The sequence below is a fragment of the Euleptes europaea genome, chromosome 12, assembly GCF_029931775.1.
Source record: "Euleptes europaea isolate rEulEur1 chromosome 12, rEulEur1.hap1, whole genome shotgun sequence".
Lineage (NCBI taxonomy): Eukaryota > Metazoa > Chordata > Lepidosauria > Squamata > Sphaerodactylidae > Euleptes > Euleptes europaea.
In genome coordinates this window covers 58225690-58514047 of record NC_079323.1, presented here as the reverse complement: position 1 = coordinate 58514047, position 288358 = coordinate 58225690, and the positions used below count along the sequence as shown (strand labels likewise).

The window sequence follows — 288358 nt, the reverse complement described above, 5'->3', positions numbered from 1 at the left end:
TCAAGTCGCTTCTGACTCATGGTGACCTTATGAATCAACGTCCTCCAAAATGTCCCATTATTAACTACCTTGCTCAGATCTGGCAAACAGAGGGCTGGGGCTTCCTTTATCGAGTCAATCCATCTCCTGTTGGGTCTTTCTCTTTTCCTGCTGGCTTCAAATTTTCCTAGCATGATTGTCTTTTCCAGTGACTCTTGTCTTCTCATAATGTTACCAAACTACGATAGCCTCAGTTTAGTCATTTTACCTTCTAGACAAAGTTCAGGCTTAATTTAATCCAGAACCCACTTATTTGTCTTTTTGGCAGTCCACAATATATGTAGATCTCGCATTCTTCCAACACCACATGTCAAAGGAATCTACTTTCTTCTTGTCAGCTTTCTTCATTGTCCAACTTTCATACCCAAATATACATAATGCTATAGCATGAATTAACTTGATCTTGGTTGCCAGTGACACATCCTTACACTAAAGAATCTTTTCTAATTCCTTGATGGCTGCCCTTCCCAGTCTCAATCTCCTTCTGATTTCTTGGTTGCAGTCTCCCTTTTGGTTGATGATGGAGCCACAGAATAGAAAGTCTTGAATAATTTCAATTTCCTCATTGTCAACCTCAAAGTTGAGTAATTTCCCAGTAGTCAATCCTTTTGTCTTCTTGATGTTCAGTGTAATCTTGCTTTGGCACTTTTTGCTTTAACTTTCACCAGCAGTCATTTCAAGTCTTTGATATTTTCTGTCAGTAATGTGGTATTATCAGCACATCACAAATTGTTAATGTTCCTGATCCCAATTTTCACTCCACCTTTATCTAAATCTAATCCATCTCTCCTTATGATATGTTCTGCATATAGATTGAAGAGTTAGGGAGATAAAATACATCCTTGACTGACACCTTTGCCAATTGGAAACCATTTGGTTTCTCTATAATCTGTCCTAACGGTAACCTTTTGTCCAGAGTACAGGTTGTGCATCAAAATAATCACATGCTGTGGCACACCCATTTCCTTTAAAACCAGTTGTAGCTTCTTATGATCCACACACTCAAAAGCTTTGCTGTGATCTATGAAACGCAAGGTGATTTTCTTATGAAATTCTCTATGCTCCATTAACCAACGTAAATTTGCGATATGATCTCTAGTGCCTCTTCTGTTTCTGAATCCAGCTTGAACATCAGGCATTTCTTGTTCCATATATGGTAACGGTCTTTGTTGTAAGATTTTGAGCATCACTTTACTTGTGTGAGAAATTAATGTGATGATCCGATAGTTGCTACAGTCTTTTGACATCTCCTTTTTTTGGAATTGGAATGTAAATTGAGTGTTTTCAGTCTATGGACCATTGTTTTGTTTTCCATATTTGTGGCATATTCTTGTCAGGATTTTATGGCAGCCCGCTACTGTGGCAAAGTGGTGATATCTTATACCCAAGGAAGGGAGGAGGAGCAGGTATGGTCTCCCTGCAGTTGGCAACGCCTGGTGAGGGCTGAGAATGACTGGCCATTGCCATTCAAACAAAGGTTTGGTTGCTTCTTAAGTATTGGAATATTATAGAAAGAAAAGACAGGATCTTGGGCAATAGAGATTTGATGGCCAGTTGATATCAGCCATTTATTAGCTGCGTGTAGGCATGGGGTGGAGAGGATCTACAAGATGGTATTAGCCAGCTGTGAGGCTATCCCAGGAAAGGAATGCATGGTGTGAAAGGGGAAATGCCATTGTTCTGAGTCTGAAGTCATTAGGCAGATCTTGATATGCTGGCCACCGTCTTGGTTATGCAAAATTGTCCAGGAAGGCAGTGTTTCCAAAGGTGAGATACAGGCAGGAGGATGCAGGAGGAGAATCCAAAGGTTGTCGTTTTGCTGTGCAACCACATCCAAGATGGAGTTCAGGCCACTTCCTTTCTCTGGGTCCATTGGTTTTCAGGTTCAGAAGTTCAGTGTTGCCGAGGAATGCCAGAAAGAGCCAATTGCCAGGCTGGTGGTGCCTCAAAGTCTGGGGGCTGCCTTCATTTCTGGGGTGCATAGCATGATGTCCATGCAAATTGGCTTGCAAACTGAGGGAAAAGGCTTAAATGCAAGAAAAATAAGGCACAGAAAACATTCCTTTTGGTGGCAAATGACATCCTGTGAACTGTCCTTTATTATGGTAATCAAAAATCTGATTTCAAGAGACGGTCATGGTGCAGGGAAACAAAGCCTCTACTCAGGGCAACCTTCAGTTTAATGGCTGACTTTCAGGGGGGTGATATCTGAGCCAGCCAAAGTCTCGACCATGGGGGCTGTCTGAAGGAGATTGCTCATCTGTACAGGTGAGAGAGTCTCCTTCAGAAGACTGGTGGTCAGCAGCTGTTGAAGCCGGTTCTTTTTAGTTGGAGGGTATATCCCTCCAGATGGGACTTGGTAAGCCCCGTCTTTTAAAAAACCATTATGCTTGATCCAGAACAACCCACTGAAAGGTTGGTCAGACCAAGTTGGCTCCGATTACATGATCCTCACCTCATAACAAAACCAGTTTTTAAAAAAAGATAGAAAAATGAGAGAAAGCACAGAGCTGTGCCTCTGAGCAAAGGCGAATAGCCAAAGCCGAATAAGTATTTTTATATTTTATAATTATTTGGCTTTTTCGGGAAGCGCCTATTCGGCTTCAGGTTTATCCCCATGTTTTAGCATTCGGTAAACCCAAACGAAGTCAAAACGGGCAATTTCAGGTTTATTTTTGGTTCAGGTTTATCGATATGCACAACCCAAGTGCAATCCTATGCAGTTACTCCAGTATAAGCCCATGAAAATCAATGTGTTTAGACTAGAATAACTACATAGAATCACACTGTTAGTATTTGGTGTGTACATTCAATGGAGGTGAACAGCTAATAATAATTTGATATATTCTCTGGGGTTAAGCTGTAGCTTAGCAAAAAGCCTAAGATTCTTTTTTTTTCATTTTAAATTCCTTGTAGGTATTTTGTTATCAATTAAAATGCTCTATAAACAAAACAATCACATTATATTAGTGAAGTGCAGTACTTGACAGGCCTTGGGTTTCTGAGTCTCTGTAGAAAAAGGTGCTGGGGTCCAGTTCAGGTTTAAACAGGAAATTTAGAAACTGAACACCAACTTGCATTCTGATATTTCTAGGGACTCTTGTATTTTGCATTTTTCATCTTTCATCTTTCAATGGGTGCAGGGAGAAAAGGGGGTTGATTGGCATCCAAAGTCCAAATGGAGAATTATGTCATAAATACCCACAACAAACTTCGTTGTAACCTTCCGGTCAGATATTTGATTACATTATATTTCAGATCTTTCTTGTCTTGAAAACTGGCATGAGGTAAGTCTTGGGGGTTATACATGAAATGCAGAACATTGTCCTGAACATGCACATCAAACTTCAATTTGAAGTCTCAAATTTCAAGGGAATTTCATGTAACATTTTCCACTCACCTTTAAAAACACGTGTAGGGGTTGAGTTGAAAAAATGAATTGTTTGAATGTGTGCACCACATTTCATTTTCAAGTGCAAGAGAATTATCACATGACAAAGAAACGTACACAAAAATGTCTTAGAGGGCCAGTAATGAAATCAAAGGCCTTTGTTTGCTCTGCCAATAATTACATTAATAAATTAATCTTTTGAACTTTATTCATTACTCAGTACAGCAAATGCTGCACTCTTATTAATCCAATTGCCTCTAATAATCAACAGTTTGGAGTATTTGCTAAATGTAAATCTATGTGCTTAAATTTGTTAAGTGAAGATTGCTTAATCCTGATGGTGCCACAAAACTTTTAATTCCTTGTGAACATCCTGTTCTGAATAACTAACAATCATGTTCTGTAAGGATGCTTTGTAATACACTGATCTTCTTTGTATTTTTGAAGGTTCTTGAATATTTTCTACATAAAGCTAAGTTATGTCACTGCAAATCAAATAGAAATTCTTATGGAGAAATATCTTCCGCTCCTCATCATCTGAAATGTTGTGTGCTTGAGGGGCTAAGCCCTGTGCAGTTTGTGGCTGGGACTTCCTTTTTCATTGCCAGAGAGCACTCTGGTTTTCAGTATATAGGGAAACGCAGCTCTTTTGCATAATATTCCGTTTGAAAAGTTCTATAATTTGTGCTTGTTTCCACATCAATTATGCACTGAGATCCCTGCATGCTCTGTCTAGCCTGTTCATCCCACAAATCCCTCTCATCTTCTGCTTTTCAGAGGGTGTTGGATTCTCTAGCTTGCTCACACAGTGGGAGAAAGGGAAGGAAACACCTGCCTTTCTGTGCTGAAGACCACTTACAGTTCGAACTCTTCCTGACAGCTCTCTTGTTTGGCTTTAATGCAGCCCAGAGCAGGTGAGATGATTACAGATGCATCATGCTCAGTTGCTGCAGCCCAGTTTCTTCTTTGCTGGCAGAATGCAGTTTCCTTCTTAGGGGAGAAGAAAAGGGCAATGGGAAAACAACAAAGGTTTGTGGAAATTCTGTTCCAGGACTGAAACAGAGTGTAATGAGTGAGCCAAAGAACCTGAATGGTCTGGGCATTAAAAAAAGTTAAATGAAGAAAAGAATACCCAGAAGCATTTTAAATTACATAGGTGGTTTTAAAAACCATGATAACAGAGAGATATTGTTTGTGGAGAGTTAGATCATTTCAAGTTTATGGGAACAAAAAAGAAGAGGTATACTGATAAACAGCAGGATTAAACAGAACTTTTTATGACCTGAGTAGACATTTTCTTGGCCACCACACAGTTTGCTTTTATGAAGAGTGCACCTAAGGCATTTTAAGCACGTGCCTAAAAATAACAAAGTATGTATGCAACAAACACATCTCTATCACCCCTGACCATTATCAGAAAGCCAGGCTTGGCTGCTGCTCTGTGCTGAAATGGCTCTTTTTGAGCAGGAACTTCAGAGTACTTTTGGAAAGGCTCCAGGGTGAGGTTCCTGGGATTATCAGGATGTGATGGCTATGGGAAGAAGAGAGCAGTCCTTGTGATTTTGCTGCCCACAGAGAATGTCCAAAGCTCTGCTTTTGGGGGCCTCATTCTGGTTGCCAGAAACATGACAACAAATTAAAATAAACAGCTTAAACCAGCACAAGAGTATTTGCATGTGTGCAATTTATTTGAACAAATATTACACTCCTAACAGGGACATGCCTGTAGACTGTTAACTGTTTAAGCAAACAATTACAATCAAACAAATGCTTAAGAAATATCTGATCTGCATATTCACTTGTACATATTAATTAGACATATGCAAATAAATGCACACACTGAAATTCGGCAGCCTGTTACAAAACAAAATGCCCTGGTGGCTTCAAGAGAACAGCTTTCTTTCTTTTTCTTTCTTTCTTTCTTTCTTTCTTTCTTTCTTTCTTTCTTTCTTTCTTTCTTTCTTTCTTTCTTTCTTTCTTTCTTTCTCTCTCTCTCTCTCTCTCTCTCTCTCTCTCTCTCTCTCTCTTTCTCTCTCTCTCTCTCTCTCTCCCTCCCTCCCTCCCTCCCCCCCTCTCCCCCTCCCCCTGCTTCTCACTTTCTCCCTGCACTCACTTGCGCTGCCTGGGTGGTGGTGCAGTTGTGATGTCTTGAATACCAATAGTGAAGTTGAACATATGTGAACCTTTCCTAATCCTGCTAATCTTCCTTCAAAAACCTTTCTGAAAGTGTAGGCAACAACCAGATTTGAAGGGGGGGGGGAAGACAACGGAACATTTTAATGACAAATAATCTTTGTCAATGGGGAGGGGGCCATTGCCTCAGCTGGAGATGGAGCTTATGAACTACAGCAGGTAGAAATAACTGCCGTATTACCTCATGTAATCTCTGCCATTCAGGGTCAGATTAGGCCTGAAAGCAAGATGAAATAGAGGTCTCTTTTAAACAGGGGACTTTGTCCCTTCAACGGCTATTAGGCAGTAATTAGTTGTGACACAGAATTACCAGCTGCACAATGGTAACGGGAGCCTTACAAGTCCTTTGAAACTGATTGTAGAAATTGAATTTATGCAACTTGCAATTTTTAAATGATGCTTCAATGTATGAATTATTCCAGTTTCCACCTTTAATTGCATAAATATGGTACCTATTAAACCAGTGAGGAGTAAAGGACCCAAAAGTGAAGACTGCCCAGCTAGCAGCCCTGGAGGTTGGCCACAGCTTGGCTCAACGCTAGTTAGATAAAATACTTTCTTTTGATCTCATTAGCAGCAATTTTGTTAAGATGACTTTGAGGCTGCGCTGAGATGCTAGATATTCTGTTACTTAATTGTGCCTGGTAAGGGGAAATGAGAACTGATGGAATCTTTCGACTCCCAGGCGTTTTTTTCAACATGATGTGCTTTCTTTATTGATTACAAAACAGAAACCAAACAGAACCCATATGATTTAGATGACGGGATAGTTTGGCACTGAAGGCCATGCTGGAAATCTATCAGAAACCAGCTGTACCTCATTTGCAAAATGTAGCTGCATACAATTAACATAAGTTATCCAGTGGGTGCCAAGCTGCTGTTGATGAACATGTGCTATTCCCTTAAAGTGCACAATCCCTGCAACAGAAAAGCAATCTAAGGGAAGATATTCTGGCACTTGCAACAAACAACAAAATTCAGAATCTGTGTGTGTGTGTGTGTGTGCACTTGCACCTCTTTTGCCTGACAAAGTGAGCTCTGACTCAAGAAAGTTTATAACACAATGCATTCATTTGTTATTAGGGTGTTAACAAGGCTTTTTTTAAAAAAATTGTGGAAGAAATGACTAACCAATGTTCATTATGCACAGTAACTGTGCAGTCCTAAAATGAGTTACTTGCTTTCAAGTCCACAGAAGTCAGTGGGTTTAGAATGGTGTAAATTTGCTTAGGATAGCACTGTAAAATCAGAATCTGGTTTCTGTTTGACCTATTTTATCTGGCATACCTGCCGCAAATGTATTTATTTAGTGAGAGAGAGGTTTACAAAATTAGCATGACATGAGAATACAGAGTAAAAGGGTAGTGACACAGATTTTTTCAAATTAAAAAAAACACCCATTGTTAAATTAGCTCAGAAAGACCAGCTTTTTTTTCAGTCCACAGGATTTTTTTTTTACTTTTCTGCTTATTTAAACCTGAGTCATCTGAACAACTGAGGTTCATTTGATGAAGGGTCATCTGTAGCCCAAAACACATCAGACGTTTTAGCTGATTTGTCTATTTCTGTTTAACTTCAAACATGTTTCAGTACCCTTTTATGAGCATTAAAATGGACGATGTAGAACAGTCTTACTAATAGTTCTGTCTATTTTTATCCATAGCATTCAAATATAGAAGTAATGGCAAATGTTAGGATACATTAAATACTATGGTACAATTAACATTTAAATGGCAGTATCCCTGTCATAGATGCTAAGTTTCTAATAGTGCCATCATAAGAACACTTTCCTGGGAGTAAGCTCCACTGAATATACCTGAGTAAGATTCTGAGTTGTCGTATTCTGACAATTGCACCAATAAATAGAATGCATCTTAGTTCCATGAAAATATAACTAGGATTGAGCTGCAAAAGAAAAACATGTTAATAACAGATTGGTAAAAATCTCACCATGTTAGTGGATTGAGTTTACTGCAATAGTTGTGAGATAAATTGCTGCTATTGAAATCAGCGAGAGCACCGCCTTTCAGGCATGCCATTGGAACAGCACTGGACCCATTCTCTCCTGAGGAGAAAAGTCTTTTCTTCCAATGAAAGTGTTTATTCTAATTAATGATCAATTTATTGGAGCACTTCCTAGCTCTCAGCTTTCTCCACATTGTAGGCAGACCCTTGGAACTATGCTTGACCTCCTGTCAACCTCTAGCCTTGACTTACCCACATAAATCTTACAATTTCTTTACTTTGAAAAGGTGCTTTATGTATGGTAGCTTCTTCAGTACAGCAACGTGATCACTAAACTATGCCTTGGTTTTTTAAAAAAACTTTTTGCTTGCTAGACTTTTCCCTTTGGTTTGAAAGTTTATAATGGCAAGTGTTTGGATGGGAGATCTCCAAGGAATACCAGGGTGGTGACGCAGAGGCAGGCAATGGCAAACAACCCCTGAATGTCTCTTGCCTTGAAAACCCCACCACAGGTTGCTATAAGTCAGATGTGATTTGATGGCAAAAAACAACAGGAGCTCATATGACTAAATCTTTAGTTCTAAGTACACCTGGAAGTAAATCACAGTGAAGGAAGTGAACTTTAATTCCACATATATTGTATAATTGGTTTATAGAATATGACCAACATCTCAAAACATTTTTCTGTTTAGATAGACATCATTATCCCCATTTTATATGTGACTATCTGAATTCTAGAGAAGGAAACTATTTCTTTACCTGTAAAGGGATATGTATATGCTGATATCATCAAACCCTCGATAACTGAATTTTTTCACTCCGTCCAATCTCATTTCTCTAATGCCTGTTGAAGGACCAAACCTGACCTGTGGAAAATCACAGATCTCCACCAGCTAATAAAAGGTAATGTGTGTGCACGCACTGCTGCAGCCTCATTCTCTCCAGTATTCTGTTGGTATGCTTCAGCCCCCTCACCTCTGTCCAGCACTTTGCCCCTGTCATTCTGAGCAGGTGATGCCTGCCCCTCCTTAAATCTTCACATTAGCTTTCTGCCGGCTCTTGGATCCATCGTAACCTTCTCAACCTTTCTTTCTAAGGCCTCTATGACTTTGACCTTCCCCCTTCCCTCTCCACTCTGTATCTCAATAACACCCCTGTTCCATCACACTTAGCAGTACAAAGGTCTCTTTACAGTACAATCCTAAGCAGAGGGACTCCTTTCTATTGATGTAAATAGGCTTGTGTGTGTAAAGTGCCGTCAAGTCACAGCCGACGTATGGCGACCCCTTATGGGGTTTTCATGGCAAGAGACTAACAGAGGTGGTTTGCCAGTGCCTTCCTCTGCATAGCAACCCTGGTATTCCTTAGAAGAGTATAATTCTGTCACTTTTCCAAGTGACCCCTCTCTTGCTACCCCTTAAGCCTGGAATTACCTCTCAGAACACCTGATGCCACTTCTTTCATTTCCTTCCAATCCTTCCACAACACCCTCCTTTCCTTATAAAATTTGGGATAGCCCCTATTCCCTCTTCCCTATTGAAAGTAAGCCTAAGCATGCGTAACTGGAATGAATGCACATTCTTCCCCCTTTTATCCCCTCCTTCTGTTTTCTCCCTTGTACCAAATTTAGACTGTAAGCTCCTCAGAGCAGGGACTTCTCTTTGGCCATTAACACATGGCAAGATTTCCATTTGTTTGACCCTGTTCTGTCTCACGCTTTCTAATCCCGTGTTCAAAAATTGAATGCATGGGGAGACAGGAGGGACAAACAAATGATAAAGAAGGGGCAGCTTCCCTGCCTGGAGAAGCCACAAAAATCAGAAAACTCAGGAAAAACCGTCTCCCATAGGAAAGGTATTCTTGCCATTTATTAAAGGAGTCACTGATAGGACGGAAAAACTTTTGAAAAAACATAACATACAAACAGTGTTTAAACCCACCAAGAAAATACAACAGATGCTATGATCAGCAAAAGACAAAAGAGACCCCCTCACCTCTGCAGGAGTATATCGTATACCTTGCAGTTGTGGACAAGTTTACATCGGGGCCACACAACGCAGCATACAAACAAGGTTAAAAGAACATGAAAGATACTGCAGACTTGGCCAACCTGAGAAATCAGCAGTGGCTGAACATGCACTGACCCAAACAGGACACAGGGTCTTATTCCAAGACACTGAAAGACTGGACAATTCTACCAACTATTTTGACAGATTGCACAGAGAAGCCATTGAAATTCATAAACATCAGCACAACTTTAACAGAAAAGAAGAGAGTTTAAGAATGAATAAGGCTTGGCTTCCTGTCCTGAAAACCTCCAGATTAACAAAGACTACAGTCCACAATAGCCATGCAGATTAGCCTTGGATTCCACATGTTAACAGATCACTTCAGGATACAGTGGTTCCACATTAACATACCACACCCTCATTAGCACATTATCTTGATACCTACAGGACAATGATTTGCACATTACCTTTAATACTTTGCAGGACAATGACTCATCTCAAACCCAATCCCCTTCTGACTATATATTACTCTTCCTACACACTTGACACTGAGAGACACTGTCCTTCAGTGTTGCTCCTCTGAAGGTGCCGGCCACAGTTGCGGGCGAAACGTCAGGAAAGAAAATACCAAGACCACGGTCACACAGCCCGGATAACCTACAAGAACCAACTTTAGTCCAGTTTTCAATCTGTCTTCCTTAAACAAGGTGCTTGAAATGGTGGTGACCAACTCCAGGCAGTCTTGAATGAAGTCAATTATCTGAATCCATTCAATCTGGTCTCATTCTGGCTTTGGAATGGAAACAGCTTTAGTCACCCTCTGTTGGTAGAGACAGGGCAGTGTAATCTTGTTGATTCTTCTAAACCTCTGCAGCTTTTGATACCATTAACTGTAATACTTTTGGATGGACTCTCAGGATTGGGAAGGGGAAGCATCATTACATGGTAGTGCAAATCCATCCTTTGGGATCCTTCCTTGAAGAATTCCTGAAGTTGACTTGCAGGGACTATTGTTTGATAAGGAGTTTTCTCAAGTTTAAACATTTTCAGTATTCAGTATTTTCCCACATGTTTTTAAACATTTGCATAAAACCAATAGGTGAAATTGTCCACAGCTATAGACTGTGGTACTATCCATGTGTAGATGACATTCAGCTCCATTTGTATTTTTTTCCCCTTAAACCAGGTGAAATAGTGATATCCCTGAGCAAGTCCCTGCAGGCAATAATAGACTGGACAAGGGTGAATATGTTTAAACACAGTTCTGAGAACATAGAAGCATTTGTGGAGATTATGGAAGAATTTATTGACCTACAAGTTGGAGAAATGCTTCTTTTGTATGGGATCACATTGTCCCCAAAAGGCAAGGTTCACTGTACGCGAGTGTTCCTGGACTAGGTTTACTTCTAGAATCCCAGACAGCAGTTGTGGCCTTTTGCAACTCTGGCTGAGAGCCCAACTAGATCCACAGGTTCAACCATAATCCACGTGTCCTTCCTAAAATCTGAACACAAAATTTCTGAATTTTTTCTAGGGGCATATTAAAGCTTTTTTGTTTGTTGTTGGGACATATTTATTTGGATATCCTGATTATTTCTTTGTGATTATTTTTAATTATGGTTAAAAGGCTCATTCTACTTTTGCTGCTATCCACTTTGCTCTTCTACTGAATTTGAAAAACTGTATCTGTTTTTAATTTTGTTTTGTTGCATAGCATTAGCTGTTGCCTGTTTTTACTTTGAAATTCGGAGTTTAAATGTGATAAATATTGTATGTAAAAAAAGGAAATTTAATATCTATTAAGCATTCTCTGCACAAATTAGGCAAACATGGAGTCCCCAACCTCATTTTTGCAAATATTAGGGTGATAGAGGAAAATATTAGGATAATATTTTGCAAATATTAGGATGCTATAGGGATATTTGTACGGGAGAAAAAGCAGAAGGGGGGAGTTGCCCATAAATTCTCCCTCCAAATCATCTGTCAGGCAGTTTTTAGCTTGTCCCCCCAACCACATTCTTTTTTACCTGCCAATTTTCAATTAAAATGACCTTGGCCACACATTAACATTACCTCACCAAGAATGGGTCCTTGTGAGCATGAGTATGCTGAAGCAATGCATACTCATGTCCTCATCTGAAGTTGTACAAAGCAATATTTCTGCATGAACTTTAAAACCAGTTAATCATCTCTTTAAAATATCAATCTCATTGCAAGACACTTGGAAGCTAGGCTATTTAAAATGTTGTGTTATTTACTACATAATACCCAAAGCGAAGCACTAATAGAAAACCAGGTATGAACTGTGGAAGAAAAAAAAATCTTTCCTATCATACTTATACAAAACTGTGTCTAAGTTGACATTTCTAGAAAACTGACGTCCCTCTCAAGTGCTTGAGACTGAGGTGGTAGTAGCTTCTGTGTATTTTATCACCATCGACCAGATTTGTACTTCTGGCATTCCTTTGTTTCTCCAACTATATCTTGTCCCTAGACACTCAAAATAATTTAATTTTAAAGGTTAAATAGACTGCACAGAACAGAATTTTAATGTTTGGAAATCTTGCTACTGATGGATGCAAATACACTCTCTATTTCTGACTTGGTCATGCAACATATTATAAAATTCATTTGTGTGCAGCCAGTCCTTGAATACAAAATGCCTTTTGTAGCAGTCTTTTTGGGTATCAAGTACTGAATCGGCATTGGCTTGCATGTGGATTTCTTGCACTCACAGTTTTCCAGAGCCATGACCCAATGGAAGCCAAGGATCTTAATTTATTGGTGGGTTGCCTCTTCTGTTTTTGTATTAATAGTAATTTACAATGCTCAATGCCCTCATAGTCACCTTTCCTTCATCTCAAGGAGGCGAACACAATGTAATTGTCTTGGTTGCAGAAAAAGGGATGCTTTCTCCAAGGCCCCATTAATTGGAAAATAGCACACAACTGACAGGAGTGCAGTGGGTGCGATTATCAGCACCAGATGAGAGCCATTAACAAAATGGAGAGTGTCATCTTCAGAGCACAAATATTTTCCCTTCCTATAATACCCTCTTAAGGGGACCTGAAGTGGAGGTGCATTGTCCCATTGCTCTCCCAGTCAGCACCACCAATCATTTTTTACTACTGCCCTGGTTCTCAGAGGGAGAAGGAAAGGCAAGCAAACCAAGTGATTTTACCACTTACGGCCTATTGTACTTTATCCTTTAGACAAAGAGTCCAGACGCCTGAGCTCTCGTAAGCTTTGTTAGTAACTTAAGAGAAGAAGAAGATGAAGGAGACGACGACGACGACGACGAAGATTTTATCTTTGTCTAAGAATCATGCAGAAATGTTCCTAGGAGATTTTTTAAAAAAAGATTAACTCGTTTTGTTTAAATTCGTTCCCCCCTTTTCTCTGCTTTCCCCCCTTTTTTCTTGTTCAAAAATCCTGTGCAACAGAAGATGGGTTTGTAGGCCTGAATTGGGAGAATTGTTTCACATCATCAGCCCATTCACGCTCTCCCCTCCCCTGTTGTAAAACACAAGCCATTGCCAATGGAACAGTGGTGGCATTGTGCTGCAGCACTATACCACCCAGATTTTACCTCAGCGCTCCCCGATCCCTTTTTTTGTTTTCGGTCAAAAGAGAGCATTTGCTCAGGGGAGGGGAGGGGTGTTCCTATTGCTTCCACTAACATGGAGGTTAAAAGAAAGATTGATGGGAGAAAGTTCACCTAGAAAACCAGGATAAATTTCTTGCTCTCCAAGGCCAGTTGTTCCATTGTCTGCGGGCCATGTTTTTTGTTAATTATCTCTCACTCTCTCCTTTTATCAAGGAAACTGGCAGCAAAGCACGGAGAAAGGAACAGGATATAAGGGTCAGGGGGTCCCTTTTGGCCACCTAGGTATCCTATTTTAAATGCTGGGTTCGGCACAGTGAGCTTGGAGGGCGAGGGCTATTGGGAACTGCCATACTAAAAAAAAATTATGTATTTTAACCCTCAAGCTAGACACAACAATGGCAACATCAGAAATACTGCGAAGGGATTTAAATAAACACAACCCCAAGAAAGTTGCTTCCACCAAGTATGTGTTGCCAAGGAAATAAACCTTAGCAAGGGCAGGCATTAAACACCCAGCTGCTAGATTTGGCTAGCCTGGAGACACTGGTGGTAATGACAATGATTCTTAGTGGCAGCAAACCAGATCTAAACATAAATAGGACCCCATGAAAGGAAAGGAAATGGAACAAAACCGTTCCTTGGGTGCCACTGGCAGAGAAGTAACATCAATTTTGATGAAAAAGCAAAAGGATCCTCCTGTTTCCACACATTGGTAAAGGCATGTAAATTCATAACTCATCAACAATGTACCTTTGAAATGCAGCTGCACTCCACAAATAGGCCCTTTTTACCCCTCAGAGAAACTGCCCTGTTTGGAGAAAGAAAACAGCTATTGAAAAGACCAGAAGAAACCGTAAAAGTAGGGAAGGGTATTTTAGTGGAGTGATGGAGAAGGAACTGCGTTCATTTTGGCAGATGCGACAGATTCACATTCCTAATATAATGAAGCCTTCTCACTGAGGTCTGGCAGAAATGAATGGTTATTGGACAGTTCTGGGGCTGTTCAGGCCAGTTGCACTTAGACAGCTGTTCAGAATGTTTAGAATGAACCTGAAGTGTTTTGTGGGGTTTCTACAAAATGTGGGATTTACCCCTCCATCCACAAAACTGGGAGTGTCTCCAGGATTACAATGGTCAGTTTACTGGGTGGCCTCGGACACGTCACAGTCCCAGCCGCAACTCCATATTGGCAAATGGTTGTATGGATGAATGTGGCAAACATTCATCCTAATCCAACAGAAATGGACTCTCTGCTATCCATTTCCCAAGTGAATGGACTTCCCTGTTTACTTTAATGGAGAGGCCTATCAATACTGCCCTTTGTGTTCACAGGTCTCCCTCTTCCATTGAAGTGACTTGGGAAACCTACTCATCTCATACATCTAAGCACCCATGTATTAATTATTATTATTTATATAATAATATAGTATATCAGTGTGGACAAAAGTCCCTGGACTGATTATGATCTGAAGGCTTTGATTTGCAAGTTTTGCAAACTTTTTATAAAATGCAGTATAGCAAGATTATCATTACCGTTGGTCTTCTGTTACCGGAAGCTTCCAGTGATCTCAATTCATTCTGTGTATCCAGTGTGGGCTGCTGATAATGCAGTTGTTTGAAGTATTCTGTTCCCTCAAAGACAAATTAACAAAGCATTTGTCCCACAGACTGGCTATATGGTATAGTACTGAATTTGCTACAACAGTTTCACACAGGAGACTATAAAAAGATTTACTGCTTTTATCCAGATGAGTTTTAATCATTCTGTCCTAGTTCTCTAATATTACCTCTATCTAATATAAATGACATGAAGAGTTTTTGGAAAATATTCTCATTAGACGCTACCACCTCCCTTCTGAAGTAAGGCACAATATTTACTTTCCCCATATGCTTTGTCCTTTAATCTTCCAAAATATCTTTTCTTATCATTGAATGGAGCACCCATTCTATTTTATTTGCCAATTACCATTCAAAATACCCTAAACTTATATATGTTGAGCCAACGTATTTATTTGTTTATAAAAATCATTTCTATCTCTCTCTTCCTCCTATAAAAATGATTCTCAGCACGGGTTGCTACAGATTAGAAATATAAACCATAAAAAATCACAATTATAATAAACCCATCACAAACCAATAGAAAAACCCAACACTATATTGGTTCAAACTAGAGTCAGTTCAACCCCATCAATTATAAAACCAACATCAGTAAAGGTCATAAAATTTGTTCCAGCCATTACAGATTATGGGTAAAACAAATAGTCCCATCTTGAGCACTCCATGGAACTCCGGCAACGATGAGGCGAGGCAAACATTCAATGGGAGAGGGTTCCGGAGCCACGGCACTGCTACAAAGAATTTTCTCACCCTAGTGCCTACCCAATGTACTTCCAATGGTGGGGGCACATAGACGGCAATCTCAATGCCCAGGTAGGCCTATATAAGAGAAGACAATTCTTGAAAAACAATATGATACTGCAATCTGTTCCATATTGACTCGTACATTTTTTAAATTATAAACATTTCAAAACTGTCCCCAAATCAGTATTATTATGATGTTCACCAGTTTACATGCTCTCGGGTACAGTCAACTGGAATCCTTGTACAGCACCCTTTATGATTTGTTAATACCCTGTTTGTTGATACACCGGCTCTTCTGAAAAACATGTCATTCTCTCATACAGAAGAAGAAGAGTTGGTTTTTATATGCCGACTTTCTCTACCACTTAAGGGAGACTCAAACTGGCTTACAATCACCTTCCCCTCCTCACAACAGACACCCTGTGAGGTAGGTGAGGCCGAGAGAACTGTGACTAGCCCAAGGTCACCCAGCTGGCTTTGTGGGTAGGAGTGGGGAAACAAACCCAGTTCACCAGATTAGCCTCCGCCGCTCATGTGGAGGAGTGGGGAATCGAACCCAGTACTCCAGATCAGACTCCACCGCTCCAAACCACCGCTCTTAACCACTACACCACTACAAAGTTTTAATTCTTTCAACGCATCAGCAAATTTCACATCATGCTGTATTTTGTTTCTTTTTATATATACATTAACCTTACATCTGTAAGAGCATAAAAGGAACCTGCAGGATCAGACCAATCATGCATCTAGACTGGCATGCTGTCACCCACAGCCTCTCCCTGTTGCTCCCTTCTCCCAGCAGCTTGTATTCAAAGGTATAGTACTACCACTGAATATGGAGGTTCCATTTGGCTAATAGCTATTGACAGACCAATGCTTCATGAATCCGTCAAATATCCTTTTAAAGTCTTCTACATTAGTATTAGCCATCACTGCATCTTGTAGCAATGAGTATTGTGTGAAGAAATACAAAGGAGCATGTAAAATTAAGATTTTTTTTTTTTTGGCTTCCATTTGCAGCCAGCCATATGTACTTTTGTGGCAAACATTTTAAGAGAGAAATGGAGACTAATCACATGCTACCAAACATTGCGGCTTGTGTGGGAGAAGTGAATACTCAGCTTGACTGTGGGTTTTTTCCCCCATAGAAGGCCTAGGGGCCAATTGGAGCTATTTAGACTGGCAGGGAGCTGAGGGACAGGTGCCCAGAGGCCATGTGACTGAAGTAGTGTGATATGTAAAAGTGACCTAAGGGAAGAATGGGTGAAACTGGCGACCCAAAGAGATGTCTATAATAGAATACAATTTGTATTTGTATCAAAGGCTTTTTTAAAACATAAAAATAACAACCAACAAACAATGGGGTTTTCACAGGGAAAGCCCTGCTACTGACAAGTCCATCAGGAAGAAGAGGAATGATATCAGCCCCAGTTACTTAGACTATTCTCTAAGTGGGATTGCCCGCTCCTGGTTGGGAAATACTTGGAGATTTGGGGGTGTGTGTGTGTGAAGCCTTGGGAGGGTGGCGTTTGGAGAGGGGAGGGACTTCAATGCCATAGAGTCCAATTGCCAAAGCAGCCATTTTCTCCAGGGGAACTGATCTCGGTCACCTGGAGATCAGTTGTAATAGCCGGAGCTCTCCAGCCACCACCGGGTGGTTAGCAACCTGAGCTTTGGACTACCTCACATCATACACCCCCACATTCAGGGGACTCTATCCTCAGGATTTAGGATCTAGGAAATGCAAATAAGGAACTGCGAACGAACTAGGAAGCAACTTCTGCCTTGTTAGGAATGGAGGGCGGAAAGACTGGATTTGGGGATGGATGAAGAGAGAAGGAGGGACTAGGCATGTTGATGAGTAGATACAAAATGAGACGTTGGCAAGCCTGTATCTAAGGGTAGTCCTGAAAGAAATGAAGTGGATGTTAACCCCAAGACCATTGCTATAAAGCCTTCGCCATACTGTCAGCCAGCATTAAGAATATCCTCAAACCTAGAAGAAATTATACCTTTTCCTGTTACAGCCTCCCTTAAATAGCAATCATCACTTGCTCCCACATGTGGCACTACCAAAGACACATTTTTTTTCTGTCTGGATCTGGACTGGCCTTTGGACATAGATCCTCCCAGAGCTCTGGCGCTGATCAAGAGTGCTGTAACCATGTGTGAGAAAGACTGGAGGAAGGAGCCTCTGTGAAAGCAAGATGGAGGCAGGAATAGGGCTGCCAACCTCTAGGTACTCACAATAAAGGACAGCACGTAGCTCAAATTATTCAATATATTTTTCAAAAACCAACATACAGCAAAGTCAAAACCTCACTCTAACTATCTAAGTAACTATCTAAGTACACGATACAAACAATAACAACACAACACAACACACAACAAAAACTTCAGTCACACCCCTTGAAAGGTCCGTGGCAGAGAGCTTATAAACCAGCTATAGCCATTTTAAAAGAGCAAAGTCCTCAGTAACAAGGTAAGAAAACTCATCAGTTGTCACCGTGTAGTATAATAGACTCCGGCTAGCAAGGCGTGTCTCTTGCTCTTATTAGCTGCACAGTCCAATGCAAACTCCGAACCAGCTGCACAGTCCTAAGCAGAATCCGGACCAGTCTCACCGGGGTTGTGAAACGATAGCCACAGGATGACAAAGGAACGTGTATCCTAGGGTAATTTATCACGTTTCACCGTGAGGCTTCTTCAGCCTAAAGCCTTCTGTATGACCACAGAGGGTTCTTTCAATTGATTTGAAGCTCAATTGAGCACATTTAGGAAGAGCTTCATTTTTGTTAGTTTATATTAACATTGAGCACAAAAATACCAATTGGCATGATTCTACTTGGCAAGAACATAAGTTAACTGGTCTGCCTAGCTTATGCCAGGCATATATCTGCTGAGTAACACTCTTCCTTCACTACTTTTCTGGCAGTTTGCTGTCCACGAAACTGTATCCAATAATTGGAACTTCAGAATAATGATCAAATTGGAATATTTCTGATGGTTCTCAAATGTTGAGAATAAATGTTGAGATTTGAAACATTTGCTGTATAAACAAGTGTGATTTTGCTATATAAACAAGCGTGATTTTGGTCAGAGCTTGATTAGGAATGCCCCAAATACACATCTCTATTCCCTATTGAACTACTGAAATGCATTCTAACGGGGGCTGACCATAAAAATGACTCAGAAGATTCAGTTACTGCAGAATTCTAACAAGAATTATTGAAAATGGTAAGCCATGGAGTATCCTGTTTGGGTGTAAAAACCCTATTTGGGTGGCATATAAATGTTTTAAATAAAAATAAATAAATAAATAAAGAAGAAGAAGAGTTGGTTTTTATATGCTGATTTTCTCTACCTTTTAAGGAGAATCAAACTGGTTTTCAATCTCCTTTCCTTCCTCTCCCCATAGCAGACACCTGGTGAGGTAGGGGAGGCTGAGAGAACTCGAAGAGAACTGTGACTAGGCCAAGGTCACCCAGCTCATCCAGCTGGCTTCATGCGAAGGAGTGGGGAAACCAACCCAGTTCACCGATTAGAGGTTGCCGCTCATGTGGAGGAGTGGTTCAAACCTGGTTCTCCAGATTAGAGTCCACTGCTCCTAACCCCTACACCATGCTGTCTCTCATAAAGAACATGCTGGCTCTCATAAAGAACATAATACAGCTATTCTGGCTCAATTGCACAGGCTTGTAGTTTGTTTTTGAGCCCAAGGCATTGCTGGCTATTACCTTCAATGTCTCTAATGATCTATGTAGCTTAGAAAACACTTCCTATGTTTACCTCCCTCTTCTTTTAGACTGATGTAGCTGTTTCTTCATTACAGCTCAGATGAGATGGTATGAGGAACAGGGCACCCCATGGCACCCAGAGCACAGAAATCTACGCTTATGGATATTTACAGGGAAACTTTCCATACAGCTTCCCAGGTGAGTTGTTCCTATTTCAAAGGGCTTTTCCTGCTTATGGATGCTGCTGCTACTGCTGGTGGGGTTTTGTCTGTCTTCTTGTTAGTATACCTATTGATGAACAAGGCAGCTCATTAATATTTCATTACATTATATAAATCAACACTTAGTATAATGTTTAATTTTTTTAAAAAATACATAAAATTAGTTCTCTGCCTAATTTAATATACAACTATTAATACTTAATTGGGGCGATTCAATTACAGCTTTTTAATGTTAAGGCTACATTAACGTTTTTCATGCTACTACAAGGTATGGTACAAGATTTTGTCATAAAAATTATAGGTTTCTTAAGCATTTTTTTCCATGCTGAAAATAATTTTGCTTTTAATTGCATATTATGAACTTTTGATTTAAGCCATATGGGATCAGGTAAATTGATTCGGCAGTTGGATTTCAAGGATTCCTCTCAGGATCAGACTTGGAGTTCTTAGAACAACGGCTTTCTTAGTTGTGATATTGTCTAGAGAGCTAATTCTCTTTATAGAGGCTCACATAATTTCTGTGAGCTTTAGTGAAACCTACATTGTATTATTTGATGAATCAGAAATTAAACTCACCATATGTTGAAATCAGTAGAGAAATTCCCACCAACTTCAGTGTGAAATGGACCAAGCTTCTGATTTGCTTAAAGTCCCCCGTAAGCTGTTAAAAAACAAAAATCATGCACAGACTCCCTGACGTCATAAGTTGCTGACTGGGGCACTCCATTATAAAAACCACTATTAGAAATTAATGATCAATAAATCCAGAGGTCTCAAGTCAGAATCACAAAAACTTTAATGTGAAAACCTACACCTTCTTCTCTTCCTACAAATAAAGAAAAAGTTCAAGATTTTAAGCATCTTTCAAATAGAACAAAATAATTGCTCATGATATTTTAGATATTTTATGCAGTTCACAGTTTTACTTGTTACTGTCAACAACATTTATAATATTTATACATAGGAAGCTGTATTCAGTGTCTGGAGAAAGCAAGATATAAATCACATAATTGTGGGTTGTTGCATTAAACCTGATATTCAAACTTTTATATCCATTCCTGCTTTGTGCAGAGTCTTAATGCCCATCATCAAAGCCTGTAAACAATACAAAAATCTGGCATACTGTCTGCATACAGTTTTCCCCAACCCAGGTTGCTTTGATCCTGGCTGAAACGGGGAATAAAGAAGGGTAAAGTGAGCATGCATAATTTGTCAAATGTTCACAGTGTACCCATCCCTAAAGGACCACCAGCTTCATTATTGGAAACTCTGGGGGCAAAAACTCTTTATTCCATGATAAACATACTTTTCAAAATAAAATATACCCTGAGTTCAAACTAATAGCTTCTGTCTGTTTCAAATTAGTTGGATTTCATGAATTTGTATAACATAAATTTGAATTTTAATACTAGTCTCAGTCAAGCTTGTTTCAGTTCTTTCTAAAGCTTATTCATATCTCTGCTGGTGCCGTAAAGTTTCTATCCAAACTACATGTGTTTAGTGGTAAGTACAGAAAAGTATAGGCTTTGCAGTCCTGTTTTCTGTCTCTTTCTAGTGTCCCTTGTTTGAATATATATCGCATCATATAAATAGGTTTAAATAAGAGCAGTAAGGGGAAGGAAAACTCCCCCAAAAGTATGTCATTCCCTGCTATTGAAAAGCAGTCAAATCCAGAGTGTTTGCAACCCACGTTTCCAGCCACTAACAATGGACAGCTCCCTGCAGCCCCAACAAACTAGCTGACAGAGCCTTCAAAAAAGTGGAGAGAGGAGAGAGAAGAAGGAAAAAAGGGGAAAGCTGAGACACAAAAGATCATGACATTAGATGGTGCTGGTAAATAATTCATGCTCGGGTATCAGGACTCAAAAACCCTGTTGCACATGTAGATGGCCCATTTCCTCCCTCTAAAGTTTCAATACATAAAAATATGTTTTATAATGGAAATGGAAATTGGATCGTCTTAGGCATGGATTTTTATTATTGAAAGGCTTTTTATTATTGCCCTTTTCCTTGGGCATTTTCCTCTCCTTTCTTTTTGAAAATTTGAACTTGTATTTAGATTGTTTTTTCTGTCTTCTGTTTTTATGTGGATCATCATGTAACTCCCCCCAAAAGCAAAATACTTGAGAAAATACAAGGAAGATAGTGGTACCATTTTAAAACAAATCAAAGGATTCTATGCAGTTTTTCCTAGCTAAAAAGTGGATACTGAGTTACCCTGGGATGTAAACTGCTGAAAATAAAAGTTGTTTTAGGCCAGTCTATCAGGCAGCAAAGAAAAGAAAACTTCGTTTTCTCTTAGAATTCCAGTAAAGATGACCACACCACAAATTACACTGTACAATGAAAGATAACATAACTTTAAAAGAAAGGTAATGTATGCTTAAATAACAATTGTCGGTATTGTGTCTTCTTTGGCTGCAATCCATAGTAAATTTACTGTGGAGTAATCTCGTTCAAATCATTTGCTCCCCTCTGGAGAAAAGGCCTTTTAAACGTTAGCTTTATACTAGTACATTTGAGGAGATGGTATTATAGCAGTTGCTAGCTACCGTGTATGCATATTTTCTATCCATGACATAATTTTCATGGCTTTTACAGCCACATTCAGAAGTAAGATGCATTGTGCTAAATGGAAAGATATTCCCAAATAGTTCTGAATAGAACTCCAGCCATACACATATGAAATTTGTAAACGTTTGTGGAAGGAAAAATGGGGGGGGGGATTGCCTAGAAATCAGGGATGGTAAAATAAATATTAGTTACGCCAAATGTACATGCATTGGGATTACTCTCTAAGAATTTTGAAGTGTTCTAGTCTTAAGAACTGGAGATGCATTAAAAGTAATGTTAGTTTCTTTAATATGCCACCTTATACCCTGCATTTGCAACTGCTATCAGGCAAACATGGCAATGCAATCTGTTCCTTCCATTTTGTTAATAGGCCATCCTGCCATTCTAGAGATGGCAGTTTGTAATATAAAGAGGCTGTATTGCTTATTTAACAGTCAAGTGACAAATTATTTAATTAGCACATATGCCATTTGTCTCCACAGCTGTGTTCATTGCTCTAATTGCAAAGTAGCCTTAATTTACTGCTGATATAGTCCTCCCTAATGCTACGAACACAGCAATTATTTGCTTCCGTTATACTCCTGCATCCTGTGTAAAAATTAGTCATTCCTCCACTCAGAACTTATCACCATAAGGAAAGTAATCATTTCATGTAAACATGAGGGGAACTCTGCAATTTTGTTTCCCTCATCTTTTCCTTTGTACCAATATTGGGCTTTTAAATAAAGTTTCTTATTCAGCACATGGGACAGGTTTTTAAATTATTAGCAATATTTTAATTAATATAATAACAATAAATGGCTTTCCTGCATATGTATGCAAAGTAAGTATAGGAAGATTACAGAACAAATAGTCAAATCCAACCATTTAAAAATACAATAACTCAAAATAATTAAAAACAAAAGCATAAGCATGGGCAGGATCCAAAAAGTGGGTACACTAGGGTATAGATGTGCTTGTGGGATTTCTTGTTTTGTTTTCCTTTGAACATCAGACATCCCTGCTCTAAAATGTGTTTGAAAATCTCTTCAGTTTTCAGAGCAGATTCCCCAGGGGTGCTGGTGCTTTTTGAGAAACATAAGCGTAAAACCTCCTAGGATGCAAAGAACTTAATGAGCAGCTCTTTATTTCATGTGGTGCCTTTCCCTGTGGCTCTAGGTAGTTTACAAGTCACAGTTCAGACATTGCAACTTAAAGCCAATAGAATAAAACTCCAGATATCTCCCTCACCCAAAAAGATGCTGCGGTTTTTACCCCGTTAAAAGCCCTGGCGAGTATAATATCCTTGTAGCACCTCCTGAACATTTCTAATGACAATACTCCCCTCACCTCCTGAGGGAGTTCCACAGAGTGGGGAAAAGAAATAGGCTCTGGCTGATGCCAGGTGGGCCACCTGGATTGCAAGAACAGCAAAGCCTGAAGGCTGTAGTTGGCACAAAGGGGGACATATGGGAGGAGATGGTCCTTTAAATATGTAGGTTCTAGGCTGTGGATTCAAAGGGGCACACCTGCACACTTTGAATCTTGATCAATGACAATAAATATGGCAGCAATACTCAAACATTAAAAACATTTATATATATATATATATATATATATATATATATATATATATATATATATATATATATATATATATATATATATAGTAAAACTGTAGAGCAGGGATCTGCAGAGCCTCTTTTGGGAGGTTATTCTAAAGTGCAGTAAGTTCTACCCCAGCCAACACAAGACACAACTGCAGAAAAAAATGGCTCTGGTTGCAGCATCCAGATCTTGATCTCAAAGTATGGGGATATCTCTACCTAAAGGTAAGTTTTAATCTGCATTTGAAAACCTTCTTATAATGTCTGAAAAGATTCAATTCGCTACATAGCAGGGTAAACTTTGTTTTATATTAGCTCCCCATCAGATCTACCACATTGTTCAGAAAAAGAAGGAACCCTTGGCCTTTGCTATTTGCCAGTCAAAGTTATAGATAGTATTAACAGTTTACAAGTATTGTATCATAATTTGCATAGATGATCAGTGCGATATGCCTGTAATGATAGTGATTCTGCTTACAGGAGTAAGTATAAATGAAAAATATCAATGATATCTATTTTATTAATGTTTGGTACATTGTATACAGGAACTCTGTCCTCCATTCTCCCTCATCTCTAGAATATTAAAAAAGGACATCTGGAATGCTTATTGAATCATTACCAATAATTTAGATAAGCTTATAGAAAACACAACCAAAATTATGATGGATCACAATTAGGGGAAGAACAGCATATGATTAAGCAAGGTTTTTTCTGAAGACCACTTGAATATGAGCTATGCTTATTAACAAAGTAGGGAAAAACCATTGTAGAGAGATACAGTTACTCTTCCCTACCCACTCCTGAAGACTCTACTATCTTTAATTCTGTGACTTGGTGGCAGTTTCCACCACCAGTAGCTTTTTTTCAGAATCTAGCAACAGCAAGCTCTTCTGTCAGCAGTAAAACTCACAGAAATGTCTCTGATATCCAGAGAGGGGGTATAATTGATCCCTAGGAGTGGGGAGATAAATGAGTGAAACTTTGTTTTTAGTCATCTACAACTTGATATATTACTCAATTTTATTAAAGCTAATTGTTCTGTGATAATGTAATTTTTTTGGTATATTGCAATGTAGACATTGATAGTGCTGGGGTCGTTTTTTAACCCCAATTTGTGAGCAATGGGAAAATAAAACGATATACAGTGATTTTGTTCATTCAACTCTCTATACTCTCTTCATTTCATGTCTTTTCTTCCTGGTGACTTTGCTGTTCCTTTCTTCTTGCACTGCCACAGGGAAATTCTTAATGAAGTGTTTATTTTTTTCTCTGCAGCTCATGTCATGGCTATTGGAACCCCTCTTTATTTCTATTACTGGATTTGGGATTCACTTGACACCATATTGCCCTCCCCATTAGTAAAGTACTATTTTTGTTAGGTTGAGAGTTTTAAAACTTGTCAGCCATGAATGCCTCTTGCCGTCAGAGGGTGGGGAAAGAGTGGAGACTATGACTCGATGTTTGAGCGTGTGGACAGTCATCTGAGCAGGACCTTCTGCAGGTGGCCCCCACCTTGTGGAATGGCCTGCCTGAGGAAAGGTCAGGAAGGATCCTGGTCTCCTGGCTTTTTGCAAGCTATGCAAAACTGAATTATTCAAGAGGGTAGCACTGAACACAATGATTCATCAAGTTACTTAGGTAAATTATTGGGGACTTTGGTCTGTGTATATACTGTATACTGTGTATAGTTTGCTGTGGGTTAAATCCTATTGTATAATTTTGCATAATTTAATGTGTCTTTTAGGTTTCTAGATAGATAGATAATTTATTTGCGGCACTGAGCCAGTCAAAACATGATAAAACGGAAAGCATGGATTAATAGATTCTTACAATCAAAGAATTACAGTCCGAGTCTTAAAACATTTTTAAAACATTTTAAAAAAGAATTACAGCTGGGACACATCTGTCAATTGCGCTGTTCTAAGGCGACGAATTTTCATTGCTGCTAAACAAAATTTCGCAACCTGAAGAGTGGTTGAAGGATTACCCCTTCTATTTTTTAGATTTCTGATTGGTTCTACAACCCAAATCCTATTCATTGTTTATTCATCTTGTTGATTGCATTGACTCACTCTGTGTATTGTGCCTTGAGTTCCAGTGAGAAAGGTGGACTACCAATAACCTAAATAAATAAATAGAATAGAGGAGAGGGAGGAGTCAAATTTTCTGTTTGTACTTTGCTGGCTGAAGGAGAGCACAGATAGGAATGCTGTGACTTGGGAATCAGTAAGTACAACTGACAGAGAGCACTTTAAAGGATGACAATTGTAATGTGGCATTAACTTTCCTAGGTGAGAACCTATTTCATTGGAAGCATGAAACAAACAGAAACTAACTAGGTGCAATGCAGACACTTGCTGTGAGTAAGAAGAGTGGGTGGAAACGCTTCCATCCTGCTTGAATGCCCTGTAGTTCACCTTAATTGTTTTAACGTTAATTGCTCAGGCTATGTGAAGTTGATAAATCTGGAACACAAACAAATGTAACTAAAGAACACAGACCTCAACCTTGGTTGTACTGAACCACCAAAATACTATGAATGGCCAAAAGATGATAACATCCAAGTGGAATTCAGCAAAGCACTTCAATGTCCTCTGAAATATGTGCTTTTTGAACATTCTGGACTGTCATGGAAACTGTAGTAGGATAGAAGAAGAAGAGTTGGTTTTTATATGCCGACTTTCTCTACCACTTAAGGCAGAATCAAACTGGCTTACAATCACCTTCCCTTCCCCTCCCCACAACAGACACCCTGTGGGGTAGGTGGGGTGAGAGAACTGTGACTTTCCCAAGGTCACCCAGCTGGCTTCGTGTGTAGGAGTGGGGAAACAAACCCAGTTCACCAGATTAGCCTCCGCCGCTCATGTGGAGGAGTGGGGAATCAAACCCGGTTCTCCAGATCAGACTCCACCGCTCCAAACCACTGCTCTTAACCACTACACCACGCTGGCTCTCATAGTGTAGTATAAATGAAGGGTGAAAACGACATGACAAAAGACATAAACTGTCATTGCTTGGAATCCCTTTCTCCCCACCTCCTGATCAAGTCCTGTATAATGTAGTGTGAGGTATGGTGTTACTATTTTACTTGTTTAAATATTTATTTTTCCACCTTTCCCTCCACGTAACTGGACTCAAAGTGGCTTACATACAGCTTGCACCACAAAAATAAGCACTGCACAGAAACAAGATGAAAAGAAAATGTCAGTATGGATATAATAACCCATAATTGCCAAGCACCTGAAAAAGTACTCTGTCAAAGACCTCTGTCTTAGCCTCTGTCAAAGACCCTCCTGAATGACACTGTTTGACAGTGCTTCCTAAAACTTGCCAGGGTAGGAGCCCTCTGAACATCTTCTGGGAGGTTGTTCCAAAAGGGTGGTATCATCACTGAAAATGCCTATGACTGGGCTGAGGCCTTGGTGTAAGTGTGTGTGTGTGTGTGTGTGTGTGTAACAGACAGGAGGAACTGCTGGGATATTGTGCCATATTATATAAACTTCTAATGTAGATCAGCCATTTAAATAAATTAGTTCAGGCCATGCACCATGTCCTTATTTGGAGGCTGCTGAGGCAATGTGAGATGAGGGTGAAGAACACACAGTACGATGCCAACTTGCAAGCTGTAAATGGTTGACGGAGTGGACTAAAAATATGTAAAATAACATGCATTGAACTTTATCGGGAAAAGGGGAGACAGAAACACAGAGGCCATTTATGCAGGGCTGTTTCCCTGCAGTCACCCCGCCGACTGCTTCGGGGCTTCCTTTTGATTACGCATGCCTTTCCCAACTGCCAGAGATTGCCTAGCTCTCCCTGTGCATTTTGGGGCGTTTTGCCCTTGTTTTCCAGATTCTGGCTAAAAGAGCATCTGGAAAACATGGGCCAAATGCACGGAAATGCAAAGGGAGAATGAGGCAACCTCTGATGGCCAGGAAAGGCACGCATGATCAAAAGGAAGCCCTGAAGCAGTCGGCTGGGTGACTGCAGGGAAACAGCCCTGCATAAATGGCCAGAACTTCATCAGTTCAGTGTTTCTTTTAGCATCTAATTCTGTCCTAATTTACTTCCATAATTTTGCTTTCAGCCCTGATGTTGTTTAAGATTAATAACATCACCAACTTCAGCACCAGAGTTGGTCTGTCATGAAGCAAAACAAGGCAGCCATCTCAGGCAGCCATTATGGGCAACAAAAGCAAGGGTGATTGTTTACACCGGTGGTTGACCAGAAAACTTTCAGTTTTACTATGTCTCGAAACAAAAAAAGAAAAAACAAGAAGCTGAAACCTGAAATCCATCAACCTTCACCGGCTCTGACTGCTTCGTAAGGCCCAGAAGCAAGAGAACAAAAGTATTTGACATAGTGAGTGGTGGGGCTGGCCATAACTGGTGATCCAGATTGTGAACTTGGTAGTTCAAAGGCACTTCTGTATACTATTTTTTTTAATGATTTTTATTTTTTAAAAAATATTGGGATACAGAAAATAAAAAGGGAGGGAAGGGAAAAAAGAAATTTCAACAGATATATCGACATGTCTGTGTCCAAGCTACAATACAATAATACACTTTTGCCCCCATCACTAATGTTAAACTTATCTAAGAGATCATTAGATGATATTTAATGTTCAAACCATTAAATGCTGATTAATGTAACTATCACTGCATTTATCTCTTGTACTCGCTATCATAACAATCAAATAGTCAATAATAGTATAATAGTACTAACTTTGATAATATAGTTTGTAAAGCCGTATATAAATATTCTCTGTTGGTTAATTAAACTAAAGCTACTGACTTCATATGTGGAGTACTGTTAAACTTATTAATTCTCTATTTGCTATAAAATAAAGATACTTTAAGCGCCTGTGTATTTACCATAAAGTGGTTGCCACTTCAACTTAAATTCATCTAAATCGATACTAGACCTATGAGGAGAAGCAGAGAGAATGAGACAGCCATTGCTAAGCAGCGCTGCCTTCAGTGGACTTAGAAAGATATAACTTTGCTTAGAACTGTACTATAAATCACCATGACCCAATGAGAACTATGTGGCAGAGTGGTTTCCACTAATTGGAGCAAAAAAATTGCTTTGTCTATCCTCAGTGTGTGGGCCCTGAATCCAGTTGCCAAAGAATACATGCATGGAGCAATAGGTATTTGCTCTTCTTTTAAAGCTGGCATTGCTGATATAATCTGTTCAGCAAGCAAGGAAGATGGTACTTGTATACATCAGCAGGTGCATGGTTTTCTTCTGAGCCTCAACATCTCTAAACCAGGGCCTAGTCCAGAATGTGCACCTTTTTGTAACAAACAAAGCTAAAAAGTTTCTTTACGACTGAAAAAGGGAAAAGCTTTTGGAATCACATGAATTTGACCAGTGTCTTCAGAAAAAAATGAAGTACAATAAATCCTGAGTTGCTGCTGCTACTTCTAATTTACGTATGCCTTTTACACATAAAATATGCAGATGAGGACTGAGGCTGAGCAAAAGCAACTTTCTAAGGCCAAACATTGAGACGGTGGAGGAGAAGGAATTTGAATGCAGGTCATTTGTTTCCAAGCTTGACACTACACTGAAATAAACTGAGAGTCCTATGTAGAATTACTCCAGTCTGTGGTCACTGAAATCAATGAGGCCGCTGTATAGACGTGCACTATAAATAATCTAGAATACTATAAAAAAATTAAAAACTGATTTCAGACTTATTGTGCAATAATAACAGATTCAGTAACATCCTCCATTTCTGAACTTCATTTTTAAATACACACACACACACACACACACACACACACACTGAATGAGTGCTATATAAAGATACTTTAATATTGGTGATATTATTTTCCCATTAGATTTTCCTTCCATGGTTTCAAGGGCAGATTTACTCTAATTGTAATTGTTTACTTGTTTTTATATGCATAGCCCCACCTTTTTCAAGTGCATAGGGTGGATAATAATGCTATATATGTCATATCACCATCTACTTCTGTTCTTCAGATTCCGTTTCTGGATTGCAAATATTTATGATTATTCCCATTGAGTGAGAATGGACAACTGTTAAGCAAGTGGGCTAAAAACACATGGCCTCCCTAGCTATATATTACTCTTCCGGGTTGGACAGATTAAATGCCACACACAGCTCCTCCTCCGAAATGGACGAAGCTCAAAGGGAAAGGAAGGAGCCAATAATAAGGTGGGCTATGGCTCAGCCTTCAGGTGGCCGTCAGCCGGGTCTCCTTCAGCTGGGCCTCTCTGCCAGACGCCGAATTCAAAGCAGCAAATGTAGCTGTATCTCCCTCCCAGCTCCCCCACACCTTTTTTCCCCATTGTGGGATGCAAGGCCAGTGCCAAAAACATACCCAGCACAATCAAACATCAGATGGTGACTCCTTTCCCACAGCTTGTGTGAGTGAAAACAGTGAAATTATACCCATGTTTTAGTAGCGAATCCCCTGGTGTTCAAGCGAGGCGGGCCCAGCACCGGACCCTTGTTCTGCTGCTTTTTGTTCCTGGGCTTGCACTGTTTTTAGCACTGGACACCATTCAGCCTCCATTCATTATTGTATGTCACTTCACATATGGTTCATCCGCTCCAAATGTGTGCATGTACCCAGAAAATGCAGCTTTTCATTATGTATTCTCTATGTAACAGAAAAGATTAAGATGTAAGCCCAGTGAATGCAGCAGGAATTAGTTGGACAGATGAATAAGGGAAAAATGAATCTGGAATGACGGCGGATTTAGTCTAATGATTGTGGGAGGGCGTTAAGAACTTGGTGGTAGGTTTCAGCCCTTTTAATCCCAGACTCTGTGTATTTTGGCAGGAGAAATGTTTCTTCAGAACTGCATGGAGAAAGATACAGTAAAATCACTTTTAGCCTGTTGTAGACGAAAGAGAGTAACTAAGAATGACTTTCAGAGCAGTACTTTTCTCATTTTTTATTTGCCGCTTCTCTAATAGAATACTTTAAACAGATTTTGGTTTTGTTTTTAACTCTAGTTGGTAGCATTTCAAGCCTACACCCTTTTCATTTTAATAACTCAACTGGAACTTTTTTCCTGTTTAAGAAATTATTTACAGAAATAACTGTTACGTAGAAGTTCTCAAGTAAAAATCTTGCTTTTCAGTAGGCACAACATCTCTACATGGCAGGCACAAAAACCAATCCAGAATATGTTCCTCAGGTACACACACAAAGTATGACAAAATGGCCATTTAAAGCCAAGGTAATGAAAATTAACTTTGAAGAACTGAAAAAAATAGTTAGCTGAGATGATATCAACTAATTTCATTTGTATTGTACTAAACAAGGAAGGGAAAAATATTCACCAATCGAGAAAAAAACGGAATTAAGCTTATTTCCTACAACACTTCTCACAGGGAGCTATTTGCCCCCTTCCAGTTCTGATTGAAAACCAACATTTGCATCACAATAGAGATATTTCAAACATATCAGCACAAAAGGCTGCAACTTCAGAGAGTTCTTGGTTAGCTGTGTTCAGTTTCTAGTTCTTCATCACATAAGGATCTCAGGGAAACAGGAATTTATACCATTCAGACACCAGTGGGTATCCTGCCAACAGAAAAAAAAATATAAGAAGCCTGCTTCTTTGGAATAATTTTTGGCTATGATTTAAGTTAAAGTTCGTATTTAAGGCTGGCCTTTTTAATATTTTTGGAAGTGTAACAGAATCAAGATTTTTGAACACAGAGACCTTATATTAAAGAAAAATGATAAATGAACAGCTAGGATTTGGAAATACTTAGGAGAGGAATATCTTAGATTCTATTCTTTCCTCTACAATCCGAATTCTCACTATTTTAAAAAGGAAAGAAAATAGGGGAATCGGTTGCATTAACGCACCAACAATATTGGCCCAGTCCAGCTAAACTTAATTGTGAAAGAAATGGAACTTACTGTAAGCCAGTTGCAACAGCAATAGGATGGTAGAGTCACAACTCCCTTTTAGGGTTTAAAGATGTTCTTTCAAATGCAACAACTCAGTTGCATACATGGCACATTCCTCAAGGAGAGTTGAGTGCACGGCTGCTTACAGATGGAGAGCACAAAAACACAACTTTGCCTTGGCAGCAGCAACAACGGGAGAAAGGAATGTGCTGAAATTTTTGCCACGTACAACAGTCAAACTTAACAGTGTTCAACTGTGATGATCCAATGGGGGTGATCGCCCAGGCTGTTCAGTTCAATTCAAATTTAAATAAGCAATTGAAATATTTAAATAATGTTAGCAAAAGAAGAATGCTTCATATCCCACATGTAGCCCGTCTAACAAAATGGATTTTCAGCACAACAACCCTGACAACTATAGATAAACAGACTATATTTACATATGTGGGGCGGAAAGGTTTTCATGGAAAAACATAGCATTGGAACATTTCCCCCCAAAATGTCAGAAAATTCTGTCCCATACCACTGAATGTCACTAAGGTAATAACATGCATTTATGATTGATTTATATGATTTGTAATTAGGGTTGCCTGGTCCTCCTTGGCTACCGGCGGGAGCTTTATGGGGGTGGGGCTGGGGGTGGTGATCCATGTGCAGGTTTACCCCGGAAGCACTGGCATCGCACCGGGATGCTCTAGCACTGTCCTCCAAAAACTCTATGGAAACCCTGTGCGGAAGCAGTATTCATCAAAAAATGAGGAATTTACAAGAACTGATTTGATTTGGAAACAAACAATGTACCCTCCCCTATTTTTCTCTCCATGTTTTCATTTTTCTGAGTTCACTATATTCTTTTTTTATAAGGTAACTGTATTTTGTAAACCCTTATGCTTTAGCTGCTGTTTGAATATTTATGTATAGTTTTCTAATCTCCCCAACCACTTAATGGTGTGAATTATTATTTAAAACAATGAATTTTTTTTAAGAGATCCCCAAGTGAGGGGATCTTTAAAAAATGAAAAGATATTGTCGAAGGCTTTCACGGTCAGAGTTCATTGGTTCTTGTAGGTTATCCGGGCTCTGTGATTGTGGTCTTGGTATTTTCTTTCCTGACGTTTCGCCAGCAGCTGTGGCAGGCATCTTCAGAGGAGTAATATGGAACCAACATATGGAATTAACATACCACACCCTCATTATCTTGATACTTACAGGACAATGATTAGCACATTACCTTTGATATTTTTTGCAGGACAATGATTCAGCTCAAACCCAACCCCTTCCTGACTATATATTACTCTTCCTACACACTTGACACTGAGAGACACTGTCCTTCAGTGTTACTCCTCTGAAGATGCCTGCCACAGCTGCTGGCGAAACATCAGGAAAGAAAATACCAAGACCACGGTCACACAGACCGGATAACCTACAAGAACCAAATGAAAAGATGTTTATTGATTAGTATTATTCAACACAATGTGCAGGAAGTCTTAATAGTTCACATGCAACCTGGCTGGAACGTTGGCATGTCAAAGACTGATACTTGATTCAGTAAAAAAAAATATTGCATCAGATAACAGATGTTCAAGCAAGAGCCCAAGTGCTGTAGTAATGTTGGATTAGGCTGAGAGAGACCCAATCATCTATGAAACTCACTGTTTGACCCTGGCCTTTTTCATTCTCTGCCAGCCTAACCTACCTCATAGAGTTGCTGTAAGGATAAAAAGAAGGAACATTAACTATATACACTGCCCTGAGCTTTATGGACGAAAGATGGGATAAAAATAAACAATTTATGTATCTGCCAGCCTCCATAAAATAGCTTAAGTTGTTCTGTGTGTAACATAATTATATTAACCAGCAAGATGCCCCCCACATAGCAGGAACTTTGAATAGATGTCAGTGTCGCGCACAGCTTGTCTGGACTTCAGGAGTTTACCTGGTAGCAACTTCACACCACGCAGTTCTGCTATGTACAGTTTATTTACAATATCTACACAGAGTCCTTTGGCTGTTAACACTCACAGCTCTGAGCAACAGCATGCTCCGCCAGCATATATATTTCAGGCAATAGGTAACTTACATTCACTATACAGACTTATATACACATTCATGACCAATCACAGTTCACCTGAGATGAGTCATTCTGGAAATCCCCATTCCTAGCTGTACAAACTGGATCAGACCAGCCTCATCACATGACTTAGCTGTCACTCTGATCAGTATGATCTGTTTAGCAAACTGCAGACTAGGCATAACTTTGACATATGTTGACAGTCAGTCCTGGCAAAATGAGCCCAGCATACCTTCCTCTTCTTCTTCCTCTTCTTCTTCTTCTTTTTACTATACACTACATTTATTGTTCACAGTAATGTAAATTACCAGGAATCTTGAATTAGGCTCTCTCTAGCAGCAGGATTCAGGGAATTTGCAGGCAGATGTAACTGTTGCCTTGATCTTTTCTGTTTGAATCTGTACTCCATTTAGAGATGTTTGAAAACCCGCCAGTACAGCTCACCATCTGTTTGTCAGCTGTGAACAGGAAGCCAATTGTCCATCAATCAGTTAGCTGTTCCAGAGCAGTTTGAGTCTGTTTGTCAAGTTACTTTTCAAGTATTCAACAGTACAGTACAGAACAGAACAGAGCCGTTTCACACATGCACTCTCACATAGTCCAATGAGAGTTCACCTTTCCCTACTCCCCCACAGACTTGTTCTCTGCCACTCAGCAACCAATGATATAAATAGTGAGCAAATTAACCAGTCAGCCAGTGATTAAAAGTATTTTTTAAAGTCTTATCCTTTGATGTTTGTATAAGTCCATTATTGTCGTTTTGTGCCTACACAATTTTGAAGACCTCCTGGGTAGAATCAATCTTATCCACTGCATAGATGCAAAAGCCCCTGAAAGCCAAGAGATGAAACTCCACAAATGCACAGAAATGAAACTTCTCCACCACAGTTACTGTGCAGCTACAAAATTGTTTGACAGCCATTTCAGGTGGCTGATAGATCAGTGAAGAGATTGGATCACAGATGACTGCAGCTATGGAACAAAGAATGCATGACTATTGAACATGTTAGGGACAATATTTGCAGCACCTCTAATTTCATTTAGCCCAGCAATTCCTTCTTACAATGCCCTCACAGCAAGAGGTACGTGGCCCGCCCAATAATGTTTTCAATTGCTCCTCCTCCCTCCCATCCTATGAAACAGACATCCAGGATTAGCCCCAAATTCTTCATCCCAGCCTTTTGGAAGGCTGTTTAATTTAAGATTTGTTTTTTGTTGAAGGTGTAAAAATTATGTGTACTGGCAGCCATATTTGTCTCAGATAAAAGTTACTGCTCTGTTATTTTATGCTGGCCAATGGCCATAACAATAAATGTATGTCAGATAAAAGTTTGAATGATCTGCCATAGTCAGGGCAGTAATTTGCTGTACAAACACAATTCATCAGTTTTATGAAGTCAGGTAGAGCCCATTTAGTTCTTTGTGTCACCTGATCCCTGATGGGCAGGTTACATTACCTCACCCTTCCATAGAGGTAATGAAATTTTGCAGTATTACTGATGACCTCTATGGAAGGGTGAGGTGTAATTTTTTTCAAAATAACAACCAGAGGAAACATGTCTGCGCTGCAGTGCTTACTACCGCAAATGACCCAAAGGAGGTACTGCAGCAACCTGCCCATCAGGGATCAGGTGACACAAAGAGCTAACTGGGATCCACCTGACTTCATAAAACACCCAACTCTGTGGGCCTGGCTCCTTAGTTTAAAACTGAGCTGATCATAAACTGCCTTTCTGTGCTGGTTAGTCTGGCACTTGCCAGCCCCAACAAGTTGCAACTAGGGATGCCAGCCTCCAGGTGGGATCTGGGAAGCCCCCAGAATTAGAGCTCATCTCCAGTCTACAGAGATCAGTTCCCCTAGAGAAAATGAATGGTTTGGAGAGTGGACTCTGTCCTTGTCTTCCCCAGGCTCCATCCCCAAATCTCCAGGAGTTTCTCAACCTGAATCTGGCAACCCTACCACCCCATTCCCCACCCATGGCCAGGGGGACCTGGCAACCCTAGCTGCAACTCATTCTGTCCTTCCTCCCTGCTAGGCATAGCTATTTCCTTCTTCTGCCTTTGTTCGCTTGTTTCCCCATTTCCATGATTTAATCTGGGTTTAATCTGTACACATGCCTACCTAAATTTATTCAGTCCAGTGCTTGAAAAAGGCAGCCCTCTCTCTTTGAAATACATAACCTTCACCCCTGGTTCTTGTCATTTTAGACCCCATTGGACATCAAATCTATACCACTAACTCTTTTCCTATATGGTACTGTCAAATTATTCACAGAATTCTAATGTCATTGTGAGCCAGGTTTATGAAGGCATAAACACAACAATCAGGAAAGAGCTTGGGACTATTATATATTTATTTAGGAAATATTTGCTGCCTCTAAATAATCTTGCTGGAGATGCCTTACAATTAAAATGATAAATAATCAGTATAAAAACAAACAAGCCATTAAAACAAACCAAGTATTATAAAACATAAACATAAAAATAGCATCAAACTATCCATAAAGCAAACCTCAGACCAGAAGTAGAAAATAAAGCAGCTGAAAAGACAAAACCTCTCATTGTTTGATTTTATTTACTTAATTCAAAGCCTGGGTAACAATAAATGTTTTGGACTGGCACCTAAAACCCAATAAAGTAGGCACCAGGTTAGCCTTAAGGCAGAGGGCATTCCACACATGAGGAGCCACCACAGAGAACGCCCCGTCTCTAGTCACCACCTACATCACTTCTGAAGGTGGGGATCATCTTCCGTCTACAATACCAACAAACTGCTGCTATCATACTGCTCTTGTACAAATCTATGGTGAGACCACACTTGGAATACTGTGTACAGTTCTGGTCACCACGCCTAAAAAAGGATATTACAGAGCTGGAGAAGGTGCAGAAAAGAGCAACCAAAATGATCAGGGGGACTCTAATATTATGCCGTGAGGTTAAACTGGTTATTTCTGTGGGCTGGTAATCAAGAACTGAGTTTAATAATGTTTGAATGGTCGTTCATTTCAATTCAAGGTGTTGGTTTCCCATGAGGAGAACTGAGAGACAAATATTAGTTATGATAATGCTTGTATTAATTGAATTGTGGAAACATGGAATAAATTTTAGTAGTAAACTTTTTCCTCAGTTATTCCCTTTGCATTCAGCTGTAGGACAGCCAGCCCTTAAGGCAAGTTGGAGGAGACTAGATTATTTAAGATGGGGAAAAGCACAAATTCATTGCTATTGTCTTCAAAGATAAAAAACTATAGTCTTGTATAATGTGGTTTTGAAAGCAGCAATAAGGAAATTCCAGTTAATAAACACTTGCAGGTAAAGAGTCTACTTACAGGCAAACTCAAAAAATGGGAAATATTCAGGGATCTAATTCGATTTGAGACTTTACTCTCTTTAAAAACTAGGGTATCATCTATTTTTAATGAAATTCTTTGTTTTTGTGTTTTTGGATCAGAATCTAGCTATATTAAAAAGTGGTACTGTTCCTTAGGTTGTGAGGTTGATAGCAGTGTTTGGATTTCTTCGCTATCCTTCGGTATGTCTTTCTCTATTGGTTTAAGAGAGAATGATATAAAAATACTCCATCAAACCTACCTCTCGCCTACTAGGGTTGCTAGAATGTACCAAGGAGTTAGTGATGTATCTTGGTATTGTGAGGAACCACGCTCTGATTTTATACCTTTATAGTAGAATGCATTCAAGCAGAAAAACACTGGAAGACAGGGGTAAATATAATTAAGTCAGAAATATATTTGTTATTCGGTATACTATTTCTGCTGCTAGAGTAACCCTTTCTTAAGGTATGGAAGCAAAGGAAAATTCCAATGTGAAGGGAATTTGTGGAAAAAGTAAACATATTTTATTTATATCTTAAACTTTCAGCTCGTTATATAAAATGATGATAATGAATCAGACTTGAATTGGTGTACTTTCCTTTCCTTTATCCCTTTATCCCTTAGAAGCTCCTTGATCCATTGATCTTGAGCAGCATAAATCTAATGTTTGAGGGATATAAGGACTGAAATAAATTTTGCCACTGACAATGTAGCCTTCGGATCCCTGTCACTTAATAAAAAAGGCATTATGTCAGAGATAGAGGCATTAGATTTATATGTTAAAAGGGGAGAGATATAATGTGATCGAAGTTCCTCATAAAAGTGGCATTCCAAGTGGGCATGGAGCTAATGAATCAATAAAGCCAGAAGAGCAAGGACAGGTCCTGTCTGGGTATGGACTTGGTGTACTGTGTTGATTCTTATTGTCAACTGTGATTGATTTATAATAAAAAAGTGGATTGAAAGTGCATTATTCAGTGTGTCAAAGTGCCACACACTTCAAGGCAGCTGAGACATTTGGCATGTGGCAGGAAATGCTGGAACAGAGGAAGGAGTATCTGATGATAGGGTTGCCAACCTCCAGGTGGCACCTGGAGATCTCCCAGTATTACAAATGATCTTCAGATGACCAAGACCAGTTCCCCTGGAGAAAATGGCTGCTTTAGACAGTAGACTCTATGGCATTATACCCGGCTGAGGTCCCGGTATTTCCCAACTCAGAAGTCCAGGTATTTCCCAAATCTCCAGGTATCTCCCAACCCCAAGCTGGCAACCCTATCTGACCACATGAAAGAAAGGGGGCAGTTAGCAGTCCACTAAGAGATCCACACGGGCAGATCTGGGTAAGGTAAACAAAACAATATAAAATGCAGACAAAACTACCCTCCTCAGCCAAACACAAAACCACAGAAAAACATGCTGAATAGATCCTGGCCGGGGGGGGGGGGGATGGGGGCCTTTGAGATGCATGTAATCTTATTCCTTTACTGCAAATGACATACTATTTCCAATCCAGATATTAATGCCTGTGCCTTTCCTCCAAACCCTTCCTCAGCATCCATGAAGTGTTTTAGCTTACCATTTTCATCTTTACTTCACAGGACACTTCTACAAACTCTAAGCCTGAATAACTGTAGGAACAACCCTAAACAGGTCTATTGAGAAGCACAGGTTCAGACTTACCTTACCTAGACTGGCTATTAGCCTTCCGTTTGAATTGTCGTGATGTACTTTTTGGCAATATGATAGGCATTCATCTATTGCCACTAAGGATAATTTCCCGATAGACAAAGCTCTGGCGAAATGGGAGTTGCTCCGTGTTCCCATCTCGGGAAGTAACAGTTTTTTCTTAATCTCATTGCCTTGCAAGCAAGCTTTTCAGCTCACAGGCGAAGAGATATCTGGTTTCCAACACTAAGGAGCACCTTTCCTGGGTAGACGTGTGAGCACCCGGATTGAATTGCATCGTTCTACAGGATCAGCGACTGATTATTGTGGCAACCCCAGGATTCCTGGGTAGATTTTCTTATTTTGGGACTTGTACCTCCTCAGACCCATTCTGTCATATGATCTATCGGTATACGTTGTATGCCTTATCTTTACACGGATTATGTTGTTATTTCATACCATTGGATTATAGAGATTGCACTCTTACATCATTTATTTGTGTTAATAGACTTTGTTGTTCAGCCATCAGTGCTTTCGTTTGTTTTTGGAACCTCCAGGTACTAGCAGGCTCCACCCCAAAAACCTCCCGCCAGTGGCAAATAGGCACATGGCAACCCGATTATTAGGGTTGCCAGGTCCCCACTCACCTTCGGCAGAAAGTTTCTGTTTTGTTGTGTGCGTGCGTGCCACCTGGTGTGTGGGGCTGCAGCGGGCAGCCCGCTGGCCCCGGGGAGGGCAAGGGAAGGTTCCCCAGCTAGGGTTGCCAGGTCCCTCTTCTCAACCGGTGGGAGATTTTGGGGGCAAAGCCTGAAGAGGGCGGGGTTTGGGGAGGGGAGGGACTTCAATGCCATAGAGTTCAATTGCCAAAGCGGCCATTTTTCTCCAGGTGATCAGATCTCTATCGGCTGGAGATCAGTTGAATTAGCAGGACATCTCCTGCTACTACCTGGCAGTTGGCAACCCTATTCCCAGCTGGTGCGTGGGCCTGCAAAGGGCGGCCCACTCGCCCCGGGGAGGGTGAGGGAAGGTTCCTGGCTGGTGTGTGGGCCTGCAGCGGGTGGCCCACTCGCCCCAGAGAGGGCAAGGGAAGGTTCCCAGCTGGTGCATGGGCCGGCAGCGGGTGGCCCACTCACCCCGGGTAGGGAGGAAGAGGCTTCCCGGCTGGCGTACGGGCCTGCGCGTGCGTAATTGCTTGCAGACCCTCAGCTGGTTGGCGGGCAGAGGGGCACTTTACCGGGGTTTGCCCGCCTCCAGCCCTACCTATTATCTGGTAACTAGCAGGTTCATGGATTGACACATAATTAGCACAGTCACAGTATTCATCAAACCCAAACCTTATAGGAGGTACACCCTTTGTAGTCCTGTCAGAACATCTGACAACCATTTCCCCCGCCTCCCCTCCTTCTGAATCTTCAGACTTTGCAGCTTGCCTGCTGGGAGTCCTCTGTGGGGAAAAGTTTACCCCTTGGGTTTCTGCCTGTTCATTTAAAGGCAACTGCACTGTTCCCTGCTCCTTTTCCTCCCCATGCAGCCTTGGCCAGTTTAAAGATTCCCCAAAGCTTGCTGATCTGCTGAACGTGATCTTATTTTGGGGATCTCCAAACCTGTAGGATTTTGCTGCATTCTGATAGCCTAGGAAAAGTAATTGTTTAGACCTTTTGCCACCCTTTCTTCTGTGACCCAAGCTTTAGACCCAAAAATTCTCAAATGCTTTAAAGATGGGTTCTTCCCATATAACACTTTATAGGGGATGCCATTTATGCTTGAGGTCCACAAGCGGTTGATCAGGTAATTTGCAGTCTTGATCGCCTCTCCCCAAAATCTAGGTTTGAGCTGAGAGTCTTCCAGCAGAGCTTGCATCATTGATTGTAAGTATTGATTTCTGCGCTCTGCGACCCCATTCTCCTGTGGCACCCCGGGATTAGCAAGTCTCTGCTCAATGCCTTTACTTTCCAGCCACTGAGTCAGGGCATGTGATAAGAATTCTCCACCCCTATCACACTGTAACTTTTTTACTTTGAGGTTTAATTGCCTCTCAACCCTGGCAAGCCAATATTTGATAGTTTGACAAGCCTCACTCTTATTTTTCAAGAGATAAATCCATCCAAAACGGGTCCTGTCATCAACCACACATAATGCATATTTATTCTTGGACACACTGTCCGGATAGGGGCCACTCAGGTCCATGTGCACGAGCTCTAGGGGTTGGCTACTAACCCTGCTGCTGGCTTTTGCCACTGGACCCCTCCTACTCTTCACTGATTTGCAAACTGTGCAGTCCAAGAAAGAGTTGCACTTATTTACTTTCAGTTCACCCCCTAATGCTTCTAGGGTTTTCCTAAGAGTAGAATATGATGTATGGCCAAGCCTCCTGTGGAGGAGATGCTGGCAACCATCATGTGGTTTAGGGTTTAATGCTTCCACCGCATTAGACTCTTTTGAGCCACTGTGCACCACATAAACATATTTGTTAATGTGCCCCTTTAACAACACAGCCTCATTTTACTTAATCAGGGAGGCTTTGTCCTGAAACACCACCGTATATCCAGCCTGGGTGAGGGCTGAAACACTTAATAGATTATTCTCAAGCCCTGGGACACACAGCACAGACTTGAACGTGTGATTTAACGCAGGAAAAAACACCTCCCCCTCACATGCCACCTCCAAACGCTTCCCATCTGCCAAACTTACATGACTCTTGGCAGAACATTTCTTTGCGTTTAACATTGCAGCAGAGTTAACAAAAACCTTGGAAGCTCCACTGTCAATTAGCCAGAGGCTTCTTGCTTCTCCGGCCTCTGCCAGTACTACAGAGGTATGTGAGGAATGTTCAGTCTGTTTACGCTGACGTCTCTTGGCCAGCTCATTAGGGTAGTCTCTTTTGAAGTGCTTCGTTGAGCTACAGCTGAAGCATTTCCTGACAAAAAGCACGCACTCCTTTGGTTCCTCCTTGAAGCCACCGCTCCTCTGACCAGCTCCACGTGCTTGCTTCTGCTGCAAACTCTGAGCAGGGTAGACGAACGCTTCCCATCCTGGTGTCTTCGGTGACGTCATCGGCGAAGTCATCGGCGTTGTCATCCGCGTTGCCATCGGCGTAGACTGTTTGGGATGTCCCTCTCTCGGGTGACCCTCCCACTGCTGGGCTGCTGTCTGCCGCGATGATTGATGAGCTGCTCTTATCACCGGATGCGGTCTCGCCTGGGCTGTGGCCATCTCATCCTGGCTCTCCCACCATCTTGCTTCCTCTTCAAGGATTCTCCCCGACACATACTCTGGCGTTAAACGTGCCGCGTCCATGCACTCCAGAGATGTTATCAGCACATGGTAGCTTTCATCTAGGGATCCTAGCATAATGTGCATTCGGTCTTCTGGTGTGTAATTCTTCCCCCTCAGCTCTAGCTGTCTAAAAATCTCCGCTAGATTCCTGAGGTGCTCGGCTGCCGGCTTGTGGGGTGATTTATGGCTTCGGTACAGTCTTCTCGTTAATGAGAGGATAGTCCCGGCTGAAGTCCAAAGATGCACCTGCTTCAAAGCCTCCCACGCTTCCCGGGCATTTGCCTTTCCTGACACGTAGACTAATTGACTGTTGTCTACTGACAGAATTATATTAGCTAGAGCCTTACTGTCCCGTTCCCGCTCCACTGCAGTTACAGGCACATGCTCTACGGCTCCCCACTGAGCCTCCCTCTTGAGATAATGTTCCAATCTCACTGACCACGTAGCATAGTTGTCCTGGGTCAGCTTCTCCAAGGGAATTTGAGATTGAGCCATCTGACCACTCAATCTCCCACTGCTTCTACAGCTTCTATGGCTTCTGGAATCCTGGATGCTGCTGTGCTACTCTCACTAGTCCCGTGAGGTGTAGCAAACTGGGCCCATAACCCTGTTGCAGGAGCTGGCGGATTGTGCCAATGCCCAGGAATAACCACCAGTACCAGTAGAGCTTGTAGAAAATGCAGTTGTTTATTCACAGTGCTATATACACACTCTTCCACCACTATTTCCCGACCCAGACTCACAGAGTCTTACACTTATATACAGATTCCATCTCCAGGCAGCAATTAGTGTTACTTGGCTGAGTCACTCTCCAGGTGCAACTCATTACCTCAGTCTCAGGCCTTCTAGGGGCTTTCCAGGTTATTGCATCAGCTTAGCTTGACACTTAGATCCCCTGAATCTAAAACCACCTGTCATTGCTAATATGAACAGACTTGCATATTCTGTCAGGACCTAGCAACCTCCCCAGCTGTGAATGGGATGCATCGTTTGCCAGGAGTCGAGCATGGTTTTTCCTCCCCCCCCTTCGTTCCTCTAAGGGGATCAGAGGCATAATTTGCTATGGAATTCTTATCCTGTGGAGACCATTAACAGATCCCATGGGAAGCAGTGTTTTAAAAAATAGGCTGGCCATGGATTGAATTAACTGCACTGGTTAAAGATGGAGTTATGGAACACACTGCTTTAATATAGGTTTGTATGAGGGGGTGGAGTCAGGACCCGGGTTCCTGTCTAATGGGACTAAGAAGAGTAATTGGTTCTCACTTGGGACTGGGATATTGGGAAGGTCTATTGAATGGTCCTGAACTGCTGGTTTTTTTAACAAAAACACCTGCTCTGGTAGGATCCAGGTCGATGGGTGCCAGCAATCCTCCTGGCACCGTGTTCCAAAGGGTGGGTCTGGCAAAGTGTGGCTTCTTACCGAGGGTTGGGGCCCCATTCTTTCAGGATGATTGCTGCCACCACGGTTGCCATCCTTGGTGCTTCCGCCTCTTACTTTAGACCAGGGGTGGGGAACCTTTTTTCTGCCAAGGGCCATTTGGATATTTATAACATCATTCACGGGCCATACAAAATTATCACCTTAAAAATTAGCCTGCTATATTTGGTCATTTAGCCAAGAGGCACAACCGGAGATGGCTCCAAGTGTCTGCCACGTAGAGCAACTGCCGTCCCCAGCTGAGCCCGAGAGATTCAGGCAGGGCAGCAAACACCAACTCACATCCACCTTGAATAGAGGCTATTCCTATCCGTGGGAGGGGGTGGATCGCCAGTCTTAGATCCTTTTGAGCTAGAGATCTGCCAGGACCCATGAAGGGCCACACCAAATGATTTCATGGGCCTTATACGGCCCCCGGGCCTGATGTTCCCCACCCCTGCTTTAGACCATGGCCAGGTGTGCCCACAGCTTATAGGGCACATGTCTAACAGTAAGAAAGTACCTGTTAACTTATCCTTTTGTTTCAGATTGAAAGGGCTCTGTACCGTTGTTGGTGACTAAATCTATAGGATGTATACCTGATTTACAGGTATGGTACCTTGTTAGAAATAGTAACCCAAAGTAGAGAGGCAACTTTGATGAACTTTAAAGATTATTTTTATTGCTTACTTCAATATATTAAAAAGTAAGTCTCAAAGCATAAGATAGAGTATAACATAATATAGACAAAGTCACAACAGACTATTACAAAAATTTGCACAGAGTATACAGATCAGAACATGCACAAAATACAATTTTATACGTACCAACCACACTGTACGGAAGGTCTATGAGACACCTCTGAAGTTTAAACAATTTCAGCCCCTTTTTATACTTTTTGACATGGGAAACTTAATCTGTGGTTATACTTTTATGACATCTTCTCAAGGGTCTCCAAACTTTCCCCAAACAACTTTAATCCTTTAAAACTTTCTCATAACATCATTTTAATCTTTCACACCTCACATGGTTTCTTTACATGGCCAGAGGCAAGGTTTGCTGGTATAGATATAATCTTCAGTGTCAAGCCCATTAATTATAATATGGTGAGAAGTCCCAGGAAAGATGCTTGAAGCAACTTGTAAAGGCATTACAATGAATGTCAAACACCTCCCATCCAGAATTCAAAGAGGAGAAGATTTTTCTGTTCTTATCTTTGTTGATATTATAGCGGAGGCTTTTTGGCTGAGAGCATGGACTTTCTTACAGCTAGCTAGAGATGACGTTATGGCATGGTTTTTTTCCCCTTACTTGCCAGTTACTGACAGGAAATTCAGCTTTGATTAACATACGTTGCATGAATATATATTTATTAAGGCTAAATATGACTAGTTCCACTACAAGCTCATGGGCGGAGAGGGGTCTGGACCCATGTGCGTAGCCTCAGGCGCTAGGCTGTAAGGTGTGCAACTTTCACGGGTCAGGGCAGGTGCCCGATGATGGATAGATCATGTAGTGCTACTTGATCATATGCCCTGGGTAAAGCCGATCGCCATTTTGGAGTCAAGAAGGAATTTTCCTCCAGGCCAGATTGACCATGGGTCCTGGAGGATTTTTGCCTTCCTCTGTGCATGGAGCAGGGGTTATTGGGTAGTTCAACCCAATCTGGGGTTTCCAGGTGGTTGGAAATTCCGCACATGGTGCAGAGAGTTGGAGTGGGAGACCTCTGAGGAAACTTCCCCTCCAGTTTCATGTCTTATGCCTTGTCACAGCTTACTCGGAGGGTACACCTCCCTTGGCAAGGTGGTAGTAGCCATTGGTGGCTCAGTGATTCATCATATGGACATTTCCTGCCACTTAGAGGCATTGTCCACCCAGGCAGGGTCCTCCTTTCCTCTTGGGGGGTGGATGTTCAGCTATATGACATCCAGCATGGCCTAAAAGATTGGTTGCAGCTGTTGCCGGTAGTCAGCTGGATACCGACTGGTCCCTGGCCGTCTCTTGTGGTTGTTTTGGCATGGGACCGGTTCCAGTTTGGGGGGAAAGCCGGCCTGCGCACCCCCTTTTCCTCATTCTGGGGACCCCAAAAAGGGGTTTGGGGGGAGGTCTGGAATAGGGACATGCCCAGTTAGGGGCTGTCAGGATGGGGCATGCCCAGTCGGGGGCTGTCAGGGTGGTGGCCTCCTGCCAAGTGGCAGGGGACCACACAGCAGGCTTCTGCCCAAGTGGGTCCTACATACTGCCATCTCAGGCTACTCCCAGCAGGTGGACTGGGAGTAAGATGCATCAGTCGTCAGGCAAGTTGGGCTGATGCCCTGGATCCAGCTCCTTTGCAATGCCTGATGCTGTAACCAATAAAATGCCTGATGCTGTAACCAATAAAAGCCATTTCCATTCTGGCTACTGTCTCTGCATGTTTAATTGTATGCTGTCATCATAGTAAAAGGGTCCAGGGGTGGTAATTGCATGCCAACGGTGGTCAGGGTTGAAGGCTGAAGTAAGTAGCAGTAAGTAGCCAGCTCCAAGACATTCCCCAATTTGGTGCTAGGCCAGCAAGTACTTTTTTCTATGAGTCTTACTTGTAGGAAAGCGCTCTTAGGATTGCTCAGTGCATTTGCAAATGTTCTTCCCAATATCATTTGCTTTTTATTTTTTCCTTCTTTTTAAAAATTTTTAGATTATAAACTTCTTGAGGCAGGCACCTATCCCTAACAATAAAAGAAACTAGTGCTGTAGTCCTCAATTTCATATAATTAAACTGTTTGGGGTGAAGGGAATTCCAGCACATTTTTTTTTTAACTTAAGCAAGAAAATATACAGAGTGGTTCTTAATTCTTTACCTGTCCTGAAGTTCTAATGATCTAAGTGAAGGATTTACAGATGTGTTTAATATAAAAAAGATGGGTTCAGTCCAGGCAGTTTCCAAAAGTGGTCATGTGCTTCACCTAGTGTAATAAACTCTTCTTACTGCATCAGGTGCCTGCTTCCAAGAGAGCAATACAAATCTTTCCATTAAATGACTAATCTGCGGTAATTTCCCTTAATTCTTTTACTGCTTTCCCAATAGGAGTCCCAATTCATTTTGAAATTATAACCTAAATCTAGCTAATAAGCTCCTTTTCCCTGAGTGAATTTAATTGCATGTTTGAATATAAACAAATATTACAACAAGCAAAGACAAAACAAAAATGGGGGCACAAAGGTGTGTATCATAATTTGCCAGAAACTACCCGAGAAGTCTGTCCTGTCCTTTGTCAGTGTGCATATTTAGAGATTGATCACTGCTCTAGTTTCTAAAGCATATGCGTGTTCTAAACATAGGGCCAGACTGTGGAAAATAAAATAAAACCAAGCAAACTGTCATGTAGAAGGACAATATCTTTCCCTGAGAGGAGTGTGTTTTAGGCCTATTATCTCAGACCTACCTCTGGGTCTGTACATCTTCCAAGGTAACGGGCAGAAAGGAATCACCTACATTTCACAGCTACCAAATCATACAGGAGCAAAGAACAAGTAAGATACCTTCTCAAGACAAAAATAATAATCTTTAGTTTAAGGTTGCCAGGCTGGCAGCTGCAAATAAAATCTTTCAAGAGATGCAAATAAAATCTTTCAAGAGATTAAGGAACACTTAAATAAATAGCACCACGTGTGTTACAATGTCACTTCCAGTGAAAACCCAAAAGTGATGTCACAGCCACCCCATGATGCTCTAGGAACTCCTAAATCTTTATGGTAAAGGCCATAGATATTTAGGGAATTCCTAGGGCAGTGATGGCGAACCTTTTAGAGACCGAGTGCCCAAACTGCAACCCAAAACCCACTTATTCATCGTAAAGTGCCAGCACGGCAATTTAACCTGAATACTGAGGTTTTAGTTTAGAAAAAAAAACTCATACGTTAACATCTTATGCTCACAAGCATAAAATGATTCAAACAAAGTAAGGAAAGCAATCCCAAGTGCTTTAATTGATTTAAAATTATTTGGCAGAGAATTCCACACTTTAAGGATTTCATTTTCAGAACTAACTGTACTATCCTTTGTCATCCATAAAATTAAATCATGGCAATGACTGACAAACACCATTTTCCCCATCTGCATTCTCAAAACTCTGCAGGGGGGCTTATTGTTGAGTTGTGCATCTGAGTGGCAAGTCCAAGGCAAAACCTCTCTTTCACAAATAGACACCCCCCCATGCAGTTTTGAGACTGGATGGGGTAAATGTGCATCTCAGTGGCAAGTCCAAGGCAAAACCTCTCTTTCACAAATAGACACCCCCCCATGCAGTTTTGAGACTCTGGATGGGGTAAATGTGCATCTCAGTGGCAAGTCCAAGGCAAAACCTCTCTTTCACAAATAGACACCCCCCCATGCAGTTTTGAGACTGGATGGGGTAAATGTGCATCTCAGTGGCAAGTCCAAGGCAAAACCTCTCTTTCACAAATAGACACCCCCCCATGCAGTTTTGAGACTCTGGATGGGGTAAATGTGCATCTGAGTGGCAAGTCCAAGGCAAAACCTCTCTTTCACAAATAGACACCCCCACATGCAGTTTTGAGACTCTGGATGGGGTAAATGTGCATCTCAGTGGCAAGTCCAAGGCAAAACCTCTCTTTCACAAATAGACACCCCCCCCCATGCAGTTTTGAGACTCTGGATGGGGTAAATGTGCATCTGAGTGGCAAGTCCAAGGCAAAACCTCTCTTTCACAAATAGACACCCCCCTCCATGCAGTTTTGAGACTCTGGATGGGGTAAATGTGCATCTCAGTGGCAAGTCCAAGGCAAAACCTCTCTTTCACAAATAGACACCCCCCCATGCAGTTTTGAGACTCTGGATGGGGTAAATGTGCATCTCAGTGGCAAGTCCAAGGCAAAACCTCCCATTCACAAATGGCCAATAACCCCTGTCCTGAGCCCAGGCCTCCCCGGGCCACCTCGGGACTTCCCAGACACCGGCGGGGGCTAGCCACCACCCGCGGGGGGAGAAAAGGGGTCAGGACGGCAGGATAAAAGCCCCTCCCACCCGTCCTTTCCTCCGCCCGCCGACAAACCTCCACAGTTGGGCGCCTGGCCGGGGGGGAGGGGGGCGAAGCGCCGACGACACCATCCCCAGACAGGAGCCGACCCCCACCACCTACCTTTCCCCCGCAGGTTCCCCAAAGGCAAAAAGGGCAGACGCCCCTGAACCGGCCCAACTGAAGAGGGGTGGGGGGCCTTCTGGCAGGCGGGGAGTCCAGCCCCCCTGACACATGTGTGTGTGTGCACGCGCGCACCCTACTCCTCCACGTGGGCCCCTCCAGAGGGCCGCGGGGGACAGCCGGCCAGCCGGCTGCTGGGAGTGAGAAGGGCGGCTGGGCGGAACACCCTCCGGGGGGGCGGAGGGGCACCAGACGCCGAAGGAGGCGCGACAGCGTCAGCGAGAGGAAGCGGCGACGGGCTCCCCTCTTCCGGGCAGCGAGAGGCGAGGAGGCCCGGCTCAACGGCCGGGGAAGGAGAAGCGGGAGGCCCTGATGCACGCACCCCCTGCAGGGATTTCTCCCCCCACGGCCAGGCCCGGGAGTGGCGCGGGAGGCAGCAGGGAGGGGGGGTTCTCCGCCCCCCCTCGGCTCTGGGCAGGGGGGGATCGGGACTGAGGCTGGGGTGGAAAAATTCGGCAAGGAGTCCAGGAAAGGGGGGCTTTGAACCGAGCGGTTCAAAGCCCCCGCGGCCCAGCTGGGCAGCCGCCTGCCTACAGCCTCCCCCATCCGGGGCGGGGCGGAGCCGGAAAGGCCAGCAGCTGGGAGGAACCACGCGTGCCGGCAGAGAGGGCAACGCGTGCCGGAAGTGGCACGCGTGCCATAGGTTCGCCAACACGGTCCTAGGGTGTCATGAGAGTGGCTGTGATACCACTTCTGGGTTTTTGCCAGAAGTGACATTGTAAAGTGTGCAATGCTGTTCCCCCTCCCCTTGATTTTCCTCATGTTGCCCAGAGAGAGAATGCCTGCCACCACTGGATAAATGGCAAGCCTACTTTGGTTTCTCCAGTCAAGTAAGAGAGAATTTAAGAGAAAAGCAAATTTTCAGACTTTGTACCTGCAAGATAAAATCCTTACCCTAGAATCATTACATTAATAATGATTTTGCTAATTTGCCAATAGGATTATACTTTCCTTATGAGAGCAAGTAGCACCATCATGGGGTCAATTTACATTAGGAAAAAAGTGCAGGAGGGAATGGTTAATTCCCCTTACATGGTACTGCTGTCCTGATCCAAGTCATTTTCACACCATCATGGCTGCTGCTGCTGTGTGTAAAGTCGTGTCAAGTTGCAGAAGACTTATGGTGACTCCATAGGGTTTTCAAGGCAAGAGACTAACAGAGGTGGTTTGACATTGCCTTTCTTTGCAGAATCTTCCTTGGTGGTGTCTCTCCCAAGTAACGACCCTGCTTAGCTTCCAAGATCTGATGAGATAGAGCTATACCATGTCGCCACCCCTCCACCAGAGAAATTTAAAGAATGATCATCCAACCATGGATTTCCAACATGTCATCTGGTTTGGCCTTCAGGGAAATAAAATCTAAATTAGAGTTTTGTCTTCAGCGTGATAGGTGCTTCACAGATTATGGCCCAAAGCAATAATGTAGCTGTCATTATATGATCAGACATATGGATATCTAATCAGATATGGATCAGAGTCATATTGTGTGAAAGTGTAATCAGCACCACCAGGAATCTCTTGATTTAAGCAATGCATTAGAACTTTCATCTATACTTCAGACAGAGGACACCATATTATTGATTATATTTTAGTATCCTTACTTAACTTACAAAAAACAATATTGTCAATATGTTTGTAAAAGGAAAAACTTTCTCCATTTTAAATTGGCGAAAACTATTGCATGCTTCACGATATCCTGACAGTAAATGCTTTTGGAAAGTGATAAACACAAGCAGTAAATCACTTACCAATGATAAAACTCCACATATTTCAATGGAACTTTGGGAAAACTACTTCACCACCCCTTTAAATGAAAAAGATCCCTCCACACTTCCATCCATTATTTTACCTCTGGATATTTTTTTCCAAATGGTCACCAGTTGAACTAAAGGAATTTTTTTTCTTAATAAAAGGACTAAAGTCTGGTAAGACTCCGGACCCAGACTGGATGCCTCCAGAACTTTTAAAAACATACTGTGAGTGGTGGGCTCCAATTTTAAAATGCCTGTTTACTGTGAAATACTCAATAGGTAAAATCCATGGAAAATGGTGAGAAGCATTTGTTGTTTCGATATATAAGAAAGGTTCACCTCACTCTCCAGCCAACTATAGACCAATCAGCTCGTTATTAGTACCAGAAGAGCTGTACGCAGCCCATCTACAATTGAAACTTTGTAGTTGCAGCTACAACCTGTCAATACCAGGTCAGGAACAAATTGGCTTTGAAAAAGGTTCATCTACATTACAACTTCCATGAGCGTAAGATGTCCCATAACTGGTCATTTCTCAGATCTGGTCCCAGTTACAAAAGGAGTTAGATAGGGATGTATCCAGGCCCCTGATCTATTCCATTTTTATCTACATGATTTACCTAACAAATTGCAAGCCAACTATTTCCACACTCCCAGTTTGGCTGCTCATTCAGTGCTAATGTTACTTTATGCAGATGACGCAGCCCTTCTTTCCTGCTCGAGGGTGAGATTAAAATGTCTTCTCCAAGCTTTTGCCTCATACTGTCACGACAATCTGCTTACTATTAATTATGCTAAATCGAAAATCATGTGTTTTCAGAAATACTCATTATGATGGAAAGTAAATCACTGGGTTCTGGATGGGCACAGGATTGAGCAAGTGTCAAACTTCAACTATTTAGGCTTCTACTTTGCCTCTTCCAATATGTGAAAATCTCATTATACTCGTCTTCTTGAGTCTACTAAATGCATTCAGCTGCTATTATGAGATTCTTTTACCATTCAGAAGGTCTATCTTTTCCAGATCTCCCAGATTATCTTGAGTTCTTAACCATTCCAACCTTTCGAAGACTTTTCTTCTTGGCCAGACATAATGCCTTACCCCTCAATGAACTAATTGGCAGATTTTTAAATACCCCAATCAAACAGAGAGTCTACCCACGTGGAAAGGCAAAGACAGAAACACTTCCCATTATTTATTCAGTTGTGATTTATATTCTTCTATAAAATCTTCTTTTATTACTCCATTGATTTTACACTATCCTGTATGTTCTCACGACTATCACTCAATCTTTCTGCTGTCTGGTAAAGATAAGTCTGTTACTCTATCCGTAGTTTATTATTTAATGGCTGCTTTGAAGATACACCAAAGTTATAATCAAGTTACACCTAAATGCTTATTTGCATACAGGTGCTCTTTTTGCATTGGAACTGGAACTTACAATGAATGAATGTACTGATACATCTATACCAGCATATAAACATATATAAATGTATATACTGATGTGTTGCTCTGAATAATAGGTTTCATCTGCCACTAACTTATTTGGATAGCTTTGAAAACTCAGTTACTGGTATAAGTGCAAAGTAAATCTATTAACTTGTTGTGCGGTAGCTGAGATGGCTTCACCAACTGGCAGCTGCTCTGAGTCAGCTCCAGGAGACTCCCAGAGGCCATACTGGGAAATGGGCTCTTTAATAATCCAACGGTGGCTCCACCTGAGGCAGTGCTTGGCAAGGTAGGCAGGGTTCCAATCACCAGTGAGCAGGTGATTAGCCAAGCCCGATATATGGCTCATGACCACAACCTGACTTCTGGGCCCTTTGAATGTGTTGGACAGCTGGCTGGTGAGCCAGAAATAGATGAGGCACACAATCTCAGTAAGGAGGAGGAAGAGACCAATCAAGGAGGTGGATCCAGCAGGACCAAGAGGGATAGGTTCTCTCCCCACAGGAGAGGGGCCTATCCCATGGGAGGAACCAAGACATTTTGCCAAGCTTGAGCAGACTGGGGAGAAGCCTTCATAAAAGAGAAAAGGCAGACCTATGGGTGTGTGCCAGACCTTAGCTACTGACCCAGAAAGGAGGAAGGGTAGAGTGTTGTGCTAAACCTCTCAGTTCTGAGGCCTTAGCAGCTCCAAGGAGTGGAGCAAAAAGACCCACTATTGAGGGAGAGACCCACATTGTGGAAGACATGGTGACTAAACAAATCTTGCAGGTAGTGCTCCCTGTGAGCTGAACATGGTTTCTGCACAGCCTGGCTGAGCCCATCACAACCCTGGAAAACTACTTGTCAGTTGAGGGTGTAGAAGCTAGAAGAGAAACCCCAGGCCCCCTGGGGTATTTCCTCCTTCAGCCCAATTATGAAGACATGAAGGAGAGATGAGCCCATTCAGGGACATGTGTTACTCCCTCAGAATGACTCCCATCATGAAGGGCTCCCATGTGGGGCAGGCCATTGAAGGGTTTCCCCCATGACCCAGTAGGAGAGACACTGGGGAGTTTGCGGGCAGCCACATACACCCACTTCAGCCAGGGTCCTTGCTTCATTTGTGGCCAGCTAGGCCATTCCTAGAAGACTGTGGCAGTTCTTGATAGCATGTGGCAGTTGCCTAAACACCCCAGCGCTCATCTCTACCACCCATTGCCATCTCCATGACCTTGTGGGGCAAAGGGTTAACAGCCATAATGGATTCAGGAAGCTCAATGTACTTCCAGACAATCTTCCTCTCACAAGGACAGCCATTTCTTGTATACACCACAATGCTCAACTACAGCCAGCAGTCTGGGTCTCACTGGAATACCATGGGACCCTGCAACATGTAGAATTGGTAAGGATAGAGAAGCTGCTGTTTCCCATCCTGTTGGGCTGTGGTGGCCCTCATTTCCAAACAGTACTATGGAAGCAGATAGCCGCAAACTTGTCATGGTAGAAATACATCGAATGGAGATTGGGAAATGGGGGAGAGGTGATCAAACTCTACCCTCCTCTTTGCCAGTTTACTGTGGGTTTGTTTCATGCCTAAGGTACCAAAGAGGAGAGAGGACTCCAGATGCTTCGAAAACAAATCTGCAGCTTTATTGGTTATATAATATGCCCTAGCAACAAGCATGTCGTACACTCACACTCACACTGGGCATTCTGGATTAGTAGATACTGATTGATTAAGAGAGAGCTTCAAGGAAGGTCTTTAGCTAAAATGGCTAGCCAGGCCTTCAGTGTTTATCAGTCAGAAAATAGCTTCAAGAGAGGATCACTGTTCCACAAGTCTCTGGCCCACCTCAGACACCTCTAGATTTTATAGTCCATTCTTCTTACTCTCTGCCTTTGCCTTCCCATCAGGGAGTACTAATTACATATATCACGGCACCCATTGATCCAGGCCTTGTGATTTAGTGGGGTGATCTTGACTCCAGTACCAGGAGTGGGGTGATCTTCACTCACATAGGTTCTGGAACTTTGCTGACATGTGTCCTTATTCATGGCCTCCAGGACTTCCCTTTTTCCCTGGTAGGAGACTAATGATGGGCAGTCATCAGGGTAAAGGTCAGCTGGGGACCTTCCAGCTGGTGGTCTCTTTATTCCTGTTGCCTCTGGCCTTCTCTTGGTGTTGGTCTTCAGCTCACACTCATGTTTTAATTCATTCCCTCACTATCTCACTTCTTGTTCACACCTGGACAGATCAATATTAATATATCTTTTATTTATTGCAAACTTTTTGTACTTTCAACAGGAAGCTAGAGCAAACAACCAACTTGTGCCATCTGTTGCATGTAAAAACACACTCCCAACTTCTGCTTTTACACATTCCATAACTTTTGGACAGGAAAAAACAATTTCCAGCATAACAATTGTTAGATAAGGATAATAAACCCCATAGGCCCAAAATGTTATACCTCACAGTAGAAGTCAACAAAGAAGGACCCCCAGTGTTGTGCAGCATCCCACTGCCCAACTAGGCCCTCTAGGGAGGTGATCTGGTAGCGTAGGAGGCCAACCATACCTTAGAGAAGTTATGACAAGAGACAGCCCTGGATGCTGGGGATGTTAGAGATGAATGGTTGAAAAGACTACAGGTGATAGAATCCCACAGCCAGTGGAACAGACCACCCTCCTCTTCTCTGTTCCCTTTTTCTTAATCATTTCCTCCTTTCCATAGTCACATCCTGCTGGAGAGCCATTGCTCCTTTGCCCAGGCTCGCCTGCTATCGCCATGCTCTGCGGAAGACTGCCAAAGCTGCCCTCCTGCCCCGGTCAGAACCTGTTCTCCTCAGGTGAGTATTGCTGCAAGGCACAGGGGCAGGCCCTGCCCAGCCACAAAGATCATTGCCAGATAACCTGCTACAGACACACACACACTCAACACCAAAAGGGAGCTTTTCCTCCCTCTTCTGCTAGGGGCCTGACTTTCTGTCAGGAAAAGAAGTCATCATTAGTGAGGCAGGACCCTCTGCAGTGCACACCTTGAAAGGAATAAGATAATAAGGCCAAATACCACCACACCAAGTGGGGGCTTGCATCTTTTATTTATCGCACCCTTGTAAGGGGGCATGATCAGTTTTCAAGGTGTACCTCAGGGGTATTCTTCATGGAGATTTGCTGCTGCTTCGACGCTGTTTTGCGTCGGAGGCAAATTTTGGTTATTCACTGCAGAGCCGTGTTTTCCCCCACTGAGCAAAATAAGCCGGTTTAAAAGAGAGGCAATCCAAACCACTTCTGAGCCGTACTTTCCAGTAAAAGAGCGTTTTTTTGCTCGGATGCCCATGAAGAAATGTTTGCTTCGCTCCCCGGGACGTCTCCTTTCTCCTCCCCCAAGAACGGTGATTGGCTGGGGGAGTTGCCACTCTAACAGCATCGCACCGGCAGGAGGGAGACCCAGAGCAGACTGGCTGCCCCTCTTCAGAAGGGTGATGGGGGTTTTGCCGCTCTCAGGATTCCCCTCCCCAACACACACACACATAGGATCGGACCAGCAGGAGGGAGACCCAAAGCAGACTGGCTGCCCCTCTTCAGAAGGGTGACGGGAGTTTTGGCTTGGGTTTGCCGCTCTCATGGTCCCCCCCCCCCCCAACACACACACACACATAGGATCACACCGGCAGGAGGGAGACCCAAAGCAGACTGGCTGCCTCTCTTCAGAAGGGTGACGTGAGTTTTGGCTTGGATTTGCTGCTCTCATGGTCCCCCCCCCCCACACACACATAGGATCACACCGGCTGGAGGGAGACCCAGAGCAGACTGGCTGCCTCTCTTCAGAAGGGTGACGGGAGTTTTGGCTTGGATTTGCTGCTCTTGGGATGCCCCCCCGCCCAACACACACACACAGGATCATGGGAAGAGTGGGCGGGATTAGGCGGATTTGGAGCGGTGAGTCATGAGCGGCAGCAGACGTAAGCAGCGCAGAGAAGTGCGCTGTTTCTCCCGTGAAAAATTGGGATGGGGGGAGAATCTGCACTGCCATGAAGAAGCTATTTAAATCAGTTTATTATTTGCTCCGGTTCGAAACCGAAGCAAAATCCACCGTGAAGAATACCCCTCAGAGTAGTGAATAGCCCATTTCACCACAAGTACTTCCCTCTCGACCACCACATAGGCATGCTCTTGGGGGGAAATTTGCAGCTCAAGTACAGGATAGTGTTTTCCCCATCCTACCAGGAATGAGTCAGGACTGCCCCCCAGTCCTGTGCTAGATGTATCAGTTTGGATCACAAATGGTTTGGTGAAGTCCAGGACTCTTAGCAAGGGGTCCAAAGAGGCTGCCCTCTAATTTCTGGAAGGCAGCATCAGTGTGTTCCATCCACACTACCTGCTGTAGGCTTGACTTCTGGATCCTTTAAGTTAGGGGATGGGCTAGGGTGGCAGATTAGGTGTTAATCTTCAATCGTACCCCACCAGACTTTGGAACTGCTGTGCTGTACTCCCTTTTTTGTTTTCTGGATGGTGGCAGGCTGACAAGGTTAGAATTTACAGGCCTGACCTCCTCTCCTTTGACTATGCAGCCCAAATATTGGACTTGGATGCCAGTCAGCACTTTGCAGGATTGACTGTTAGGCCAGCCTTGCACAGTGCTTGTATTACTGCCACTAGGTATTGCAGATGCAAGTCACAGGAGGGGCTAAACACTATGTCATCAATATTGATGGCTGCAAAGTTCTCTAAGCCCATCAATCCATCAGCCATTGGATGGTCATGGATGCCCAATGCAGCCCAAAGGGCATGTGGACAAAGTGTTACATGCATTGGTATGCTGGGTAAGTTGTTTTCTCTCTGTCCTTAGGGGCTAGAGGGAACTGCCATCACCCCTTGGTAAGATTGAGAGTGGGCAGGACCCGGGCCTGCCCCAGCTTTCCAACAGAGCATCCACCCAGAACATTGGATATGCATCTGTGAGCTCCAGGCTGAGAGTGCAGCTGGAGTCAAGGTCGAGTAGCTCAAAGGTTTGTTATGATGGCCTGCACTCCGGCGCGATAACTGTAATCTATCATGGGAACCAGGCTCAGCCTGGTATCCAACAGTGCCTTTCTGATGTATATGTTTCAACCTGCCCACTTCCCCCCACTTGAGTCCTCGTACCTTTTCCTGTAAGTTGCTTCTATTCACCTTATGCTTCCCAAATAAACTGCTTCTTAGACAACTCTGTCTGGATGTTCTGTTGTTTGGGATTCGACAGGTGGACTCAGATCTTACAGCATCAAACACTGACACAACATTAACTCACCAGAAATCTATACACACTTGGATGGACCCATCAGGCTCGGGGACGTGGAAATAGGAGAGATCTGGCTAGATGGAGAGGGTACAGGAATAGAGAAAGAAAGGGAAAAGCAAGCAAGCCAGCCAGAGGAGGAGCAGGAAGAAGGCAAAGAATGGGAGGAGTGGTTTCAGAGAGGTTCCCAGGTGAGGAGGCAGGTTACAGTGTCATGGCCCTTGGAATTAATTGCAATCCTGAGGTGGGTGAAGTGAACCATGCTCTCAAGTGCTTGTACTAGTCGATTTCTAATAAACTGCCTGTGCAAGACAGTAGTTACTGAGATGGTGCTTTTAAGATCCCATGTACCCAAGGTATGTTTCCCTGCCCCACTGGGCACAAGAATACCATTCATAGATGGATGGTCTGGTTGATAGATTCAATCAGATGCTGAGGATCATGCTTCGCAAAATAGCACAAGACCCCCTAAACAATGTAACCTCGATCCCTTATTATTTGCCAATCAGGAACCACCTGGAGCCTCTACCAGCTTTTCACCATTTGAGCTATTGTATGGTGATATTGTACGAATCCCCAAGAGATCCTAAATTTAGTAGTTTTCCACTGGGTCACCACTGAAGGGCCAGCAAAAGTAACTCCTTGGAGTGTGTAAGAAATCTTCAAGACTTACCTGGTCCTGGGAGGAAGCTGCCAACACTTATGCAAACCTATTATGACCACACCACCAAGGCCAGGATATTAAAACCAGGGCGTCAGATCTTAGTAAACTGAAACATCTCCTTGGGGCACCAGAAAAAGGGACAGCCCTTTTGCAGTGATGCAAGCACTTGATGTATGAGATACAGTGTGGTATTGGTTGGAAAACAAGATAACTCCACATGAGTCATTTAAAACTGTGGCAAGCCTGAGAGCTATCTGCATGCTATTTGGCCCCCAGATGAGGTTGAACACCCTTTCAATGCCTGATTGACAACCCTCCAGCTGGCTGAGGTCCTGAAAATGATAACCATTCCAGGGTGCTCTCCAAGCAAACAAGCCAAACTATTGGTGGTGTGGCATTCTATCCCTAAACCCCTTGACAAGTAGCCATCTGGAGGCCAATGCCCCAAAGAGGTGGGAGGATGTTGACCATGAGGTTACTAAGATGCTCCAGCTCAGCATTATACAACCATCACAAAGCGCCTGTCAGAGCCTGCTTGTTTTAATAACCAAACTGTATGACTGTATTTGTTTCTGTAGGGAGGCAAACTGGGTGGCCCAATTAGATGTTTACTCGATACTTTGGGCGGATCTCCACATAGATCAAAGGGCTTCTGGCAGGTGTCAATCCAACTCGAGGTCTGAGAAGACCATGAGGAGCTCTTCCAGTTTCACATGAGTCGAAAACACATGGCTGTTTTGTCTTGCGATTCTCCCACAAATGTAGCAAATCTCCGTTGTTGTGACGCATGGTTGTCTCCTGCCTGCGGATACAACCCACTTCCGTTGCAAGACTTCCCCTAGTTTTCCAATCCCAGTTTTGTCCTGAAAGTAAATAATCACGGCAATTGCAAGTGCTTGCTGGTGCGTGTAGAACACGGGTTGACTCCCTTTCCTTCCGACACTCCCCCATTCCACTTTCCCCTCCCACTCCTCCCATTTCCTTCCCAGGGAAACTCTGGAACATGTCTGCCATTGCCTGGAATGCCCATATATCTCCTGAGTTCTCCTTCGTTCTTAATTTTTTAATTGACGGTATGTCAGTATATCAATGAACTGAATTGGTGGGTGGGTGGTGCTTCAGTTTTTGAAAAAACACAGCAGTAACAAGAAACACAAGTGGAGAGGTGTGGCTGAGAGCTTTGCCATTGCTCCCCTATACACACACACTTCTGCTGCAGCAGCTGCTGCTGTGAAGGAACACACAATGCAAGTAGAAATGAGAGTAGGGTCCCCCCCTCCAAGAACGAAGAGGCAGCCCTCCTCCAAGGTCTGCAGGAAGCCTCCTCCCCCTGCCATTGGAGCTCTTTCACTGCCCAGGGGAACCAGCGCCCACCTGTCCGCCTTGCTGTTTTTATTTTGCAAAGGCAGACAGTAAAGACAGATCTGGGAGGAGAGAGGATGTTACCACCTAGGAAGTTTAATGCTGATACAATGGTATACCGGCATGCCAGTATAAAATAATTAAAAAATAAAAAAACCCTCGACATTAGGCCAACCTTTACCTGGCATCAGCCAATCACAAAGAAGTGACAAAAATGATGACTCCCTTACTATCCTGTGGAGCTGCACATGGGAACATTCCTGCCTGATCTTTTGCGGGATAGATGCAGGGCGGAGTTCACCATGTGTTCAGTTTTTTGATCTCAGGATAGAAAAGTGTGAGACATACGAGGGACAAACCAATGACACCCTAGCTGTGCATTAATGGCCATGATGCCTTTTGGGATGCACAGAGCAGCATTCCAACTGTTGGTTGAACATGTATTACCTGGCTGCCATGTGACTGCCTTGGCCTATATTGATATATTTTTTTGCCCTGAATGAGAGTCTCATATCTGCCACCTGCAAACTGTCCTGTGGGCTCTGGATTAGGCAGGCCTCAAAGCCAACCTGAGCAAGAGCCACATCAGATTCCAGGAGATGAAGTTAGGGCTGTCGATTCGGTTCTATCCGAACTGAAAAACAGCCGAATTTGCCCCAATCCAGCAGTTTCCAGTTCGGATAGAACCAAAGTAAAAAAAGGCGAGAAAATGACGAGCCAAATTCAGTGAGTTCGGGAGGATGCCGCATAAATTCGGACAAATTCGGCATCCCCGAATCAGCATTCTCCCACGGTGCCTTCCTGAATAGAAACAAAGAGTGAGCTCTCTTCTGGAAGGCAAGCAAAGTTGCCTTTCAGGAGAGACAACCAAACACCTGTGGCCAATAGGTGGCCAAGCTGGGTCTTCTTCTGGCCAATCAGAGAAGGGATTCTCCTTTTTGAACAGTCATGTCCAAAGTCCGGCCCGGGGGCCAATTGCGGCCCCTGGGCCAGTTTAATACGGCCCCCCAGCCCGTTTTGCAGAGAGAGAAAAGGGGGCACGTGGGGGCTGCGCCTGTGCTTTGCATCCCCGACCGAGGGGGCGACAATTGGGCGGAGGGTCGCCTCGATTGGCTGTCTCAGCCCCACCTCCCGGAATGAAGGCCAGCGAGTCTGAAACCCTAGAGAGGCCACTTCCTTCTTACCCAGAGCCCGTGTGTTGTTCTGACGCGTGGAAAAGCAGCAGCAGCTCCTCCCGAGTGAGTCAAGGGGGATCCTGAGGATGGGTTGGGGGGGACTCGAGGGTGGGAAAGGTGGTGGTGGGGAAGAGAAATGCAAGGGAGGTCAGAGGCTGGCCCCAATCTGGGAGAGGAAAGACACCCCCCCACACACAAACACCAAAAAGCCTGGGGGTGGGGGGGCTGCTCTGTCTGGCTCTCCTCTTTCCTCCTTCCTCTCTGCAGAAGGCTGGGGTGGGGTGGGGGAGATGCAGCCCCTTCCCTGCATTGCAGAGGTCTCGCGAGGGATCCAGATTTGCAAGGTGGGTGGGAGGGAGGAGGGGAGAGACTGGATGGGTCTTGGGTGGGGGGATTGTGAGTCAAGGAAAGGCAGGAGGGAGAGGGGGCTGGATTTGGGGGCAGGGAGTGTTTGGAGTCAGACCCCCCAGCAGGTTCTCTCCAAGGCAAGTGGCTGCTTCGAAAGAAGGGATGGGGTGGGGGAAATAAATGACTCCTGGCATGTATCGTGTTTGGAAACGAGGTGTGTTCAGACGGGGCCGAGTCTGCAGAGGACACCCGTGTTCATTCCGGAGGTCAAAGCCCCGAGCAGAGAGCAAAGAGGTCAGAAGGAAAGAAGAAGGGAAGAGTTGGTTTTTATATGCCCACTTTCTCTACCACTTAAGGGTGGCTTACAATCACCCTCCCCTTCCCCTCCCCACAACAGATACCCTGTGAGGTAGGTAAGGCTGAAAGAGCTGTGACTAGCTCAAGGTCACCCAGCTGGCTTCGTGTGTAGGAGCGGGAGAAACAAATCCAGCTCACCAGATTAACCTCCACCGCTTGTGTGGAGGAGTGGGGGAATCAGACCCAGCTCTCCAGATCAGACTCCACCGCTCTTAACCACTACACCACGCTGGCTCTCATGGGGAGAAAAACTCCACATTCCTCCCTGCACGGGAGATGTCAGAGTGTTTGAATCTTGGACTCCATGAGAATGAAAACCAGTTTATTTCCTGGCTCAGATGAGGGGAGGACAGAATACCCCCGGCATGGTTGAAGGGAGATAGTCCAGAGAGGCACATGAGTGGGGGGGATGGGGGAGGAAGAGTTCCTGCTCCCTCCCTACAGAAGGAAGGTTGGAGATTTAGAAGCTGGGGGGTGTCCGGTGAACTGAAAGGGGCTTTGGGGAAAGGAAGGAATGTAGCCATGGTTTTTGTGGTGCAGTCTGTGGTTATGGGCACAATAAGTATGCCATTTGCAATAAACTTTGCATAAAATAGTTAATTTGCATTTAATTAATTTAATTAAGAATGTCAGGCAAAATGGTCGGCCCTCAGGCATGTTCACTTCATCAAATCTGGCTCTCTTTGAAAAAAGTTTGGACACCCCTGTTTTTGAACCTCTCTGAACTGGCCAGGAGAAGAGAATAAATACTCCCGTCCCGTCCCTGGCTGTCACGACTCGAGTCTGTATTTCTTCCATTTTGGTGGTGCTGCTTGCTGCTGCTCCTGTGCTGATCGTGAGAGATCCTGGGCTGAGCTGACCTGCTGTTGCTTGCTGGAATCAGATTGGATTACTCCTCCTGACTCCTTGCTTCTGCTGGAAGAGAAGAAATCCACAGTTTGACCCATTTTGGGGCTTTTCTCTATAACTTTTTTCCTGTGTGTGTGGGGCGGGGAGGAGATTCTGTGGGGGGAGAAGCCAAAGAGGGGGTGACCTGTCCTGGTGGGGGGCCTGATTGCCTCTGTGCTGGTGTGATTTTTGCTGTGGAAGATTTGAATCCAGCAGCATGAAATCGATCAATACTGAAGATACGCAATTTGCGCAGGTCGCACTTACGCTAGTAGCGTTATAAGATGTACTTTGGCTGTGTTGAAATGAAAAGATACGTTACCCATGCTAGTTACGCTGTTTACTTACGCTTTGAGCATTGTTGGATGCACTTTTGGTGTAGTATGAAAGCTTTTCTTGCTTGTTAGTGTTACATCTGCTCTTAGAAGCCACAGACTGGATTCTTTCAGGGCGAAAACGCATGGTCGCTTTATCCTCCTTTAATCCCTGTTTCAGCCAGGATTCAGCCAGGATCGAACACATGCGTTTCACTTAATGTGTGTTCGATCCTGGCTAAAACAGGGATTAAAGGAGGATAAAGCAACCATGCGTTTTCACCCTCACTTATTTTTTTGTATATACAGATACACAGTAGGAGTTCATGTTTGTTTCTGTTGGGATCTGTTGTACAGCACCTTGTGAGTTTTTTGCATGTTATAATCATATCGGTCATATCCTTAGTTCACTATAGTAAAATTATTACATTGTTTCATAATAAGAGTTGTGAGCCACATGCTGTTTTTTTTTGTTAAAGCTTGACTTAGTGCAGCACAGAGGGTCTTTTGTTTATTTGTATATTTTCTTTGGGGCAAGCCAAAGGGGGGGTTACCTGTTCTGGTTGGGATGGGCTGGATTGCCTCTGTGGGAGAGTTATTCCTGCTGTTTTTTGTGGTTGCCACCTTCGCCTGGAGGTCAGTGTGGGTCTGTGAGTCTCTCTCTGGCTGCCCCAGAAACAATGGGAAGATTTGCCTTGGATTTGCTGCTCTCTAGATGCACATTTCCCCCATCCAAATTTCCAAATCTCAACAATAAGCACCCCTGCAGAGTTTTGAGAATTCAGATGGGGGAAATGTGCATCTAGAGAGCGACAAATCCAAGGCAAATCCTCCCATGCATAAATAGCCAATGAGAAACAATGGAAGGTTTTGCCTTGGATTTGCCGCTCTCTAGATGCAAATTTCCCCCATCCAAATTTCCAAATCTCGACCATAAGCCCCCCTGCAGGGTTTTGAGAATTCAGATGGGAGAAATTTGCATCTAGAGAGCGGCAAATCCAAAGCAAAACCTCCCATGCATAAATAGCCAACGAGAAACAATGGGACGTTTTGCCTTGGATTTGCCGCTCTCTAGATGCACATTAAGGATTGCTGGCTCCTATTCGTTCCAATGGGCGGATGGGGGGACCCCTTCCAGACCCCATAACTCGGTACCCCCTGACCCAATCTGCACCAAACTTGGGGGTTCTTGCAAGTAGGGTCCCCCAAGCTACCCTGAAAGTTTGAGAACTCTACCTCCAAAAATGCCTTCCCCAGAGCCGCAGAAAGCCGTGAATGTGTTTTTAATGGCTTTAAATGGCCAAATTTATTCAGGAACGCCAAATTTCAAGCTGAATTCCCCGAATCCAAATAGGGGGAGTTTGGACTTTGGCATTTCCCGAATAAAAACGGGCCGAATTCAGCCGAATCCAAATTGAACCGAATTTTTTTTTCAACAGCCCTAGATGAAGTACTTGGTCTTTCTGATAGGTGAAGAATGGACAAAACCCCTGCCATATAAGGCGACCTGCCTGGAGAACACTGCATTCTCCTCCAACAGTGCCAGCTATGACAATCCTTGGGGTTAGCGGGATACTACAGCAGATCTATACTTCATGTTGCTTCCCAGGCCAGTTCCTTGACAGATAGTCTACACAAGTTTCAATCCACATACCTTCATTGTAACCCAGACCACTTGCCGCCTTCAAATTCCTGCAGGCCCCTTGCTTAGGAACCTAGACTTTGAGAAACCATTCCTTGTCCACAAGGATGCATCAGGCATAGGATGCATCAGGATGCATAGGAGCTTCTTCTTGAGCCAGAAACTCCAGCCAGCAAGGATCCATTATTCAACAGTGGAAAAATAAGTGATGGCTATCAAGTGGGTTAACAGGGTCTTGCAATATTACTTCATGAATAATCATTTTTACCTCATTACAGATCACACACCTATCCTCTGGATGTACTGGCTGAAATATCATAGTCCTAGAGTTTTACGTTGGGATCTCTCTCCCCCTTTTAGGTTTATAGTATTACCCCAGCATGGAATCTGACTCACCAATGCAGAATATTTCTCCTGAGCAACCACACAAACTTCACCCCCCAAAAGTGGGGTGTATTTTGGGAGGTGGCAGAAATGGCTATACCCGTGTTGGCGAACCTATGGCACGCGTGCCACTTCCGGCACGCGTTGCCCTCTCTGCCGGCACGCGTGGTTCCTCCCAGCTGCTGGCCTTTCCGGCTCCGCCCCGCCCCGGATGGGGGAGGCTGTAGGCAGGCGGCTGCCCAGCTGGGCCGCGGGGGCTTTGAACCGCTCGGTTCAAAGCCCCCCTTTCCTGGACTCCTTGCCGAATTTTTCCACCCCAGCCTCAGTCCCGATCCCCCCCTGCCCAGAGCCGAGGGGGGGCGGAGAACCCCCCCTCCCTGCTGCCTCCCGCGCCACTCCCGGGCCTGGCCGTGAGGGGAGAAATCCCTGCAGGGGGTGCGTGCATCAGGGCCTCCCGCTTCTCCTTCCCCGGCCGTTGAGCCGGGCCTCCTCGCCTCTCGCTGCCCGGAAGAGGGGAGCCCGTCGCCGCTTCCTCTCGCTGACGCTGTCGCGCCTCCTTCGGCGTCTGGTGCCCCTCCGCCCCCCCGGAGGGTGTTCCGCCCAGCCGCCCTTCTCACTCCCAGCAGCCGGCTGGCCGGCTGTCCCCCGCGGCCCTCTGGAGGGGCCCACGTGGAGGAGTAGGGTGCGCGCGTGCACACACACACATGTGTCAGGGGGGCTGGACTCCCCGCCTGCCAGAAGGCCCCCCACCCCTCTTCAGTTGGGCCGGTTCAGGGGCGTCTGCCCTTTTTGCCTTTGGGGAACCTGCGGGGGAAAGGTAGGTGGTGGGGGTCGGCTCCTGTCTGGGGATGGTGTCGTCGGCGCTTCGCCCCCCTCCCCCCCGGCCAGGCGCCCAACTGTGGAGGTTTGTCGGCGGGCGGAGGAAAGGACGGGTGGGAGGGGCTTTTATCCTGCCGTCCTGACCCCTTTTCTCCCCCCGCGGGTGGTGGCTAGCCCCCGCCGGTGTCTGGGAAGTCCCGAGGTGGCCCGGGGAGGCCTGGGCTCAGGACAGGGGTTATTGGCCATTTGTGAATGGGAGGTTTTGCCTTGGACTTGCCACTGAGATGCACATTTACCCCATCCAGAGTCTCAAAACTGCATGGGGGGGTGTCTATTTGTGAAAGAGAGGTTTTGCCTTGGACTTGCCACTGAGATGCACATTTACCCCATCCAGAGTCTCAAAACTGCATGGGGGGGGGTGTCTATTTGTGAAAGAGAGGTTTTGCCTTGGACTTGCCACTGAGATGCACATTTACCCCATCCAGAGTCTCAAAACTGCATGTGGGGGTGTCTATTTGTGAAAGAGAGGTTTTGCCTTGGACTTGCCACTGAGATGCACATTTACCCCATCCAGAGTCTCAAAACTGCATGGGGGGGTGTCTATTTGTGAAAGAGAGGTTTTGCCTTGGACTTGCCACTGAGATGCACATTTACCCCATCCAGAGTCTCAAAACTGCATGGGGGGGTGTCTATTTGTGAAAGAGAGGTTTTGCCTTGGACTTGCCACTGAGATGCACATTTACCCCATCCAGTCTCAAAACTGCATGGGGGGTGTCTATTTGTGAAAGAGAGGTTTTGCCTTGGACTTGCCACTCAGATGCACAACTCAACAATAAGCCCCCCTGCAGAGTTTTGAGAATGCAGATGGGGAAAATGGTGTTTGTCAGTCATTGCCATGATTTAATTTTATGGATGACAAAGGATAGTACAGTTAGTTCTGAAAATGAAATCCTTAAAGTGTGGAATTCTCTGCCAAATAATTTTAAATCAATTAAAGCACTTGGGATTGCTTTCCTTACTTTGTTTGAATCATTTTATGCTTGTGAGCATAAGATGTTAACGTATGAGTTTTTTTTTCTAAACTAAAACCTCAGTATTCAGGTTAAATTGCCGTGCTGGCACTTTACGATGAATAAGTGGGTTTTGGGTTGCAGTTTGGGCACTCGGTCTCTAAAAGGTTCGCCATCACTGGGCTATACTGACAAGCAACTGCTCTGGGTCAGCCCCGAGAAACCAGATCAGGGAACAGGTTCTTTAACAGCCCAACAATGGCCCTGCCTAAGGCAGAGCTGGGCAGGATAAGCTGGAGCCCAGTTGCTGATGTCCAGGTGATTGCCTGTGCCCAAAATATGGCTTAGGCCATAACCTGACTTGTGGGCCCTTTAAATGTGTTGTAGAGCTGGCTGGTGAACCAGAAACGGACATTGCAGGTACAGACACTCATACACCATCTCGAGGAGGAGGAGGAGAAGGAGGAGGAAACCAACCAAGAAATCCGGTAGGACCAACAGGACTAGGTTCCTGGGGGCTGACCCACTTCCTCAGAAGGGAGGCCCACCCAATTAGAGGAGCGAAGGCAGCTTATCAAGCCTATGCAGACTGGGGAAAGTCCTTTATAAAAGGGAGGAGTCAAGTATATGGAAATGTGCCAGACCTTAGCTCCTGACGTAGCACGTAGGAAATATAGAGGTCAGGAGTGTTGTGCTAAACCCCCTTCTCTCTCAATTCCAAGGCCATAGGGGCTCTGTGGTATGAAGCAGGGAGATCTGGGAGAGTGGGGTGATGACCTCTCAACAGCTGTAATTCAAGTACCTTTTGATATGCACTTTGCATTAGTACCAATATTATTAGCACAGGAAGGCAATGGCAAACCACCTCTGCCAGTGTGGTGTAGTGGTTAAAAGCGGTGGACTCTAGAACTTCCGGTGCTGAGCTGGGCTGAGTGCTGCGTCTTCCCAGGGGCTCCTGGGGAGTATCCAAGTTTGCGTGTGATTTGGGGTGTTTTATTGCACCCCAACCCAGCCCTTGCAAGTGGGCTGAGAGGCAGGAATTCCCTGCAGCCATATATGCGGTTTGACCTCCTGAATACTCTGAGGTAGCTTTAATAAGCCCCCCGGAGTTTCAGACGTTTGGTCCCGTGGGCACGAAGGGATTGAAATCGCCAGCGCGCAACTTCGATTTTAGACTCTACCCTCCAGCACCCTATAAACATCATGAGGACTACATTAAGATTAAAGCCTCACCTCCGGGCGCCCAAGTGAGTAGATAAGAATCCTTCGTCTTTCACTGGCGTCATCGAATAACAGGGGGTTGAAGAAAATATTCCTGGTAACCGTTTTTCTCCCTTAATTGAACTGGATGATTTTGTTGTATGAGATCCATCAGATAAAGCAGCAGGAGCCTTATCAAACTGATTAACTTAAATTAAAACAACGAGCTTGAATGATTGATGTAAGATCTGCCAATCAGACGCGTTCTTAAAGGAAGGGGAGGGAGGAACTTTTGAGAAGTTACATGAGGAAAAAAAGGTCCTCCAGCCACGTGTACAACAAAGAGGATCCTTTGACCGGAAGACTCTGTGCTTTACCTCTCCACTGCTCTACAAATCAACAGGAAGAAGGTCGTAAGACCGGAAATTCGTCTTACTCGTGTTACACCAAAACCACTCCTGAAGGTAATAACCATAGAGAAGAGACGATAGAAGGTCTACGATTAGGTAATCCCTGGAATACTTCCTGGCTCAGCCGATCTAGAGCGTCTGGTAAAACTCGTTGGTATTTTTAACTTTAAAAAGTTTTTTTAAGTTTAAATACTTATTTTTTCAACCCGAAAAAGATATTAAGTTGGACAATAAAGTATTCTCTATTAACTACATGCTGGACTCCTGCTAGATGACCATCAAATTTTTAATAAAGTTACATACTCTGGAGCCTCTCCCTGATCTGGCTAAATACATAGCCCTGCTCTTATGAAATCAAAGGGAATTCTACTGAATTCAATCATGGAAAAAAAAGTACAGGACATGTTTGCTAAATATTCTGAGGCGACAATTAAACAATTAAAACAGATTTCTACACAGATGGCTCAATTGATTTCAGTGATGATGACTCTTGACCAATCATCACTGGTATGTAATCAGAAGTTGAATCTGGTTACAGAAGACATAAAAGTCTTGAAAATTCAAATGATGACTACAAATATGGACATACAAGCAATGGATTCTTCTGCCCAAAAAGTCACGGAAGAATATCAGGATATAAAGAAGAAGACGGAAGTTCAAGAAAGTAACCAGCCGGCGACAAAGAGACCAGACATACAAGAAATGGACTTTTCATTTAAAAAAGACATGGAAGGACGTGTGGATACAAGGAAGAAGAGAGCAGAGCAAGGAACACAGATTGAAGCCACGATGGGGATTAAGCCCAGAAAGAATTATTTTTGGATATGCACCTTGCCTGAGGAAATGAGAGAAAACAAAGAAATCTTGTTCCCATACCTGACTGACTTATTTCAGTTACAGAAGGAAGTATTAGACCATGGTTAAAGGATTGACTTAAATATGATTGCTGGATTGGAAGGCTTTGACAGTGTGGACGGGTGGCATGGCTATTTTAAATTTATGTTAAATGGAAAGGGACAAAGGTTTCAGAATAAAGGGATTAAATCATTTTAATGCTAGAACTGGTGGAGTTGGAGAAACTGGGGAAAAGGGGAGTATTGAAGGAATCATTGTGATAATGTACAAGATCTGGGAATAATGGAAGGCTACTTTTTATTTTGATCCAGAATCTAAAACTTTATAAAACATGAGAATGAAATTAATGCTAGGATCAGTATATGTTAACGAAGGCTAATAATACTTTATTAAGAGGTAGATGGAGGTGATGGGGAAGTTGTCATATTTTTTATGTTTAATGGTAATTAAGACAACAATCAATATAATTGCGATTGTGATATTATTTTTACGCTGTTGTCAAAATTATGGAGAATTTATAGCTTTAAAAAATCAATAAAAATTTATAAAAAAAAAAAAAAAAGCGGTGGACTCTATTCTGGAGAACTAGGTTGGATTCCCCACTCCTCCACATGAGTGGTGGACTTTGTTGAACCGGGTTGGTTTCCCCACTCCTACACATGAAGCCAGCTGGGTGACTTTGGGCTAGTCACAGTTCTCTCAGCCCCACCTACCTCACAAGGTTCTGTTGTGGGGAGAGGAGGGGAAGGAGATTGCAAGCCAATTGTAAGCATATAAAACCCAGCACTTCTTCTTTTCACTTGCCTTGAAAGCTCCTTGCTGGGGTCACCATTAGTCGGTTGTTACTTGACAGCACTTTACACACACACACTGTGGTAACTCGGGAGGTGGTAAGCACTCCTTCCCTGGAGGTTTCTAAGCAAAGGCTATATGGCCATCAGTCAGCAATGCTGATTCTATTACCTTAGGCAGATCATGAGAGGGAGGGCATCTTGGGCATCTTCTGGGCATGGAGTAGGGGTCACTGGAGGTGTAGGGGAGGTAGTTATGAAGTTCCTGCATTGTGCAGGGGGTTGGACTAGATGACCCTGGTGTCCTCTTCCAACTCTGATTCTAACTACAGAGCCAGATTGGTATAATCTCAGAATGTCAGATGATGCATCAGAAGATCCAGGGTCAAATCCCTGGATACCATGAAACATACTGGGTGACCTTGTTTCAGTTGTTCTCTCACAGCCTATTCTATTTCACAGGATTGTTGTGAGGATAAATTGATAAGGCAAGAACCATGTATGCTTCCCTTAAATAAAAATAATATGTTTTGGAAGCTGCTGCTGTTCTTGTCAGATAAAATACTCAATTGCTCTAAAATTCAGCTGATAACATTCATGCAAGTTATTGCTACAAACATACTGTGAAGATGAAACCTATGTACTATAGTTATTAGTGTAAATCTTAAGGTATGATTTCATAACAACATATTAGGATATCAACTGCTAACTTAACACAGCTCTGTATCGAATATAAAAACTAAGGTCATGGCCTTATAATGGTCAACCAGCCTATTAATTTAGAAATGAGGGAACCAGTTTCTGCTAAATGTTGAATTTATTGCCTAGGAAGCCACTTGCTTGAAAACAAATTCTTTACCAGCTGCTAGAAGTCCCCCACCCTTAACAAAAATAATAGGTAGCAATCTGCACTTGAGAAGTTGGCTCCTTGCTCTTTAAATGCTGGGGTGACCTCTGCCAAGTGAGTAGGTTGAGGAAGTACTGTAAATGATTTACACCTGTAGGTACAAGTAGCAGTGCAAATCCCATCCCAGCGATGGTCTCATTAAATGTTTTTTTTTTCCAGTCCTACATGGGCACCTTTTACACATTTAGTCAGTGTCTTAAGGCGGCATATACTCTTATTCTTATTTCTCCTTACAACAGTTAGTTTGAGATATTCTGTAATAATTTCTAGTTCTCTATTTTTTTTTTAAAAAAAAGTGACCCCAAATCTTGCTGCATTTAGTCCCCTGAGAATATTGGGTCGAGGTTTTTGATCCCTGTTGCTCATTGATTTGAAGGCTGATGTAGTGCAGGGGGCCCTTATTAGTGGCGTCTGTCACTGCTGTAATGTTTTTGTTATTTTTCCTCATTTGTTCGCTCTGACATCATGTCATTACAGAATGGTGCTGTTCAGGCCCTGCCTTGGCTGTTCGTTAGCGTGTGTTTAATGAGCAGCTTAATTGAGCTGTCTAGTAGGCCACCTGTCACCCTCCGGACTTATTAACATACTAATGGCCTGACATTGTATTCTCTGACAGGCAACAGGGTTTACTGATTTGATGTCTGGACATGGGGTTTTTATGCAGGAATGAGAGAGGATATTGGGAAGGAGGTTTAAAAACACAAATTAACTCTTTGGTATCTCTGTATTTACAGCTGCCCAAGGAAAAAGTCCGACGCAGGGCTGCGAAGGGAAGCTGTCGCGGTTACCAGGTCCAGCTTTAGCACTGCAGCTCAAATGTGTTTCTTCAGGAGAAAATATGTTCGGGGTATGAAGAGCAGGCTTTGCTTCTATTACAGTATTATTGTTGTTGCTACTTCAAAGGGGAAACCTTGTAAAGCAAAGAGGAAAGTTTTGTGACTAGTCTTTTCTTTACTGTGGCTAAACAAATGAAAGGCAAGAAATTTCCAGTTAAGGGATTTAAGTGCATTACATTGTTCCACTTGTTGAATCCAGATGAGGACATTCATAGTCAGTGAGCATTGAAGAGAATTGTAAAGGTTCAAAGGAATGGCTTAAGTGTATGCAAGTTTAATCAAAATACTTGTTTTGTTGTTTTGTTTTTGTTTTTTTTCCTAACAGCAAGAGGTAGACCTTCTGGCATAGGCAGAGAACACCACCAGATGGGGTGGCTTAAAGCTCAAGGCTACAATAACTGCATGCTATACACATTTACTTGACAAAAAGACAACGGCATGTGGGGAGGGGGAGGGAGTTTTTAGTGCGAGACTTGATGGGAGATCTTATTTTGCACTGAAGGGCTGAGACAACTTTAGCTAACACTGGAAAGAAACTCTCTGCATGAAGGGAGCCAATCAGGAGGAAGAGAGGCGGGACCTTTTTGTAATCCCTAAGGCACTTGCTGTGTCTGGCTGCATAGTCAGCAAAAGGATCAGCCTAGAGACTGTACATAAATAAGGAAGATGTCAGTAATCACCGCAGATGCCACTGCTAGGGGGGGAGATGCATTCCAGAGCTTGGCATTTTGAGCTGCACCTGCCAGGGCACCTCATGTGTGTCTCTTCAGCAGGAACAAACAGTGCTGCAATTACAGGAATGAGGTTCTGACCCATTGCCCAAAAAGAAATATATGTATCTAGAAAATGTGTAAGTTGCCTTTTCTAAAAGCTCGAGGTGGCATGCAGTGGGAATTACATGAAAACCAAATAAGCGGATGCAAGAAAAAAAACAATCCTACTAAAAATAAACACAATAATTAAACACGTTACAGAAGCTTGATTTCAAACTGGTTGCCCAGAACTTCTCGCCCCTGGAAGTGACATGGTCTTCCAGATGGTTAGCAGTGAAGGCACCTTCTCTACAGGTTCTGGAAGCCCATTGCACAAAATGGACATGAACGTGTAAATCTGTTTTTAAAAAGTACAGTAGGAAGTGGCTCTGAGATTTAAAAATGAACATTTTTAGAACATGCTGACTAAGTTGGCAATTCATAAATTGTGAATGGAGGGTTAAAGAGACGTGAGTCAGGCCAACTGATAGCTCTGCACAGCCAATCCTAACTGGCAACAGGTCAACTGTGCCGCATCTATAGAATCATAGCGTTGGAAGGGACCACCAGGGTCATCTAGTCCAACCCCCTGCACAATGCAGGAAACTACCTCCCCCCTCCACACCCCTAGTGACCAGAAGATGGCCAAGATGCCCTCCCTCTCATCATCTGCCTAAGGTCACAGAATCAGCATTGCTGACAGATGGCCATCTAACCTCTTCTTAAAAACCTCCAGGGAAGAAGCCCTTACCACCTCCAGAGGAAGCCTGTTCCACTGAGGAATCACTCTGTTAGAAAACTCTTCCTAATGTCTAGACAGAAACTCTTTTGATTTAATTTCAACCCGTTGGTTCTGGTCCGACTTTCTGGGGCCACAGAAAACAACTTGGCACCATCCTCTATATGACAGCCCTTCAAGTACTTGAAGATGGTTATCATATCCCCTCTCAGTCTTTTCCTCTTCAGGCTAAACATACCCAGCTCCTTCAACCTTTCCTCATAGGACTTGGTCTCCAGACCCCCTCACTATCTTTGTTGCCCTCCTCTGGACACGTTCCAGCTTGTCTACATCCTTCTTAAATTGCCCAAAACTGAACACAGTACTCTAGGGGAGGTCTAACCAAACCAGAATAAAGTGATGCTATCACTTCGCATGACCTGGACATTATATTTCTGTTGATACAGCCCAAGATCCCATTTGCCTCTTTAGCTACGGCATCACACTGCTGACTCATGTTCAGTGTTTGGTCTACTAAGACCCCAAGATCCTTTTCGCACACATTACTGCTAAGACAAATCTCCCCCATCCTATAATTATGCATTTGATTTTTCCTACCTAAACGCAGAACTTTACATTTATCTCTGTTGAAATGCATTTTATTAGTTTTAGCCCAATTCTCCAGCCTGTCAAGATCATCCTATATCTTGGCTCTGTCTTCTACTGTATTTGCTACCCTTCCCAATTTAGTATCATCTGCAAATTTAATAAGCATCCCCTCTATTCCTTCAAGGAGCCCCATGGCGCAGAGTGGTAAGCTGCAATACTGCAGTCCAAGCTCTGCTCACGACCTGAGTTCGATCCTGACGGGAGTCGGTTTCAGGTAGCCTGCTCGAGGTCGACTCAGCCTTCCATCCTTCCGAGGTCGGTAAAATGAGTACCCAGCTTGCTGGGGGTAAAGGGAAGATGACTGGGGAAGGCACTGGCAAACTACCCCGTAAACAAAGTCTGCCTAGAAAATGTCGGGATGTGACATCACCCCATGGGTTAAGAATGACCCGGTGCTTGCACAGGGGACCTTTACCTTTACCTTTTACTGTTCTTTCATCCAAATCATTTATAAAGATATTGAACAACACAGGGCCCAGGACAGATCCCTGAGGCACTCCACTAGTCACTCCTCTCCAAGTGGATGAGGTCTTTGTCAGTTCTGGTACTTGCAGTGCAAATGCCAGGTAACAAACATCAGTGCCTCATGCAACCTTATGAATATATTTATAAGCATATATGCAAATGTAAGTTCTACTACTGAGGTGTGTGCCTTCAACAGGGTGTGGGATTCTTGTGGAAGGGTTGCAAGGCTACTGCCTGTCAGTGTTAGGATGTCCCACTGGATTTTATGAACAACTTTCAGAAATTAAAAGTTCACTGTGCAGGATCCTCAGATAGCCTCTTCTGTCATTAAAAGTACACACAAGCTGCATCCAGACATTATAGGTCATGACTATAAGTTGTGGTTTGGATAACCCCTGTTAGCTGTGACATGACATCAAACCAAGATTTATTGGTTCATGCCAAAACCAGGGTGTGTTGTTGCTTTATTGATCACTCGTTGTCCTACTGATGCTTTGTTATGCAATCTGAATTCACCAACCACAGTCTGTTGAGTGGCACTGCTCATTGAGGCTGCTTGGCCACAGCGCAGGCAGCACCGGAAAGAGGTGTCCCTCCTGCTGGGAGGCGCAGACAAGAAGCGGACAAGTAGAATGTATGACCCAGGCCTGCTAGACTAACCAGAGTTGTTGAATGAATGAATGAATGAATGAATGAATGAATGAATGAATGAATGAATGAATGAATGATTTCATTTGCATTTAGCCATAGGCCATTACAAACATGTTGAGGATACCACAGATACATAAAAAAAGGAAATATTAGGTTAATAAAATTCTGGATTAATAATAAATATACATAATAAAACTATGCTAAAGCGATGCATAATAACAATAATAACAACAAGAAGAACAATTTGTGGTGGTGTCCCAATCGGCCAATGGGACCTAGCGACCATTAAAATCACCTTGAAGGATCAGCTCCCTTAGCAGCCATATTGGCCCTTATTTTCTTTGCTGCCAGAGCATACAGGGCAGTCCTATGAGAAACAAACCTATTGGTATATTTTAATAAAAATACTAGTTTCTCGGCACTAGGACAAGTGTTTAGGCCAGAAACCAACCCAGCAAGAAATTTAGCCCTGGGTTCCACATATAGAGGGCATTCAAGTAAGTAGTGGTATAAATCCTCCAGAGCAGATGTTCCACAGATGCAAAAATGTTGGTCTTTTGGAATTCGGCAATAACGCCAACCAGAGTTGTTGTGCAAATGATATATGAATGCAGCCATTACTATAAAAGCTGGTTCCCAATGAGAAAAGAGTAATACGGCTAAAATGAGACAGCTGGAGTTCAGGAATGTAAGGCTGATTTAGGAGTTCAGGGCTAATAAACTTTGGTGTTTAATTTGCAGCACTGGACGTTAATTTGCAGCACTATTCTGCTTTGTTAGAGCTAGTATCTTACCAGCGCTGATGGCTGTATGGTATTTTTACTGACCACTGCGCATGCTGAGAACTTCACAGTGAACATGTTTAGCATTTATTTCTGACAGCCTCCATCATATAAAAGGTGTCTATATATGAAAATCCCATATAAAGAAAAACTGACATCTGCTTCCTTCATTTTTTTATGTCAGTATCTGAAAGTGCTCTAGAAACAGTTTTCAGAAATGTGAACTTAGGTCCCTGATGTTGAAATCACAGATATCAGTACTCTCAATGTACTATCCCATTAGTTATTTTATCCATTTTAAATTTAAGATGCCTACTTATGCTAATCACAGATGAAAGTGTTAGAAATATTTGGAAAGTCCTAAGTCTACCATTTCGTGCTGAGACAAGATGTTTCCTGCCCAAGTATTCTTAAGTGATTATTCTGAAAACAATTACTTCTATACAAATTTTGATAAGACTTGTAGTGGTCTGTTTTGCCGCTACAGTTGATACACAGTATTGCCAGCTGCAAATAATTACTCAGTATATTCTGTATCCTTTCACTTAGGTAAAGAACTGATGGATTTTTCACTTTTCCCTATCTGTTATTATCAATTTTATTTAGCCACCTTTCCATTTTTGTTTTACAAGGATCTCTTAAGGGTCTCTTCTGTGAGATTATTTATGGGTTGCAAGTAGATGTGGCACCATACCAAGTAGGAGGTGTTGGCTTGTATGCAGGGTTTCAAAGCAGTTTTTGTAGTAAGTTACAGTGCTTATCAGAGAATAGTCCATGGGAACATATGGCCCCTTCTGATTAAAATGCATAACTTGCAGGATGGAAATGAATGCATAATGATTGCACTTACACATAGCCTCCAATGTAAGTAACTGGACGGAGAGCCATAGTTCAGTAATTTCATTTAAAACTGCCAGGGATTTCATACTGTGAAAGTATGACAATGTAATCACTGCATAGTAATAGCCTATGGTGGTTCTTCACTCATAACAAGAACACTTACCGTGCATTCCTGAGATGCCGGCATGCAGGGATGGCGGGGAAGAGGCGCAGCTGCGCCTCCTCCTAAGCTGTTTCCCACACGCCGGCAGGACGAAAAAAGCCTTTAAAAGGCTTTTTTCATTTTCAACAGGGCTAAAATCCCCATTTAAAACCGTGAGGCTGTGCCTGCTAAAAGGCAGGCGCAGCAACGCCGTCCTGGCTGTCGGCGTCAGGGGGCTGAAAGGGCATAGGGAGCTGCCTAATGGCAGCTCCGCCCCCACCCCGGGAACGCCCCGGGAAGGCAATCCTGCGCCACAGAAAGACAGCACTGGTGGAGGGGCGAGGCACAGCTCTGTGGCACTCGGGCACCGACGGAACTGCCCTCGCCACCAGCGTAAGTGCGTCTTGTTGCATGATTAGACGCACTTGCGCTGGCCATGCCGCCTCCTAAAAGGACTCTCCCCCTCAGGAATGCACGGTTATTCTCCAGAAACATCTTAAAACAACATGTTGTTGAAGGTACATGTATTATGGAAGAATATAGATGTTTAAATTGTTACAAAAATAAGGAATAATAATTAATGTATTTATTTCAAATATTTGTATCCCATACTGTCAACTTGGTTTTTGAGGTACAGGATAACAAGAGAAAAAAGAAGCACAACATTATTTAAAAAATTACCTTTGGAGTAATTTGAACCCAATGCTGTTATGCAAAGATGGAATGTTAGTTAGAATAATAACATAAATGAAGAAATTCAGCCAGGGAACCACATGTGCAATACCAACAGAAGATGTTGGAACAATATCCCATGCTTGCATTCAGATGTACCTTGCTGGATCAGGGCGCCATTTAGCAACATAAGAACATAAGAAAGGCCCTGCTGGATCAGACCAAGGCCCATCAAGTCCAGCAGTCTGTTCACACAGTGGCCAACCAGGTGCCTCTAGGAAGCCACAAACAAGACGACTGCAGCAGCACCATCCTTCCTGTGTTCCACCGCACCCAAAATAATAGGCATGCTCCTCTGATACTAGAGAGAATAGGTATGCATCATGACTAGTATCCATTCTAACTAACAGCCATGAATACCCCTCTCCTCCATGAATATGTCCACTCCCTTCTTAAAGCCATCCAAGCTGGCAGCCATCACCACATCCTGGGGCAGGGAGTTCCACAATTTAACTATGCGTTGTGTGAAAAAATACTTCCTTTTATCTGTTTTGAATCTCTCACCCTCCAGCTTTAGCAGATGACCCCATGTTCTAGTATTATGGGAGAGGGAGAAAACCATCTCCCACATCCAGCTATAGTAATCTGGCAACTTTTTCCTATGTTTAAGAAAAAGAGTTGGTTTTTATATGCCAACTTTCTCGACCACTTAAGGGAGACTCAAACTAGCTTACAATCACCTTCCCTTCCTCTCCCCACAACAGACACCCTGTGAGGTAGGTGGGGCTGAGAGAGCTCTAACAGAGCTGTAACTTGCCCAAGGTCACCCAGCTGGCTTCATGTGTAGGAGTGGGGAAACAAATTCAGTTCACCAGATTAGCCTCCGCCACTCATACAATCCCGGAGGAGTTGGGAATCAAACCTGGTTCTCCAGATCAGACTCCACTGCTCCAAACCACCACTCTTAACCACTACACCATACTGGCTCTCAAGGGAGGACAATACTACTATGCAGATACTGAGCCCAACATGGACCTAATAATTATATTGAAAGTTCTTGGCATCAGCATGTGTCAAACAGTATGTAGACATAACTTTTCAGAAGGATCCTGAATGGGGCATGTTCATTTCCAAGAGGCCAACAGAACTACACTATTACATAATTGCAATATAGCAACAATCTTTTCCAGTGTTACGGTGCGATGGTGCAGGAAGGCTGTAGGTGATTTCAGCAGGCAACACTACCACCTGTGAGGGGAGGCCTCCTTCCTACGGACGCAGCACTGTGAACCAGAAATAAAAGCCTGGTCTTTTTAATCAGGAGCGGGGCTGTCTCCTCAGAGAACAATTATCCAGCAGCTCCCAGGAGCAGAGGTTATAGAAAGAACCAGCAGCGTAGTCTTAGGAACCAGCAATGGATATACCAGCTACAGACCTACTCTGATGACAGGAAAGGCTCTGAAAGTGACTTACTTTTCACCCTTTCATTTACCAGTACTCATAGCAGTAAGTGAGCAAAGTCCTTTGCTAGAAGTGTTCCCTGAACTGTATAAATGAAGACTGATATGGGCATCTATCGGGGGTATTGCCAATCTTACCACCTTGCTCTCATCTGGTAAGGCTGGGGAGGGCACTCTGATTTTCCATCAATAATTCTAATGAACATTTTCCACTCTTGTATTTTGACATGAATTATTTTGTTAGGGATGTCATATTTTGCTTGGATTCTTGTTCAAGAGGTTTCCTAGGTTTTTGTTCCACAATTCCATAACGTCTAGCTACTTCATTGTCTAACTGAGACTTACCCTAACATTCACTACCATTCATCTCTGTATTAATAGCTAGATACCCATGACTGAACATCAATCAAAGCTGATATTGAAAACATACTTCCATGTAACTCAGGAACTTGTTAAGTGGATGTGCATAGTTTAAACATTCTAAAATGCCCTGAAGAAAATTAATCTCTGGGTTGTATTGAATAACACCCCAATGACGGTGAAAGCTATTTAGCCACACTTAGCTGAAAGTAGAGTAGTGCACCCTCCCCTGCTGCTCCCAGAGAAGTGTATTTGGAAGTCCCTTTTGCAGATCTGAAGCTTTTAAGTTTCCGTATGAGTATTTTAGCAGTACTACCCAAACTAAGTAGGAATGATAAGGAAAGAGGTTTCTGCAGGCAGGCTGAACTATTGTTGAGTGTTATGTCTCTATATTGAATTTTGACCAAGGTCGTGGATTTAGCCTTTAGCTTGTAATTATTGCTGCGACCCACAGAAGTGAGAGTGAACACTAGTGCTGAAGATCAGAAACACATATTAGCTTGTTCTGATCTCAAAAAAGACCATCCAGCACAACAGATGCCAAGGACAACAAAGGCAGATGATCTTGACCCAAGCACCATTAACTGAATAGATTATTAAAAGTATGGAAACTGTTCATTATCAGGATATGCCCATAAGACTCATTATTACATCAGTAAATTCTGAAATGTGATAACGAGAGATACATGATAATTTCTTTGTTTCTTAAATCAAATTGTAAAAGTAAGATTTATTGACAAAGCACGTACAGTAGGGAGCTATCTGGCATGTCTATGTCATTCCAACTATCTGCAATGGCCCCGGACTCACCTGGGGCTGTGTTTGCAGTCGTGGGGTAGGAGTGGTCAGATAGAGACTAATCCTGTTGGTCACCACAGAGAGATACAGCTATCTCCTTCTATTGCTATATATGTACGTATGTATTTTAAACACTGTTTAAGTGTTTGAAATGTTTTAATGCTTGAAATGTTTTAATGTTTACACTTTAGGGACCTTGATTTTGGGTTGAAAGGTGGCATAGAAATATTTAAAATAAATAAATAAAATACCCCTCTGAAATCATAGAGAATCATAGAATCATAGAGTTGGAAGGTACCACCAGGGTCATCTAGTCCAACCCCCTGCACAATGCAGGAAACTCACAACTACCTCCCCGCCACACCCCCAGTGTCCAGAAGATGGCCAAGATGCCCTCCCTCTCATCATCTGCCTAAGGTCACAGAATCAGCATTGCTGACAGATGGCCATCTAACCTTCTCTTAAAAACCTCCAGGGAAGGAGATCTCACCACCTCCCGAGGAAGCCTGTTCCACTGAGGAACTGCTCTGTTAGAAAATTCTTCCTAATGTCTAGATGGAAACTCTTTTGATTTAATTTTAACCCATTGGTTCTGGTCCGACCCTCTGGGGCAACAGAAAACAACTCGGCACCATTGTCAGGCCTAGCCTGTGCAGTGTGCAGAGAATGCCAGGCATGGTCTGACAGAGGATGCTGTGCTTTCTCCAGGTGCTGCCCAAGGTCAGCTCTACCAACTCTACCAACTGCCAACTATGTGTTTTGACTCTGGACTCTGTGGGAATCTGCCTCAATGGGAGGGGGGTTCCCGTGGCGACCTGAGTTGTTCTATGCTCTTTCATATATACCCTGCACCATGCTTATAGTTCTCATTAGTGCCAACTTGACTCTTAGCTGCTGTGAACCTGTGGATCTTCCAATAAATCAACTCTCTTTTGGACTATTTGTCTGTGGATGTTGTTTATGGCATTGTCATGGGACAAGTGCTCACAACCATCCTCTATATGACAGCAAGATAGTAACTTTGTCAAAAAAGGAGATAAGATTAGATTAGTCTGACATGACTTATTCTTGAGAAACCCGTGCTGGCTCTTAGTGATCAGATCCATCCTTTCTAAATGCTCAAGGACTGACTGTTTGATGATTTGTTCAAAAACTTTTCCCGGTATGGAAGTCAAGCTGATGGGTCGGTAGTTACCCGGATCTTCATTTTTCCCCTTCTTGAAGATGGGGACAACATTTGCCAGTCTCCAATCTTTTAGCACCTCACCAGTTTGCCAAGTCTTTTCAAAAATAATGGACAGAGGCTCAGAAATTACATCTGCAAGTTTTTGAGTAGCCTTGGATGCAATTCATCTGGCCCACAGGATTTTGTTTCATTTATAGAAACTAGGTGTTTGTGCATTACCCCAATGCCAATTCTAGGCTGCAAATCCCTTCCCTCTTTACTTGTTCTGTTTTCGCCATGTTGAGCACCACTTCCTTCACAAGAAAAGACTGAGGAAAAGTAGGGATTGAGGAGTTCTGCCCTCTCTTCATCTCCTGTTACAATTTCACTTTCCTGTCCCCGTGATGGGCTTATCTTGTCCGTGTTCTTATTCTTACTCTATACATAGGAAAAGAACCCTTTTTTGTTGAGTTTAGCATCTCTCGCTAGCCTAAGCGCATACTGAGCTTTAGCTTTCCTAGCACTCTCCCGACAAGCACTAGTTATTTGTTTATATTCCTCTTTGGTTAGAAGGCCCTCCTTCCACTTCCTAAATGAGTCTATTTTATTTCTCAACTCTTTAAAAAGCTGTTTATGGAGCCACCCTGGCCTCTTTAGGCTCCTCCCATTTGTCCTTCTCATAGGAATGGTTTGTGATTGCCCCTTCAGTATTTCATTTTTAAGAAACTCCCACCCTTCTTGAACTCCCTTCTCCTTAAGCATTTCTGACCATGAGATTCTACCCAGCATAAGTTTAAGTTTGTTAAAATTTGCTCTCCGAAAGTCCAACCTATATGTCTGACTTTGTACCGTTTTTCTTTTCCCCAACATTGTAAATTCCAAGATTACATGGTCACTACTACCCAGAGTGCCTACTACTTTAGCCTCATCAACCAATTCTTCCCTGTTGGTGAGAATCAAGTCTAGGATAGCAGATCCTCTTGTTTCCCTGTCCACTTTCTGGAATAGGAAGTTGTCAGCAAGACAAGTAGGAATTTATTGGATCTTGCACTTTTAGCAGAGCTGGACTTCTAACAGATATCTGGGTAATTAAAATCTCCCATGACCACCATGTCCCGTCTCAAAGTATATAATTGGGCCCTAAAAAAATAACGGCCATGGGGGACCTGATCTGAACTGGAACAGGAGATTGTTTCCCTAACTGTACTGCACTGTTTCCATATTGCAACTATTTTAAGCTCAGGTAGGAAAAAAGACAGGTATCTTGTTGTGTCTGTCTTTTTTTCATACCAAGGCTTAAAACAACTTTGGGGGCATTTCTGATTGAAAAAAAACAGTGTGGGGGGATAGATCCAAGCTCTCTTCTACAGATTCCTCCTTCCCCTAGTTGCTTTCAGGGTCAAATTATATGCCTTGATTTTCAGTACTTTTAAGAGTGGAGACAGACTCAGGAATCGCTATGTATCTGTAAAAGGCAAATCACTGTACTGAGGGAAGGAGAGTTGAGTTAACCCATCTCCTGCTTAGTTTTGCTAGAAACAGATCTACACATGCATTTTAAAGGGTAAAAAGGGTTTTAAAGGATGCATCTTTCCCCCCTTTACAATGCTATTAACAGGGCAAGGAGTCTGGTTTCAGTTAGCAGAACCAAGCATTCAACCCTGAACCAAGCATTCAACCCTGAAGGATTCAACCCTGAATCTGGACAGAGGATGTGTGTGCACATGCTATTTGACTTTTACAGATTGAGTTAGATCCATAATCATTATCACATCTGTTTGTGCTTTATTGTACAATATGGTGGCACGCTTTTGACCTTAGAAGCTCATCCGTTGACTCCAGGAAGGTACCATAACAATATTCATTTCAGAAATCCTTTCTCAGGTAGCTGGCACCTGAGAGCCAGTGGTGTAGTGGTTAAGAGTGGTGGACTCTAATCTGGAGAACTGGGTTTGATTCCCTACTCCTTCACATAAGTGGCAGACTCTAATCTGGTGAACCCGGTTGGTTTTCCCATTCCTACACATGAAGCCAGCTGGGTGACCTTGGGCTAGTTACAGTTCTCTTAGAGCTCTCTCAGCTTCACCTATCTCACAAGGTGTCTGTTGTGGGGAGAGGAAGGGAAGGAGATTGTAAATTGGTTTGATTCTCCTTAAAAAGTAGAGTAAATCGGCATATAAAACCAACTCTTCTTCTCCTCCTCCATGAAAGAGAGTATCTGAATAGTTATAAATTGATTTTATCCTTGCTGCTCTAAAATGTAGCATCTATTATATATAGAATCACACAAAATATTCCTATGCTGGGTATTATTTCCCCATTTCAAACTGTATTTTCCCTATTGTGAATTCAGGAGTCTGGACCTGCCTGCACTGCAGTAAATATATGATTTCATTGTCCCCCAAAAGCAGTTACATTTTTAAGGTAGTCACAGTTATTTGCATATTCATGTAATAAACAAAAACAGAAGAAAACATGCAAATGAAGATTAAGGAGTTTAACAAAAATGGTTTGGGGGGAACTCACAGAAATGAGCATCATTACATGCATCTGGCTTGCAAGAAAATTAAGATAAGGCCATAAGCCCTTAATAAGGCTAGAAATTATAAACAGTTAGGAGATTAAAATATCGTTTTTAAAAAATTGCACATTGACACTCTAGTTTATCCTGAGCTAGTTGGAAAGTCCTGTGAAATTGGCCTTTAGCTTGAGTTGACTAAATCTGGAGAAGTGTAATGAGTCCACAGTGATCCATTCTCTGATAATATCCAGATCAAACTATTGAAATGTGGTTTAAGTGGGGCTGCCTGTGAAGGCTGTTTGGAAACCCCAGCAGTTTTGCAATACAACTTTAAGGCTCATAACCAGAAAGGAATACATCTCACAAATATTTAGGCTTCACTGGCCACCAGGTAATTTCCATGTACAATTCAAAGCTTTGGTTTTGAGTTACAAATCTTAAAATGGACTCATACTGGTATAACTGAAGGATTGCTGATGGCTGTGATTTTTGTTGGAATCCCAACTCTTATGTCATTGTACAACATTTAGGTAAATTTACCTCTTTGGAGGAAAGGTAAATAGCTACTGGTGATAAGGTTTTCTTGGTGGTGCCTTGTTTAGGTCACATCCATTTGGCACGCACCTAAATGATTTTCAGGCACCAAATAACATCATGACTATCCATCCATGAATTTAAAACTGCTGTCCAACTGATTCTGTAGCCAGCAACTGGCTCAAGAATTTTAGGTTGGAAGGCAGTAGTACAATATTATAAACAAGTGAATAAATAATGTCTGAGAAATATAAATTTCCTGATCACCCACGAGTGATTTCTTCAGTCATTCTCTGTAGAGTGCAGTTTCTTCTTTGAAGTAGGCCTGAAGAAATGGAGGCTCTTCATTTCAAAGGAAGACTGTGCTAAGGTATGATAGCCTTGCCATTCCTCTTAGTTTTGCTGTGTACCTGGGTCTGGTTTTCAGGAAGAAGATTCAGGTTTGTGGGCCTCAAATTGTGCTGGTATATACCAGCATGGTATAGTGGTTAAGAGCAGTGGTTTGGAACGGCGGACTCTAATCTGGAGAACCAGGTTGATTTCCCCACTCCTCCACATGAGCGGTGGACCCTAGTCTGGTGAACTGGGTTGGTTTCCCCACTCCTACACATGAAGCCTGCTGGGTGACCTTGAGCTAGTCGCAGCTCTCTTAGAGCTCTCTCAGCCCCACCTACCTCACGGGATGTCTGTTGTGGGGAGGGGAAGGGAAGGTGATTGTAAGCCAATTTGATTCTCTCTTAAGTGGTAAAGAAAGTCGGCATATAAAAACCAACTCTTCTTCTTCTAAAGAAATAATCTGACAAATTCTTGGGATGGAAGTATCAAATAAAGGGCTAAGAAGGATGAAACAAAAATGCACATGGGATAAATGCAGGAGAATACGCAGGCAGTTATCCCTTACAGATAGTCTCTTTTTAAGATGGGGGGGGAATTAGCTTAGAGACTATGCTTAGCGAGAGGGAGGGGTATGGAATTTTTTCTCCAATTTTTATGGGGATGAGCACACCAGCGAAAATACCCTTTAAATAAGAAGCATTTTATAATTCTAACTTGTTTTATTGGAAGAGTAATTTTAAGCTTACACACATATAACCCCCAAATCACACACCTGAAACACACAAGAGCCTAAGAAATAAGAGGAGTGTGTGGACACAAGAATATGAGGTTGTGGAAGGGCGATATTCACCTGTCCAGTAGAATGGCAATGTCCCAAAGACAGCAGCGCTGAAGCAGAGAAATGACCAGCATCTCTCAGGAGAGAGCCTTACAGAAGGGGCAAATGTGTGTGTGTTAAGTGACATCAAGTCGCTTCCGACTCACGGCGACCCTATGAATCAGTGTCCTCCAAAATGTCCTGTCTTTGACAGCCTTGCTCAGGTCTTGCAAATGGAGGGCTGTGGCTTCCTTTATAGAGTCAATTCATCTCTTGTTGGACCTCCCTCTTTTCCTGCTGCCTTCAACTTTTCCTAGCATGACTGCAAATACTGGTGAGTTTCAGCTATTTAGATATCTGATAAGGAACATGAAAGATTTGTAGGATCAAAAGTGCCATGGAGCAAGTAGGAAAATATTATTATTATTTTTTTTGTCAGACTGCAAAACCACACTGAAATTAAATAGAAATGTTTTATGCAAATCCATGGAATTCGTTGCCCCCAGATTTTGTCATACCTTCATATAGGGAGGATTGGTTCAGAGGGAGCTGATTAAAAAGCTTGAACTTCAATTTCCATTTTCAGAGATTCTTCTGACTACTAATCACTGGGTCACAACAGATGCATCTTGTCCTGTCAAAATACTGAGCTAAACAATCTGTTGGTCCCTACTCAGCCTGACACTTTGATGTCCCCCAACTGCCTCTGACTGAGATCTTTGTGCAAGGCCCCACTCTGGAGGACTCCGCCACCATCAGAGCGCCAGCTGATGGCAAAAGCCACAAGGTCTTTTTCATAGTGGCTCATTTGTGAAGCTCCCTTCTTAGACACATCTGCCATAGGAGTTTTAGTATTTCCATTAAAATGATTGCTTTCTGCTAACCCTGTGAGATAAGGGTGGCATCTTGTTGAGCTCTACGATTGCTCTGTCACCACTGGTCTTAGTGATATTTACTGTTGTATTCCTTCATACCTGTTTCAGTAATACTAGTCCTAATTGCATGGTTTTGTGCGTTTCCTTATGGCAGAAAGGCAAGATACAGGCATAAATATTAGTACTTTTTATACTTTGTGTTTTCAAACTTAATAAACCTTCATAAATCTAGAAATAACTGCTCAGATCTCCAGGGTAAGTAACAACCAAACCAATACAGACTGTTCTTCTGATGGTATTTTTAAAATCTAGTTAAAGGGCAATTCTTAAGAGGATGGGACCTCATAAGCATTATGCATTAAAATTGTTCTAAGATTAGAGTTGCCAGCTCCAGGCTTGGGAAATACCTGGAGATTTTGAGGAAGAAGCTTCAAGAGGGTGGGGTTTGGGGAGGGGAAGAACTTCAGCGGGGTATAATGCCATAGAGTCCATCTTCCAAAATGGCCATTTTCTTCAGATGAATTGATCTCTGTCACTTGGAGAGCAACTGGAGAGATCTCCAGCCACCTCCTGGAGGTTGGCAACCCTATCCAAGATGGACACTGAGGAACCCAAATTCTGTGAATACTGAATTTAGCCCATGAATAAAATATTTCTCTGTTTAGTTATTTATACCCCAAGTGGGCACCCATAGCAGCTTACAACATTGTTCTCCCTTCACCCAATTGTATCCTCACCACTACACCATGGTTGGTTTCCACCCACAGTATAATATTGAGCTGGATGACGACAAGATGTGTGTTATGATTGGTGGAAGTGGCAAGATGGGCTGGACCTCTAAAATCAGTCAAGCACTTCTCTGGTTGATCATAGTGTACCTGGTAAAGCTGACACATTTCTGTGCTTTTCTTCTCGGTGAAGGATAGGACTTGTCTCTTTTTAATTGAAAAATACATAGAAGCCACATGTTAACGTTTGCCCGCATTGAAGGGGCAAGCGCTCATAATTGAGGCTGGCATTATCAATTCTCTTTATAAGCTGTGTTCCATTTGTTTTGATCGCAGTTGACCACATGCTAATTAACGGTATGATTGCTTTCTGAACTGTAATTAATACTCATCCCTGTGTTTGATGTTAATAATCAGACCTATGGACTGACGAACTAGCTTGAAGCCAAACAGTTCGTGACACATTTCATGTGAGATGAAGAGACGGTCAACACTTCATCCCTTTCCTCCTGTCCAAAGGCACAAGAAATGTAGGAGGCGGGCATTCAGCTCAAAGAACGGCAAGCGATGCCCCCACGCAGCTGAGTGCACTGACTTGCCATCAGTGAATCCCACCTACATGTCTTTAGGGGCTAATGATGGCTGAAACCTCTGTAGGAAAATTAGGGGTTTTGTTTTTGTGTTTTGCTTCTAGCAGCCTGGCACATATTGGCCCCAGCCTTTGTCCCTTGTTGTGTGTGCCTTTTGGGTCTAAATGTTATTAGGCTGGGACAAAAAACTTCAGGTAGCCTCTCCCTCATTCACAATAACAGCAGTTAGAAAAGCTATGCTCCCGCTGAGAGGAACAAGGCACCCTGTGAAGGGAAATAACCAAGGTCAATGGTGGGGGATGTAGGCATCTGCAGACAAGCAATCTCTCTACCCCACCCCCCATCCGACACTCATGGTCACTGTTGCTTTCCACTGACCAGCTGCCTACAATCTCTGGACCAAAAACAAAATGGGTAACACAGCTCCCATTCAATGGAGATTAAATGCCTGAAATGAGCCACACCTCTGAACAATTGCTTTCTAGAAGAGGGACAGCATTCAATAGCCACCGAGCCTCATTGATCAGGGTTATAAAAGGAGGGGAAGGCCTGCATGAAAAAAGGTTTCACACCACCCCTTAAACTAGCTCAGATTCTTCAGAATCTCCCTCTATTCCCATTTTGACTGCCCATTTTGCCCACATTATAATCAAGTATCTATCATTGCTGCCTGAGATTCAACCCGTGATCTTTAAAAAACACACACACACAATACCATAAAGCAACTTATTCGTCACTGATCACATTAGCACCATTATTTGTACAACTTTACTACTTAAAAAATTAGTAACTATCATTCACACTGTGCAATCAGCTGTTAAATCCTCATTTATGTTAATTTGAATTTGAATGTACTACTTGGTAAAATGTTGGATTGCCATGTTTACAAATATACTACAGGTATTCAGAAATGTAGATGATACAAAACATACTGTTTAATCTATTTGTGATGGAGTTTTAAATAAATTAAGCCCATTTATCTGTTACTTATCAATTCTGTGCACATACTACTTCTTTTCTGCATATTACCACCCATGTCAGCCAGGATGTACATTTGATATCTTTTATTTTTAAAGTTTTTTTTAATAACTGGTAATCCTAAAAATGGGATTTAAACTGATGGATTCTCTACTCTACACAGGTATAATTAAAATGCAACATATTTTTCTAATCCATAGTGATACTGTTTCTAAACCAAACAGTAGTACAAATAAGAGAAAAGCAGCTTCTTTAGTTTGGCTACATTTATTTTAGATATCCAGAATCTTTGTATTAAGTGAATGAGTTCAAGAGGGGGGGGGGGTTTGACCATATCTGTAACATAAATAATCTGGGATACCCTAACATTTAGACTGAATAAATCGCAGGCCAATTTTATTGCTACAAGATCACATAAGGGCATACTACAGCTGTACCAGTCACACAAGGTAAAATGATGGCATCACAAGCAAATACACTAACCTAGATGTTTTTGATCAAGATATACAAAAAATTGTTTTAAACCATTTGAACTGACATGGTACTATACGTGAGACCGCCCTGACCTGGATAGCCCAGGCTAGCCTGATCTCGTCAGAATTCAGAAGCTAAGCAGGGTCAGCCCTGGTCAGTATTTGGGTGGGAGACCACCAAGGAATACCAGGGTTGCTGTGCAGAGGAAGGCGCTGGCAAACCACCTCTGTTCGTCTCTTGCCATGAAAACCCCAAAAAAGGGGTTGCCATAAATCGGCTGTGACTTGACAACACTTTACACACACACATATGTGAGACCAAAAGAGTTTTTCATATAATAGGCAGTTTTAAAGAACTAGTTTTGTTCAACAAACAAGAAAAATAGCATAAATATACTCTAAAAACATTTGAGGTAAAGGATCTCAAATAGCAAGGCTGAAAAAGATCTCTACTGGAATCCTTAGAGGAGTGATCCCCAACATGGTGCCGGTGGCTGCCATGGAGCTGACCAGTCTGTTCTCTGGCACTCCTTTGCTTCCTCCCCAAAGACAATAGCCAGTCCTGCTATTCCCCTATCTCACTGGAGCAGGAGGTGCTTCTGCAGAATCCTGGAGGCATCACTAGGGAGCATCCACTAGGAAACAGCTGCCTTCACCATAGGACCCTTGGCTTGGAACCAATCAATATTTTCAAATTGGCCCTAGCCCCTGTGGCAGCCATATCGTGGTTAGCCACGCCTCACTATGTGGAGACTCTTGCCCTTGAAGACCGCTGTCGGTCAGAAAAGACAATGCTAGGCTAGTAGCCTTGGGAACTCTCTGAGCTGAGAATATGTAGCAGTCTTCATATATTCACATTCTTAATTCCTGCTTTAGCTGGGGAGGAGCCAAGATGGCGACGAAGTAACATCTTCAGTCTGAGCGTCTTTTGCAATTATAGTTTTTTTCTCCTCTTTTCCTCCTTTCTCTCTAAGCTGGATACTTAGAATTAAGTGAAACTACTTCAAAGTTGTTCAGAAACCAATACCTGAGGGAGTAATTCTACTTTGAGATAAGTCACACAAGCTAAATTTTATGACTTGGCTCTGTCTTCCACCAGTAGGTGAAGACTTGTTTGTTTAGTTTGGCATTTCCTCAATGATCCCTCCTTCCTAACCAATGTTTTATGTTTTGTAAGTATTTTAACTGTTTTAAATGTATTTTAATCCTGCTTCTAACTCTTTAAAGTTGTTTTAATGAGGTATATTTGGGAGAGAGGTTTATTTTAATGGTTTTATAATGTATTTTATCATGTATGTTTTAAATTGTTAGCCACCTTGGTGGCCCTTGTGTGGGTAGAAATGTGGGATATACATTTTGTAAATAAAAACAAATACAATTAATAAATATGTGAGATCAGCATGTGGTTGCTGTGAGATTTGCTAGGATCAAGTGCACTAGAATCCATGGGAAAATAATTGGGCCTTGCAGGTATGATGGGGGATCGTCCTTTGCTAAGCTGATAGGCAAGAATGATTGGTTGATAACTGGAAACTAATTATTGGAAATTTCTTTCATCAGCTTTTTGAAGACAGACAACCTTCAGCAAGTTGGATGGACTGAGAAATGGTGTTACTGTTGTGCAGACTAATGAAGACACTAACTAAGAAGTCAGACACAGAGCTGGGGGGTGATCTTTGAGCAACTTGCAGCATGCTTTTGTATTTGCAAATAAAATAAACATTACAAAGAGCCAATAAATCATCAATACCCTCTCATACAAAGGAAACTAATGTCTGGATTTCTCAAGAAGATTCCCCACAGTGGGGCAAATAATGCACCTGGACTGTTTTGGGTCATGAAAATGGCATTGGGTGGGGAGGCTCAAGCCATTCCTTTCCACACACTTCAGTCCTCGTCCAAATCAGGACCCTGTGGTACTTTAGAATTCAGTTCACACTGGGAACTAGGGTTACCAACTCCAAGTTGGAAAATTCCTGGAGATTTGAGGATGGAAGGACCTCAGCAGGTATAATGCCATAGAGTCCTCACTCCAACAAAGTATGTATCCAAGGGAACTGATCTTTTTAGTCTGTGGTGGTGATTCTGAGAGATCTGCAGGACCGACCTGTAGTTTGGCAACCCTACGGGGAACTGGAAACCACAATTTGATTGCAAGTCCCTTTGGTGGTCACATGTTAAAGGTAATGTGTAGTTCAGATCTCAGGTAAGCAGAAAACTAGATATTCGCATCAGGCATCTTTGTAAGCAGATCTAAAAATCTGTATCAAGGGGGAAATCACTTAATTTGAAAGGCAATTATGTGGAAACAGAATAACAGTGCTAAATGAGACAAAAACATCTGAAAAGGAGGTAAATAGCAGAAAATGTTCTAACCAAAAAACAGTTTTCCAGCAGAAATTATAGAAGCCTGGTATCTAATTTAAAATCCCTAATGTTTGAATAGAGATGTTTGCAAAGAAGATGAACCTAAGGATATTAAAACTGCTTGCTGTGAAAAACATTCTTGGTCATTTATAGACAGTGTATTAATAAGATACCCTGTTAGAACCTTTACTGTTATCAGAGAGCTGAAATTTCAGATGACACTAAGCACGTTTTAATAACATGAAAATGATTTTGATGTCACTGAAAGCTCTTTTGGTGCTCAGCCATTACTTTTTTCTTCAGGGCTCTGTAGTTCAAAAAGAAATAGTAAGTTCCAATCACATCAGTTGTTGCCGGTCATTAAATACATGTTTTCCGCCACATTCATCCACAGAGAAGATATGTGTTTAAACACTTTCCTACATAACATGGGCCTTCTTGTTAGACTAGCAGAAATATATTTACCTAAAGATACTTTTTGGAAACTGCAACAAAATTTTCATCATGAACAAAAGACTTTTTCAGTTTTCAAAGTGTCCCGTTTCAATGAAGCTGTAATCCATAGGGATTCAATCTTTGCAGCTCTCAGCTCAGAGATTCTTTTTCTAGTTCACACACCTTGAGACAAAGAGTATATTTAAGATGAGGGAAGGAGTGAAATGGGTTGCAAGGTTTTTTTGTGCAAGATGCAGAGCAAATTTATTCCGGAGAGCATCTGAAATAGGCTTCAGAAACTGGAGAGAGTGTCTTCTGGAAGAAAAGGCCTCTAAGTAAACTCCAGCACCATTCAAAAGATTTGCTCTGACACTTAACAAGTGGTGCAGGAAGAAAGAAAAATCTGTTGTCAGGTTTGGGGTGTTTATCAGCTACCCTCGAGACACTTGACCTGATGCCGTGGACCCCCTAATCCGCTGATCTGCATGCTGCAAGTCCTGCTAGATTCAGGCCCGCAACCGCCGATGAAATTGACTGGAGCACTTGTCCTAATACACTGATCCCTCAGTATATTGTGTGCCACTCACCTACTCCCGCCTCTTCCCCCCCCCTTCCTCCCCTTCCCCTCAGACGACTCCCCCTAAATTTAATTCTGCTCACAAATTGTGAAATAAGTTGTTTGGGCTGGATTTGTCGAGTGAATTGTCCTCCTAATGAAATGGTCTGTTCATTATACAGTGGTAGAAGGAAGATTTAGCTCTCCCATACCCCAAGACTCACGCAGGTTAACGTTTTTAGACTGACAGTTGACAAAAGAATGAATGGCTCCGCGCTGTCAAGTCAGGCTTACAAACAGCTTGGCATACAAACAGTTACTGCTTGTATGCATGTGGATTTAGGGTCCCCAGTCTCTTAATGCCAAAGATTTGTAAGTACAAATGGGTTAGCCATCAAATTGTTTACAGAAGGAATAAAATGACAGAAAAATTAGCCTTATGTAGGCCAGTTCCCTCCTCTTGCTACCAAATAACGCTATTAAAAAAGTGGAAATTTGTGTGGTGCCAGTCATACATCTAGTCACCTGAATAACACATTTGTTTTTTCCCTTTATAGGAAGAAAATACTCCCTATCCTTTAAAAGCTGGAGAAACAGGATTCATTTTAAAATCTAAGACCTTGCCCAGTTATGAAAACTGAGGCAATTCTTCAAATTTATCCATTTTATAAAGATGTTTTCTATTCAGGAATTTCAAAAGCATTTCTATAAAATTAAAAGTTGTGGAATTTTTAAATATACAGCAAGCTGGATTTGTCACATTGTCAATTAATCAAAAGTCCACCAACAAGAAGTCATTATGAAGTGACCAGGGGCTAGTGTGGCCCACTGAAGGGGGCCCACTGGACTTACTTTCACATCTGATGCTAAAAGTGCATTTGATTAGGGCTTTGCTGAACGTTTTACCTTTTCAATTTTAGATTTAAAAAATTAACACAAAGAGCAAAAGTTTTCCCCACCACATTCCTTAATTGTAATAGTTTTTGCTTTTCAGCCATAGTTTCTGCCTTAGAGTTCCTCATCTCTTATTGCTTCTAAGGTATTTTCCCTCTTCCAGTTACCTGTTCTTTGCTGGCCTAGTGCCGAATTGGGGAGTGTCTTGGAGCCGGATACTTACTGCAGCCCCCAACCCTGGCCACCCTTGGCATGCAATTACCACCCCTGGACCCTTTTACTATGATGACTTTAGCCTACAATTAAACACACAGAGGGCCACGTTGTGCTGCGCCTCTGCAGCTGGGCCCTGGAGCTCCCGAGGGCCACTGAAAATGTCCCTGGGGGCCGCATACGGCCCCCGGGTCAGACGTTCCCCATCCCTGCTCTAGGTACTAGCTGGAGATCTCCTGCTATTACAACTGATCTCCAGCTGACAGAGATCAGTTCCCCTGGAGAAAATGGCCGCTTTGGCAATTGAAGTCCCTCCCCTCCCCAAACCCCGCCCCAAAAACCTCCCGCCAGTGGCAAAGAGGGACCTGGCAACCCTAATTCCAGGCCTCCCCCAAAATCCCTTATTGGGGTCCCCAGAATGGGGAAAAGGGGGCATGCAGGCCGGCTTTCCCCCCAAACTGGATCCGGCATTATGCCAAGAATGCCACAAGAGATGGCTGGGGACCAGCCAACTCCCACCAATGCCTACAGCTGCAACCAATCTTTTAAGCCATGCTAGATGTCATGTAGCCAAATGTCCATCCCCCAAGAGGAAAGGAGGACCCTGCCTGGGCAGAAAATGCCTCCAAGCGACAGGAAATGCCTGTGTGATGAATGGCTACTGCCACCTTGCCAAGGACCACCATGGCTTTTTGTCTGGCCCTGTCCACCTTTTCCAGGCGGGCCATCCTGCCATGACCACCTCTCCAGGAGTTCAGACCCAAAACTGCTGGTGTCGGCAACCTGCTGGAGATAGCCTGCCAAGCCAGTCCACTTCCCCTGGCCCACCTGCTGGGAAGGGACCCATGGGCAGTGAGACCCAGGGTCCAGGAGCTATGTGAAGTGAGCATCAGCCAGCAGGCCAGAGCTTCTGCACAGACCCCTTGAGAGAGCCCCACAACAGGGGAGGAATACCTGCTGGCACCGCCTCCTCCCTGAAAGGATCCATCCAATGTCCAGACCTCCGAGTAAGCTGTGACAAGGAGTAATACATGAACCTGGAGGTGGGAGTTGTCCAGGAGTCTTCCACTCCAACCCCCTACACAATGTGGGGAATTTCCAACTGCCTAGAAACCCCGGCTTGGGTTGAACTACCCAGTGACCCACTACTCCATGCCCAGAGGAAGGCAAAAAAAAACCTCCAGGACCCATGGCCAGTCTGGCATGGAGGAAAATTCCTTCCTGACCCCAAAATGGTGATCGGCTCTACCCAGGGCATATGAGCAAGTAGCACTATATGATCCATCCATCACCAGGACCCATCCTGGCCCGTAAAAGTTGCACACCTTACAGCCCAGTGCCTGAGGCTGTGCACATGGGTCCAGACCCCTCTCCGCCCAGGGGCTGAAACAAAAGGACAGGTTAACAGGTGCTTTCTTATGGTTAGACACATGCTGCATAAGCTGAGAGCACACCTGGCCATGGTCCAAAGTGAGAGGTGGAAGCACCAAGGCTGGCAACTGTGGCAGCAACAATCGTCCTGAAAGAATGGGGGCCACACTTTACATCCAGTGCCAGGAGAATTGCTGGTGCCCATCGACCTGAATCCTCCTACTTGTGGAGGGGCATCTAGGGTCACCGGCTCCTGACTCAGCAATACTTGAAATGAAGATGAAGCCTGGGAGAGAGTTAACCAGGGAAGGGGAGGAGAACCTAGATAAGTTAAGTCGCCACACTATCCACCTTTGAAGCTGCCCCTTGTGCAGTGAGACAGCATACATGAGCTGTAAGCCTAGCGACAGGGTCCAAATCAGCAGCCGCCCAACTCCAAAAGGCCCTTCAAGCCCATGTGCCATTCCACCCCCTGCTGCAAGAGACACTGGTTAATCTCTGAGAAAGACATGAAGGGAAGAAAGCCCCTGGGCCTCCTCATGCCTGCCACTCCAACTGTAATCCCCTGTGTAAAGCTGGGACCCTCCCGCCATAATAGATAAACATCTACAAAGCAAGAGAACAAAAAAGGCTCCCAGTTCAATAGCCCTAAGGTCCACCAAATTTGTTGTCTCGGTTTCCTCCCCTGAAAGTACCTGGTTAGTATTTCAGAATGTCCAGCCTGTTCGTAGCTCCTGCTCGCACCAGCCATTCCCACTCGGCTAGCTTGAGGTGCAGACTTAGAAGCCATACCGAAAATGTGGCTCCAGCTGCCAGGGCCTCTTAGCTGGCAACGATAGCATGCCCCTTACCTGAAGGGGAGGAGGTGTTGCAAATGTTATTATTCTGGATAACCCCCACATGAAGTGACCTGGACACAGCCCAAGGTTACTCCCACATGGTTATCTTGGCCAAGCTTGCATCCTCCTGATTGGTTCATATACAGAAATCTTAAGAAAGCTTTTTATTCGTAAGAACAGAAGCTACTAAGGTGCTAGGTGACACAATTTTACCGTTTCAGAGGATCAGTAAGTACACCTCCCTATTCAGTCACATTCCTACATCACTTTCAGTGGCTATTCTGCTATTCATTTAAATCAGTGGTTCCCAACCTTTTTTTGACCAGGGACCACTAGGACTTTTTTGTTTGGTGCAGAGACCCCAAGGTTCAAAATAAAAATTCAGAGAATTTGAAAATAAACTTTAATCATAACTGTTAGTTAAACATTAAACTTAGAATAATATTTGAATATATATTTTTATAATAGAGAACTTTTAATTGAAAATATTAATTTATTATGGGTTTATAACTTTGTTTCGCGGACCTTAATTTAGTTCTCGTGGACCCCTGGGGGTCCACGGACCCCCGGTTGGGAACCAGTGATTTAAATGGATACTTTAACATTGCTCTCAGGTTAACTGCTTCCCATGAACCCAAATGCCCTGACCTGCATAGCCCAGGCCAGCCCTGAACTCAACAGCTGAGCAGGGCCAGCCCCAGTCGGCGTTCTAAAAAGGCGTTCTCTTTGCCAGTATTTTTGTGTTGCTCTGCTGCTGTTCCTGTCAGCCTGCATGCAACCACAGCCAGGGGGCAGTGAAAAAATGTTGGTCTACGGGGACTGGCAAACCAATCATTCTGACCTACAGGTTGTGGACTTGCCCAGCTTCCCCCCCCCCCCCTGTAGACTCAAAGCAGATTACAATATGAGAGTGCCATGCTTAGGTGAACATTTTAAAATAGTTTTAAAGCTGTTACAATAGGAAGAGGAAAAGGGTGCTTTTCCTTGCTGGAAAACTATCTTAGACTAAAGGGTTCCTGGAAAGTACTCTGGTAACCAGCTGCCACCACTCAGGACCTCCTGAGAACATTAAGATTGACCCAGAGAAGTTAGTCTTCCAGTGCAATACTGAGAGCAATAACACAATTACTTATAACCAATCTGGCAGCACCTCTGCAGTCTAGCACATGGGGAAGAGGTTAAAAGAAATATCCCAGAGAAATGTATTGCACTTTTTTTTTTGCTGTCAAGTAGCTGAATTATGGCAACCCCATAGGGTTTTCAAGGCAAGAGACATTTGAGGTGGTTTGCCATTGCCTGCCTCCGTGTCATGACCCTGATATTCCTTGGGGTCTCCCATCCAAATATTAACCAGGATCAGAGCTGAGAGTGTGTGACTGGCCCAAGGTCACCCAGCAAGCTTTCATGGCATGAGTGGGGATTTGAACCTGGGTTTCCCAGGTCCTAGTCTGACACCTTAACCACTACACCACTCTTAGATTGCACTAAGCAAAGCCCAAAAAAAGCCTTTATTAAAAGTTTTATTATAAAAGAAAGAGACGAAAAGGGAAAGGGTGGTTGGATTCAGAAAGGAGTGGGAATAGGCAAAACAATATAGGGGAAAGCACCCAGCAACAATACCATATATTCAAATGAAAAGCAATATAGTTGAACACATTACCTATGCTGCAGCTGGTTCCTCAGAGCATGTGCAGAGTTCCTTGTGGTAACAAGAAGTCAAAGGAGTCCTTAACCCTTCTCATTATTAGTATTAATAATAATATTTCTAGCACACCTAGGCTCAGGGCGAGTGACAACAATAAAATCACAGAGTATCTATATAAATACCAGTTAAATCATCTAAAACAATAAAATACAAACTCCTAAATTATTAAAACAGATGGCACACAAATTACCCAACTTCCTGTGGACCCAGTTTCCACCGAAGACTGAAAACTGAACACAAGAGAAAATCCCAAATGTCCAGATATTTGTGTTAAATGGAGTTGGACCTAAGCCAGCCTCCTAAGGATAAGTGTATTTCTCCCATCCCACACAAACCCCTGTCAGAGCCTACTTTTACCAATCAAAGCCATATATAAAATAGTCCCTCCTCCATCAAGGACCTGGTAATGGCCCTGAATTCCATGACAAATAGATTATCTGGTTCAAACTGGATCATCCTTTTCCCAAAAGGGATTAAGTCTGCCAGGATGGTCCAATGTGGAATGGAAGTGAAGAGCTCATTCTAATGGAATCTAGGGTAGGGCTGTTGATTCAGTTCGGCCCGAACTGAAAATCAGCCGAATTTCCCCTGATTCGGTGGTTTTTAGTTCGGGAGGAACCGAACTCAAAACTGGCGGGCAACCGGGGGGGCCGAATTCAGCGAATTCGGGAGTTCGCGAATAAATCCGGCAAATTCGGGGCCGTCAGTAAGCAGCATAACCGTCAGTAAGCAGCATTCTCCTCCCCCGGCCAATCGGTGGCCAAGCTGGGTCTTCTTCTGGCCAATCAGTCAGGATTGATTACTGGAGGAATCAGCTGATGTGCGGCCCGGCCAGGGAGAGAGAGAGAAAGAGCGAAATCCTCGTGTGTGTGGGGGGGGTGCTTGTGCACATTTGCTCCTTTCTGTGGCTGCAGGGGGCGTATTTTTTGGGGTACAGACACAAAACTTTCAGTGGAGCTTCAGATGAAGCTTCTTAAGATACCCCCCAAGTTTTGTAAACATTGGGTCAGGGAGTCCCGAGATATGGGCTCCCCCCTTTTTCTTTCCATGGCTGCAGGGGGCGCATTTTTTGGGGTACAGACCCCAAACTTTCAGTGGAACTTCAGATGAAGCTTCTTAAGATACCCCCAAGTTTTGTAAACATTGGGTCAGGGGGTCTCGAGATATGGGCTCTCCCCCTTTTCCCTCCCCCCTTTTTCCATTTATGTGGCTGCAGGGGGCGCTTTTTTGGGGCTATAGCCCCCAAACTTTCAGCATAGCTTCAGACAATTATTCTTAAGATACCACCCAAGTTTTGTAAAGATGGGTTCAGTGGGGGCAGAAATATCGCCTCCCCCCTTTTCTCTTTCCGTGGCTGCAGGGGGCGCATTTTTGGGGGTGCAGATCCCAAACTTTGAGCAGAGTTTCAGACCAGTGTTCTTAAGAGACCACCCAAGTTTTGTGAACATTGGGTCAGGGGGTCCCGAGATATGGGCTTTCCTCTTTCCCCTTTTCCCTTTCCCCTTTCCCCTTTCCCCTTTTCCCTATTGGGATGAATGGATCAGCCGATCCTGTGTGCATCTTCTCCAGAGCAAAACATCCCGTGCCTAATTGGAATCATCTTGGATTACAAGTCCTCCCCAGCCCCTCCTGATGGAACAGAAGACAGCCACAGTAAGACCCCTTTGGGGGCTTTAATCTATAATTTTTCTCCTGTGTATGTGTGTGTGTGTGGGGGAAAGCAGAGTCTGTGTGTGTGTGGGGAGGGAGCAGTTTCTGTGGGTGGGGGGGAAGCCAAAGGGGGCTTTCATCGGTTCTGCCTGGGGTGTGTGTTCCCCCTCGAGTCTCTCGCTCCCTGGTTTGAGGTGGGCGGTTTCAGTTGTGTGTCTTCTGGTTTTCCCTGTTGCAAAGGTGTTGTTTTACAAGGTTGTGTTGCCTTGCAGTTGCTTTGCAAACGTCTCAGCTGTTGTCGGGGCTGGGAGCTTTGTGCGTGGGCGGCAAGCTCTGCTGAGAGATGCACATTAAGGGTGGGGGGACCCCTTTCAGGGCCCATATCTCAGCCCCCCCGACCCAATCTTTACAAAACTTGGGGAGTCTTTCAATAAACGTCCTTTGAAGCTCTGCTGAAAGTTTGGGACCTCTAACCCCAAAAATGCCCCCCCAGAGCCACGGAAAGGCGCGATTGTGTTTTTAATGGCTTTATTCGGCAGAATTTTTTTTCCGAACTTTGAATTCCTGCCGAATTGAACGGATCCGAAGTGGGGGAGTTCGGACTTCGGCATATCCCGAATCTAAACGGGCTGAATTTGGCCGAATCCGAACTATACCGAATTTTTTTAAATTCAACAGGCCTAATCTAGGGAGCCAAAATCCCAGGTGATCTAGTGGCACTCTGGAGCCTTAGCAAGTTTTAGGATTTCTGTCACAAAAACAGATACCAAAAATTGGTAATGCTTGTTAACCAGATTCAGGTACAGTTCATTAATAAGTTTGTTCACATTCTTTAATATTGTAATGGAAAGAATCAATTCAGTAGTCACCCCCATTGGTTTCAATGGGAAATACATTTAAAATGGTAACTTTCCTTTCCCTCCCCCTGTGTAAAGTGCCACCAAGTCACAGCAAACTTATGGCAACCCCAGCAAGGGGCTTTCAAGGCAAATGAGAAGCAGAGGTGGTTTGCCATTGCCTTCCTCTTCACAGTCTTCCTTGGGGGTCTCCTTTCAAGTACTGAGCCTGCTTAGCTTCTGAGATGTGAGAAGATAGGGCTATACCTGCCTCGTTTCCCCTACATATCCCAAATGTTAGCCAGATAGAAGAAAGCATCCTTGTTTTAGAGGCAATAAAAGGCACAATACTCCCCAGATGTAACCTTTCTTTTCCCTCATTCAATTGGGATGCAGTTGTCAAGGACGGTAGTAGACCTTATCCAAGAGATCATGCCTGTCAAATTGCTGACAGAGCAGAGAATGAGTTTCAGGCTATTAAAATTTTCTCATGCTCAAAAGACATATGAAAAAGTGGGGGTTAGTTTTTGCTCCATTGTTCCTGACACTGGCATTTTCATAAGCCACATATTCTTGGTGGATGGCACACCCATCAGGCACATATCTGCTGTCACTCTTTCCCATAACTGTCCCTCCACTACCCACTGCTGCCCTTGAGAAAGGCACAAGCAACAAATGGATGCAGACATTATGGAGAAACCAGAAAAACAGACCAAATCTGGCCCAGATGGTTTGAATCCAAAAACTGGAAGTAATTTCAATCAGATTAGTTTATCCTTTGATATTATTGAAAAGGGCGTACCAGTATTTGTGTTGGATTAGGATTAGTTGCATTCCTAAATATACAATGACTCAAAAGACCAGGCTGTTAAGAGTCTTATGCCATACAACTTCTTCTAATACATTATTTTGCTCACTAGGTTTTGTGGAATCTGTGTGTAATGTGTGACTGGGGACAAGCAACTATCTGCTGCTGGCACCGCACGTATAGCAGCTGGCTCACACTGTATAATTCACTCAAGAGGGGCAATCTCTCAGTAACAGCTGAAGCCACCACCAAAACTGAACAGTGAAACAAGAACTGGAGCAGAAAATAATAAGCTGAAAGACACCAATAAATAAAGGAGAAGAAGACCTGAAAGAAATAATGAAAGGAACTGTGGTGTGAACCTGAAGAGGGAGGGGAAACTGACCAGTAGGATGCTACATGGCTGAGAATGCCCAGTCAATCTGAACAAATTTCTCCTATGAAGAGAAGGCGGAAGACTCCAAACCTGTGTGGAAGACTCCAAACATGTGCTGGGTTTGAAGAAGAGGGGGCAATGACACAACTACAACCTGCCTGCCCTTAGTAGCTACAGCTGACATTTAGGATATAAGGCTGAAGGCTAGCAAAGAAGGTATGTTGTACTTCCATTCAGGCTTCCTCCTCTGTTACTCCACAGTAGGGTTGCCAGGACCCCACTGGCCACAGGTAGGGAATGGGAGTGTAGAGTTGCCCTATCCAGGCTGTGGATATAGGGAGTAAACTCCTGGGGATTAGGGAACGAAGCCTGGGAAGGTCCAGAACCTCAGGGGGATACAATACAATAGAGTCCACCCTCCAAAGAATCCATTTTCTCCAGATTTCTGTAGTCTGGAGGTGAGCTGTAATTCCAGGGGATCCCCAGGTCCCAACTGAAGGCTGACATCCCTACTCCACAGGCACAGTAATTGCTACTGAGAAAGCACAAGCTCGGTATATCGACCCTGACCTTTGAAAATGAGAAAGCCATTCCTCATAGGAGGACTCCTCAGACCCTCTGAGGGAGTGTTCAAGAAGCTGTAAAAAAAATCACATACATATGAAATAGGAGACAGGCTAGTCAAATGTGACAATTTAAAGTTTATTAGTATGAGGGAAAATGGAAAATATGAGCTTTTTATCCATCCACAGCAAAAGGTTTGTGAACTGAAGTTCAATGGTAGGTTTCAAAATTCAAACATAAGAACAAGCAGCACTTCATCCCGAAGTTGAAAGATAATTGCACAATTAACTGCTTGAGGTCAATAATGCCAATGCTGGATGGTTCTGAAAGAGAATAATTTCAGCCACGTATAAAGAGATACAAAGGTAGAAAAAGAAAATAACATTCTGAAAGCATTTCAATATTATAATGAACCCAACAAAACTGTTATTTCTTTTATTCCAAATGTTATTGCAAAAGCATACACTTTCATTAAAGCTAACTTTAGAATACTGCATCTTCCCTGACTGAGGTTATAAATCTGTACACCTGACAATGAATTCTCATCGCTGTTGTGTAGAACTGCATGTGTACATGTCGGTTAGAGATCATTAATTTTCTGACGTGATATTGAAGTGAGGAAGTTAGCATCCAAGGATGGCAGAAGATAACATCCAGAAGAGGACGTTCTTGGCCCCCAGACAAAAAGTGCTTTTGTTCCCACTCCTGAATTTGTTGGAGGAAGGGTGGGGTAAAAATGTGATAGAGTTTTGTCTTGTCTTTTTGAGGAAACAAATTTGAACATGCACACTGTTTTGTTTCCTCACACATATTTGTGTGAGTGAAGCCCAGCGTACACCACAGCCCTACACATTCACTGGACTTGTAGGAAGGGAGAGAGAGAGCATGCTCACCTCACTCCCTGCCTCCACACAATCACCTGGTTGTCTGCAGAGGTGACTGTGTGGAGTAACCGGCCATGCAAAGTCTCCTTCCCCATGATCAGAGACATTCCAAAACCAACTTCCTCCATGCAGAGGAAGACAACCAGACAATTGTGCAGGGAGCAGCAACAGTGCGCTCACTCCTGCTTTTCCTCCCCACACATTCAGTGAACATGTGAGGCGGTCATGTGCATTGGACTAGAATCTTCTACCTTTGCAGCAAGGCAAGGACTAATGTGCATTATTGCTACTCCATAACCAAGTAGAAGGAGTAAATTTAACCTACATTAAGTGAGCAATTAATATCTATTTCTACTGCTAAAGTCCCTAAACACAAACGCCATACAGTAAGTAGGACTCCCAACACTGCCTCAGAAAATGCCAGAGATGGGGGGGGGGGTGCCTGGGGAGAATACAGTGTTCACCTCAATATCATCATGTCAAACTGACTCCATTCTTCAGACATTCTTCCTCAAAACAGTGGATCCAGCATGAGTATATGTCCTGCATTTTACTCAGTGAAAACAGACATGAAGAATTTATTCAGTTTCTCTGCCATCTCCCTGTCTTCCTTAAGTAATCCTTTCATTCCTTTGTCATCCAAAGGCCCAACCACTTCCCTAGCCAGTTTTTTGCTCCTAAAGAAATGCTTATTGTTGTCTTAGGCCATTTCTGCTTGGTTATTTGCCATATGATCTCCACGGAACTGCCCCAGGTCTTTTTTTGAGTTCTTCATGATTTTTCCATCCTTCAAGGGTCCCTGCGGGGCAACCCCGCACTAATTCCAGTGTTCCGGGAACCTCTTTTATCACAAACTTAAAGTTTGCCTCGATCCCAAAGCAAAGGTAATCGAGGCAATTTCTATGAATAGTGTTATTTGGATTTACTCCCCCCCCCCGCCTATTCTCACTTATCCCTTCCTCATCTTAGACCTCACAGAGAAGCCATTGTTTCAAATAGTGTAAAGATCTTGGGAAAGGAGGTCCCCCTCCATACGGGTCCTCTCTGGTCAGTTTTATCACTGTGTTAACATTTCCAGGAACGGAGATGATCAAAGGAAAGAATCCCACTGCTGGGCTGGTGAGGCAGCAGTGGCGGCCATGGGGCTGGAAGTCTCTGGTGAGGAGCAGCAGCATTTTGGTGGATTTTTTGTTTTGTTTTACTTGGCTGTTTTAACGATATGTCATGTAAATTATTAGTATTTTAGTGTTTTATCAATATATTGTTAAAACAGCCAAGTAAAACAAAAAAAACAAACCCAAAACGCTGTGGCTCCTTGCCGGGGACTTCCAGCCCCATGGCCCCTGCCACAGCCTGTCCCCCCCCCTTCTGGTGTCCATGGGGCTGACAAGGGGCACTGGGCAACCACTGCTGTGGCTTGCAACCTGCCGGCAGTTGGCGCCCCTTGACAGCCAATTAAAAAGAGTATAATAAACAGGAGGGAGGGTCTCTCATGTTCTGCATTTTTGCTGGGCTTCTTCATTGATCTAATCACACCTGGGATTTCTTTGGGGAAATAAGCTTCCGTTCATAGGGCTTTGAAGGTTCAGGGAAGAAAACCATGCGTCTGCAGAGGGGCAAATCCTTCAAAGCATTAATGGCTTTAATGTTTTTAGCAATTCACTCCTCAGATTCTCTTTTTCTAGCCTTGTTGTCAACTTACATATGTTTTGTCTGAAGTTGTACTCCTTTCTGTTCACCTTATTCAGAAAAGCATTCCACTTTTTAAAGGAAGCCATTTTGCTTTTATAACTTCCTTGACTTGGGTTGTTAACCATGCAGGCATCCTTGGTAATACACTTCCTGACTTGAGATGTACATCCAGCCTGGGCCTCAGGTAATGTCGTTTTAAATAGTTTCCAGGCATCCTGGAGGGATTTGTCTCTCTTGATTCTCCCTTTTAACTTCTATCTGCCTATCAACTCATTCTGCAAAGTTCCCTCTTTTGAAATCAAAAAGGACTTGTTTTGACTTTGACGACAGCTTTCCATTGACCTGAATGCTGAACTTATGGTCACTATTCCCCAGTCAGTGCAACATCTACATCTCGCTCCAGGTCTCAAGCCACAGCCAGAACCAAGTCTGGAGTCACTACACCCTAGTTAGCTCAGTGAATAACTGCCCCACTGCACAGTCCTTTGGGATGTCTAGAAACCTTGGTCTTTTATGCATGGCTGTTTCTCTTGCCATCACCCCTCTGACGACTTTGGGTCTTTGTGTTGATTATGCATGCCATTTCCAATCATCAGAGGTCGCCTTGCTCTCTCCCTGCATTTCCCCGTGTTTTGTTCACCTTTTCAGAGGCCTGTGAGGAAAGCGAGGCGACCTCTGATGGTTGGAAACAACATGCATAATCAACACAAAGATCCAAAGTCATTGGAGGGGTGACGGTGAGTGAAACAGCCATGCATAAAAGGCCCTTGTTTTTATGGCATGAATCAGAGCACACATTTGCCCAGTCAGTGTTAGCATAGTTGAAGTCACCCTGTATTACAACATTTTCTACGTTAGTCACCTCCCTTATTTCCCTCTCCATCTTAATATCTGCCTCATAGTTTTGGTTGGGCGGGGGGGATAGTATACCCTCACTTTTAACTCTTAGGGACCAGTATTTCCAACCATAATGATTCCTTGGGGATTTTATTCCACTATTTTTTTCTAAGAGGTAGTCACTGCATATTGCAAGGTGAATTAGCTATTTTTTTTGTCGTCAAGTCACAGCTGACTTATGGCAACCCCTGGTGGTGGTTTTCAAGGCAAGAGACTAACAGAGGTGGTCTGCCATTGCCTGCCTCTGTGTCACATCCCTGATATTCAATGGAGGTCTCCCATCCAAATACTTTCCAGGATCGACCCTCCTTAGCTTCTGAGATCTAACGAGATCGGGCTAGCCTGGGCTATCCAGGTCAGGGTTAGCTAACAATCAACTTCCAAAAAACAAAAATTCTTCTCTTCTACCAAAGATTTGTTAAGCACAGATGGCAGATTGAGGGCCATGATATTGACCAGGTGAAGGTTTTTAAATATTCTAGTGTAGTTTTTCAGTTTTCCAGCTCATGGAGAGTTAAGGTGGTGCATGTCACTGAGAATGCTTACAGAGTGGTATCAGCTACTTTGAGGTTCTTTCCCCCCAGAAAGGTGGCTCCCATATACTATATGTGATTAAAGTCTTCCAGGGCAAGGTAATGTTTCAGCTTATGTATGGCTCACAGATATGTCTCTAAAAAAATTTTTGTTCCATGGAAGCAATATAATCTAAATTTCTCTGATTCAAATTTGGTGTCCCATGTTGCATTCCCAGGGCCCTTCTCTGAGTAGAGTCAGGGAAGTTGCCACTTGTAGTGCACGGCTAGTTCCAAGTGATATGCTTTTGCCCTAAGCTAAATTTCAACTTTGGATTAACGTCACCAATTCTTACAGGCAGTTTCCATTCAGGATGGATGACAACTGGTGAGAAATTACAATTTTATGAGTTTACACCCATAGACCTATAGCATTTTGGGGTTTGGGAAAAATAATAATTAAACAACAAATTTGGGGCACAGCCATCTAAGCTGATAGAGCATGAGCTCAAATTTATCCAGCTTCAGGGAACCATGGTAAAAACGTTGTCCCAGCAGAATGCCTTTATGCCTTAGAATTCCCTAAATAGCAAAGGACTTTCACCTTGGTCCACTTTTATGTCTTACCTTCATATCTTTTGATAGGAAGATATTCAGGTACCCCCTGTTTCCAACATGTTGGTCCTTGCAGTTGAAACAGTTAATCCTGTGCTACTGTTTTGTTCATTTTATATGGACCCTCGTTTCTTATACGTTACCCCAATTTCATCCAATTTTCCAGGTAGATATGACAAATTCTCCTTTCAGTTCACTCAAAGGAAACAGCTGTTAAGGCGGCCAAATTTTGTGCTTCAGCATCAGATCTATTCAGCAGTGCATATTCATATTTTCTGCTATGATACCAGCATCCCACCCGCACCTTGACCGTAGAGTTCACGTCCACTTCAAGTCCAGTCATGTTTACCTGAGAGTTAGCTGAAAGGGAAGGGCGTTACCAGTTATTTTACAATTCTGAAGTGTCTGGTGCGAAAAATGAAAACCAACAACACAACTGTCAGTTTGGACAGGTGGTTGTATAGAACTGCGTGCCAAGAGGTAAATGTTGCTATGTATGTGCATTTGTGCCTACAAAATAGACTATTACACTATAATTAGAAAAGTCACCATCTAGATGGTTTTTATGATTCGAATGCAGCTTTTATTCTCCTTTAGTAAAAACAGCCTCCCCAGATTCTGTTAAAATGATATTTTGGTGACACAACCAGCTCACATGCTGTTCTAGCCAAAGAGTACTAGAAGGATTGCATTCTGCCCCATACATTGTGTGAGTTTAAAAAAGACATTCCCAGCTGTAGCCAATGGAATGGAAAATATAAAAGCTGTTTTTCAAAAGTCATCAGAATAAAATAAATGCTCAGAAGCAAAACATTCATGTATAGTGCTTTTTGCATTTGCCAGGTTAGCTCAATCACCTATAACACAGAATCTGACCTTAGTTAGCAACTATTCCTATACTTGGTTCCTTTTGCCATGCAAGTAGCAGGGACATGTAATTAAATTTCATAGATGCCGTCCTTGATTTGAAGCCCTCTTTCATTTAAAGCTTCAGGACGAAATAATTAATTGTTGTAGTACAATGTAGTAACTACAATGTACTAAAAAAAGATCTCTTAGAGAAATATGATGGCTTCACATTCTGAAACCAGAAATTAATACATGCTTAGAAAAGTGCTGAGCAGCCACAAAATCACTAAACAAAATACTGAATATATCCCAAGATGAAGGTTAATCGTGGTTTCTGTTATAGTAGATTCAAAATGAAAAAAATTATGTTGCATATAATTTGGCAGATGTATTATATGTCTTGATTTCCTGCCATTTCTTACCAGTTTATATTCATAAGAACTAAAGGTTTCCTATTTTAAAATCAATGGGGACATTGATATATTTGGTAACAATTACCCCAGCTATATATTTGACCTGTTATCATTAGGGCTGCAGTCCTAAGAATACTTTCCTAGGATTATGTTCCACTGAACAAAGTGGGACTAACTTCTGAGTAGATCTTCTTGGGATTGCTCTCTAAATTAATTGATGTTTAATCCTGTGTACATACAGTGCATTATTATTATTCATTGTGTTGGCAGCACCATTCCTTGAAAATTGTTCTATGGTAGTACTACAGTGGAGGATGGAATGAGAAGAAAGAGTATGAACACTTTTCTTTTCATATTAAATACATGGTCAGGTGAGTAAAAAGCCTATTTGGTTTAAATCTGGCAAAGCAGCACTATTTTATGCATTGGCACAAATGTACCCTTTTCAGAACTGCAGTTGCTCGTCCTAATAGGCTTTCTAATAAACACTTCTCTTCCTGTTGCAGGCTTTTGAGCATTTTCTTCTCCCGAGATAAAAGCTTTCACCTTTCAGCAGGGGTTTAACAACTGTTTACAAAGCTCTGCTTCTGTTTGGTCACAGTGATATAATTAACTCCCTGTTTGCTTTGCTGAGTTCAGGAAAAAAGAAGTCTAAGTGTGTCAGATCCAGTCCACGTGAGGAACCATCCATTCTGGTATTTTCTTCCATGCCATCAGCCCAACCACAGACAGAGAGATGGAAGGGAGGGCAGTTTCTGAGGGTTTTCCCTTTCTGACAGCAATTAAAGCTGACTCTATCTATTAGACTTAATTTGTGGGAAACAAGTTCATTTGATGTACTTATTCAAGTGTTGCATAGATAACAAGGACTAGTCAATGTGCTCAATTTGCCTGATTACTACTTTTGAAGTAGAGCCATATGGTTTCTTTAAATGTTCCTTTAGTGTTTAATTTGAGGGAATGATGTACAATCATGCTGGCAAGTCCCATAATTGATGAACAATGAATCAGATGCTTGCCCCTGATTCTAACATCACTAAATTAATCTTTTTAATTGCTGCAGCTGAATTATATCACAGGATACAAAGCAAAGGTTGGAATCCTATGCATACTTACCAGGAAGTACACTAGGGTTGCCAACCTCCAGGTAGTAGCTGGAGATCTCCTACTATTACAACTGATCTCCAGCCGCTAGAGATCAGTTCACCTGGAGAAAATGGCTGCTTTGGCAATTGGATTCTATGGCATTAAAGTCCCTCCCCAAATCCCCCCCTCCTCAGGCTCTGCCCCAAAAACCTCCCTCTGGTGGTGAACAGAGACCTGGCAACCCTAAAGTACACTGAGTTCATTGGAACTTACATCTGAGTAAAAGTAAACTGAGAGTCCATGCTAAAAACCAAATTGGCGTACTGTCTGGTGCCTAGAAACCTATGTCAAAGTGCGTTTTATGATGATTGGTTCATACAGATGAGCTATCAAGATAATAATGAAACATCTTCCATAAGAGAGGATGGTCTTAATACTGAATGGGGTGATTAAAGTGATGGCAACCAATGAAAGAAATGCCCCTTTTACAATGGAGAAAGGGTTCTTAACCACTGGCTGGCTGTTAACAGATGCATGAAACCATGAACTCAGTTTCACTTGTTTAGTCTTTACCACATTTCCCTGAAACTGTGACTAATCCTCTTTAAATTAACAACATCATAGTCTTTGATTTGACACATGTGGCACACACATACAAGAGATACCTTTTTGCTTCTTAATTACTTGCTGGCAGAAGCAACAAAAAGGTGAATCTATAACACATTGTTCACTGCTGTAGTTAGTGTTGTGAAACCCAAAACAAAAAGCCTCTACCGTGCTTACAGAACACTGCTCAGAGCTGAAGGGAGCTAGTTAAAGAGTTATATAGCTGGACTTCTTGCCTTCTCAGTGTTTTAACAAGAACCTGGACAACCAATCCCATCATTAAAAGAAAGTGGCAAGCTCTGAAATATTATGCAAAAAGTTTAGAATTGTGAGAGCAATAAGTCCTGTAGATTATTTTTATTTGCTTTCTCCAGTCCAAACTTTTAAAATACTGTTCATCAGTATTTTCCATATTTGGGCTGTAGTCACCCAGCATACAAATCTAAACTGCAGAGGCTGAAAGTTATTATTGGTGTGAAAATGATGCCAGACGGCAGCCTCAACATCTGTTTTTAGTGCCAGGACTGAACATAAGGATAGATTAAAGTGCCACTAAGCAGTACATCTCTTTGTCTAGAAATTAAGCACAGTCTGTGCTCCTCATATTCTGCAACACATAAAAAGTATCCAACTTATTTACTATTTCTTATAAAGCTAGAAATACCAAATGATGGCTGGAATATTAAAAATTTAAAGCTGAATGGATGGTCTCGGCAAGTGCAGCTGATGAAGGGAAACCTAGACAGTGTTATCATATAGAATTGGATGACACAGCAGAATTGTGCTGTTTTGCTGATTGTTCCATGCCAGGGATTCACCTGCAGAAAGATAATCTGCTACAACTGCACACCATTTCAGCACATTTTTTAAAAGATGGAAGCAAGACTATGCCCTTTCAGAATTTGTTCAGGGTCACATTTACTGTAAAATGTATCCTCCTTCTTGCTGCTATGGAATGCAATGTACTCTGCCTGCAACACTCATTAAGGCCTTATTTTGAAGCTCAGAAATCTTCCACTGGAGGGAAGCTCACTAAAACAGGGCTATTTTTTATTTCCACTACAAAGCGTTGAAGTAGACCTGGTCTTTCCCTAGTCAGTGTTAACCTATTCAGTCTTGTGCCCCTCTCCACTAAAGAGGACCAGCTACATAAGAAGAGCCCGGCTGAATCAAATCAGCGGTCCATCTAGTTCAGCAACCTGCAGTTCAGTGTGTCTGTGTGTGTGCATCCTAGGGATTTGGGGAGGGTCCTAAAGAGCCACAGGCTTACCTTCTGCCCCCACAAGAGAGCTTCTTCCGGTGCCTTAGGGCTTCCAAAACCTTCTGCCATGCAGCCCCCTGGAAGGAGCTTCAGAAAGGCGCTTTTGGAACAGCTGTCAGGCCCAGCCTGTGCAGGAAATACCAGGCATGGGCTGACAGAGGATGTTGTGCTTATTCCAGGTACCGACCAAGGTCGGCTCTACCAACTGCTAACTATGTGTTATGACTCTGGACTAGAATCTGCCTCAAGGGGAGGGGGGTTATCTTGGCATCCAGTATTGTCTATGCTTTCCATATATGCCCTGCACCATGCTTTTAGTTCTCATTAGTGCAAACTTGAATATCAACTGCTGTTAACCTGTAGATCTTCCAATAAATCAACTCTCTTTTGGACTATTTGTCTATGGATGTTGTTTATGGGATTGTCACGGGGCAAGTGCTCACAACAGCCTCCATTGCAGTACAAAGCTGCAGCAAATTCTGAGAAAGTTCTAAGAAAATCCCAACAGCTTTGGCATACACAAAAGTACTTAGATATGTATAAAGGGCTCTGGATTGGGCCACCCAGTGCTGGCAACCACCAGAAGACACAGGGGGCTGGGGACATATACATTGCCATGACTCTGACAGCATGACATCCTTTTCAGTGGTGCAATGTCACTTCTGGTGTAAATCCAGAAATGACATCATCATGTTGGGGTGACACTCTAGGATCCCATGGAAACTCTATGGTGAAACCACTTTGTGGACCCTGATTGGGTAGAAAGGTAGCATGAAAATGTTTTTAAATAAATAACTAAATAAAATTTCCAGGTTTTCTCCAGAGGTGACATTGCACCATTGGAGCAACAGTGATTCCTCCCACCCCCATTTCCCCTGCCGCCACCCTACCAAGCAGCAGCAGGGGACTGGAGCTGCCAGGCTAGAGGTCTGTGGTTGGAGTGGGAGATCTGGCAGCCCTAGTTGAAGGGGATGAATAGTGCTATGTCTCTTAGTACTAACACAAGCACCAAGACTTCAGAGGAAGCAATAAAGTTAGGAAGACAGATAGGTCAAAACTCTGTGTGTCCTTCCTGTTGTCTGCTCTCCTGCTGTCCCTTTCTTTACCTAGATTGCTAATCTCAGGGAAACTTCTTTCCTTCGACCCACTTCTTTATCTAACCTTTATGAGAGCAAAATGTCCTCTCTACAATCTCTCTCTATCCTAGCATAGATAGAATGCTAACTTTGTTCTTTCCTGTCCAGTATGGAATTCCTTTATAATAAAGGACTTCTATTCTTCTCTAACCCCCTTTTGGACACACACCTTAGCACAGTGAAGGGGTTTGTGTGTGTCAGCAAAGCTGGGAGCAATGCCGTAGGGGTCTAGAGCTATCAAGAGACTAAATTCCCAGCAGAGTCAATCAAGACGGAATGGTCACAGCTGAGACACCAGACGAAGATGCGTCAACCCACTTCAGGGATCAATGGCCCCATCAGCAGAAGAAAACAGGCAGTTCCAATGGTGATGGGGGCAGAGGAATCCTTGAAGGTTAGCTACTGGGCAGCAGCAGGTGACACCGGCAGAGGATTTTTCATAGACAACGGCAGTGCCACTACAGCTAACCCTGGTTAGTACTGTGCAGAAGAAGGCAAATGATAAACCACTTCTGATCAACCCTTACCTTGAAAACCCTATGATGAGACAATCCAAAATGAAAAAAGATACAGTGCTGGAAGATGGGACCCCGAGGTTGGATGGCCCTCAATCAGCTACTGGGGAAGAGCAGAGGACAAGTACTAGTAGTGCTGTTCTTAATGACATGATTGGATTAAAGCCGAAAGGACTTTCGGTGGTTGACATGAATGGATGCAAAAGGAAAGTCCAAAGCAGTTCGATGCATATAATAGGAACATGGAATGTGAGAAGCATGAATCAAAGTAAGCTTGAAATTGTAAAACAAAAAATTGAACATTTAAACATTTCAATCCTGGAGTAAGTGAACTAAAGTGGACTGGATTAGGACATTTTCAAACAGAAAATTACAAAGTGTTTTACTCGGGGAATGACAAAAACAGAAGAAACTGAGCTGCTTTAATAGTGAGGAAAGATGTAGCAAAGACAGTCAGCTATAATGCAAAGTCTGACCGAATATTATCAATTAGACTTCAGGGAAAGCCTATCAACATAACCATCATTCAGGTTTATGCCCCAACTACAGATGCTGATGAGGAAGAAACTGAAAGTTTTTAGGCAATTGTTCAGGAAGAAATTGATCAGACACCTAAACAAAATATGCTGATAATCATTGGTGACTGGAGTGCAAAAGTAGGAAACAAAGCAGAATCAAATGTTGTTGGCAAATTTGGGCTAGGCGCACGGAATGAAGCAGGAGAACGGCTCATAGAATTCTGTGAAAACGACAATTTATTAATTGCAAACACATGTTTCAGGCAACCAAATAGACAAATTGTATATATGGACATCACCAGACGGCCAGTATAGAAATCAAATAGATTACATAATTGGAAGCAGAAGATGCAGAAGCTCTATTCTCTCTGCTAAAACAAGACCAGGAGCTGACTGTGGTACAGATCATGAATTATTAGTATCAAAAATCAAGATAAAGCTGAAGAAAAACACCAGAACATTCATAGCGCCAAAATACAATATAAGCAACATTCCTGAAGAATTTAAAGACCATGTAAAGAACAGATTTGCATTACTAAGTTCAAGCAAATGTAAACCAAAAAAACTAGGGTGGAAACTAGAGATATTATCAAGGAAGAATGTGCAAAGACTATTCCTGTAGCCAAAAGAAATGAAAAGCCTTGATGAATGACTGAGGAAACTCTTAAAATTGCCAAAGATATACAAGAAGCAAAAGTAAAAGGTGACAAAAACACAATCAAAAGTCTAAGTGCAACATTCCAGCGACTCGCACGTAGAGACAAAGAGAACAATTATAATAACCAGTATAAAGAAATAGAAGAGAACTACAAAAAAGGAAGAACAAGAGATCTGTTCCACAAGATCCAAGAAATCAAAGGGAAATTTAAAGCATGGTTAGGCATGCTGAATGATCAACGTAAAAATACTTTAACTGACCAGGATAAAATAAAGAAAAGGTGGGAACAATACACTGAAGAACTATACAGAAGAGATGAAAGGATGGCAGATTCCTTCCAAGAAGAATCTTTTGAAGAAGAACCTACAGTTTTAGAAAGTAAAGTGAAAGCTGCAATGACAGCAATTGGGAGAAACAAATCTCCAGGAGCAGATGGGATATCAATAGAGCTATTCCAAGACACGTGGTGCAGAGTGGTAAGCGGCAGTACTGCAGTCCAAGCTCTGCTCACAACCTGAGTTTGATCCCAACGGAAGTTGGTTTCAGGTAGCCGGCTCAAGGTTGACTCAGCCTTCCATCCTTCCAAGGTCGGTAAAATGAGTACCCAGCTTGCTGGAGGTAAAGAGAAGATGACTGGGGAAGGCACTGGCAAACCACCACACAAACCCACACCTAGTAAACATGGGGATGTGACATCACCCCATGGGGGTCAGGAATGACCTGGTGCTTGCACAGGGGACCTTTACCTTTTTTATTCCAAGCCACAGAAATGAACTCCATCAAAATCTTGACAAGAATATGCCAACAAATATGGAAAACAAAAAAATGACCCACAGACTGGAAACAATCCATTTACATTCCAATTCCCAAGAAAGGAGACGTCAAAGATTGCAGCAGCTATCAGACCATTGCATTAATTTCTCACACAAGTAAAGTGATAATCAAAATCAACAAAGACTGTTACCATACATGGAACAAGAAATGTCTGATGTTCAAGCTGAATTCAGAAAAGGAAGAGGCACTAAAGATCATATTGCAAATTTACATTAGTTATTGGAGTATACGAGATAATTTTAGAAGGAAATCAGCTTGTGCTTCATAGATTACAGCAAAGCTTTGGACTGTGTGGATCATGAAAACCTATGGCTGGTTTTAAAGGAAATGGGTGTGCCACAACATCTGATTATTTTGATGCGCAACCTCTGGACTCTGGACAAGAGGCCACAGTTAGGACAGAATATGGAGAAACAGAATGGTTTCCAATTGGCAAAGGTGTTAGGCAAGGATGTATTTTATCTCCCTATCTCTTCAATCTGTATGCAGAACATATAATTAGGAAAGATGGATTAGATTTAGATGAAGGTGGGGTGAAAATTGGGGGGAGGAACATTAACAATTTGAGATATGCTGATGATAGTACATTACTGGCAGAAAATAGAGAAGACTTGAAACGGCTACTGCTGAAAGTTAAAAGAGAAAGTGCCAAAGCAGGACTATAGCTGAACATCAAGAAAACAAAAGCAATGACTACAGGAGAATTACTCAACTTTAAGGTTGACAATGAGGAAATTGACATAGTTCAAGACTTTCTATTCCTTGGCTCTATCATCAACAAAAAGGGAGATTGCAGCCAAGAAATCAGAAGGAGCTTGAGACTGGGAAGGGCAGCCATAATGGAGCTGGAAAAGATTCTTAAGTGTAAGGATATGCCACTGGCCACCAAGATTCAGATAATTCATGCCATCGTAGACCCTATTACTATGTATGGGTGTGAAAGCTGGACATTGAAGAAAGCTGATGGGAAGAAAGTAGATTATTTTTCTGCCTTTTATCACCCCCCCCCTTTAACTATATTTATTATTTATTTACTTCAATTGTACCCTGACTTTCTCCACAAAAGGAACCCAAAATAGCTTATATCATTCTCCTTTCTCCCACTTTATGTCATTCTCCATTTACCGCATGGCACTTGTGAGGCCAGTTAGACGGAAAGTGTATGATGGCTCAAAGTCCTCCAGTGAGCTTCCATGGCAGAGTGGGGATTCAAACCTGGGTCTCACTAATCCTAATCTGAAAATGTAAATGCTACACAACACTAGCTTTTGTGACATGGCTGCTTTTGAACAGTAGCAAGCAGCTGGGCCTGGCTGAGTCATGCAAGTTTTCTGGGGGGGTGCTGCAAGCCCCAGCTCCAATAAGTCCTCCCTCAAAGGCCAAAATAGTTCTGGAAAATCCCTGCCCCCCCCCCTTTTACTGACAGAAACCAAGCCTTGAAAGCTGGAGATTTTCGGCTTTTCCCCATTCTCAGTTTTCTTGCTTGTAAATTCCTGTTTCTTCTGAGGGGTTGTTCAGTTCCATACATGTTTTTCTCGCTCTAGTGGTCAATTTGACATCAAACAAGTTTATATCCCCCATAGGGTTGCCAGGTCCCTCTTCGCCACCAGTGGGAGGTTTGGGGGGCAGAGCCTGAGGAGGACGGGGTTTGGGGAAGGGGGACTTCAGTGCCATAGAGTCCAATTGCCAAACCGGCCATTTTCTCCAGGGGAACTGATCTCTATCGGCTGAAGATCAGTTGTAATAGCAGGAGATCGCCAGCTAGTACCTGGATGTTGGCAACCCAAATCCCGCACATCTCCCTGCAGATTTAAACTGCAGGTTTTTACACTGGATATAAACTTATTTGATGTCAAATCGACCACTAGAGGGAGCAAAACATGTGTGGAATTGACCCCCACCCCAAAGAAACAGAAACTTAGAAGCAAGGAAAAAGAAAATGTGGAAAAGCCCATTGCCAAGCAATGGGCATTCGTTTGTTAAAGCTACAGGTGCTGCTTGTATCATTTTTGGAAGGTTTTAACCTTCCAGTGTGTCGTTTTCTTTTAGATTTCAGATTTTTTCCCCCCTGCAAGCCTGGGGCTTATCTCAAGTTATAGAAAGATCTATCTTGTCTGCCCATAGCACCAATCTCCAGATTTAAGTATTCATAAATAGGGTTGCCTTAAGAATCAGATAAATTGATTAATGCAATAAGCACAGGGTAATATAAATGATAAAGACTGTCTTAAATTCCATTAATATTAACAGCAGCCTGTCGGCCAGTAGGACGCACGCCGACCGCTCCCCACCGCACTGGCAAGGACGGGCTTCCCAATCAGCTAGAAGCCGCGGCAGGATGCAACCAAGGTCCCGAAGGCTGGAATCTGGGAGGCCGGGTCCCAGCAGCGAAGCGAGCTCGGAGAGACCAGCATTGCATTGGCCCTCCTGGCCGGCCACACTTCACCCACCATTTCCTCCCCCCGCTCACCCTCCTTCGTTCCGGGAGAACCGGAGACGTCTCTCCTGCGACCCACGTCCAACAGCTCTGGATCAATGAGTGAAAAAAACAACAATGGTAAACCCTTGGGGCAATTCAAACCAGAATCCCTCAAGGGGCATGGGGACGAGGCATAGAAAGACAGCAAAAATGGCGGCCACGCAAAAGTGAAACTAAGATCTCAGTGGCAACACTAGAGAAAGGGACCCAGAAGGGGAACACGCCTGGCCAGTTGCCACACAGCGAGAGCGAGAGGAGGATTAGGGCGCGAGCCCCCCGACCGGGGACAGAGGAGAGGCCGGGATAAACTCGCTGGGATTACAAAAATGATGGCGTACGCAACAATGGCAAGACTGACAAACTTAATCCACGGCACACAAATGAAAGAGCATTAACAAAAATGGCGATCATTCTACGAAAAATATGGATGGGAACTGATCTAGGCTATAATTAGACCGCAACGACAGTGCACCTAGGATAGCACCCGGGGCACAGCAGAAAGAACCAGCGATCCTTACTATGAGACAGACTACACATCTACTACAGAGAGACAGCATCTCAGAACAAAACAAAAAAACTTAATAATGAGGTCAACATGAAGCACTACTAAGTGCAAAACCAGACGAGGTTTGAAGGTTCACAACACAAGTACCACTCACCTACTCCCAATGCTTTACCCCTCCCCCTCCCCCCATGTCTCCAAAAAGACCGATTACAATAGTAACAATGACAACCAAAGCAGAAATGTAGAGGGGTTTTGACGGGCACAGATACACAACGAATTGTACAACCTTCCCCCATCTGTCCCCTCACTTTTTTCCTTTTCTGTACCCCTTTTAAAAATGAATAAAACTTTTAAAAAAATTAACAGCAGCCGTATTCACTTTATAAGAATGCCTTTATGAATAATTCAGTTTTACACATTCTGCATGTGAGCCTCCCTGACATTAACAGGCATGCTTTTTCACCAGGTGGGATCAACAACAGCAAAAGCTCAGGTACAGGTGAATGTCATTCTTATTAATTTACAGGGTGGCACCTTCAGAAGGCTTTGTTCAGATGAGCAGAACTGCCACAATAGAGCATATCAGGTGAGGCAGTCTTGCAGATATGCAGGTCCTAGCCCATCAAGGACTTTGCAGGTGATAAGCAATACCTTGAATTGAACTTGGCAACTAATCAGTGAAAAATAGAGTGACTGCAGAATACGTGTCAAATATATATTCTGCTAGCTACAGATACGGTAATAATTGACCTGCAGTGTTCTGCACCAGCCAGAGTTTCTGAGTTGTTTTCAAGGGCAGACCCATGTAGAGTGTGTTACAGTAGTCTAGCCACTAGGTTTCCATTGCATGGATCCACATGGGCAGATAGGCCAGGTCTGAAGATGGAAGAAAGCATTCTTTGCTGTGAAATTTACTTGCTTTTCCAGCAATAATGTTGTGGAAACCCTGGACTTAACTGAGTCCAAAAGGGTGAATAGCCTATCTGCAAACCACAACCCCCTTTTAATATATACATATGCCAAGTTTTAAAGTGATTGGAAGGAAGGGGGAATGAAAAAAAAAATCAGGTGAGTTCACAGAAAGTGATGACAGTGGAATTTGCTTTCACGTCTTAGGTTTAGTTCAGAGTGCTGAGGATCCGTTTGCCCACGTTTGACAGCAGGAGACAGGCAGCCAACTCCTAATGTTCAGCATAACCAAATGTCAGCCGTTGGTTGAAGATAACACAGTAGCGGGCAGCAAGGAGATTGGCCTTCCCGCCATATGTCTCTCCCCCACCCCCTTGTGTTAGATCCTTGGTGGCATTTGTGCAGTGTCAGTGCTGGTTGATTCCTTCCATTACCTGGTTTTAATTAAAACCCTCTAAAGTCCCTTTGTGCGGCTGGTGATGTCAGCTGGGGCTCTGAATGGAAGCCACCCCTGTCAATAATTTTTGGAACAGGCTCACTCTGAATGGGCCCAATGAGCCAGGGCGGAGGCGGTTTCCTCTTTAATCCCACATTTAATAGCACGAGCTGGAGACAATAGGCAGCTTCCCCAGCCTCTTTAAGCAGGATTCCATCTGACATACCAAGCCTCCTTTTGTCAACCTCACAAGCATATTCCACCGCAGTGTACTCCACATAAGATTCACTTCACAAGTGTCATTGAGATGAAACAGTCAGAAGGCTGGGATCTGCAACTGGAGGCCTTTCTCCTCCGCGGCCAGTGCTGACACTCCTCTCCCATGTCTTTGTGACGCTATACCTTCAGTGAATCAACTCATTTTATCTTCTAGAGCACTTGTACAGCTACAGCCGTCAAAGCAGAGCAAATAAACATCGCTGTATACGTTTTTCCCCTATAAGGATACATTTGCATCAAAGTAAAGGATTATAGATTTTGCCATGGCAACAAACCATTATAAATTCAAATGTAGTCCTGGAATTGAAAAGGAAAAAGACATTTATTTATCATGCTTAAAATTTGAAAAGAATATAAATGTAGACGTTTTTCCATATATTTTCAAAACTATAATGTTGCAATTGTGTGCTGAACTTTTTTATGGTTCATGGAACTTCTCACAATGTCTGAGAAATGGTATATATGGTTTTGAACGATTTAGGATGGCAATTACTGTGAAATTCCTGAGGAGATTAGAGAAATCAATTGTAGTATATTTGTAAGAAGGCCCTTGGACCTAGATAGTCCATACCTCTCATCCTCCTGCCACATGGTGGGGAAGGCACTGCCGAGGATTCGTGCCTTTGGCATCAATCCTTCAGATAGGGTTGCCAACCTCCAGGAACCAGCTGAAGATCTCCTGCTATTACAACTGATCTCCAGCCGATAGAGATCACCTGGAGAAAATGGCCACTTTGGCAATTGGACTCTATGGCATTGAAGTCCGTCCCTAACCCCGCCCTTCTCAGGCTCCACCCAAAAAAACTCCTGCCGGTGGCGAAGAGGGACCTGGCAACCCTACCGTCAGACCATGAGGGGAGGAAGAGCCAAATATCCTCCTGTCCCTCCTTCTCCTCTTGTCAGTCCTGTTTCCAGGACTCCATGGGCTGCCATTAGGGGGTCCTTCTCAGTTCTGCCTAACTGGGCTTTTATCCTCATGGTTGGCCACATCCTCATGGTACCCTGCCCTGGCCCAACCCTTCTCTAGGGTAGAGCTCATTGTTGCTGTGCAAAAGCAGTGCAAGAATGCACAAATATGCAATATTATTTAGAACAACGTTGAGATTTTGACAAAAAGTGAATTTCCCCCCTCAAGTGTTTGAGCGTGCTGCTCACAATTTGCAATTTGAGCAGAGGAGTGGTAGCACGTGGATTTTCTGTACCCCACCTTTCTATTATAAATTATATTTACAATTTATTTGCTAGTGTAAATAATCTCAAGACATGTCTTTAAAATGCCAACACATTTAAAATGTTTTACAGTGCAGTCCTAGGTAAGATTACATGTTGTCCAGTCCACCGGTTGAGATTTTCCTCTCTCTGTCCCCCCGCCTGCAGAGGTAAGACAGGCGGCAACTAGAGACCAGCCTTTTTCCAATGGTTGCATCTCACCTTTGGAATGCCCTCCGTTTTGAGACTTCCCTGGTACCTGCTTTATTTTTCCATTAGACACAAGTCCAAAACATTTCTCTATGCCCAGAGTTTTATCTAAGGGTTCCATATTGTTAAATATTTTACAGTCTGCTCTTAGCCAGAGAACTGTTTTATCAATAGCATTTTAAACTGCTTTATTTTATATGGTATTATGCCCTGCATTGCTTTTATTAGCTGTTTTTATTAGAATGTTTTTATTGATTTGGATTGGCTTATTGGTATGATTTATTTTTAGTGTTTTTACTGCCAGCTTGGTTTTGTTTTATTGTTGTGAGCCACCTCAGGCCAGGAGAGGTGATACACAAATTTTCTAAATAAAGAGTTACACCCTTCTAAATTCATTTAAACCAAAGTGTGTAGAAAAGCATAACTCTGCTTAGAAGGGCACACTCAATTTACTATTTAATACATTGATAATTAACCAGTTACATGTTGTGCCACATCAATATAATTTGTGGTTTTATGATATTTAATGAAGATAATATGTGTTGAATAAATAACACAAATTAAGCATGTATAGTTTAGAAAGAAAGTCCTCTTTGACACATTGTCTGAATAAAGCAAAGTCCCTAATGGCACATAGGCGATTGCCAGAGCACAGAGCACCCATTTTCAAGGGTGCAATTCAGTTCCAAGAATCTGTCCTAGTCTGTGATTAACATGACTAAACTCCCCAATCATGGGATCACATAAAGCTGATTTACTCTGTGTTGGATCATTGGTTTCTACAGCCCCCAAATGACTACTGTAGGAGTAGCTCTCCAGGGTCTCAGAGGAAGGTGCTTCCCTCTCCTGCTGCCTGATATATTTTTAGATGGAAATGTTGGGAACTGAATAAGCGACTATGTATATATTTATTTTAGATTATATGTATTTATTATAGTACCATCTGGAACCATCGTATCTGCGGGACCGCCTCTCCTGGTATGCTCCCCAGAGAACATTACGCTCAGCAAATACAAACTTGCTGGTTGTCCCCAGCCCAAGAAGTGGCTGGCCATGTCTCTGGTCTGGTAGATGTACCTTAAAATAGGTAGCCACTATCTTAGATTTTTTTAAAGCTTCAATCCCAAGTACTATTAAGGGCATCTGGAAATCTTCAATAGAAGTGGTTCAAACCAAATTTGCTCATTTGCTGTTAGGAGTTCCACCTTCAACAGCTTTGGTTGTGGTTAGATTTGAATTATTTCAGTTTCAGATAATGGATTTGATTTATAAAGCAGCTGTTAATTATTGACTGAAATTTCTGTGATCCCTCAGATTTTTTAATATTGAGAGAGATGAAAGTCTTTTCTTGGCAAGGTTGAGCCTAGTTGCTAAACTGGGATTCTTGGAAGAATATTTGAGGGAGGATGCTAAATTTTTACACAGCTAAATCATTAATAAAACAAAGATGATCAGATCCGAGTGCTTCAAATAGTAATGGATTATTAGCTATTTTGAGAACAACATCTTATGAGCAGTTTTCTCCTTTTCCTTTGACTCTTCTGGCTTATTTTACTGATTTAACACATTTTGAACTTTTTTTTAACTGAGGTGCATTTGGATATTTTTCCGTTAACAATATTGGAAGGCTGATACAATGGGTCTCTATGTAGAAGTAGAAGTAGAAGTAGAAGAAGACTTCGATTATGTACTTTTAAAACTGGAATAATTAAGATGTCATGCTTTTTTATTAGTTGTATGTGTGGTGATTATTATAATTGTATTAATTGCTATGGCCCCTGGGCTAATACACTAAACAAATCATACCATTAAGAAGAAGAGTTGGTTTTTTATACCCCGATTTTCTCTACCGAAAGGAGTCTCAAACCGGCTTACAATCACCTTCCCTTCCTCTCCCCACAACAGACACCTTGAGAGGTAGGTGGGGCTGAGAGAGTTCTGAGAGAACTGTGACTAGCCCAAGTTCACCCGGCAGGCTTCATGTGTAGGATTGGGGAAACCAACCCAGTTCATCAGAGTAAAGTCTGCCGCTCATGTGGAGGAGTAGGGAATCAAACCCGGTTCTCCAGATTAGAGTCCACTGCTCCTAACCACTACACCTCGTTGGCATACCTGTGTAGTATGAGCCTGAAGTGTGCCCTTGGAAATACAGTGAAAAACTTGTAAACAGTGGGATTGATAGCAGTGAAATGCAAAAGCTCTCTTGTATATAAGCTCGATCATATATAAGAACAGTGAACATTCACAACAGCACTAAAAGGGGATAGCACAATCTTTCTAGACATTTTAACCTAATTTAAGACGAGTACATAGACAGGAATCCATGGTAGAGCTTTTCTCTAGCTGGAAGAAACGACTCCCACACCCCACTCACTGGGAGCCACTTTTGTGGCGCCTCACCGGGAGACGGAGATCACCGGGAGACGGAGGTCCGGTGTCTTCCCAACTGTGCCTGCATGCATGGGCGGGGGAGTCGGGGTCGAGGCCGCTGCTGGCGCACCTCGCTTCTCCAAGCTGCACTGCTGCCATGTGGGTGGGCCAGGAGGTCGGGATGAGGCCGCTGCCGGCGCCTCGCTCCTCCCAGCCGTGCTGCTGCCGCATGTGTGCTGGGAGGCTGGGATGGGGCCGCCGCCTGTGCGCCTCTCTCCTCCTTGCCTCCACCGCTGCATCGGGCCCTGTGCTGCCGGCTTCTCCCCGCTCGCCTTGGTGGGTGGGGGGAAATGGTGGAGGTTGGCCGTGCAGCTGGCCTGTGCGGGGCGCTGGCTCTCCCAACCTCATTCAAACGGGCCAATCAGGGCCCAGGCTCCCTAGCTCTGCCCAGCCAGGTGAAAAACAGACCTGAGGTTTTCACTCAGGTCCCTCTGGCTGCGGCATTAGCCCAGGCTATTGGCGGGGCTTACTGTGCCTTTTTTTCATTTTGTGGCTGTAATCAAAGGAGCTAGCACAAGCATGCCACCCAAGAGAAGCAGCAAGGATCCCCAAGGGAGGCGGCGGGAGATCTCGCCTCCTAGAGCCACGGGACAGGCTGGAGGGAGCAGAAGATCTTGGGTGGCATTGGCCCCAGGGGCCAGAAGAACACATCAAGTGGCAGGCGAGCCCCCACAAAAGAGAAGGGGCCTGCACCTGTGTCTGGATCCAAGGCAGGTGGCACCACAGAGGACTCGTCCATCAAAGGCCTCACAAGGTTGGTGAAACAACTTGCTGAGGACATGGCATGTCTGAAGGCGGCAACGAGCAGCTCGATGGGAGACGGTGAGGCAGCAAGGACAGAGCAGCAAGCAACCAGGGGCCACACGGCAGGTGTGGCAGCCCGGCAGAATTGGGGCAACTCATCACCATTCAGTCCTGGTAGCTCGGATTCCAGCAGCTCCTGTTCCTGCAAGAAGGGAAGGGTCGCAAGGGCAAGTCAACCTGCAAGAGTGGGCGTCAAGGTGGGGAGGACTCAGACAGCGGGGGAACCACAGGTGAGACTTCTTCAGGGAAGAGTCAGATGGGGCTTCTGCAAGGTATTGAAGGGTGGCAGCCGACGTCCCTGGTCTGCCTGGGTGGGTCCTCCGTAGAAAGGCAGAGGATGAGAGGCTGGACAGGGAGGAGCGGGCCAAAAATGTGTGGGATAGTAATAAGAGGCCAGGGGGTCCCCCATACAAGTCAACCTGTGTATCCAGGGATAACCCGCCTGGGATACATCTGCCTAAGGATCTGCAGGATCAGATCCTCGATGGCTACTACGTGGATGTCTTATCCCTTATAAAGCCAGAGGTCTCTGAGGGCAGGAATGTCAGGGAAGCAGGAGCCCAAGAAAATAAGGGTGGATCCCAGGGACAGGACATTCGAGAAGTGGCTTGCTGGTTTGGGGGTTTACATGGCAGTGGTGGCAGCCACCTACCCAAAACAGGCATGGCACCTCCTCTCCCACCATAACTGCATTATAAAAGCTCACGCCCTGGTGGGGGAGGCTGCAGCATTGGAATATGACGAAGAATTTCGTAAGAGGGCCTCACATAATGAGCAATGGCGCTGGGGTCACATAGACAGCCACCTCTGGTCTATGTTGGTAACCCCTCACGTAAAAGGGAGTCCGGACTCTGGAAAAGGGGGTAGATGGGCTCAGCGCCGGGAATCCCACAGGAGGGTGTGTTGGGAGTTTGGTCAGGGTTGCTGTAATCGCACTAAGTGCAAGTTCGAGTATATCTGCGAATCCTGCTTCGGTGGCCACCCTAAATCCAATTGCCCAAGGGCTCCACAGCCCTTTTGGGGGGCGGCCCCCTGTCCAGAGAGATGGGGGAGCCGGCGCAGCTGCATCAGGAGGGAAGTAATCTCATTTCATGGATGGTACTCACCACTACCCCCGTAAAATTGAAGGCTCTATGGCCATGGCTGGAGAGATACCCCAACTGCAGGGCAGCAAAATTCATAGGGGAGGGGTTCTCATCTGGTTTTTGCATCCCTTTCATGGGCCCCGGAGTTCCCATGGACGCTAATGACTTGAAATCAGCCAAGGAACTCCTGGACATTGTGGCAACCAAAATTGAGAAAGAGTGGCTGGCGGGGCTGGTGGCAGGCCCATTTAACTCCCCTCCACTACATAACTTAAGGGTGTCCCCTTTGGGGGTGGTTCCTAAGAAGGCACCAGACGAGTTCCACCTCATCCCCCATTGCCTCCAACTGGGCACCGCTGCAGCATGAGGGGGCATTCCTGGGGCAAAAGGGGTGAGGAAGCTGCCTAACGGCAGCAACTTCCCCAGAAACGCCCCTCCGTGCTGGCTTCCGGGAAAGCCCTGCCAAGCATGGCTGCGCTGGCGGCAGGGGCTGGTGGCTCCCGGATGCCAGCATGTTTGCCCCCACACCAGCGTAGGTGCCACCTTATTCCATGATAAGGTGGCACCTATGCCAGCATGGGGTCATGCCAGCTCCTAAGGAGCTTTGCTCCCCCCTTCAGGAATGGGTTCTTAGAAAAAATAACCTGAATATTTCATGCCCCCACCTGTGTTCTCCATTGATATCACATACCTTCAAGAGCCTTCTCATTATCAGAAACAAGGTGCTTGCTACTTTCAATCAATGGCCCAGGTTAAATGTGTTTCATTATTTCATACTCCATTTCCCCCCCCCCCAAAAAAAAAACCATGGAGCACTCTTGGTATTGTGCCTCTCCCTGAAATGAAGCATAAATTTCATTTTTATTCAGCATTAAAAAATAATTTATTTTTAAAATTTGGTGCTCGGTAATGTTTTGATGCTGTAGATGGTAAAAAGTCCACCATATTTCTCAACGGCTATCTTTCTGCTTACCCCATGTAAAATATTTAACTAACATTTTGCAAACAGAGAATTTACAGAAGTCCTTGTAGAAACTATTTCCTTGAGTTTTCCTGTGATACTGAGTTCACAGTATGATTAAAAAACCCACTAGCAGCTGACAAACATGTACTTCAAACTAGTGCTAGTGTACTTCCATAAGATCCTATTCAATCTATGATTTGCCATATATCTTGACATGAACAAACATTTTGAAATTTTTATCACCCAAGTGTAAATGCTGATATAAATTTGATTTTTTTTAAAAAAAAATACATTTGCTTTAGCTTTCAATTTTTTCTTGAAAAATTAACAAAATGAAGTTACAGAGGCTTCTCTTGCTCTCTTACCAACTGTCAAAGGCAGCAAAGCAGGCTACATAGTGCCCTCTGCTGATATTATTTACTTATTGTTTCAATTTAATACCCCGCTCTCCCCGGCCGAGACTGAGCTCAGAGCGGCTATGTTGTCATTACATTCTTTTTTCTTGTTACCACCCAATGGTGCAACTATGCTGCCCGTTAAGTGCTACAGAAAGTAAGAGGAGCCCTGCTGGATCAGAACAGTTGTCCATCTAGGTCAGCATCCTTTCTCACACAGTGACCAACCAGTCACTCTGCAGGGCCAAGAACAGGGCACAGAGACCAAGGCCTTCCCCTAATGTTGCCTCCTGGTGCTGGTATTCAGAACTTTACTGCCTCTGAATGTGGAGGTTTCCTTTAGTCACCATGGTTAGTAGCCACTGGTAGGACCTATCCTACATAAATCTACCTAATCTCCTTTTAAAACTGCCTATGCCTGTGGCCATCACTACATCCTTTGGCAGCAAATTCCAGATTCTAATCATTTGCTGTGTAAAAAAAATTCCTTTTGTCCATCCTGAATCTAGTGCCCATCAACTTCATGGATGCCATCAAGTTCTAGTAATTTGGGGCAGGGCAAAAAAGTTCTCTCTGTCCACTCTCTCTATTCCATACATAATGTTATTAACTTCTATTATGCCTCCCCTTAGATGTCTCTTTATTAAACTGAAAATCCCACAGCCTTTCCTCACAAGAAAAGTGCTCCAACCCGTTATCATCTGGTTGCCCTCTTGTGTACTATTTCTAGTTCTGCAATGTCCTTTTTGAAATATGGTAACCAAAAATACACACAGATCTGTCTAGTGGGGATCCACAAGACATTTGGTCTGGCATTTTGCTTGCTTCTGAGATCCTAAATCCTTCCCTATTACCCAACCAACAACAAACAATAGATACATCCAGTCACAAATAAATGATTCAGCCTTCCTTCATTAAATTCTTCTGTAACTGGCTGTACAGATCACAATGGGTAGCCGTGTTAGTCTGTCAACAGCAGTAGAAAAGAGCAAAAGTCCCGTAGCACCTTAAAGACTAACAAAATTTCTGGCAAGGTATGAGCTTTCATGAGCCACAGCTCACTTCTTCAGATATGTATCTGAAGAAGTGAGCTGTGACTCACGAAAGCTCATACCCTGGCTGTACAGACTCAGCAATGTCAGACAAATCATAAGGATTTGAAGAGTTGAAAAAAGAATTTCACTAGGAATTTCTTTCTGTGGGTCCCAATAATAAAAATACTACTGATGACATATAAGTGAAATGACACATTCAGCAAAGGTATAGAACCTGAATCTGAAAACACAAGGAAACTCCTGATTATTCATTGGGAAGTGATTAAAAACAGCCACCAGAATCTGCATGTGTCTACCTGTAATGCCTAGTGTGGCCCAGAATGGAATAACCAGTTTCCTTGAGCTTTCTGTCAAAGATATAATCTTTCCTATTTTCCTATTATTGCAGTCTACAAGCATATGATAGTGGCCTTATAGGCTAATATCATAATTTGAGAGGGAACTTGATTAATAATATTCTAAATTTTGGTCTAGCCACATTGTTACATCATTGTGATTGCCATCCATTGCACCTTGGCTATTGTATCTTTGAATGTCCTAATAGTCGTTCAATTTGCACCCAAGAGGTATCTAAATAAAGAAGAAACCAACCAACCAACCAAAATAGGATCAACTGTCTTGCCTCTATCATGCATATAGTGGCATCTGCAATCTGGTGTGGCAAATGGGTACTTCAGTAAAAGATTCTCAGTATTGTCATAAAACTACAACAGAGAAAATGTGTAGCTTTCCTGTGACCTAACATTTTTTTTTGTTAACTCCGCCCAATTTACTCTTACTGAATACACATGAAGCTGCCTTATACTGAAACAGACCCTTGGTCCATCAAGGTCAGTATTGTCTACTCAGACAGGCAGTGCCTCTCCTGGGTCTCAGGTAGAGGTCTTTGTCATCATCTTCAGCCTTGTATCTGGAGATACCAAAGATATATCGCCTCTGAGCCACAGCCCCTTCCTACCAAAACGTATAGCGTGTTCAGCACTTTTTGTGATGTAATAATTGATTAATAGTTGTGTAAATATTTATTTCTGATCATTATTCAGTCTGGATCATACAAGCAAAAGGATTAGGAAGAATCTTTCTCTGTGCTGTGCTAGTTTTGTATTTGAAGAGAATATGTTTTTTCAAAGAAACATTCAAAGCTGGAATCCACCACTTTCTGCCTCGAGCGGTGCGGTCTGTTGTTTTGCCTCAACTTTCTACCATCTTACTCCCCTGCATGAATAAACCGAGATGCTGACTCTGATCTACTGGTGACACCACAACTCTATGGAGAAACCAAGACGTGAACCAGATTTTGAGAGAAATCCTGCCACCTAGTGACACACGGTTACAAAATTAATTTGAAATCCAGTTAATTTCCATGGTACTTATGCTCAACTGATTTGCTCAGAATGACATCCGTTGTCTCTGGTACAAGGAAATGGCCATCATTCAATACCGTGTGTGCTCAGCTTCACTCTGCAAAGCTTTTGTGGGTGGCAAATGGTTTGTTACATTCTTGAATCACCAGCCTGGAGGCAGAAACCTTGGCAGCCCGTTTAATTGTGACCTATTTGAAAAGCTCTGCTCTGTTAACATCAAGCTCATTTGGTCCCAGGTAGATGCCACAGCTGAAGCATAGTCTAGGCCAGAGGTGTAACAGACACCAATTTGTCATAATTGTTTGGTTCTGTTCCAGTATATTCTGCCTGAGCTACTTGGAAAAGTGAGAGAGCACACATGTGTTCTTGGCATCAGTTTATCCTAGCTAGTAAAATTTTGAAGGAAGAAACTGACTCCAGTTGTTGCAGGTATTATCAGAGATAATTATTGCAGGTAATTATAATTGTTGCAGGTATTATCAGAGATATTATCAGATCCTTGAGTGGATCTTGATGATCTAAAGAATGGCCAGCCATTTTCAAGTCTCTCATTCATGGACAAGGTAATTCAAAGTATCTCCTCAGCCACCTCTGGCATTCCACAATAAGCGTGAGGTGGTTTTAAGAAACTGTTTCATGTGAATAATTTTATAGATTTGTTGTTTTATTAACTGCTTTGGGTTTTCAATGTGTGGTATTATTCCCATGAATAGTAATCGATCAATATAATCTTTACATATTTTTTTTAAGCAACTTCTTTTTTACATGAAATGGCTCGGGCTAAGTGTACCACCCTATCTCCCTGCCTGTCCTGAATCACTTTCCTAGTCTGAGGCAGGCAGGAGAGATACCACTAGAAAGTGGTATTATACACAATTCCATTGGATTTTATCAAAAGTCTTTTCAATTGAAATAAACAAGTGACCAAATTATTCCTGGATTTGGGGTGGATTAAGCATTTGTCTGGATTAAGGAGAGATTATATAAATGAAAAGCCCTGTACCTGGAAAGGATTAGCAAGGAATAGAAATTTCCTTCTCTTTTTCCTGTTAGCTTGGTTTGCATATTTGGCAGCTTATTATTAACCAGTATTAACTTGCTCCTCTGCAGTGTCCATCATTGGACCATTTCCCTATTGCATATGGATTATTTTGCTTATATTTTTTTCAGAGCATGGGAAGACATGATAGTGAAATTACACAAAAGAGACCTCTCCGTACAATGTAAAGGAATGCTATGCATTTAAAGCATGTTATAGTGAAACATTCCGTTCTTAGCTAGGGAGCGCTTACAATTTAAAAATTAACCAACTCATCTTTCATCCTGCAGCAAAACTGACTCAGGATCAAAACACATTAAATGTTGGGAGAATTGTGATCTAATCCTCCTACTATGTTAAAAATGAAGATAAAACTGGCACAGAGGTTAATTCTTTCCTTCCTGAGAAGTTCACCACTGAGAACTGACCCCCCCATACACATATTGTTAATCACCCTCAAAGAAAAGAAGGTGGCCAAAAAATAGAAGCCTGTTGTTTTTTCAGCGCTAATGTCAGCCTGGGGAGGCTAATTTTGATAAGCAAAACCATATGGGGGTGGACAGATTAAACCTGTTTCCCTTCCAATGAAGGAGCCCCATGGGGCAGAGTGGTAAGCTGCAGTACTGCAGTCCAAGTTCTGCTCACGACCTGAGTTCGATCCCGACGGAAGTTGGTTTCAGGTAGCCAGCTCAAAGTTGACTCAGCCTTCCATCCTTCCGAGGTCGGTAAAATGAGTACTTGCTGGGGGTAAAGGGAAGATGACTGGGGAAGGCACTGGCAAGCCACCCCATAAACAAAGTCTGCCTAGTAAAAGTCGGGATGTGACGTCATCCCATGGGTCAGGAAAGACCCGGTGCTTGCACAGGGGACCTTTACCTTTTACCCTTCCAATGCGAACCCAATCCTCACTGGAGCTGTGAGCACCTGAAATGTATACTTAAAATATGTTGGAAGATCTGTGAGAACAGGGTTTTCCACAAAGGGACAGGCTTTTATTATTTATTGGTTGCTGCTGCAGCTGCTAATACAGCACAGCTGTAACAGGGCTTCCACACAACAACAGCCATTGCCTCTCCCCACTAGGGTTGTACAATTTTTTTGTGTGTGTAAATTTCGGGTTCAGGTTTATTGGGCCTGATTTTTTTGGTAAACCCAGAATAAGCCAAATACCCATACCGGTAAATTTCAGTATTCAGTTTATTTCCGGGTTTGCTGAAAAATTCGGGCCCATTGTAGTCTATGGGGATTTCCCCCAAAGCTCCTGTGGGGTCGTTTTTGGAGGTAGAATTCCCAAATTTTCAGGGTAGCTTCAAGGGACATTCCTTGCATGAACCCCCACAAAACGTTTGGTGATGATTGGGTCAGGGGGTCCAGAAGGGCTCTCCCCCCCTCCATGCATAGTAAAGTTCACTATGTTTACTTTACTCTGCTCTTTATTCTGCTCTGGTTAGACCTCTCCTAGAGTACTGTGTTCAGTTTTGGGCACCGCAATTTAAGAAAGATGTAGACAAGCTGGAACATGTCCAGAGGAGGGCAACAAAGATGGTGATGGGTCTGGAGACCAAGTCCTATGAGGAAAGGTTGAAGGAACTGGGTATGTTTAGCCTGAAGATGAGAAGACAGAGAGGTGATATGATAACCATCTTCAAGTAGTTGAAGGGCTGTCATACAGAGGAGGGTGCCGAGTTGTTTTCTGTTGCCCCAGAAGGTCGGACCAGAATCAATGGGTTGAAATTAAATAAAAAGAGTTTCCGTCTAGACATTAGAAAGAATTTTCTGACAGAGTGGTTCTTCAGTGGAACAGGCTTCCTTGGGAGGTGGTAAGCGCTCCTTCCCTGGAGGTTTTAAAGAAGAGGTTAGATGTCCATCTGTCAGCAATGCTGAATCTATGACCTTAGACAGATGATGAGAGGGAGGGCATCTTGGCCATCTTCTAGGCATGGAGTAGGGGTCACTGGGTGTGTGTATGGGAGATAGTTGTGAATTTCCTGCATTGTGCAGGTGGTTGGACTAGATGACCCTCGTGGTCCCTTCCAACTCTATGATTCTAACAAAATTTCTGAGTTTTCATGTCACAGCTCACTTCTTCACTTCTGTAACTGAAGAAGTGAACTGTGACTCACAAAAGCTCATACCCTACCAGAAATTTTGTTAGTCTTTAGGGCGTTAACTGGGCTCTTGCTCTTTTCTACTGCTACAGACAGACTAACATAGCTACCCATCATGATCTTCAATCCATCATTTTTCATGCTAATGGAAGTCAAAAATCTCCTGTTCCTTCCTTATGCCTTATAGTGAAATAACTATAAAGGACAAACTTTACTTTTTTAATTGTTCCTCTTCTCCATTCTGTCTATTGCATTTTGGACTGCCATAGGAAGGGTAGGTGGGAAATCTATGTAAAATGCAGATATGTGGAAATATAAGTTGCACCATGATTTCAAAGGTTGCTTGTAACCATGTTGGTCTGCTATCGAATTCCAAAAACAAAAGACATGTAATAATGTTATTAGATCCAACCAAGATATCACAAAAATAGTGTGAAACATAAAACTGTGCAGCTTTACACAGTATAGTGCATAATTTTGATTGCTCATAATAAAAGGAATTACACAACTTTTGTCTTTGGATTTCACTTAAGTGTAACAAAACTGAGCCACAAGGTGGCAAGATAGCTCCACAAACATCTATAATACTAACAAATGCCAGGGCACCCTCTCTTCTACAGGCTTCCTTTTGTTTTCACTGTCCTTAATAGTTAACATCCAGCTCCTTCAGAATTCGTGGGCTATTGGTTCCCCTATGTGCATTTTTTGCTGGCACCCTTTATAAGCTGACAGATGGATGCAGTATTTTAAAATAACTGTTTAAAGAAATACCATGACTGATTTTTTTTTTACTGTAGCCAGGATTCAAAGCATATCACAATATCTATGCACCCAGCAGGGCTGAAATGAAATGGGTCTGAATTGAGGGCTGAGTGAACAAAGTCACACAAAACTTTCAACGTTGTAAACTTTCTATGAAACATTGGTGACCTCTGTTGGCATGACACCTGAAAGAACAAGCAGGGGGTGCACAAGGACTTGTGCAGAACATCTTATTTTTCTTTCCCCCACTACTTCCTCCTTCCATTCCCTGAAAGCACCCATACCCTCTCCCCTTTCCTTGCTTCCTTCACTCCTTACCAATCAACCTACCTTTTATCTGCCCCCGCCTTCAGCTATATTTATTTCATTTATACCTTGTCTTTGTCCGCAAGGACTCCAATCAGCTTACGTCACTCTCCTTCATTTTATCTTAACAACAACCCTGCAAGGTAGGCTAGACTGGCCCAGGGTCACCTAGAGAGTTCCATAGCAGAGGGGAGATTTGAATCTGGGCATCCCAGATCCTAGTTTGAAACTCTAGCTTTTGGGGGTAGCTGCTGTCCAACAGTATTGAGCAGCTGGACCTGGCCGAGTCTTGTAAGTCTTATGGTAGCAAGTTGTCCGGTGGTTGCTGTCAAGCCTGGCTCAAATGAGACTTCCCTCAAAGTCCAAACCAGCCCTGGAAATGGCCCTGCCCCTTCCCCTGCCTTTGACGGACAGAAACCAAGGTTTGAAGTTGACAATACAATTGACACTGAGCTCTCCTTTCTTAAAGGTAGAGGAGCCGCTTCTATTATTTTGGGGAGGTTTAATCTCCCCCTTTTTTAAGATTTCAGACTTTTCTGCAAACCTGGGGCTTTTGTCAGGTTTGTGGAAAGCTCTGGCTGCCATGTTCATGGCCCCAGCTTCTGGGTTTAAATGCCAACAGAGAAGGCCATATTAAGAACTGGATTGATAGTAATAGTGCTTAAAGACTTGCAAATGGAACAAATGCTATTTTGTTCTAACCTGTTGGTCAGAACAAAAACTCCCCCAGTATGCCATCCTAAGGCAATTTCCGGATTTCTCAAACACACTCTCAATAAGGCACACTTTTGAGATATTATGCCACATGCATATACCTTATCAAATTATTCCCTGGGAATTGTAGTTCATAGTAGTTACTGGAATTCCAATGTCAGTATCATTGAAAGGTGTGAAACACAAGTGTGGTTCTGTTCAGTATGGAGGTTTGGATTCCTTTCCTTTATCCCTTAGAAGCTCCTTGATCCATTGATCTTGAGCAGCGTAAATCTAATGTTTTAGGGATATAAGGACTGAAATAAATTTTGTCACTGACAACGTCGCCTTGGGATCCCTGTCACTTAATTAAAAAAGGCATTCTGTCAGACACAGAGGCATTAGATTTATATGTTAAAGGGGGAGATATATAATGTGATCGAAGTTCCTCATAAAAGTGGCATTGCAAAAGGGCATGAGCTAATGAATCAATAGAGCCAGAAGAGCAAGGGCAGGTCCTGTCTGGGTATGGTATGTTCAAAATCCTGCCCTGCATAACCCTAGAGGGGTTAGCATTCAGTCGAGGTTTGGATTCATACCTGCTCAGCTGCTGCGCCCTGCCCAATGCTGGTGGTTTCCACATGGGGATGAGCTTTTTGTGTTTTCCTCATTGCTGGTGCAGCTGCTGGTACAGCAAAGCAGCAACAGAGTTTCTACATAGCAGATTTATCCCCAATCTCCCAGCCCCAGCCCCCAAACAGTGGCTATTCCACCATCCCCTCCAGCCACTGGAGATTTTTCAATTTTTTAAAAAACAATGGCAATTAAATATCATTATATTTATATAACGTTATAATAAGATGTCTACCAGTTTCTCTGAATTCCCAGCTTTCATTTTAAAAAACAAAGTCTCTAGTCCCTTACAGATATTTGCCTTTCCCCTTACATCTCTACAACAGAATGGGATAGAGACTTACTTTTTAAAAAAATGAAAGCTGATACCCTGGTACACATCTTTTTAGGGTTATAGCAATATAGCAATATTCCATTTTTTGTTTTAAACCCCCCCTCCCATGGCAGCCATCCAGGGTGCTTCACTGCTGTCTTTCTCAAATCTTCACAGCAAAGCAGGTTTGAGAAATACCCGAGAAAAGCTGGGGGAACCCTAGGAGGTGCACAAACATACCACAATGCTGAGGGGAAGGAGAAAAAAATGCTTTTCCCAACAGCGTTGAACCCAGGGCAGATAACCTGTTTGTAAATGGCCATTCTGTTTCTTGCATGCTGCTCTTCTATATATGTGAAAGTGCAAACATATAGAAGTGAGGGACTCTCTACAGCCCATTCTTCTGACATAAATACCTAACAGGTTATTTCACAACAACATATGTGCCTGTGTTCCCATATACTGTAACTTAATTCTAAAATAAAACCTTAAAGGACTAAGTTACTAATCTGGGTTGCAAAGAATGCTAATAAAATAAAGTACTTCTTTTATTTCGTTAGCTAGTTGTTATTAGGAGCCCCGTGGCGCAGAGTGTTAAGCTGCAGTAGTGCAGTCAAAAAGCTCTGCTCACGACCTGAGTTCGATCCCGACGGAAGTCGGTTTCGGGTAGCCGGTCAAGGTTGACTCAGCCTTCCATCCTTCCGAGGTCGGTAAAATGAGGACCCAGCTTGCTGGGGGTAAAGGGAAGATGACTGGGGAAGGCACTGGCAAACCACCCCGCAAACGCAGTCTGCCTTGGAAACGTCGGGATGTGACGTCAAACCCATGGGTCAGGAATGACCCGGTGCTTGCACAGGGGACCTTTACCCTTTACCTAGTTATTATTAGCATAGACTAGTCCAGTCTCATCAGAGCTTGGACGTTAAGCTGGATGGGAAACCACCAAGGGAAACTGGGGCTAGTATGCAGAGGAAGGCAATGGCAAACCACCCCTGTTCATCTTTTCCCTTGAAAACGATGAGATGGGATTCCATGGGGCCGCCATGAGTTGGTTTCAACTCAACGGCACGCTTTACTTTTCAGCGAAGCGGGTAGGCCTCAAGCGTCTTTCCTGGTTGCCGTGGTGATCTGGGCCGCTGGCCTCTAGAAAACATAAAAGAGCAACAAGTGCAAGACCACACATTCCATCCTGTCGGGCAGATTAACCAAGCTGCCAAATGTCTCCGTAGGTTTGTAGACAAAACCTACAACGTGAAGAACACCACGCTAAAGCAGCTCAGAGGCAACAAGTGTGAGTACTTTCCTCTCTTTTCTAAACATAACTGTGTGTGGTTAATATAGAAAGAGCAGCATTAATTCCTTGTGCCTGGGGAAGAAGCAGTTTGTACTGATAGCGGCACCATTTCGCCACCCCACAGCTTTAATTCCCAACGAAAAGACATTTATGAAATTTTGGTGTGATGTTTCAGGACACAGATCTTCTTTCTTTATATTATCAGTTATCGCAAAACAATTTAACGAAATTTAATTTGCAAACAGGAATGACAATATATGCTAGAAATGAATTTATTAGAGCAGCACTCATCTGTTCTTACAAACACCTATACTTTGGTTAACGTTAATAGGACTTTCTCAGAGTTATGCTGACTATATAGGAGCCGTGACTGAGTGAAACAAGTAATATTCAAAGTTAAATCTGCCTTAAGAAAACATGTATGCTTTTACTTGGGGAGGGGCCGTGGCTCAGTGGTAGAGCATCTGTTTGGCATGCAGAAGGTCCCAGGTTCAATCCCCGGCATCTCCAGTTAAAGGGACCAGGCAAATAGGGGATGTGAAAGACCTCAGCCTGAGACCCTGGAGAGCCATGGAGAGGGGATGTGGCTCAGTGGTAGAGCATTTGCTTGGCATGCAGAAGGTCCCAGGTTCAATCCCCGGCATCTCCAGTTAAAGGGCCTGGGCAAGAAGGTGATGGGAAAGACCTCAGCCTGAGACCCTGGAGAGCCACTGCCGGTCTGAGTAGACAATACTGACTTCGATGGACCATGTGTTCACTTCCTTTTTTAATGTGTAAGATTAGTGGTTGAATTCTACCTCTCCCCCCAGCGAATAGTGGTGAATTCCTCAGGTGCCAGGAGCCTTCTTCCACCAAAAAAAGACTGGTTCCACCAGCAGAAGGGTTTCTTGCATAAGCGGAAAAAAATTTGAAGTGAAGGAAAATGCCAGTTACCCAAAGTGGTAGGATACAATCAATTAGTAGGATGACTGCAACTATTTACTTCCCCTGAGGAATCTTTTGCTAAAGGAGGATTTCTCCCATTGGCGTTCTTCTAGTAGAGTTATAAAGTCGGGTCCTTTTGTGGAAGACTCCTCACTTAGTAGAAGGTAACAACTATAAGTCAACACTATGTTATCCCACATACATGACTGGACACAAAGGGGATTAACGCATGGGCAGAATGTTCTTGGTTCGCTCCTCCCTTATCTCACAATATTTTAATCTGAGACTGGATAGTCAAACGCACGACGCTAGCCCATCCCACTATAAGTCCGAAGCAAGTAGCTGCTGGAGGCTCCCCGTGCGTTTGAGCCACCCATATAATGTGGGATAGTAGGGGAGTGACCGCCGTGTCATCGCCCAAGGATTGGCTGAGGGGTTAACCGTTATCCAACCAAAGGCCGATTCTCCCCCTTTTTTTTCCGGGGACACCAGAATGAGTTGCCAGTTTTGTAAAGTCAGGTTATTGTGTTTTGATAATACTATCCCTGTTTCACTAGGACTGGGCAGACATTATATAAGTACACTGAATTTGCCACTGTTCTTGTACCCTCCCTTCATGCATTCATTGTGGAGGCTTGGATGCACTGTAGTTTCCCCACAGGTGCAAGGATTTCTGCCTGCATAGTGCAACCCTCTGGACTCCTACACCAGCCCAAATTGTGACCTAAGAAAAGGTCTGGGGGGGGGGCATTACAGGCTGCTGGGGGAAAGATGAGGCAAGAAAGTAATGCTCTGTGGGCGGAAAACCTTGTGCTCATGGAAGAACTCAGGTGAATCCAAGTCATTTACTGTGCACGGTATGTAGCATCTGAGCATATTGTTTATATGCACAGTTGACCTTTTGCCAATTATTATGAACAAGCATGGGAAGAACGTGGGCCAGTAAATAGGAGCAGGCACAATCCTATAACCCCTCACACGTGACGCATGCATCCAAATACATATCAAGTCCACACAGATAATAGTGTTTGCCGTTTTTCTGGCTTTTATGTTCATTTGCAGGGATGTGGAATGGTATAGCCTGATCTCATCAGATCTCAGAAGCCAAGTTGGGTCAGTACTTGGATGGGAGACCACCAAAGAAGACTTTGCAGAGGAAGGCAATTTTTCAGTTTAATTTTAGTTTAATTTTTAATCAGCGATTACATATAATTATATTTATATAATGTTATAATAAGATGTCTACCAGTTTCTCTGCATTCTCAGCTTTCATTAAAAAAAGTCTCTAGCCCCTTTCATTGCAGATATTTGACTTTCCCCCTACATCTCCACAAAAGAAGGGGATAGAGACTTTAAAAAAAATGAAAGCTGAGAACTCAAAGAACCTGGTACACATCTTGTTATATGGTTATATCACTACAGCAATAGTCAGTTCTCAATTCGGTTCTCACCAAGGAATACTTTGCAGAGGAAGGCAATGGCAAAGCACCTCTGCTTAATCACGTGACTTGGAAACCCCATGTGGTCGCCATAAGCTGGCTGCAACTTGACGGCACTTTACACACACATGTTCAATTGCATCTCGATTGCCAACCTCCAGGTGTTCCTGAGCTCCCTCCCCTCACCAAGCCCCACTTTCCTGAGGCACTGACCCACATCTCCAGGGACTTCCCAAGCCAGAGTTGGCAACCCTATTCACACCCTGTGAAACTTGAATTCCTATCTCTTTCAGTCTCATTGGAAAATGCTTTCTTTCAGTAGGAGTAGAAACATGTAGTGGGAGTGACAGGCTGCTATGATACCACATGCTTGGCTAAAACAAACATTGGCAATGCTATCATTTCACTGGCATTTGAAAGTTTATCTAAAATGAAAATAATTCCAGGAGTTGATGCCCGTGTGGGTTTTTTTAAAAAATCTCTTATCTACAGCTTTTCTCATCCTTATATGTAAAACAGGAATACTTGTATAGAGTTACAGAGTGTTTATTGCAGGATTACATGGTCATGATTTACATAGGTTTCAGGACTCTTCTGTGAGATCCAGGGCTGGTGCCAGTCATTTTTGTGCCCTAGGCAAGGCTAACGACTTGTGCCCCCATTGCTAACCAATATTACAGATGTCTTGTAGAAAATATAAAAGCACAACACTTTTTTATAAAACGTTATAATTGTATTTCATAGCACTGTTGCGGTACTTATCTTAAAATAAAAATATATAAATTGCCAGTTGCATTTTTTTTCAAGAAACTAATCTGCTTAAAACTGTGCCCCTCAGGCCAGTTCTGTGCCCCTCTGAGGTCTGCGCCCTAGGCAACCGCCTAGTTCACCTAATGGTAGTACTGGCCCTGGTTAGATCTGTTCAGGTTATTGGGCTGTATTACCGGTGAGAGGCCAATGCACACAGAAAGATTTTGGCATGAGGGCATTTTTCAAACCAAGTTTCCCATGTGCATTTGTATTGGTACAGTCTAGTGAGTGTTGTAAATGCATGTCTTCCTGGATGTTTGACTTGGTTTCATTCGGCTGGAGAAATAAACATAGGGTTGCCAACCTCCAGGCACTAGCTGGAGATCTCCTGCTATTAAAACTGATCTCCAGCCAATAGAGATCGGTTCACCTGGAGATAATGGCTGCTTCAGCAATTGGACTCTATGGCACTGAAGTCTCTCACCTCCCCAAACCCCGCTCTCCTTAGGCTTCGCCTCAAAAACCTCCTACCGGTGGCGAAGAGGGACCTGGCAAATAAACATGTTATTACAATATTTCACAATAAGAATGCAGCCTTTACACCCATGCAAAAGTAGGTTTTTGTCCTAATATGCCATCAAGAAAGAGGGTGGGGGGTTGTCTTACATTTGCATATAAGTTACACAAGCTATAGTTATGTCCAGTAAAAAAAATTATGTATTAACAACTGGGGGGGGGGGGCTTACGTACAAAGTCACCTAACTTTTGAGTAAATATGGTGTTCTCTCTCTCTCTCTCCCTCTCTCTCTCACTCACTCACACACACACTTTCTCTCTGCTCTTATCACGAACTGCCATGCCTGCAAGATCCTCCCTTGATGTACACGGTGTGTTGTAAAGGTAGGCCTAGAATAGTTTCTGTAACATCCAGTGTACTCCAGAAATACATTCTCAGAAATCAAGCCTTTACAGATGTTTGTTTTAGGATAGGAAGTTTATCAGTCTGAAAGAATTAACAGTGAGATGAAATATTTGTATTAGGCTTTTGTAGTCAAGACAGTAAAACAGACCATACAATTTACTAACAAAAAGCTAGCAGTCTTTTAAGGATCCCCTTTTTCTAAGGATCAGGGAGCTACTATCTACAGTTATTGGAATAATATTTATTAGGTGAATAAAATAAAACAACTTACAGGGCTAATTCTGTCGTATCAAGGAGATATATTCATGTTTACTACCTTGGCAACTCTCAAAGACAAAATATCATGTATAAGAGCCAAAAACAAAGGAGATGCAAGAGGTCTGTGTAGGGATTCCACTTTTATTTTAAAATAGATGCAGTATTTGATCTTGATTAATAAATATGATGTGTAGAGGTTCAGGAATGATTGGAATAAGGAGCTAGATCACCCTGTTTTGCCAAAGCATGGTATGTGGCCTTAAAGTTTATACCTGCTTTCCACATGGATTTTAAGTTGTGACATTCAGAGAAAAAGTAGGGTTAGGTGTATACTGGACCAAGGGTTGCCAGCTCAGGGTTGGAAAATACTGGAGATTTTGGGGGTGGAGCCTGAGGATGGTGGGGTTTGGAAAGAGGAGGGACTTCAGTGGGGTATACTGCCATAGAATCCACATTCCAAAGCTGCCATTTTCTACAGAGGAACTGATCTCTGACACTTGGAGATCAGTTGTAATAGTGGGAGATCTCCAGCTACCACCTGGAGGCTGGCAAAGTATCTAACTGTTGGTGCAGTAACTCTCAGAATTCATCCCTTTGCTTTGTGCATGTCCAGTCATTCGGTTTCTCTGGGAAGAAGTTATTACTAATATCTATTTTGCATTAGAATGTTCATTGATTTTTGAGGATGCTTATGTACTTTTAAAATATCTGTCTGTCTCTTGGAGGCTAACCAATGGTCAATGAAAATGGACTCTCCATGCCCTTTTTACAACTAAAAGACTTGTATTACAAGAATGGAAAGATAAATACCCACTTTTGGCAAATCAATGGATTAAGGACCTCAGACCTCTATCAATATTTGAATGCATGGCCTATAGTCAACAATTGCATATGGACTTATTTTGAGATATCCCACAATTACAACTGAACTCCAGATGACAGAATCTGTCCCTCTGGAGAAAACAGCTGCTTTGGAGGGTGGACTCTATGGCATTATATCCAGCTGATGCCTTTCCCCTCCCCAAACCCTGCCCTCCTAAGACTCTACCAGAAAATCTACAGGAATTTCCCAACCCTGGAGCTGGCAACCCTAGCCAGGCCTGGCCCTAATGAGTCCTCCCTCAAAGGCCAAAATAGGCCTGGAAAGAGCCCTGCCCCCCCCTGCCTTTTACTGACAGAACCAAGCCTTGGAATGCTGTTCCTGGCATACTTCACCATTCCGGCCAGGCCTGGAGTGGATCCCTGCAGCAACTGCTGCGGCCAGTTCATAGTTGCTGCAATCTTTGATGTCTCTTTTTCTGGAATTAGAATGTAAATTGAGGGTTTCCAATCTATGGGTAGGGTTGCCAAGTCCCTCTTTGCTACCGGCGGGAGGTTTTTGGGGCAGAGCCTGAGGAGGGCAGGGTTTGGGGGAGGGACTTCAATGCCATAGAGTCCAATTGCCAAAGCGGACATTTTCTCCAGGGGAACTGATCCCTATCGGCTGGAGATCAGTTGTAATAGCAGAAGATCTCCAGCTATTTTGTAGCTATGGCTGGAATGCTCTGGTTATAAGCATTGGATGCTTGTTTACTTGTGTGACAACTTTTGTTACTAAGATTGAAATATACTCACTTGGCATATCAATTGTGCTTTTTTCTGCCAGTAGTGCTTTTTTGATTGTTTAACTACTTGTTTAGCACTCAAGTTTTGTTTGATTGCATTCCCTGGAGGTTGGCAAACCTATCTATGGGCCATTGTTTTGTTTTCCATATTTGAACACAGGAAGCTGCCTAATTCAGAGTCTGGCCCTTGGTCTTCAAGGTTAGTATTATCAGTACTTTGGCTGAAAGCATAGATCAGCCTCTAGGAAGACTGCAAGTCTGGAGAAGGAGGGGATGGGCTTCTACTCCTGATCACTTATCTCCCCTCATGCAACAACCCAGTTTCCTGGAATCTAAAACCAGAACAAAATTCCTTCTCTGCTTTGCAAAAGAAGCTCACAAATAAACAAAAATATTGTTGTCGAAGGCTTTCATGGTCAGAGTTCCTTGGTTCTTGTAGGTTATCCGGGCTGTGTGACCGTGGTCTTGGTATTTTCTTTCCTGACATTTCGCCCGCAGCTGTGGCAGGCATCTTCAGAGGAGTAACACTGAAGGACAGTGTCTCTCAGTGTCAAGTGTGTAGGAAGAGTAATATATAGTCAGAAAGGGGTTGGGTTTGAGCAGAATCATTGTCCTGCAAAAAGTAACAAAGGTAATGTGCTAACCATTGTCCTGTATCAAGATAATGTGCTAATGAGGGTGTGGTATGTTAATATGGAACCATTGTATCCTGAAGCGATCTGTTAATGTGTGAAATCCAAAGCTAATCTGCATGGCTATTGTGGACTGTAGTCTTTGTTAGTCTGGAGGTTTTCAGGACAGGAAGCCAAGCCGTCTGTGGCAGCGGGAAGATCTGGGCCAGGGGGCGGCAGGAATAGGCCCACCCTTTCCCGATGGGCAGCTGCGTGCTCTGTCTTTACACCATAGAAAAGGTTGTCCCCCTGAAGAGGGGGGAGGTGAAAGGGGAGTGGGGGGAAACACGGCGATCGGCCGTCCTACGGGGCTAACCGCAAGGACAGCCGAAACTCTGCCGGACTACGTGAATCCTTCCAGCCACTGGGGCAAGTCACGGGAACGTGACTTCACAGATGGCCATTCCTGTGGCCGTGAAGGCCCCGGGGATCCCAGCAGTGAATGTGTGGGACCACCTGGCTCGGAAGGCAGCCAGATCACATGAGGCTGGGATGAGCAGTGGTGGTGCCACCTGTGTGGGAACGGCACACCCACATGTCATGGTGGACCAAGTCCTGGGGGACTTGGGGGTCCTCAGCACAGGGGGCAGCGAGGGGCCATATCAGCGCTGGCGGCGGTAGCACCACGAGGCAAAGGACGGCCATGAGTGAGCAGAAAAGGATGGCGGGGACTCTATACAAATGACCCGGCCCCCTTCCTCTGCCACCAAGGCATGAGTCTGGAGGCACCACCTTCTGCCAGGTCATCTTTTGTGGGATGCACCTTGCCCTGGGAAGTTTGAGAACGCACAGGAGGGGGATGGTGAAGACAGAGGAGAACCGAGATCACCTGGCCATGGTGCTGGGTGGAGTGGTAAAGTGCTGATGGCCACAGCCCCTTCATGCTGTCCTCTCAGATGATGGTAGGCAGGGCTGTCAGAAGGCTGGGGGTGGCAGATGCCAGGGGGTGGCCGGGGTGTGTGAGCCGCGGGATCGAGAGGGGGGAAGTGGGAACGTTCAGGGAGAGGGTGGCTGCAAGCTCTATCTTTGCACCAAGGAAGAGGTGGGCCCCCTGAAGAGGGGGGTGGGTCTGCCACCATCCGAGCTTGGAGGTGCCACGCAAGAGCGAGCACACCTCTGCTGGGTGGGGCAAGGGCCGACGGGCAGTTTCACCTGCCCTATTTTTTATATGGGTCGGCATATAAAAGTCTCCCACAAATGGGGTGAGACACGGGAACGACGCATCTGTACAGATGGCTGTTCCGGTGGCCATGAAGGCCCCGCGCAACCCAAGCTGCTTTGGCTTGGGACGTCCAAGCTCGGAAGACAGCCAGAAACTAGGAGGCAGATTGATCAGCGAGGCGACCGCCAGTGTGGACACGGCAGCCCGACATGTCATGGTCATGGTGGCCCCACTGCTGGGGAATGTGGGAGTGCAGGGCGAGGGGGCCCCCGCACGCCACCTGCCCACAAACGCCGCTTGCACTGGGAGGTGATGCCTTCCAGCCGCACACCGCCAAAGTACAGCAGCGGCTCCATGCAAATTGCCACAGGGATGACTGAGAGCTGCCAGCGCCATGACACTAGGCCATGCCCTCTCCACCTTTCCTCACACAATGCGGCCACCGTGGGAGCTGGCCAGCCACTGAAGTGCACTCTCCCAGGAGAAACGTCCCCAGGCGCTATCCAGTGTTGGCACAGCGACAAAATAAGGCATTGGGCGGCTAGGGGCAATGTGAGGGCCTGGGGGCAAGTGGACAGAGTAGCGGCCCGGCCCCCACCCCGTACCAGCGCCACTGCCACAAAGGCATGACTCCGGACACGCTGTATATCAAGGCAGCCCCTGTCTGGGGAGGCAACGTCCCCTTGGGGGATTGGAGCCCATACAGGGAGGGGACAAGGAAGGTGGAGGAGCTTCCAGCCTCCATGTCCTCAGGGGCAGCGGCCTGCTCTGGAAGCCGAGGACTGACACCTGCCCAGAGAGCCACTGGCAGTCTGTGCCTCATTGGGAGGGCACCAGCCGTGCTTCTTGTCACCGGCCTGGGTTTCAGATGGGGGAAATAGCGGCCAGTGCCTGTCACTGGAAGGATGGGGAAAGCTGCGGGCAAAGCAGATGACAACGAAGAGATGTCGATCGTGGCCTCCCGTCTCGGCTCCCAGGCGGCCGGGTGCCTGTGCAGGGGGCGGCCACCCTGCCGATAGTGATGGCTCCGCCCCCTGGCTCTCCTTCCATCTCCCGCCATGCTGCTGGCCCCATGACGTTCGGCGCTCTCAGTCTCCAAAGGCCAGGTGTGGAGCATGAGGGAGGGGGCATGAATGACAGGTCACCCACACATAAGACAGTAATGCCTTGGGCTGAGAGAGCCTTCCCTGAGCATGCACAGGTATGCACAGGGTGCGGGTGGAGAGCCTCCGTGGAAGCTGCCCTGATGGAAACAGGCGAAATGATGAGAAGGGTGAGGCCGCATGGACCCCCCTCCTTGACAGAGGACAGCTACTTCTCTGTTGTTAACCATGCAGGGGATGCCCTCCCCGTTAGGAGGGTTGATTGGAGCGTTGGTGGTGGGGGTGCGAGTGATGGTGGAACGTTGGGTGGTCGACGTATGGGGATTAATGATGGGTTTCAGAACATGGCTGCGGAGCTTGGGCATGCCACGTCAGTTGACAGAAAATGTTCGGGTTCCAGGACTAGCTCCCCGCCACCACCTGGAAATTAGAGGGCCGGGGGCTGGGACCCCCCGCCAAGTCAAACCATGCATAGTCCCCGCAGAGAGGGGAGTTGGAGCAAGAGAAACGCAAAGTCCTGACCCCCCGGCACAGATGGGCAGCATGCCCGCCTATGCAAGGCTTACCTGTCAAGTGAGCACTGGCTGCAAAGTGCCGCTTATGAGGGAGATTTCCGCCTCTGAGGCCCTCCTCCAGGGGGGCGCTGCCCCTTCCTGGCCTGGCCTGATTGGCCGGCTTCCTAGTCGGGTTCCTGAGGCGCCAGGCTGAGATGGGTGGTACTTGGGCACGGTGGTGAGATGAGGGTCCGGAGCGTTAACATGGTGGTCAATGGGCTGCGCCAGGTCGAGACCTGGCATAACTTTTCGGTGGCAAAAGTGGGCTTTCCAGGGCTGAAAGGGCCGTAGGAGGCCTCCTAGCTGGCGGAATGCCCCTGGGAAGGCCCCCGCGGCCGCCGCCAGCCACTTGTGCACCGCTCAGGCGCTTGTGCTGCCCTTGTGCTGCCGCGGCCACGCTGTCCCCCTCTGCCGCCTAGCGTCACCAGAGTAACTCACCTGATGCCGGCGCCCAGGCCATTTGTGCTGGCATAAGTGCCTTTTACACTGGCGCAAGCACCGGCTCCTAAGCACTTTCACCACCCAAGCTCAGGAATGGGCTGTTAATCTTTTAAACATTTTAAAGAAGAAAATCCTAGTCATTGGTCTAGTTGTGCTGATGCTGTGGAATTGCTGAAAGATAGCCACTGCATTTTTTTCCTACAAAGGCACACTCTACTTTTAAAAAAAGTTTTAAAAAACATGTTCTACTGAAAAGGTAATTGCTTCCTATATGCCCAGGCTGCAGCTACCTCTTGTTGGTTCTAATAATGATTCAAAAAGATGTAACAATGAATAAGAGCTTCTGGCTGATTGTAACAGATTTGGTCATTGTTTCATCTCATGCCAATAACATCAGGGAAACTAGTTTCAAAAATGCCAAATGATGCAAGCAGCAAAGTAGTTTGAACAGGAGTCACAAGTGGGAGTAGGTGTGTTACCATATCTATGCAGATAACCAGTGGATCAAGTATCAGTGCAATGTAGGTGGTAATAGTTATTATATCAAGCAAGAGTGTGTCGCTTAGAATAGGCACCTCATTTGACAACACTTGCTGAAAACAGAGGAGAACAATATTCAGGGCTCATTGCTACTAGTCTGAGTTGTAGATAATCAGAAACGGTCTTGTACCATCAAGAGACAGAGCATCACTTTTGTGGACTATCTCAGCTCAAGCACCCTTGGCCACATGAAATGTGAAGCAGGGGTGGTATTGGATATGTGATAGGAACAAAGCAAGCCAAGGTAAGTAAATGCAAGGAAGAAAGAATACTGTTTTACAAACATTCTATTTGGCTATGATTTTACTAATATTTTAAAATCAGTTTTTAGGGGAGGGGAGGAAATAATCTATATTAATGCAGAAGGTTCTCAAGCTCGTTTTCTGTATTTTGCTGAGCCCCAACACAGTGCTGGATGCACATTACTCCTTTTCTTGTTAGCGACATCATCTCCCCTGCTTTCTATTGTGTGCACGGCACACAATACACTGTGGCAGGTCCTTCTCTGCTCTATCCATACCCACAGATGGGCGGGGAGGTAAAAACAGGATTTACCCTTACAGGTTTCGACTGCTATTCTACAAGATGTTATAGAAGCAACTAAAGGTGCATAGTTCCTAAATAGCTGTCCGCTTTTTTTATCCAACCTTTCCTCTAAGGAACTTAAGGGGTGTGTGTTTACATGGTATTGCTTCCTCTGTCTTATCCTCCCAACAACCCTGTGAGGTTGGTAAGGCTAGAAGAGGCCCAAGGTCACCAAATGACCTTCAGGCGGAGGGAGAATTTGAACCCAGATATCCCCAGTTCTCATCTGACACTCTAATAATTACTCCCTTATCTTCTTTTGCCTGCCCTACAGGTATGGTCCTACCACTAGGCAGGATTCAGCAACAACCTCAGTTGCTGGACAGCATTAAAGATCCCCCAGTGGAAGAGAGGCTGCTATTTGGATTCTTCTGACCTGGGGACAAATCATACATGATCCATGGGCCTAACGCGTAAATGCTGTTGCCGTTTCAAAGCAATTTGAAAATGTTTTGAGGGTTTGCTTTGCTCCTGATTGGATCTGCAGTGAGGCGGGCTGTGGCGTTCTTGTTTCCCCATATACACCTTTTCAAGTGCTGGAATGAAATGGCTACACCCTCCCCTGCAGCGGTTTTGACACTTGAAAAGGCTGGGGAGGGGGGGGCACAAGGGCACCTCGGCCCACAATTCTAAATTGCTTTAAAATGGTGGTGGCATCCACTGGTTGGACCTGTGGATGCCCTCACATCTAGTTTGGCTCTTGAACAGCAAAACGTCTTGCTGCTTGGGTTGTAAGGGCCTTTATTCATGTGGGGAGAAAGAATGAATAAGTGAAGGGGGAGCTAAAATAAAGTGCAGTGCTATTTGCTACCTCACCGACTAACTTGGGGAACATTATTCGACATATTCCCCACCAATGTTGTCCATTGCTCCTCTTAATGAAAGCCTCTGTTATGCTGTTCGTGCTGCCATTATGAAAACCTTATCTGGGAACGTTGCATGCAGCACATTAGTTGGCAAAAAGATAAACCAATCCAAAAAGAGCTCAGCAATGTGTGAGTGAAATATTAGTCTATTTATAGTGTAGTCAGAATACCATAGAGTAGATGTTTTGTTTTAGTTGATTCGGAGCCTGGAAACCAAGCTCAAAGCGAGGAAACACTGAGAGAGATCGTGTTGTGGGTTAGTAACTGGATCTACTCATTAATTCATATTGAGTTCTTAGATGTTTATGGCCAGGTGTATTACTGAAGTACTCCACTGACCTCCAAAAAGTTGCAGCTGAGAAGAATTTGACCTTTGAAGTTTAACATTAGCTTTTTCCTATTGATATCTTTGGTATGTGATTGAAGAGATATTCAAGATGATGGGGTTTAAACTCTGGGTTTCAAAATAAGCAAGCATATTTTTAATTCATTAAAAAAGTGCATAAAGCTAAAGCTAGGAGCTTTAAGAACCTTTTAATTGCCCCAAAGTCTTTTGGTTCTGACAACTAAAAACCCAAGTCAAAGCAACTGGCACTAGATTACTTTGTGATGGAAAGCCATCTACCCACAGAGGATCCCAGCCAAAGAAGGATCCCTGCATTGAGGACAAGGCAATTACTGCTTTGTGTCTTGAGTTTATACTGATATGTAGCATGCAGTTCCCTCATCAGTAACATATAGTCTGATAAATGACCATGTTTCCACCTAATTTCATACCCTGACAAGCACAAAGAGTAGTACTTGCCAGGATATTGGTTAGCCAGGTGTGAGTCATGTGAAAGGGAATGGGGCTACTCAAACTGATGATCATGTACTGCCAGAGGCAAAAGCACAGCTCAAAAGCATGGACATTAGAATCAGCAAAAGCACCAGCATCTTTAGCTCTGCAATGGGAAAAATATACTTCCTGTTAAAAAGTGCAGGAAATATAAGAGGAAGACAAATGCTGCTTTCCACATCTCCTTCCACCTTCTCTGCCTTTGGCATGTGAAATCACATAGTACTCATATTCAGTTACAGGCCATGCTTGAGCAACTATCTAAGGACCTCTATTTCTTTGGGAGGAGATGTTATATAGAGCAGTTTATACAACAGAAAAGAAATGAGCAAGAGAATTTCACATGGTCACAGTTCTGATCAATGACCTTGTGCAGAAATCATGCTCTCAACTACAACACTGAGCCTTGTTGGTCTACTGTGGATTTGCCTCTGAATAGCAATGTGGTTCAGTGCCGCTTAAGTAGTTGCTCATTGGTGCTCTTTCTGCAACTGCTTACAGAAGTGCTATAAAACTCACTTAAACAGCAAGGAAAGCATAAAAACTTCTCTAAAGAACAGGAGGTCTTAGCTACTGCTCCTGCCGCGCTGCCATCTTGCCTCTACCCACTCATTGGTCTGATGCTTATACATAGATACCATGAGGGGGGAGGAGTGCTTAGGCAGAAGCTATATTGCTATTGTTTTTTGTCAGTCTGAGTTCAAATTGAATCTTTTGAGGTCAATGGAGTTTCTTCAGTGATCAATCTTGTCATCCACATCTAAGAACCCAATGACAACAATAAAACCTTGTTTTTTGTTATAATTTTGTAAGCGACTTCCTAAGCTTGGTGCAGGACAAAAATGTTTTAAATTACCAATAAGGCTCCAGTGTGCACTCTGTGGAAATTCTTGATCAATTGATTTAAGATGCATTGTTTATTTTATTACAGCATTAAACAAAAGAACTCAAACTGAAGCAAGCGTGGTGGGGGGATTTGCTTCAAGTTTGCTTATTTCTTATCACTACATTTACTGTGATATCTATTTTGCAGTCCTTATAGTTTGTCCTTTCTAGGATCTCATTGACTATATCATGACTGTTCCCAGTTGTACAGATGGCAAAGTGAGACTTCCCAAGACAACTCCGAAGACTTCATAGAAAAGTATGCATTTGAGCCTGGGTTGAAACTATCTTTGTAAGGTGAACATTAGGGAGGATTGCTGGAAGAGGGTCTTCAAAATGATTATTGTCCCTAGCCTGCATCAATCTTAGTATGGTTCTACTAAGAATACATGCCAGCTAGCCATAAATAGATAAGATAGAAAATGTTTGGTAATAATGCTATTTTTTATTTTCTGTAGGTGGCAGTCATTGATAAGAGTCATTGATTTAAAGAAGCAAGGTTTCTGGAGCTATGAACCCTATAAAAATGATGGTAGCCCACAAGCATAATCTCTTTTTGATTGGCTTCTTTGGCTTTTGTGTGGAGCGTTTTGTACAGGGCCAAAAAAACAACACTGTCATTTTCACCAGGGAAAACACAATTCGTAATTGCACATGTCCTGATGATATTGGCAACAATGACTGCGATTACATCTTGGCAAATTTAATTTGTAATTGTAAGACTGTCTTGCCTAATACAATAGACAAAACCTACTACAACAATCTGACAATTTGGTTCACAGACACAGTTATGCTGGGAATGCTGTTAAACTTTTCAGCTGTGTATGACCTGAAGCTCTCCCTCTGTGGCTCTGTTCCTCTGTCAACTGAGTACCTGACTATCTGGGGATTGCGAAGACTACAGATCAAAACGAAGCACAATGGTCAGTTACAAGAGCAAAGTTTAACCATCTTCAGTAGCTACGACAATGACGTGCAAGATAAATTGAAGATGCAGTGCAAAGGAAGGCAAATGATTAATTATATTTCTGTTTTATATACATCTCTTTTCAATAGCTACTCCCCACTGAAATCATACAGTGTGGAAAATATTTCCAACGTTACAGACCACTTTCCAAGCCTGCCATATTCTGATATCTTCACTACTAATAATAAAAGATATGTCATAACATTCATTTACTGACACAGAATGCGTGCCCATTTCTCCAATGCATTCATGGACTTTGATAAGAAAGGCAATGTTTTAGTAGCTGATCTCCTGCCATTCATTCGTTTTTAAAATATCAAAGTCTAAACAAAATTATTACTGTTAAAACTGGTTTGTATTTCCTATTTCAGTAAGTTTGTTGAATTTTAGTCTCCTGTACCACTTGTCCACCCTTTGGAAGCAAACCTAAGTAGGTCTAATCAGAAGTCCTCAATGGGGCTTACTCTTCTGTTCTTAGAATTGCAGCCTTTGCAATCCTAAATTATTTAGTGTTTCCATATCTGTTGCATGCCGTACGTAACGTAACTGCCCCTTGACTAATTGAATATCAAGCAATCAGATTCTTGCAGAAAGCAATAGGTTCAGTACCATATCACAACCAATATTATAGCCCTGCATAATGCTTGTAAAGCTTTTTAAATGCTTTTAAAGCACCCAGGCAGTATCTACAGGGTACTGCTTTGCTTTTATGGATTGATTTTACCAATACTTTTCAATGCAAGTACTGAGCACATTATGTGGTTTAAAAACAACAACGGCCTTTGGGATTCTTCCACATTTCCAGCAGGTGTTGTTTCCATGTTCTGAATGTAGGGCATAAAGCACAGCGCTGGATATTTGTGTGTGCGTGATTTTCTTGGGTTCCTTTTAAAGACAGTGGGCCTGTTGATTTTAAGTATAGTGATGTTACAGAGTACAGTTTTTAGGGTGATGTTGCCTAATGACACAGCAAGATGCCCACCTATTACCTATTCCTAACGGATTTATTTTGCTTACAAATGATTGTTATAATTTTGAGATATTGAGCTTTCTTTTAAAAAGAAGTTTCTTGACATCATAATTGTGAAGAAAATATTGGTGTCCTGATGTATGAAAAAGTTTATAAATCTGGTGAATCATCTACTTAAACCAATGTTTTCTTTGGCTTATGAGTAAAATATTTGTACTGGTCAAATAGATTTCAGTTAGCTGATTAACAATTCCAAAACAACTGAGAATGATAACTCTGTGCTACCTATATATAGGCTTGCATACATAGGCATCAGCATTTTGAGAATGTTCTAGCAGTCTGTGTAAAGGATTTAATATATCTCCAACTTTCCACTCGTTCCATGTTATTCATCCACAACCCCATTCTCCTCAGTTCACCAGACAGAGACAGCTGACTTCTGATCCTTTCCATGCAAGCAATGTGTGCGTGTGTGTGTAAAGTGCCATCAAGTCGCAGCCAACTTATGGGGCATTTCTTTGCCAGCTCTGGGTTGAGAAATACCTGGAGATTTTGGGAGTGACGCCTGGGGTGGGCGGGTCTGGGTCAGGGAAATAAGCCGAATACCCATATTTAGCTTCAGCTTATTTTGGGTTTACCAGAAAAAATCGGGCTCATTAAACCTGAACCTGAAATTTACCGATTTTTTTTTTTGCATGACCCTACCATAGAGTCCATCTTCCAAACAGCCATTTTCTCCAGGGGAATTAATCTCTGAAACCTGGAGACCAGCTGTAATACTCTGAGATCTCCAGTCACCAGCTGGAGACTGGCAACCCTATGAAGCAGTGAGCTCTACTCCACACTGCTGTAAAAAAAAAAAAAGGTAAAGGTCCCCTGTGCAAGCACTGGGTTATTCCTGACCCATGGGGTGACGTCACATCCCGACGTTTCCTAGGCAGACTTTGTTTCCAGGGTGGTTTGCCAGTGCCTTCCCCAGTCATCTTCCCTTTACCCCCAGCAAGCTGGGTACTCATTTTACCGACCTCGGAAGGATGGAAGGCTGAGTCAACCTTGAGCCAGCTACCCGAAACCGACTTCTGTTGGGATCGGACTCAGGTCGTGAGCAGAGCTTGGACTGCAGCTTACCACTCTGTGCCACGGGGCTCCTTCTGCTGTATTTCTGATTAAATCTGGAAGATCATAGGAAAGGGCCAAAAAGATGGCTACATAATATGCCAGTCCTGCTTTCCATTGGGGGCAGTGACACTGGTACAGGAAGTAACAATATACTCTGCTCCTTTCTCACATCTTCTTGGCACAAACATTATGGAAAAGAGATGGAATCGCAGAAGAGTGACAGCCACAGGTCCTGATTCAGATATTCAAAGAATTATTCACCAGAAACTATACTGCATACCAAATGATACTGAATAACTGAATAAATTAAAATAAGCAACTTTCCTATAGTCACACAGACCATTGCATTTTTGTTTCTCAGTTCTACCCATGTTTTTGGTTCATGCTCTTCCTGACCAGCGATTTCCCCTCCCCCTCTATTTTCTACAAAAGCTTTTCACTGTCAGTCACCCTGCTCTAAGGTCACCACATAATGGCATCATTCAGAAGCAATGCCAAATCATGGTTTGATGTTACAAGAATAAGGTCTCATGTAACACAAAACCATGGTTTAGCTTTACATCTGAACCATAAAGCATTATGATCAACACTAAAGAAGGTCCGTAAGATGTGGAGGACAACAGGGCTTGTGGGTTCCCTCCTCCTGCCCACTTTGTATGCTCAGAGTCAATTCATGATTTCTGATTTAGTGCAAACCTGTTTGCCATTACAGTCAAACATGAACATTCGAGTTTCTCTTTCCTCTTCATATTAGGATTGTAGATCATGGGAAGGAAAAGCACAAACAATAATCTGCTTGTTAGAAGCAACAGCATTTGTGCTAAAATCAGAAATCACTAAGTGATTCAGAATGAGCAAAGGAAGTAGAGAAGAGTACAAGAACAAAAGACTTCTTCACGTAGCATCAAACTGAGGTTGGGGTATTATCTCCAGCCACGCCACAGTGCTATATCCTTAACATGTGCATTAAAATGTTTTCTGTGCATACATACATTGAAATGCAATTCTTGTCTGCAAAAAATGCATTTTTAACAATGCAAGGCTGATATGGATACAGGACAGACACGACAGACTGGGACTTCCAGCTCAAATGTATGCACAGGTAAACAACTTCTTCACTAATTTGTAATTTAAAGCGGTCCTGGCTTGGACAGCCCAGACTAGCCCAATCTGGTCAGAGCTTGGAAGCTAAGCAGGGTGGGCCCTCGTTAGTACTTGGATGGGAGACCACCAAGGAACTCCAGGGTCACTATGCAGAGGCAGGCAATGGCAAACCACCTCTGAATGTCTCTTCCCTTGAAAATTTTACGGGGTCGGCATAAGACAACTGTGACTTGGCGGGAAGGTAGGGTTGCCAACCTCCAGGTAATAGCAGAAGATCTTCTGCTATTACAACTCATCTCCAGCCGATAGAGATCAGTTCCCCCGGAGAAATTGGCCGCTTTGGCCATTGGACTCTATGGCATCTAAGTCCTTCCCCTCCCAAACCCCGCCCTCCTCAGGCTCCACCCAAAAAATCTTCCGCCAATAGCGAAGAGGGACATGGCAACCCTACAGGGAGGAAAATGAAAAGTGATCCTCAAAAAAAGAAAAAGAAAGGAATCAGAGGAAAAACAAGTTTATTGGGATTTTTATTGAACAGATTTTAAAAATCTAGAACATATTATCAGAAAAATGTTAACATATTATCAGAACATATTATCAGAAAAATGTTAATTCCATCCGCTTTGAAAATTATGTTTCAAAATAAGATTCTTGTACATTATTCATTGCATTACTGAAATGTGATAAATGTGTATTTCTACTTGTAACATACCTCAACATTTGACTACATGATAATAATTATATGTGGGTAATGTTCTTTCAGAAGTAATTAATACTTGGGATTTTGAGAAGTTCAGTAAGCAGTGCTGACAATATAACTATATGCAGTTTTATTTACCAACCATCATTCCACAAAGCTTTTTAAAAATAATAATAATACTGCTAGTCACCAAGCAATTTTTCTTGTCTCTGGAAGTAGCATGGTTGATTTACAAAGAGTGTGAAAACAATTTTGAATCTTGTGTTTATTTACTGACATAATGGCATAACTATCTTATTCCAAAACCACAGGGTGGCTTGCAAACATTTGTACAATGAAATACTAAAATACAGATTTACAAATACTAAAATACAGACTTTGTACTAATTAAGTGCCTCTGTTTTCTAGCCTCAGTCCTTTCCTCACATTCTGAGTTAAAAATGATCTCCACCCCTTGTCCCATGCATCAGCAACAGGACTATGCAGAATATTTGTGCCTCTCCACATGTTCCCCACCACTTTCCCATTTATGTTTGTCATGCACTCGTGAATATGTACAAACAGTAACCATATGCAAACTAACATGGCAGCTACTAATTATACATGAATATATGCAATATTAAATGTCAGGAATGGAAGAGGCAGGCAGCAATGGATGGAGATACTTTAATTACAGGCAATGAGTATTGTGCATACTTTCAATGCAACTCACAGCAGAGCAACTCCAGTCCGGCAGGCCATTCCTGAAGAGGGGAGTAGTTAGTTGATGGTGCAGCCACACTGCCTCCTGAGAAGCTCCCTGGCCAGAAACAAAAATTAAAAATGAATTTCTTTAAAAGCACTGTGAAACTCCCCCATTGAGTTTCATGGGGCGACACCACCTATTTTGCAGGCTTAACTCTACGCCTGCAAAATGGTACATTCCGGGAGCGAAAGAGCTTTGGAAGCTACCTAAAGGTGGCTCTACTCCCAGGAATGCCTGGCACGAAAAACGCCACCAGGGAAGCAGCAGCAGTGTACAAGGCTCGCAACGCTGTGTCGCTCCCTGGAGCTGGCGTAAGTTGCCCTGTGCGGGCATCCATGCCACTTTGGACAGCACAAGTGGCATGGACGCTGGCGGTGGGTGGGGTCATGCTGGCTCCTAAGCGGCTCCGGCCCCTCCCTTCAGGATTGCACGGTATGTCCATTGATTGATTAACTGGAGTAACCCAGCATAGTATCAGATTGCTGTTTGTGAGCAAGTTCAGTTTCAAGAATCTGGAATCAGGGAATCAGAAGCACAAGTTTCTCATGGTGTTGAAATTGCCTAAAAGCAATTGGGCCTGAGCTGGGATTTGATTCCCAAGTCTACAATAAACATGCCCCTCCATGAACTGCATTGCTTCTCAAGTTTTAATAACACCCTGATTACTTTCACTTTCAGAGGTTTTGTGAATTACACTTTTAATCAATAAAATACACCCATTAAGTCTGTACAGAGATATCCTCAAAGGCACTAATAAGATAATCTATGCACTAAATTTTTACTGGTCTTCATTAAACATCCTTGAAATACCTTTGCAATCTAAGAATTTTGTCTAATCCATAGTCTTGAATTTTACACAGTGTTCTATAAACCAAATCCTTTGGTGAGTTATTCCTCTACTATACCACAAAGTTTGGAATCATTGGAAGCCAAGAAGAAAGTGTATATAAATCAAGCCTTGATGCATGGAGCTCTCCATTTTATCTTTACAATAAGAGTGATTGGCCTAAGATCACTCTTCATGGTCGAGCAGGGATTTGAACAAGCTTCATGGTCGAGCAGGGATTTGAACAAGCTTCATGGTCGAGCAGGGATTTGAACAAGGGTCTCCTGGGGTTCCAGGCACACAGGTGAAGCTATTCCCAACCACCCAATTGATAAAACTGTGACTCCTGAATTTTTGCCTATTATATAGCTGTAAAAAGCACAGGAACCTTACTAGAATAACCACATATATGGCTATAATAATTTAGTAGCAAGAGGAGGGCACTTTGCATTTTTTGGTTTTACTTTTTTAAAAAAATTAAAACATTTATTAGCTGTCTTTCTACCTTGTGGAACTCCAGGCGGCTACAATGTAAATAAAACAGGCTCAACAGTGCCATTCAAGGGATGTGTCCTTGGATCAAAATAAACAGCCTAGATGATAATGTGGGTGGGTGGGTGTGTCGGGGGGGGGATGGCACATTAAGTACATAAAATGGAGAAAATTCTAGACTTGGTTTGCATGTAAACATAACTCACTCAATTGCACCTTGATTACTGTTTATACCTGAGGAGCAGCAGCAGACTGTAGGAACTGGATCTGCTGAAAACTTGAAGCAAACATTTATTTAATTCATTTATACCCCACCTTTCTCCCCCATGGGGACCCAAGGCAGCTTACATCATTCTCTTCTCCGTTTTATCCTCACAACAACCTGTGTATCCACTACTTGGCAGGAATATTATGAGAATAACCACATATATGGCTATAATAATTCAGTAGCAGAAGATAGAGAAAGAATTCAATGAGGTCTGAACACAAAGGAGAAGTGGGTGGATGTGAACAAGATGCAATTCAACAAGTGAAGAGTTCTACATCTGGGTAACAAAAATGAGAAGCATGCATACTGAATGGGAAATACACTTCTGGGTAGAAGTGTGTGAACAAGATCTTGGGGGTACGGGTGGACTGTAAGTTAATTATGAGCAGTATGTGTGATGCAGCATCAAAAAAGGCTAATGCAGTCTTGGGGTGTATCAACAGAGGCATAACATCCAATTTGCAAGATGTCATAGTCCCCCTGTACACTGGATTGGTCAGGCCGCACCTGGAGTACTGTGTGCAGTTCTGGAGGCTTCACTTCAAAAAGGATGTGGACAAAATGGAGTGGGTGCAGAGGAGAGCGATGAGGATTAAACCAAGCCCTATGAGGAAAGACTGAGGGATCTGGAAATGTTCCATCTGGAGGAGAGATTGAGGGGGGACATGATTGCTCTCTTGAAGTATTTGAAGGCTGTCACTTAGAGGAGAGCAGGAAGCTGTTCTAATTGGCAGCAGAAGATAGGACTCGCAATAATGGGTTTAAATTATGGGCAGAAGGGTACCAACAGGATATTAGGAAAACATTTTTTATAGTGAAAGTAGTTCAGCAATGGAATTGGTTGCCATGGGAAGTGATGAGCTCCCCCTCACTGGCAGTCTTCAAGCAGTGGCTGGACAAACACAGGGATGCTTTAGGCTGGTAGCGGCACGCCTAGCCCTCTCTGTGGGCACGCGCGGAGCCATCACATCTGCCTAGGGCTGTGCCGTGTTGCCGTGTTGCGGTGTTCCTTCTCCCCAAACCCATGCTCCCCAAGCCTGCGCTGGCGCCCTCCCTCTCTCAGCTGAGCTGCCGGCCGCAGCTCAGCTGTTTGTTGGGGCCCCGCCCGTCTTCAGTTTGGGGGCCGCCCGTCTTCAGTTTGGGGGCCCTGCCCATCTTTACTTTGGACCGGGGAGGCTGTGGAGCACCTTGCCACGCCCCCCGCTCAGCTGAGCTGCAGCCAGCCAGTCTTCAGTTTGGGAGCCCCGCCCCTCTTCAGTTTCTTCCATTCTGCTTTCCTAGGTAGGTATTACCACACTGATTGCTCTGCCTTTTTTCTTTTTATCCCTGCTTACTCTGTCAGCTTCTCATCATCCCTTACAATCCAACTGACTCTCTTCACCTCATTCCAGCTGCCTTTTCAAACATCAACATTGTTTTTTTCCCCTTACAGAATGTTAAGCGCTGTGCTGACTCACCTATATATCTAATTCTGAACTTGGTCCCAGGGTGCAGCTGTTTTAAAAAGGCCCTTTACAGAGACAACAAGGTACTAACTTCTCAGCTGAACCCTCCCCTCCACACCAGGTACAATTATCTCCTAGCAAGGAAAGAAGACAGAAAAAGATTTGTCTACCAGGAACAATAGCCACCCAGTTGGGGAGGACATTTTTAATTGGGAAAATGAAGAAAGTTAATATCCTCTCAGCCCAGTTTGGTCTGTCCTTATGGCTGCATTTTAGGGTGAAAAAACCATGTGGAGATCTAGTATTGGATCTTCAACCTAATGTGTGGTTTGGCCTTTAGTCCTCTTGGTTTCAGTCTGAGAGCTAAATAGAAGAAAATACTTTTCTCCCCTTGAAATCTATGGAATTCAGAAGTACCTGAGGAGCTGGGGGCGGGGGACATGGTTCAACGATAGAACACCTGCTTTGCAGTGAGTAGACAGTACTGACCTTGATAGACAAAGGTCCATGAAGCTTCAGGTGTCCCATGAGGCTGGTACTACAGTGGCTTTGTTCTCAGACGTGGGCCATATCTTTGACCCTCCTGTCATGCCAGGATGTACCTCTGTCTGTCTACCTAGCTTCCCCCAAGCCTCATTTCTAGAAGAAATTTCCAACTCTTTCTAGAACAAATCATCTGACAGCTGCCAGTTTTCAAATTTCACTGTGCATAGCAAAACATGGTAAGCCCCTCTCTGATGGGGATATTATCAAAACAGCCATGTTGTCTGGGAGTAATTCCCTTTTTCATGATTTCCCAAACAAGGATAAAATTATTCAACACATCTCTGAGATGCCACTTAGCAGAAATACTGTTAAAGATCGAGTCCAGTGCATGGCAAGTGATGTTAGTCAGCAGCTCACCACTGACTTACAAAAGGCAGCCTGTTACTCCATGTGCTTGGATGAAAGCACAGATATAAATAATCATGCAAGGCTAGCAGTAATTTTGCGTTATGCTGTTGGTGACTTCATGAGAGAAGAGCTGGTGAAACTGGTGTCTTTGCCTAAAAGAACACAAGGGATAGATATCTACAATGCTGTGATGGAGGCTTTTTTGTCACAACACATAAGACCAGAAAAAGTGGTTTCAATTACTAGTGATGGGGCACCTTCTATGATGGGGGCAACATCTGGTTTCATACAATTCTTTGTTAAAGAAACAAAACATCAAGTCATTCAGTTCCACTGCATTATACATCAAGAAGCTCTTTGTGCCAGGGACAGCAGCAAAAAATTTGATGATGTCCTCAAAGATGCCACAAAAATGGTGAATTACATCATGGCTCCTGCTCTGAATTGTTGACAGTTTCAAGCACTTCTTGAGGAGGTTCAGGCACAGTATAATTGTCGACTTATGTACAATAATGTCCGGTGGCTGAGCAGAGGACGAGTCCTGGAGAGATTTGTAGCCTGCTTGGATGAAATTAGGCTGTTTATGGATGAAAAAGGGCGGGAATATCCACAGCCTCATGTTTTTTACAGATTTTACACAACATTTCAATGTACAAACAACTACAAGGCGTAAGGAAAACAGCAGAAAGGATGTTTTGTGATATCAAAACATTTGAGAGAAAACTGCAGGTTTTTGAAAGAGACCTTGAAAGTGGGCAGCTGAAATATTTTCCAAAACTAAAAATGCATTTAAAAAATTCTACAACATTTGCAGACAATCCTACAAGCCATCAGGAAATCTACAAGGAATTTTCTAGTATTGTAGCAGCTGCACAGGTGAATTTTAGCAACAGATTTTTACAGTTCACTAAGATGGAGACAACCCTGTGTTTTCTCACTTCTCCAGATAAAGCCACATTTGAAGAACTTGATCTTTCCTTCCTACACTGGTAAGATTTAGAAAATCTGGAAATGGAGCTAATAGATTATCCGGGCTGGTCTTGGTATTTTCTTTCCTGACGTTTCGCCAGCAGCTGTGGCAGGCATCTTCAGAGGAGTAACACTGAAGGACAGTGTCTTCAGTAACACTGAAGGACAGACTAACAGAGACACTGTCCTTCAGTGTTACTCCTCTGAAGATGCCTGCCACAGCTGCTGGCGAAACGTCAGGAAAGAAAATACCAAGACCACGGTCACACAGCCCGGATAACCTACAAGAACCAATGAACTCTGACCGTGAAAGCCTTCGAAAATATTTTGGAGCTAATAGAATTTAAAGAAAGCTCTATCTGGAAAAATAAATTCTATGACCTGCGTGAAACACTTGAGAAGATAGAAGGGATGACAAAGGATAGCACAGTTAGTTCTGAAAATGAAATCCTTAAAGTGTAGAATTCTCTGCCAAATAATTTTAAGTCAATGAAAGCACTTGGGATTGCTCTCCTTACTTTGTTTGGATCATCTTATGCTTGTGAGCAGCTGTTTTCAGCTTTGAATTATATCAAATCTGACACCAGAAACAGACTAACAGATGACCTGAGTGCTGCATGTGTTGCTCTCAAACTTACAAAGTATGAGCCGAGGGTGGACAAATTATCAGCATGCACACAACAGCAAAAATCACATTAATTGTTCAAAAGCATGCCAAATGCACACTTTTACCTTTCAATAAAAAGTTGTTTGTATCATTGAAAGCTCTGTTATTGTGTTTTTCTTTTAAGGCAAAAGATGTTAACGTATGAGTTGTTTTTTCTAAACTAAAACCTCAGTATTCAGGTTAAATTGCCGCATTGGCACTCGGCGATAAATAAGTGGGTTTTGGGTTGCAGTTTGGGCACTCGGTCTCTAAAAGGTTCGCCATCACTACTTTAGGCTGATCTTTTATTGAGTAGGGGGTTGGACTAGATTCTGCAATCACTCCATTGACTGCGCATCAGTTACTGGACTCATTCAAGGTACTGACTATCACATACAAAGCCCTTCATGGCCTTGGTCCATCACATCTGCAGCACCACTTCTCTCCCTATACTCGGCCACAACAGCTTTGTTCATCTGAACAAGGCCTTCTGAGGTGGTGGTGGTGGAAAATGCCACCAAGTTGCAGCTAACTTATGGCAACCCCATAGGCTTTTCAAGGCAAGTGATGAACAGAGGTAGTTTGCCATTGCCTGCCTCTGCATAGCAACCTTATTCTTCCTTGGTAGTCGGTCTCCCATCCAAGTACTAACCATGGCCAATCATGTTAGCTTCTGAATTTGGGCTACCCTAGGCCATCCAGGTTAGGGCTTTCTGCAGGTGCCACCCTGCAAACTAGCAAAATCAACTGCCTGTACACATGCTTTCTGTTGTGGTCCCCAACTTATGGAATGGCCTGCCTCACAAGGTTAGAAAGGCTCCCTCTGTCCTGGCTTTCTGCAAACTATGCAAAATGGAATCATTCAGGAGGGCTTTTTTACACAGGAAAGAGGGACCTGGATGGCCCAGGCTAGCCTGATCTCGTCAGATCTCAGAAGCTAAGCAGGGTCAGCCCTGGTTAGTATTTGGATGGGAGACCACCAAGGAATACCAGGGTTGCTGTGCAGAGGAAGGCACTGGCAAACCACCTCTGGTTAGTCTCTTGCCATGAAAACCCCAAAAGGGGTCGCCATAGGTCGGCTGCGACTTGACGGCACTTTATACACACAAGAGGGATGTACTGTAATGAAAGATAGTTTGGTAAACAGATAGGGATTGTGGACTATACTCCTGTGCTCTGTCTGTTGCTGTAAGTATGCTCTTACTACGTAATTTTTGCATCGTTTAATGTGTCATGTTAAAATGCTTATGCTTTGTTTGTTTTGTTCCAGCTTTTTTCTTTCTTCTTGTTTTCAGATTTCTACAATACGCCTATTCCACCGCAATGGTTGTTGCATCCTGTTGATTGTATTCAACATACACAATGTATCTTACACACCTCGAGTCTCAGTGGGAAGGGTGGACTATAAATAACATACATAAATAAAAATTACAACAGAGCAGGCTGTTTAAATCTAAGTTTGCTCCAATCTCACAGGAAGATGGAAGCTGGAGGTCCAATTTTTATAGGGAAAGGCAGGCTGGTAGGGCTACCCCTCCCCCTTCCTTGCCACTTTGTTCCCTCAAGGCTGTCCCCCAAGTCATATTTTGCCTTAGTCAAGCTCTCTCAGCAACAGTAAGCTGAGGAGGTGGGGTGCTGCAGCTAAGTAAATAGTTCTGACTCATCCCCTACATGTGGGAAAGGTTCAGAATTAAATACATCAGAGCACGCCATATTGTCACAGGCACAGCTGTAGTGTGTGTGTGTCTGTTAAGTGCTGTCAAGTCGCTTCCGACTCATGGCGACCCTAGGAATGAAAGTCCTCCAAAATGTCCTCTCTTTGACAGCCTTGCTCAGATCTTGCAAATTGAAGGCTGTGGCTGCAGAGGCCTGCTGAAAACTTAGGAGGCTAGGAAACAATATTTTTTCACTTGTACCTGTCAATTGTGTTTTCGCTGGACAAGCACATGTGAATCTGTCCTCGTGTTACTATTTTAAAAGACAACCTTATTAAAAAAAGAAAAGAAAAAGGACGGTGCCAAACAGCCGCGCCCGCCGCAACACTGCAAAAAGACTGCATGCGCGCAGGGCGGCTTCTCCACTCTTAAAAACCAGCAGAGACTTCGGCCATTTATGCACAATCAAAAGGTTTTGCCTTGGATTTGCTGTTCTCTAGGTGCACATTTTCGCCATCCCAATTCTCAAAACTCTGCACGGGGGCTTATTTTTGAGTTTTGAGAATTCAGATGGGGGGGGGGAACGTGCAGCGAGAGAGCGGCAAGTCCAAGGTAAAAAAAAACACCCATGCATAAAACGGTTCACAGTGGGTAGCCGTGTTAGTCTGTCTACAGTAGTAGAAAAGGGCAAGAGTCCAGTAGCACCTTAAAGACTAGCAAAAATATTTTCTGGTAGGGTATGAGCTTATATATACACACACATATATACATACACATATATATACATAATTCACAGTGGGTAGCCATGTTAGTCTGTCTGCAGTAGAGAAAAGAGCAAGAGTCCAGTATTTTTGTTAGTCACAAATATTTATATTTTCTGGTAGGGTATGAGCTTTCGTGAGCCACAGCTCACTTCTTCAGATATCTTCGGTATCTGAAGAAGTGAGCTGTGGCTCACGAAAGCTCCTACCCTGCCAGAAAATATTTTTGTTAGTCTTTAAGGTGCTCCTGGACTCTGGCCCTTTTCTACTACTGCAGGCAGACTAACACGCCTACCCACTGTGAATTAAAGATAGATGGATTCACATTCCAGCTGTACCTGAAGAAGTGAGCTGAGGCTCACGAAAGCTCACACCCTGCCAGAAAATATTTTTGTTAGTCACAAATATTTATATTTTCTGGCAGGGTGTGAGCTTTCGTGAGCCACAGCTCACTTCTTCAGATATCTTCGGTATCTGAAGAAGTGAGCTGTGGCTCACGACAGCTCCTACCCTGCCAGAAAATATTTCTGTTAGTCTTTAAGGGGCGACTGGACTCTGGCCCTTTTCTACTACTGCAGACAGACTAACATGGCCACCCACTGTGAATTAAAGACAGATGGATTCACATTCCAGCTGTACCTGAAGAAGTGAGCTGAGGCTCACGAAAGCTCACACCCTGCCAGAAAATATTTTTGTTAGTCACAAATATTTATATTTTCTGGCAGGGTATGAGCTTTCGTGAGCCACAGCTCACTTCTTCAGATATCTTTGGTATCTGAAGAAGTGAGCTGTGGCTCACGAAAGCTCACACCCTGCCAGAAAATATTTTTGCTAGTCTCTAAGGTGCTCCTGGCCTCTGGCCCTTTTCTACTACTGCCTAAAACGGTGTTCGTGTCTAGGTGCCCCACCGCGTGACAGACCGCTTCCCGTTTCCTCCGCCCCAAGATGGCCGCCACCTACTGTCCGGACGGTCGCTGTCGTGTCGTCAGCAGCGGCTCCGGCGCGGCGCTCTATCCTCCGAGGGAACTCGGTGGTACAGCGAGCCGGCCGTTTCCCTCCGCGCCTGCGACGAGGAGTCGGGAGGGCCGAGTCGATGGCGGGCGGCAGGGGGCGCTGTGGCGAGTTCTGGGGTGACGCTATTGCGGCGGCGGCGAGAGCGGGGGACGAGCGAGCTGCGGCGCGCGCGGTCGGGGTCGCTGCGGTAGCCGCTCGCTCGCCCGCTCGCTCGCCCTCCCTCCTCCTCCTCCCCCCCCTCCGGCGGCCGTTTGGGCCGAGGCGGGAATGTTCCGCAAGGCGCGGCGCGTGAACGTGCGGAAGCGGAACGAGTCGGAGGAGGACGAAGAAGAGCGGGACGACGAGGCGCCCCAGTCGCAGCCGCCGCCGCCGCCTGCGCCAGGAGGAGACGGGCCTGCGGCTGAGGCCCCTCAGCCGCTCCCGAGGCCGCCCCTCCTGCCGCTCCCCACGGGCTGCGTCCCTCTCGTCTCTCCCGCGGGCGGCGGAGGCCCCGGAGGCTTCGCTTATGGCGGCGCCGAGGCGGTCGGCCGGGGAAGCCCGGCCCTGACGGCCCCGCCGCCGGCCCTGCCCCCGCCGCCGCCGCCTCCTTCGCAGCAGCCGCCCCCGGCTGGAAACAACGGCTTCGTGTCGGCGGCTTCGAAGGCCAAGGAGCGCCGGAACAAGGGCAAGGAGGCGGCGGGGCCTCCGCCGCGCGGCAGCCTCAAGCTCCTCAGCTTCCAGGACGAAGAAGAGGGTAAGCGGGCACGCGGGGGGGGGGGGCCGCTCCCGCCTCTGCGGCTCCCGCGCATGCGCGCGCACCCCTCTCCCCCCCCACTCCTCTTCTTGCCCCCCCCCCACACACACACCTGGTTGTAGCGAGGTTAGCCCCGTGCAGGCACTTCCAGCCCACCTGAACGATGTATGTTAAGAACCCATTCCTATTATTACATCCCTCCAACACTATATATATGCTGCTCCAGATCAATTGGTCAAGGAGCTCCTAAGGCACTGGTTCCCAACCAGGGGTCCCTGAGAACTAAATTAAGGTCCGCGAAACAAAGTTACAAACCCATAATAAATTAATATTTTCAATTAAAAGTTCTCTGTTATAAAAACATATATTCAAATATTATTCTAAGTTTAATGTTTAACTTAACAGTTAGGATTAAAGTTTATTTTCAAATTCTCGGAATTTTTATTTTGAACCTTGGGGTCCCTGCTCCGAACAAAAAAGTCCTAGTGGCCCCTGGTCAAAAAAAGGTTGGGAACCACTGTTCTAAGGGATAAAAGGAAGGATTACTATTATTAAAGTGATAATAGTATAAGATAAATTTTAAATACTGTCAAAACACTTCTCCGGAAGTCTATTGGAGGTGGGACACACTGTTAAGGCGGGTGGTGGGTATTAGAGCACTGTGTATTTTATAATATGGTATGGGGTGATTTTGAATGATGTATAAGTGCTCTTTTTGTATTTTTGTGTTTTTTATGTTATTGTTTTCTTTGTTTTTTATAATTTGTTTTGTTTTTTCTTATTATAAAATAATAAAAAATTATTTAAAAAAAAGAACCCATAGTTTATAGCAGGAAGGGTAAACAGCTATTATATTGCTCAGCGTGAGTCTAGAAATACTAAATAACGGGGTTACCACACTTTGTATTCCCAGCGATGTATTAAGCGTTTGAAAACGTTCTAAAAAAAATCGCTTTAAAAGGGTTTTTGGACACCACGGCTTATAAATGGTTGGAAGACGTCTTCGCAGCTAAAGGGACCAAACAAAGTGCGAACGGTATTTTTTTTTAATAACGTTTTCAAACTCTTAATACGTCGGTGGGAATACATCGAAAGTGCGAACGGTGTTTTTTATAATGTTTTCAAACTCTTAATACATCGCTGGGAATACAAGTGCGGTAACAGCCGACAATGTAAAAAATAAGACGGTTGTCGAAGGCTTTCACGGTCAGAGTTCATTGGTTCTTGTAGGTTATCCGGGCTGTGTGACCATGGTCTTGGTATTTTCTTTCCTGACGTTTCGCCAGCAGCTGTGGCAGGCATCTTCAGAGGAGTAACACTGAAGGACATTGTCTCTCAGTGTCAAGTGTGTAGGAAGAGTAATATATAGTCACAAAGGGGTAGGGTTTGAGATGAATCATTGTCCTGCAAAAAGTATCAAAGGTAATGTGCTAATCATTGTCCTGTAAGTATCAAGATAACGTGCTAATGAGGGTGTGGTATGTAAATATGGAACCATTGTATCCTGAAGTTAACATGTGGAATCCAAAGCTAATCTGCATGGCTATTGTGGACTGTAGTCTTTGTTAGTCTGGAGGTTTTAAGGCTTGGCTTCCTGTCCTAAAAACCTTCAGACTAACAAAGACTACAGTCCACAATAGCCATGCAGATTAGCTTTGGATTTCACACATTAACAAATCACTTCAGGATAAAGTGGTTCCATATTTACATACCACACCCTCATTAGCACATTATCTTGATACTTACAGGACAATGATTAGCACATTACCTTTGTTACTTTTTGCAGGACAATGATTCATCTCAAACCCTACCCCTTTCTGACTATATATTACTCTTCCTACACACTTGACACTGAGAGACACTGTCCTTCAGTGTTACTCCTGCCACAGCTGCTGGCGAAACGTCAGGAAAGAAAATACCAAGACCACGGTCATACAGCCCGGATAACCTACAAGAACCAATAAGACAGTTCTTTATCATGTTGTTAAAATGTTAAATACCAACCCTGGAAAAAGCCCAATCTGTATGTGAATGGGAATGTATGCAGTTTATGTTGCGTTAAAAACTAATAAAATGTTATTTTTTAAAAAGTGCACCTTAACGGTCGTTCAAGTAGATTTTGCCAGTTCACACAGTAAAATCCGCCTTCAACGTGCGTTGAAAGTGGATTGAAAGTGCATTATTTGGGCTGTGTGAAAGTACCCCCACGTGGTGATGGTCTTCTACGGTTTCTCTCAGCTCCAAAAAACAAACTAGTCTTGTTGAGACTGGGCAGCTTTGAGAATGGAGAGACTGGATGGTATTGGTGCCATCTCAAAATATTCCTTTCCTTTATCCCTTAGAACAGGCTTTTCCAAACTGTGGCCCAGGACAGCTGTGAATCCCAACGCAAAATCGTAAACTTACTTAAAATATTATGAATCAGCTATCGTTAGTGTATTTCATGTGCGGCCCTTCTTCCAATGTGGCCCAGGGAAGCCAAAAGATTGCACACCCCTGCCTTAGAAGCTCCTTGATCCATTGATCTTGATTTAAATCAAATGTTTCTAAATCAAATTTAATTTTAAATCAAATGTTTGAGGGATATAAGGACTGAAATAAATCTTGCCACGGACAATGTAGCCTTGGGATCCTTGTCACTTAATAAAAAAAGGCATTCTGGAGTACATACTCCATCTGGATGGTGCTGTTTGGTTGTGTCTAGAACTAGAGCAAATTAAACTAATCTTTTTTTAGCCTTTTTAGGTGAAACCATTATCATCCATAAAATAGGGAAGCCACTCACTCTCATTTTCCAGCCCCAAATCTCATTTGCTGTTACATTTCCTTAGTGGGAAACTTCCATCCCTACATTAGTCTACAACAGTGGTCGGCAAACTCATTAGTCAATAGAGCCAAATATCAACAGTATGATTGAGATTTCTTTTGAGAGCCAAATTTCTTAAACTTAAACTATATAGGTAGGTACACTGTTTATTAACTTAATAAACTTTAATTAAAGTTTTAAGTCTTAATTAAACTATAGGTACACTGGGGGGGAGATGCTAGGGTTGCCAGGTCTCCAGCCACCACCTGGAGGTTGGCAATCCTAGTAGAGGAAGGGAGGTGGGAGGGATGGAGAAAGGAAGGAAGGAACTGGGAAAGGAAAGAGAATGAAGGAACTGGGGAAGGAAGGATGAAAGGGAGGAAGGATGGAAGGAAGAGTGGGGAGGGACAGAGAGAAAGAAAGAGGAAGGAAGGAACTGGGAAAGGAAAGAGAAGGATGGAACTGAGGATGAAAGGATGGAAGGAAGGAAGGAAGTGGGGGGAGGGACAGAGAGAAAGGAAGGAAGGAACTGGGAAAGGAAAGAGAAGGAAGGAACTGGGGAAGAAAGGATGAAAGGGAGGGAGGGAGGAAGAGAAAGAAAGAAAGAAAGAGTGGGGGAGGGACAGAGAGAGAGAAAGAAAGAGGAAGGAAGGAACTGGGAAAGGAAAGAGAAGGAAGGAAGACAGTGGGGGAGGGACAGAGAGAAAGAAAGAAGAAGGAAGGAACTGGGGAAGAAAGGAGAGGGGGGAGAAAGGGGAGGGGGGATGGCAGGCCTTTCTCTGGCGGATGCGCGGCTGTTGAGGGGCCACCTGGCCCTCCGCAAGCGCCCGGAGGAGGAGGCGGGCGAAAACAGCCAGGGGAGAGGCGCCTGAGGAGGAGGATGGCGGCGAGCTGGACTTTTGGGAGCCGCCTGAGGGGGACGAGGAGGAGGAAGGCGGCGAGGAGGAGCTGCTGCTGGAGCCTGGAGGAGGAGGCCCGGCCTCATTGCTGCTGGCCTCCCCGCCGCCTGTTAGCTGTTGGGGGGCGAGAGGGGGGGAAGAGGAAGAAGCCAGCCGCATGCGTGTGGGCGAGGCAGGAAGCCTTCAGCCCTGCTGATGCGCGCACAGTGGCGGGGGGGAAGGTGTTGGCGCTCTTCCCTGCCGCCCCCCTCGAAGGCCCCCGCCAGCGGCACCAGCACCGAGCCCAGCCTGGGGGATGACAGTGGGGGCGGCGAGGCCAGCAGCAACAAGGCCGGGCCTCCAGGCTCCAGCAGCAGCTCCTCCTCGCCGCCTTCCTCCCCCTCGATCCCCTCAGGCGGCTCCCAGGCCTTTGAGGGGGGCGGCAGGGAAGAGCGCCAACACAGCACCTTTCTCCCCTCCCACATAAGCACGCACGGGGCCCAGCAGGGCTGAAAGCTTCGCGCCTCACGCAGGCACGCCCGCGGCTGGCTTCTTCCTCTTCCCCCCCTCCCTCGCCGCCCAACAGCTGACAGGCGGCGAGAGGAAATTTAAAGGGCGCCGCAGCGTTCCTGCACGCTACGGCTTCCGGAACAGTTTCGGTGAGATCCATGCTGGCCCGCATTTTAATGAATGGGCCCTGGAGCTCCCCCCGGCCATTCTCCACGGGGGGGGGGGAGAGCGCCCGCTCGCCTGCTCTCTCGCGCTCGCTTGCTCTCACTCTCAGGCGCGCCGGCTCCAGACAGGAAACTCGCCTCCGCTCGCTCTCGCTCTCTCCGGCGCAAAGGGAGCAAGCGCAGCCCGGCTGCCGGTGCAAGCAGGCGCGAGAGCAGGGGCTCCGAACCAAGTGGCAGAGCCACACACAAGGGGCCAAAGAGCCGCATGCGGCTCGCAAGCCGCGGTTTGCCAACCACTGGTCTACAATGTCTGTAAAGACTGATTTATGTGGGAACAAATATTTCTGCAAAATGCATGTGTGTCACATCGCTTATTAAGCATGTATAAATAAATGTCTTTTATCTTGAAAATATATGGAAATGTAGATCTGTGCCTGTCTTATTGCTTGATTTGAAAGAAATCTTATTATGTATATATGTATTTCATAATTAGTATGCATTGGCTTTGTTGATGTCTGAAATCGAGTGGAAGACATTGTACAAAGCAGTCTATCTTCCTCAAATCTAAATCAAAGTTAACTCAGTTCTTGTCTTGAGTGAGTACAAACAGAAGAAGGAAAGGGTAGATGCTATATAATCTTCTGTGTTCGGGAACTATGGTTTCATAATTTCACAGGAGGATCCTGACATTGAATATTCCACTATATGTACTACTACCTTGAACTACAGTAATTTTAAGGCTTAAATATTTTTCAGAATTATATTTACTAAATTTGGATTCTGCCCTGTTTTCAAAGTTCTTGTTTCAGATTTTTTGTGTATAAAGTTTAGAAATCCACCTTTTAAAATAAGTGAGGGGAAAACTTTTAACGATTGCAGCAAAAGGTACTATTTCTTTGCTTAGTTACAGGGTTTCTTGGAACCCATTTTGTAATTAGTGAATGCTGAGTAAGGTTTGTTGACTTCCTGGGTCAGAAAGTGACTTGGTCAGAGTTCTGCTGTTGAATGGATTAGCTGCTGTTGTAGAAAGCAAAGCAAAGCAGTTTTCCAGAACTACTGGTTGACCAAGACTATTCAGCAGTTAATTTCATGTGCCATTTTCTGAGTCTGTCAATTGCCCAGAGACTGCAGAAGGACACGCTCTGCCCACACCAGGGCCTTAGGAGACTGCACCCTACATGGCAGGGGAAAAACTACAGGAAAGGAAAGGTTAGCCTATTGCCAACTGTTCATTTGAGTCAGATATCATCAGACTGATATCTCTCTTCCTTCCACTTCTCTTCTCTTGTATGTCTTGTTCCTTTAGTGTGTGAGCCTGAAGCCACTCAATCTTGATTGATGTGAGCTACCATATGAGACAGTTGTGGTCTGAAAACAGCACCTTTTGCATACCTGAAGAAGATATTTCACTGCCTTTTGTCTGTTTATAATTTCTCTCATTAGTCTTTATTTTTCTTTTAAAGAAACTGAGGATGTTTTTAAAGTGAAGAAATCAAGTTACAGCAAAAAAATAGTAAAGCTGCTTAAAAGAGAATATAAAGAGGATCTTGAAAAATCTAAGACAAAAGTGGATTCTAATTCTTCAGCTGACGGTAATTGTATAAAATTGTAAACAAAAGTATACTTTTGTGTTTCAAAAATCTAACAGATAGTTATTGAACAAGGTGGTTGTCTTCCCTTCCTGCATGTGTCTCTGCTTCCCTTTCCCCATTTTACACCACCTCCATATACTGTTCTTCCATTTGTCCATTTGTCCCATTGTATTCCCAGACACCTGGAATGGCTGAGAGTGCAAGGAGAGAGAGAGTATGGGCAAAAGTCAGTGGAGACTTTTCCAGCATAAAAGAAGGCTCAAAGACTGGAGGACAGAAATATACAACTTTGTGCAGTCTTCATGGTGTAGCCTTGTATTGAATAGGACTGCTCCATTAATGCTGTGGAGGAAGGAGTAGCAGGAAGGAACAATGACAATCAGTGAGGGGAGGGAAAGCAGGTGGGAGGTACAGAAGCAGGGAGGGGGAGAGCAGGGTGTTGCAGGGAAAGGGATCTCTCCCCCCCCCCCAGTCTTTGCAGGTCCCCTTCTTGCATATTTATACTGATTGTACAGACTTTCAGAGTTGTAACCATAAACTGTAGTCTCAGTATCGGTTGAAAATTTCTAATCAGAGATTCCTAGGAATGAAGCTTCATCAAGTGTATTCTTAGTTTATAACAAAAAGAAACTAATGTCCTTCATAGAATTTTGAAAGGGTTGCATTCAGTAATATTTCAATGGTTTGAATCTCATATTTGGCAGTCCCTTTACTGAAATGAAGCTACCTTGAATTGAGTGAAAACACTGTCTGGATCCAACCAGTTAGTTTTGACATTAGTTGTTTGTAATGTGTGTTTTAGTTTTCAAAAACTTTTAAAAGTTAACTTTTTCCGAAAGGACAGTTAAAATATAGACTTGTGTTACAGCTGAACAGTTGGTCGACAAAACAGGGCAAATTAAAGATGCAGTTCAAGAAGATGGGACTGCAAATAGTGAACAAGGAGAAGAGGAGATGGAAGTTGAAAGTGAGAAGGAAGAAGAAAAACCAAAAGCTGCAGGAGCTTTCTCAAGTGCTTTGTCTTCTCTGAATGTTCTGCGTCCAGGTTAGTGTATTATAGTAACAGCAGTGTTGGTAATATTTGTCTGATTTCATGTAACCATGTTTTCTTCAAATCCTACAACCAAAGTGTAATCTCTGTTAGTCTTTAGCCTCTTCCAAACTGCGCTTATAATCCGCTTGAGTAGCCAGTTGCTAACAATTTTTTTGTGTCATTTCAGACACAACTATTGTGGCTCTTGGCTGCTAATGGATTTTTTAAAAACCTTTTCAGACAAAGCCACTTGCATCCCGTTGGCATCCTAGGGCTCAGCTGGTTTTGATGAAAACTGCTTTCTCTCGTTTTCAGTGCGCTTCGGAATCGCTCCAGTGTGCTGTTTGAATTGTCTAGAGCGCTTCCAAAAGGACCACTGTTTTTCATGCACAGCGTTCTTTTTCAGCATTTTTTAAAATGTTCTAAGATGTGTGCTATAGCGCTGTAGCAGCACCATTCACATGCCTATCGCAGTAGCCGGAAAACAATACCGCACAGAAAAAGACAGCCGGAGGGCGGGGATGGTGGCACTGTTTGAAATAGCCAGAGTGCTTTAGAGGCGGCTCATAGATGGATTGAAAAGAGCTGCATGAAACTCCCGTCTTTGTATCACTTTATTTGGATTCAGGCCAACAATGGATGACATCTGGTTTAGAATGGTAATCTGAAAGGGGCCCAAGTCTTGGAGAATTTTAAATTTCTGTTTTCTAGTCATTATATAATAAAGCCCAGTTATGTAGTTACTCTTTTCATAATATATAGGAATATTTAGTCATGCTGTATCCTTGTTATTATAACAGCTACCATCAGTGTATCAGTGATGATGTGGAAAAGTCAAATATGGTAGCTATGTCACTCTGTGTTAAAAATGCTTTGCCTTAAGAACAATTACGAATATATGAGTGCTAATAAGAGTGTGTGGTAACTGTTTTTACCATTCTTACCATGCTTCCTTGGTAGTTGACATGCAATAATTATTACAACTACTGCTGTAATCTGTGGGCTGGATACCAGTGACAGCATTTAAAATACACAACCTTTCTCTCCAGGAGAAATCCCAGATGCTGCTTTTATTCATGCTGCTAGGAAAAAGCGCCAGATGGCTCGCGAGCTTGGGGACTTCATACCCCTTGACAATGATCCTGGGAAAGGGCGCCTTGTTAGAGAAGATGAAAATGATGCCAGTGATGATGAAGATGATGATGAAAAACGAAGAATAGTCTTTTCAGTGAAAGAAAAGTCTCAGAGGCAAAAGATTGCAGAGGAAATAGGTACTATATCAACATCAGTAGAAAAGTTGCAATAAGTTTCAAATGTCATGCTGTGACTATTTAAAGACTTCTTATTTATGAAGATTTTTAAAAATAAGCTTCATAGTTAAACACAGTCATTAAGATGCTAAAATAAAACCTACATATAAAATAGGTAACAAGAACTAATGAAAAAGTTAGCATCTTAGCTGCAAATAAAGCAAGTTGTGGCCCAAACAACATATGAGAAAATCATGGCCAAAGTTATAGGAGCCTTGACAGACAAAAAAAATTACTCTTATTTTTCCTCTTTGTTGATGCTGTTTATAATATACAGAGTTCTAAAGGCAGATGTCTCTTAAACTGAAGCATTCTCAGTGCCAGAATGTGCTCTTTAGGGTCAGGACTTACTGAAGGATATTGATAGACCTTTATGTACCTACACGGAGCCTTTGTTCATTAAATTATAACTAGAGATAGCTGTGTAATAAGCTGCTTAGATTCCAGGCAGCTTCAGTTTCTTCTTGAAATAACCAACAATTTACTAATGGTACTAACAGTGAAAGAGCACTTCGAGTTGCTATCAAATCCCAGACGTTTATTAGGCACAGAAGTATACCAGTGTCATGGACAACAGTGTAAGCTGAACAAAACAGGAGGCTTCCAGTGTGCTTGAAATGAATGTGTATTGCATTGGCTGCTCACTCCGTTCTCTACAATAGATTTTTAAAGGGTAAGATGGATGCTGAAGATGAGTTCCTGCAGATAGGGACAAAGAAGTGTTGAACAGGCACTAACCTGAGGGCATTTTCACTTTGCTACAGGCAACTAAGCAAGTGGTTATTTGTGTGCTTTATCATATATCAAATTCTGAACCTGGCCTGGTACAGATAGAAAAACCCAGAGAATGGGGCCTGGTTCAGATAGGGGGTATTCTTCTGCAGAAATGTGTGAAAATGGGGAGGTTGTTATATCTCTCCCCACCCAAAAAAAAGAGGGGACTATTGTCTATGCTAGGGGCCCCGTGGCGCAGAGTGGTAAAGCTGCAATACTGCAGTCGAATCTCTGCTCACGACCTGAGTTCGATCCCAGCGGAAGTTGGTTTCAGATAGCCGGCTCAAGGTTGACTCAGCCTTCCATCCTTCCGAGGTCGGTAAAATGAGTACCCAGCTCGCTGGGGGTAAAGGGAAGATGACTGGGGAAGGCACTGGCAAACCACCCCGCAAAAACAAAGTCTGCCTAGAAAACGTCGGGATGTGACGTCGCCCCATGGGTCAGGAATGACCCGGTGCTTGCACAGGGGACCTTTACCTTTATTGTCTATGCTGGGGCAGACAGCATAAAAGAGCGACCCCTTCACCCAGAAATGAGGAGGAGGAGGGAACAGGAGGAGGTGCTGCCACCACAGTCAACCTGAAGGGCAGCAGGGGGAGCTACCCCTGCATGAGTGGGGGGAGAGCTAGAGTCGCCTTCCCACTGCCTGCCCCCCTGCTGTGTGAGCTAGTAGATGGGGTGAGCAGCGGGTTGGGCAAGGGGACTGATAGGAATGGAGAGATGGTGGGAAGTGTAGGGCAAAGAAGTGGAGAAAATACTGGAGAGAGGGGAGATGAATACCTGACCAGCTAGGTTTCATGCTTTCAGCCATCAGTGATCTCATGGCTGCTGGCCCCAAGCAGCATTATACATGGGGAAAACAGCTTTGTAGGAAGAAGCAGGTTCTAGAGAACTGAGGAGTTTCAAAAGCACTTTTTGATATAGCATAAGCATCAACTGTTCAGGGAAAAAACAATCCCTTTGGCTTGCTGAATCTCTAGTTGTATACCTTTAATGATCCAGGCCCTTACAATGACAGTGTAAACAGAGCTCAACTTCAGCAACCTTCACCAGATAGACAAAAACATGTGTCAGACTCTTCCCAAGTTGAAATTTATTTCTGGAACTGAGTGAGGGGAGCCACATATGACCCTTTTTCGTCCAAGGCAATACAGCTTTGAATGTTGTCTTAGAATTTCGTGCTGTTCATTGTTTAGTGTGTTTTAAATCCCTTTTCATTTTGCCTTTATGAACAGGTATCGAGGGAAGTGATGATGAAGCTCTAGTTGCTGGGGAACAGGATGAAGAACTCAGTCGATGGGAGCAAGAGCAGATACGTAAAGGCATTAATATACCTCAGGCATGTATTGCAATAATTTTAAAATGGGAGTCAGTGCTCTAACTGCTGTCATGCTTCCAGTGTTTAAGGGAAAGTGCAACAGGAACTGGCAGCTGGGTGTTTGTGGTGGGTTGGGCATGATGCTTTGGCATTTCTCTACCCCCACACCCCACACTCCAAGGGCCTTCTAGAACTTGACTGTGGCGTTTAAAATATAACTGTACAGTTTTGGGTTCTGTGAGGAATATCATGGTGGGCAGAAATATGACTGGGAAATTTTCCCCTCAAGGGCACTATATGTACTGTTAGATTTTCATATTTTTACAAAAAACAAAACAAAAAACACCCAGTCTTTTGTGTGTGGCCATTTTGCAGTTTTTTGTGATAGTCAACCATGAAGTTTGCAATTAGAAGGAAAGAAATGGATGAGAGATTCATTATTTTAAATCTTAACCACCACCACCCATAAGCACAACAGCCATATCCTTCTGTTCCAGGATTCTGTAAGTGCTCATGGGTTTGATCAGAGCAATTTCACCATCTCTTATTATTATTTTTTAGATCCTCTGCATCTCAGTTACTCCTAACATTCTGTATCTCCTGAAGCACAGTCCTCAGGCCATTTTTAGAGTTACTAATTCGGTTAGCTTACGTAGTAATATTTTTCTGCATGTTATGGGAATCTCTTAAGAATATAGATTTCTACATTGTCTTTTGGTGGCTGCTTTGCTATTGGAGATAGTGTCATATAATGAAATAATGCTTATGTTAAGGTCTCATAAACCAGAATTGAAATAGATGTATCAATATATACTGGATGGTATAGTGGTTGAGAGCAGTGAACTCTAATCTGGAGAACCTGGTTTGATTCCCCACTCCTCCACATGAGCGGCGGAGGCTAATCTGGTGAACTGGATTTGTTTCCCCATTCCTACACACAAAGCCAGCTGGGTGACCTTGGGCCAGTCACACTCTCTGAGCCCACCTACCTCACTGGGTGTCTGTTGAGGGGAGGGGAAGGTGATTGTAAGCCAGTTTGAGTCTCCCTTAAGCGGTAGAGAAAGTCAGCATATAAAAACCAACTCTTCTCCTTCTTCAATCAGGGTCCACAAGGTGGCAAACATTTAAACAATTAAAACACAGTTAATGTTCTAAAATAATTCAATTAAATACATAAAGACATAAAAAAGCACCATACATCCCTTGATTGCCTAATCACCATTCTGCCGCATGACATTTTTTTTTAAGTGACCCTTACTGAGGGTATGCTGGACAAAACAAAAAGTTACCAGTATCGAAGCCTATTCATTGGGAGATATGGAAAATTCAGTGGTGGAAATTTTGGTACTATATTAAGATGTTTCTTCCTTGGATTTATTGGCACAAAGAGTATAGGAGTTTGTGACATCATCTAGTAATCATTGTGGGCTGGGTGACATACTGATGATATATATTGCCAATTTGGATGTTTGATTATTAGATTTTGTGGGCTTTGCAGACTAGAGGTTAATGTTGTATAGATTTTTTTTAAGTATGAGAGATCAGCCCCCGATAGCCCCTGATTAGTTGCATGGAGGTTACTGTCCAGTTCCTCCGGTGGCCCTTTTCAGGGACAGGAGGGATTTAGGAAAAAGATGCTATCTGTCAGTTACTATCCCTTCATCACCCTCCACCTCATCCTCAGAGTGCACACCAATACATACTGACTAGATGCTTGATCACATTACTCCCTTCAACAAAGAAAGACTTTTCTCCCTTGAAGGAAGGCTTAGCAGATGAGTCAAATGCTCCAACTTCAGGCATGTACATATAACTGGAAAACCAGGTTTTGCATATAAATCATTTGTGCTTAGATATTTTCCAGTTTCATTGTGAGATGGTGAAAAATGCATTCATTGCTTTCTTTCTGGACATGTATTTACATACACAGGAAGGAAATTATTGGCTTAGTAGAACTGTAAATGTAATTTTAAAAAAATGTATACAAGACTGAATTAGTTTTGTGACAAATTGTTTCTGTTTATAAAAGAGTATGTATGATTCCAATTTCATACCTGTTACATATTTGTATGTGTTACCATGTTTTGTTCCTGTAGGTTCAAGCAAGTCAGCCTGTTGAAGTGAATAATCTGTATTACCACAATACCTACCAGGCAATGCCTTATGGGTCCTCTTATGGCATTCCTTACACATATGCTGCTTATGGATCTTCGGAGACAAAGTCTCAAAAAACAGATAACACAATTCCTTTCAAAACTCCCAGTAATGAGATGACTCCTGTTTCTATTGATTTGGTAAAGACGCAGCTTAAAGACAGGTAGGGCAGACTCACTTTTTAAAACTTAAGACCTGTCCCCTAGGTTTCTGTTCTCAGGCATTTTTAGTCTGGGGGGCAGATGCAGAATTCATCGCTGGATGCATACTGACTGGATCGTCATTATAAAAAAAAGAAGATAACAAGCTATGTTCAAAACGCTACTTGGATTACTTCTCTGGAAGTGAAGCTTAAATGTGACCACTTGAACATTGCTGCATCTTCTGGACGCTGAAAAATAATTTTATAGCCAAGGAACTGAAAGGACAGTGAAGTTTAGCTTACCACACGGTATTTTTATGAGAAGTATAAATTGGTCTTTTCTGAATAAGTAAACACTTTAGGCATGAGGTTTAAAATTCTGTTTTAAAAGTTGTACTATATTCACTGGATATCCAAAGTGCTGAATATTAACTGAACACATGGTTGTGCATCTTAATATAAATAGCGGCTTGCATTCCTCTTCATAGACTTTTATAATTTTGTAAGGGGAGGTCAGTCAAATTAGTAAAAATCTATGGTTAACCATTTGGGGTTAACAAAGTCTTAATGATGAGCTTCAAAGAATTGCCCTTTCAAAATTCACTATGCCTTCTCTGGAGATCAACAGAAATTAAGAATGCACAGTATCATGTCAAGCTAGCAGCTTTGCAAGTGACACAAAGGAAATAGAGGAAATGAAAGGTACCTGGTATCTATAGCAGGCCAGCTAAATTGAAATATGTGCCATGTGGTTATCGTGCAATTTAAGAAATGAAGGAGCACCCCAGTGCTAGTATCCATATCACATGTGCCAAGGATTCTTGAATATTATAGGCATGGGGGAGGGGATGTGAGTGAAAACAGTAACAGTCTGAGGGTAGAAGGTGCTGTTGGCTTTTTAAAAAATGTGATAAATTTATGTATTCTGTTTTAGAGGCAATTCATCGTACTTAGGGTTGTTGCACAGCTCAGCTTTTGGGACAGGCTAGCTACCTTTTGACACAGTGAATACAACTTCAAAATGTTAGTGTTACATCTGGGGTTTGTAAAGTTTTGCTGTTTTAAAAATTCAATAAAGGAGAAATAATGTAATAGGTTTTTGGATGTAAATGTATATGTCCATTGACCTTTAGGTTGGACTCAATGAAAGAGTTTCAGAATGCAAATCAGCAACAACATGAGAAGCATCAGCAAAGCCGTGATGACTCTATCAAGACAATTGAAAGACTGGAAGGGTCTTCTGGGGGTATTGCTGAACGGTATAAATTTCTGCAAGAAATGCGAGGGTATGTCCAAGACTTGCTTGAGTGTTTCAATGAAAAGGTAAGAATGCAAATTCTATTCATCCTTTTCAGTAACGAAGTTTAGTCTGTGCTCATGTTCTCTTGTCCATGCCAATAAAACACTCGCCACCTATTTGAAGGTTTGGTTTTAAGGAATTTCCAGTCCCAGGGAGGAATATAGCAGAATGCTAAGGTTGTGACTAATTCTTAGTTACTTTTCTGTCCCTGAAAACCATTGTGGTGCACAGTGACAACTTTTTTGTGTGTTGTTTAATTTGTATTTTCCAGTGTAATGTATTGAGAAGAAAAGAGAATATGTACAACAATGACTCCACATCTACTCATGGTTTTAAAAACAAAAAACCCTTAGGAAATCAGCACTTAGAATTGGTTTTTTTAAAAGAACTTTTAAAGGCCTGGCCATTGGAAAACAGGAATCAGCTTTTGGATGAGTCTTCTGTTCTAGAATCTTGCAGTTCTTATACATTACTACACTGCATCTCAGGCAGTTCTGTCCTTTCCTGTACAGTTTACTTGCATTCGGTAGTTCAAAAGATGTGTAGTAGTGCAAACAAATAACCTATTGTCAAACTAAATACAGGATGAATTTGCTGGTTATGAGGGTTTCTGTGAAATGCTGATGCTATTAGGTGTCTTGAGAGCCTTATAGATAATATACGTTGGAATAGGGGTGGGGGGTTGTAGTGAGAACTGAGTGAAATTGTGTCTTGTTTGCCATCCTGCCAGTGGAGTTTCTGCTCCATTGAACAAAGAGAAAGGTGTGTGTGTGTGGGGGTTTTTGCCCAGTTGCCCTTCCTCAGGTCCCCCATGAAAGTCTTGTCTGAGAGGCTTCCCCAACCCCCATCAGGTTTTCAGAGGTTTCAAGCCTACTGCTAAGAGGAGGTACAAAGGTTCATTGTCCATGAGTATCTTTTGCTCTTGGTTTGTAGTATCCAATCCATTATTTTAATTTTAAAAAAAATTAATAAAACTGAATTAGAATTCTGTTGAATTTAGATGAACAAAATTGATCTGGAGAAAATAAGGTCTTGGATGTTTCTTAGTCATGCTATCTAACAAGGTTGGAAGCAGAATAATCTGGAGGAAGGACCCCAGAAAAGATCTAAACTACACTTAGAAAATTCTCTGCACTTGCATATGCAAGTTAGCTATAGTTGGAAAGGAAAAAATGGGATGTACACTGGAGTACAACTGAAAGGCAGTTTCGTTAACACTTGAAGCAACAGTGAAATTAATGAGATTTTGGCCTTTATAGGCCCAGTGTATTGGCACTGAAACTCAGTGACCTAACCATCCTTAGACTGTGAGGAGAATTCTATAGGCATGTATACTCCTACACCTTCCCTCTTCCACTTGGGCATGTCCTCACTCCCTTTTTCAGTTTCAGAGCTTGCTATAGTTAGTGTAATCTTAAGAATGTATTCTCAGAGGTAAATCCCACTGAGTACAATGGGCTCAGTCCCTGGTAAGTATATTTAGAATTGTAGCCTCTGTTTAGAGGTGTGAGAGGTCAGAAGAATTTTTCCAGTAGAAAAACTGGGACATTTTAGGGACCACTAGAAAAATTCTCGTACACTGTAGACATATACAATGCTTTTGCTTAAATGTAAATATTTTGGCAATAATATGTTATAATGTGTTTAATGGTAATGCATTATTAAAGAGTTCCGTGTTTTCAATAATATAAACTTTAGCTAAATATCCAGTCCTACCTATTGTGACTATGAGAGAGTTTCTGTCCAAATCATACACTTTCTTCTGTTTACTACATAATTTGTTTTCTGCTTTCAACTTTTATTTTTTCCAGTATCTCAGATGGCAAAAATTTAAGGATACATGTTCTATGATAGCATAAGATGCATCTGTTTGCAACTCTTGTGTGTAAAATGCTGTCAAGTCACAGCTGACTTATGGCAACCCTGTAGGGTTTTCAAGGCAAGAGACGTTAAGTGGTTTGTCATTGCCTGTCTCCGCATGGGTTGAGAGGGTTCTGAGAGAACTGTGACTGGCCCAAATCACCCAGCAGGCTTTATGTGGAGGAATGGGAAATCAAACCTGGTTCTCCAGATTAGAGTCTGCCACTCTTAACCACTACACCACACTGGCTCTTTTTAAGTATTGGGTATACTTGCAGTTTTTCTTATAGAAAACCAAGACATTTATACGATAATTATGCCAAATAGTACAATTTCATACACTGAGTTAGAAATTACGTGTTTTATGTTAATCAGTAACAAAGTTTAGGTTTGCTAGAAAATTAAGTATTACAGATGTATTAACTGTACCCAAAATTTCCATTGTTTCCCCCCCTGGCTTCAAACTTGATGGAAATTTTACATCTCTACCTCTATTACATGTGGAGCAGCATTTTCAGTAACCATCGCGCAAGGGTAGTTTGCAAAATCACTTCTAGCAGTGATTGCAAAACTGGTTTGATGCTAACTATGGTTAGAGAAAAATCCATTGCACGCAGGTAGAGATCATTTGGAGAGGAAGAAACTCCCTCATAACTTTCCTGATTAGGTGATCCATCAGAAGAAGGTTAGCATTGAGTTGAGCACTGATGATGATGTTTGCATTGGCTTAGCATGAAGGATGGGTCTCTGTGTTAGGGCTGCGCACCTTTTCCCCCCCCCCCCTGGCATTTTTTGGGTTCAGCTTTAATAAAGCCGGAATTTTTTGGAAAAGCTGAATATAATGGATTTGGCTTTTCCGAAACATTTGAAAAATTTTGGGTTTATTAAACCTGAACCTAAAAAATACGCAGAGTAGAGCTGAACCCTGGGCTCTGTGGATCCTAGCGTTCAATTCTGCACTGCTGGGCATTCAGAACTATGCTGCTTGCCGGCTCGGACCTCCACGTGGAGGTCCGAGCTGACAAGTAGCTTGGATCTGAACGCCCTGGTGTTCAGATGCATGCTGCTTGCAGGCTTCGAACTCCAGGTGGAATTCGGAGCCAGCAGGCAGGGTGGATCTGACTCCGGTAAGTAAGGAGGGAGGGGGGGTAATGGCAGCATAGCCAAAGTGGCCCGAATAATGCCGAAAACATTCGGCATTATTCAGGATTGGCTTTTTCAGATTCCCTTATTGCTGCCCTATTTTTTTTTACCAGTAAACCCCCACCCCAATACCGAAAAGATATTTTCAGGTTTTCTTTCGGTTCAGCTTTAGCAAAATGCACACTCCTACTGTGTATGACCGTGCTATTGACATATGTTTTGAGTAGAACTGTCAGCTGATTAAAGAATAATTATTTAATTAATACTACATTATACCATATTCATTTATTGATTAAACAAGTATATAAATTTCTCTTTGGTAAATAGTTTACACTTTCTTCAGTAATCTATAGCTAAATATACACAAGGTACTCCTATTTAGAACTTACATTTTTAATTGAATTCCATATTACAGGGCAACAGTAAAATAAAATGAACCAAAATAGCCTGCAAAATATGCAGATAGGTTCTTAACTTGCAGCCCCACAGATGAATCAAGAGGGACCGTTTTTAATAAGTAAAGGTAAATGTTAATCAATTAAACTAGCAATTAATTTCTCCCTAAGAAGGAAAAATCAATAACTTAAGTTGCTTTCTGGGACGAGCCCCGTGGCGCAGAGTGTTAAGCTGCAGTACTGCAGTCAAAAGCTCTGCTCACGACCTGAGTTCGATCCCAACGGAAGTTGGTTTCAGGTAGCCGGCTCAAGGTTGACTCAGCCTTCCATCCTTCCGAGGTCGGTGAAATGAGTACCCAGCTTTCTGGGGGTAAAGGGAAGATGACTGCGGAAGGCACTGGCAAACCACCCCGCAAACAAAGTCTGCCTTGGAAACGTCGGGATGTGACGTCACCCCATGGGTCAGGAATGACCCGGTGCTTGCACAGGGGACCTTTACCTTTACCTTTTAAGTTGCTTTCTAACACATTATGTGCTACCTAAACAGCATACAATATGATTAAAATGAATTTAAACGTACAAATTTTTACAAATAAGTAATTTAACCTACAGCTGAAAGAACATCTTAAAAGACAACAAGATAAAATTCCAAATCCAAATTACACTTTAAACAAAATTCTTGAAATCCATTCTCTAATGAAAATATAAGAATACCAACAAATTTAGTTGCCACATGTCTTATGGAAGGTGGGTAAGTCAAGTCCAGAAACATAAGACTGTAAGTAAGCATAACTTTAAAATTAACTGAATGTAACAATATATCAGCAGTTCTTGATCAGGAGATCCTGTTTCTCTTCTATGGCAACAGAGTTCTGTTAATGGAACAACAGTATGAGCACAATAATCTGCATGATGGTGACTTTGAACTCATTCTCCTGCCCAGCAAAATCTTTGGAATTTTTTCCAAGAAATGTGAGAACATAATGAACCATGGTTTCACCAGGGGATTGGAGCTACAGCTAGGGTTTGCCATCACTTTGAAAATGTGTTTGCCTGTTAGCTGTGTACTACCACAGTGATATTGGAGGGTTTTTGAGGAATTTATGGAACAGATAGATTTGCCCTGCTTGTCTCACACAATTTCCCTGCTTGTGAAGTTACAGCAGGGATACAGTTGTACTGCCCATCTTGCTGTATTGTTTTCTCATGTTTGCTGATTCTCACCCCCCCCCCCTTTGAGTTGGCAAAGGTTCCGTTTGAGTGTCTGGCAATGAAAATAAATACATGATTAGATTACAATTCCAAGAAGGATGGTTTCTGTTCTGCTCAGGAAAGGGCAGTGTATGTACATTGTCTGTGGGAGGGTGAAGTCAGCCCAAGGGGCTGTGCTTAGCTTTTAGGTTAGTCTAAAAAGAAGAATAACAAAATTAGGTAAAATATTTTCTAGGTTTGTAAAAATCATGCTTGTGATTATTTCTAGAACTATTGTAAATGTAACTTCTCTGTCTGCATCTTTCCAACCACTGAAGGAGTTTGAGAATATGATCAGCCATTGATTCACAAGACTAAAAATCTTTTATATAACATTTGCCTATCCTTAAAAAAAATTAAATGTGTTGAATAAGATGCTGAAATCAGAAAATAAATGTAATTCATCCTTTTATATGAACTGCTTTTATTATATCCTCTTTTAGAAAAACTTCTGCATGTGAATTCAGTGATCATTTTTCCTTCATTGTCTGCTTTTTCAGTCTTGTTTCAAGTGTTTTGATTCTTGTGCATTAAAGGGTTATTAATTACCATAGCTTCATGAAATGTTGAGATCATCAAGAAGTCCTTCCTGTAATACAGAATGCCTTAGATTGCTAATGTAATAGCATTACAACTAAAAGATATTTGAATTGGCCACAGGACTGTGATGATAGCAGAAAATGGAATTGAGGGTGTTTACAGAAAGGCTGGATGCAGCTTTCGCTGACTCTGATTCATATTGGGGAAGCATGTTACATAGTAACTCAACACCGATTGTTTAGACCTCATAGCATCACTGACATGTAAATCCAGAGTGTTTTGGTAATTGGGAAATATGCAGAGTACACAATATCTGATCACTGAACATACCTCCGGATTCCATTTGATTTTTTTACCTCATTTTAAAAATTTTTCTTGCAGCCATAAATGTTAGACACTCCCTCCCCCCCAGAATGAATGCTGAATAAGACTCAATAATTTAAAAGCAAGGTTTTACTGTTTGTTTTTTTCATTGGTCGTATAGAATTGTAGATAATGTCATGATAAATGCTAACTTCGGCTGCCACCCCAAGCATACTAGCTTCCAAATAAATTCCACTCAAATAATTTTTTGAAATATGTTTAGGATCAGGCTGTCGGACTGCTTAGTTTAGGATCAGGCTGTCGGATCTATGAATAAGATTGGCCTCTAGGGTTGAATAGTATGAACTGGAGGCACTTGTGAAGATTTTCTGCAGCACTCCCCCCTCCCGACCTCCAAAAAGCTGATGCCAGAGGTTGTAGTAGCCTCCTAAGCAAAATGCCATAGAGCACAGGATTCTGGTGGATAGAGGAGTGAATTGGGTAAAATCGCCCCTATCTCTACCAACAGAACCTCTTGTACCAATGTTAAATCCATCAGGAGAGGCAATTCTCTTCCTCATTGCAGCATCCTGTGACATTTTGTTTATGAGGCTTCTGTAGCTGCTGGCATCAATTTTTTGGCAGTTTCAGGGGCTGCTGGGGGAAGAAGGAGGTAGGAAAGATCTGCAATGCTTGGGGTTTGTAGGATCTAACCCTTAATGATTATCTGCCTGATTTTCTTAAAGTAAAAAAATATATATCTTTTGAGTTCTTGGAAGTTCAGTAAGAAAACAGAGAGTTTTCTTGTTTCACACTGTTCCCAATGGTATCACAATTCATGAATACCAATATGCTAGTAGGTGGGCTAGTAAATGTTCCTGTAGGCTTGTAACTTTTATAGACTTATTTGCAGGCTTGCTCATATGTTCTTCAGCTTGTCTTGTTATTTTTTTTCTCATTTTTTCTTGAGTTAAGTAGAAGTTGTTAAAAATATAGCCATAAACAGAAAGTGCAGCAGCATTGGAATTGTATGGCATCCCAAACAATTAAGCACATGAAGATTTTTTTATTACGGAGTATTATATTTTTACAGGTGCCCCTGATTAACGAGCTCGAGTCATCAATGCACCAGCTGTACAAACAGCGAGCTTCCCGCCTTGTCCAAAGACGACAAGATGATATTAAAGATGAATCTTCGGAGTTTTCAAGCCATTCAAGTCAGTCCATCTTGAAGGTTTTTATTATTCATTAAACAACCTTGTTTACTTAGAACAGTTGTAACTTAAAGTGAAACTACAAAGGATGTTTAGTTTAAACCTGATAGAAACAAATTCAGTTAAAGAATCCTAGCTCAAACTGTTAAGTTGCCTTTAGTGTCCTCTGGCTCATAGTAATTAAAAGGTGTAATATCAAACTTCAGCACCTTTTACCAATTAGATGTATGTGCAACTTCATATTGTCTTCAATTCACTCACTTGAAAGTATTATACAGAATGTACAGAATTGAAAATTGAAGGTTATTCTACTAGGAATTTTAAAATTTCAGTAATAGTGTGTTCAGACATGGGAGGGACATTAACATTAAGAATAAATAGCAAACAATTCTTTAAACACTGGACCAGGGAAATAAAATCTTGTACTAACACTTTTATTTCTCATATACATTATACAATTTTGCTAGGAAAAATTTGTAAAATTATGTGAAAGATACATTAAAAGTGAGTATATAAAATTTCCTGGGAAAGCTTATGTTTTCTTTGGTACCAGGGTGACAGATCTTAGGTAAACCTTACCCCTGTCAGGTTTTTGTTGCTTTCTAGCTTTCAGTATGGGATAATCTTTAGTTATTCTATTCTGATACTAATTGTCTAACACCAACTGAAAGTGTATTCGTTTCTATTATTCATCAGTATTCACCAAGAACAGAGATCCAATCTATTAGAGATATGCTGAAGGGCCGTCTTTTTCCTTCTGACCTTTCCTCTTACAAATGTTGTACACTAATTTTTTTCCTAATATAAACATGGTTTCATGTTGTAAAAAAAAGATTTAAATATTTTCTATTTAGTAAAGTACTAAATGATAAGATTATATTGACTTTACCTTTTTTATTTGGTTTGCACGTGGTTAAGAAAACATAGTATTTGCACCAAGTGGGGAATCTTTTCAGCTCTACCACCACTTCATGTAGGGGCAGGGGGTGGGATGGGAATGTCAACCAAATTAGGATGGATTAAAGATATATCAAAAATGCTTTTTCTAATAAAAGAAACAAGACTGTCATGCTTATGCTTCCTTGTAATACATCATGAAGGATTCCTAATTTCAGGATTTGTATACTTACAGGTAAAGCACTGATGGCACCAAACCTTGACTCTTTTGGTCGAGACAGAGCACTGTACCAAGAACATGTAAAAAGACGGACTGCTGAAAGGGAGGCTAGAAGGTGCTGTAGCTTGTGGCTTCTTTTGTTTGTTGTGGGGTAGTGCTTAACTGTACTATTTGGTCAGTGTCTCTGGGCTGGATCCCATGAGCTGTAGGCACAAGGATCACAGGATCTCTCCTCCCAAGAGGCCTTTCCAACACCAGAAAGTGTATTGCCAGGGTGAAGGTACCCACCTGGGCTAATAATAGCCATGTGGGTCAGGTAGCTGCAGGGGGAAGGGGATAAAAATGAAATCACTCCTTCTTCCATGAGCGGAGCTCTACACATACAAGAGGCAGAAATGGGCTCTCGTTTCCTTGCCCCTCCTCATTGCAGCTACTTGACTTGCATTGCTATTAATCCATGTGGGTTCCTTGGTCAAAAAGAGCTTATGAGGAGAAGGTGGGGAAGATCGTGGACTGTCTAGCACCTTCCACTGGTGGTTTGCAGGATCCAACTCTCTGTGTGGTGTAAATGTGTAGTGAAAATAGTACATGCTTGCTGATAAGCACACATCTGAAAATACGAGTTGGCTTCTTTGTGGGCAGAACATTGTCTGGATCTTTTACAGTACAATGTAATGAACCAGTTGCTGGGGATAGAGGCTGGCTGCTGGGCTCATTATTTAATATGTAAGTCATTCCCACCTCACACAGAAGTTAGTGTAATGTTGAGGAGCCGCAGCGTTGATACCTATTGCGTGGGTCATGTTCTCTAATGCCAGAAAGCTTCAGTTCTGTTTCATCTTCCGGTTGTAGTAATGAGGGGAAGGGAAATGCTAGCAAATATTCCTTTATGATATGGGGGAGGGTAAATTGTTAGGGGATAGGAGGATGCCTGGTACTCTGAAGAAGGACCAACAAATTCTATCCTTGCTAACAGAGCTCGTCGCAGACTTGCTAGAGAGCAATCTGGGAAGATGACTGATCACCTTGAAGGCCTTTCTAGTGATGATGAAGAAACTTCAACAGATACTACCAACTTCAATATGGAGCGAGGTTAGATTATTCATCATGTTTGTGTTATTTATTTAAAACATTTCTATGCCCCCTTTCCACACAATTCAGGGACCCCAAGGAAGTGAACATTCAAATAAAACATTAAAATATTTGAGTAATTGAAAAGCATTTAAAGTACAAATATATATAAAATATTTAAAATGCTTAAATAAAACACAGTATAAACACATAAAAACACACACAGAGAAGGACAAATTAGAGTTAGTGAACCCCAAACTAAGGGGGGGAAAGTCTTCCCCTGCTGGAAGAAAACAACAGATGAGGGAGACAAATGAATCTGTCTGGAGAGGAAGTTTTAGTGCCACAACTGAGAAGGCCTCAGATGGCAGAAGCACCTTAACATCGCAGTCAACTTGAGGTAGCCCTTAACAGCATTCATCTGGCTCTTACTATGTCCCATTCTCCCAGCAATTAAAGCACAGTTACCACCCGCCCTTGGGAATAGCGAAAACCCTTGGATTGGATATATTCTGACCGTGTTCTTTGTTTTCTGGTGATTACTGCTTTTGTCTGAGTGGTTGAAGAAAAAGAAATCCTTCCCTTTTATTGTGTGTAATCTTATAAACTGGTTTAAAGGTCCGTTTATTAAATACATTGGTTTGTTCAGGGAGGAGGCCGCTTCACAAGCTACTTGTCCCATGGAATTACTTCCATGTGCTTGTGTCTTAGAGGCTGCCATGTTGAAGCCACAAGTTGTGTCTTGGACTTGCAGTAACAGTAGTTGTAAAACCAGCTTCTGAAGTAATGGTAGATTTCTGTGGCACAGAGTGGTTAGCTGCAGTACTGCAGTCAAAGCACTACTCACAACCTGAGTTTGATCCCAACAGAAGTTGGTTTCAGATAGCCAGCTCAAGGCTGACTCAGCCTTCCATCCTTCCGAGGTCAGTAAAATGTATACCCAGCTTGCTGGGGGTAAAGAGTAGACGACTGAGGAAGGCAATGGCAAACCACCCTGTAACTTTGTGATGTGACATCACCCCATGGGTCAGTAATGATCCGGTGCTTGCACTGGGGACTACCTTTACCTTGTAGTGGTATAGCTGTAAACCTGTTTACATTTTGGCTTAGAAGCTTGGTCATGTTTTTCATGCTAATTCTGACGATGAACAGTCTACCCAAATACTGCATTTGTTTCTTACATAACAAAACATTTTCATCTTAGATCGCATTTTGAAGGAGTCCAGCAAAGTTTTTGAAGATGTGTTAGAAAACTTTTACTCCATTGACTACATTAAGTCACAGTTTGAAGCCTGGCGTTCCAAGTATTTCTCTTCTTACAAGGATGCATACATTGGCCTTTGTCTACCGAAGCTGCTTAATCCTTTAATAAGACTTCAGTTACTTACTTGGAACCCTTTAGAGGTGAGAGAGTGCTGAAATGTATACATGTTCATGATATTTGTATATTGGTTTTTAATACATGTTTGCAAAGTGTTTGACATAACAAGGTGAAAGAATTATAACTTAAAACACATAACATAAAAGTTAAAGCGTAAAAAGCAAAAAAAAAAAACACTCTTCATGACTAGCTGGATCTTGGCATGATGGAGTGATGCCTAACTGCTGCTTCTCATCCCTTTGGCCTTGGGTGGATTAATTGGAAATTGGCGGGGCTGGTTCCTCAGAGCTGAGCACAGACATAATAGTGTAGCAGCCAGCAGTGTGTTTCTTTTGTTAAACAAGGTGAACCCTGTGAAGTGACCCTAAATCAGTTGGTATAATTTATAGTATTAAATTGGCCTGTGTTGTCGCTTGTGACGAGTTCCATCTTAGTTCTTACTAAGCATCACGCCACTAGACCCAGTGTGGTGTCGTAGTCAGTGTGTCAGATTATGACCAAAGAGGCCCACATTCAAATCCCTACTCTGCCATGATGTTCACTGAGTGACGTTAAGCCTGCCAGTCTCTCATGGCCTAATGTACCTCCCAGGTTACTTTGAGGATAAGATGGGAATGGGAGAGGCAGGGTTTTTTATGAAAACATTTATATCCTACTTTTTTGCATGGTTCAAAGCAGCTTAGAATAATAGTTAAAAACATTTACCATATATACTCGAGTATAAGCCGAGTTTTTTAGCCATGATTTTTGGCTTAAAACTCACCTCGGCTTATACTCGGTTCAATACGGTAATTCGCCTGCCGGGCCCTCTCCCAGCGCACTCCCGTCGGCCAGCTGATGGGCTGGCTGTCCCGCCTTCTCCCCCCCCATCTGATTGCGCCTTCTGTGCGGCAGCGGCGGCTTCTTCCCCACTCCATCCGATCGTGCCTTTTGCGCAATCGTCGCGCCTTCTTCGCAGCGGCGGTTTCTTCCCCCCCACCTCACGCTGGCCGGTCCTCACGCTTGCCAGCTGACCCTGTGGGGTCTCCTGTGTGCAGGGAGGGGGCCGCCGCCGCCTGCCTGCGCGCCTGGAGCCCAGTCAGGTAAGCCTGTGTGTGGGGGTTGCATTTCCCCCTCGGCTTATACGTGGGTGCCTAATTTTTCCCCATTTTGGGGGTGAAATTAGGCACCTCGGCTTATACTCGGGTCGGCTTATACCCGAGTATATACGGTAATAGTTCAAAATGTATAATTCATTGGAGGAGAGAGATAAAAATCAAATACCATCACTGTATATCTCTTGAAACATACAATTTTGTAAATAGTCTAGGCCACAAAAACTAGCATTTTTATCAGTCTGAGAGGATGTTGTGGCACTAAGGAATGATAGTTTAAGTAATCTGATACCAAGTCTTGGTTAATTAACAAATGGGTAATGGACTTCAATGCCTGTACAACTTCACAAAATAGTGTGTATTGCCGCTGCCGCAAGTGTACTTTGTCATTGAGGTCTGCAGATAATGTGTACAGTTGTATGGTGTAAGGGTTGCAGACTACACATGGTTGGTGGTTTTATTTTAAGTGTAACACCCAGTTGCCATCATTGTGTGTCTTAATAGGACAAGTGCCCGGATTTTGAAAGCATGTTATGGTTTGAATCATTGCTGTTTTATGGATGTGAAGAACATGAACAAGAGAAAGATGATGCTGATGTTTCACTGTTGCCTACTATTGTGGAAAAGGTGGTTCTGCCCAAATTAACAGGTACTTCATAAACATGCATTTTCCCCAAAAAGAAATTCATTGCAACAATGAAATCATAATATCTAATGCTGAATATTACATTTATTTTATTAGTACTTGCTGAAAATATATGGGATCCCTTTTCTACAACACAAACATCTAGAATGGTAGCCATTACCCAGAAACTAATAAATGGGTATCCTTCAGTGATACACGCAGAGAACAAAAACACACAGGTAAAAATCGGTGTTTAATCTTTATAAAATTGTTGTTCACAGTTATGTATTCTTTGTACATAGTTCTTATATTTTTGTAAATGTCGTGTAAGCCAGTATAGCAGCTTATTTTTTTTAAGTTAGGCATAAAACTTCATTATTTTTACTTCAGATGAATAAACCACAGATAAGTACCATCCCCCTTCCTGTATTTGGAATTAGCAGTGTAACTCAGAAGGGCACTCAGTCTACTAGCATGCATTGCAAATAGTAGGGAAAGGCTCCCAATGTTCTTTAATCTTTTTTTATATTCGCATCTGAAAGAGGGTTGGAGAAAGGGGGGGCTTGACCCACTTCTTTGTCTCCTGATAACTCCATCTGCATTTCTAAGAAGGTGGCTCAGGTGTGGCCAGGAACTGTTTGCCCTGCCTTCCGCCTCCCTCCTACCCCAGAAAAAAAATGGTTAAAAGGTTCCCTGTAAACCTCAGGAGGAAAAGAAGCCTGTTTCTTCACAGTAAAGTGTTAAAGGCTAATGTGTATTGAGTATGCTTGACAATGTGCCACAGCTACCTCCTTAGCATTGTATCTCTTTGCTTCTATGTCAAGGACTATACAGACATTTTGGCTGTAGTCAGAACCCTTGCCCCAAGCAGTCAGTCTGAATTTAAACATTTTCTATGTTTTTAGATAAGAACCTGTGAAATGTCTGTGTACCAGCATCACTTTGTTTCAGCCCAGTGTACATTGAAGAGGCATTTCAGAATATTCTCTGCTGTGTGGTTTTGCCTGCACAGGGAAGGCAGCACTCAAACAATGAATAAACAGCATGCAATCACAAAGGATGGATGAAAATTATTCCAGTTGCCTACGAAACTCCTTTAATTAGATGTAATCTGCAAATAATAATTACACTAAAACCATCATTGATATGTTTGCGCTATTTTACACTAACTTGCACTTATTCACACTTATTTGATAGTCAAGTATGAAAAATATAAGCTCATTTTATTTATGAATCATTCTGGAGATTCATGTACAGCTTACTTAGGATGGTTGCTAACTGGTTTCTCCTAGGACAGATTTAATAAAGTATCCATAGATCAAAGACTGTAAAATCTTCTGTAGCCTTCTACCATATTAGGTTACTTTATGTCCTAATATAATCTGTAGGGAAAAATACTTTTATAGCAGATTATGAACACTAAATCTGAAATAATTGGAATGGTTTAGTCTCCAATGCAAACTTTCACGTCGTATAAATAGATCCAGCAGAACAACTCATGGAAGGAGCTGGAGGACACGATCTTACCCCAAGCATCTTGCTGTTTGTTTTGCTTCTCCTCTTGGGGTATTGAGAGAACCTCACAAAGAAAATGTGCCACTGTATAGCATGCATCAGTGACTAGGAAGAATCCAGAAAAATTGCGACATCTGCTGATGCAAAGCACTGGGAGAAGAGGGAGAAGAAAGTGATTTTACCTGATGCCCCATGTTGCACTGGTGGTGGAAAGTGCTGTCAAATTCTAGCTGACTTAGGGTGACCCCACAGGGTTGCAAGGCAAGAGACATTCAGAGGTTGTTTGCCATCGCCTGCCTTTGTGTAGCAACCTTAGATTTCCTTAGTGGTCTCCCTTTCAAGGACTAACCAGAGCTAACCCTTCTTAGTTTCTGAGATCTGATGAGATCAGGCTATCCTGGGCCATCCAAGTCAGAGCCTTGTTGCACTACTGTGGTACATTTTCTTTGTAAGTCTCCTGACCCTTCAAGAGGATTTTCAGAGCAAATTGCAACTTGCTTGAGGAAGGTGGGGAAAGATCTGTGTCAGATCCAGCAAAGAAAGGAATTAACCTTTCAAACTTATTTTTTTCTAAACAAAATTCTAATAACTGACACTGAGTCAGAATTATGAAAACGTTGATTTAACTTTAAACATGTAAACCATTTTAGCTTCCATATATAGCACATGCCTAAATTTGTTTGGGTATCAGTATTATGTGTTTCTGGAATAAAGAAAGTAAGACTCCAAATGGGAGTTGAAAGTCTCCTTGCAACAGAGCTCAGAAACCTTCAAGGTCCTTCTTGTTTTTAAATTTCCTGTAGTAGATATTTTTGATGCAGTGCAGTAACAGCTCCCCTAACACTTAATGCTGTTTCCTTTGCTTGTTGTGATCTATGAGTACATTCACAGAATCACCAATTGGCAACTGAGTGCTTCTGAAGAATAGAATGGTGGGGTATAAGTGATCTAAACAGTCCCTGTGTGAATGATTTAGCATTGACATTATAGTTTCTGTATTGTATATAAAGAGGCTAATTGAAAGCAAGTGTACTTCAATATCCTCCATTCATTTAATCTGAATTTATGAAATACACCAAAAAAGTGAACTTTGTTAAAATTAACTGACATCCTAATTGTCTTCTAAATACACATGAAACTGCTTTATACTAAGTCAAGCCATTGGTCTGTCAAGGTCAGTGCTATCTATTTTGACTGGCAGCAGTCCTTGAGGACCATCTGATACCTGATTCTTTTATCTGGAGATGCTGGGGGATTGAATTTGGGCCTTCTGCGTACAAGTCTTCTATTGAAACTTTGGCTGAATTTTGTGCTAATTAATGCATGCTTCGTTTTTGGTATTCTTTCAAATTCTTATGTAAGCTTGAATTTTTTCAGATGTTACTGAAAGCCCTTTTGCTTAGAATGAGGAGAACGCTAGATGATGATGTATTCATGCCTCTTTATCCCAAAAAGTAAGCTTGCTTTTTTTGCTTATAGTTAATATCTTTCTCACATATGGGCAGGGTGAATTGCAATATTCTGTTCACTTTGTATTGGATCATGTCAGTAATTCACATTTTTCTAAGCTACTCAAACATCTCTTATTTTTCAGCGTTTTAGAAAACAAGAACTCTGGTCCTTATTTGTTTTTCCAGAGACAGTTTTGGTCTTCAGTGAAGGTAAGCTAATGATGAAGTTTCAAACAGGGTAATACAGTTGCAGTTTTAAGGAAAATTGATGGACTGCATACGAAGTAAAATTGTTTGTATTGGAAAGATGGCATTCAGACTGAATATCACAGCTTTTCTGTTTTAGATATCATGAAATTGGCTGAAGATCTTATATGCCCAGAGAGTAGCTTTTAATGTGCATATGGTAAAAGAGAGCAGTGCCATTTCAGAAAAGGCTACTGTTGCATGGAGATTTTTGTGAATACTTCATACAATGAAGGGAAATACATTTTTGAATGTTTAGATTTTAAACACTGTGCAAGTAAAAATTTTACATAAGCAAATTTTAATTTGGGAATTCAGAAGAAAACATGCAATTCACCTTTACATGGACAGTTATTTTAATGCTTAGTATTACTTATTTTGTGTTTAGATAAAACACCTTCTTGGTTACTAATTTTAGAATTCCTGTCTGCTCTGCACAACATTTTGCATCTTGGTCAGTTATGTATATTTTTGCCTGCTTTACAACTCCAAAAGATTTGATTTATGGCAAATAACTCTCTCCACATGCTATTCCTAGGGACCCCTATCCCACATAAACAATACTTCAGAGGGTGTTTTGGGATGTGGGGGGTATGCTTCATGGCTGGAAATCCCTTTCACCCATGGAAATCCTCGTTGGATCCAAGCCTGTGGGCTGAATTCAGTTTACTATGGAACTTTCTCACTTCCTTGCTTATGCTACAGCCCAAGGTTCAGGGAACAGCACTGGAACCATTGACCAGTGATTGATCTTGCATCATCTCACGGGAAGTGTAGCTCTAAGTCTATTGGGTCACTTCATGCTGCCTTTGTGATCTTTAAAACAGCATTCGATAGTATCCCTAGGAATAGGCTTTGGGCAAAGCTCGAGAATTCCTCAATAGACCAAAGACTTTATATACTTAACCGCTCGCTCCACAAAGGAAATTTCCTAAAAGTAAGGTGCAGTCCTCAGGGCCACCTCTTCAATAAGATACCTCTCGACAAAGGAGTTAAACAGGGTTGATCTTTGGCCCCCCTACTTTTTAATTTTTACATCAATTCCCTTGTGCAACACCTAAGAAACCAAAATTTCCAATCTCCAAAACTTGCAGGTAAAATGATTCCTGCTTGGTTGTGTGCAGATGACACTTTTATTCTATCCTGCTCACAAGTGGGCCTTAGGTGAGCACTGTGTGCCTTTACTGCATACTGTAAAGAGGAGCAGCTCGTAATAGACTACCAAAAAACAAAAGTCCTCACTTTTACCGAGAAACATCAGAAACAGAGATGGCAAACAGAGGGTTACAATGTTGAACAAACAGAAATCTTTCAATCGTCTGGATGATGGAGAGCTCAGGCACTTCATGCTGTAGAGACTGCCAACAGAGCAACGGGCCCCCCAAAAGCAAAATAAACTATTGAACAGTGGCTTTGGGACCATGCCTTACAGTCTGACAGGGCACAGATGCAAAATATCCAGTTATTTTGCAGCACAGCGAATATTTTCAACCTTCAGGTTATCTTAGGTCCTTTGAGATCCCCAAATATTGTAGAATTTTTATGCTGGCACGTTTTTATGCTCTACCCTTAGCCCTTCTAGAAGGCAGGTATCATTGTTTCCATTTTTTACAACGATGTTGTCCATGTAATACAGGGAAAGTAGAGTCTATTGAACAAGACTGTTGAACATGTTTTGCTGCACTGCCCATTTTATAACGATATCCAACAACAGCATATTGCTCCAATTTTGTCAATCATACCGGCAAGATCTAAACAATTTTATGCCTCCTTTCTTCTTGCTGACTGTTTCCAGGAGATAACTTTATGAAGTTGCTAAATTTTGCCTGCCGGAAGACAGGATACAAAAACAGCTTACTAAGTCTTAGTAACTTTCTGTTTGAGGGAGGAGGGCTTTATTCTTCTTTTGTGCCCCTTTCAACTTATATGAGTAACTTCCTTCTGTTGAAATCAGTGGGATTTACAAGTGCATGCTTTTGCCTTTTTAAAAAACAATTTCGGACTTCCTTCAGCTGACTTTTTTACAACAAAATTCAGAAAAGATGTATCAATATTTGATCAACTTCAGGTCTAACCATCCAATCCTGAAGGTGGGGATGGAGCTGCTTAAAAGCCGGTGTGACCCCAACGCCAGCATCCATGCCACTTGCGCCATGTCACAGGGCGACGTGCATCGGCTCCCGGGAGTGATGCCACAGCCCAAGCCTTGTGTGCTGGCACTGCCTCCCCAGCAGCATTTTTCTGGTGCAAGTGCCCATGCTGGCGTCCAGGGGGCTATTCCCAGGGCCGAGCTTTCACCCCAGGAACGTTCCATTTTGCAGGTGTCGTTACATTTTGTCAAGCTGACATAGCCCCCTAAAATTCAACGGAGGAGTTTCATGAGGTTTTTGAAAAAATGCAGTTTTAACTTTTTTTTCTTCCTGGGAAGCCTCTTGAGAGGCAGCGCAGCTGCGCCATCCCCGGCTGTTAACTAACTACCCGCCTTTAGGATTGGGCTGAAAATCAATTGTGGAAATGGTTTCTGTGTTTTATCCATAGATATTAATGGTCAATATAAGAAAGGTGAATTAACTACATTGATTCATTGCTCTGCTTTATGTTCTTTTTTAAAAAACCTTGTGTGTTCTTAGCTACTAGGAAACTTTCTGCAGTGGCATGGAATCCTTTCCAACAAAACTCTGCAAGAACTGTCAATAGATGGCCTGCTAAATAGATACATCCTTATGGCTTTTCAGAATTCTGAGTGTGGAGATGACAGCATTAAGAAAGCGCAACATGTATGTAAACATATTAACTTTCATAATTCACTACTGTTTAAAAATCTTGTTCAGGCTGTCAGAAATTACTGAACAGCATTGTGCTGTTATGGTTATAATGTTAGGTTTCAATGTGGGAAATCCATGTTGAAACTCTAATTAACTCATGAAATTTACTGAAGTTCACTTTGACCAAGTTTCTTTCAGTCTACCACAGACTGTTGTGAAATGAGAGAAATCAATATATGTTGCTTTCTGTTTTTGGGTGAAAGGAGGATAAAAATTTGAAACATTAGACGTTTGCTGTGTATGTACCATATAAAGCTTACTATGTACATTTTGTACATTGCACCAACTTAATGTAAAATATAATTAAAATATAACTCTCTTGTCTTCCTCCTATTCTGTTTTCTAGGTAATCAGCTGCTTTCCTAAACAGTGGTTCACTAATCTTAAAGGAAATAAAACAATATCACATTTAGAAAATCTCTGTAGATACCTTGTTCATCTTGCTGATACTGTATATCGTAACAGCATTGGATGCTCTGATGTAGAAAAAAGAAATGCAAGGTAACTTATTTTTACATCATGTTTCAGCTCTTTGACTAGGTAGCAAAAATAGATAGCATCCACTCAATTGCTAGAGCATGGTTAGAATTCAAAGGGCGATACACAGTCAGGGGCATTTCAGTCTCCTCTTTCTCCTTGCATCTTCCTAAACAAACTAACACAGAGCCATAGGCCATTCTGGAGTGGCTGCAGTGAGAGAAGAAAATTTGCAGAATCCCCTCTAACTGAAACATTTATGTACTGTACTCTCACTCAAGAGGTAGTTTCCAAACAATCAAAACTAATCAGAGTTACAGTATAGTGGCCTTAGAGTGCACACTTAAGAGTGCAATCCTAAAGAGAATTATTCCAGTCTAAGCCCATTCGTTTCATTGACTGGAGTAACTCCTTAGGGTTGCACTATTAGTCTTAAACCATCATTCCTCCTTCATGCTCTGTGCAAGAGCAGAAGCCAGCTTTGTGCGCATTTTTATTTAACCACAGTTAAGTTGAATGTCAGAGTGAAGCCTTGGTATCCTTTCCAGTGGAAGACCCACCCCACTTAGTTGAAAGAACCCATTGGATCCAAACTACAATAGTTCAACATTGTTTGTGTGTCTTTATTTTGCTTCCTTGAAAATATGGCTTTAAATTAAGAACTTTTCCAAAACCTTCCTAAGAAGTTAGGGTCTTAGGTGTATGATAAATTTACATGGCTAATAGCTTGTTCACAGGAGATTTTGCATCTATAGTGCTACTTGTGGTAGAAACAGAACATAACATTTAAGCTCTGAATGTGTATACTTCCCCCTCTCACTGCGGAGGGAAGATAGCAAGTAAACTGGGAAGCCCCGTGTATGTGTTTAAACTCAGAATCTCCTGGTTCACTTCATACATTTTTCTCTAACATAAGTTTGTTAACACTAACTGCAGGTTGTAAAACTAATTACCATTCTTCTCTTTCCTCTTAGGGAGCATATAAAACAGATAATAAAACTTCTTGCAAGTATTCGAGCACTGGACCATGCTGTAATAGTTGCAAATGAGCATAACATGAAAGAGTTAAAAATTTTAATTGAGGGGAAATAAATATTGTCAGAATTCTGGACTTCAAAAATCATTCCTGAAGTGTAATTTTGTACATATGTAAAGTTTTCTTAAATCTGTAAACAATTGGCTGTTTTTAATACAAGTGCATTCTTATACACAACATCTGTAACTAGTATTTGTGTCTTTAAGAAAGCTGGAAAGAATCCAGGAAAACCTCATCTACATCTTGTTTACAAACAATTTTTATACCCCCATGGTGGCCATGGCTTCACTTCACTGTCCAGTAGGTAACTGGAAATTGTGTATTATAAAATTTATTAGCAATTTAGATGCAAATATGTATAACCCTACAGTTTTTATTTGAAATAATAGTGTCATCTTTCAGAACAAGAGTGAGCTGCTGAAATTAGGTAATAACATGAACTATGCTGTTCAAAAAAATGTGAATGTGCTATGATCTCCCAAGAGTAAAAAAGCTTCCAAAATAATACCAAGTGTTATTGGACATGTGTTTATAGCTTGCGGAAATAGCTGAATGTGAGCAGTTACATTCAGTTAATACAGTTTTCTTTTAAATTCAGACCGTTCATAATTGTTTACAATTAAAAGCAGTGGCTGTCTCCATATATCCAAGAAATGTCCAAGTGAAAATATTTCACCCATGCAGTTTGTTTTCTCATTGTGAAAATGAAAACCCACTAAAGTAAAAAGTATGTTTTATGGTGTATACATTTTAAGTCCCTTTATCTCATATCAAGAGTATATTTCTCACAAGTTTCATAATTCAAAATATTAAAGCCCCCAGACCACATGCTGCTTATGTTATGTGCATATTGAATACTCCAGAACATTACTTCAATTGCTTAATAAAATTTTAAAGAATAAACTTACTTTAAGAGCCATGTTGCTACTGAGATCAGTTTGACTTCTGAAGAGCACTGTCATTGTCAGGGTGGTTGATAGCCTTGTTTATTTGTATTTCTTTATATTTGAGAAAAGTAGCAGTTGGAATACTGAATAACAGTGGATCATTGTATTTCATGATGCTCCTTGTCATGTGATGTAAAGAAAATATTAAATGTACAGTCTGCTTTTTGGACACTGGGTCATTTTTCTGAATTCCTTGCACTGAATGTTTATACAGCCAACTAGCCTCAACAGGAAGGTAGAGGATGGGAATAAATAGCTTTGCAGTGGAGGAAGGTGGGATCCCCCAGAGGTCTATGTTGTGACTGTTGCTATTTGTTCATAAATTACCTGAAACACCAAGGGAACAAGGTTTGTCTAATTTAACCCACCCGGTAATTTTTACCTAAAATGGCTTTTGTCAAACTGATAACAATGACTGTGTATGATCCTACTCATGTTCAGTTGAAAATCAGTCCCACTATGTTCAATACTTGAGGGACACAGGGTTGGAGCCTTCATTTTTTATGAAGCTGGAAGCTGAAGTTGACATTATACCTTGCATTACACTTGGCAGTGCCTGCAACTTTCCATCAAATTTCAAGAATCTTTGGCAGTGCACACAATTCAGCTAAAAGTTAAAACGTGCTCTGCTTTTGCGTATTAAAGTTGTACCACAAAGATTCAGTAGTAATAATTACAATGAATAATGTGCAGTACATGGAATGAGGAAATGTCCTGGGCAACTGACATGATTGCTCCTAGGCACCCTTTCTCAGGTCTATAAACCCAGGCAGCCCCTTAGGCTGAAGACAACTAAAAGATAAAGGAGACATGTAAAGTAACAGTGAAGGTTAATACATCAAATAAGGCTTGAGGTAGATCTAATTTTAAAGCTTACTCTGTGGCAGTGAAGGAACAATATTTCATCACCATTGCAACTGCACAGTGAAACTTGTGGAACTCTTCCAGGTGGTCAGGACTATTGGGTTCCCGGCTACAGTTCACTGTAGTTGTTTTGATAAATGTTTTGCAGATAAAAATCTGCATTCATTCCAAATTGGACTCTATATTAGCAGTGACAGGATCAAATGGTCCCAGGGTACCAATTTGTCAAGTTGTGTAGGATACCTTTCAGCCTGTCCAGTCTCAGGGTGTGGACAGAATTCTTAAAGTTTGGGACCTACTACATTTGTATAACTCTTGCCCCTCCTGGCTGCTTAAATCTTTGTGAGAGGAGGAGCGGGGGTGCTAGTGGACTTGGTCCAGGAATCAGTAAATGCATTCATGAGAGGGGGTTGGTTGTTCCTGCCTTGAAGCAGGCAGTGGTGCGTCCACTCCTAAAGAAACCTCTGGACCCTGGAGAGCGGAATAACTGTCATCCAGTCTCAAATGTACCATTTTGGAGCAAGGTGATGAATGAGTGATGGCTGGGCAACTTCAGGGATTCCTGATTGAAGCGGATTGTTTGGATCTTTTCCAATCTGATGTCAGGCCTCATTATGGGACTGAAATGGTCTTGGTTGCCATGGTGGCTGACCTGTACCAAGGGACAGATGGGGTAGTGTGGCCTTGTTTGGTACTCCCAAACTAACTGTTATTGGCCAACCTCCCTGGTTGTGTTAAGTGTGTTTGTTTTATTTGATAATATTTTTTATACATTTTTATTTTAAATAATGTCTTTCTATTTTAATGTTCACCACCTTAGGGACCCTATTTTGGTGGAAAGGCAGCACAGAAATGTTTTAAATAAATACAACTGCACACAGACAATGAAACAAATGTAATTCTGGCACCATATCTAATCTTTGACTGTTAAGAAGTGTCATCCAAAAATAGAAAAAGGCATTGGCTACAGCCCTAAAGCTCTTTGCAGTAATCATGTTGAAGGCAGTGCAGCCTGAAAAAGCAAATGTCAGACTGCACTTAATACATTTTTAAGGATATGGCTTATAATAGCATCAGATCTTTAGCAGATACAGCACTGCATATTACAAAATAGCATTTTCTTAAAATAGGGAAAGGACTTTTAGTTGTATAAAAGTTCAGGAATAACACCTTTAAAATGTCATTAGTGGTTAAAAAACTGTTAAACTTTGGAATTATCAGGAACCCTTTGGGCATTAAACATACATGCCAAAAGATAAAAAATGAAATGCAATGTTAACCCATGAGTCTAGTAATCTTTAAAACAATGAAGTAGGAAATAATTAAATAGATGTAATTAACATAGTCCTAATTTAATACAATTAGGACTGAAGTAGTAACATAGCCCTGATGGGAAAAACAAACATATCTGCAGTCTCTGTGACTAAACAGTTTAGCAATTAAAATTTTCATCTAGAAAACATAACAAAAAATGGTGGGAAGGCATTACCTTTATAGACCCTTGCACTGTGGGAACCAGACAAAATTATTTGCTTTATGGATTCGTGGAAGTGTCCGCAAAGAGAGCCTTAAGAATATATAGGAAACATTAAAACAAGACAATGTTTGACTAGTCGGCAGGGGCCATATCTAAAGAGGAAGGGCTTCCTGTGAAGCTGCACTAAAGCCATCTGGGTGGGGTGTTAGTCATGTTAACATCCGCATTGCCTTCTGTCACTCGCTGAAACAGCACGTGCGCACACCGGCTCTTTGCTATTCACATGCAACCATCGTGCCCCTTCTTTCTCTCAGGTACTGGAAGGCAAAGCAGCTCTGCGCCTGCTCAAAAGACCTCCCCGCTTAGACCACCAGCCTTGTCCCCAGCACTCGCCCTGGGTAATCCCCCTCTCCGCCACTCCACTTGTGTCTAGGAAAGCATTTAGTAGCGGATGGAGCGGACATAAAATGATATTTCTACATTGCCGCTCCCCATTCACACCGGCTGAGGCTCGCATCAGAACAAAGCACACCCAAATTCATAAAGTAGTTCAAAAAGAAAAAGCCAGGGTCAACCTTAAATTCGAACTATATCAAAATGTGTCACTGGCCACCAAGATTAAGTTAATTCATGCCATCGTGTTCCCTATCGCTATGTATGGGTGTGGAAGCTGGACATTGAAGAAAGCGGATAGGAAGAAAGTAGATTCCTTTGAAATGTGTTGGATGAGAGTGTTATAGATACCATGGACTGCTATATATATATATATATATATATATATATATATATATATATATATATATATATATATATATATATATATATATATATATATATAAAATATATATATGAGATGGATTGACTCAACAGATGGATTGACTCAATAAAGGAAGCCACAGCCTTCAGTTTGCAAGATCTGAGCAAGGCTGTCAAAGATAGGACATTTTGGAGGACTTTCATTCATAGGGTCGCCATGAGTCGGAAGCGACTTGACGGCACTTAACACATATATATTATATATTATATATATATATATATATCAATCAGTGGGTTCTAGATCAAATCAAGCCTGAACTGACCCTAGAAGCTAAAATGACTAAACTGAGGCTGTCGTATTTTGGTCACATTATGAGAAGACTAGAGTGACTAGAAAAAAGTCATGCTAGGAAAAGAGGAAGACCCCACAAGAGATTGATTGACTCAGTAAAGAAAGCCACAGCCCTCAGACTCAGCTCAAACCCAACCCCCTTCTGACTATATATTACTCTTCCAACACACTCGACACTGAGATACACTGTCCTTCAATGTTACTCCTCTGAAGATGCCTGCCACAGCTGCTGTCGAAACATCAGGAAACAAAATACCAAGACCACGGTCTCACAGCCCGGATAACCTACAAGAACTCACAGCCCTCAATTTGCAAGACCTGAGCAAGGCTGTCAAAGAGAGGACATTTTATAATTTGGTTCTTGTTGGTTATCCGGGCTGCGTGAGCGTGGTCTTGGTATTTTCTTTCCTGACGTTTCGCCAGCAGCTGTGGCAGGCATCTTCAGAGGAGTAACACTGAAGGACAGTGTCTCTCAGTGTCAAGTGTGTAGGAAGAGTAATATATAGCCAGAAAGGGGTTGGGTTTGAGCTGAGTCATTGTCTGCAAAGTATTAAAGGTAATGTGCTAATCATTGTCCTGTAAGTATCAAGATAATGTTCTAATGAGGGTGTGGCTTGTAAATATGGACCTATTGTATCTTGAAGTGATCTGTTAATGTGTGAAATCCAAAGCTAATCCGCATGGCTATTGTGGACTGTAGTCTTTGTTAGTCTGGAGGTTTTCAGGACAGGAAGCCAAGCCTTATTCATTCTTAAACTCTCTTCTTTTCTGTAAAAGTTGTGCTGATGTTTATGAATTTCAACGGCTTCTCTGTGCAATCTTATAATTTATAATAGCTCATATTATTTATACCATCCTACTGGCCTCCCCTCCCCTCCCTTGAATGGGAATACACATCCTGGAGGGTGTCACCTGCGCGGCCCCTGCAGCTTTCTTTTAGTCTTGACGCGCCATCACATGAGGCTTTCGACTTTTATTGTTGGTTTAATTTTGGATATATATTGGTCGCTGTTTTGAAAATGACGTTACCCGCCCTGAGCCAGCTTGCTGGGGAGGGCGGGTTATAAATCTAATAAATAAATAAACACACACACAAATGGACATAAAACACGAAGCGGCGAAACAAAACAAACTCCCCACACCACATCCGGCGCGCGAGAGGCCCGACTGAGCCCCTCCCCCAGCGGCCGCTCGCGACCCCCTCCCCCCGTTCTTTCACAACCACTTCCGGTGTGGGGGGGCGTTGCTATGCGGAAGCGGCGTCCCTGCCAGAGAGGAAGTGAAGTATCCGCCTCGGGCAGCGGCAGCAAGAAGCGCCCCTGGAGGTGGCGGCGGAGGAGGAGCCGGTGAGGGGAGCCGAAGTAAGCTGAGTCGAACGGGGGTGGGGGTGGGGGAGGCCAGACAAGACAAGACATCAGCCCCCCCCCCATCCTTCCCTTTTACCGCCTGTCAAAACGAGCCCCAGCCCCCCACCCCTGCCGAGGGGAAAGGGACGAGCGGTTCCCTCAGCGCAAGATGGTGGCAGCTTGAGCCGCGGCGACACCCACACGCTGCTCTGCCCCCTCTGTCTCGGTTTGTCACGCACCAGAGGTGGGTGGCGGGCTTTGGGTCCGTCTTGATGGTGGTGATCCCCCCCCCCCCGGTGAGGCTGCCGCTCGCCCTCCCACGGGGGTCCCTGCCTGGCTGTTTTCTCCTCCTCAGCAGCGCGAGCGAAACGGCGACTCTCGGTGGTGGCAGTTTGCCCCTTTCTCCGAGGGCCGGGAGGAATCGCTCTTCTGGCGGACGGGGCTCTCTCTCTCTCTCCGTGAGTGAAAACGGAGACGAGGGGAGGCCGCACGCCGATGGCGGTGCCTGCTGGTCTTTGCACAGGGGCTCTCTGCTTAGGTGGGGAGGGTGGTGGTTGAATGCAACGGCCGTAGGAAAACGGGAGGGTCGCTTCCCCATCGCTGGTGATGGGGAAAGAAGAAGAAGGAGTTGAAAATATTGTCGAAGGCTTTCACGGTCAGAGTTCATTGGTTCTTGTGGGTTATCCGGGCTGTGTGACCGTGGTCTTGGTATTTTCTTTCCTGACGTTTCGCCAGCAGCTGTGGCAGGCATCTTCAGAGGAGTAACACTGAAGGACAGTGTCTCTCAGTGTCAAGGGTGTAGGAAGAGTAATATATAGTCAGAAAGGGGTTGGGTTTGAGCTGAATCATTGTCTTGATACTTTTTTTATATATACTTTTTGCAGGACAATGATTCAGCTCAAACCCAACCCCTTCCTGACTATATATTACTCTTCCTACACACTTGACACTGAGAGACCCTGTCCTTCAGTGTTACTCCTCTGAAGATGCCTGCCACAGCTGCGGGCGAAACGTCAGGAAAGAAAATACCAAGACCACGGTCACACAGCCCTGATAACCTACAAGAACCAAAGGAGGAGTTGGTTTATATATGCTGACTTTTCTCTACCACTTAAGGAAGAATCAAACCAGCTTACAATCACCTTACAATCTTCTTCTTACAGAACCTGGGGAGAGGTTTTAACTTTCACATGGTTCCCCCCCAGATCAAAATACTTTTCTCTGGGTCTGTTTTGTTCACTAGTGCTCTGGCCACTAACCTGCTGTTTGTTTCCATATTCAAAATAATGAGACACGTGTAGATTAAGGCTTTTTGTGCTTTGTGACATGTGTAGATTAAGGCGGTCAGCACTGAAAATGCTCGGTGTGTTCACATATGGAGACTCAATGTTTGTTTGTTTCTTTTTAATTCCTAGCTACCCTAAAACGAATGGCTATAAATTGTTTCACCTCTGGTTCCTGTTTTCCACTCCCACCCCTTGTGGTTCCGTTACTGTCAAGTTAGGTAATCCGTTTCTCTTGTTTTGTGGTGAACTGAAATAAATGATTTCTATACTTGATGGTACAGAGTTTCAGTGAGGCTGGCAGTAAGAACTGCTGAAATCACTCTAAGATATTCTTTGATATTTGTAGACTTTAGCACTACCATTCACTGGTCAATGAAGGTATCTATTAAACACAATTTAAGATCAGTATTAGCCATTTTTATATATAGGCATGCCTGAGGCTTCTGTACAGTTACTGCCTTGCCTAGCAGAAATAAGCTACTTAATTTCCAAGTTGTGATGGGTATGTTCTGTTCCTTTTGTGGGCTGATCTGTAGAATAGGTAGGTTGTAGTCTGCATTTTTGTGTACCAATGTGGAATATCAGTAGGGCTGTCTGGAAATTTTCTGCTAAGTGTTGGATAATTGTATTTTAGCAGGAGACACTGAAGCAAATGCAGTATCAAGTTCTGTCTTGTGTGTTTTCTAGCTGAGCTTTGATTATCTTTGACTCAAGCTTCACCTGGCTGAGTGAGTGTATGTGGGATGCACGATCGTAACATAAAACCCTTTAAGAATAAAAATAAACTACCAAGATTTAAGACCTCACCTGATTATTTTAATATGTGGCATAATGCAAGTTGAAGTCTTTTGCTCAATATGCGAGCAGGTAATTGGTGGGGGTGAGGATGGGATAGGGAGTAGAGCCTTTAGTTTCAGAGGGTAGCCAAGTTGGTCTGCAGTAGAAAAGCTAGATTCAAGTCCAGTGGCACCTTGGAGACGAACAAGATTTTTGTGGTATAAGCTTTCGAGGGTCAAACCTCCCTTCTTCAGCTTGTGAGGATCTGAAGAATAACTCTCAAAAGCTTATACCGTGAATCTGGCTGTCCAGTCACCTTTAGTTATCCTTTGGTTTTGCCCACATGAGAGCTTTCAGCTTAATGTCTGTGCAGATTCCCCCCCCCCCCCCGCTTGCACTTCATTGTTGTGGGATGCAGAGAATTGTGCCTAGGCCTTGCTGTGATATTCTGCTGTTGCTCTTTTTTGTGTGTGTGAATTACAAATGCACAATAGCTTTTGGATGGAAAGATAAAACAAAGTGGACTATGGACAGGTGGAATAATTATGTGTTCGAATACGTGCAAACAGATGTATTGGGATACTTAAAACAACAGACGATGGGAGAAACAGAAGAAATGGAAATGAAGACTAAGTGGAACCCATATATTAATTGGGTGAAAAGAGGAGAAGCCAACAAAGAGACTTTAGTAAAACTAAAAAGGCTATGCTCATGGCTGAAAATATGAAAATATGATATTATGGATTGGTCCGTGGGGGGAGGGAAAGGGGGAAACTTGTATTGGAAGAAGGAAAGTGTAAATTGTAATTATAAAGGTATGGAGATGTAAAATGACTTCCAATGCAATAAAAATATATTTAAAAAAAATTACAAATGCACAAAGAGCTGGGAATGCTTGGTGGTAGTTGTCTAGTTTGTTGTTTTAAGCTGCTTGAACTACTTACTTTCAAATAGATACGACTGGGGTTTGGTATGCTAGCTTGTGGGTTGAAATGGCAGGCTGTGGTATTATGAGCAGATGCCAGTGGAGTATCTACTCTTGGGATATATTCTGGGCAGAGCAACTGATGCAGATATGCATTTAGGCCCCACTGATGTAACTAGCAATCTGAGTCATATTTATGTTTTGAAAGTATCCTGAACATTTTACTATACTCACAGAACCGTGTTATCTTATGATGTTAACTAATTGATATTTTATTTGCAAACATGTTCCACCTGCAACATTTATCTCATTTTAACTTGGATTATCTTGGGTAATCATGATAAAACTTCTTGCATGCATGGGATGGCTGTTGGAATGCAGCTTCATTAAAAAGCATTCCTGAAGGTTGTGATTTTTTTCACATCAGTAAGCATAACTGTGGAATGTTATGTTGCAGTTCACTGGTAAATGAATGCAAGTTAGTTTCAGACTGCTTTGCAGTTAATGTGTCTGAGAAACTTTTACCAACTGAACTTTTTTTTTATTTATTACATAGTTCTACCTCTGACAAAGGAAAAATGGCTTTCAGTAAAGGATATCGTATCTATCATAAATTGGATCCACCACCATTCAGTGTGATAGTGGAAGCCAGAAACAAGGAAGAATGCCTTATGTTTGAGTCTGGAGCAGTGGCTGTTCTCTGTAAGTTAAATAACTCTACAAGTATGGACAGATGGCTAACTTGATTAAAACTCATAACTGTGAAACATGGAAGCAGATGAACGACTGAGTCACTATGTCGATTCTGCCAGTGTGATAACTCTTTTGAACATTTCACAGTGCTTTGCTGAAAGGAGTTGCATGCTACTGTAATCCTTTGGCTAGCAAATGTTTATCTTCTGAAATTTGGTGTGAAACTGCATAGTATAGTCCTCTTTATTGGTAATAACTAGACATGCTCCGACAGCTGGCTGAGTTCAGGAATCATGCTAAACCACGGTTTGCACAAGCTATAGTTTAAGAACCCAAACCATAATCTGAACATGGTTTAGAGCTGCTTGACTGATTTCATTTTCCATAATGGAAATTCATATTTCATTCATACATCATGCCAAATCATAGCACAAACCATGACTTGCAATCCAGCTTCAAGCCATGATTTCTGACTGGGTGGCCAATTGCAAATTCTGATTTAACAAGTTCAGAAATCTCATGCTGCTATGGTTAAGCTTTGGGGCCATGGCTCAGTGGTAGAGCATGTGCGTAGCATGCAGAAGGTCCCAGGTTCAATCTCCAGCATCACAAGTTAAAAGGATCATAAAGTCGATAATGTGAATGGCCTCCACCTGAGAGTATTGAGATTCATTATGGTTTACTGCTCCTTAAAATACCTTACACTTCTATTCTAATTTTAACTATTCTAGTTATAACAAACTGTGTAGTGTGCATTTCATGCTAGTGACTATTCTAGCAGTTTCTTCATTCTTCTATGTAAAAAAAGTAGATTTTCCTTCAGTAGTAGGTTTAATATCCATTAATTCAGCTATTTAACAAAGTCAACATGGTGAGAGGAAGCCATCATAATGAGTACTTTTGACAGCTCTTAACCTTAACAAGTTTAACAGTATGAAATCCGAACTTTCCTGCTTTTTTATTTAGTCCCCTATCCAGTGTTCTCTGTAGATATAAGCATCCTTCTGTACTCCAGATGAAGAGACTGATCATTGCAATAGAATTTGCCCAAACTTTCTTTTTATAAGAGGTGTTAAACTTTAGAAAGAGAAAACCCATTCCAGTAGTCACTCCCACTTGCAATTAATTAATGTTTGAATATTTAAGACAAAGAAGTAGTGTTGGCTTTTGTACCCCACTTTTCTCTACCTTTAAGGAGTCTCAAATTGGCTTACAGTTGCCTTCCCTTCCCCACCTTACAACAGACACCTGGTGAAGTAGGTGGGGTGAGAGAGTTCAGAGAGATCGCTGACTAGCCCAAGGTCACCCAGCAGGCTTCATATGGAAGGAGTGGGGAATCAAACCCAGTTCTCCAGATTAGAATCCGCAGCTCTTAACCACTATGCCACACTGATATAAATGTATTATGAAACCAATAGAAAAACATACTCACTGTATATATTATTCCTGTTCCTTAGTCACTCCTTCTCTTTGTGCCTTAGCAAAATTGATGTATCATTTAATGCTTTTAAATTCCTGTTTGGGTTAATTCTGTGTTTTTGCATCAATCTCATTAACATTGGCAGCTTAGCTGTGTTGATATTGACTTTCTGCTCTAAGACTTGGTTATAGTAGATACTTCTATATAGTAGATACTTCTATTGTACATGCTTCTGTTGTCTTGTGTAAAGAAAGGTGTTTCAAAATAATTGCCCTATGTTGGTTACTTTTAAAATTTGTTACATCTGGCACAATACATTTAGGTTCAGATATAATAGCAATCCATAGATTGCTGCTTTGTGAATATGTGTGTGTGGACGGTCCATTGGCTCACGCCTTCCTTCCTTTCCTCATGCATGGCCAGCTAATGAGTGGCTTGCTGTAAAAGCAGAAGTAATAATTTATGTTGTATCGCAACCACAAACTTATGTGGGTTATGCTTTCTCTGCTTACCAGGATTCCAAACTGAAAACTAACCACTGGGTTGAATCCTACAGACTTTCAACTAGAAGGAAGCTCACAAAACAGTATCTTCCCTGTCCTCCCCCAGAAATCCTTGTGTGCCCAAAACACCCTGTGAGGGTAACGGGCCTTCATGGACAAAATGTTCCATATCACTGGAAGCTGCATTGAGGAGGGAAAATCAGGCACAGTCACCTTAAGGCTATGTGTTGAAGGGGTGAGCAAGAAAGATCCTATTGTGCAGACTCCTTCCATTTGTGCAACCATATAATCTAATCCACTGTTTGGAATCCTGATTTGCAGGGAAAATTTAGTTTATAGTTTGTTGGTTTAGAATCTAGAAAATAGCTGGGTATAAATAACAATTAATAATTTGATGTTACATCTAAACTTTAGATGTAACAGCAAAATATTAATTTTTATTTATTTAAGCTTTAGATGTAACAGCAAATTATTAATTTTTATTTATTCACAGCTGTTTTTACTAATGAACACCAAAAGTGGATTACAATATCACTCCCCATTTCTGCTTTATCCTCATAACGACAAGCTGTGAGTGAGGCTAGCCGCTAGGCTGAGAGGTTATCTGGCCCTAGGGCCTAGGCCACCCAGAGAATTTTTATGGCGGAGTATGAGATCCTAGTCCAAGAATACAGATATAACCTGCAAATCAGTGTGATGTGGTGGTTAGACTGTCAGACTAGGTTCCAGTCCCTGCTCTCCTATGAAGCTTGTTTGGGCCAGTCATTCACTGCCTAACCTACCTCACAGGGCTGTTGTAAGCATATAATGGAGGAAGAAAAACCAGTGTAGGCCACCTTGAAGTTATTGGGAAAGGGTGGGATAAAAATGTACAAAATAAATTATCTCAGATATTATGCCTAGAATACATACCCTTAAAAATATTTCAGATATTGTACATGTGAGACTTTTCCCAATAGTTGATGTTTTTCTGTTAGCATAAACGCATGTATGCTCTGTTAATTGTTGCAATGCAAGCTTCTGTTTGTGCCACAGCTGCTATAATAGAAGATAGCACCAAACTGCCAGTGAAATATAACACCTTGGAATTGCAGCACTACACAACTCTTTAAGGCACGTGCCTTGGCAGCCCTTAGTAATAAATTTAATTTAAAATTTATGTGTTGGACTTCTGTTGATACAATGTAACATCTGTACTTGAATTATTTAAATGTAACTAAGTGAAAGAACAAAATCTCCAGGGCCACTTGAAGTTAAGTGGGTCTGTTGAGAATTGAAACAAGTGCTTGTATGAATTAGCACAACAATATAGTTCATGCCTGCACATATGCAGAGCAAATATTTTATATCTTCATCCTTTAGAATGCTTTTTGAAAAATCAGAGTATGCTGTGTGTTGCCTTTTCATGTAGAGATGTTTAGAATTGACTTTAGTAACTGGTGTTCTTTGCTTTGTTAGACAAAATCTTATCAGATTGCTATCATGATGAAAGTTTAAGAACTGTAAAAGGACAAAACCTTGCCTTATTAAAAATGCTAGTATTGTTGTATCACAACTCCTTGTCTTTCTAGAGCCTTCTGTTTAGCTAGACTGAATGCTAACCCCTCTATGGTTATGCAGGGCAGGATTTTGAATATCCCATACCCAGACAGGACCTGCCCTTGCTCTTCTGGCTCTATTGATTCATTAGCTCATGCCCTCTTGGAATGCCGCTTTTATGAGGAACTTCGATCACATTATATCTCCCCCTTTTAACATATAAATCTAATGCCTCCGTCTCTGACATAATGCCTTTTTTGTTAAGTGAGAGGGATCCCAAGGCTACATTGCCAGTGGCAAGATTTATTTCAGTCCTTATATCCCTCAAACATTAGATGTATGCTGCTCAAGATCAATGGATCAAGGAGCTTCTAAGGGATAAAGGAAAGGAAAGGATTGTTGTATCATTCAAGATATTGTCAATTCTGCATCCTCACTCTGTGCTCTCAAATAAACTACTACAGCCGTTTAAAAAACTGATACCGTATTTTTCGCTCCATAAGACGCACTTTTTTCCTTCTCAAAAGTGAGGGGAAATGTGGGTGCGTCTTATAGAGCGAATGTGCGCACAGAGCCGGCTGGGCACGCTGGGAGGCAGCCGGGGAAAGCTGCCTCGCGCCGTTCCAGCGTGCCCAGCCGGCTCTGTGCGCCCGCCCAGCCCGCTCTGTGCGCTTGCTCGCCTCCCAGCTGGGAAGCGGAGGGGGGGCGGCTTGGCGCGCCCGCCCGCCTCCTCCCCGCCCGCTCTGAGCACTTGGCGCGCCTCTCCCGCCCGGCTCCTCCCAGCTCGCTTTGAGCTCTTGGAGCGCCCGCCCGCCTCCTCCCCGCCCGTTCTGAGCGCTTGGCGCGCCCGCTCCCTGCCCACGTTTTTAGAGGAGGAAAACAAGATTTTTTCTTGTTTTCCTCCTCTAAAAACTAGGTGCGTCTTATGGAGCGGTGCGTCCTATGGAGCGAAAAATACGGTAATTTCTGTTTGACTCCCCAGACTGTATATTTTGATATTTTTGAACATGCATTTGTACCCAGTTCAGGTGGCAGATAGAAGCACTGTGATGACAGCAATGTATGACTTTGTTTAGCCATACGATTCTGTCTAATGATTAGGTGTCAGCTGGAACTTTACATACCGAAAAGGAATAGCAATTTTTCCTAAATTTCAGAGAAGGTACACGCTGAGAGAATTACACTAAGATTATATGGTATGTAACAGAAAAGCATGGCTGTTTCCAGGCTTATGCCACAGTGATCTATCTTTCCACTCCTCAGATCAGATACAGTCAGAACTACCCTGTGTAAAGCAAGGTTATGCTATAGGTATTGTGGACTGTTTGATATTTTAATGATGTGTTGTATTTTTTGTTGGTTTTAATTGTTTTAAAGTGTGATTTTAAAAATCTTGTTAGCTGCTTTAGTGGTCCTTGTGAGGGCAGAAATGCAGGATAGAAAGTTTGGAAAATAAAATAAATAAAATATTTTCTCATAATTTGTTCCCTGTGTGTAGCCCTGTTTCTTTGTAGGGCTCGATGTATGAACTTTGTGAAATTTAAGAACTAGTTTGCTCTTTTGGAAGATGGGAGACAGTCACCTGGCTCCTTGATAACATAAATTAATCCTAGAAACTCAGTCTTGTAGTAAAACTATCCTATTGTTCTAAGTGATGTTGTTTTTTCAAAACAATCAAGAAAAAAGTTTTAGCTTTGTGCTAGAGGAGAATTACTGTAGCTCCTTGGTCATTTGGGTATTTTTTTCTACTCTGCTTCTAGTTCCATAGTTTGCTTTTTGACCAGAGCAGTACATGGCTTATTAGATATCTCATCCTATTGTTTGCATTGACTTACATTGTGTAATCTACCTTGAGTCTCAGTGAGAAAGGTGGATTACAAATAATAATAGTAAATGGCTGCTGACAAGCAAACTCAAAACAGTCTGCAATGTTTGTTTGTGGGCCTCCACTTGTTCTCAGTAATATGCACTGATGTAATTGATAGACTCTGGTTATTTCCCATATTATTGCCAATGTGCAAAAAAACAAAACTAAAAAAAAACTTTGGCTGTTACGAGTTTTCATTCTTAAAGTGTTGATCTGGGATCCAAAGAACTGCCCAACTAGTTCTGCATACCTCAGGTGAGATTATTTGAGCTTGAATTTCTGAAATAGGTTGCATGTCACATAATGCACCACATCTGAAACCGAGAGGAATTTCAAAAGCAGCTTGTGATACAGCATGGGACCCGGATGTTTAGAATCCAACAGAAGATGCCCAAGCCTTTGGGCACACCTGAAATTGTTATTTTGATGCCGGTGTAATATTTGAAAGAGCCAGTGTGGTACAATGACTGGTGTTTTCAAAGGAGAGACGGGTTCAGATACCCACTCTTGCATAAATTTAGTGGATGACCAGACTGTCACTCATGCACAATGGCAAACCTGCTTGTCAGAATAAAAGGGGAGGGGAGCTGAACCATGCATACAGTCGTGAGTTCTTTGAAAGAAAGGTGAAATTAAAATAGAAAATATTTGCTCTGGTCACTCTGAGGGTTGAAATCTAGCTATGGTGTCGGGTTAATTGTTTAAAACCAGGTACTGTGCGTGTTCTCTGCAGCAAAAATATTGACACGGTCACACAGCCCGGATAACCTGCAAGAACTGATTGACACTTTTTGTTTAAGAAGCCTATTGTTCTGTTAATGACATAAATATTTTTTCTGGTTGTTTGAATGTAAAATATTCAGAGCCAAGGCATAGGAGAATTCTAGAATGTATTTATAAGTGAAAATTCTTTCTCAATTCTGACATTTATTTAACAGCATCTGCAGAGAAAGAGGCAATCAAGAACATGTACTCCAAGGTAATGGATGCATATGGACTTCTAGGTGTATTAAGGTTAAATCTTGGTGAGTAAATTAATCAATTTTGGGGACAGCTTTTCATTCAAGAGAAATAATAGCCATAAGAGTTCTTTCCAGATTGGTCAGGCCATATTTCTGTTGGCACCGTTTTGGTATATAATTCCAAATGAATTACTAGTTCTTTGTGCCAAGCAGGAAATCATGGTTATTGCTTGGTGGTGGTTGGGTTTTTCTGAATTGCTTTCTTCTGTACCACATGGCTAACTTATTTTGAAGACCAGGCATTTCAGGTTTATTTGGATCTAGAAGGGCAAGTAGAATGGCGATAAGGGTAAGCTGTCATTTGGGGGGGGGATAATATTTTGATGCATGCATGCCCTAGTCTCTTTTTGATTTGTGGTCTGTACTACTGCCTGTGGCAAACTAAGCATTCTCTCATCAGTGCTAATCTTTTCAGACTCACAAGACATATAAGTATACTTTTTCTGGATCCACAGTAATCTGTTTCTTACGTGCATTATCAATGATAAAACAAACAAAAACCGCCTTTTGTCTTACAGCTATGCATGATGACATCTCAGCAGTTACTTAAAATGTTATTTTAATGTTCATGCTGGCAATTCTCCTACATTTAAAAAACGTAGAATTATGCAGCTGTGTTTTAGGGAATGTAAAAACTAGAAAATGCTGAAGAAAAACCTGTGTGCAAATTTAAACTATAATCATTCAACTTAGTTTCTCTCTTGCAGGAGATACACTACTACATTATCTAGTTCTTGTTACGGGATGTATGTCTGTGGGCAAGATTCAAGAATCTGAAGTTTTTCGTGTTACTTCCACTGATTTAATATCACTGCGAATTGATCCATCTGATGAAGAACGTATCTCTGAAGTGCGCAAAGTTTTGAACTCAGGAAACTTTTATTTTGCATGGTCTTCTACTGGGGTCAGTTTAGATCTTAGTCTCAATGCCCACCGTAGCATGGAAGAACAAAGCACTGATAACAGGTTCTTCTGGTGAGTTGATATGTTTTAGGATGCCTGACGGATTATGTGTGCAACAGTATTTTAACTTGTGTCAAATTTTTCAAATGCATGAAATTGCATTTGTAGTAACAGAAATAAAAAGACAGTAACTTGAGGATTTCCTGTTAATGGGAAGACCAGTTTGGTGAGGTCACCCCTGCAGTGCTGTACTGCATAGTATAGAAGGAAGTTACTGACTCTTGACTAAAATTTATCATGAAACATGGATAATAGTACACTGAGTATTAGTTAGTTTACAATCTGAGGTGATTCAAGTTGGAAAACAACCATTTACTTTGTTTTGTCCCTACTTAATAATACTGTATTCACTGTACAGCAACTCTTTGCATCCAACAAAGAGAGGACCTTTTCCCAACGCTGTATTTACCTATTATGGAAATGTTGTTTTGCCCATCTGGGAGTGAAATTGACATGGAATGCAAATAATACAGTAGACAAATTATCAGATAGCAGGAGTCCGTCCAGACATGCAGGCTTGGTCTATCTTGTTTTTAGTGTTATAATGCAAGGGTAAATGGTTGAATTCCTTTCCTGTCTAATACATGAGACTTTGACTATATATAATGGAATTGCAGGCCAAGGGCACAGGACAGCCGCAAATATCATCTTCTGGCCTCCCTATTCTCCCCCCTCCTGTTATATTATTAATGTCAACTGAGGGGTAACCTGCTGCATATATCCAGCAACACGAGTAGTGTTTAGGCTCCATCTGTAGCTTTGTAGTTTTTAAGTTTTAAATTGGGATTTTATTGTTTTAAATTTAGATTTTGTGGTTAATTTTATTATTGATATATTAATTTTTTTGTATAATGTTACCCCGAGGAGCCCCATGGTGCAGAGTGGTAAGCTGCAGTACTGCAGTCCAAGCTCTGCTCATGACCTGAGTTCGATCCCAAGAGAAGTTGGTTTCAGGTAGCCAGCTCAAGGTTGACTCAGCCTGCCATTCTTGCGAGGTCGGTAAAACGAGTACCCAGCTTGCTGAGGGTAAAGGGAAGACGACTGGGGAAGGCACTGGCAAACCACCCCGTAAACAAAGTCTGCCTAGAAAACGGTGGGATGTGACATTACCCCATGGGTCAGGAATGACCCGGTGCTTGCACAGGGGACCTTTACCTTTTTCTGATGTTACCCGCCCTGAGCCAGCTTTGGCCAGGAAGGGCGGGCTATAAATCACAAAAATGAAAAATAAATAAATAAATTTACTGTCTAAAAATTGAAACATTTTTAGAAGCAAGTTTCTAATTCTTGTCGCTGTGAAAATTAGGCTAGAAAATTTGAGTGCGACTGAGTAAGATTCAAATAGCCAAATTAGTGCCCCTCATATAGATAGATGCTTCTTCCGAAGACTTGTAAAAAACTATTACAAAGAATAAGCAGCCTTTATAGCTGTAAGCTGACACTCAAAAAATGAAAGTAGAGTTTTCTGTTCTGTGCTTGGATTCAGTTCCTTGTACTTGTTTGCTGCAATAAAGGAATCTGCATATAAACCTAAGAATTATTATTTGCATTTTCATCTATATCTGACATAATGACATTTTGATCTGCCATAATCAGTGGAAGTACGTTGAAGTTTCTGTATTTTAGGTTTGTGGAGTTTGATTTTCTATTTAAAAAGGTAAAGATCCCCTGTGTAAGCACCGGGTCATTCCTGACCCATCCTATGTGACCCATACTATGTGAAAATTCACTAAATTGCTCTGAAGAGTAGGATTACAATTGGTTATGGGCTCTTGAATAAATCTGTGTACAGACTGTACAGTCCAAAAATCTTCTAAGAATTTGCAAGACACCATGATGAAAAGATGTGCAACAACTTCAGCGTGAACCTGTAGCTTATGTGTGTGTGTATTGGCTTACCTTTTCACTTTAGTTTCTTGTGTACTGTGCTTAGCTGGAGTGGGGTAAAAGTCTTGGACTGGTATTGGCCATGTAGGAAAAAGAACAGAGATAATGTTAGATTGTAACTAAAGGTGGTATTGCCAAAGGTAACCAGCTGTTGAGGCAGCTGAAAGGTGAAAATTGAAAACAGGAACTAGGAGTCAAATGGGTCCAGTTCTGGGGCAGCAGGCCACTTGTTCTGAACTCTCCCCTCCCCCCATTAGTGTACATCTTTTAAAGGGGACATATTTTGGACTGAATTCTTACTGCTTTGGTTTGCACAATGTAATATCTTGGTGAGTTCTCCAACACTAAACATGCAAAATCAATATCTGGCTAACTATTTGGAGTAGGGGAGCACAAAGGTGTCCTCAAGATTACTGGTCAGGGCCATAACTCTGTGTCTGTTTTAAAGCACTTGTGAATCTGTCATAAATGGATGAACCCTTGGTCATGTAGGGGTTTTTCCCCATGTGAATCATTGTGATCACTTTTGCAAGATTTAGGTTCAAATAATTTTAAGTAGTTAAGCAGATACTTGGACATTGGCATTGTATGATATTCTCATCCATGCTGTCACTTTTCTATTGGAAGTAACAGTTTGGCCTGCACAGTGAAACTAGATTCACTGAACTGTATTTTTCTGAATTATTTTGCTCATGCTATAACTTCTTCAATAGGAACCAATCGCTGCACTTGCATCTGAAACATTATGGTGTGAATTGTGATGACTGGTTGTTGCGCCTCATGTGTGGGGGTGTAGAGATTCGCACAATTTATGCAGCACATAAACAGGCAAAGGCTTGCATTATTTCACGACTGAGCTGTGAACGAGCTGGAACCAGATTTAATGTTCGAGGAACAAATGATGATGGTCATGTGGCCAATTTTGTTGAAACTGAGCAGGTATGAATAAATGTACTGTTTTGCTTATTTGTGATAATATGACTAGAATGTATAAACTGAAGGTTAGCAGTACAATACATGGTATAGTACTAGGCGATTATATATGGTTAGTTATCTGATAATAGCATAACTTGTGTGTAACTTCTTGCAAATGGCAAACCCATGTTTGTGGTGGATAGATTTTTTTCTCTTCAGTCCTAACATCATTCTAAATTGGGATGCTCAAACATGAAAATGGAAAGGGCTGCTTCAGATCTCAGATTATAACTTGTATCTGCAAGCCTCTTCTATGGTGTAAAATCATAAATAAATAAATAAATAAATAAAATATCAGAGACTCATGAAAATGTTGAGCCTCTAAGGAGCTGTGCCCATCTCAATAGAAGACATGTGTAACCCCGTTGTTCTGACTTGAGCTATAAGAGTGATGGAAGATTGAAAATGCTCACCCCCATATCTCAAAGGGTGTAGAAGTATGGAGAAATACCTTGGATCTTGATCAAGGTTTGGGTTGCTTAATAGGTGAGGAGGTAGTCCAGGTATCTTGAGGTCAGTATGTTTAGGGTTTTAAAAGTCAAAGCCAGCTCTGAGTTGGGCCCAAAAACAGACTGGCAAGCAGTGAAGCTGGAAGAGTATTCTTACAGTACGTATTCTGTACTGTAAGCTTCACTTAAAATTCTGACTGTTGCACTTTATACCACTTGTAGTTTCTGAGTATCCTTTAACAACAGTCTCACAAAGAACACATTGCAATTCTCCAGTCTGGACATTACTGAAGAATGCATGGAAGTGGCAGGTCAGGTTGTGTTTTGAGTTTCAAAATAATCATATCCCATTTATAGATTATTTTAAAGCCATCTTGAAGAGCAGCTGATCAAAAGACAGAAATTTGCTATTTCCCTGCATAAGAGACTAGGAATAAGATCAATCAAATGCACTGTGAACTATGGCTATAAATGTATGGTGTCTGAATGTGGCTTGTAAAGCACTCATTATAGATGAAGTACTGGAATAGTATAGATGTGTCATCATCAGACTATGTTGATTCTTTTATTTTATAGGAATTATTTAATCTATACAATTGTGCATTTAGAAAATGAGCTTTTTTAAAGTCACCATGTGTTGTTCATTGATGAATTGGTTTTTTTAAATCAGCATTAATTTCCTGTTTAGCCCAAAATTATCTATCTGCTTAATCTCTAGGTGAAGTTTAAAATATGCAAAAGCTTGACATAGAAGGATTTGTTCGAAGTCTTGTGCATAGTTCATTATTTAGATAGATATGTGAATCTGCTTGAAAAGACTAATACCACAATTTTTTGGGGGGTTAGGTGATATTCCTCGATGAAAACGTGGCATCCTTTATACAAATTCGTGGATCTGTTCCGTTATTTTGGGAGCAACCTGGTTTACAGGTATGAGGGTTATGTTTTTTCTATTATAATTCCAACCCCATAAACTACTGCCTTTCACTTGCTTGTTCAAGAATTAAGTCCCAGTGATCCCAAGATAACACATTGCAGGATGTATTTTAAAGAATTTGAGCACATATAGGAAATTTTAAGTAAATGTCTCTATCTCATTGTCAGAACTTTTGAGTTACTCTTGGTGTTAGAATTTTTAACCCTTATTTTGATTAAATACTGTGGTGATGCTTAAATTAAAGAAGCAGAGAAACTAAAACACAAGACTTGTAGGAAAAATAATGTGATGTTTTGGTTTAAAAAAAAGCTTTGTGTTTTTTACCAAACAAAAAATGCATAGTTAATAACTAACGGAATCAGTTCTTCAGAAACAGAAAATGACTCTTCTCACTCTGAGGGCGAAGGACATCTTCAGCAGCGGGTGGTTTCCTTCTCATGCTCAGGGAGGCAGGATTCTAAACTTCAACTTCCTCTTCCTGTCCCCTGAGCTAAGACCACCCTCTATGTTCCAGTTTTCTTCCTGCCTCAGAGGGAGATAGCAGTATAAAGCCTTAGCTCTACATTACTAGATTAGGATTATTCCTTTAAATTATTTATCTACCTATCTAACCTACTTATCTAACCCTACCTACCACCCATGTCCAGTTCCCTAATCTATTCTATTCTCCTTCAGTCTTCATTCTGTCTCAGTTCCCCCCCTCCTTCTAGTCTGGAGAAAATGGCAATCCGGGAGGAACGCAAAGGAGAAGAGCTCATGTGTGGAGATGAGCAATTAGTATCTGGACTCCTCTCTCCACACCGGCGAAATTCATCACCCTCTGGGAATCACAGACACGGAGAGTAGGAGAGTGAGTCAGAGGCTATGCCCCGTTGGACCCCCAGGGGTTCTGAGGGAGCACAAAAAGAAAACAGCCAGCCACAACTGCCAGAGCAAAAGGGCGGGAAAAAAGACACTGAAGAAACAGATGCTGCTGTGCCCCGTTTGACCCCTAGGGGTTCCGAGGGAGCATAAACCACCCGACTGGCTGTTTTGACTGGGAATTCAGCAGAGACTGGTAAGGTAGAACTTTCCCAGACTTTTGCCGTGGGTGGGCAGCCTAATCTCAGCGTGGTTGGCTTAATGAGTTAGCTCTGAGGGAAGAGCTTGTGCACCTATGCGACCCGGCCTTGAGAGATCCCGTGGGTACCAGGGCTAACTCTCCACTGCCGGCAATGGCCTCAGTACAAACAGGGGAAGCTATTCAGGGGCAGAGTGGTAATACTAGGCATGCCTGGCCCACCAAGGCGACTAGGAAGGCTGCGCCTCAGAACTCAGGCCCTAGCAATAGAGCTAGCTACCCTCCTTCACAAGACCCCTCAGATGTGGAGGACAAAGAGGAAGGAGAGTTTTCCTCAGGAGAGAATGAAGGGGAGGTGGAATCATAATACCAAGAGCAACAGTCCCTCCTCTTTGCAGGTGAGGACTATCAGATTATACTCGTTAAAGTCCTTGCAGCTCTTGATTTACATGCAGATGAGGACACAGATGTTGTCAAAAATAAATCCTAGTTCAGGGGGAATAAGGAATTTTTCTCTAGACTAAAAAACAAACAACCAAAAAAAATCCCAAATAAACCTCAATCTAGATCCATCTCTTTCCCTGAATACTTCTAGGACCTAATAAGGGCAGATTGGGACACGCCTATGTCCAATAGGCAGTTCCCCATTAGCACTAAAAAGCTATATTACCTAGAACCACATGCCATGGACCTTCTTCAGGTCCCGCTGGTGGATGCTTCCACTGCAGCCCTCCAATTTTTGGGTCTACTTTCAGAAGATGGGGCAGGCAACATCAGAGATCCCCTGTACAGGAAGGCGGACTTTGCCACCAAAAATGCTCACGTGGCATCTGGCCTCTTGGTCCAAGCCTCTGCCACTGCAGCCCTGTTTGCCAGGGCATGCATCATGTAGACCAGGAAGTTAATAGACCTGATTTTACAAGAAAATAGAAGGGTGTTAGACGGTCTGAACTGAGTCCTAAAGGCAGTTAACTTTATGGCAGATGCCACTCTGAACTCTATGACTTTCTCAGTGAGAGCCCTATCAGCTTCCTCTGTATCCAGGAGAGCACTTTGGCTTAGGGCATGGCCTGCAGATTACTCATCAAAATCATTCCTGCTGGCCTACCTCTTCGATGGAGGTTGCCTCCTTGGCGAAAAACTAGACGGTATCCTAATAAAAACTGATTTAAAAAAAAAAAAAGCAATGCCAAAATACATTGGGAAGGAGGGGGAAAGTTCAGCTGCCACCTCCTTTTGGCCTTTTCACTCCCTGGCACAACCTGGAACAGACAACAGGTGAAATGCATGGTCTGATGGAAGGGCATCCTTCCGTAGGGGATACAGGTTCAACAAAACTTCCCAGTTTCAACCCCAGGGGGCAGATAAATCGGGAAAATTCTCCAATAAGCAAAGGAAGCAATGTCTGCCATCTGATTCAAGTGGGGGGAAGACTTCTACATTTTGCCAACATCTGGAACCTAGCCCAGATGGACACCTGGATCTGACAAATCATACATAAAGGTTACCAGATATAATTCAGGCACCCCCACCTGACCAGTTTACTCCATCTCCAGTCTCACTAAACCAAGACAAAGGTCTCAGGAACCAAGAAGCAATCCACCATCTACTGGAAATATGAGCCATAGAACCAGTACCATCTTCAGAGTGGCACGCTGGGGTGTGTTCCATCTTCTTTACCATGCCAAAGTGAAATGGGGACTGGCGCGCAATATTGGACTTCAAGTAGGTAAACAAGTTTGTGAGGCAAAGAAATTTTTAGGATGGAAACGCTTCGAACTATCATCAAGGCTCTGTGACCCCAGTTGTTCCTGACATACATGGATCTAACAGAGGCCTACTTACACATACCGATCAACCCATTACATCGCAAGTACCTTTGGTTTGCCCATGGTCAACATCACTACTAATTCAGGGCACTCATCAGACCCAAAGGTTTTCATGAAGGTACTCATCACTGTGGTAGCGCTTCTGAGGGAACAAGCGATTCATATCTTCCCTACTTGGATGACATCCTAGTGAATGCCCACTCCAAACAAGAGGCAATTCAGTACACCTCCTGGAACAACTTGGCTTCCTTGTAAACCAAGCCAAAAGCAACCTGCTCCCATTGCAGACGATCCTGTATCTAGGAGTGTTTATAGACACCTCATGCAACAAACTATACTTACCTCAAGACAAGATACTCACCATATCCAAATTGGCAAAGCAAATCAGCAAATCCAGATCGGTGGGACTAACATCCCTAACGCATCTACACGGTCTGATGGTATCCTGCATAGGAACTGTTCCCTGGGCCTGATTACATGCAAGACCACTGCAGTGGTTCCTGAAGGCACATCAAGACAAATTCTGCAAAAGAGAAATCCACGACTCATCCTGGCCAACCAAGTCAGAGACAATCTCCTGTGGTGGACAAGAACAACCAACCAGTCAAAGGTTCAGACTTACCTACAGACATCCACTACACAGATCTACACCGCTCAAGGCCATTGGTCGCTGAAGGAGAATAAGCTTCACATAAGCAAGTTAGAACTGCGTGCCATGCCCTTCTGGCATTCCAACCACTGATCCAAAGACATCATGTATTGATCAGAACAGACAACATTTCGGCAAAAGTAAATTATAAACAAACAGGGAGGGTCTCGCTCCTTGTCTCTCCATGCCAAAGCCATCCTAAATTGGGCAGAAAGATGTCTGATATCGCTAAGGGCGGAACACGTCAAGGGCACGCTGAACTCACAGGCTGACTGGCTCAACCGACCACACGTGAACAAAGGGGAATGGGCCCATATGCAAAGAGGTATTCCAGCAAATAACAAAAAGGTTCGGACAACCACCTATTTGCATCCCCAACAAACCATCAGACTTAGAGACTCTGCTTGAGATTTGTCCGCCCAAGAGCAGAAATGACAGTCGCTCTGCTGTCCTCATGGCCAAAAGAACTCCTTTATGCCCTCCCTCCTCTCCCAATAATACCCAAGGCACTATGGAAAATAAGAATGTCATCTTCATAGCCAAATGTCAACTTCTTAACCCCACATTGGCCACGGAGGTTGTGGTCCCCAACCCTGAGAGAATTGTCCGTCCAAGAGCCATGATGATTACCAGTAAGTCAGGATCTTCTACACCAGGGTCCCTTCACCCAGAACCAGGGTGGCTTCATCTGACCGCTTGGGCCTTGAGAGGCAGTGGTTGCCAGACCTTGGGTATTCCCAGAACATGGTGACCACCATACAGAAGGCTAGATGACCATCTACCAGATGAATCTATAACTTCACCTGGTGGTGTAAATGAAAGCAATTGGAACCACTAAAAATATCCATGAGAAACCTACTGGAATTGTTGGCCTACGACAAAAGTTAATATTGTCTACATTACTTCGCCAAGTAGCTGCCATAGCGACAGTAGCACCTCAGTTGGATGGGTATCCCATTACTAGACATCCTCATGTGATCTCATTTCTGAAGGGAGTAACTACCATCTCTCCTCCAGTGGTGTATGGATTTCCCACCTGGCGACTCCACATGGTACTACACGCCCTGACTAAACCTCCCTTCGAACCATTGAGAGAGATATAATTGAATCACCTTCGGATGAAGGTATTATTCCTTACGGCGGTTACCTCAGCCAGAAGGACATCAAAACTTGGGACACTCTCAGCTAGAAAAAGCCTCTGTGTGTTCCACAGCGAAAAGGTTGTGCTTCGACTTGATCTAACCTTTACACCCCAAGTTAATATGAGGTTCCACAGGCAGCTAGAAATAAGTCTACCCTCCTTCTGCCCGCTAAGGGAAAAGACATGAGAAGAGCCTACACATATACCTGAAACGTACTAAACCGTTCTATTGTTCAGATGCCTATTTATGTCTCTATGCCCACAAGGGTGGAAAAATGTCAGCCATTAGCAACTGCATATGACAGTGCATTCAGACGGCGTACCAATACAGCAAAATTCCAGTATCAATGGGAATCACAGCACACTCTGTATGTAGTGCAGTGACAACGGCTACCCTCAATAAAAATGCATCAATAGAGGAAATATGTAAAGCAGCAAAGTGGCCCACTGGGTCCACCTTCGTACGTCACTACAAACTCAACACCTGTGTATCCTCCAATGCAGCATCGGTAGGAGAGTACTACAGCACGTAGTAAGTGATAACTGATCCCACCCAAGAGTTACCAGCTTTTGAAAATCCCACTGCTGAAGATATCCTTCGCCCTCAGAGTGAGAACGGAACCTTGGCTTACCTGTGAGGGTGCCTTCTACTCTGAGGAAGAAGGACATCTTACCCACCCAGGGCAAACTATCAAGGATATAAAAAAAAACACCATGTGTCAGATGAGAGAAACATCACTATGTTTCCATGAACCTATGGAAGATCTCTACTTTCCCCCTTACCTTTCAATTGTTATCAAGTTTAAAATTATGTTCGGTTGTTACTGACAATAGCTACCTTACATACAGACATATATATCTATACATATTGTTATCTGTGTTTTTATACCTCATTTATTTCTTCCTGTCTAAGTTAGCTTTGGAAGTCCTCAAGCTGAAACATAAAGGGCGGTCCTAGCTCAGGGGACAGGAAGAGGAAGTTAAAGTTTAGAATCCTGCCTCCCTGAGCATGAAAAGGGAACCACCCGCTGCTAAAGATATCCTTCTTCCTCAGAGTAGAAGGAACCCTCACAGGTAAGCCAAGGTCCCGTTTTCTATTACTTTTCAATCTCTCTCTTCTCCCCCTCTTACCATCCATGTGGTTTTAAATTATGATCATCTGGACCAGGAATTGAACTTTAAAGTTATTCCACATCACCTAGGGTAACGCTCTTCAATGTGGCATCCATTGGTGCCATGCTGCCCGCCACTGCCTCCCCTGGCACCCATCAAGCTTTTCAAAAAGTGGGAAGGGCCATTATAATGCAGGGCTTGTTACTGGCTGCCTTTCAGATTAAAAGGGTTTTCACAGCTGGAATAACAGCCACAGGATCAGGAAGACTGGTAAACACCCATGCATGGCTTGTGGTTCCATTCCCCCTTCAGGCTTTCCTTTTTATTCCCCCTTTGCTTTCTCCCTCCCTCTCCCCAGGCTTCATTTCTTTTTATTCCCCATCTGCAATTCTTTGTGCAGCAAGAAGAGAGCCATTGTGCTTAGTTCGGTCTTCAGTGGAAGCCATTTAAGGTTTGGCTCCACCTGCTGCAGCAGCCATTCCAGAGGGTCCATGGGCTCAAAAAGGTTAGGGACCCCTCACCTAGAGATTTTAGGTAATATCATAAAAATATTGTAGAAGGGCTTTTGAGGAGCCAGGAAGTCATGTATGTAAAATTAATTCAATTATTTAATTCTGTCAAAGGTGGGATCTCATCGTGTCAGGATGTCAAGGGGATTTGAAGCAAATGCACCTGCCTTTGATAGGTAAAAATCCCTTTTTTCCTTCTAGCAGTAGCTATTCAGTTTGAATACCCTAGTAAACATTACTGTGGAAAGTGCTGTCTTTCCATATTTCTGCAAAGCATTTTAAGCTTATGAGCAGTCCAGTGGAACTTTAATGAAGTACTAAGCATGTATGTCCTGGATGGTCCTTGCTAGCCCGATCTCAGAAGCTAACTAGGGTCAGCCCTGGTTAGTATTTGGATGGGAGACCACCAAGGAAGTCCAGGGTCACTTTTCAGAGGCAGCCCTGAAAACTTTATGGGGTTGTCATAAGTCAGCTGCAACTTGAGGCACTTTCCAGCAGTAAGCATATATATATTGCTGGGCCAAGTAAATGTCTTATAATAGGAATTAAAGAAGCTTAAAATAAGATTCTTAAGTTTTGAAAGTATAATTTCACTTCATCTTGCATTTTTTGCTGATTGTAGCATAACTTCTGTTAAGAGTGGATTCTGTGTTGCATGTGAACTGTGTCCAATATAAATACAATAATGTTGGGCTTTTTTTCTTATTTTATATATTTTTGTATTTAGCTTCTTTTAGATTTGATCTGTTTAAGTAGCTAAAAGTATTGGCATATTCAGAATTTTAGGTACTAGTAATTTACTAACCTCAAACATAATGGCTGTTTTTGTCTTGTAGACATTTTCATACCCTTAAAAATAGATATGGCAACCAAATAATTGTCAATCTTCTTGGATCAAAAGAAGGAGAGCATATGCTTAGCAAAGCATTTCAGGTATGACTCTGTTATAAATTCATGTATTTGAATATGACATTGAATGCTAGGATAGTGGTTATCAGGACAAAACAGGTACAGCTACTAGTTAAGGAGTACAGATACTTCAAGAAGGATAAGCATATTAACGCTTGGTTTGCTTGATAAATATTCCCTTGAGGCAGAATTGTCTTTTATAGAAGAAACAATTATCTGTAGAAAAAGAGATCTAAAACCCCAATGGGCAAGGAAACTCAATTGGGCCATTAATATGAAGCAGGTGGTAATTCAAGATCTAAGTACAGCTCTACCAGTAGGAAATGGTGAAATCTGTGGCACCAACACAATCTAGATTCCCTTCATCCCAAAAAAAGGGCATTTTCCCAAATAAAGAGAAGCAAGGAATTTGTACTAGTCAGCTTCAGGTCTTCACTTTTTGTTTTGGAACTGCAGATTATGCTGTTTTTCTCACAGACTGCTTTTGAAACTATTTTTGGTTTCAAAAGCAGTTTGTTATGCTGCATGAGTGAGTTGCTGTTTGACTTAAAACGATGCCTAGAGACTCGTTTGGATTCAGTGAACCAGCTCCAGAGTTGTTATGTATTGGGATTTTTTGTAAAAATTCATATGCCCATAAAGGAAAGTTCAAAGCAAAGTAGTTGCACAATTTAGTTAGTGAAAATCACATAACATACATAGACATTCTGAGGACCAGAAGAATCCATAGGTAAGCTTGGCACCTATGTCTAATTTCAAATTAGTAGAATCCATAGTAATTAGAAGCTGGGAGAGAAAAAGCATGCTTTGTGAATAGGAACCGTTTATTTTGTTGAAATCTGATGTAGAATGTTGAAAATAAAACAAATCTTAAAAGTCTAGAAGATCCCAATGAACAGTATAGCATGCAGTATGGCATACAGTAAGACAGATACAGAAGGCATAAACACCCCCTGCATGAGTGGAAGTTCATTCTGCTTGTGCAGTGGCACCTTTTTGGATTGGATCCAGCATCAATAGCAGTATACCAGTGATCCAGTTAATACATATTTTATGAAGGTCAAAATGCTACATCACGTCTCCCGCAAAAGGTTTAATAAAGGGAAGTACTCTTGTAGATATAAATAGTTGAATGAATTCATTTGGTAGTATATTTAGGTTTTGTGATACTAATCTCTGTTTCTTGTTAGCACTGAGTTGTTTCCCCTTTTCCCTCATATTTTGTCAGAGCCATTTGAAAGCATCTGAACATGCTGATGACATCAAAATGGTGAACTTCGATTATCATCAAATGGTCAGAGGTGGAAAAGCAGAAAAGCTACATAGCGTTCTTAAACCACAGATCCAGACATTTTTAGAGTGTGGTTTTTTTTACTTCGATGGAAAGGAAATTCAAAGGTGTGCGTTTTCTGTGACTTCGCAGAATACAATATGCTTATTATTTAGGTTTTCTCTGTCTTTCCAAGGACAGCAGAAATATTTGAAGAAAAGATAGACTTTAAAAAAAGTGAAACAGTAAAAGCGAGTCATTTTGCTGTTGTATGATTAGGTTGGAGCGGACGTGCAGTGAGGGGGAAAAAGTATTTGATCCCCTGCTGAATTTGCCCGTTTGCCCTCTGACGAAGAAATGACCAGTCCATAATTTTAATGGTAGGTTTATTGTAGCTGTGAGAGACAGAATAACAACAGGAAAACCCCCAGAAACCCAGAAGACAAAAGTCAGAGATTGATGTGCATTATAATGAGTGAAATAAGTATTTGATCCCCTATCAACCAGCCAGATTAGGGTTAGGGTTCTGCTGTCGACAGAAGCAATCAATCCATCAGATTCCAAACTAGCCACCATGACCAAGACCAAAGAGCTGTCCAAGGATGTCAGGGACAAGATTGTAGACCTGCACAAGGCTGGACTGGGCTACAAGACTATTGCCAAGCAGCTTGGTGAGAAGGTGACAACCCTAACCCTAACCCTGTCAACCTCCCTCGGTCTGGGGCTCCATGCAAGATCTCATCTCGTGGAGTTGCAATGATCATGAGAACGGTGATGAAGCAGCCCAGAACTACACGGGGGGAACTTGTCAGTGATCTCAGGGCAGCTGGGACCATAGTCACCATGAAAACAGTTGGTAACACACTACGCCATGAAGGGGGACATATTATGCTTTGGGGGTGTTTTTCTGCTAAGGGGACAGGACACCTTCACCGCATCGAAGGGACGATGGACGGGACCATGTATTGTCAAATCTTGGGTGAGCACCTCCTTCCCTCAGCCAGGGCATTGAAAATGGGTCGAGGATGGGTATTCCAGCATGACAATGACCCAAAACACACGACCAAGGCAACAAAGGAGGGGCTCAAGAAGAAGCACATTAAGGTCCTGGAGTGGCCTAGCCAGTCTCCAGACCTTAATCCCATCGAAAATCTGTGGAGGGAGCTGAAGGTTCGAGTAGCTACACATCAGCCTCGAAATCTGACTGACTTGGAGAGGATCTGCAAAGAGGAGTGGGACAAAATACCTCCTGAGATGTGTGCAAACCTGGTGGCCACCTACAAGAAACGTCTGACCTCTGTAATTGCCAACAAGGGTTTTGCCACCAAGTACTAAGTCATCTTTTGCAAAGGGATCAAATACTTATTTCACTCATTATAATGCACATCAATCTCTGACTTTTGTCTTCTGGGTTTCTGGGGTTTTTCCTGTTGTTATTCTGTCTCTCACAGCTACAATAAACCTACCATTAAAATTATGGACTGGTCATTTCTTCGTCAGAGGGCAAACGGGCAAATTCAGCAGGGGATCAAATACTTTTTTCCCTCACTGTAACATGGCTTATCTCTTAACTATGCATACTCCCTCTCCAGCATGAATTCTTTTCAGCCTTGTTCTGGTCTTGCAAACTGAGGGCCGTGCCTTCCTTTATAGAGTCAATCGATCTCATGTTGGGTCTTCCTCTTTTCCTGCTGCCTTCAACTTTTTCTAGCAGTATTGACTTTTCCAGCGTTTTCTCATAATGTGACCAAAGTCCAATAGCCTTAGTTTAGTCATTTTAGCTTCTAGGGACAGTTCAGGCTTGATTTGATCTGTGTGTGTGTGTGAAGTGCCGTCAAGTCGCAGCCGACGTATGGCGACCCCTTTTGGGGGTTTTCATGCCAAGAGACTAACAGAGGTGGTTTGCCAGTGCCTTCCTCTGTATAGCAACCCTGGACTTCCTTTGTGGTCTCCCATCCAAATGCTAACCAGGGCTGACCCTGCTTAGCTTCTGAGATCTGACGAGATCTGGCTAGCCTGGGCCTGATTTGATCTAGAACCCACTTATTTGTTGGTTCTCGTAGGTTATCCGGGCTGTGTAACCGTGGTCTTGGTATTTTCTTTCCTGACGTTTTGCCAGCAGCTGTGGCCGGCATCTTCAGAGGAGTAACACTGAAGGAGTGTTATTATTATTTATTTGTCTTTTTGATGGTCCACAGTAAAACTCTTCTCCAACACCACATTTCAAAGGAATCTACTTTCTTCTTGTCAGCTTTCTTTATTGTCCAACTTCCACTCCCATACATAGTAACAGGGAATACTGTGGCATGAATTAACTTGATCTTGGTTGCTGGTGACACATCCTTGCACTTAAGAATCTTTTCTAGTTCCATCAGGGCTGCTCTTCTCAGTTTCAGTCGCCTTCTGATTTCTTGATTTCAGTCTCCCTTTGGTTCATGATTGAGCCAAGGAATAGAAAGTCTTGAACAATGCCAGTTTCTTCATTGTCAACCTTAAAAGTTGAGTCATTCCTTTTGTCTTCTTGATGTTCAGTTGTGGTCCTGCTTCGACACTTTCTGCTTTCACCAGTCGTCGTTTCAGGTCTTTGGTATTTTCTGCCATTAATGTGGTATCATCGGCATATCTCAAATTGTTAATGTCTCTCCATCAATTTTCACTCCAACTTCATCTAAATCTAATCCATCTTTCCTTATGGTATGTTCTGCAAATTGAAGAGATAGGGAGATAAAATACATCCTTGTCTGACACCTTTGCCAATTGGAAACCATTCTGTTTCTCCATATTCTGTCCTAACAGTAGCCTCTTGTTCAGAGAACAGGTTGCGCATCAAAACAATCATATGCCACACCCATTTCCTTTGAAACCAGCCATAGCTTTTCATGATCCACACAAACGCTTTGCTGTAATCTATGAAACACAAGCTGATTTTCTTCTGAAATTCTCTCATATGCTTCAGTAACCAACATAAATTTGCGATATGATCTCTAGTGCCTCTTCTTTTTCTGAATCCAACTTGAACATTTCTCGTTCCATATACGGTAACAATCTTTGTTGTAAGGTTTTAAACATTACTTTACTTGCATGTGAAGTTAATGCAATGGCTGATAGTTTCTGCAGTCTTAATGTCATGTAAAAGAGGCATTTTTCTTGGGTCCTCTCTCTGTCTACATTTTCCATTTGCATGTACTTGACTGTATGACCCTATTTGAATGTTTTAGGTCTATTGGCAGATTGACATCTTAACGAAAGTTTGAAGAAATTAATATTTAAATGCATAGATTCATTCACAAATTGACTAAACCACCTTGAAGCCACAAGAGATAAGGTGGGATAGAATATAATTTGCATCAAAAGGGATGAAGCTTAAAAACTAAATACTGTGTTTCAGGCTTGCAAGTTACTACTTACCTGTGTTCCCTGGGTGAGAGAATTACTTCCAGGTAACTAGATGAGACATTCCTGTATCACAGGAAAAAATTTCCTTTCTAGAAAAGAAATAAGCAACTACTCACCGTGCAGCTTTCAAAGCAGAGCCTTGTTTAAATAGAAGTGGGGACACATGGCTGCCCCGTCACTACCCCAAGATGGGATAAAGAATCACCCTTGTGCTCTCCTTTCATGATAAAACTGTGTTTAAAACACAGCTATGCCTGGAAGGCTTCATGCCAGACTGTTATTCCAGCTTTGACGCTCTAGAGACTGCAGTGCCCAGGATGATATTTTTTATTTCCTTCATTTGTACCCCACCTTTCTCCCCAATGGGGACCCAAAGCGGCTTATATTATTCTCCTCTCCTCCATTTTATCCTCACAACAATCCTGTGAAGTATGTTAGGCTGAGAGAGTGTGACTGGCTCAAGGTCACCCAGCAAGCTTCCATGGCACAAGTCAGGATTCCAGCTCTGGTTGGGGAAATACCTGGAGATTAGGAGGGTGGATCCTGGGGAGGGCAGGGTTTGGGGAGGGGAAGGATGAGGGTACAATGCCATAGAGTCTACCCTCCTAAGCTGCCATTTTCTCCAGGGGAACTGATCTCTGTCAGCTGGAGCTCAATTGTAATAGCGTTAGATCTCCAGGCTCCACCTGGAGGTTGGCAACGTTCTTGTTACCCTCTTTTCTTTCCTCCTTCCCATAGGCAGAGTGGGAGAAGATAAAGATTGTGTATAAGCTCCTTTTTTTCTTTCCCTTCCCTTCCAGCCAACTAGCATGTAGGTTTTGGAAATGCTGACAGTTCTGTTTCATTCTCCCATTTAAAAAGCTTTGCCTTTAACAAGGCTCCATGTAGGAGGATAGGAACTCCAATGTACTGAAGGCTGGATGGATTTGCATGCTTTCTGTACCTGTAAAGGGGATTCATGTTCTGCCATCCAGCTCAGCTGTGTCAATCTGCAACAGCTTCTTCATCTTCCCTTCAGGTTCCCCATGCAAACTTACATTTGGTCTCCATAGTGGCATTATAAAGACTGCTTGTTTTCTTGGGCTCCATTTGCCTTCCAGATACAGAGCTGTTTACTCACTCTTTGAGTAAAGAAGAGAGCACCCTCCATTAGTAAGAGAAACAATTCTGAAGCTGCCCCTCCTGGCTAACTCTGTGCCTTTTAAGTTTTAGGGAGTACAAGTGGGAGACCCACATGGAGTTGTGTGGGGGCAAATCATTTTTCTCTCCCCACAATTTCCTCATTCCTTCCCTGAAAGCTCTAGCCCAAGGGTGGGGAACCTTTTTTCCGCCAAGGGCCATTTGGATATTTAAACCTCATACAAAATTATCAACTTAAAAAATTAGGCAACCAAGCCCCAACCAGGCAGCTGCCCCAGATGACCACCCCCCGGTGCGGGCAACCAGGTAGGCATCCAACCGATGGCACACTCGCCCACCTGGTGGCACAGGATGGTCTGTTGCACCAGCCGGGCGTAGCTGTCCAGCCACACACTGGAGGTGCTCCTGCTCCGCAAGGTCGGGGCTGGATTCTACAGCCGGCTCCTGCTACCTCTGCCTGCAGGGGTGAAATGAGGACACACTGGCTAAGAACTCCCCCCCTGCGCATTCTGGCCCTGCCCCCTTTAACCCCTCCATTGTCGCCATTTCCACCCCCAGCCCTCTTGTAGTACAGAGGGAATACATTTCTCCACGGTCTGGGTAGGAAAGGGTTAACAAAGTTTCTTGGGCGGTCCTAGCAGCTTCATAGCTAACAAGTCTTCTGCAAGGGGGAAAAAGGTTCCTTTTCTCAGCAAAACAAACTCACATCCACCTTGAACAGAGGCTATTCCTGTCCGTGGGAGGGGGCGGATCGCCAATCTTAGATCCTTCTGAGCTAGAGATCTGCCAGGATCCATGAAGGGCCAGGACAAATGATTTCGTGGGCCTTATATGGCCCCTGGGCCTGACTTTCCCCACCCCTGCTCTAGCCTGTCCCATATACCTGCTTCCTTCTCCCCTTCCCACACCACCTAACCTACCTTTATCTGTCCTCCTGGCTTCAGCTTTTCCCCCCCATTCTTCCCCTGGCATCTTCCCTGGGAAAATTCTTCATAGTTCTGGCTGCTGGGCTGGGCCAGGCCAGGGCCAGTTGTGTGGCGGGGAGCCTGCAAGGACTTGAGGGGGGATACCTCCTGACCCCTGTATTCCCCTCCACACACAATTTCCTAATATCCTCCTCCTAGTAGCCCCTATATCATCACCTTTCCCTGCTTCTTTTCTTCTTCCTGTCAACGTTTTATCTGCCCCCAATCTTCAGGTATATTTATTATTTATTTACTTCATTTGTACCCTTCCCCATGGCACAGAGTGGTAAGCTGCAGTACTGCAGTCCAAGCTCTGCTCATGACCTGAGTTTGATCCTGACGGAAGTTGGTTTCAGGTAGCCGGCTCAAGGTTTACTCAGCCTTCCAGCCTTCCGAGGTCGGTAAAATGAGGACCCAGCTTGCTGGGGGTAAAGGGAAGATGACCGGGGAAGGCACTGGCAAACCACCCCATAAACAAAGTCTGCCTAGTAAACTTCAGGATGTGACGTCACCCCATAGGTCAGGAATGGCCCGGTGCTTGCACAGGGGACCTTTACCTTTCTCCTTAATGGGGACCCAAAGCAGCTTATGTCATTCTCTTCTATTTGTCCTCACAACAACCCTACGAGGTAGGCTAGTCTGAGAGTGTGTCACTGGTCCAAAATCACCCAGTGAACTTCCATAGCAGAGTGGTGATTTGAACTGAGCCTGGCAGTTCCTAGGTTGAAACTCTTAACCATTATACCACACTGGCTTTCAGGGGTGGCAACTGTTGAACAATAGGAAGTAGCCAGGCCTGGGGGAGTTATGCAGGTCACTTGATAACAAGTCATCTGGTGGTTGCTGATGGGCCTGGCAACTTCCTATCCTCTCTCAAAGGCCAAAACAGCCAGAAAAGGGCCTGCCCCCTCCCCCTGCCTTTACTGATAAAAACCAAGTTTGAAGGCTGGCAATACTGAGTATTGCCTAGCAACAACCACTGAGGGCATTTGTTAAAGCTATAGGTGCTGCTCCTATTATTTGAGGGGTTAACCTCCCAATGTGTTGGTGGTAGGGTTGTGTGTTTTTTAAGATTTCAGATTTTTCTGCAAATCTTTAGGGAATTTTTTAGGTTTGTAGAAAGATCTGTCTTATCTGTTCATGGCTCCACTCTCCACATTTAAGTATCCACTGATTTGGCCATGTAGATATATTGATAAGTTTGTGTGGAGAAAAACAGTAGCATCTTAATTGTCTTCCCTAGGGGGAAGGGATGCTAGGAAGGCAGGGGAGGAAGAGAGAGCAGGTGCCTGGATCAAGGGATTGACTGTCACTCCCAGAGTCTTTGTTAATTTAACTAGTTCATTCATTAGGTTAAACGTTATTCCTTCCTGAATTATGTTTGAAACTTGTTGCTTTATCAAGGGCAATAGCTGCTTATAGTTCAACTACATTTATATTTTAATGTAGAACTTTCTTTTTCACCAAGTAAGCCCAAAATATAGTTCAGACTATCTTGTCTGCCAGCCCTTCAAAAATATTTTTCTTTATCATAATACAGGTTGAGTATCCCTTATCTGGACTGTTTGGGGCCAGAAGTGGTCCATATTTTGGATCTTTCTGTATTTTGGAATATTTTGGCATTTTTGCATATACATAATGCGATATCTTGGGGATGGGACCCAAGCCTAAACATGAAATTCATTTATGTTTTATATATACTTTTTACACATAGCCTGAATGTAATTTTAAACAATATTTTTTTAAAAATTGGATACATTGAACCATCAGTGGCACTGCTGAGGGCCTGTGAGTAATGCCTGCATGCTGGCTCAAAAGGTCCCGTTTTTGGATCAGTCTGGATAAGGGATACTCAACCTGTATTTCTGTTTAGTACCTTAACTGAAAGCTGTGTTTAAATGTATATGCATGCAGGGTTTCCAGTTTTCCTCTTTATTCTGTTGTACAGGTATCAGGATGGTACTATCAGAACAAACTGTTTGGACTGCCTGGATAGAACAAACAGTGTGCAGGCATTCATTGGCTTAGAGGTAGGAATATATTGCTCTGAAAACAATGTGTGGACATTGTTTCTTCTTGTGACCCTGAATGATGTATGAAGCATTAAAACACTTTTTGGAAGGTTAAACTGATTCATCACAATGTATCATGATGGACTTCAGCAAAAGTACCTAAAGTGCAGGTTCATATTCTTCTGAGGGAATCTCCACAATTTAAAGGCAGGGTTTTTTGTGCAAACTTTTCTCTGCTACTTCAATATGCTGTTTACAACCATGATGTCATGTCAGAAAGCTCTCATGTGACGTGAATGTCAGTCTGACTCCTTTTAATTTTCTGGTGTTTTGTTTTTTCGTAGGCTCAAGCTTCCATTTTCAAGGCAAAGTAGCATTATGAATATTTAGAAAATTAACATTTTGCTCAATTGGGAGGAAAATTAACTTTTTTCAAAATTGAGATTTTAATAATTGTCGAGATGTTGGCTTTTACTTCTGCAGGTGCTGTCATGTTTTTCAGGAAACAGCATGATTGGGCCATTTTGTTTGTATGCAGAAATGGGAGGAATTTATTAGCTAAATGGCTCTAATTTTTAGATGACATGATCGTAGGCATTCAAAGGTAATCACTGTCAAAAGGGTAAGCCCTGTCACGTGAATACATGAAGCTGCCTTATACTGAATCAGACCCTTGGTCCATCAAAGTCAGTATTGTCTACTCAGACCGGCAGAGGCTCTCCAGGGTCTCAGGCAGAAGTCTTTCACATCACCTATTTGCCTAGTCCCTTTAACTGGAGATGTCGGGGATTGAACCTGGGACCTTCTGCATGCCAAGCAGGTGCTCTACCACTGAGCCATGCCCCCTCCTCAGTTCACAAAAACTAAATATTTGAAGAGTGTTTTTTGAGGATAAGGGAATTATGATCAGAAAAGGGAGCGAGCATTAGGATTTATCAGTTAATAAACTTAATGGGGTTTGGAACTCCAGGTGTAATTATTTTGTAAATATACTGGAATAAAAAAGGGTGGAACTATAGTTGCACGAATCGTTATTGTAATGAAAAAACCGAGCAACTTAGGCTAACAAAGAACTATATTGCAAACATTACAAAAAAAAAGCAGTTGCACATTCACCTCAATAATTCATGACACATCAAAAAAACCAATATGTGGAACAATGTCATAAATGACAATGACTCTCAATTATTACAAATTAACAAGGAAGTGATACTTAGTGTCTTATATGCACAAATAATGATTAGCCAACATATGCACAAATAATGCTTAGTTGAAATACACAGTCCACTTTAAGGTAAGTAACACAATTCAGTATTGCAGGCATATGTCCATAAATAATATCTTCTTTGATAGTCTTATGTTTCCTTTATTTTGTAAATGTCTTCAATCAGTATTTACCTCTGGAAGCAGTCTGTTCCATTTATCTTTGAAGTTACCAGTAACCGACTGTAATCATCTAACGTCATCCGTTTCATTGACTTGTAGCTGCCAAACGTAGAAGAGATGGCTGCTTTCCAAAATATCCTAATTGGCTGAACCAGAGAACAATCCTACATCCTGTGACCACTGCGATTGAAACAATGGAAGATAGGCTCAGTGACAGAGTGTGTTCTTTGCATGCAGAAAGTCCCACAGAAAGTTTTAGGCAGAGAAAATTCTTTCCCAACACCTGCTGGCAAAGATTCTTGAACTGGAAATGTAATCTCTGGCATCTACAGTTCAAGACTCTTTGCCAGAAAGTGTTGGGAATTTTATCTGCCTAAGGCTTGCTGAGACTGAGTCCTGCTGCTGATATAATATTTAATACTGAATTAGATGGACCACTGGCCTTGCAGTATAAGGCAGCTTCATACACTCATATGTTTCATTATCTTCCCCCTTAACTACAGCTTTTTGTCAGTCCTGTGGATGTTACAGTTCTCCTTTCTGTTCCCTCTTTGAAGTTGGTTTTTGTGCAGCTTGTCATGACGGATTTTTCTCCAGTAACAACAGTGATGCTGTGCAAGAGTGGTGCCGGCTGTGACATGGGGAATTCCAGCACACCACACTAAGGTGGTCTATGTGAGCAGCAGAGTATATGACTGGCCTCTCCTGAAATGAGCGAAAGGGATGATGGCACTATATAAATAGTAAATCTAAAATATACAGACAGCAACATCCTATTAACCGGAGTGATGGAGAAACCTGCTTAATCTACTAAAATGTTTTCAAATTTTACATCTGTGTTTTTTCTTCTGCCATTGCAGATGCTAACCAAACAACTGGAGGTTTTAGGTTTAGCTGAAAAACCACAGTTGGTTACTAGGTTCCAGGAAGTTTTTCGGTCCATGTGGTCTGTTAATGGTGACTCAGTCAGTAAAATATATGCTGGAACTGGAGCTCTTGAAGGAAAAGCAAAGGTAAATCATGTTTAAATATTACAACTAAATAACTGTCATATGGCAGCTCTTGTAAAGTCAGGGGCTAACCTGTATACTTCCTTATATTTTGTATTTACCAAATTTCTTAACTGTTTCTGCCTGCATTTTTCCCATTCTCCTGGCCGTAATGTTACCTGCTGAGGGGTGAGTTGGGACTTTATCCACGTATCTCAAATCAGTAGATGTGTCCAACTTCTCTCGCTCCTTTTCCTGCAGGGGAGAATTTACCAGTTTGTCTAAAGTTCAGCTAAAAAAAGGCCCATTTAACTTGTTCCCCCATATCTTGTCAAAGTTGTTCCTTGCAACATTAAACAGTTACAGGCTACTACACCCATTTGTAACTGCCTAATAGTTCTTACTAATTATTATTTCAGAGCTGTATTTCAGTTGTTGATTACAAAAATCCTTCTGCACTCACCAAACTATTTAGGCAGCAGTAAATAGTGCCATTTATAAGACAGGCAAACAGAGCAGAAGTTCTGTTTTGAGTTTATTTTATTTGGGTAGCATCTGTGTGTTCTGAGGACAGAATGTGGTCTATATCTATATACTTCACCTCTGGCCTTGTAGAAGCCTACCATTCTGGGGTTTAGGATTTGGGACTGCATAAAAATTCTTAAGTGGGATACAAATTTTAAATAAAAATGATTAAATGGGAAAGAAACTCAGTTTCACTGATGCTAGTATTAACTTTGCTTTCTGAAGAAAAATAATGCTGCTGCCCCCAAACTAGCTGATCTTCCATTGGTTTGAATATTTCATTCTGCTTGTTTCTGTATAGACACCATGTCTTGCTCTAGCCAGTTGCCAACGTTAATATAAATGTCCCAGTATAACTCTTCATCATCTTTCCTAGTATTCTTGGTAAATTGATGGTAGGATAAATGTTGTGGGTCCTTCCAGCCCTGTAAAATTGCAGTTTTATAAACATTTTCATTGCTTATTGTCATCTGATAGTTCCTTGGGGAAATCTGATTCAAACAGTGCAATTAAGATTCTTGAGTACACTGCAAATTATAACCAGCCTGAAATGTACATTTTAACAGTGATTTTTTCAGATTTTTCAAGTAATATCTTTCCATTTAACATCTTGACTAATCTTTCTTTTGCTTTCCTCTTGATTCATTTCAATTATTTGCCTGATATGTAATTGGTGAGTGTAATTCTTGAATACTGTTGAATGTTCTGTATGTACAGATTTGAACTTATTTCATTCTCACCAAAATGGTAGAAAAACAAACTGAAAAAAGATTGGGTGTGAATAACTTTCTGAATGCCTGCAAAAGATAGTTCTCCTTTACTGAACCCAATACTTTTATATAAGCAAAATTTGTACTTTCTTCTAAAGTCACTTGCTTGGGAAAGTAGCTGAACTACTTTAAATGAAGCTCAAAGGCTTATGCACGCACAGTGGATTTTTGTGAATTTGAACAGATTCCCATGCCACAGTACAAACTGTGTTTGGAACTTCATTTGGTGTCATAGGTACCATATAACATAGTTGTTTGCTATTAATCAACTGCAAGCCCAAAGCCCTCTTTGGTGTGTGCAACTAGCTGCATGGACTTTTTTCCCCCAATGAAGACAATTGGTAGAATCCATATTCCCTTTGGAAGCTGCTGAAGCTACAAGAGGTCTAATGCAGTGTAATGAGCTCAGTTAGGCCAGTGTTTATGAGCTATAACTTTCCAGATTAAATATTTTAAGCTCTCTAGGTGCATCTGGCAAACTGTTTTTTGTCAGCATTAGTCCCGTTTCTGGGAATGTAGAACTATATTGATCTACCCTTACAGAGTTATAAGGACTAGAGATGTATCTGAAGCTCTTTAAGCCCTTAGAGTGCTTTATAAATACTAATTCTTGAAGTAAACAGTACATTTATTAAACAGTACACAATTCAACATCTTATATATTCAAAGTCATAATTATTTCAGTCTTCAAAAAGTTGAAGTCTACTGAATTGAATGGGCTTATGATAGCAGAACAAAGTACATGGGATGGCAATTTTGTCAGTGCTGAGAGCCATATTCATTGGAGAATTGCAGTAAATGCATATTTGTTGTTTATAGTTCAGTTTGCTATGGTAGATGGAATATGTTTGGTATATAATCTGTGTACTTTCCAGTCTGTGTTCGGTTATGAGGGCTAAAATCTTTGAAAATGAATGTTGAAATCTGAAGATTACTTTCAGTCCTTGTAGACCAAGAGAAATATTGAAAGGAGTTGCATGCTACCCAGTTGGACTTGTACATTTGAAGCCACAGTTTCCATTTCATAAACTTGCATATATACATCTACAGCATAGATGCATATGCGCATAAAATATTGTCTTGCAAGTTATAAATGGGGCTCCAATGACTAGATGAAATATATTGAATGTATTGAAGCTGCATTGTCTTGTCCAATGTAACTACAACATGACCTGCTAGGGATGGGTGTGTATGTGTATATATGTTCTGCTTCATTTTTCGTCATAGCACAGTTTTATGCAGCCTTGTTTTTCCATATGCATGTAGACAGTGATAATTGGTGTGTGTGAAACTGTGGTTTGTATATACATGAAATGAGTATACTTTTTTAAAGTGCTGCATTTAAAAGGACTGGCGCTATTTTTAAGCATGTGCTTATAAGTAATGTCTATAATAAATGCATATGACGTGTCTTAAGTGCTTGCTTGTGCCTCACTGCTTTGAATAAACGCAGTCTGTTGCATGACAGCACTGTGATTGCTGTCCCTATATCTTTCCCCGTTCTCAGCAATGATTTTTTGCTACTTTTTAAGAAAGAATGTCTTGTAATGGGTCTAATTTCTAATATTACCAAAAAATCCACAACCTTGACAGACATATTAGTAGAGACCAAGTTCTTTTAATACTGAATAATAACTAGCTCACTAGTGATAGATTACGTTTAAAACTTCATTCAGAATAGTGTGTATGTAACTGATAGTGTTTTGTAAGTAACTTTCTAAAATATTTTGAATATTCCTTCCTCACAGGCTGGGAAGCTGAAGGATGGTGCCCGTTCTGTGACCAGAACAATTCAAAATAACTTTTTTGATAGCTCAAAGCAGGAAGCTATTGACGTTTTGTTGTTGGGAAACACCTTAAATAGTGATTTAGCAGACAAAGCACGGGCACTCTTAACTACCGGCAGTTTACGTGGTATGTTTTCCCCCCTCTAGGTTCTTAAACTGTATGGCAGCAAGCCACTACTAATAAGCTGTGGGTTGGATCCAAAGGTGCCCTTCCTCTTGCAGAAGAGGTCTTCAGTCACAGAAGTCCTGTTTTATACTCGGTGCTTGAAAATGTTGCACAAGAAAAGTAAAAGAATCAACAATGTTTTTGTTCTTGCACAAGTTCTTACTGCTATAAACTCCCTTGATAAACTGCCACTAGTGCTTGTATAAGCATTAGTGGGAAAATGCTGCATCTGTTTTCCTTCCATTGCAATTCTTTGGATCCAACCCTACACATTCTGTGTATTCAAGTAGCTCTTCAGAGTATTTATGGTGTCATAATAACAATATGCTTACAAATAGTCTGCTATGCTTTACTAATACAATTGGGCAAATTCTCTGGAGGAGTCCATTATGCCAAAGGAATTATTATTATATTACATTTTTAGTGGGAAAACTGGGTTCATCAAACCTAGATATACTACTTCATGAATATATTATTAAATATCTTAAAAACAGAATCCACCTCTACAAATGAAATCTCATATATGTAGTGTCAACTTGAGGGCTTGCTAGCACGGACTTGCAGATAAGTTTACAAAATGGCTTGTCTGTGCCTTAAGTGTTCAGAATCTAGAGTATTATTTGGCTTTGAGGGTCTGAGTGGTAACACTTTTGGAACTCTTTAATTAACATCTGGTGTTACAAAGCCAATATGTGGTAGCATGAAATAATCTGATGGCTAAAATTGGGCAAATGGTCTAAAATTCCTAGACAGGAGTAAGAATTGTGATTTCTGCAGCAACTTGATCCAATCGTTGAAAGTTGTATTGTAGAAATAGTGTCTCTAAAGTTTCACTGTAGCTTGGTAATGAAATTATTCAACTAATTATTTCTTTTCTCCTTACTGCATTCATAGTTTCAGAGCAGGCATTACAATCAGGTATAGTATAATACCCAAAAGTACTTGACCTGATATTTTCTTATGATAAATTTCTGTTAGATTATCCTGTACGCATTCCAGAATGAGAAAAATATCTTTTCTGTATCCTCTGTCTCATGTGTGCACATGTGTGTAAGCATGCACACCATAAAGTTGCCTGCTGGCTAATCAGACTCTTCTGCCCTTCATGCTGTGAAAAGGGTTAGAACAGAACAAGTAAGAGAATGAGAGAGTCTTTCCATTGTTAACATGTGACTCTGTTTCTGTCTCTCATCTTCCTGAGCCAGGCAAAGGCTTGAGAAGGTTGGGGCAAGAAACGCTGGTTTGAAAACAAGTTTGAGCTTTTCTTTTGCACATGCCACGGTCTCTTCCTTCCAGCACAGTTTCGGGAGTTGCAGAGAAGAGGGAAAGATTTTCAGTTGAGGCAGGGCACACTAAATGGTGCTTTTCATGTGACTGGAATCACTCCGGTTACCAGTTGCTAGTCTCTAACTTATCAAAAGTAGAATTATTTCATTGTGTAGCAAAGAAGCCTGTTACAATTAACTGTAAAATGAAAATGCTTCAGTTTACCACAGCTGTAGATACTCCCCATAATTATTGTCGAAGGCTTTCACGGTCAGAGTTCATTGGTTCTTGTAGGTTATCCGGGCTGTGTAACCGTGGTCTTGGAATTTTCTTTCCTGACGTTTCGCCAGCATCTGTGGCAGGCATCTTCAGAGTAGTAACACTGAAGGACAGTGTCTCTCAGTGTCAAGGGTGTAGGAAGAGTAATATATAGTCAGAAAGGGGTTGGGTTTGAGCTGAGTATTGTCCTGCAAAAGTAATGTGCTAATCATTGTCCTGTAAGTATCAAGATAATGTGCTAATGAGGATATGGTATGTTAATATGGAACCATTGTATCGTGAAGTGATCTGTTAATGTGTGTAATCCAAAGCTAATCTGCATGGCTATTGTTGAGTGTTGTCTTTGTTAGTCTGGAGGTTTTTTAGAACAGGAAGCCAAGCCTTATTCATTCTTAAACTCTCCTCTTTTCTGTTAAAGTTGTGCTGATGTTTATGAATTTCAATGGCTTCTCTGTGCATTCTGACAAAATAGTTGGTAGAATTGTCCAGTCTTTCAGTGTCTTGGAATAAGACCCTGTGTCCTGTTTGTGTCAGTCCATGTTCAGCTACTGCTGATTTCTCAGGTTGGCCAAGTCTGCAGTATCTTTCATGTTCTTTTATCCTTGTTTGTATGCTGCGTTTTGTGGTCCCGATGTAAACTTCTCCACAGCTGCAAGGTATACGATATACTCCTGCAGAGGTGAGGGGGTCTCTTTTGTCTTTTGCTGATCGTAGCATTTGTTGTATTTTCTTGGTGGGTTTAAACACTGTTTGTAGGTTATGTTTTCTCAAAAGTTTCTCCATCCTATCAGTGACTCCTTTAATAAATGGCAAGAATACCTTTCCTATGGGAGACTGTTTTTCCTGAGTTTTCTGATTTTTGTTTGGTTTAATGGCCCTTCTGATTTCATTCTTGGAGTAGCCGTTTGCTAGCAGTGCGTGATTTAGATGATTAGTTTCTTCCTTGAGAAACTGTGGTTCACAGATCCGTCTTGCACGGTCCATTAATGTTTTGATTATTCCTCTTTTCTGTCGGGGGTGGTGGTTGGAGTTTTTGTGTAAGTAGCGATCTGTGTGAGTTGGTTTCCGGTAGACCTTGTGACCTAACTGAAAGTTTGTTTTACGGATGACAAGGGTATCAAGAAATGGGAGTTTACCCTCAATTTCCTTTTCCATGGTAAACTGAATGTTTGGATGGATATTATTAAGATGGTTTAGAAAGTCCATTAATTTTTCTTCACCATGGCTCCAAATAGTAAATGTATCGTCTACGAACCTGAACCAGACTGTAGGTTTGTAAGGTGCTGATTCTAATGCTGTCTTTTCAAAATATTCCATGTAAAAGTTTGCTATTACTGGACTGAGTGGACTTCCCATAGCTACTCCATCAATCTGTTCATAAAATTCTTGATCCCATAGGAAGTAATTTGTTGTCAAACAATGGTGAAATAAGGCTGTTATATCTTCTGGAAAAATCTGGTTAATCAATGAGATTGTGTCTTTTACTGGAACCTTGGTAAAGAGGGATACAACATCAAAACTGATTAATATATCCTGTGGATTGAGTCTCAACGGACTGATTTTGTTGATGAATTGAGTTGAATCTTTGATGTAAGAAGTGGTTTTTCCAATGTGGTCCTGTAGGAGGGTGGTCAAATATCTAGCTAATTCATATGTTGGGGAACCAATGGCACTCACGATGGGTCGGAGTGGAACGGAATCCTTATGAATTTTAGGTAGTCCATATAATCGTGGTGGTTGTGCTTCTGTCTTGCATAGTTTTCTGTGTGTGTCGGGATGAAGAGTGGAATTCTTGATCAGAATGCTAGTTTTCCTGGTAATTTTGCAAGTTGGATCTCGTTTTAGTTTTTTGTATGTGGCAGGGTCCAGAAGTTCCTCAATCTTCTTTTTGTATTCTTCTGTTTTCATGATCACTGTGGCATTGCCTTTGTCAGCTGGTAGAATAATGATTTCTGGATCTGCATTGAGAGAAACGCCATCAAGGCCATCAAGACCCTCAATGCAGATCCAGAAATCATTATTCTACCAGCTGACAAAGGCAATGCCACAGTGATCATGAAAACAGAAGAATACAAAAAGAAGATTGAGGAACTTCTAGACCCTGCCACATACAAAAAACTAAAACGAGATCCAACTTGCAAAATTACCAGGAAAACTAGCATTCTGATCAAGAATTCCACTCTTCATCCCGACACACACAGAAAACTATGCAAGACAGAAGCACAACCACCACGATTATATGGACTACCTAAAATTCATAAGGATTCCGTTCCACTCCGACCCATCGTGAGTGCCATTGGTTCCCCAACATATGAATTAGCTAGATATTTGACCACCCTCCTACAGGACCACATTGGAAAAACCACTTCTTACATCAAAGATTCAACTCACTTCATCAACAAAATCAGTCCGTTGAGACTCAATCCACAGGATATATTAATCAGTTTTGATGTTGTATCCCTCTTTACCAAGGTTCCAGTAAAAGACACAATCTCATTGATTAACCAGATTTTTCCAGAAGATATAACAGCCTTATTTCACCATTGTTTGACAACAAGTTACTTCCTATGGGATCAAGAATTTTATGAACAGATTGATGGAGTAGCTATGGGAAGTCCACTCAGTCCAGTAATAGCAAACTTTTACATGGAATATTTTGAAAAGACAGCATTAGAATCAGCACCTTACAAACCTACAGTCTGGTTCAGGTTCGTAGACGATACATTTACTATTTGGAGCCATGGTGAAGAAAAATTAATGGACTTTCTAAACCATCTTAATAATATCCATCCAAACATTCAGTTTACCATGGAAAAGGAAATTGAGGGTAAACTCCCATTTCTTGATACCCTTGTCATCCGTAAAACAAACTTTCAGTTAGGTCACAAGGTCTACCGGAAACCAACTCACACAGATCGCTACTTACACAAAAACTCCAACCACCACCCCCGACAGAAAAGAGGAATAATCAAAACATTAATGGACCGTGCAAGACGGATCTGTGAACCACAGTTTCTCAAGGAAGAAACTAATCATCTAAATCACGCACTGCTAGCAAACGGCTACTCCAAGAATGAAATCAGAAGGGCCATTAAACCAAACAAAAATCAGAAAACTCAGGAAAAACAGTCTCCCATAGGAAAGGTATTCTTGCCATTTATTAAAGGAGTCACTGATAGGATGGAGAAACTTTTGAGAAAACATAACCTACAAACAGTGTTTAAACCCACCAAGAAAATACAACAAATGCTACGATCAGCAAAAGACAAAAGAGACCCCCTCACCTCTGCAGGAGTATATCGTATACCTTGCAGCTGTGGAGAAGTTTACATCGGGACCACAAAACGCAGCATACAAACAAGGATAAAAGAACATGAAAGATACTGCAGACTTGGCCAACCTGAGAAATCAGCAGTGGCTGAACATGGACTGACACAAACAGGACACAGGGTCTTATTCCAAGACACTGAAAGACTGGACAATTCTACCAACTATTTTGTCAGAATGCACAGAGAAGCCATTGAAATTCATAAACATCAGCACAACTTTAACAGAAAAGAGGAGAGTTTAAGAATGAATAAGGCTTGGCTTCCTGTTCTAAAAAACCTCCAGACTAACAAAGACAACACTCAACAATAGCCATGCAGATTAGCTTTGGATTACACACATTAACAGATCACTTCACGATACAATGGTTCCATATTAACATACCATATCCTCATTAGCACATTATCTTGATACTTACAGGACAATGATTAGCACATTACTTTTGCAGGACAATACTCAGCTCAAACCCAACCCCTTTCTGACTATATATTACTCTTCCTACACCCTTGACACTGAGAGACACTGTCCTTCAGTGTTACTACTCTGAAGATGCCTGCCACAGCTGCTGGCGAAACGTCAGGAAAGAAAATTCCAAGACCACGGTTACACAGCCCGGATAACCTACAAGAACCAACTCCCCATAATTATTTTCAAAAACCTCTACATCAGTGCTCCACATACATATTTGTATTAGCTATTTTGGCTTCAGTATGTGGCTTTGATTTTTTTCCATTTAGAACTTAAAAGACAAAGGGGAAGGCAGCGACTGGGAACAATAGAAGCCGCTCCCCTGCCCAACCTCTCCTTTTTGGTCGAGTTTTCACGTGCATTTTCTGCATGCTTTCAAACCTGAAGCCTAGGAGAAAATGGCTCAACAATAACTGCCTTCTGGCATTTGTTAATTGTTTATAATTACTACCATCCACATTATATGATAGTTAGATTTGGTTTTCAAATAGAATTAGTTGGCACAGATGTTAGTGTTATAGACATGGCAGTTACTTGTGTAGTGGCATTAGTCGACCCAGGCAGTATTATTATAGTTTGCACTGCATGAAATGCCTCTTAGATAGTAGCCCTTTCTTAGTAAGTATCGCTTTCCTGCTGCTATACAAATAAAAATATGAATCCAGAATGCACATTTGAACAAAATAATTCTTTGAAAGTTCTGTGAAAGTTTCTGATACTGTGAAAATGTAATCCAGGTTACAGTATTATTATTATCCTACTTACATAAGAAATGGTAATTTAAATAGAGTAGCACTTAGCAGTTTGGTAGCTTGAGAGAAGGATCAAAAACTTTAAGTGCTTGGTCATAGTACCATCATATTCTTTATCAAAAACTCATAAGAAGAGACCTGCTGGATCAGACTAGTGGACCTTGCGGCCTTCCCTTGAAGATAAAGTAATAGCTATCCTGATTTGTACAACAAAAGGAAATAAATAAAAATAACAAAGACTTAAAAACTTCTCTGCTGTAGCACAGGGAAACACTGCCACTAGCTTTCAGTTGTTTGCATGCTCCAAACAAACTTGGTGCTTTAGGGACGTAACTGGGATTCGGATAATTGTACATTTTATTTCTGCCTTAGATGTTCCAATCTTAAAAGTAACTACTCAGTGCAAGACTGGCATAAGACTTGTGAGTAAAAATGAGCTGTTAGCAGTAAGACTCACTGTCTAAAGAGTTCTAAAATAATAAAAACCAGAGTACACAAGGAGTAGACATCATTTGACAGGTGATCAAATAAGAGAGGGAGAATCTGACTATAAGCATCTGCTAGGACAGGTTTAAAGGAAGAGAATTGCCGTGAAACAGATCAGTTGGTATAGCCAGAAACTCAGTATGACCCAGGGGTAGTTCCAGCAGTGTGCCATGGCTGGACAGCTCACTGTTAGCTTTCTGTTTAAAACCATATTTGCTTTGTCCTTTAACAATATTAGCATATTAAAAAACTAAGGTTAGTTCTGCAAAGAGTTCTTTATAGGGACTGCTTTGCAATACTCTCCCCTCCCCCCTTTAATTTACTGTTCATAGGGGTGTATGTGTTGGAGAATTAAATGTGCTGTGTTGTTCTTCCTAGAGGAAGGGGTAATGTTGGGGTCTGTACAGAAGTTAGTTGGTCTCTTATAGTGACATTTAGAATTTAACCTGGTGTATAGGCTATAAAAGAGTAGGTAGTAATATAGCTTACTTCCTGGGCCTTTCTGCATGCAAGTATGTATTCCAATTATGTAATTGTACTCTGTTTTATTCCATATTGACTGGCAAAATTACCTGTTGAGTTACAATATAGAGAGAGTATACATTTGGAGAAATAATTTGGATGTTGGAGAATAACAAAGTTTCAGAAACAGTTTATTTTATACAGGTATAAATGGGAACACAAAAAAAATCTATTTCATAGATTATTAGGGAACTTCACATTTGCTTGTTTGAATGCATCACTGTTTGGTAATTGCTGGAGCTCAGGGCTTTTGCAAACATGGCTATGGCTTGCTGGCTTGAGGGATTCTAGAATTAAACAAGAAATTTTCCAGTGTATTTTCCTATGAACATCAATATTTTGTATTTTGAATATTGTACTCAATATTTTGTAGCATCAGCAAAGATACTGAAAAGCATGTGCGAGAATTTTTATAAGTATTCAAAACCAAAAAAAATCCGAATTTGTGTTGGAACATGGAACGTCAATGGCGGAAAGCAATTTCGAAGCATCGCCTTTAGAAATCAGACACTCACTGACTGGATTCTAGATGCACCAAAACTAGCTGGCATCAGTGAATTCCAAGGTAAAAAGCATTAACTGCTTAGTTTGTATCTTTAGAAAGTTCTGATTTTGTTAGTCATTGTCAGAATTTTATGTCTAACTTTAGATCGAAGGAGCAAGCCTATTGATATCTTTGCTATTGGATTTGAAGAAATGGTAGAGCTAAATGCAGGAAATATAGTGAGTGCAAGGTAAGTAAGATTGCCGTATAGCAGACACAAAACAGTTGAAGCACCTTTTATTTAAAATTTGAGAGAAGTTGTTAAAATATGTAATTTTATTGCTGTACTAAACAATCCAGAATCTAATTCTTGAATAGCTGATACCTGTTCCCTGATAAGGCCCATGCCTCCATTTAGACAGCTAGGCAATGAGCTTTTTTTGGTGGTGTAGCCTAGCTGTTTTCTGTGGGGGCATTTCCCCCATTTTTTCAATTTTGGTTGTTTTAATTTTGTCCATGGTGGCCAGGAAGCCTCTGTGGAGGCACATGGCTGCACCGCTCCTGGCCACACGCATCCACCAGCCCCTCCTTTCAGGAATGGTCTGCCCAGAAGTAAGATGAAATAATTGCAGTACAAAGTACTATGAGTAGAGAGCTGAAGGGCACATGACATTAGGATCTCCGTAACCTGTGGCAGTTCTCTGTGACTGAGAGCCACTGCCATAGTTTGAAAGGATGGCAAAAGATAACCAATAATAATCCACCATAATAATTAGCTTTCTAACTAATGGGAAATTCTGTGGCTCAACAGAAGTCAAAGGTTTTTTTCAATAACAAATTGAAACACTCTTTAAAAGGCTGGGTAGATTGACCTGAGACTTACCTTAAAAAGTAGTCTACAGTGTTATTTTTACTGTGCTATGAAACCACAGGAATATGAACAAATATTTTCACCGCAGCGGACTTTAAAAATTAACCGTTCTATTCTATTTTTGTTGACGAGTACTGCTACCACTTGCCTTTCAACCAATACACCTCTCCTTTTGAATGAAAATTATGTTCAGTTACCTGATGTTTGTTGTATCATGTTGTCAAGAACCAATTAAATATTTTAAAAACATTAGCAAAATTTTTGAATATTTTAATAGTGAATGAATTTTTTTGTACACATGGACAGTACAACCAACCAAAAGTTGTGGGCTGCTGAATTACAGAAGACTATCTCACGAGATTACAAATATGTTCTGCTGGCTTCAGAACAATTGGTGGGCGTCTGCCTCTTCATATTTATCAGACCTCAGCATGCACCATTTATCAGGTCAGTGTGCAGATATGCCGAAACAAATAATTCCGAGGGTTTTTTAAAAATATTAAATTTAAAGGTTTCAAGTATGTATGACTTTTTGATGTTATTTTAAGCTATTTTGTTATCCAGTGTGTTGTGTCAGTCTTATTTCTAGGCAACAATATGAGATGTCATAGAGTAGCGCTTTTGGTACAGTAGTATTTTGCTTTCCCAGTGCTACTTTTACCCATTTGTCAGCTTATACATTCTACAGTAATCAAGTAGCAAAGCTCTTATGTAACTCTACCTCTTCAGGCTGCAAGCAGAGGACTGCACATTTGAAAGCTCTGCCATGAAGAAATTGCATGAGGGCCAAACGATTCTCCTGATGTGCATTTTAATTAGTGCTGAATCGAAGTAGAGTATTTTGCAAACATTTTCATCCTGTTTGACCACACACTTCTCCCCCCCCCCCCCTGCAATTTAGAGAATTTGGTAGATAGTAGATTTCAAACATGTTCTGATTGTAGAAACTGCATAAGGTATTTATAAAAAAATTAAACCAATAAGAGCATAGAACAACAGATACATGAAGGTGAAATAATAGGGAGGAATGGGACCTGCCAAGAATTTACTACAAATGTAGGGTACCAGGGTAGGATAATGAAACATTGCTCAAGGTGAACATGAGTTGGGGTAGATGAACAGGTGTAGTGATGCAAGCTACAGCTCAGCTAACCTAAATGAATATGAATGGGCATTTGAATGGAGGCTTTGTGGACTTTGACAGTCAGAACGCTTGGAAGAGTAGTGAAACAATTGCTATATTCAGGAGTTCCAGAGCCTGAGTAGTTGAAAGGAAGAACTTTAATTTTGAACTTGGGATGTCCATCAGTGACTTGGAAGCTAATTTGATTTTTGAATAAATGTAATTAAGGCTATTCAAATGGCTTTATTAACTCAGTTTTATAATTAAAACTATACACAGAGGGTATTTGCCCCTATTACCTAGTTCCAATCAAAGTTCAGTTCCAGTCCCATGATCTCTTTGAATTTGTTCAGTTGCTCTAGTATCAACTGTTCAAATAAAATATACTGTTTGATTGCCTCATTCCATAGGGCAGTAAAAGCTCCTGGCAGGGATGAATCCAAGAGTAGTTAACATAGTCCCTGTGAAACTGATGTAATAGCTTTCATAACCTCTGTAGCTGTTTTCGTTTGCAAAAGTAAATGTCATATTGATACAATAAAATAGCATAAAGCTTTAGTGGGGTATACGTACAATACATGGCTACTGGCGATATAGTTTAGAATTGTAAGTCACCAGCTAACTAGAAACTTGCAAGGAGCACATAGGTGATTAGTTAAGGATAACTTTTGTAAGTCTGAAAAGAACGGATTCTCTTTATTCTGGCTGTCTTTGTGCCACTAATGACTAACACAGTTATATACAAGGAGACGCAATAGTATATTCTTAGATGACTTTCAGTAAACACTTCAGGAGTGTTAATATAGTTGAGGCTGTTGAAACCTTTGCCAACAAGTTTTTAAAAGTTCAACTGATGTTTTCATTTTATCATTTTAGAGATGTTGCGGTTGATACAGTGAAGACTGGCATGGGAGGAGCTACTGGTAATAAGGGTGCAGTAGCCATTCGGATGTTGTTCCATACCTCTAGTCTTTGCTTTGTATGTAGTCATTTTGCTGCAGGACAGTCACAAGTCAAAGAGAGAAATGAAGATTTCATAGAAATATGTCGGAAACTAAGCTTCCCAATGGTAAGGAGCAATCAGATGACCTAACTAGATACTTTTAAAACATGCTTTAATAGGTTTTCCAAAGAACTGGGTATATATTTTCCTTGCAGAAGGAAATATAACATACTAAATTGTAATATTTCTGGAAAAAAGTTTGTAATCTATTTCATATTCCAACACAAAATATTTGCTTTGTTGCTTTAATCAGTTGATCATATTTTCTGTGATTTATTCTGAATTATTTATTATTAAAGAAGGATTTATTCTGAATTATTTTCTGTTTTCTTTCAATAGTTTTATTTAACTTCTCTCCATGGTTTTAAGCAGTTATCTTTCAAGTCAGTTTATTACAAATTGACCTTTTAGATTATAAGAACAAGCAGGAAACAAGACTGTAAATGCAGTGAAAAAGGCACACAAGCTTTGCTAGATGTCATGCTGTGATGCACATTTGATGTTGGTGGCTTTCTTGTTTGTTTTCCACAGGGAAGACTGCTCTTTTCCCATGATTATGTATTCTGGTGTGGTGACTTTAATTATCGTATAGATCTTCCTAATGAAGAAGTAAAGGAACTAATTCGGCAGCAGAATTGGGATGCTCTTCTTGCAGGAGATCAACTTGTCAATCAGAAAAATGCTGGGCAGGTAACATCTCAAGTTTTCTTCTTCTTTTTTTGCTGCCTACTAATTGTGGGTTATAAATTCATCTCTCCATTACTGATTTGTAGCTGAGGTTCGCATAATTCACTTATGACAGCTATATAGTTATCAGCTTATTTATTCAATCAGGGTTTTTAGTTTTTGATTTTATACATTTTTTCCTCTTTTTATAACAATTGTAATTTGTATATATGCTGGTCTTTGACTGTAGCAATAAAGATTGATTGATTGAGCTCCATCACTGTTAGGACTAGTTCACTGTCTAGAATTATACATGTTCAGAAATAAGCTAGTGCAGAATGTGGTGATCTGGCCTCCCAGACCTATCCCAGACTGGAGCTACTGGGATGCAGGTGCTTCCACCTCAGCTACTACGCTGGTGGAAGCAAAGCAAGGCAGAATCCAAAGGTTTGTTTCATGTGCAGTACAACAGAAGGGGAAAATCACTATAACTAGTTCTAGGATCTCTGAGCCACTCGGGTAGATTTAAAGCTGTTGACTGGTATTCTTGGATTAAATTCCTCCCCAGATGCACTTTTTTTGGCACAATTCATAGGCAAGTGGCAATACAAACTTGATCCAGAGAAGTGTTGTTGAGGTCTCTTAGAGGGATGAAGGCCTTCCCTCATTTCACAGAAACATTTATTTATTTAAAGTATTTCTGTCCTGCTTCTCCCCAAAAAAACTCAGGGTAGGTTGTAATAAATTACTTGACAATTTCTCACAGAACTGGCATGAGTTATTAAATATGCAAAAGGAGAAGGGAAATCTGAAAGCAAGAAACATGGTGTTTAAAATGGGCTCAGGAAGTTGTGAATCATACTGATGATGGCTACCAGAACCAGTATCTGCAGGTGTGGGGACACTTACCTAGTGCAAGGTACATTGGAGTTAGGCTTGAGATGGTGAATGTCTATAAAGTTCCATCAAGTTGCAGCTGACCTATGGTGAACTCATAGGGTTTCCAAGGCAAGGGATGAACAAATGTGGCTTACCATTGCCTGTCTTTGTGTAGTTATCCTGGACTTCATTGGTGTTCTCCCATCCAAGTACTAACCAGGGCTGACCCTGCTTAGCTTCTGAGATCTAACATCAGGGCAGGAATATATCCCAAAATACAATCTGTGTAAGGTTTTACACACCACTGCTGTAGTATGCTGAGCCACTAAGGATACAAATAGGATTCTCCCCTCTCTGACTTCTCCCTGCTTTGTAAAAGTGTCTGCATTTTGCATGTATCATCAGCACTAATGGTTTTGGTCATTTCAGTAAGAGAGATCCTAAAAAGTAATTAAGGGTGCTTACAGGTTTTAACTTAGAGAAAGATCAGCAAGTTCAGTCTTCTCTCTCCTGATTAATGTATATTCATGAGTATTAGGTAAAATTGTTCAGATGTGTGGCACTGGGTGGCGTCAGTATGCTGATGACATACAGCTGTTTCATCCTGCTTTTCCATTTCTTAATGTGATGCCATAGTTTGGGACTGGATATAGACCTGTTGAAAGCCCTTTCTGTAGAAAAAGAGCTGTTACAAGATTGTGGTTGTAAGCAGAGACCTGGATTCCAATCCTAGGTCAGCCATGAAGCTCACAGTATGGCCGTAGGCAAGTCGCTGTCTTTTTGCAAAACGACATGATGCATTTGGCCACAAAACAGGTTGCAGAACCCCTACCCATATCACTTTCACTGCAGCCATGTGGTAGCTGTGGGAAACTTCCCTAAGTGCCTCAGGACCTGATTCACATTAGCACCAGGGGAGGGGAGCCAGTTACACACACACAGCCTAACCTACCTCATAGGGTTGTTAGGAGGATAAAATGGAGGAGAGCAACGTAAACCACTTTAAGTACCCATTGGGAAGAAAGGCAGGATATAAATGAAGTAAGTAAATGATGACCGTGTGATATCCCAGGGTCATTTTTCACTTTCGAAGCAGTAAATTTGCAACTTTCCTGTTACTCGAGTTCTCTTCCTTTCAGGTGTTCAGGGGCTTTTTAGAAGGAAAAATAGCTTTTGCCCCTACTTACAAATATGACTTATTTTCTGATGACTATGATACCAGTGAAAAATGTCGCACACCGGCCTGGACAGATCGTGTGCTGTGGAGGAGAAGAAAGTGGCCTTTTGACCGATCAGGTCAGCTTATAAAATTCACTTGAATATTATTAACACAAAGTGGCCTTACTTCTGATAAAAGTGAGATAAGAATGGCTAAAGCAGGGGTGTCAAAGGTATGGCCCACGGGCCGGATGCGTCCTGCCAAGGGCTTTTCTCCAGCCCACGGAACTGAGGCAGCCAGCCCCTGCTCCCCCATCCCCCATCCCCCATCCCTTTCTGGGCTTCCCAAGGCTGCAGCAGCCCCACGAGTCCAGCCAGCAATCTCCCCCATCACTTTCTGGGCTTCCCGGGGCCCCAGTGAGCCCAGCCAGCTACCCTCTCCTGTGCCTTTCTGGGTTTCCTGGGACCACAGCAGCCCTGCAAGCCCAGCCAGTGACCCTCTCCGTCCCTGTTTCTCTTTCTTTCCCCCTTCTTTTTCTCTGTCTCTCCCTCTCTCCCTCTCTCCCTCCCTTTCTCTCTTTCTCTCTTTCTCTCTTTCTCTCTTTCTCTCTTTCTCTCTTTCTCTCTTTCTCTCTTTCTTTCTCTCTTTCTCTCTTTCTCTCTTTCTCTCTTTCTTTCTCTCAATATCTCAATCTCTCTCTCCTCCCTCTTTCTCTTGTTCTCTTTCTCTCTATCTCTTTCTCCTTTTCCCACTCTCTCCCTGTCTTTCTTGGCTGCAGGCTCACCAGCCAAGGCAGCCACCCCTCCCCTAGTGCAGATCTGGACTGGCGAGGCCACTGCAAGCTCGCCAGCCAAGGCAGCTATCCCCAACCCAGTTTAATTTTTTTTTTTAATTAATGCCAGGGACCAGAGATACAAACTTTATAGAGGCCATGGGCAAAGTCAATTAATGATATTATTTTTAGCTTTATTTTTTTTACTTAAAATACAAACTTGCTTAAAACAATAATACTCTTACAGTATTTTCTTTTATTTAACAGTGTTATTGTTTTAAGCATGTTTGTATTTTAAGTAAACAATAATATCCTTAATTGGCATTGCCTGTGTCTTCCATAAAGCTTATATCTCTGGTACCTGGCATTACATTTTATGGTACAAATGGCCCGGCCCGACACAGTGATATTTATGTCATATTAAGCCCTCATAACAAATAAGTTTGACACCCATGGTAAAGAATCGAGATAGTTAATACTAAAAAAAATATATTAGCTGCATTTAATGTTAAAATATATAGTTCTTGTTCATGCAAAATAGCAGCCAAATTTTCAGAAGAATGTATGACCAATTATTGCTTTACTACTACTACTGTGTGTGGCTGTGTATGCCCACAGTGCTGAGAACATACGCAAAACTATTTGAACAGTTACAATGTATATAAGTGCTCAGTAATATTAAGGACAAAATACCTATTCATCTTGCATGCCTGTTGATGCGTGCATGTGTATGTAGGTCACTGTTTAAACTGATCCTTTCTTAACTGCCGTTTCCAAAAAAAGAGATGCGACTTGTAAAACAAGTACCTCTTACTTGACTAGGTGTATGTATTTTGTACTTAACTGCATGTAAACATAGTATCTCCCTTCTTTGTCTTCTGCTTATCCATAGTCTAATTTAATTTAATTCATAGTCTAATTTAATTTGTTTGTTAGCGGAAGATATGGATCTTCTCAATTCCAGCTTTCACGATGAAAGTAAACTTCTTTACACCTGGAGTCCCGGAACACTGTTGTATTATGGGAGGGCAGAGCTGAAAACATCTGATCATAGGTTTGAACTTTGCATTTTGTAATACCTTCTAATCCAGGGGTGGGGGACCTTTTTTCTGCCAAGGGCCATTTGGATATTTATAACATCATTCGCGGGCCATACAAAATTATCAACTTAAAAATTAGCTGACCAAGCCCCAAGCAGATAGCTGCCCCAGATGACCCCCACCCGCATGGGCAAGCAGGCAGGCATCCAACCGGTGGCGCACTCGCCCACCTGGTGGCACAGGATGGTCTGTAGCACCAGCCGGGTGTAGCTGTCCAGCCGCACACCGGAGTTGCTCCTGCTCCGCATGGTCGGGGCCGGATTTTACAGCCAGCTCCTGCTACCTCCGCCTGCAGGGATGAAATGAGGCCACACTGGCTAAGAACTCTCCCCCCTCCCCCCGCGCATTCTGGCTATGCCCTCTTCAACCCCTCCATTGTCACCACTTTTGCCCCCAGCCCTCTTGTAGTACAGAGGGAATACGTTTTTCCATGGCCCAAGTGGGAAAGGGTTAACACAGTTTCTTGGGCGGTCTTAGCAGCTCCATAGCTAATGACTCTTCTGCAAGGGGGGGAATGGTTCCTTTTCTCGGCAAAACAAACTCACCTCCGCCTTGAATCGAGACTATTCCGCCCCCTTCCGTGGACAGGATCACCAATCTTAGATCCTTCTGAGCTAGAGATCTGCCAGGACCCACAAAGGGCCAGACCAAATGATTTCACGGGCCTTAAATGGCCCCCAGGCCTGACATTCCCCACCTCTGTTCTAATCCCTTGAAAAATATTTAATTGTGTTCCCCAGCATTATTTGTTTTCTAACCTTTGCTGATATTTTTTCAGGCCTGTTGTTTCACTGGTTGATATAGATATCTTTGAAGTTGATGCAGAAGAGCGGCAGAAAATTTACAAGGAAGTGATTGCGGTTCAGGGACCACCAGATGGCACAATAATGGTCTCCATCAAAGGGTCTTCATCAGAAGAAAACTATTTCGATGATGCTTTGATTGATGAACTACTTCAAAAATTTGCAACTTATGGTGAAGTTATACTTATAAGGTTAGGACAGCTTTATTTCAAAGATACTGTTGTGGCACAAAGAGTTTTCTGAATTATTATTTTTATTGTTATTATTTAAAACATTTATTAGCCGCCTTTCTCCCTTGCGGAACTCAAGATGGCTTACAATATAAATACAACATTATAAAACACAATAAAAATAGCAATTATAGAACATATTAAGGTCATAGTTTAAAAACTCCAGTTAGGACTACCAATAATAAAAGCTAAATCAGTCAAAATGCAGCCCTAATCAGAAGTGTCTTCAGCTGCCTCCTGACAATTGAAAATAAGTAGGCCAGGTGCACCTCACTGGGGAGGTTGTTCCGTAATCATGGGGCTGCCACTAAGAAGGCCTTCTCTCATGTGCCCACCAGATGAGCTTCTTTGATTGGTGGGACAGTCAGGAGGTCCTCTCCTCCCAATCTTAATTCCCAAGCAGAAAATTATGGGAGAAGACGGTCCTTCAGATCCCCCAGTCCCTAAAGTACAAAACCAACATCTTGAATTGGGCTCGGGAGTGGATAGCTAGCCAGTGTAATTGCTGTACTATTGGGGACATATCGTCCCGATAACTGGGGCCAACTGTAGCATGAGAAATAATCCCTGTGACATTAGAGAGAGATTTGCATGGAATGATCTGTCAAAAGCTCTTCTTCTGAAACAGTGCATAGCCATAGAGTCCTCTAAGTTTCATCGTGCCAGAGAAAGTAACGTCTCCACTCTGACTCTTGATCATACAAAATAATCCTTTTGGACGTGAGCCCAGTTTTTCTCTTTTGAGCAACCAGCAACCAAGGCAAACACCTGTAGAGTCTTTTGTCTTTTATTAAACAAAGAAGATATTCTTTTTATTAAGCAAGACAGTAAAAAATAAAGATATAAAATAATTAACCCTACAGAAACTGTGGACAGGCATGTAATAAGATCAGAGTTCCTAGCATTATCTATTCATATTATAATTGATTATAATTGTTTAAAACAAATCAGGTTTTTAGCTTTTAGTCTCTGCTTTTATGGATTATCAAAAAGACCTAAAGTGCTCAGTATGTCACCAAGAGATCTTATTTCCTCTTAAACCTCTGCATTCTGAGACTTCAGCCAGAGAAATCTAATTTGCTTCTCACAGGAGTGCTTATTTATAGAGAAAATTTTCATCTTTCTGTAAGTTTGGTTCTCACAATCATGTGACTATTTCTAAATATCTGATTGGTTACCCTAAATAAAGATTGCAATACAGATGCTAATAGCCAATCAGCAAGTCCTTATGAGATCCTCTGGGATATTAAGATAAGAAGGCCAATCACAACTATTAAAAAGCAATTAATAAAGCCTTTTCCAGTAATAGTTCCAACTAACTGTCCAAGACAAAGGATGATCAAAACAACTGGTGTTCAACTTGCAAACTCAGCAAGAAAAAAGGAATGATATAATTGCTACTGCAACACAACCAGCAGTCACAACCATTCTGCACTAGCTGCAGCTTGCAAACACTCCTCAAGGATAGAGTAGATCACATTGCAGTAGTCCAGTCTAGATGTAACTAAGGCACAGATCACTGTGGCTAGAACTGACTGACCAGCAATGGATGCAGGTGAGGCACCAACCAGAGCAAATGAGACCAACCTGCCAGATAGGACTGAATCCACCGTAATACAGTGCCTCTTAATCCCAGTGCTGAGAGTCAGCTCAGTAGGATACTACTGTTGACAGTATCGAAATTGACTTTTCCTGCCACTCATACGAAAGTATACCAGCTTCACTCATCTGAATAGGGTCTTCTGCAGGTACTAACCTGCAAATGGGCAAAATCAACAGCTGCCTATACGCGTGCCTTCTCTCTTGTGGCCCCCACCTTATGGGAATAGTCTGCCTGAGATCAGGAAGGCGTTCACGCTCCAGGCTTTCAGCAAACTATGCAAAACTGAATTATTCAAGAGGGCTTTTCTATGCAGGCAATATAGTAGCACTGTACAAAATGATTCACAAAGTTACTTGGACAAATTATTAGGGACTGTGTGGCCTATACTTTTCCTTTCCATTAATGGTACAGCTCCTAGCCCATAGGCTGTGAGCTAACCACACTGAACTGCTGGGCAGAATTTTTAAAATTGTTTTATTTTATATAATTTATTTAATTGTATATATGTTTTTGTGTCTCCTAAATTCAAATAAACTCAAAATAAATTTCACTACTGTAACTGTGATAGCTGAATCACAGCCACCCAGCAGAAATTGTAGCTATAGGCATGTCTATATCAGGAATTAATTGATTGATTAGCTGTATCCTTAAGAGCTTATATCTTCTACAATAAAATAAGACATGCTCCATGGTTTCGATAGAACCAGTTCCACATCCACAGACACTCAGAGTAGGGCTTTTTAGAATAGCGCCTACTCAAAATAGCTGTGATAATACAGTGAATCTTGCTAAAAAGAAAGCTGTTCTGTAAACTGTGATAGTTAGGAAATCAATATACGGACAACAAGAATTTGAATATGTAAACTCCCAAAAAGCAGGAGAGCACACACGGTGGGCACAGAGAGCAGTGCTGTTTAGGTCCCACTGGAACAGTCTTTTTGCACTAGAGCGGGTTGTAGAAAAAGACATAATTGACAAAAGGGTATTTTCCAATCCTGGCCTCTGAAGTTTAGCATCTACATACTCAAACCAGGGATTAAGATATGAGTCATGGATAAGAAACTTAGAAGGCTACTGTCAGGAAGAGCAAAGAGAAATTTTAATTGACAGCTAAAAATTAAAGCCCATGCTTTTACCTCCAGGGAACGACTCCCCAGCTCGGCTCTAATAACAATCCCTGCCATGCAGTAAGGAACACCCATTAACTTTCTTAGAAACCAATGTGTCATGTTAACACTTATGCTTTGCTTCAATTCTGTTTTTTTCAATTTCTGGTTGGTTCTCCAACCCAGATCCTATTCATTGTTTGTTGCCTGTCCCATCCTGTTGATTGTATTGACTCACTTGTGTAATCTGCCTTGATTTCCAGTGAGAAAGGTGGACTATGAATGACATGTGTAGTTTTAAACTGTTTAATAAAACCTTTATTTAATGTGACATAACCTGTACATTTTAAAAATTGGGGCTGTTTTTGAATGGTGGCCAGGGAAATAGACAGAAGTCAGTTAGGAAAAGTCAGGGAGAAGGAAAACAAATTTTTAGTGGCAACCTTGACTGAGGAGCAATATACATTCAGAACAGGGGAAATAATATTTTCCAGTTCTAAGAGCAGCTCCACACTTGACATGGTAATAATCCTTCCTGTGTTTTACTGTTTGCTGCAAGAGGTTTATTTTTTTAAGTAAAAGTACAGGCACCCATCCTTACTTAGGATGTTTAAGGATGCACGCCTGGCCTTTAAACTTAACATTTGTGCTTCTAGAATTGTTAGAGCACTTGTTGCAAGTATGGCTCCTGAATTGCACTTCTCACATGCTGTGATATAATTATTCATCATGTGGTAAAACTGAAAGTATAAATATTTTGTTTTGCAATTTGTCATGTCTCCTACAGATTTGTAGATGACAAAATGTGGGTGACATTTTTGGAAGGGAGCTCCGCTTTGAATGTTCTGGACCAGAATGGTATTGAGGTAAGGTGAAGCTTACTAAAGTCACGTAGCTTGCTAAATAGTAATTTTGTAAGCATGTTACAATGATTTTGATTGTCTCAGTCAGTTTATGATGCATGCATTTCCAATGAATTGCTCTCACATATTTTGTGAATGTTGGAGCTCTGTTGGAGCCAAGGCCTGCTGAAAACTAGTTCCCTTGTACAACTAAATTAAGATCTAGCCATGCAGGTCTGGATCTTTGGAAATAAGGTTCCGATGATTCAGTTTGCTAGTCTTGCAAGCTGAGCTACCTAGCTGCTTTGGGGTTACCACAGAGGCAATACCTACTGTTCTGGTTTCTGAAATGAGACCAGGCTGCTCATGGGAAGCATGAGGATTCTGATTCCTTAGGTCTTAAGGTATCAGTATCTTTAACCCTGGAATTTATTCTATATTTCCATTTTATTCTGCCTTTAAGTTTGTTTTCTAATGCCACACCTTCCAAACAACTAGAATTTAAAAAGATTCAAAATCTTTCATTGCATTGTAAGGGAGAAATTTCACCACCATTTTCACTTCAACATTATAGGTGCAATTTTTTAAAAATGTAGTGATATAAACTTCTATGTAACTGCTGTGAAACTGACAAGGTTGGTTTTTCTTTGATCTAATGGAAATTCAGCTTCTTGGGAAAACAATTAACATTAATTTGAAAAGCCCAGATTGGATCAAGAGCTTGGAAGAAGAGATGGATTTGGAGAAAGTTAATTTTGGATTGCCTTCATCAACAAGTTCTACTTTGCTTTGTGAAGATGCAGATATTTCTGCAGACTACGATATGGAAGGTTTGCCAAACTCAATCTTGAATTTGTGTTATGGAAGCTGTTCTCTGTGCTTAAGCGGCATATTACTGAAATGAAACAAAATAAAAGCCACTTGGTTTGCATGTTTCCTAATGTACAATGCCACTGTTTAAGTAGCTCTTGTACCTTTAATCTGTTAACCAACAGAAGTTGCCCTATTGTTGCCATCTGTACTTTCTGTTCTTATTTTTATGGATCAGTTTATCAACATCAGGTTTTAATTGGGTCTTGTTCATTAGATCATGGCTGTAACATTGTGTTTAAAGATAGTCTGCAGTTCTCAGTGATTAAAAACAATTGAAAACTCTTCTCCCATTTAAAATTGGATGCTTAGATTTCATCCTGTCACAAAACTCATCTCCTATTTAAAATTGAATGCTAAGATTTCATCCTGTCATCCACTCTGGATTATACTTATGCTGTTTAACCCTTATAAGGATTGTGTAGAAAAGTAATTAACAATGGTTTTAATTTTTAAAGTGTCTTTGCTATACTAATTATGGTAGGATGGATGAATCTGTAGCTAATTATGGTAGGATGGTAGGATACTAATTATGGTAGGATGGATGAATCTGTAGAGTATTTTCTTTGTTTCCAGGTGATATTGATGACTACTGTGCTGAAGTAGAAGAAATCCTTCCTCAACACCTGCAGCTAGCAGCAGGTTCTTGTCTTGGGGCTTCACCTGGCTCTTCACCTCGTTCAAGCCCCTGCCAATCACCTACACTGTCCGATGGACCCCCTCCATCAAGGCCAAGCAGAACACCCAGCAAGACCCCTGGGCCTCCTATATCTTCTCAAGGTATTATCACATCTTAGAAGTGTTGTTCTCTTTACTTGAAGCTTGATTGTAAAGGGCTGTCATGTCTTAAATACCTTACAGACATATATGATTTATTTATTCCACCAAATACATATGACTATAGATGTAGGAATTCAGGTTTGAAACCCCAGATGCAGCACACGTAATATGGTTGAGTAAATTGGCACTCGTAATATGGTCGAGTAAATATGTTTGAAAAGACATAATGTAGCTTATCAATGTAAATGGCAATCAACTTCATCCTTTTATCACTACATGGTTGTGTATTCGGGCGGGGGGCTTGGTAGTGGAACATCTGCTTTGCACGTATAAGATTCCAGGGGTCCCATGTTCAACCCCCAGCATCCCCAGTTAAAAGGATCAGGGAGTAGATTATGTGAAAGGCCACTCCCAGTTGAAACAGACAGTGCTGATCTTGATTGACCACTGTTCTGACTCAGTGTAAGGCAGCCTCGTATATTAATTGTAATACCAGTAACTGGTGTTCAGAGGTATATTGCCACCGAATACAAAAATTGCATTGAGCCATTGTGGCTAATATCAATTCATCGCCCTAACCTCCATGAATTTGTCTAACTACTTTTTAAAGTCATCTTTGCTTCTGTCTGTAATGAGATCCGGTGGCAGTGGGTTCCACAAGTGAATTACACATTGTGTGAATGGCTTTCTTTTGGTGTATTCTCAACGTACCTCTGTTGGAAGAATGGAAGCAGTGAACAACATTAAATGGTGTTACCATGTTTACCTGAAAGAAGAAGACCCTGAATGTAAGATGGCCCCTTCCCTCAAAAAGAAAAAGCAGCTCTACAATTCAGCTGACGAGGGTGGAGGCCAGCCTGTCTCTGACTCCATGTCTTTTGGCACAAGCCAGAAGGTGTGCAGAGAACATACCCATCAGCTAGGTCATATGGTCTGTGGGACCAGAAGGTCTTTCTAGAAAGGTGTGGTGCATCGCTGTGCCAGACAGATGGGTCAGGGCAACAGCCCCTGACAATTCATACCTGAACTTAAGATCTCCCCCTTTTTTGAGTTAATATGGTAAAATAGCAAAATGATTTGTATAAGCAAGCCAAGCCGTCTGCCCCAAAGGAAGATGTGAGCTGGAGAAGGAGTAATGTCACAAGAGTTACTAGTCAATTTGTGAGGACTCTAAAATTGTGGAAGGGCTCCATCCTGAGGTTGGGGTCCATCCTGAGGTTTTATTACAGTAGGGGAGGTCACCTCATAGAGCCAGCCATAAAATTATTTAAAAGTAAGGTCATTGCTCATCTCCTATATGGAGCAGAAGTTTGGGGATGGAAAGAAGACAATATTGTGAATATAGAAACAATTCAAAATTCATTCCTGAGGCGTATCCTGGTCCTTCCTAAGGGTACTCCAACCGCTCTGATTAGAGCTGAAACAGGCTTACCATCTCTTAGGGCCCACATCCATCTTGAGGTTCTAAAACTATTTAAAAAGTATAGAGTGGACAGATCAAACTCATTTAGCAAACTGTCCTTTGATATTATGCTCTCAAGGGACCCAGCACGATCAGGTTTTATAAACTATTAACCCAGTACTCCATCCCCGATGACCTTCTAAGACTTTCAGCAGCGAACTTTCAGCAGCTAACACAGGTATGATGCCCTGTTTGACAGGGCGTTAATTCAGAAGGCACAGTCTGCTCCATGGTTCAAATTACTTAAAAGTGACCACCTTAGAGCCCAGTATCTAGCTAAGGTTTCAAATTATAACCTTAGAGCTGCGTTTTCTGCTCTACGCTTTGAAACCATGCCAACGGCTGTTTTAGTTGGGCGGTACAAGCAAATCCCCAAGGATCAACGCTTGTGTATCTGCAATACCTGTGTGCAGGAGGCTTTACCCCATTATTTACTCCATTGCCCACTATGCACAGCCCAGGACTAAGTTTCTGGATGGGCTACTAGTAGGTACAAACCTCCACTCAGAAAAGGAGAAAATCATGTTCTTGCTGTCTGACTCCAATGAGTATATTTCTCATAGAACATCATTGTTTGCTCTGGCAGCAAGGAAAATAAGAGCTAAGATAGTTAGGTCTAGAGCAGAATCCCACAAATGATGTTGTTTTGGGTGCTTCGTATCCATGTTAACCCTACTAGATTTTATTTTCTTGTACATTTCTTTTTAAAATATTGTATTACTCTGTGGATGATGTTTTGTGAAGGCCTATGGCCACATACAAATAAATTTCTCACCTAAAATTGTGGAACGGCTGATCTAAAGAGGTCTTAGTCTTAGGTTTCTAAACAAAATACAAGGCGATTTTGATATGGCTTTTCAGGTCCTTTTATACTTTTTCCATAGTGCAAGGTACTTCAAACCGATGCTTGACTTGACTGTTCAGTGTTTATCATCTGAATTTGTTTTAAAGAGTTTCTATTTTGGATTTGTGAACTATTTGGCCATTTAACTCTCCATACTTGTAGCAAACAAAAATATTCTTGTACATGAGTGTAATTTAGTATGAATGACCATCTTCAGGTTCTCCAATTGATTTTCAACCAATTACTCAACAAAGAGAGACAATTCAAAGTTTAGAACCCAAACGCCCACCTCCGCCTCGTCCGGGGGCACCTCCTGCTCGTCCTGCTCCACCTCAGAGGCCCCCTCCGCCATCAGGTAAGATTTGAAATATGAAAATGGTACCTTAAGAGAGTTTTTTAATGGTAAACTAGCTTGAATTAAATATATTTTAATAGAAATTCCCCTGTCTGCTGAGGCAGTTCTACCTCAGTGATTAAAATAGCTTTCTTTAACTGTTTTATTAATGTGGCTACTTAATTTAATACACAGCTAAATTACTTTGCTAGATGTCTATGTTGAAGCTGCTTTGTGTTCAATGTGCTGATGTTCACAGCTGTTGTAATCTTAGGTGTGGTGTGAGAGCACAAGTTCTTCGAGGAATTAATGTGGGGCAGATAGACCATTAAAGTTACCAGGAAAATTGCTGGCGGGCTGCTTTCCCTGGGGATACTTTATGGGAACTTTTAACGGGGGCCCGGAGAAGCACCTATCCCTGAGATTATCTCAGTGGGAGCCCTGGCAGCCCATCAGCACAGCCTCATCCTTGGTCTCCCCCGCTGACAGGCTGCGGTGAGGCTGAGAGTGCAGCAGGAGGGACTCTGTAGCCAAGGCAGGCGGAGAGCCCAACCAGCTTCCAGTCAGCCAGCAGAAAGCCACCTCCCCCACCCAACACAGCCAAAGCTGGCTAGAAGAGAAGATGGCCCACTTTCTGGCTCAGCCACCATCCTGGCAATTGCTTGGGCCAGGCCAAAGGGGAAATGGACATGGCTGTGCATTTGCCAGAGCTAAAGTGATTCTGGGAAAGGTAGAGATGGCAAGATTGCATCCCTAGCAACAGCACAGGCATGTTGGTGTCTCTGGCCTATCCCATGTGGTTGCCAGGTAGATGGCTGAGCCAGGAAACAAGCCTTCTTCTCCCTCAGTTAGTTGGCTCTTCAGATAACTCAGGTAGAAGTGGTGGCCTTCCATCCCATTTGGGAGCTAACCAGGTACTCTCCCTGCTTTGGCTTCAGATTTTCTACCCTGATGCAGGTGGGTGGGGAGGGAACACTATAATGCCCTTTTGGGGAGCTGTTTTAGATTCCCTATTTTAACTATAAAGTCTTGACACTTTTTCTAATACTTCTCTTTCAATTGTTACTTTTTCTTTACTGCTGCATTTATTTCTTACTCCTAAGGGGGTAAAAGTCCTGCACCTGCTAGAAAGGAATTTGGAGGTAAAGATTATATTCAGCATTGACTCAAATAATTAGCTAAATATTTGTGGCAGTTAAAATATATTCCCTTCAGAACTTGTTAACCTTTGTTAAAAGCAAACATCAAAAAACACTGTAGTTAACAAATGAGAAAAACATTATCACTGGGAATAATGAAGGTGATAACTGTCTTCATTCAGAAAATCTATCAAGCAATGATTTAGAAAATTAGAGAAGAATCTCAGGTTCATGTCTACCCTGAAATGGTGCAACTTTGCTTGCAATGTGTCTGTTTGGTGTTACCATTTATAGTCTTGATACGTGACCCTGTGAATGAAGTGTCTGAATTGAGCCTCTGAGCAGCATATTCATTCCTTAATGGGGCGGGGGAGAGGAATATATTAGAAGAAAGGGAATATCCCTTAATGTTCTAGGAATGCCCCCAAATAGGTAGAACAACAGGGCGGTAAAGGGCTACAGTCTTCCAGCAGTTTTTGATCCTCCAGTGCCTGGGGCTAGGTTGTCCTTCCACTTCTTGTCAAGTAAAAGACAAATATTTAGAATGAGCATATGGGCGAATGAATCAGCTACTTGGGGAGCTTTAAAAAGTATAGCAGGGAATCTAATGAAACAGTGGCTGCAGGATGGTGGAAACTGATTTTATGTGTAACCCATCATATGAAAAAGAATTAATTATTCTAATTCACACTAAGTATCCATGTTCAGGAGCTTCTTCTATGACTAACGTTAATGGAAAAGCCTACTTGTGGGTAGTCCTGTGGACACATTGGAAGACACATCGTCGAGATTGAAATTTTGTTTAGGATATAAATGTGATCCTCTCATTGAAACTTAAAACTAAGGCTAGTAAACTCACCTTGCTTGCTTGTTCTTCATACTATGAGAATGCACAGTGCTATTTTATCACTGTTGTAAAAACCCTTGCACATTTGTATTCTGTTTGTTCTTCCCTTGTTATAATCTGCTGCATTCACTATACAACATGCCATTTTCTGCTTTTCTTTGATAAGGTGCTGGTGCCCCTCCCAGCCCTGTTGTAGCTAGGAGAGAAGAAGGTAACAATCTTTCTAGTGTCAAAATTAGCTTTTAAAATTATATTCTTATTTTCATGATCACTGTCTATTTTCATCGCTTAAATATTTACACTTGCTAATTTACACTGCTAGTATTTTGAAATATTTGTTGCATCATTTGTGACAAAGGGAATTGTGTGTTTGTTCAAGAATTAAACATAGAAGGGTATCGGTTAGGATCCTCTGAACCCTAAGTAGAGCAGAGTCCATAAAATGGATCTTTGCTGTCTCCCCATTCTCCCTGAGCTGCTGTTATCTTGCAAATTTCTTTGTAAGTGGAATTTGAAACGACTCAAATTGGATGCCTTGTGAACATAAAATCTATCGCTTTAAAACAGGGTTCTATATGCCTATACAGTTAGGAGAATTTCAGCACTTTCCTGGAACATGTATGTTGTTTCATAACTGCTTAGAATAGAGCATACCAGTTAAAGCAGTGTGAAAACATAGGTCAAATGTGCCATTCCATGAGTAGGCATATTCTGATCACAGAAGGGCTATTCATACATGTTGCACTTGAGCACTGGTGAGAAAAGAGAACTATATCTAAAGAGTTTGTGGGAAGAATATCATTCTGCTTACCCATATCAGAAAGGGTATTGAGCCTATCTAGTAGAGCTCTTTCCGAACACACTCGCTCAGGCATTTGCAGAACAGTGCTGCTCATTTAATGCAATAATGTTAACACTAGTTATACAATAACTTGTGGTGGTACAAAAAATCTAGCAGTATAAATATGCAGTATAGAAGCATTGTCAATGTTTTATTCTAAACATCAGTTATGCATATTTTAATGTAATCAATTTAATAATAAATTTAACCCATAGTTAAATTGTGTGTTTTTTAAATTTTCTTCATCTATCAAAGCTCAAAAAAGCCCTGGACTACAAAGGAAAGAGATAGGTACTATATATTAGTGTGTTAAATAATTATTGGATTACAGAGAACCTGAACTTGGAAATATATTTCTAACTGAATAAATTTCTACCTTTTGTTGCAGTTCATAGTTCGTCACCAACTGGATTAACAAGCATAGGGACTTCGGCACCCAGTACTTGTAGACCGGTAGGCATTCATACTTTGGGATGTTACTAACTTTCCCTAAAGATCTGGAAAAAAGAATCCCACTAAACTTAATTCTTATGTTCTACTAAAGTATTTCAGATTAAGAGATGCTAGTCTCTTTGGGTACACTTCCATATACCGTATATACCCGTGTATAAGCCGACCCGCGTATAAGCCGAGGTGCCTAATTTCTCCCCAAAAATGGGGAAAAATTAGGCACCCGCGTATAAGCCGAGGGTCGGCTTATAACCCCTCCCCCCCCCCCCCCGCAGACTTACCTTCTGGGCTCCTGGCAGTGGGAAACTGCAGATCCGGCGGGGGTGGCCTTCCTGCAGCTGCAGGAGGCCCCCCCCCCAGGCCACTCCTGGCGGCGGGAAGTGGTGCGGCCCGGCGGGGGCGGCGGAGCAGCCTCCCCGCTGCCGCAGAGAGCCTTTAGAGGCCTCTCCCGGCCGGGAGATGGCGGCGGGGGGGGCAGAGCGCCCTCCCCGCGGCCGCAGAGGGCCTCTAGAGGCCTCTCCCGGCAGAGAAAAGATGGCGGCGGTAAGTTCCCCCCTCCCTCCTCCCTCCTCCCTTCCCCCTCTACCGTATTGACCCGCGTATAAGCCGAGGCCGGCTTTTTCAGCCCTTTTTTTGGGCTGAAAAACTCGGCTTATACGCGAGTATATACGGTAAGTGTGGTGTAGTGTTTAAGAGTGGTGGGCTAAGACTGGAGGAATCTGGGTTCAAATCCACACGGTTAAGGTTCTTACTGCATGACCTTGGCACTCTCCGCCTAGCCTACCTCACAGGGTGACTGTTGTGATAAAATTGAAGAGATAAGAACCATGTTTGCTGCTTTGAACTTTTTGGAGAAACAGCAGAATAAAAATGTGTTAGATACAGAATTCTAATCTCTGTTTCCAAATACCGGTATTAAAAGGCAGGCACTTTGTCTTGATTGCTCACTTACAAATCTTTAGTAATAATACAGTTTAATACATTTCCCCAGTGACTTACAGATGATTAAAAGGTGTCAACCAAAACTGTAATCCTTTTCTTTACTCATAGCCATCTAAAATGAATATATTCGAAGCCATTAATATTGTTACATTAAAATCATGTTCCGATTTCGGGATCACCCTTCAGGTGGGGGAAGGCTCTACAAACAGAACGATCTATGTATCCCTGTGGTATTTTATATAATTGTTCTCTTCCAGGCACAGTTCAAAGTGCTGTTCATAGTACCTACAAACTTCTAAGTGACTTAAGCCCAACATAGCTTAGATCAGGGGTGGGCAACCTTTCTGACCCAAATGCCAAAAAAATGAAATCTCTTATAAAGGTGCTGGTATACAACAACAGGAAGGTTGTTGTACCCGGCAAGCCTAGCACAGACAGCTTCGGGTGGATTCAGCTGGTGGCTTTGCAAATCTGTAACACAGTGATGGACATAAGCCATACCTGCTGCCGTCACCCATACCATTGACCCCAGCAGTGTGGCCAGTGCCTTGTTTGGGTGGAGACCTGGCCCTGGGTGCCCAATCAAAAGGGTCTGATGTTCCACTGTTGGCGCAAGTACCCCTGCCTTAGATGCTGTCTCCATTTGTCTCTTTGCAATCTCTGAGATTCCCAGTGAACCCCTTTTGATGGTACCTTCTTCATCAATGCAAAGGCCAAGTAAGGGCCAAACTAGACATGACCAAGGCACCATCTCTGTCTGCCCTGTTCAGGTGTAAATTACAGGGTGTCAATCTAGTTTTCCCGTGAAAGGAAGGGTGTGGGTTAGAGTTCTGTGGTCTTTACTCCAGTACGTTTCTCTCAGGATAAACAGCAGATCATGGGGAGGAGGTAAGATACAATGTCCTTCATGCCATGCCTCACTGTTATACTGAAATTAAACATCATGAGAAATACATAAGCATAGGTCAGATACATGAACGGTGGACTTGACTGCTCTGTCACATCTAGTTTAGCCTAAGTGATGAGTTGTTACTTCCTGCTATGGAATTCCATCATTGCTAGCTTGTCAAACTCCAAGTCTGAGGCCCTTAGGAAGGATGTTTTAGCTGGCCTTTGGGAATTGGGGCTAAAACTGGAAAGAAAGGGGAGTCTCAAAGAATAGTTGTACTTAGTTTGGTAACTTTTTTTGCTATTGACACCAGTTCCAAGCCTTGCAGAAGGGACAGGCTACATATTTTAAAAGAAACTGTATAATCTTCAGAAAAATATTCCCTGTACATTGTTTAATGCTTATGGTAAACGTAATATGGATCCATCTTTCAAGTTTACTTCCAGAAACTATTTCTGCTGATATGATCTTGACATTTATATTGTAGTAACTTTCAAATAAAAAACATGTCATAGTCTACAAACAGAACAAAACTTAGATAAAAATACTTTTTAAATGATAGAAAGAATTCTTCTGATTCCCCTGTATCATTGTCTTGTGTCAGCAGGTAAAGACATTTCTGTTTGGTCTGGTGTTCCTTTGCTTGGCTAATTGTTGTTTGTAATTGTTGCGCATATTGTGTGTGTATTTAAAGCTTATTATAATGTTTTGTTTTTTGCTTAACCAGAGCTTCTTCTAACTCTTCCAAGGAGATTGGTGCTTCCAAGGAATCCTTTTGAGCTGATGATAACTTCTTAAGATTAATAGATTGAAGGAAGTTTTCCATCTTCTTATTCGAGATCTCATCCTTATGATATAGTTTAGAATAGAAAAATAAAAATTCTTTCTGAATATCTGTCGTAGTATAAATTGGTCCTTTTTGTGTTTGTATTTTGGCTATGATCTTTTTTTGAAACGAGTCTCTTAGCTGGGTTGCCAAAAATTTACCTGGACGGTTTGCATGCTCAAAATATTTTTGCTTTGCACATTTCAATGACTTGTTCATATCTTCTAAAACTACCATATTTAGCTGGTGTTTAAGGACATTTATTTTCTGTAAAATAGTATTTCTTTGGATTTCTTGAGATTCAATAAGAAGGTCTTGTTCTAATTTTTGTAAATCCCAAAGTATACTGTTAGTTGATTGTAACTGTTGTTTTTTCCATGCAGTGTGTTTTTGGATCATAAATCCTCTAATCACTGCTTTAAAAGCGTCCCAAACTGTATTTAAAGTAGTTTCTCCATTCATGTTTATTTCAAAAAAGTCTTTAATAAGAGCGTGCAATTCTGTTTGAATGTTCTCATCTTTCAAGAGTCTGTCATTTAGCCTCCATTTGTCTATTATTCCACTCAAAAGAAATTGGGTTGTGGTCAGAAAAAGTTCTTGGTATAATGTGTACTTTACGTAGTTGTGTAAAAATAGACTTGCTTGCCCAAATCATATCTATTCTTGACTGTGAATCATGTCTTGCTGAATAAAAGGTAAATTCTTTAGCTGTAGTATTCATTGTTCTCCAGATGTCCTGAAGTTCAAAATCACTCATCATTTGAAAAAATGTTTTGGGGAGACATCCCTCTTTATCATCTTTAGCTTTAGATTTCTTGTCCAAGGTAGGTGAAATGACTCCATCAATAAGACCTGTTCATCAGCGTATTGGAGCAAAGGTTCATGTAGTTGTTTATAAAATACTGCCTTTCCTTCATTTGGTGAATAAATCCCAGCAATCAATGATTTTTGTCCCATTATTTTTATTCTGATTATCACAATTCTGCCTTCTTCATCCTTGTATACAAGTTCTGGAGCCAAGTTAGGTTGTGCATATATAGCCGTGTTGGCGAACCTATGGCACGGGTGCCACTTCCGGCACGCATAGCCCTTTCTGCCGGCACGCACGGTTCCTCCAAGCCGCTGGCCTTTCCGGCTCTGCCCCACCCCGGATGGGGGAGGCTGTAGCCCAGGGGTGGGGAACCTCCGACATCATTGGCAGTGGCCCCAGGACTCTCCCACAGAAGCTGCCGCCATTGCCGCCGCTGGAGCGTGCGCGGCCAGCCAGGCGGGTGGGAGAGCAGGGAACAGAAGCCGAGCGCTCACACTCGGCATGGCCAGCGGCTTCTCCGGCGCCCTCTGGGCCTGTCGGGCGGAGGGCATGGCTGGTCAGTGGGTGCGAAGGAGGCGCCCTCTGCCCCACCCTGCTCGCCTCTCACAAGCCTGCCGCCGCGCCCCACCGAGTGGCAAATCCAAGGCAAAACCTCCCATGCATAAATGGCCTCTTTCTTTTTCTGTCTCCCTCTGTCCTTTTCTTTCTCTCCCTTGCTCCATTTCTTTCTCCCTTTCTCTCTCTTTTTCTTTCTTTCTCTCCCTCCCTCCCTTCCCTTTCCCCCTCCCTTCCCTTCTTTCCTTCCTTCCTTCCTTCTTTCCCTCCAGCGGCTTCTCCGGCGCCTTCTGGGTCTGTGCGGGCGGAGGGGCGTGCAGTCCTATTCCACCTTTGAAGCGCCCACAAGCTATCCTCCAAACACCTTTCCATTTGTCTTGATATGTAGAGAGAAAACACTAAGGAACTAGTTGCCAATCTCCAGGTACTAGCTGGAGATCTGCTATTACAGGTGATCTCCAACCAATAGAGATCAGTTCCCCTGGAAAAAATTGCCACTTTGGCAATTGGACTCTTTGGCACGGAAGTCCTTCCCCAAACCCCGCCCTCCTCAGGCGCCACCCCAAAAACCTCCCACTCATGGCGAAGAGGAACTTGGCAACCCTAGCCTCTCCCTCTGGGCCCCCTCTGGGGGTGGTATTCAGGTTACATTGCCGCATTGGCACTCGGCGATAAATAAGTGGGTTTTTGGTTGCAGTTTGGGCACTCGGTCTCTAAAAGGTTCGCCATCACTGATATATAGCCACTCCTCTGGTTTTTGTTTTAGATGATGATATAAACACTTGACCCAGCATCTTCCTTTCCAAGTATTTTTTATCTTTTCTGGCTATATGAGTTTCTTGTAAACACATTAATGTATATTTTTGTTTATGCAAAAGTTTAAAAATCCTTTCCCCTTTGATTTTTTCATTCAGTCCATTCACATTCCATGAAATTGCTTTAGCCATTATGATGCTTGTCCTCCAACTGCTCCCTGTAAAGAGAGATCTTCTTCTTGTTGTTTTTCTTCTCTCTCTCCAGGAGAGGAGCCCCCTAGGTCTTTTCTGTACTTTCTCATAAATTTTCCAACATCAGCTAATGAGTTGATAGTGATTCTAACCCCTTCGTACAAAAAAGTTAGGCCTTGTGGTAATATCCAGTGGTATTTTATTCCATTTTTTCTTAACGTTGCTGTGAAATCTTTGTAGATATTTCTCTTTGACATCAGATGTCGAGGGATGTCTTTTAAAAAAGATGGACTCCACCTATAGACATTGGAGAATCATAGTGTAACTGCATAATATCATCGTTCATTCTGATGTCATAAAGGTGATCATAACATCTCTTGGCTTAGATTTCTTTAGCCTTGCTGGTAAAGGAATCCTGTAAATCCTATTTATTGCATGATCTAAGGCCTGTTCTTCCATTTGGGTTAAGCCAGCTAATGTCTTTATTAAAATTCCTCTATCAGCTCCATATTCTTCAGACTGATTACGTATGTGAAGATTAGTCTCTCTGACTCTCATATCCATCATTGCCAGCTGATCTTTAGTGGATTCATCCTGGGAATGTATTGCATCAATCTGTTTTTCATGACTTTCTAATTTTTTTTTGTCCTCCTTCTGTAACTTTTTAAACTGATGTATCCAATGTTTTCATTTCCGCTTAAATTGTAGTGACTTGGGTCTTCACATCTTTAATTTCTCCTGTCATTGTATCCAGTTTTTGAGTGCTGGATTGGGTAAAAGTATTCAGCATTGTAGTTAGTTGGTCCATCTGTTTTGATAGCTGCTCTTGTTTTTTGGACAGCTGATCATACTGTTTAGTATTTGATTCATTTTGTTTGGCAAACATCTCTGTAATTTTCTTATCCATGACGACTTCTTGAGTGGGTTCTTTACCTTTAGACAATGCAGGTGAAACAGTATGAATGGATCCTGACTTTTGGCAAGGTGCTGACATTTGGCATTAGACGTTTAAAGCTTATTATAATGTTTTGATTGCCACCTTAGGGACCCTGAGTTGGGTGGAAAGGTGGTATAAAAATGTTCTAAATAAATAATAGCCAGAAAACTGTACAAGGGGTCAATAGGTGATCACTGAAGCTCCCAAGTTAACGCCATGATTGAATTTCTGCTCTTGATATATTTCAGACTATTCCTCCCCGAGCTGGAGTAATTAGTGCACCATTGAGCCATGCCCGTTCACCTGTAGGAAGACAAACACCTGAACTCCAACCCAAACCAGCAGAACCACAAAGAGGTATATCGTGTCTTTTTAAAAAAATTCTCTGTAAACTAGTTACTATGCAATTAAATGTCTAAATCTGTTGGCCAAGCCAGTTTTCTCTTTTGCCTAAGGAGTTCTATTTTGTTCATAATGACCTTATGAAATCTCTAAATGTTCGGAATAGGTGCATACCTAAGGGCTTAGGCTGGAGTAACTCTCCTTAGGAATGCACTGTAAGTCTTACATCCATTTTGAAGATATGAGTAAACTTCCAGTCATACTCCTGCAACAAAGATAGGTTGCTTATCTAACTGATGGTAAGAGTTTGACTTGATAGAGTAGGAAGACACTTATTCCTCCTTTCGGAACATGTGCAGAAAGGGAAAATCCTTGGCGAACATTCTGAAGCTGCTTCTGCGTCAGGAGTAGAATCCATGTGAAGGACTGCATAAATACCACACAGAAGAGATTACTGTTCTACTACAAAGATAAGGTTCTGGAAATTTGTGGCACCCTGCTGGATTTTCTTATATTAAAACTGTCGGCAAGAGTGCACATCAGCTGTTGATAGAACTTCATATCTTTGGGCAGGGGTGCACATGTCTTTCAAAAGCATAGAAAAAATTGGCATTGGTGAACTGGATTAGCGACCCTATTAAGTGCTTTTCATGAATTCATATAGTCTGTAAAAGATGTTTAATAACGACTTGAACGTGCACCTAGTGTATTAAAATCAGTACCATTAAAAACAGTGGGAAGATTACCATTGACTATAATGACACCCCCCATACTTGTCCCTGTATGCATGGCTCTGTAAGGATACACTTAAAATTACTTTTAAAAGATAATTAAATTACAGAAGCATGGGTACATGAGAATATACCATATGTATTCATGGCTTTTCTAGGCTAATCTTATCACCTCCACCTCCTTGGAGGCAACTTTTCAGAGTATATGTTCAAAAAGGCAGGAATTGCTGTTGCACATTATAGGCAATGCAGGGGTTACTGTCCCATTTATACTTGTACCTGCTACTTCCATAATGTGCTAAGTATACCTAGTTAGAGATCCAAACAAATGTAAAACTAGGTCAGTAAGCCAAAAGTGGGTGGTACATTTCCCCCCCTAATGAGATAGCGTTCTATGTTGCATAGCAACTTCTAATTAATCTTTCAAGGGCAATTTATTACATGGAAACTAGGCACGTATTTCAAGAAAAAGTTCAAAATTTCATTGAGCTAACAGAAGTTCTTTGCATGAGCTTAGGCAACTCCATGGACCTTGGGTCTCCTTTCTCTTCTCTGTTCCAAAAATTAAGTGTATATGACTTTCACAAGGGTATCTGTGTTAGACTGTTGCAGCAAAAATAAATAGGAGGCTTGTGGCACCCTATAGACCAAGGGTGAGGACCTTTTTTTGGCCAAGGGCCATTTGGATATCTTTAACATCATTCGGGGGCCATAATATACAGTGAGGGGAAAAAGTATTTGATCCCCTGCTGAATTTGCCCATTTGCCCTCTGACGAAGAAATGACCAGTCCATAATTTTAGTGGTAGGTTTATTGTAGCTGTGAGACAGAATAACAACAGGAAAAACCCCAGAAACCCAGAAGACAAAAGTCAGAGATTGATGTGCATTATAATGAGTGAAATAAGTATTTGATCCCTTTGCAAAAGATGACTTAGTACTTGGTGGCAAAATCCTTGTTGGCAATTACAGAGGTCAGACGTTTCTTGTAGGTGGCCACCAGGTTTGCACACATCTCAGGAGGTATTTTGTCCCACTCCTCTTTGCAGATCCTCTCCAAGTCAGTAAGATTTCGAGGCTGATGTGTAGCTTCTCGAACCTTCAGCTCCCTCCACAGATTTTCGATGGGATTAAGGTCTGGAGACTGGCTAGGCCACTCCAGGACCTTAATGTGCTTCTTCTTGAGCCCCTCCTTTGTTGCCTTGGCCGTGTGTTTTGGGTCATTGTCATGCTGGAATACCCATCCTCGACCCATTTTCAATGCCCTGGCTGAGGGAAGGAGTCGCTCACCCAAGATTTGACGATACATGGTCCCGTCCATCGTCCCTTCGATGCGGTGAAGGTGTCCTGTCCCCTTAGCAGAAAAACACTCCCAAAGCATAATATGTCCCCCTCCATGTTTGACAGTGGGGATGGTGTTCTTGGGGTCGTAGGCAGCATTCCTCCTTCTCCAAACATGGCGAGTTGAGTTGATGCCAAAGAGCTCGATTTTGGTCTCATCTGACCACAACACTTTCACCCAGTTCTCCTCTGGGTCATTCAGATGTGCATTGGCAAACTGCAGACGGGCCTGTACATGTGCTGTCTTGAGCAAGGGGACCTTGAGGGCTCTGCAAGATCTCAGCCCTTCACGGCATAGTGTGTTACCAACTGTTTTCATGGTGACTATGGTCCCGGCTGCCCTGAGATCACTGACAAGTTCCCCCCGTGTAGTTCTGGGCTGCTTCATCACCGTTCTCATGATCATTGCAACTCCACGAGATGAGATCTTGCATGGAGCCCCAGACCGAGGGAGGTTGACAGTTAGGGTTAGGGTTGTCATCTTCTCACCAAGCTGCTTGGCAATAGTCTTGTAGCCCAGTCCAGCCTTGTGCAGGTCTACAATCTTGTCCCTGACATCCTTGGACAGCTCTTTGGTCTTGGTCATGGTGGCTAGTTTGGAATCTGATGGATTGATTGCTTCTGTCGACAGCAGAACCCTAACCCTAACCCTAATCTGGCTGGTTGATAGGGGATCAAATACTTATTTCACTCATTATAATGCACATCAATCTCTAACGTTTGTCTTCTGGGTTTCTGGGGTTTTTCCTGTTATTCTGTCTCTCACAGCTACAATAAACCTACCATTAAAATTATGGACTGGTCATTTGTTCGTCAGAGGGCAAAAGGGGAAAATTTAGCAGGGGATTAAATACTTTTTTCCCTCACTATTCATTGAGAAATTTTACATGCTGCCTGGATCTTGACTTGGATGGCCCAGCCCAGCCTGATCTCATCAGATCTCAAAAGCTAAGCAAGGTCGGACCTGGTTAGTACTCGGATAGGAGACAAGGAATACCGGAGTCATTCTGCAGAGAAAGGCAATGGCAACTCACCTCTGTTCATTTCTTGCCCAACCTGGCAATGCCGTGGATTGAATTTACAAGGGTCCAGATTGGGGAGGGGCACAGAGTACACAGAGAGAGATGCTGCACATTTGGTAGTCCATCCTGCACCTGGGACCTTCTGCATGCCAAGCAGATGCTCTACCTCTGAGCCACAGCCCCTGCCAAGCAGATGCTCTACCACTGAGCCACAGCCCCTGCCAAGCAGATGCTCTACCTCTGAGCCACAACCCCTGCCAAGCAGATGCTCTACCTCTGAGCCACAGCCTCCAGTTCGGGCCTCCAGTTCGGGCTCAGCTGGGTCGGGTTGAGCAAGAGGGAACAATACGAAGCACCCCAACCCGCTTCTGCATTGGCTTTGGGGGAGAGCAAGGGGAGGGCCTCGTAGGGGCCCATGGAGCCAGCAGCGCGACCAGCGTTCATGCCGGTGCAGGGGGGGAGAAGCCGCACAAGTTTGGGGTGCCCCAGTAGCATTCGGCTGCGGCACGTCCAGTGCACAGGCCGGGGGATCGATGGGGGGGAGGGCCGGGCAGGGGCTCTCCGGTGGCGCGTCCAGAGCACAGGCTGGGGAGATCCATCGGGGGGAGGGCAGGGCAGGAAACCTCCGGCAGCGTGTCCAGTGCGCAGGCTGGGGGATCCATCGGGGGGAGGGCTGGGCAGGGAACCTCTGGTGGTGCGTCCAGCGTGCAGGCCAGCGACGCCCCAGCGGCACGACTCTCGGCCATCCCGAAATGTTCGGCCGCGACACGGGTGTCGAGCGGGGGGGGTATGCAGAGGTGTGCTCACACTTCCCAGCAAAGCCTGGCTAGCGACAACTAGCTCTGTGGAGCTCCCGGCCTCGGCAGGTGGGCCGCGAGCCGGATAAAATGATGTCGGCCCGCAGGCCGGAGGTTCCCCACCCCTGCTATAGACTAATTTTAATTCTAGCATACAGTTTTAACAACTAGTGCCTACCAGATGCACCTGTTTATGTTTGTGGGGGGAGAATTGTCAGTCTTAGGTTGCCACAAGACTGCTGTTTGTTATTAAGAGCACATGAAAATGTTTATAGCTACATGTTTTGATTTTTAAAAAACTTACTTTATTTTTATCAAGATAATTGTGCTTTATTTATATTAACTGGAAAAGTCCAATGACCTAAAACATGTTACATGTTTTAATAGGGTCCCCTATGCTTCCTGAACCACTTAAGCCACAGACTGCAGTTCCTGTTCATCCCACCATTCAGCCGCCCACAGTCTTAAAGATGCAGGATCCTCTTATTCCTATGACAGCATCATCTCAAACAATTTCTCCCCAAAACCTGGAAGCACCGCCACAGCCTCCCCCTCGCAGCAAATCGTCCCAAAATTTGCCTTCTGAACCTATTCCTTCACAGAAGCAAGTAAGTATGCAATTGCTTTTTTGATTGAGGACTTGGGGCACAATTGAGCTAGAGTGGACAGTTCAAAAGGCTCAAACAGCAAGAAAACCAAATTTTGCAATATGGCCCCTCCCCATGCTAGGCAGACCTAAAACATGTTACATATATTTTTCTGCAGAGGAACCTGTGGCTTGATGTATAAATCCTGACCCTAGGCTGGACAGGTCAGTCAGTAGCATGAACTTGATAACTATCCTAGACATATGATAGAAACCATAAGCCTGTCATAAGAAAGATGAGGAGGTTTTTTCCTCAGATTAGGTGAGTCCCATTAATGGAATTTAAATATGCTAGTGCTACCTTGCAAATCATTAAATGATACTAGAATTGTAAGGAAATACTTTAGTGTGGACATTTTCATTTTGAGGTTTCAACTAGTTGTTACTTAACTGAAGTTGAGTGTAGAGTGGTTAAGAGTGGTGGATTGGAGCGGTGGACTCTTAATCTGGAGAACCGGGTTTGATTCCCCACTCCTCCACATGAGCAGTGGACGCTAATCTGGTGAACAAGTAGCAGCCCGATTAGCCCAGTTTGGTCTGAGATAGGGCTTGGGAGCTAAGCAGGGTTGGCCACAGTCAGTACTGATGGCTGGGAGACAACCAAGGAGGACTGGAGTTGCTATGTGGAGGAAGGCAATTGCAAAGCACCTCTACTCATCTCATGCCTGGGAACACCCCGTAGTAGGGATTGCCATGAGTCAGTTGTGACTCAATGGCATGTTCTTTTTTCTGCAGGGAATTCAGAGGCCAGGGTATGTGTGAGCCTGAGTTGCCATAATCTTGTCAGAGCTTGGAGGCTAAGCAGGGTCAGCCATGGTTAGTACTTGGATGGGAGGCCACCAGGGACGACTGGGATTGCTGTTCAGAAGAAGGCAATGGCAAACCACCTCTGCTCATCTCTTGCTTAGGGCTGTTACCGCACTAGGTATTCCCACCAATGTATTAAGAGTTTGAAACTTATAAAAAATACTGTTCGCACTTTGTTTGGCCCCTTTAGCTGTGAAGACGTCTTCCAACCATTTTTTAACCGTGGCATCCAAAAACCCTTTTAAAGTGATGTTTTTTATAACATTTCCAAACTCTTGATACATCGCTGGGAATACCTAGTGCGGTAACAGCTTAGAAAACCCCATGTTCCTGAAGTCATCCTGAATTGGTTGTGGTTTGATGGCACACAATTATTATTAAGAACAAATAGTGCAAACTGTTTGATAGAATAATTAAAATACTGATTTTAAGCTCAGTAAAGCTTTTATACTGCTTACAGTTTCCTCATGCAGCCCACGTACTTTTTGTAACACTCAGTTATGTTTTGAGGTAGTACAACTGTGAAATAAACGGATTTCTCCTTTTTGACACTATGTGCTTAACTTAGAATTTAAAGACTAGGGCTGAATTCCTATTCCCACATAGTAGCAAGTGCCAGTGAAATATTGTTGAAGGCTTTCACGGTCAGAGTTCATTGGTTCTTGTAAGATATCCGGGCTATGTGACCGTGGTCTTAGTATTTTTTTCCTGATGTTTCGCCAGCAGCTGTGGCAGGCATCTTCAGAGGAGTAACACTGAAGGACAGTGTTACTCCTCTGAAGATGCCTGCCACAGCTGCTGGCGAAACGTCAGGAAAGAAAATACCAAGACCACGGTCACACAGCCCGGATAACCTACAAGTGCCAGTGAATCCAGTAATATTTTCTTCTAGGATTGTCAGTTTATATAGAACAAAGAACTGGTAGTTACTGCAGCAAACACTTTCATCCTTGAATTTTGAAATGGGATAGAAAGTAAATTTGCATCACATTTGACTTAAACAACCAAATATTCGGTCAGAGAACTGAACACATTGCAGAGCTCATGTAGTTAAAAGGCATAAGGTAGAAGAGACTAAGATCGAACAGGTGAGCTCAGTGGATAATCCTGAGGAAATACAGGACAGTTTCCTGGAACTTATTGCATGTGATGACTTGTGTACAGGAACCCCACTATAATATATAAATATAAAATATGCAATATTAACCTGGATCCAAAGATCAGTGGGGGCAGAAGTTACTTCTGGTCACAGGAGGAAGAAGTACAATTCTGCCATCCTGTATGTCTCCATAAAGATGTTTAGATCAAAGCCATTCTGTCACGTTTATGAGAGTTGCTCCTTGGGGTATACTATATTAGGATTTTCAAACATTGTCTGCAGAGAAACAGGTTTGCAGGAACCTGTATCCTTCCATGTCTGAGGGTCAGAAGCTGTGCGCCCCAAGTCTTCGCCTAGCGATGCCCCTCAGTCTCTTACTCCCAGTTTTAGTCCCTTTGTTGTCACTGCTCCCACCCAATCTTACAGGCTCTAACTCTGAACTGAATTCGCTTCATAACTCTGGACTAACTGCCATAGGAGCAAACAATCACATAGTTAGCAGAAGAACTGTGTGATTCAGGGTGGTCCAAAGGTTGTTTTGGGATACAGCTTCCCTCCAGTTTCTGCATGTGCATTTGCCCTGGGAGCACCCCACTTTGGAGCAGTTAGCACAAGAACTGGGCTTTGGAACAGGATACAGCATAGATCCACTTGCGGGGCACAGTCCCCTGAATGTAGAGGTGTATGATGTGTAATGGTCCAAACCTTATTTTAGCATGCAGAGCTTTTAAATTGTCCTCAATAGTTGTGGTTGGATTCATGAATAAGGAGCTGAGAACCAACCTCAGCATTGTTTAAAACAGGCAGTTGAAAAACTACTGCATTAATATTTGCTGTCACAAGTAATTTGCTAGTATGTAAGACTGAGTCATTTTTTACACGCCCTAGTATTAGTAATAGTTTTTCTTCATGGTCTCTGTGCATCAGGCATATGAGATTTGGATTTTGAATCATATGACAAAGCTTCTGTTTTCTTTTGGGCAATCTGAATGGAGATCTCAGCAGATGAATACAATTTTCTGCCCTCAGTGTCCAATCCCCTTGTTGATATATTTATGTATGGTCACAAATATATCAACATTTACCACAATTGGACTGTATAAAAGACTCCTACTACTTCAAGCCATCTTATGCTGGGTCAAAGATCCTACAAAATTAGGAAGTGTTAAATCTTGGAGGCAATTTCACATTAATTTTCTTGATAAACATGTTTAGAAGGCAGGTGCAGAATGTCATCTGTACAGTTCCCCTAAATAGCATGGTATGAGAGCGAGACAAGCTGGAACACTGCTAGCAGATGACAAAGCAGCGGTCGGGCATAACAGACTAGCAAAATATGCCCAAATAGTGCAGAAGAGAGCTTTTAAGCCTTGGAGACTTCGTCATCCTGACCCGTTTAACTTGCCTCAAATTTGAATTTGCAATAATGCAAAAACCAATCTATGCAGACTTTAGCATCAGAATTCTAATAACCTTAGTGCCTGTACTACAATGGCTAAAAGTCAGGTTGAGTTGATTTACAAATTACCGGATTGTAGGGGTGGTCTTAATGATTCTGGGTCCTGGGCAAAACTCAAAGGTGGAGCTCAAGAATCACAAGGGGGAGGGTGATCAGCTGTAGGGTGGTCAGGGCCTCCCCTGCTGTACAGCTGGTTGATTCCCCCCCCCCCCGGCCCCTTACTGCCTGAGTCTCAGGCAGTGGGGTGATGAGTGGCAACTCTGTGGCAGCAGGGCCTTCAGGGCAGCAGCAGGCACAGCTGGCTGCAGGGATGTGGGGGCTGCTAGTATGGCCCAAGGCAGCTTTACCTGATGCCCCAGGCCTAAATCCACCCCTGCTGGATTGACATAGGAATAGTCTGCTGATCACTCCTTAGTCTATTTTATTGCTTAAGATTAAAATATATGAATCTTCAACACAAGGTTTTGTTTTAATAAGCTGCATTAAAATTTTAATAAGGCAAGTTAATGGTTAATGTCACACTGTGGCTCAGAGTACATGCTTCACATTCTAAAAGTTCTGGTGTCACAAGTTTAAATGATCTCAGGTAGTAGGGAGGAACTACTGCTGCCAATCAAAGTAGGACATTCTGAACGTTGGTGTAACGCAGTGCAATCCTATGCAGACTTACTCCAGTCTAAGACTATTGAAATGAATGGGCTTAGACCGGGGTAACTCTCTTTAGGATTGCACTCTCAATATGTCCATTGTTGAAACTGCATTTAAAACAAACAAAGTGAAGTTGAAAAACTTGTTTCTGAAGTTGAAAAACCGCTAATGCTTCACATAGGAATACCTGACAGTTCAGGAAGCCTTCTTTGCAAGATCCAAGCTGCTGCTGAAGTAATATTTATCTGACAGCAAATCCAGCTTGTGTTGTATATTGTTTCCTCATGTGTTTTATCAAGGTAACTGCACTCAACTGAACCAACATTTCTTATAAAATATTCAACAGTAATTCTGTTCACACTTTATTTTGAAACATGACACATAAGATGTCAAATCTTTCTGGTATCCCCCCCCATATATATAAAATTAAAATATACTACTTTTGATACATTTTATCTTGCCTTTCTTCCTAATACTTTCCTTTTGATGTCTGTCTCCTTGTCACAAGCAGGATCAACCATCAGGGTAACAGGTACCTGGCTGTTTACTAGTCTTATATGTGATCTCCATCCATTCTGTGTTCTCCATATTTTCTAGAAAAATAGATGTATGAGCAGTTCTGTTTCATACATCTGCACTTGCATTAAAATTGTCTCCGTACATGAATAGGCAGGAATATCATAGCTTCCTCATTCTTTTTGCAGTATATTGGTGTCAGCCTTCTTGGTTAGCTTTACATGCTATGAAGCAGTAGAACAAGAGTTCTCAAACTGTATCACATAAGCCTCTTTCTGAGCTGAGAAAAACAATATAGAGAAATGTTGGTGGCCACAACTGCTTGTTGTTTGGGGGAAGGACTAGAAAGTAAACCGTCTTCCAGTATTGCTTGCTTACTCCCCACTTCAGCACTCAGACCCAAAGATGGGGTAAACTGCTTTCCACAGTTGCACTGGTGGGGAGAAGGAGATGAGTGGATGGGTAGCTTAATGAAAAAACCTGAAGAGTCAGGGCATTGCTTATGCCTCTCCAGGGTGGCCTGCCTCACACTTTGAGAACTGTTGCTACACAGAACACTTTATTTCATCATCTTTTCTGAAAGTTTGACTCTGATCAACACTAGTGCCTTGATACTATTTTACAGAAACAAAATGGATATTTGGTGAGGGAATAATTTCAGATTCTTCGTCATGTGAATAAACATTTCAATTACAGAAAAACAAAGTTGACATCAAAAAGTGTTCTAATTCTTGTTTCAATATTAAAAATGAAGCAATTTAACAATTGTTTTGCTTCTGAGATCAAGTTACATTACTGTTGTTCTCAGACTTGTTGCTTTACACGCCTGACCAAAATATCGGCTACCCTCTGCCAAATTGCATTTGATTTATATTCAGTATTTAGCTTCATTGCTACACTTCAGTAATGAAAAAAATACATCATGTTTTTGTTAAAAGCAAACTGTTTAGTTGAGAGAATGTGTAAAAGTTAAAACCTGTTAGATTTCTTCCATGTAAAGCATCGTACTGGAGTAGTATTGTTACACATGTATAATCATCAAAAACATCAATGTATTAGATAACTGGGGCATACCTACTCATTTGAATTTTATCCTGTATGAAGTCTGTTTAGGATTAAAGTCCACAATACAAAAAGAGGTGAAAATGTAGGACTGCTGTGCCTTGAAGACAAACTTCCTGCTGCTAAACATGATGGCAGCTTGAGCATTTAGATAGGGGGCCCATTTGTGCCCTGTGATAGGCAGAAGAGCCAGGGTGGCGGCAACACGGCCACCTACAACCACCTTCCTAAACTGGCTGCCAGTTTTCATTGTGGTTACATAGCCTTGTCTTGTCCCTAAGCTAGTATCATGGCATTGGCAGGGCGAGGCACTGGGGTCTGTGCTTGGCCTCATTTTTACTGAACCTTAAAAAGAAAGAGCTAAAAAGAAAGAGCTATTGAAGTGAGGAATATTTTTGAGTGTGGATAGAGCTGGCCTGGAAGTTGAGGAGGGACAGTACAATAAACCAAGGTACAGCGGAATCCTATGCAGAGTTACTCCACTACAGCGGAATCAAACAGCTTTAGACTAGAGTAACACTGCCAAGAATTGCACTGTCAGACACGCTGCTTTTTAAAAAGTTCTGTGCATAGGAAAACCGAAGTAATCTAAAGTTCTAAAAGCGGTGCTGCTAACACTTTTTTTCTTCCATTGTAACAAATATCATAACATCACCTTTTTTGCATGGGAAGATGTCATATTTTAAATCTTCAGCATTTTTTCAATAATAATAATAACACTCCAGTTTTTTCAGTGGAAAAGCATAATACTTGTACCAAACAAATTAATACAATTAATAATCATTAATAAAATTAATAAAAATTTATAAACATAAATTAATAAACACATAGACTGTCTAGTAGAACTACCTGTACACACTTTGTCAGTGATAGGATGGCAATATTGTGAACAGTATTGTTTAGAGAAAGGAAATAAGACATATTTTTAAATATAAACCAAAATACTCTAGGCATACTTTAGGCAGAATTCCCAAGCTGCTTATTCTGGCTTTGTCAGTGGAGTAACAGCCAAGGGAAATGTTTGAGCACTGTATTTACTTTTCAGATTAACGCAAATGGAGTTCATGCCTTTCAGCTGGAAATAAAGCAAAATAATGATCCTTTTGAAGATCTGTCCCATTGCTTGCTTTCTGCATCCAAGATTCAGTCATCAGTTCGAATGTCACCAGTTGAACCTTTGAGCCAAAAGGAGATGACAAAGTTGCCTTTTGCAACAGACAATTTTAATACTTTGAGTAATGTAAATTGCATGCCAGCAATGCCAGTTACAACGTATAATAAATCTGAGGCGCAGATGCGTACTTCTCCAAATCCTTTTGCTACCAGAGTGAATAGCACAAATCCATTCACTGAACAAACTATAAATGCTGGGAACCCATTTAGAAAAGAAGCTGGAGTGATTTCAAATTGCTCAATAGAAGGACATGCTGCTTATCCTTTCCCGCCTCTAAAACCTCTTGCTAGTCATAAAGGCAAGCCTGCTTTTTATGCCAATACATTTCAAGAAAATTTTAATCTGCAGAGTACATCTTCTACAACTAACCATGTAAAACCAAAAGGATGGGTAACTTTTGATGAAGAGGATTTTGTGTTGAAGCTAAAACCATTGGATAATCCTACTGAATTAAAAAGAAGTAGTTCCTTGCAAGCAACTTATTTTCCAAGTTCCCTGGCCACTGAACAAAATCACTTTGGCTCAAACGATTCCATTTTCAATGACTGGAAACGAAGTGCTGATTCTCTTCATCCACTGCCAGCCAGACCTGCACCAGCCCCTCCTATACCATCCAGGACAACCAGCACCAAATCAGCTACAGACCCTCTCTCTTCCCTGGCACCTAAGGTTTTCTCCACACAAGATTTTTCTGAAAGATAAATTATTTAAAATGAGATATTAAGTTACTTTTAAGAATATCCAGTAGAATTGGGCATTGATGTAATTCTATGTGCAATAATTATTTTGTTGGATGCACTGAATCTTAAATATCAATTGTCATTATGTACAAATTTGAAAGGTGTATATTTGATAATGCACAAAACTAATTCCATAAATGATCTCATTATGCCACTTCTAATAGGGCATAATACAGGGAAAGTTATGTGTACTTAAGACCCATTAAATCCATAGGACTCCAATACCAAATTAGGCGTACCTTTCTGTTAATGCCAGTCAAATAAGCAAGCATTGCTTTCTCTGGGTAATGCACAGTTCTCTTTCATACAGAAGAATGTAAAGATTGTTTTGAGTACCTGACTTACTGATATAACTTATAATCACTTCAATACCTGGTATATTTATTAAGTATTTACCAAAGAACTTTCACAGTTTAAAGAGAATAAATTGCACCAGAGGTTTATGAAGATTTGTAACAATGTGTTCCACATAACTTGAGTCAAAAGAAACCTATGTAAAGTAAACAGTATATACTAGTGTATATTTTGCCTGCCACTGCATACATATTTTGCACATATGGGAAATGCTTTATTTAATTTTAGCATCACAAATGTAATATTCCAGTTTCATTAAACTTCTGTTCTGGACATGACTTTTGCTAAAAAAAAAAACCTTCCCATTCTGTGTAAAAGGATGAAACTTCCTTGTTTGATTTAAAGAGGAGGATCTGGTAAGTTTTTGTAGGCTCTTTTTATGTGAAGATCCAGATTAAACAATCAGATATGTGGTCTTTGTATTTCAGATACATTTTGCTCAGCTTCTTCCCTAATTATGTATAATAGTATTATATCTCAAATTGGGCTTCATCAGAACAAACTGTTTTGCCAACAATTGCTGTACTGGTCTGTCAAGCTTTTGGGGTATGTTATTGTCTCTTCCCACAGACAGAAGTTTTAGCTCATGTGGTTTATTGAGGCTGTTTTTCTCACTGCTTTGAAAACTTGCAGATTATCCAGGTCCCTTTTTTTTAATGAATGTTGATATGAAGGAAGCTCAGCTGTTTTTAGTTCCTTCACCTATTCATAATACCATTGCTATTTATATTGCTTTTTTTTTTACTGATGAAAGATCTAAGGAATAGCCTTGATCAATATTCCTGCTCTTGTAGACTCCCACAGAGAAATCTTGCTGGGGAAGAGTGACGTATTCCAAAAACTCCCCCTTCTGGCTACAACGGCCACCATGCTGAACCACATGTTATTCACAATGGTTCCTTAAGCTTGAATGGTAGCTTTTCAGGTCCTGTGATAGGACAGGTGAGGCAGAAAAAACTCCCTTGCATGAATTAATTTCCTTTGCAGTTCCATAGTAATATGTTCTGGTTTTGGTAGGGTGTATAAGGGAAACAATATATACTAACATTCCACTGAGCAGCAAAAGTAAGTTTCTAAATTCTTAAACTATACCAGTGTCTTTATATAAATCACTATGTCTAAAAGTACACAACCAGTGACGGCAGTTAACTAGAGAATTAAATATGGTAACTTCTGTATTGTGCTTTTACAGTTAAGTTCATTTAAAAGTACTTTTACATCTTAAACAACGGTAGTACTATAAACTTTGTGCATCAGTATGTGACTTAACTAGTTAAAAGCTCTGGTTATTGACCTCTGTGTGAATGTGCTTTGGTATGTAACTTACGTTAGCAAAGCAATTTTGTTTTGGAAAGTTTGTGTAAATTACAGTTCAGTGATATGTGGTCCTTTTTCTTAATTTAAAATGCAGGTCCAAACACCATTACTGGATTACAAAATTTGATAGGCAAGTACGGCAAAAGTTGAAACAAAACAATTACAAGCATAAGATGTTAACCATTGTAAAGTGTATTGTTAACAGCTAATTATTAGCAGAGTCTCAATTATCAACTATGTATAAAAAGCTATATATTTTCATGGTGTTCCCTGTGGCAAATTGCTTTGTTAATTTGTAACAGTTTATTGCTTGTGGTACATTATCTGACTGTATCCATTACAAAACTACAGTATTAACTTGATGGGCTACAATATTCCATACATATCCTGTGAAATGCAATGTTAATGAAATAAATATACCCTTCTTTCAGAAGCTTCTATTTATTGAAAAAAATAATGTTGAGGTTTGGCTTGTCTCCTTGGTCTTGGGTCTAACCTATAAAAAGGCTGCAGTTCAGTAACTGGTATTATAGATGTGCTTTTCCTTTAAAAAAATCACATTGTAGAACTATGCAACAGGGGGAGAAGAGATGTAACTCTTTTCCACTCTTCCAGTGTTTCCCTGATAAAAAAAAAACCTACCCATACAGACCCATTAAAGGTGCAGTGGGGAGAGGGGCATGCATAATACAGACACCTGTCCCCCCCACAATAATGTTACTTTTAATACAAAATATCACATTTGTAGTCCAATCACAGAATTCTAACCTCGGGTGTAGTTTGGCTCCCTGAAAGATGTTCAGGATTTTCTTGTTAGGAAAAGACTTTGGGTGCTAGATAAACATGGTTGGCTATATTTAGGGGGGCTAATGGAAAAATTCCAAGACATTTAATTACTTTTCCTTGTAATATACAATTTTTATACAATGTCTGACATAACATTGTCATACTGTGTGTTTTCATGGCCGCTTCACAGATTTTGAGCTGTCGGGAAGAGCAGTGATTTTCAACCTTTTGTACCTTACATCCCACCAATCATTCTGTCAAATAATCTGAGTTGTAAGAAAAGCCATGCTAGGTACACTGTTCACACAATGGCCAACCTCAGGGATCTGTGTTGGAACCGGTGCTTTTCAACCTGTTCATCAATGACCTGGAGTTGAGGCTAAACAGTGAAGTAGCCAAGTTTGCAGATGACACCAAATTATTTAGGGTGGTTAAAACAAAATCGGACTGTGAAGAGCTCCAGAAGGATCTCTGCATACTGGAAGAATGGGCATTAAAATGACAAATGAGATTCAATGTAAGTGTAAAGTGATGCATATTAGGGCAAAAAATCCCAACTTCACATATACACTGATGGGATCTGTGCTGGCAGCGACAGACCAAGAAAGGGATCTTGGAGTGGTCGTGGATAGCTCAATGAAGATGTCAACCCAGTGTGCG

At 42.3% G+C, this 288358-nt stretch overlaps 3 protein-coding genes across 11 annotated transcripts; all 3 read left to right on the top strand.

Annotated features, from left to right (window-relative positions):
• Positions 1-145179: 145179 nt before the first annotated feature.
• On the top strand, positions 145180-149392 carry C12H21orf62 (chromosome 12 C21orf62 homolog). The gene is made up of 2 exons (XM_056858680.1): positions 145180-145279; positions 148668-149392. The coding sequence occupies exon 2, from the start codon at positions 148721-148723 to the stop codon at positions 149390-149392; it is 672 nt and encodes a 223-aa protein (XP_056714658.1). The 5' UTR covers positions 145180-145279; positions 148668-148720.
• Positions 149393-163051: 13659 nt separating this feature from the next.
• Positions 163052-197263, top strand: PAXBP1 (PAX3 and PAX7 binding protein 1). The gene is made up of 18 exons (XM_056858479.1): positions 163052-163517; positions 169339-169467; positions 170336-170512; positions 171550-171771; positions 173820-173923; positions 175999-176219; positions 177332-177521; positions 184084-184207; positions 185337-185436; positions 186298-186413; positions 187597-187796; positions 189372-189516; positions 189610-189731; positions 192385-192461; positions 192602-192668; positions 195335-195481; positions 195876-196030; positions 196981-197263. Exons 1-18 carry the CDS (start codon positions 163052-163054, stop codon positions 197096-197098), a joined length of 2880 nt encoding a protein of 959 aa, XP_056714457.1. The 3' UTR covers positions 197099-197263.
• Positions 197264-206332: 9069 nt separating this feature from the next.
• On the top strand, positions 206333-285520 carry SYNJ1 (synaptojanin 1). 9 transcript variants are annotated; one of them, XM_056858928.1, is made up of 31 exons: positions 206333-206474; positions 212733-212819; positions 213524-213791; positions 216380-216605; positions 217937-218020; positions 224443-224504; positions 225165-225261; positions 226466-226635; positions 233957-234038; positions 236267-236419; positions 239448-239604; positions 240538-240561; positions 247117-247308; positions 247393-247477; positions 248405-248545; positions 250098-250290; positions 250756-250914; positions 252909-253065; positions 254637-254754; positions 255579-255794; positions 259330-259408; positions 260052-260214; positions 260831-261034; positions 263558-263695; positions 264778-264816; positions 265827-265871; positions 266890-266954; positions 273107-273215; positions 277478-277698; positions 282258-282281; positions 284373-284507. In XM_056858928.1, exons 1-30 carry the CDS (start codon positions 206351-206353, stop codon positions 282276-282278), a joined length of 3879 nt encoding a protein of 1292 aa, XP_056714906.1. In that variant the 5' UTR covers positions 206333-206350; the 3' UTR covers positions 282279-282281; positions 284373-284507. The 9 variants fall into 9 exon arrangements, with proteins under 9 accessions (XP_056714906.1, XP_056714905.1, XP_056714904.1 ...); XM_056858927.1 differs by having other exon boundaries at positions 239439-239604; positions 282261-282281; XM_056858926.1 differs by having other exon boundaries at positions 239439-239604.
• Positions 285521-288358: the final 2838 nt, after the last annotated feature.

What these genes read in the sequence shown, in the direction of transcription:
- C12H21orf62 (XM_056858680.1), top strand. Translation starts at nt 148,721, where the DNA reads ATGAACCCTATAAAAATGATGGTAGCCCACAAGCATAATCTCTTTTTG.
- PAXBP1 (XM_056858479.1), top strand. Translation starts at nt 163,052, where the DNA reads ATGTTCCGCAAGGCGCGGCGCGTGAACGTGCGGAAGCGGAACGAGTCG. An exon ending in TTACTTGGAACCCTTTAGAG is followed by an intron (nt 187,797 to 189,371) that starts GTGAGAGAGTGC and finishes GTGTCTTAATAG; the next exon opens with GACAAGTGCCCGGATTTTGA. An exon ending in CAGAGAACAAAAACACACAG is followed by an intron (nt 189,732 to 192,384) that starts GTAAAAATCGGT and finishes GAATTTTTTCAG; the next exon opens with ATGTTACTGAAAGCCCTTTT.
- SYNJ1 (XM_056858919.1), top strand. Translation starts at nt 206,351, where the DNA reads ATGGCTTTCAGTAAAGGATATCGTATCTATCATAAATTGGATCCACCA. An exon ending in GGAAACTAAGCTTCCCAATG is followed by an intron (nt 250,291 to 250,755) that starts GTAAGGAGCAAT and finishes TGTTTTCCACAG; the next exon opens with GGAAGACTGCTCTTTTCCCA. An exon ending in ATCAGAAAAATGCTGGGCAG is followed by an intron (nt 250,915 to 252,908) that starts GTAACATCTCAA and finishes TCTTCCTTTCAG; the next exon opens with GTGTTCAGGGGCTTTTTAGA.